Below are 288,358 nucleotides of genomic sequence, written 5' to 3' on the forward strand. Positions count from 1 at the left end.
GGTGTTTGTATTAGTCTGTTCTCACATTGCTATAAACACCTGAGACTGGATCATTTATAAAGAAAATAAGAGGTTTGGTTTGTTTGTTTGGTTTTTTTTTTTTTTTTTTTTGAGATGGAGTCTTGCTCTGTCACCCAGGCTGGAATGATATGGTATGATCTCAGCTCACTGCAACCTCCGCCTCCCAGGTTCAAGTGATTCTCCTGCCACAGCCTCCTAAGTAGCTGGGATTACAGGCACACACCAACACGCTCATCTAATTTTTTTGTATTTTTAGTAGAGATAGAGTTTCACCATGTTGGACAGGCTGGTCTCAAACTCCTGACCTCGTCATCTGCCCACCTTGGCCTCTCAAAGTGCTGGGATTACAGGTTTGCACCACAGCACCTCGCCTAAGAAAGTAAGTTTCATTGGCTCACAGGTCTTCAGGCTGTGCAGGAGGCAAGATACTGGCATTTGCTCAGCTCTGGGAGGCCTCAGGAAACTTTCAATCATGGCAGAAGGCAAAGAGGGAGCAAGGTGTCTCGTACGATGGAGGCAGAAGCAAGAGAAAGAGGAGGTAGGTGTTACACACTTTTAAACAACAAGATTTTGCAAGAACTCACTTTCAAGAGAACATAACACAAGAAGATGGTGTTAAACTATTCATAAAGGATCAACCTTGATCATCCAATCACCTCCCACCAGGCCCCACCTCCAACACTGAGGATTACAAATGAACATGAGATTTGGGCAGGGACACACATCCAAACCATGTCAATACTCTTGTCCTTTAGACTAGGCTAGCGGACTGTGGACTAACTCACGTGGAGATTTAGGTATCAATGTTCTCCCCTCCATACTTTCTCCAAGTCTGCAGTCTTTCCCCTTGTCCATCTTGACCGCTCTCTTTCTCTAAGCACAGCAAGCTCTCCTGGCTTCACATCCTTCCTCATCTAGTCTAGGCCATATGGAACTTTGTTTTGACCATTATTTTGCCAATATATTTTATTCCATTGTCTCTCTTTAAGACACTCATCCTCCAGTTTCCAACCTGGATTAGCCAAATGTTTGCCTCCAGCCTATAGAGGGCTGCTGGAGAAAAATGACTGAATTTTCTTTAGTATATAGGAAGAAGCCACTACTGATTATGGTGTCAAATCTCAACAGGTGCTTACCACTACTTAACAACATGATACTGCATAGACCTAAGCTTATTTCTCACTCCCACATCACTGTCTCCAATACCCTCACTCATACTTTTGCCAGATTTCTTGGATGCCTGTTTCACAAAGAAGATGCAGATTATCAAGTGTTAAGTATATTTTTCTTATTTAAAATCATCTGTATCTGAATGTATCTTTGAAGACCTAATATCTACAATGTGCTTTCTAGGTGTCAGATACCTTGCTAAATAATCGTAGTAGCTAAAATTTATTGAGTTGATTATGACTAGTTATCACAGCACCTGGAGTCTACTAAGTACTCACTAAATGTTGAGTATCTAATGATGGGCCCAAATACAGATGTTTGTAGATATGGCATGAGATAGTACAAAGATCAGTACAACTTCAGAGCCCATACTTCACTTCTACTTCCTTCCTTAAATCCTTTTGTATAAACATTTTCATCTATAATCCTTACAACATCAACAACCCTGGGAACTAGGCATTATTATTGTTATGTTGCTGCCTCATTTTATATAAATGTGTGTGCATATGTATACATATATATCTTATATCCAACATCAAGGCCATAGTTACACAGTTAATAACTTGGAGAGTTATAACTTAAAGATATTTTTGAATCTGATCCCGCATTTAAAACACCACACGGTATTAACCATTAGTGATTATACATAGCTTTAACTTACCACATCTCTGAGAATGAGGTTTTCTCTCTTCTTAAGGAAAACCAGTGAATCCATCTGAGGACCTCATTCTTTTCCAGCTCTTTCAGGAATCTATTCTATCTATTTCCTTCTCTTTCCCATATGTTCAACTTCTGAAATTTCGTTGGTGCTGTTGACTTATTTCCTGCAGATGCTCAAGTCTATCGAACTTCAATACATCTACCATTTGAAAGATCACACCAGATGTTAAAATGAAAGCGTAATACAGTAGCAAGAGGATAAAAAATATATGAAAGATAATTACTTCAGGAACTTCAACATCTGATTAATAGATATTCCATAAAAAGAGAATGAAGAAAATAAACCCAAGTATCAGAGAAAGTGTAGTAGAACATTTCCCATAGCTGAAGGTCTCAAGTATCTGTAAGGTATATTGCCGAGTTAAAATGAGGAAACTGAGGCCAGTGTGAGAAAATGAGAATCCAATTTATTCAGCTCCCAGGCAAGGTTCTGTGGTCCGGGAAGGGGCCAGAGAAGTCGCACTGGGCTTCTCAGGGTGTGGGGTTTTATAGGGAGTGGAGGTAATTGATTGGTCTTTAGGGAAACAAAGAGCAGACAGTTTCATTGGTGAGGAGGGTTGATTGATTATTAGGGAAACAAAGAGCAGACAGTTTCATTGGTGAGTTTCATTGGTGAGGGGGTTTGGTTGATTACTAGGGAAACAAAGAGCAGAGAGTTTCATTGGTGAGGGGAAGTCAAGGTGCTGATGGGGCGAGCTGCCATTGGTTGCCAGGCGGGACTACTGGTGGGCTGACCGGCTGGGGAGGTCAATGTTAAGCTGCCATTGGACAAATCTTTGGTGGGCTTTTCAAATTTTGAAGGGGTCGAGTGAGGAATGCAGAAGTGGGTGTGTGGAACCTGCATAGAGAGACCAGATAAGAGTGGGTGTGGGGAGCCAGCATAGAGAGGCTGGCATGGGGAGAGATAAGTGTGTCAGCATGGAGAGGCCAGCACGGGGAGAGATAAGTGTGTCCATTTAACTCCCAGTGAGGCAGCCAGCCTTACAGTATCCAAGTTGGAATGTCCAATAAGTGGCAGTGCAATAAGGTGAACAAGAGAACTATAGCACATCATTGTGAAATTTAATAATTCCAGTAATAGTAAGAAACCTTTGATACTTTCAGAAAGAAACAAGGAACACATTGCATAGAACAGTATACAAATCAGAATGACATTGAGCTAGGACAATGAAACAAAACCTTTCAAATTCTGAAAGAAAATTATCTCCCATGTAGAATTCCATATCCAGGCAACCTACCATCAAATGTGAAGATAGAATATTAAATTTTCACAACTATAATATCTCAAAATGTTTACTCTCTCAGGAATCCTTTCCCAAGAAACTACTGAAGCGTATACTCCTCAGAATCAGGGAGCAAAGCAAGAAAGAGAAAACGCAGGACCTGGGGCAGGGACACTCAGCAGAAAAGAAAGCCTTCTCATTTCTCTTTTCTATCCTTTCTCCCACTGCTTTAATTCAACTCTTTATTATTTTTCTTTTGAATTATTGAACTAACATTCTTACCAGTATCCCTTCTTCTAGTCTTATGTCATCTCACACATTGACACCAAAGTTACCTCGATATATGCAAATCTGATTATTTCCATGAATACAATTCCTTAATGCTAATGTTTCAGTTGTCTATTTCCACAGCAATTTCAAACTACCACATATTTGATTACAATTTTGCAACCTGGGCTGGGCTCAGTGAGGTGGTTCTTCTGTTGTTCTTGCCTGGGGTCACTCTTGTGGCTGCAGTCCTCTCACTGTTAAACTGGGCCTAGAAATCCAAAATGGCATTACTCATAGGTCTGAAATCCCTACTGAGATGGCTGAAAATGCTGGGGGCTGGGTATGCATGTCTCTCTGTTCATTTAACAGGTCCTCTTTACATGATGGATCAGGATTTTAAGAAAAAAGTGTTTCAGCAGGATAAGCCCCAAAGTACCTATCAAGCTTCTGTTTGCATCACATTTACCAATGTCCAATTAGTTAAAGCAAGTCACATGGCAACATCCAGAGTCACTGTGAGAGGAGATTACCCAAGGATATGTGCTAAGAACACTGTGGACCCCTTGGTGGTGACAGCAACACCAAGTTTCTGGAAGAATTGGCAAAACCCAAGCTATCTGAAATAACAACAAAAAATTGTGGTTGAATTTTAACTTGTAAATTATCTTAGAATTTGGTTTCCCTGAAATGAGTTATTTGCTTTGTGTTGCTTGTTACTTACTGTATTGATTATATTTGAGAAAATGAAGAATAATGTGAAAAGTTAAAATGTAGCTTATAACTTTGGCTCTGCTGAGCTGTTCTTGTAAAAACAGGAACTTAGTAATACTAAGAGACAAGCCACGTAGCCTGACTGCCAGAGAGAGATGACAGCAAGTAATAAGCTTCTCATTGCAGAGAGCCTATAAATGGACGTGTAATGGAGAGGCTTATTACCCAGATTCTTTTCCCAGGAAAGGCATATTGATTATGGCCCTGGAAAGGAAATGCAACCTTTATGGAGAGCCTATAAACAGACACATGAAGGGCATCTGTCGTGAGGAAAAGCCTCTGTGGTAGAGATAAGGATGTAAAAGTCTTTCTTCTCCCACTGCTCCTCCAGGCCTGCATGGAGGCCCCCCTCCTCTTGCAGTTTTGTGGTCAGGCTGGTTGTCCTGTGTCAGATCCTTTACCCCCTGCAGCTGTGAGTCCAAGGCATTTCTTGCTGATAATTATAAGTTTATGTTTGACCTCTATTCTTGCTAAGGTGTATGGTTTCTATGCTGACACATAGAAAGTTATCTTTACGTTGTTCTGCTTTTATAATACCATGTTGTGATTTTTGTGCATCAGTTTTGCAAATGTATTCATTTTTATGATCATCACTACAATGTTGTGTGGCCTCACTCCTCCTCTAATAAAAAACTGAGGTTTTTGGGGGAATTTTGGACATCCACAGAGCACCTTTATGTGGTGTCTCCCTGGGCCCAGCTTTGAAGAAAACTGTTTCTTTGTCCTTTTTTTCTTTTTCATTGACCACTTGGTCACTTTGAGAGCTCTTGAATCCATGTTAATATATTGGGAGCTGGTCTTCCAATAGATATGAATACTATGAGGTGTGGTTCACTGGAAGCTACCAACATAACAGTCTGCTGCAGATGCTCATCACTTACTAAACTTTTTTTTTTTTTTTTTTTTTTTTAAGAATCTTGCTCTGTTGCCCAGGCTGGAATGCAGTGGCACAATCTTGGCTCACTGCAACCTCCACCTCCTGGACTCGAGATTCTTGTGCCTCAGCCTCCTGAGCAGCTGGGATTACAGGCATGTCCCACCCTGCCTAGCTAATTTTTTGTATTTTTAGTAGAGACAGAGTTCCGCCATGTTGCCCAGGCTGGTCTCTAACTCCTGAGCTCATGTGATCTGCCTGCCTTGGCCTCCCAAAGTGTTAGGATTACAGGCATGAGCCAATGTGCCTGGCCCCATCGCTTAATGAAATACTATCTAAACTCACAAGCCTTTCAAGATTTACCCCTTACTTCTCCAACCGTACCTCTCCCCACGCTACCCTCTAACTTTACTCTCTATCCACTATAATAATAACTAACTCTTACATCTCAGTATGGGCAGGGCATTGTTCTAACCAGTCTTAATGACTACCACAGCAATTCCTCTTGCGGATGAGTAAACTGAAGCATAGTTATCAGACCCAATTGCAGTGAAGAGACTGAGGCACCAAGAGTTCAATGACTTACCCCAAGTCCCTCTGATAATAAATAGCAGAGGGGCTTCAGAATTGACAATCCTCAACACTATTTTATATGGTCTCTTGGAAACAATATTCAGTTCTGTGAACATCCTGGACTATCTCTGGCCTTCTTCTGAAATTCTCATTTTCTGCTCTTCTGGCAGGAAAATACCTTCCTTTCCTTCTTCAGTGTCAATGTGAGGTGAAGAAATTCTGGCTCCCGCCAGGTGGATCTAGGTGCTATCTAATCTATTTCCACTGCCCACTCACAGCCATTAAAGTAATTATCATCTCATATTGCTTCTATTTATTTTCATGATTGTCCCACTTAATGGGCATAAGAATGGAAGGGAGGAGCCTATTCGAAATGAAGATTCCTAGGTTAACCTGAAGGATCTGACACTTAGAGAATCAATGCCCTAGACCAGAATTGGCAAACTTTTCAGAGCCAAAGAGTAAATAATTTAGGCTCTGCGAGCTGTACGGTTTCTGTCACAACTACTCAACTTTGTCTTCATAGAAGAAATCAGTCATAACTAATACATAAATGAGCGAGCATGGCTGTGGTCCAAAGAAACTTCATGGATACTGAAATCTGAATTTTATATAATTTTCTTGTGTCATGAAATATTATTTTTCTTTCAATGTTTTTTCAAGCATTTAAGATTTTTAAAAAATTTATTCTTAGTTCATGGGCTATATAAATACAGGGAGTAGGATAAATGTGGGCCTGTGGGCTATAGTTTGCTGACCCATCCCCTAGACTATTAACCTATATTGTTATATTCTTAATATTTATTTGTTAAATAAGTGAATTAGTAAGTAAGTGAATCTAACAATAGACTGAATTTATTTATTTCACATAATGTAATATTTTTACCTAAAAAATGATGCCTTTACTTATTATTATTTTTAATTTGGTCAGGTTTTTAATCTCTGTAGGTCTGATTCTTCATTGGCAAAATAAAGTATAAGACAAGATCAGTGAGTAGCTTTCAAACTATGTTCCATTAACCCTAGGGGTCCTCACATAGAATCTGGTGTGAAGGATAAGGGAGAAGAGGAGGCAGAGTTGGTGGGTGCCAGGGACCCCTTATATCAGCCATATATAGCATCACTATTACCCCTTGCATATTTAGCTTCAAAAATATATATTTATTTGAAGGAAGAGGGTTTTTCAAATTATTTTATTTTGCTTTTTAAATTACTACTACCAGTATAATTAAAGTAATTAGATAAAAGAATATAAAAGGGGAATAAAAATCAGAAATGAGAGTCTAAGTCAGTGGTGCCCAATGTTTTGGCTTCCCTGAGCCACACTGGAAGAAGAAGAATAATCTTGGGCCATATATAAAATACACTAGCACTGACGATAGCTGATGAGAAAAAAAAATCCCAAAAATAGCTCACGATGTTTTAAGAGAGTTTATGGAACTTCGTACTGGGCTGCATTCAAAGTCATCCTGAGCCACACGTGGCCCAAAGGTCAAAAGTTAGACAAGGTTGGTCTAAGTTGTCATTTGCAGCAGATATGATTGTATATCTGGGAAACTCAGGAAAATGTGCTGAAAAACTATTACCAACAATAAGAAAAATCAGTGAAATGGTTAAAACCATTTTTCTACATTTGGAAACAACCAATTACAATAATAAAAAGTACAAACTCAGAGATAAACAATAAAAATGCATTATCCGTGTAAAGAATACTTTCAAATACAAATTAAGTCAAAGATTTAACATCTTAAAGGTACTCTTTTGTATTAAATTATCCATAAATATCAAAAGGGCTTTTTTTCACAGTAAACCAGTAGAGCCTAAATTTTACTGGAAGAATAAGCAAGCCAGAATAGCTAGAAAAACCCTAAAATATTTTAAATAAGTAACTCTTATAAATTAAATGGAAATAACAACCCTTATATTGTCTATGAAAATATATTACAAATCTATAAGTAATTAAAATGTTTGTTAATGATGCCTGAATAGACAGATCAATGAAACAGAATAAACAGTCCAGAAATAGACTGAAATATATGTGAGAATTTAGAATATGAAAAAGACAACATTTTAATTCAGGGTAGAAAAGATAGATTATTTAATAAATAATGATGGTACAAGTTGGTTAACCATCCAGCAGAAACTAAAATTGTATCTGTTTCTCATTTTTTATAAGAAAATAAATTTCAGACAAATAAAAGAACTAAACCAAAAAAAGAAAACTATGAATGTGCTAGAAGAAAATGTGAGAGAATGCTTTTATAATAGTGGAGTAGGCAAGAACTTTCTAATCAAGAAACAAAAGAATAAAACAAAACAAAACAAAACCTAGGAAAGATCAAGCATATTTAAATCATACAAATTATAATAAACATATTGAAACATACAAATTATACATTTCAGCATGAAAAAATACTATAAATTAAAATTTAAGGGGCTTGTTTTTATTTTACAGAATAGAATTTTTAAAAATAAAAATATAGTTCAAGGGACAAACCAGGGGAAAATACTTGCAGCACATGTGACAAAAGAGGACATCATTTTTTTAATATATAGAGACATCAAATCAATGAGAAAAATTTACATTCCAATAAAAAAATGATTAAATAACATGAACAGAGTTCATAGAACAAAAAATATAAATGGCTTTTAAAACAAATGAGATGATAATTACATGTAAGGTGACATAAAGATAGCATCTTTCATCTACCAGAGAAATAAAAAATAAAATATTTATAGCACACCCTAAGTCTACAATGTTAAAAAAATAGGTATTTATCACACCTTTTTGGAAGAAGTGTAATGTGGAACAAACACTTTGGAGGCTATGTGATAATAGCTATCAAAATTTAGACACAGAAATCCCTGCTAGGAATATATATATATATATATTCTACAGATTTGCTTATACATGTGAACAAACTTAGAATTATAGCCATGATAGCATATTTATAAGACCAAAAAAACAGTTATATGCCATTAATAGAACTTTAATTATAGTATATCACTATAATGAGAAACCCTGCAGCCATTTAAAAATAATAAATCTATATTAACAGTTATGGAGTAATATACTAACTATATTCCATGCAAGAAAAAAGCAAGAAACAGTGAAGTATAATTTGTAGGCCTCTAGTTATTTAAAAAAAAAAATGGGGCTGTGTGTATATGCATGTATATATACAGTACAGGCTGAGCATTCCTTAGCTAAAATGCTGGGGACCACAGTGTTTGAATTTTGTGTTTTTTCAAATTTTAACATATTTGCATATACATAATGAGATATTTGGGGGAAGAGACCTAAGTCTAAATATAAAATTCATTTGTTTCATATAAACCTTATGCACATAGCCTGAAGGTAATTTTATGCAATATTTTTAATAATTTTGTGCATGAAACAAAGTTTGTGTATATTGAATCATCAGAAAGCAAAGGTGTCACATGTAGAATTTTCCACCTGTGGTGTTATGTTGGTGCTCAAGTTTTGGAGCATTTCAGATTTTGGACTTTTAGATTAGGGTCGCTCAATCTGTACTTGTATAATTATATAGACTATCTCTTGAAGGCTACACAGAAAACTGACACTTAATAGTTGTTTAGAAGGAGCTGGGCTCAGAACAGTGACCTGTCCTCATTATCTTTTTCTTTCTTTCTTTTTTTTTTGGAGACAGTCTCGCTGTCACCCAGGCTGGAGTGCAGTGGCGTGATCTCGGCTCACTGCAACCTCCGCCCCTCCAGGTTCAAATGATTCTTCTGCCTCAGCCTCACGAGTAGCTGGAATTACAGGCACACGCCACCACACCCAGCTAATTTTTATATTTCTAGTAGAGATGGGGTTTCACCATGTTGGCCAGGCTGGTCTCGAACTCCTGGCCTCAGGTGATCTGCCTGCTTCGGCCTCCCAAAGTGCTGGGATTACAGGTGTGAGCCACCTCACTTGGCTTATTATTATTATTATTATTTTGAGACAAAGTTTTGCTCTTGTTGCCCAGGCTAGAGTGCAGTGGTATGATCTTGCCTCACTGCAACCTCCACCTCCTGAGTTCAAGTGATTCTCCTGCCTCAGCCTCCTGAGTAGCTGGCACTATAGGCTCCCACCACCACATTGGCTAACTTTTGTATTTTTAGTAGAGATGGGATTTCACCATGTTGGCCAGACTGGTCTCAAACTCCTGACCTCAGGTGATCCGCCTGCCTCAGCCTCCGTAAGTTCTGGGATTATAGGCATAAGTCACCACACCTGGCCCTGTCCTCTATTATCTAATCACAAGTTATTTCTTAGCAATGGAACCCCAGATGCGAGCTAACCCCATGACCACCTGGAATAAACAGTCCATTTCCCAACTTTCTTGGCAGTGAAGTGTGGCTGAGTTCCAGCTGATGATATGTCCTTAAAAGGGAAGTTGTGCTCTTTTCTCCTCATTCCACCTGCTGGCCAGATTGTAGACCTGATTCCTGGAACTCAAGCAGTCTATTTGGAGCATGAGAGAAAAACTGAATTTTGACAACGGCAAAGAACAGGATAGAAAGAATTAAAGACTTCCTAACAATGGTGGGTGGTCTCATCATGCCAGCCTTGGACTACTGGCCACTGGGGTTTGTTTTTGTGGGAGAGAAATAAATCTCTATGTTTAAATCATTAGTATGGGGGGGTTCATGTCATTCATAGCCAAAGCCAACCTAACCTAAACTGATTTAAGATGGGAGCTAGATGGCTTTGTTTGGGGATTCAGGTTAGACTCTTATTACTGAGTGTATTATATAGTTTAGAAACACAGCTGAGTATGGACGGTACTAAGAGTCTCTGTATAAAGAACTCTGTTTTCTTTTTTCTTGAGTTTCTCTTATCTTGCAAGGATTGTTGAGACATCTTCATCCTTGGAGATTATCAAAGTTTCAGGATATTTTATTCATTCAAAAAACCTAAAAGCTCACATGGTAGACCAGATGATTTCTTACTGAACATTCTAGCTGAGAATCTAGGAAAACAAGGGGTAGGTGTGTGTGTGTTGGGCAAACAAAGGAGAGGAGGAGAGGAGAATATTCAACTTAGCACACCTCAATCTCTGTTGGATTCTTGCTAATTACAGATATTCTGTGGCTGAGGTTTTTTTTATATCATCATAAATTAAGTTGTTTGTTGCTGGATCAGTTCTTAGCTGGAGTAATTCCAATGCCTTGCTAGGAGAAACAGCTATTCTATTTAATTTAGGATGTGTTGGCACGACTGCCAAACATCAACAAGAACCTGGAAACGTTCTCAAACAGAAGGCATGATACACAGCTCCCACGTCAATAATCTCTTGACTTTCCACTTTGAGTTGTGGATATTGTTTAAAGAGAGTCAAAGGAAAGAAAGCAAATTTGGAAACCCTGACCAGGACGGTGGGGAATAGGATCCCTCCCACTTTCCCAGTAGTTCAGAATAAGTTCTTTCTATATTTCCATTACGTGCTACTAGTCTCCAATCATAGGTAGGCGAGCATTAGAATCAACCTGAGAGACTTTTTTTCTTTCTTTGATACAAGGTCTCACTCTGTTGCGCAGACTGGAGTGAAGTGGTGCGAGCACAGCTCACTGCAGCCTTGACCTTCTAGGCTCAGTCAATCCTCCTGCCTCAATTGATCCTCCCACCTTAGCATCCTGAGTAACTGGGACTACAGACATTTGCCACCACACTTAGCTAAGTTTTGTTTTTATTATAGAGATGGGTGTCTCACTATCTTGCCCAGGCTGGCCTTTAACTCCTGGGCTCAAGCAATCCTTTTGCCTTGTCCTCCTAAAGTGCTAGGATTACAGGCATCAGCCATTGTGCCTGTCAGGGGCTTTGATTTAATATAGATTCTCAGACTCCATATCCTCAAATTTCTTATTCAGTAGATCTGTTAAGCCTACACCTTTATGTTTTTAGAAAGTGGTTCTGATGATTCTGATGGCTAAACCCTGGTTCTTCATTTTGGAAGACCTAGCATAGATCAATTCAATATTTTAAAATGTCCTTTATGTGCTAGATACGTTGTTAGGCATGAGGAGGTATGCGATTTGCTCTCTTTGTTATAGAACATTATACTCTAGATATCATGAATATTGCCTTTTCCACAAACTCATGAAAATTGGGCTCACGTCGCTTTCCTATTTCGTTTCTTTGTTTTTCAGTAATCACTCTACTGGTGTCAGTTCAGTATTCCTCTTGGGTCCTTCCTCTACCTGTGTAGTAGTAATACTTCTCTAGAGAGACAGAACCAACAGAATGCATACATAGATACATGGATAGATGAGAGGATATTTATTAGGGGACTTGGCACACATGATTATGGAGGCTGAGAAGTCCCATGGCAGGCCTGACAAGTGGGAGAAGCTGGCATGCTGGCAGTGTGGCTCAGTTCAAGTACAGAGGCCTGAGAACCCACAGGGGCACTGTTGTAAGTTCTGGAGTGCAAAGGCCTGAGAGCCTGATGTCCAAGGGCAGAGGAAGACTGTACTCCAGCTCCTGGAGCAGAGCAACCAATTCAACTTTCCTGTTTTTCTTCTCTCACACCCCCAGCCTGTTACATGATGCTCATCCACTGACGGTGGATCTTCCCCACTCAGTCCACTCAGACTCACACACGGATCTCCTATAGAAACACTCGCACAGACACACCCAAAACAATGCTTTATCAATTTTCTAGGTATTCCTTAATCCAGCCAAGTTGATGCCCAAAATGAATCATCACAACTTGTATTGTCTAAGAAGACTTGCTCAAACTAAAGAAAGGTGGCATAATGCAAACAATAAATTTAAAAGGAGGAATTTCTTATCAATTCAATAGTGTCATGGTTTCTTGCTGTTACGTGGGATTGTTGTAGTATATCAGTCCTATAAAGTTCAAGAGAGAACACTTGTCCCCTACAGCTGGGTTGGGTAAAGCTGTTACAGATGCCGCCTCCTGAAGTCTAAAGTTACAGCTCATTTTATTCCACATCAGAGGCATTCCAGGGAGGAACTTCAAGCAGTCCACCTGGGGCAGCCAGTAAGGGGGTATAGCCTGTGAATAAACCAAAACAAAAATACAAGTGATTAGAAAATAGACTGCCTTATATTATCACTACGAGATGGTGACTCTAAATAATGTCAGTGATAAAATACTCCTCCCTAAAAAGTCTTTTGTTGGTTTAAGGGCTAATAAATTTCTGTTTTTGTAAGCCATCCAATTTATAGTAGTTATAGCAGACCTAGGAAATTAATACAAATGCTAAATGAGAATTTTCAAAGCGAGCCATAAATACTATATACTAAATAAATGGTAAGAACACTAGCATGTTACAGCAACTTAGAGGAAGTCTAATCTTCTTCCAGAGGCCATATATACAAATTCAATTCGAAACCAAAGACTATGGTATCAGCTCTATTAGACTATCAAAGAAATCTAGTAAATGATATCCCTTCATGCCACATCTTCCATAGAGACTATCTTTGGAACCACATTTGCTTGAAGGGCAAATCAATCTGATAAATCAGCCTCAAGATGATATCGATGATTTTTCAGCCTGTCCCTCTAAAAAAAACCTGGTATCATCTGATGTACATTTTAAAAGTAAAAATTAACAACCCCAAAGGCATGATCCTTGAAAGAAAGAATTGATAAACTAGGCTTTACTAAAATTAAAATTTCTGCCCTGCAAAAGACACAGTCAAGAGAATGAAGACAAGCCACAGATCTGCGGGGAGCAGAATTGTAAAAGATATGTCTGATAAAGTACTGCTATCCAAAATATACAAATAACTCTTAAAATTCAACAATAAGAAAACAATCCAATTAAAAAGTAGACCAAAGACTTTAATAGCCCCTCATCAAAAAGACATATGCAGATGGCAAATAAGCATATGAAGAGATGCTACATCTCATATGTCATCAGGAAAATGCAAATTAAAAGAACAATGAGTTACCACTACACACATATTAGAATGGCCTAAATCCAGAACACTAATACCACCAAATGCTGAGGAGAATGTGGAGCAACAGGAACTCTCATTCATCATTCATTGCTAGTTAGAATGCAAAATGGTATGGCTACTTTGGAAGACATTTGGTGGTTTATTACAAACCAAATGTACTCTTAGCATATAATCCAGTGATCATACTCTTTGATATTTGCTAAAGGAGTTGAAAACTTATGTCTGCACAAAAACCTGTACACAATGTTAAAGCCGCTTTATTCATAATTGCCAAAACTTGGAAGCAATCAAGATGTCCTTCAGTAGGTGAACAGATGATAAATAACTGTAGTACATCTAAGCAATGGAATATCATTCAGTGCTAAAAAAGAAATGAGATATCAAGCCATAAAAAGACATAGAGGAACCTTAAATGCATGTTACTAAGCTAATCTGAAAACACTGGGTGATTTCAACTATATAATATTCTTCAAAAGGAAAAACTCTGGAGACAATAAAAATATCAGTGGTTGCCAGGTATTAAAGGGAGTGTGGTTGAAAAGGTAGAACACGAAAAATATTTAGGGCAGTGAAACTATTCTGTATGATACTATAATGGAGGATACATGTCATTATACATTCGTGCAACCCCAACAGACAACACCAAGCATGAACCCTAATGTAAACTATGGATTTTGGGTGATTATGATGTGGCAATGTAGGTTCATCAATTGTAACAAATGTACCACTTTGGTAGGAGAAGTTGATAATGGGGGAGACTATTCGTGTGTGAGGGCAGGAAGTATCTGAAACACCTTCCTCTCAATTTTGCCATGAACCTAAAACCTCTTTTAAAAAATTAAGTCTTTAAAATAAATAAATACCACTATCTCTATATACTGTTACCACATGAACACCAGGATATATTGTTGTATCAGTTATCTATCACTGTATAACAAATTACTCCAAAACATAATTGCTTAAAACGATAATTTATTAGTTCTCACGATTGTGTAAGACAGAGATTTGGGCAGGGGTTAGCTCGGAAGTTTTCTCCATGTGGGTCTTTGACTCAATTGTATCCATCTGGAGCTGGGTTGGGCTCAAAGGTCCAAATAAATATATATTGATGGATCAGGCATGGTGGCTCATGCCTGTAATCCTAGCACTTTGGGAAGGTGAAGCAGGAGGATTGCTTGAGACTAGGAGTTTGAGACCAGCCTGGGCAACATAGCAAGACCCTGTCTCTACAATAAAATAAAAATAAATTAACCAGGCAAGTGGTAATAGTGACTGTAGTCCCAGCTACTCTTAGGTCTGAGGCAGGAGGATTCTAGAGCCCAGGAGGTAGAGGCTGTAGCAAACTGTGATCATGTCACTGAACCCTAGCCTGGACGACAGAACAAGACCCTGTCTCAAAAAAAGATAGACGAGAGAGATCCAAGATGGCTGATGATTAGCAGCTCGGGCACGTACCTCCTAGTGAAAGCGCAAAGAACGAGAGGACGCCACACTTTCAGACGAATATTTGTTGCTCACGGACCAGGAGATTCCCAGTGGAGGAGCCCCACGGGTCGCCAGGGCGACTCTTGTGGCCGGCGTGGTGGTTTTGCTGGTGCCTTAGCACGCCAGTTCTTGGTGCAGAGTCCGGAGATTCCCGGGCAGAAAAGCACCATCAATCTTAACACCACTGTTTTGGCCGGCTCAGTGGATTGCTCAGATCTCGGCGCAGGGAATCAACAAGTTGGACGTCAGAGACCCAGTTAGAAAGCCGGTAATTATAAAGACGACAGACGGACAAATATATAATGAAGGGAAGAAACCAGCGTAAAAAGGTAGAGAATACTCAAAATCAGAATGCCTCTCCCTCTACAGGGGATTGCAATTCCTCATCAGTAACGGAACAAGGCTTAATAGATTACACGTGTGTTCCAATAACAGAAGCAGGTTTCAAAACGTGGGTGATAAGAAACTTCTGTGAATTAAAAGAACTTGTTCTAACCCAATGCAAAGAAACTAAGAACCTTGAAAAAAGGTTTGACGAACTGTTAACGAGAATGGACAATTTAGAGAAGAATATAAGTGAATTGATGGAGCTGAAAAACACAACACGAGAACTTCGCAAAGCATGCACAAGTTTAAACAGTCGAATTGATCAAGCAGAAGGAAGGATATCAGAAGTCGAGGACCAGCTCAGTGAAATGAAACGAGAAAACAAGAATGCAGAAAAAAGGATGAAAAGGAATGAGCAAAGTCTCCAGGAAATATGGGACTATGTGAAAAGACCTAATTTACGTTTGATAGGTGTACCTGAATGTGATGAAGAGAATGAATCCAAGTTGGAAAATACTCTTCAGGATATCATTCAGGAAAATTTTCCCAACCTGGCAAGGCAGGGTAATATTCAACTCCAGGTAATACAGAGAACACCACAAAGATATTCTTCAAGAAGACCAACCCCAAGGCACATAATTGCCAGATTTATTAGGGTTGAAATGAAGGAGAAAATACTAAGGGCAGCCAGAGAGAAAGGTCAGGTTACCCATAAAGGGAAACCTATCAGACTTACAGCAGATCTCTCAGCAGAAACCCTACAAGCCAGAAAAGAGTGGGGACCAATATTTAACATCCTTAAAGAAAAGAACTTTCAACCCAGAATTTCCTATCCAGCCAAACTAAGCTTTATAATCGAAGGAAAAATTAAATCTTTTGCGAACAAACAAGTACTTAGAGAGTTCACCACCACCAGGCCTGCTTTACAAGAGCTTCTGAAAGAAGCACTATACATATAAAGGAACAACCAATATCAGCCTTTCCAAAAATATATCAAAAAGCAAAGAACTTTAACACAATAAAAAATTTACATCAACTAATGGGCAAAACAGCCAGCTAGCATCAAACGCCGGTATTAAACCTATATATATTTTAATTGGATAAAAAGCCAAAACCCATCGGTATGCTGCATCCGGGCCCATCTTACATGCAACAATACACAAAGACTCAGAGAGAAGGAGGAAGATTTACCAATCAAACAGAGAGTAAAAATAAACAAATAAACAAAAAGCAGGAGATGCAATTCTCGCCTCTGATAAAGTAGACTTTAAAGCAACAAAGATCAAAAGAGGCGAGGAATGACATTACATAATGGCAAAAGGATCAATGCAACAAGAAGAGCTAACGATTCTATAGATCAACGAGATAGAAAATTAACAAGGATATTCAGAACTTGAACTCAGACCTGGAACAAGTAAACTTAATAAACATTTATAGAACTCTCCACTTCAAATACACAAAACATACATTACCACCTCACACCTATTCCAAAGGTGACTATATAATTGGAAGTAAATCACTCCTCAGTAATCGCATAGCATTTCATAGGTTTAAATTAAATATTGGTTGGCTGTTTGTTTGTTATCTTCTTCCCTTATTCCTTCCTGACTACATCATTAAGTATAATTACCAGTATAAAAGAGCTTTTCAATACCCATTACTAAATTGCATTCTAGCCTGGGCAAGAAAGCAATACTCCCATTCTCTCTCCCTCTTTCTTTTCCTTCTCCCTCCTCCCCATTCTCTCTCTCTCTTTCTCTTCCTTTTTCCTCTTTCCTATTCTCTCTCAAAAAAAAAAAAAAAAAAAATCTTAACCAGCTCCTCTGAACAGCCCTTGTCCTCAAAAAAAAAAAAAAAAAAAAGTTGCAATACATATGTACTGTGCTTTATAATCATAATGTGCAATTAAAAATGTGTAATTTTCAAAAAAAAAAAGATAGATAGATAGATAGATATTTTATCATCATAAATAAATATTGATATATTAAAAAGTAGTTATATATTTATATGTATTTTATATTGCTAATATCTTAAAGACAATTAAAAGATAAACAGTTATTTAAATGTTTACTTATAGGAGGGACAGAACACAGTAGAGAAGCAGAAATAGAATAAGGCTTCTCTAAATACACCTTGTTTTGTAGACTTAGCTTTAGAAATATCTAAATATTTTACATAAAAATAAAAAGGAGATTAAATAATAAAAGCAATCTCTGAATTTGAAAGTAATAGGAAACCAGTGGACCTGCCTATATATCTAGTTGGTGGACTAGTCAGAGAAAGAGAGAAATTATAACAAAGAACTTTAAAACACGATAACTATATATCTTTGGGATATATACATTAGAGATATTTCCTAAAGACAAAAAGAGGCACGAAAATTTTTTTTTCAACCATTTCAACTAAATCATGCTGGTGGCAGTAGTGTTCATATTGTTTTCTGAGATGGCTGTGTACATTTTGTGGGAAAAACCAAAATCATCTGATTAGGCTGATCTCATAGAGAACTGAGGTTTTGTTTTTTATTTTCTTTTTTTTTTGTCATTGCTAGGAAATACAGATGTATAATTGATGAAGTCCAGTAAAAGCTAAGTCATATCTTGAAACTGGAAGTATAATTATACATTAATGATGTGTTTTATTTTAATAACAACATAGAACAAACATATTCCCTAAATCTAACCACTGAAAAGGCAAAGAACCAATGACCAATCCAGTAGGAATGAGCACCCCAGTGCCCAGATTATGATCTTAAATGTTATTTCTCTATTAAAGCAACCAAGGTGCTTTTAAAAAAAGGATTAATTCTGGACCTAGGGCAAGGAATGGAAAAACGATATGCTGGAACACTTGTAATTCAAAAAAATCAAGGACGCTATTGAAGACCATTGGGGTGGTGTCAAAAGTACTCAATAGACAACCTATAAGCTCTGCTGGGTTCAAAGAGAAAATTTGAGCATCAAAAAGCGTAATAACCTTAATGGATTGAAGTGCTTTGAATATATTTAAAACCATGAATTTATAACTGTACTAAAACTAAACTAATTGGTCACCTTTGAAAGATCTCAGGGAAACATCTCATTATTTTGAAATATGATAAAGAATTGAACCTTTTCTGCCTTTTCTTTTACAGTCTACATTGCAGAATTGCCAAATAATTTATGAGGGGAAGTTTTTTTGTATAAAAGTATTCTGATAAGCAAATAAAAAGGAATTATAAAATTAGAGTATTACTATTTTTGTTTGGTTTGTTTGTTTGAGTTAGAGCCTCACGCTGTCACCCAGGCTGGAATGCAGTGGCACCATCATGGCTCACTGAAGCCTCGACCTCCCGGGCTCAGGTGATCCTCCTGTCTCAGCCTCCCAGGTAGCTGGGACTACAGGTGTGCACCATCACAACTAATTGTTTTGCATTTTTTGTAGACACAGGGTTTCACCATATTGCCCAGGCTGGCCTTGAACTCCTGGGCTCAGGCAATCCACCCGCTTCTGCCTCCCAAAATGCTGGGATTATAGGTGTGAGCCATCACACCCACTCGAGTATTTTGTAACCTCCAATGATGTCACAAAAAAAGAGACACCGAGACAGTATTTTCATGATGGAAAAACCACCTATGAAGTAGCGTTGAAAAAAAATCTGACTTGAAGCAGATCAAACCTCTAAATCTAGCTGCCAATATAGAAAATACGGCAAATAAAGGAATATACTCAGCTATGCCACTGGGGATGCAATCAGCAAAATCCAGAATATGGGAAAGTATAAAATAAGCAACAAAAAAAAATCAAGAAGAGATGGAGTAGGATATTACAGATCAAAAGAGATCGCACATGCTTATCAACCAATGGCAAACTATGGACCTTATTTAAATTATAATTCCAAAAACATCTGTAAAAATTGCTTAAATAGAGCAATCAGTTCAACATGAATATTTATGTGACAGTACTCATGATTTATTGTAGATCTGTCTACATGTGGTAACAATGGTATTGTGGATATGTTTAACAAACAGAGTCCTTATTTCCTACAGATATATATTGAAATATTCACAGAGGAAATGACATGATACTCAAGATGGGGGAGTTGAGAGTGTGTAGATACAAAGAGCTTGATAATGTATTAATGATTTTTGAAGCTGAGTAATGAATATATTAGTTTCATTACACTATTTTCTCTACTTTTTTACATGTTTGTAATTTCCTAAAATAAAACTTTAAAAATACCAGTATTTATTAAGGAGCTAGATAAAACACAATTGGTAGAATCACCGAATTCTATAAGCTTCTCTTTGCACAGTAATCTTTTCCCTAAATTGTTACCTGTTGGGTGAGGAGGTCTTACGCATCTTTGGTATACTTTAGTCTTAGGACAGTGACTGGCATATAGTAGTCACTCAGTGTTTATTAAGTGACAACCACTTTTTGTTTCTTTGATATGAGATCATCTCACTCTGTCACCCATGCTGGAGTGCAGTGGCACCATCATAGCTCACTGCAGCCTCCTGACTCAAGCCATCCTCCCACCTCAGTCTCCCAAGTAACTGGGACTACAGGCGCATGCACGCTACCGCACCGGGCTGGTTTTTTTTTTTTTTTTTGTAGAAATGGGGTTTTACCATGTTACCCAAGCTGGTCTTGAACTCCTAGACTCAAAGATCTGCCTGCCTTGGCCTTCCAAAGTGCTAGGATTACAGGTGTGAGCCATGGCACCCAGGTGATAACCACTTTTAACATTAGTATCAAACACTATTACTGTGATCAAATTTATTCAGTCACCTATGAAACTATAAGGCTTCTGATTTTGTTCATAGATGCTGGCAATACAATGGTCCCTGACAGTTTTCATCTGTAAGACTTTGTACTCCACATTCAGAGTCATGCCGTGTAGGTATTTCTGCACTAAATCCTTCTTGCAGTGCTGTATCAAACCTCAGTCAGGAACAGGCTTTTCTGATCAAGTGCCCTTTCTCCCATGTGCTTCACAGAAATAACGGAAATCTTGGCATACTTTCTCTTCTTGCTGCAGTTCAAAGACTTTGGCCAAATGCTAAGCTTCTGAAATTTTTGCTCCTAATTTACTGAATTTTAGCACTAGGTGGTTAGTGGGAGGTAAGAGGAAATCCAGCCAGAACCCAAAAAAGAAATTATCTGAGAAATAAAACCTAAATATAAAATGATAGGCTATTTATGTGTTTGTATAATTTTAAAAGAAAACTTTGATATAACTTTTACAACCTAGGAATGTTTGTCAAAATTTCTTAGTCTAGTTTGATGGGCATGTGCAATGAGATGTTGACCATATAAACTTAGAAGAAGAAACCTACACATAGGAGGGATTATGTGAATTTCCTTCCACCTGAAGGTAAATCTTATTACTGTGAGATGGTTTACAGTGAGAGAACAGAGGTTTCATAAAGGTTTCCACCTGTGTTCCTGAAGGTCCCTGACAAATGGCACTGCACGATGGAAAAAGCAGCAGAACATGAGTGAATATTTAAGTGATCTGGTGACTTCTAGATACCAAAAATATTGGAAAGCCACACATTATGAAAAATATCTTGGCTTTCTCTTTCCAAGATACTCTTGGCCACTAAATTGATGTTCTTGTAGGAGACATCTGCTTGTAGGTGATGAGAAATGGAATAAGAACATAGCATAGATCTTCTGCCCCCGATTCCCTACTCTGCCAGCCATTCCTAGTACATGTGGGTGTTAATTTGGTAGCTGTCCCAGATTTCATAAAAGCAGAGATGGCTTTCAGTTAAAAATGGCAACTTGAAGATGCATTTAACTGCCTTTCATTCCATCTAAGTTTTCCATTGAAATAATCTGCAGATGTCATAAATAGGGAACACCTTATAGCAATGCTGATCATTAAGAATTGAAGAAAGTTTTACTAAAGACCATACAGCTAAAACCATGAAGAAAGGCCTATCACCCCAGGTTTCTATGTAGTCTGGAAATTTAATGAGAAGAGACTTCATCAAAATCTGTAACCTTCAGTGCAGTAGTAACAGCTGGAGGTAATGATAGGTTATTGGTAGCCTTGTAAAGGGTACATATGAATCAGTCCCTCTGGGGAGTGCATTACATGCCAGAGCCATAAGAAGTGGGATCTTGTGGTTTTTCCATGCTGGGAACAAGCAAAGGAGCTGCCACAGCTCTCTCCCAAAGAAGTCAGTTCTACCAGAAAAAGAATGAAGTTTTTTCCCCAGCTGACATCAAGCTGCCATCATGAACTTTGAAAAGAAACTCTTTGGTCAAAGGGACAGACTCTGTTATCTTTCGTCTACTCTTAGGCTGCTGGATTTCTGAACCAAATAATGAAAACTACAAAAGTTGAAATATTTCCTCCTCCTCCTTATCTTGGGTGGTCTGAAACTTCAAACTCACACAATTTCTAAAAGAGTTTAAACCAATACTCGCCAAACTCTAACCTCAATCTTTAATTCAGTATACAACTGAAAATAAGAAAGGTAGTGCAAGTCAAAAAAGATGTCAATCTGAGTGACTGTTTGCATAATGGCATAAAATATTCCTTTACAAAATTTTGGAAACTTTCTGATTAGTTGAATAGGATTTTGCATGTTGGACACCAGAGTAAGTAGTCATTAAAAAGAAGGAAATCTAAGATGAAAAAACACTGAGGAAATAGAAAATTTGATTGTCAAGTTTCAAGCAAATCAACGAATTAGAACCTAAGCTCCAAGAAATCCTCTCAGAATTTAGGGGAAGAAAACAAAGAAACTAAAAGGACAAAGGAAAAGAGCTGTGAAGAATAAATCCAGGAGATCCAATATGAGTATGATAGAACTGTCAGAGTCAGTTTAAAAGAAATAAATATATAATATTGATATATTGGAGAACCTGAAAATATTCAATAAATTAACTTAAATGCTAGATTGTAAAAGGACCAATCATACAAACTACCAGAAAGCCTAAACAAGAAAATATTTCTGAAAAGCAAAATGTGTAAAATTATCAACCTATGACCATAGATTTGACAGATTTATAATTTATTTTAAAATCTTTTACATGCACCTGGTTATATATTAAAATTCTTAAAGGAAAATATAAATCATAAATATAAATATAAAATTAATAAATATAAAATTTTTAAATGTACCTCAAAAGTTGGGAAAGCTCAAGTATTTAATTTTGACAAAAGAAAGTTGAAAACATAAAGCAACTCGCATAAAGCCATACCTTTTATAAGAAGTGGAGTATGAATTTGAAATTTTACAGCATCTAAAAAAATATGGAAAGCTGTCCAATTTATTTTTAAAATTTCCATAATGCTGATAGCAAACCTGACCAAAATAGCTAATACACACGCACACACACATACACACATGCACATGCACACACATACACCCCATGTGGACTAATTTTACTTTATATAGATGGAAATGGCAAAAATAAAACACCAGAAAATCAGATGCATACTGTAATAAAATGATACTACCCTATGACAATATTTATTTCAGTAATGCAAGGTTCATTCAATCTTAGAAAACCTACAACATTGTATCAATATATCAAAAGAAAAGTGAAATGCATTATAATTTCTAGAGGTCTGATATATCTATAAAAGGCCTTTTATAAAAATCAACATCATTTTCTGATGAAATCTCTAAACTAAGACTAAGACATTTTCTTAATACTATAAAGACATTTTTTCTTTCTTTTGTTTTCAAAAAAGCTGTCAGGTGCTCGCTTCGGCAGCACATATACTAAAATTGGAACGATACAGAGAAGATTAGCATGGCCCCTGGGCAAGGATGACACGCAAATTCGTGAATCGTTCCACATTTTTAAAATTTTTGCAGCCTACCCATCTGACAAAGGGCTGATATCCAGAATTTACAACGAACTAAAACAGATTTACAAGAAAGAAACAAACAAGCCCATTCAAAAATGGGTGAAGGATATGAACAGATACTTTACAAAAGAAGACATACATGAGGCCAACAAGCATATGAAAAAATGCTCATCATCACTGGTCATTAGAGAAATGCAAATCAAAACCACATTGAGATACCATCTCACACCAGTTAGAATGGCGATCATTAAAAAATCTGGAGACAACAGATGCTGGAGAGGATGTGGTTTGCACTGTTGGTGGGAGTGTAAATTAGTTCAACCATTGTGGAAGACAGTGTGGTGATTCCTCAAGGATCTAGAAATAGAAATTCCATTTGACCTAGCAATCCCACTACTGGGTATATATCCAAAGGATTATAAATCATTTTACTATAAGGACACATGCACACGAATGTTCATTGCAGCACAGTTTACAATTAGCAAAGACCTGGAACCAACCCAAATGCCCATCGATGATAGACTGGACAGGAAAAATGTGGCACATATACACCATGGAATATTATGCAGCCATCAAAAACGATGAGTTCGCATCCTTTGTAGGGACATAGATGAACCTGGAAACCATCATTCTCAGCAAACTGACACAAGAACACAAAATCAAACATCGCATGTTCTCACTCATAGACGAGTATTGAACAATGAGAACACATGGACACAGGGAGGGGAGCACTACACACTGGGGTCTGTTGTGGGGGGAGTGGGGGGGACAGCGGGGGCTGGGGAGTTGGGGAGAGAGAGCATGGGGAGAAATGCCACAATGCCACATATAGATGAAGGGGAGGAAGGCAGCAAATCACACTGCCACGTATGCACCTATGCAACAATCTTGCATGTTTTTCACATGTACCCCAAAACCTAAAATGCAATTAAAAAAAAAAAATTCAACAGTGAAGGAAAAAAAAAAGCTGTCAGGACCATAGTTAAGTGAAACCTAGGTATATTCCAGTGAAGTATGAAATATTGAATATTCATCTCAATATTCTTACTAAAGCAATAAGACACAAAAAGGAATGAGTACAAAAGGAACTACATTCCCAGCACTTTGGGAGGCCGAGGCGGGTGGATCACGAGGTCAAGAGATCGAGACCATCCTGGTCAACATGGTGAAACCCCGTCTCTACTAATACAAAAAATTAGCTGGGCACGGTGGCGCGTGCCTGTAATCCCAGCTACTCAGGAGGCTGAGGCAGGAGAATTGCCTGAACCCAGGAGGCGGAGGTTGCGGTGAGCCGAGATCGCGCCATTGCACTCCAGCCTGGGTAACAAGAGCGAAACTCCGTCTCAAAAAAAAAAAAAAAAAAAAAAAAAAAGGAACTACATTGATGTAACCATTAAATTGACACATTTTAATTCTACCCTCTTCCACCACAAATCATGTTTCTTTATAGCCTCTTACCTTTGAGAGACTTATCAATTCAGGGCAAAAACTAATATGCTTTGCTAAATTATTGTGGTTGCCATTTGATATGTCAAGAATTAATTTCTTGGCTGGGTGTGGCGGCTCATAACTGTAATCCCAGCACTTTGGGAGGCCAAGGTGGGTGGATCACAAGGTCAGAAGATCGAGACCATCCTGGCCAACATGGTGAAGCCCTGTCTCTACTAAACACAAAAAATGAGCTGCACATGGTGGCCTGTGCCTATAGTGCCTGTAGTCCCAGCTACTGGGGAGGCTGAGGCTGGGGAATCGCTTGAACCCAGGAAGCAGAGGTTGCAGTGAGCCGAGATCGCACCACTGCACTCCAGTCTGGCAACAGAGTGAGACTCCATCTCAAAAAATGTACTGCTGCTGTAAATAGCTAGACAATTCCCTGTTAAATGTACCCCTTTTCAGTCACCTAGCCTCTGCCTTCAGAAATCTCACCTAATAATAGCCTAGCTGTAAGAAGAAAACACATTGTGCATTCATGCATATGAAACACAAATTACAATGTAAAATTATGAAAAGCTATATTTTTGAGCAATCAACGGATTCAGTTTTGTTTTCAGCATTTTGAGTCGTCAACATGGCATGCTGAGTTCATTCGAGCAATTGCTCTGCCTTGACTTGTCTACTTTACTGTTATATTCCTTTTGTGTTTCAACCCTTGGATCAAGTACAGTCTATGGTTAGACATTTTCCTTGTGATCAATTCTTTTTTAAAATTTCATTTCAATCGTTTTTGGGGAACAGGTGGTTTTTGGTTATGTGGATAAGTTCTTCAGTGGTGATTTCTGAGATTTTGATGCACCCATCACCTGAGCAGGGTACACTGTACCCAATGTGTAGTCTCTTATCCTTCACCTCCCTCTCACCCTTCCCTTTCTCCCTGAGTCCCCAAAATCTAGTATATAATTCTTTTTTTATTATACTTTAAATTCTGGGATATATGTGCATAACATGCAAGTTTGTTACATGTGCCATGGTGATTTGCTGCACCCATCAGCCCATCATCTACATTAGGTATTTCTCCTAATCCTATTCTTCCCTTTGATACCCACCCCCAAACAGGCCCTGGTGTGTGATATTCCCCTCCCTGTGCTCATATGTTTTCATTGTTCAACTCCAACTTATGAGTGAGAACATGCAGTGTTTGGTCTTCTTTCCTGTGTCAGTTTGCTGAGAATGATGGTTTCCAGCTTTCTCCATGTCCCTGCAAAAGACATGAACTCATTCTTTTTTATGGCTGCATAGTATTCCATGGTGTATATGTGCCACGTTTTCTTTATCCAGTCTATCACTGATGGGAATTTGGGTTGGTTCCAAGTCTTTGCTATTGTGAATAGTGCTGCAATAAACATATGTGTCATGTGTCTTTATAGTAGAATGATTTATAATCCTTTGGGCATATACCCAGTGATGGGATTGCTGAGTCAAATGTTATTTCTGGTTCTAGATCCTTGAGGAGTCACCACACTGTCTTCTTCAATATTTGAATTAATTTACACTCCCACCAACAGTGTAAAAGCGTTCCTATTTCTCCACATCCTCTCCAGCATCTGTTGTTTCCTGACTTTTTAATGACTGCCATTCTAACTGGTGTGAGATGATATCTCATTGTGGTTTTGATTTGCATTTCTCTAATGACCAGTGATTATGAGCTTTTTTTCATATGTTTGTTGGCCACATAAATGTCTTCTTTTGAGAAGTGTCTGTTTATATCCTTTGCCCAGTTTTTGATGGGGTTGTTTTTTTCTTGTAAATTTGTTTAAGTTTCTTGTAGATTCTGGATATCAGCCCTTTGTCAGATGGATAGATTGAAAAATTTTTCTCCCATTCTGTAGGTTGTCTCTTTACTCTGATCGTAGTTTCTTTTGCTGTGCAGAAGAAGCTCTTTAGTTTAATTACATCCAATTTATCAATTTTGGCTTTTGTTGCCAATGCTTTTGGTGTTTTAGTCATGAAACCTTTGCCCATGCTATGTCCTCAATGGTACTGCCTAGGTTTTCTTCTAGAGTTGTTATGGTTTTAGGTCTTATGTTTAAGTCTTTAATCCATCTTGAGTTAATTTTTGTATAAGGTGTAAGAAAGGGGTCCAGTTTCAGTTTTTTGCATATGGCTAGCCAGTTTTCCCAACACCATTTATTAAATAGGGAATCCTTTCCCCATCGCTTCTTTTTGTCTGGTTTGTCAAAGGTCAGATGGTTGTAGATGTGTGGTGTTACTTCTGAGGTCTTTGTTCTGTTCCATTGGTCTATATATCTGTTTTGGTACCAGTACCATGCTGTTTTGGTTACTGTAGCCTTGTAGCATAGTTTGAAGTCAGGTAGTGTGATGCCTCCATCTCTGTTCTTTTTGCTTAGGATTGTCTTGGCTAGGTAGGCTCTTTTTTGGTTCCATATGAAATTTAAAGTAGTTTTTTTTCTAATTCTGTGAAGAAAGTCAATGGTAGTTTGATGGGAATAGCATTGAATGTATAAATTACTTTGGGTGGTATGACCATCTTCACAGTATTGATTCTTCCTATCCATGAGCATGAAATGTACCTTAGCAGAGCTCAAGCACTGTGCTGCGAGATCCACTGCTCTCTTCAGAAACAACAGGCAGGAAAGTTTAAGTCTGCTGAAGCTACACTCACAGCCACCCCTTCCCCCGGATGCTCTGTCCCAGGAAGATGGGAGTGTTCTCTATAAACCCCTGACTGGAGTTGCTGCCCTGTTTCAGAGATGTCCTGCCTGGAGAGAAGGAATCTAGAGAAGCAGTCTAACTACCGTGGCTTTGCCATGCTGCAATGGGTTCTGCACCCAGTTTGAACCTCCTGGCAGCTGTTTACACTGTGAGGGGAAAACTGCCTACTCAAGCCTCAGTAATAGTGGATGTCCCCCCAACACCAAGCTCAAGCATCCCAGGTCTACTTCAGACTGCTGTGCTAGCAGCAAGAATTTCAAGCCAGTGGATCTTAGCTTGTTGGGCTCCATGTGGATGGGATCCGCTGAACAAGACCGCTCAGCTCCCTGGCTTCAGCTTCTTTTCCAGGGGAGTGAACGATTCTGTCTCACTGGGGTTCCAGGCACCACTGGTGTATGGGAAAGAACTCCTTCAGCTAGCTCAGTGTCTGCCCAAACAGCCGCCCAGTCTGATGCTTAAAACCCAGGGCCCTGGTAGTGTAGGCACCGGAGAGAATCTCTTGGTCTGCGGGTTGTGAAGGTCATGGAAAAAGCATAGTATCTGAGCCAGATAGCACTATCCCTTGTGGCACAGTCCCTCACAACTTCCCTTGGCTAGGGGAGGGAGTTCCTTGAGCCCTTGCACTTCCCAGGTGAGGCGATGCCCCCATGGGCTTCTGCTTGCCTCCCATGGGCTGCACCCACTGTCAAACCAGTCCCAGTGAGACGAACTGGGTATCTCAGTTGGAAATGCAGAAATCACCTGCCTTCTGCATTGGTCTCCCTGAGAGCAAACTGGAGCTGTTCCCATTCAGCCATCTTGCTAGCCCCACTCTTATTATATAATTTTTATGCCCTTCCTCCTCATAGCTTAGTTCTCACTTATAGTGAGAACATATGATATTTGGTTATCCATTCCTGAGCTGACTTCACTTAGAATAATGGCCTCCAGTTCCATCCAAGTTACTGCAAAGGCCATTATTTTGTTCCACTTTATGGCTGAGTAGTATTCTATGGTGTATATATACTACATTTCCTTTATCCACTTGCTGGTTGATGAACATTTAGGTTCGTTCCATATTTTTGCAATTGTGAATCATGCAGCTTTAAACATGCATGTGCATGTGTCTTTTTCATATAATTTATTTTCCTTTGGGTAGATACCCAGTGGTGGGATGGCTGGATCAAATGGTACTTCTACTTTCAGTTCTTTAAGCAATCTCCACACTTGTTTTCCATAGTGGTTGTATGAGTTTACATTCCACCAGCAGTGTAAAAGTGTCCCTTTTCACTGCATCCATACCAACATTTATTATTTTTTGATGTTTAAATTATGGCCATTCTTGCAGGAGTAAGTTGGTATCTCAACATGGTTTTAATTTACATTTCCCTGATAATTAGGGATGCTGAGGAATTTTTTCATATGTTTGTTGGCTGTTTGTATATCTTCTGAGATATTGTCTATTCATGTCCTTTGCCCATCTTTTCATAGAATTGCTTTTTCTTTGCTAATTTGTTTCAGTTTCTTATAGATTCTGGATATTAGTTCTTTGTCAGATGCATAGTTTGCAAGGGTTTTCTCCTACTCTGTGAGTTGTCTGTTTACTCTGCTGATTATTATCATCATTATTACTAGTATTTTGCTGTGCAGAGGCTTTTTCATTTAATTGGGCCCCATCTATTTATATTTGTTTTTGTTGCACTTGCTTTTAGGTTCTTGGTCATGAATTCTTTGCCTAAGCCAATGTCTACGAGAGTTTTTCCAATGTTATCTTCTAGAATTGTCATGGTTTCAGGTCTTAGATTTAAGTCTTTGATCATTTTAAGTTGATTTTTGTATAACGTGAGAGATGAGGGTCTAGTTTCTTTCTTCTACATGTGGCTTGCCAATTATCCCAGAACCATTTATTGAATAGGGTGTCCCTTTCCTCATTTTTTGTTTTTGTGTGTTTTGTTGAAGATCAGTTGGCTGTAAGTATCTGACTTTATTTCTGGGTTCTCTTTTCTGTCCCAGTGGTCTACCTGCCCATTTGTATACCAGTACCATGCTGTTTTGGTAACTATAGCCTTGTAGTATAGTTTGGAAGTTGGGTAATGTGCTGCCTCCAGGTTTATTCTTTTTGCTTAGTGTTGCTTTGGCTATGTGAGCACTTTTTTTGGTTCCATATAAATTTTAGGATTTTTTTCTAGTTCTGTGAAGAATGATAATCGTACTTTGACAGGAATTGCACTGAATCTCTAGATTTCTTTTGGCAGTATTATCATTTTACAATATTGATTCTACCCATATATAAGCATGGGGTGTGTTTCCACTTACATGTGTCATCTATGATTCCTTTCAGCAGTGTTTTGTAGTTTTCCTTGTAGAGATCTTTCATCTCCTTGGTTAGGCTTATTCCTATTTTATTTTATTTTATTTTTTTGCAGCTGTTGTAAAGGGGATTGAGATCTCAATTTGATTCTCAGCTTGGTCGTTGTTGGTATATAGCAGTGCTACTAATTTGTGTACATTAATTTTGTATAGTGAAATTTAATTCTATAATCTATCAGATCCAGGAGCTTTTTGGATGAGTCTTTAGGGTTTTCTAGGTAGCCTCATGGTCAATTCTTTATTTTTCTGTCACTATTGGCCTCAGAATAATGTACGCAAAAAAGTTTTAAAGCATGTTTTGTATGTGAGAAAGGGCCACATCAGAAGTGAAGGGAACAGATCCTACAAAGATCTCAGATGACTGAAGACAATAGGGCAAGTCCCCTGGAAAGAACATGTGGTTAAGTCTGAGCTGGTTAGAGCAGAAATGGTCAAGAATATGAACCTAAATTTGGAACTAAAAAGAATGAAAGGCAAGTAGGTTCTATTTTTGTAATACATCTGGATTGGTGTTTGGATATTATGTGAAGCAGGGATGCAATTTCAGTTTTTTCAGTGTAGATACCCTGTTGCTGCAAGAGCATTTACTAGAACGTCATTCTTTTTTTTTTTTTTGAAACGGAGTTTCGCTCTTGCTACCCAGGCTGGAGTGCAATGGCGCGATCTCGGCTCACTGCAACCTCCGCCTCCTGGGTTCAGGCAATTCTCCTGCCTCAGCCTCCTGAGTAGCTGGGATTATAGGCACGCACCACCATGCCCAGCTAATTTTTTGTATTTTTAGTAGAGACGGGGTTTCACCATGTTGACCAGGATGGTCTCGATCTCTTGACCTCGTGATCCATCCGCCTCGGCCTCTCAAAGTGCTGGGATTACAGGCATGAGCCACCGCGCCCGGCCTTAGAACGTCATTCTTTCACCACTGATTCACAATGCCACATCTTTCATATGTCACATTTCAATAGATGTGTTTGGTTATCTTTGTGCCACTGACATATGATCTTATTTGGTATAGTTTTCAAATAATCTTGGTATCCAGTTGGTCATACCTCCTTATTCAGTTCTTTTTAAGAAGTACCTTGAAATGTGGTATATATACACCATGGAATACTATGCAGCCATAAAAAGACTGAGATCATGTCCTTTGCAGGATCATGTAGGAAGCTCCATTATCCTTAGCAAACTAGTGCAGGAAGAGAAAACCAAATACCACATGTCCTCATTTACAAGTGGGAGCTAAACAATAAGAACACATGAACACATAGAGGGGAACAACAGACCCAGAACTTCTCTGGGTCCCATCAGAAGGTAGAGGGTGGGAGGAGGGAGAGGACCAGGAAAAATAACTAATGAATGTTAGGCTTAATACATGAGTGATGAAATAATCTGTATAACACACCTCCATAACACAAGTCCACCTATATAACAAACCTGCACATGTGCTCCCGAACGTAAAATTTAAAATTTAAATAAATAAAATAACAAAAAGTATCTTGACTGTTTTTTTCAGGATCAAATTATCAGATTTCATTGAAAAACTTTTGGGGGGGCTATAACTCATATACATTGAATCAATTTGTCAAGATAAGTTTGGCAAAAATTGACATATTTATAATATTTGTCTTCATAGCTATGAACATGATACATTCCTCCATTTACTAGGTTCTTTACTGTGGGTAGAGAATTGAATGGTGGCCCCAAAAGGATATGTCCATGTTCTTACCCCTAGAACATGTGAATATAACCTTACTTGGAAGAGGGTCTTTGAAGGTGTCATTATTGATCTCAAGATGATATAATTCTGGATTATTCAGGTAGCCTTAGTCTAATACAAGGGTCAGAAGGGGAGGAAACACACACACAAAGAAGAAGTCCAGGTGAAGATGCAGACAGAGTTTGGAATTATACAACCACAAGGAAAGGAACACTTGAACCCACCAGAAGCTGGCTGAGACAAGGAAGATTCCTCCTTTAGAGCTCGCGGAGGGAGCATGGCCCGCCAACACCTTGATTTTGGACTTCTGGCCTCCAGAACTGTAAGAGAATAAATTTCTGTTGTTTTAAGCCACCAAGTTTGTGATAATCTGTTATGGCAGACCAAGGAAACATACATGTTCAATAAGATTTTGTGATGTCTTCATAATGATCTTGTATATCTTTTGTTGTATCTATTTCCAAATTCCTTACTTTTTATTGCTATTATAACATCTTTTAAGATTTATGCTTGTTAGTGGTTTATTGATGATATTAGGGAAAGCAATTAGTTTTGGGACACTGATCTTGCATCCAGCAACTGCTAAAATCTTTTTCAATAAATATGTGTCAATCTTGTATCAAAATCTTGCAGACGCACAAGAAAAAGTAATCCTTGTAGGTCAATTTAAATATTTATTCCTGGTAAGGACATTTCCTAGAAAAACAAAATGGATAATTGTTGTCAGACTAGATGCAGAAAGAAAGAACAGTCTCATTCAAGCTCTCTAGATCCTCAACTGGCTGTCAGCTAACAGTCAACTGTGTGGGTCACAAGTTACCCAAAACAAGTTTCTTTCTGTATTTTTTCTCTGAATTCCTAATTTTTATTTTTTTATTCTATGACCAACTCACTTATAATCATACTTTCTTTTTTTTAACATTCCCATGGACACCAGGGACAGAATAAGTTTTTATTCCATCAAAATTCATTACAAACTGACATAAGGATTTATCAGAAATGCTAATTTTTTTGCAGAGGAAAGATGTGAATTATAGACTGTAAAACAACTATGTCCCAGACCAGCTTTTCTTTTATATTGGGATCCTCACTTCACCATATAGATCTTCCAACAGCTACATTTGCTCATCTCCAATTCATCTTCCAAGCTATAGCTCTATTTTTGTTTAATTTTTAATTCTTGTGGGTACATAATCAGTGTATATATTTATGAGGTACATGAGATATTCTGATACAGGCTTGCAATGTGTAATAATCACATCGGGATAAATGACCTATCCATCACCTGAAGCATTTATCCTTTGCCTTACAAACAACCCAATTGCATTCTTTTAGTTATTTTTAAATATACATTCAAATTTTTATGGACTATAGTCACTGTATTGTACTATCAAATACTAGATCTTATTCATTCCGCACCCCCTACCCCAGTATCCCTATTTTTAAAGCACTAGTCTCCATCTAATCCTGTTACTCCTAAGGCTACCAAAAACACATTGCTCTTAGAAATATGCCAAAATCCTTAAGTGCCCATTATCCGCTGTGGGCTTGGTCCCTCTGCTTCAGTCTCATTCCTCATCACTCTCACCCGTGTGCTCTGGGCTACAGTCATAACGACTTTCTCTGTTTCTGAGAGCCAAAAATGTCTTTTTTGCTTTAAGGCTTCTATAAGCTATTTCCTGTGCCTGAAACTCTCTTTATCCTACTTCTTTAACGCTTCATCATCCTTCACAACTCAGCATTTTTTTTTTTTTTTGAGACAGAGTCTCACTTCGTTGCCCACACTGGAGTGCAGTGGCACGATCTCGGCTCACTGCAACCTCTGTCTCCCGGGTTCAAGCGATTCTCCTGCTTCAGCCTCCAGAGTACTTGGGGTTACAGGCATGTGCCACCATGTTCAGCTAATTATTGTATTTTTAGTAGAGACAGGCTTTTGCCATGTTGGCCAGGCTGGTCTTGAACTCCTGACCTCAGGTGATCCACCCACGTTGGCCTCCCAAAGTCCTGGGATTATAGACATGAGTCACCGTACCTGGACCACAGTGCAGCTTTAAGCTACCTCCTCAGACTCTGTCCTAATCCCCCAAAATAGATTAGAAACCCTCCACTGTTCCTTTTAATTCCTAGTATCTCTCCCTACCAGCACTCATGGAATTTTTCCCTATTACTTTTTGGATTTTTATTTTTAAATTTATATTCATTAAACTTTTTGTTGTACAGTTCTATGAGAATTGACAAATGCATAGTCTTGTAACCGCTACCACAAACAAGATACAGAACAATTTGGTCACCCCCAAAAACTACCTCATGCTGTCTTTTCATAGTGAATCCTTCCTCTCACCCTTAACCCCTGGCAACCACTCTCCAGGAAAAAGTTTTGCCTTTTCAAAAGCGCCCTGTAAATGGTATCCAAGAATAGGTAGCCTTTTTGGTATGGCTTCTGTCATTCAGTATAATGAAATTGAGGTCCCTTTATGTTGTCTGTGCATCAATAGTTCATTATTTTTCACTGTTGAGTAGTATTCTATTGTATGGACAAAGCACGGTTTGTTTATCCATTGATCAACTGAAGGACATCCAGGCTATTTCTAGTGGGAGGCAATTATGAATAAAGTTGCTATAAACATTCGTATACGGGTTTTTGAGTGAATGTACGTTTTCATTTCATTTAGATACATAGGCGTGAGATTCCTAAGTTATGTGGTAAGTATATGTCTATCTTTACCGGGAATCGCCGAGATTATATTCCAAAGACGCTGTGCCATGTTGTATTCTCACTAGCAATAAATGAGAGTTCCACGTGCTTTGCATCTTCACCATTACTTGGTATTGTCAGGCTTCTTTTCACATTTTTAAGCCGTTCAATATAGGTGTATATTGGTATCTAACTATAATTTCAATTTGCATTTTGCTAATGATTAATGATATTGAGCATCTTTTTACATGCTTATCTGATATCCATATATCTTCTTTGGGGAAATGTCTGTCTAGATGCTTTGCTTATTTTTCTTTAATGGAGCTGTTTGTTTTCATATTGAGTTTTGAGGAATTTTTTTATTTCCTGATTACAAGTCCTTAATCAGACACATGATTTACAAATTTTTTTTTCTAGTCTACGGCTTGTCCTTTCATTCTCATCTTTTGGAGAACAAATACTTTTAGTTTTGATGAAGTTCAATTTATTAATTTCTTTTACTTTTATGAATCATGCTTTGGTGTCTAACAACTCTGCTTAATGCATAATCACAAAAATTCTCCTATAAGCTCATGCCTATAATCCCAGAACTTTGAGAGGCTGAGGCAGGAGGATCACTTGAGTCCAAGGGTTTGAGACCAGCCTGGGAAACACATGAGACCTTGTCTCTACAAAAATAATTAAAAATTAGCTGGGCACGATGGTATGTACCTGTGGTCCCAGCTACTTGGGAGGCTGAGGTGGGAGGACCGCTTGAGCCAGGAGATCAAGGCTTCAGTGAGTTGTGACTGCACCATTGCACCAGCCTGGGTGACAGAGCAAGACTCTGTCTCAAAAAAAAAAAAAAAAATTAAATTATGCTATGTTTTATTCTGAAAAATTTATAGTTCTGTGTCTTATATTTAACTCTATGATGCATTTTTAACTAATTTTTGTATAAAGTGTAAGGTATGAGTTGAGGTGTATTTTTTAGGGAAAGGGCACGAACAGGCGACTGTTTCAGCATTATTTGCTGAAAACGCTGTCTCTTCTTGACTTTTGCCAAAAATCTGTCACCCACATGAAATAGATATGAAAGCTGATTTGCTTTCAATATGATCAGAGAAACTCCTTTACATTATTTCTATTCTTTAAAACCTTTAAGATTTGTTATATGAATCAATATATGGTCTTAGTGAATATTCCATGAACATTTAAAAGAATTCCAAGTCTGCTCTATCCTTGCCAATTTTCTGCCTACTAGTTATTACTAAGAGGCTGTATCTCTTGGTGTTGTTCATGTAGTTGCTGTAGGGGTTACAATATACATACCTTTCACAGTCTACTTAGAGCTAATATTTTGCCACCTCAAATAAGATATAGAGGCCTTTCAACCACAATGGCCCATTTTCTCACCCTTCTTTATGTTATAGTTGTTGTTTGTACTACATTGAATACGTCACGAGGCAAAGTTACAATTTTTGCTTTGAACTATCACATGTATTTTAAAGAAGTTAAGAGAAAGGTAGTCTATTTTGTTTACAAAATATTGCCATTTTTGTTGTTGTTCTTAAAATTCCCAGGTTCTCCCAGGTGTCACTTCCCTGCTGTTTGAAGAACTTAGAACTAGAGCATGTCTTTTAGACTTTAAATTTAGGGTAGGTCTGATGGTGACAAACATTAGCTTTCCTTCACCTGAGGATCCCATTACGCTGCCTGCATTTATAAAGAATATTTTCCTTTGCTGGATGTAGAATTCGGGGCTGGCCATTTTTTTCTCTGTGTCCTTTAATTATTGCTTCACTGTCTTCTTACCTTTCATGGTTTTCTGGTAAGAAACCAATGGTCATTTGAATTGTCGTTTTGAGGGTTTTTTCTTTATATGCTTTTTCTTAATTGTAATAAGAGTGTGTTGATTATTACTATTTCTAAGAACCAAATTTTGCCTTGTTGATCTATTCATTTTTTTCTCCTTTCTTACACATTTTATACTGACTAGATATTTTTTCTCATTCCACGTTTTCCCTTGATCATTTAGAAGATAAACACCTTATTTCTAACAACATTGTGAATAATGAGGACATTTGGTTGTTTTTTTTCCCCAGATCTACAATTGACTCATTGTGTCATATTCAGGACATCTTACAATCTCTTGAAGCCTGAATTCCTCAAATGGGAATAAAAACAGTTTCTATCCCTAATATCAGAAGGCTTTATAAAGGTAATTATGCAGTCAAACATGCTTTGTAAAGTGTAAAGTGAGAGACAATTGCATGCTATCATCATCCTGATGATGACTATAGTTATTAGTGGGACACTATTTGGACCAGGACTTGTTTTTAAGGCTATTAAGAAGCATTAAAGGAGGCTGAGTGCAGTGGCTCACGCCTGTAATCCCAGCACTTTGGGAGGCCAAGGTGGGCAGATCACTTGCGGTCACGAGTTTGAGAGCAGCTTGGCCAACATGGTGAAACCCTGTCTCTACTAAATATACAAAAATTAGTCGGGCATGGTGGTGTACTCCTGAAATCCCAGCTACTGCAGAGGCTGAGGCATGAGAACTGCTTGAACCTAGGAGGCAGAGATTGCAGTGGGCTCAGGTTGCATTTGCATCACTGCACTCCAGCCTGGGCCACAGAGCAAGACCCATCTCAAAAAATATATATATATAATTTACCTGTCCATGAAACATTTTTTATTCAAAACATCTTGAAGGATTAGGAATGAGAAATGATAAAGTGGGGACTTCTATGTAAGTAAGCTAGACAAATTAAAGTCATTCATAAAACAGGGTAGGTTTTTACAGTAAAACTGGAAAAAAAATTTGCCAGGTCTAGATGCAAGCCAGTTGCTGGCAATGTTTTCCAGCTTCAAAGCAATATAATTCATTATTAATCATCAACAGAGACTAGGATGACAATGACTCCACAGGTAAGTCACTCCTCCTGCAATAAATATTACAGTGCTTTTTTTTTTTTTTTTTTTTTTTTTTGAGACGGAGTCTCTCTCTGTCACCAGGCTGGAGTGCAGTGGCACAATCTCAGCTCACTGCAACCTCTGACTCCCTGGTTCAAGCGATTCTCCTGTCTCAGCCTCCCAAGTAGCTGGAATTACAGGCATGTGCCACCATGCTCAGCTAATTTTTGTATTTGTAATAGAGACAGGGTTTCACCATGTTGGCCAGTATAGTCTCGATCTCCTGACCTCATGATCCACCTGCCTTGGCCTCTCAAAGTATTGGGATTACAGACGTGAACCACCGCGCCCGGCCGCTACTGTGCTTTTGAACTCTGCTTTTACCCTCCGCAGCATAAAATTAAAATTATATTCTTCATGTTTTTTATCATCACAGTATCTACCAGAATACAGGGGCAAGCATCCAAAATGTGACTCACTGGTGTTGTTCTGCAACGTGTGCATCTGTGTGTCCACTGCGACAGGCATCAGTACGTGTATCTGCAAATACACTCTGACTTGTGAATGAGAAATTATGGTTTGTAGACTAAAAATGGCATTTCTTGCTACGAAGGAGTTCTTACCTATACCGTGATTTTAGAGTATCTCCTTCTGCTCACTAAAAACTGGTGGAATAAGGCCAGGTGTGGTGGCTTATGCCTGTAATCCCCCAGTACTTTGGGAGGTTGAGGTGGGCGGATCATGAGGTCAAGAGTTCAAGACCAGACTGGCCAACATGGTGAAACCCCATCTCTACTAAAAAATACAAAAATTAGCTGGGCATGGTGGCTCGTGCCTGTAATCCCAGCTACTTGGGAGGCTGAGGTGGGAGAATTGCTTGAACTGGGACCAGGGAAGCAGAGGTTGCAGTGAGCCGAGATCACAGCACTGCACTCTAGAGCGAGACTCCATCTCAAAACAAAACAAAAACAAAAAACAAAAAACTGGTGGAATAAAACAGAAAGAGCTGCCTTGTTTATGAGTTAATAGAAACACATAATACTATAATCCCATAATCCAGAACCTTCATTATAGAGATGAGCACGCTGAAGCCCAAGATGATGGAGTTAAGATCACCAGGGGTCTTTGTGGGAAGGCAGACAACTGTGTCTTGATTTGCCTGGAGACTCTCCTAAGTTGCCCCAGCCTGTCCAACTTTAAATTTGACTCTGAACTCCTCGCTAGCTTGGATTCTAGGATTTCACTGGGACGTTTACATCTTAGACACCAGCTAATTCTTTCTCCCTACTGCCAAAAGAGAAGTATCTTAAGAGGCAGCAAAACAATTCAGCAATCTTTAGAAAACACTGAAGCCTGCTCATCCCTTTGGGTCTTAAACACAACTTGGAACCACAGCCCGCACCAGCCCAAAGGCAGTCCATCCAACCTCACATTCATCCTTGTCACCCAGTGTCACTTATCCTCACAGATTCTTATCTCCAAACTATCCTGGAATTCCTTCCCCTTATCTTCTTTCCATCAAACATATCCCATTCATTTGGAAAACATTTATCAAGCCCCTATCCTGTGTCAGGTACCCTGTTGGAAGCTGGAGATACCAAGATAGCTTCTCTTCACTCAGAGAACTAACGGTCTGGTGAGAGAGAATATAAAGAGATCACTGTTTTAAAGGGTGTTAAGTGGAGCGCTAGAGGTAGAGAAGATTAAGAGTAAGCTCTTCCCTCAAACACAGACCAGTAGAGTTAAGATGTTCAATACTGAGCCCTTAGCATTCCTCTCACCTGTTTCCTCTCTGTCACCCCTTCATGCAACACCTACCTAACTTTTTCCCTGCATCCTTTTGCATCTTTGCAAACCTAACATTCATTTCTCTAGCAGAATGATTTTCTTGCAGTGGCTCATGCCTGTAATCCCAGCACTTTAGGAGGCCAAAGTGTGTGGCCCACCTGAGGTCAGAAGTTTGAGATCAGCCTGGTGAAACCCCATCTCTAGTAAAAATACAAAATTAGCCAGGCATGGTGTCACACGCCTGTAATCCCAGCTACTTGGGAGGCTGAGGCTGGAGAATCACTTGAACCGGGAAGACAGAGGTTGCAGTGAGCTGAGATCAAAGCACTGCACTCCAGCCTGGGCAACAAGAGTGAAAGTATGTCAAAAAAGAAAGGAAGGAAGGGAAGGGGAGGGAAGGGAGGGATGGAGGGAAGGAAGGAAGAAAGAAAAGAAGGGGGGAGGGAGGGAGCAAAGGAGGGAGGGAGGGAGGGAGGAAGGAAGGAAGGAAGGAAGGAAGGAAGGAAGGAAGGAATCAGCCTGCCTGGAACATAGCAGACACAGAATAAATATTTGTTGAATAAATAATGTCACCCCTGTGCTTAACACCATTCAGTAACTCATACAGAGGTGCTTGCAATATTTTCCCACTGATTTATCACTAATGAGGAGGGAAATGACAACAAATGTATCGCTGCAGGTATTATTCTGTAAAATGTCCAAATCTAAGCTGTGCCACTCAATAACACTTTATATTTGCAAAAACACAAGTGCCCACCATCCAGATCAAATATAAGACATTTTCATCAGCCTAGAAAGCTTTCTCATGTCCCTTCTCATGTCAGTCCTTCTGCTCAGAGATAACCACTACTCCATCTTTAATCACTACATGAGTGTCACCTATTCTTGAACTTCATACCTTCAGTGGAATCATACAGTAAATACTGCAGGTGACTTGAGTATTACTATTTTGTATCCAGGTACCTTTACTAGAGCATCTCAGATGAAAAATGCCCACCCAAAACTCCAAGATACCAGTGGCCACTTTCAGGGCCCCATATTCCATATTGATTTCTTTGTTTTTACCAAAACCTATTTCCTACATGTATCAGTTAGGAGGTGTCAGAAAAACAGTTTTCACTAAAGGAAGGGAGAAACAGATAATGAATATCACAAAAAAAGATCCTCATCTTAATACCTAAGAGTTCATATTTGTATGAATGTTATGTTTGTTGATCGACTAATGAGATAATGTCACCTTCATTCAAGAAAATAAATTTTTAATAGTGGCACATTAGAGCCAAAGAAAACCTTGTAATGAAGACATTTAAACAGGAGGAAAATCTCAAGAAGGAATGGAAGCAAAAGTAGCATTAACTGAGGGCTTATGATGGTCTGGTCATGAATTTGAAGATCAATATGTGTCAAAAGGTTTTTATATAAGCCTTTTGATACACATTGGAAAATACTTTTCTAGAAAGCGTTTATGTTTTTGTTCTGGTAATTTTGTTTCTATAATCTTACCCTAAAGAAAAGTTTAAATACAAATAAGATTATAATGAAAGATCCCCACATGTGAGGGGATTATTAAATAAATTATAGTAAGTCTGCATGGTTGACTATTACAAGAGCTTTAAAAATATATTCTTAAGAAATATTTAATGACAAAATAAATACTCAAAATATGAAGTTAAGTTTTAAAAAGAACAGGCTACAAAGCTATAGCTATGGGGTGATATAAATTATGTATGCATGTAGGTACATATGCATATTTGAGTATAAGTACTAACATATGCATTAATGCACACACATGGGCCAGGCACCGTGGCTCATGCCTGTAATTCCAGCACTTTGGGAGGCCAAGGCAGGTGGATCATGAGGTCAGGAGTTTGAGACCAGCCTGGCCAATATGGTGAAACCCCATCTCTACTAAAAATACAAAAATTAGCCAGGTATGGTGGATGCGCCTGTAGTCCCAGCTACTCAGGAGGCTGAGGCAGGAGAATCGCTTGAACCTGAGAGGTGGAGGTTGCAGTGAGCCGAGATCGTGCCACTGCACTCCAGCCTGGGTGACAGAACAAGACTGTCTCAAAAAAAAAAAAAAAAAAAAACACATACACACTCATTTACATTTCCCCCACCCTTCACCCTTTTACAACAATAATACATCTATTTCTTCATCTCTGCAACTTGTTAGGCAAAAGATAATGTTAATTTAGACTGTTAGCTATTAATAAACATTATTTTGCAAACCTTTGATTCAATGTTAATGAGGATATGAGGGGGAAGTATTCATACTCTGCTGGTGGATGGAAAAATTTCTATAGCTACTTTCAGCGGCAATTTGATAGTCCTTGAGACAAGCAATACCACTTTTTGGAATATCTGTCTTAGAGAAACAGTTTGCATATGTGCCCAAGTCCATATACATACATTGCAACATTGTTTGTCATTAAAAAAAAAAAAAGTGTATGTGCTCATCAACCAGAGAATGACTAACTACAATATATCCGTACCAGAAAATATTATATAGCAATGAAAAATAGTGAAAGTTTGAAAGACTGACATAGAAAATTTTAAATATATTTTTGAATGAAATACAAGGTGGAAAATAATATGTAGAGTATGATATTTTTGCAAAAGTAAAAGAGAAAGTATTATTATACATACTCCCATGTATAGGATGAAAATGCACAGAAGAAAAAGGTGCCCTTGAATAAACTATAGGATATGATTTAAAAAAAAAAAAAGATACCCAACACACTGGTAATGTGGTTACATTTGGAGGAGACATTGGGTTTGATGGGAACATGGTCAAAGGGGATTTTAACATTCTTAATATTTTCATTTTTTCCAAAATAATTTATTAACTTGAAACTGTATATTAATTTGAAAACAAACTTTTTAGAAAATTCAAATTGCTCTCTGAATGCACTAAGTTCTGCTTTAAAGACTACATGGTATTTTTTTTTTAATCGACACCAAGTACTTTATTTAATAAATAGATAGTATGCCCACAAGGTTACTTCTGAATTACCTAATCTTAGCATAGTGAACATAGAAATCTTTAGCCAAATTTACAGTTAGTTTACCTACTGACCAACTTAGCTTTATTATATTAATTTCATGAATAAGGAAATTAAGTTCCAAACAAAGCAGAGTGTTCAAGTGAAAAAAAAATCCCATTTACTCAGTCAATTTTTACTGTTTAAACCGTTTGGAATCTAGTGGATCAGAGTGTTGGTTTCAGTTGTAACAGACTTCATCGCATCAGAAGTTGTACTTGTTTTCATCCTTTCAAGGAAGCTCAGACCCAGGAAAATTTCCATAGTACCTTATTGAACAAGATAAGTAGGTCATGAATAACTGAAATAATATACTTTACCCAATCTTACAATTTCTTCCCTTCATTTTAATAGGTATTAACTAATGTTGACTATCCCATAATGCTTTTCCTCATAAATATGATCTTTTGCAGTGAAAGTATTATTAATAATTCATAAAGAAGTGTGAATGAATATGTGTATGCTCCTTTTGGCCAATAGTTAAAAGGATTTCTAACAGAATATTATTCTAGAAACATCATCTATTTCACTTCATATATTTTTGTACGAAACCATTATATTTCTGAGAAAAAGTGAAGAGAGGTGACATTTAGTAATAAGATAACTTAAAATGTTCTGGAACTAGAAGTTTTATGGTAATTTTTTTTTTAACAGTCTTGCTCTGTCCCACAAGCTGGAGTGCAGTGGCCTGATCTCAGCTCACTACAACCTTTGTCTCCTGGGTTCAAGTGATTCTCATGCCTCAGCCTCCCAAGTAGCTGGGATTACAGGTGTCCACCACCACACCCAGCTAATTTTTGTGTTTTTAGCAGAGACGGTGTTTCACCATGTTGGGCAGGCTGGTCTTGAACTCCTGACTTCAGGCGATCTGTCCGTCTTGGCCTCCCAAAGTGCTAAGATTACAGGCGTGAGCCACTGCACCCAGCCAGATAGTGATTTTTTTTATAAAGACAGGTACCTTATTTTTCCTCCTTCATAAAATAAACTTACTTATATTGTCTTAATGAAATTAATAAAACTTAATCAGTCCTTTCCCTTTTTAAAATAACTAATAAATGTGTAACTTTGTCACTTCCCCAGGAAAGGTTTAACAGTGGCACGTGTCTTTCCTTCCATTTCCTTTTTGGCTTGGAAATCCGAATGAGGAGGATTGTCTTTGCTGGTGGTGTTATCTTATCCTGCCTCTTAGGTGGTAAGTCGTTAGGACAGCATAAGTTAAAAGGATAGAAAATTATTTAAAAATTGTAGAATTACCATATGACTAAGTGGAGAGTGGCCTTAAATAAGAGAATCTGAAAAGTACTGCTGTAGAAGCCACCTTCTCTTGCTCTTCCCGCTAAATGTACTCTTGGTAACCATCTTCTGACTCTAACAGACTCTGCCTGCTAACCTCTGGGTTCAGTCTCTGGGTGCTTATAACACGGCCTGAGTAAGCACTCAATTAACAGTAAGAGCCCACATTTATTGAGCACTTATATATTCAGGTTCTGTTCTAAACATTTCATTAGTATTATTAATAATTCATTTAATTCTCACGATCTTTAAGTTAGGTGCTTTTATTTCTCATTGTATAGATGAGGAAATTGAGCAGAGAGGTGGTGAACCACGTATTGCTAATATTATCACTAAGCTAGAACTAACCAAACTAGTTTGGAAGCCCTTATAAGCATGGCAAAGTAAGTGAATTAAGTATAACAAAAGCAGCATAGATTGGGGCCTGCTAGCACTTTCCCTTTTATAAGAGCGCTTTTCCACCAATTCTCACATTCCTCCATTTATAGAGGAACCACATAAGGAGATAACATGGAGTTTTCAAATTCCTTTTAGAGAATTCTTAAGGACTCTCAAACTAGGCAGATGTTCATAATGGTAGCATCTCTAAACAGATATGTGCAAGCACCATCATGGGAATTCCCTCTCACTGAAATGGTGAGATGTTAATGAACAGATGCTCTACGCTGTGCCCAGAAGTTAACAGAGCAGTCTCTTAGAGTGAGAGGGTGGCAGAGGAAGGAGGAAGAGAGGGTGGCTTCTACACCAGTACTTTACAAATTTAACGTACATATGAGTCACCTGGGGATCTTGTTAAAATGAGTCTGATGCAGTAGGTCTGAGGTGAGGCCTGAGATTCTGAATTTCCAACAAGCTTTCAAGTCATGCTGGTGCTGTTGTCTGGAGACCACACTTCAGTAGGAAGAATCTACAAGTCATCCCAGAAATTAATACAATTCTAACATGACTTATGATGGTTCAACTTATAATTTTTTGACTTTATGATGGTGCAAAAGTGACATGCATTCAATACAAATCATACTTTGAGTGCCCATACAACCATTCTATTTCTCACTTTCGGCATAGTATTCAATAAATTACATGAGATATTCAACACTTCATTATAAAATAGGCTTTGTATTCAGTGATTTTGCCCAAGTGTGGACTAATGTAAGGGGCATGTTTAAGGTGGGCTGTGACATTTGGCAGGTTAGGTGTATTAAATGCATTTTCCACTTAAGATATTTTCAGGTACATTTGGATGTAACCCCATCATCAGGGGAAAAGCACATGTATTGAGACTCGGAGACTTGGTATCAAATACTGGAGTCACCAACTCATATGCATAAAGTTTCTGGCCACGTAATATAAATGAGGGAAGCCAGCCAGCTACATAAAAGGCAAGGCTCTTCTAAAGGAGGACAGCTGGTATGAGCTGCAGATGTTGGCTGCCACAGAGAAAGCAGAGCCCAAGACTGCCAAATCTCCTGATTCTTCCAGAGAAGCCGGAAACTCAGATTTGTAGGAGAACTCTCCCAGTTTTTAAATGCTGACAACTAACACAATTTTTGAAAATTCTATGCAAGTTAAACACACCAGAGCTGGACCACAAGACCACTAGTCTATGGCCTCTGCTTCTCACACCACCCTCATTACTAAATACAGTGCACAATGGAGTTCTGATTACCCCTTGTAGAGAGGGCAGCAAGAAATTCAAATTGTACAGCTTAGGTCTCTGCTGGATTTGAAGTCTTCATATTGTTCTCCTGTAAAGAATGTGCAAGGAAGCATATGAGTAAATGAAAAATCACAAGAAAACATTTTCAGTATCTTGTGTGTGATGAGAAAATAATTCAGGAGTTGCATTAATTTTGCTGGACACAAGAAAGACGTGTGGGCAAAAGAAGAAAATTCAACATAAAGAGAAATTTTGTTGTTGATATTTACCTGGTTCTGAGGACTACCCATGAAGTAAAGGGTGGTTATTTTAAAAAATCACCATCGTCCTGATTTATAATATATGCTTAAATATATATATATATGAATTATAGGCTGGGTGCAGTGGCTCATGCCTGTAATCCCAGCGCTTTGGTAGGGCCGAGGGGGGTGGATCACCTGAGGTCAGTAGTTGTTTTTTTTTTTTTTTTTTTTTGAGACAGAGTCTCACTCTGTCACCAGGTGCCAGTCTGGAGTGCAGTGGCGCGACCTCGGCTCACTGCAACCTCCGCCTCCCAGGTTCAAGCAATTCTCCTGCCTCAGCCTCCCGAGTAGCTGGGACTACAGGCACATGCCACCATGCCCAGTTAATTTTTTTGTATTTTTAGTAGAGACAGGGTTTCACCATGTTGGCCAGGATGTTCTAGATCTCTTGATCTCGTGATCTGCCCACAGGGACTACAGGCATGCGCCACCATGCCCGGCTAATATTTGTATTTTTAGTAGAGATGGGGTTTCATCTTATTGGCCAGACTGGTCTCGAACTCCTGACCTTGTGATCTGCCTGCCTCGGCCTCCCAAAGTGCTGGGATTACAGGCATGAACCACAGCACCCAGGCTGAGTTCTTTTCTTTTCTTTCTTTTTTTTTTTTGAGACAGAGTCTCTCTCTGTCACCCAGGCTGGAGTGCAGTGGTGCAATCTTGGCTCACTGCAACCTCCACCTCCCAGGTTCAAGTGATTCTCCTGCCTCGGCCTCCTGAGTAGCTGGACTACAGGCACATGCCACCATGCCTGGCTAATTTTTGTATTTTCAGTAGAGATGAGGTTTCACCGTGTTAGCCAGGATGGTCTCAATCTTCTGACCTTATGATCTGCCCGCCTCAGCTTCCCAAAGTGCTGGGATTACAGGTGTGAGCCACTGCGCCCGGCCGAGTTATTTCTACATAAACAAAATGAATAGCATTTTTGAGCCACTGAATTTGAGTATGGAAGATAACCAAGATGTAAACATTAATCGAGCAATAAATATTCATGACTATATAGTCAAGACAGTGGAGCTGAAATTCAATTTTCTGGTAAAATAATTTTGGTGTGATTTAATTAAGCACCGAGGAACTGAATGAATTTTAACCAACTGAGTTTTTTAGACCACCTGGGCTCCATTCCTGTCTGATTACCACAGTTCAAGGGGCTTCCAATTCATAAATGGAGCATATACTTTGAAATTTCCCTCATTAAATTCTCAAAATAAAAAACAATTTTAGCTGGGCGCAGTGGCTCATACCTGTAATCCCAGCACTTTGGGAGGCTGAGGCAGGCAGATCATCTGAGTCAGGAGTTTGAGACCAGCCTGGCCAATATGGTGAAACCTCATCTCTACTAAAAATTTAAAAATTAGCCAAGCATGGTGGCAGGTGCCTGTAATCCCAGCTACTCAAGAAGTTGAGGCAGGAGAACTGCTTGAACCTGGGAGCCGGAGGTTGCAGTGAGCTGAGATTGCGCCATTGCACTCCAGCCTGAGTAACAAGAGTGAAACTCCATCTCAAAAAAAAAATGTATTTATGCAGGGTTTTAGGATTAATTTTTAAAATATTGCTTACTCGCTGGGTGCAATGGCCCACACTTTTAGTTCCAGCACTTTGGGAGGCCGAGGCAGGGAGTCCAGCCTGGGCAACATGGAGAAACCCGTCTCCACTAAACATACAAAAAGTTGGACATGGTGGGTGTGTGCCTGTAGTCCCAGTACTTGGGAGGCTGAAGTGGGAGGATCACTCACTTGAGCCTGGGCGGCGGAGGCTGCAGGGAGCTGACATTGTGCCATGCACTCCAGCCTGGGTAACAGGAGTGAGACCCTCTCTCAAAAAAAAAAATTTATATATATATATATATATATATATATACATACATAAAATATATATTTATGTCTCAAAAAATAGTGAATCTTGACTTTAATATATATATAAAATGTATATAAATATATATTAAAAACATCTTTTTAATATATATTTTTATACATAAAGTCAAAAATCACTATTTTTTGATCTCTCTTCCTTTTCTTCTCTCTCATGTCTAAGACTTTCTCCTTATTTTTCTACCCCTGTATTTGGAGATGTTGGAGGTATGATTTGCAGAGCATGCAATCTCTCAATCCCCTTTCATGGATGTATTTTAGACTTGGGAACCTGCAGGACAAAGCCTGGTCAGTACTGTATAAAAGAGGTCCACATTAAAGGTAAGTTTCGACACTATAAAACTTTTCATTAAAATAAGCACAGAGAAAATGCTTATCACGACAAACTTTCATATGCCAGATGCTACGCCGAGGGCTTTACCAGGGCTACATTATACCAACAAAACAATGAAAAGAGCTGGATGGATCCTGTCACTACCCCCATTTTACAGATGAGAAATCTGAGACACAAAAGGATTAACTAATTTGCACAGTTACACAGGTAATGAGTCTTACAGACAAGATTCAAATGCGAGTACTCTGACTCCAGAGCACACGTTCCTAACGAACCTATATACTGTCTCATTCACATCCCTCACGTCCTCACAAGGAAGTAATACACAATTGGCAGAGCCCTTCTAAACTTGGGCCGCGTGCACCAGCTGCATGCCCATGAAGCTGGCATTCTCTAAAACATAAAATCCAAATAATGAAACATCAGAAGAAAATACTGGGAAGCATATTTTAAGTTTGAAAGAAAAGAGGTTAGCTGGGCGTGGTAGCACACCCCTGGAGTAGTCCCAGCTACCGGGAGGCTAGGTGGGAGGATCACCTGAGCCCAGGAGGCGGAGGTTGCGGTGAGCCGAGATCGCGCCATTGCACTCCAGCCTGGGTAACTAGAGCGAAACTCCGTCTCCAAAAAAAAAAAAACAAAGAAATAAAGAAAGAGAGGAGGCCTCTTTAACATCCAAAATGCTTGACCTTAGGAGTTCAAGACCAACCTGGGCAACATGGTGAAACCCTGTCTCTACAAAAAAAAAAAAAAAAAAAAAAATTAGTTGGGCGTGGTGGCTCACACCTGTAGTCCCAGCTACTCAGCATAGAGGCTGAGGCAGAGAACTTGCCTGAACCCAGGAGGCAGACGTTGCAGTGAGCCCAGATTGAACCACTGCATTACAGCCTGGGCAACACAGTAAGACATCGTCTCAAAAAAATAAAAAAATAAAAATCTCAAACCCAAAAGTTGTAAAGGAAATAATAAATACATTTGCATATATCAATAGTTTAACATTTATAAAATGTGTGATAACTCCAAAATGTAAAAGATAAGGGATTAACTGGGTGAAAATATCTGAAACATAGATAACAGGGAAAAAATATTAATACCTATCCAGAGTAAAGAACTTCAAAAATAATTTTTAAAAGACCAACAATCAAGGGGAAATACATTATTAAAGGAAGTATGAAGGCAATTCCCAGAAGAAGAAATATAAATAACCTAAAAATGTAAAAGCCTGCTCGACCTTGTTAGTAAAAATCAAGGAAATGCAAATTACGGAAACAATATGATATTTTTAACCCATCAGCTTGGTAAAAAATATAAAAGTTTTATTATATCAAGAGTTAGTGACAGTATGGGGAAATGGGAACACTCACACATTTTCAGTGACAGCTTAGACTGGTTCGGCATCTTTTTAGACAATTTGTGAATTTCCATTAAAATTTTAAATAAACAGCCTTCTACAAAGCAATTCTATTTCTTGGCATCTACTGTGGAAAAATATTTACATTTAACACATGTATCAAGGTTATCATTGCAGCATTAGGTTTAATAGTAAAGTAATAGAAATGACCCAAATGTTCATCTATAAGGAACTATTCATTAAACTGTGTTATATTCAGCCATGGAGTGCTATGCAACACTCAGAACGAACTAGATCCCTTTGTTAACATGGAGGAATCTCTAAAACATCGCCGAGTGGGAAAAAATTCAGTTGCCAACAAGTATGTTCAGTATACCACCAATGAAGAAAAATCCACAAAACAAACTTCTAAATTTTTCTGTGGAACTGGAAGGGAAGAATAAAAATTAGAGGAGATCAGAGTTAGTTTGGAGAGAGGATGAGAATCGTGGGGTCCCATCACAAGGTGTTTTGGTATTAAGAGGGTTACCTGAGTTCTGCTCAATCTTTCTAGTTTAGGTTCCCTCTCCAAGGTCAGCTCTCCCCTTTGCTAGTCACAGCCCCTTCTCTATGGAAGGGGAAAGATATGCAGACCCCTGGGGCCATGAGATGTTGGCTCTTCACTTCCTGAACGTGGACAGAGAGTCATCTAGTCAGACGAACATCAGAATTAGTATGATGATGTATAAGAAAGAGCCTGGAAGCTTATTCAACAAAATATTAACAATAGTTCTTGATGGGTCGAAGGCCTGGAATGACTATGACGTTGTTGGAAGAGCAGTTTCCTAATTCGGGAATTTTGCCATTTACACTGATGCAAAACAAACAACTGAACCTCACGCTTTTGATAGTTTTTTCAATAGGGTTTCTTGTTTCTCAACTTTTGCGCTATTGACGTTTTGGGCAGGTGAATTCTTAATGGAGGGCAGTCTTTTGTATTGCAGGATGTACAGCAGCATCGTTGCTTCTATCTACTAGATTCCAAGAGCACCTCCAACCCCACCCTGCCGCCCCAACCAGTTCTGACAACAAAAATGTCCCTGGGTATTACCTGTTGTTCTGGGAAAGGGAAAGCAAAATCATCCCCAGTTGAGAAACCACTGTTTTGTCCAAGTTTGCAATCATCACATTTTGCTGCCTTTGAGGAATTGCTCCTTTTGCCCCCTACCTACAACTGAAGCTGGGTGGTAGAATTATAGGATGTCACTGTCACTTATTTTGTACTCTTGTGCATTTTTTGTATTTCCTACAGTGAACATGCATTATTACTTCTTTAATTGGGGAAGAAATTAAGTGAGGCCATGCATATGCCTCCATTTCTGAGAGGCACTTAACACATCTAAAGGATCCTTTGGTACATTCAGCCCTTTGAATAACTCACAACCTGGATGAAACTGGGGGATGATTATCAGGAAGCTTCAAAACAGCTAACACTTTAGAAATTCTACATAGTCAATGGTAATTGCAAGGTTTTTATAATCTGAGTTTGAAAGCTTTTTTTTTTTTTTTACAATATCAAAGCTTGTGTATGCAATGTACCCAACTACAATAGTGTAAGTGGGAGTTCTTAAAGGAAAAATAATGAAATGAACCATTCTTAATGGTGGAAACTCTAGATTCATATCTTCATAAAACTAAAGCTTTGCATAGTATTCTTTTTAACCTATTAGTTATCTGCAGCATCTGAGGCCACATAGATTATTCCTCCCAAGAAACTTCCCCACCTCTTTTCTTTCTGTCAGGTGGCATTGAATGGTATTCAATTAAAGGCTGCACAAAGAACATATCAGAGTGCTTCAAGAGAATTAGGTCTCCATATGAAATTCAAGCTACTCACTGCTGCCATCGTCCTATGTGCAATTTGTGAGTCAGTGGCTCATATCTAAAATGTTTGGGAGATCAATCAGTCTGAAAGGCTGATCTGGCTATCACAGAATGATGGCTATTGTCAGTTACCCCACTTCAGAAACCTCAGACCTTTGTAGATGGAAGGAGCTCTGGTCTGAAATAGACTTTGGTTTTCAAGGTTCTGGGTATCTCCCCTACCACCTCCAACTCATCTCAGAAATATCCCTTTCAACACCATTTCTCTCCTCTCCTCCTTCTGCTTAATTTACCTTCCTACCACAGGTGATTTCAAGGCTACAAAGAACTGAAAATGTTAGTGATTCTCCAAGTCAAACTATGCACGTCACTTCTAACTATTTTTATTTCCCTAAATATTTCCATACTCCAAAATATGGTTACAAATGTATCATAAGATGGCAAGTGACCTGAGAATAATCATTTGGTTTCCAGAGCAAATCACCTTGCTCCTTGGGGGCGATTTATGGTATAGGAGAAACTGACTTAACAAATACCATAGGAAAAAAAAATAAGCTGTGAGTCAGCAAACCAGGCCTGCGGGAAAACTACGAACCCAAACAACAAAGGGCTGAGGCAGGTGGTAGGACTGGCACTATTTCTTCCATCTGCCTGAGAGTTTATCCAAATTTTGAATTTTCTATACCTTAACCATGCCTAAATGCTTTGGCTTGTTCAATTTTGGCAGATAAAGCAGTTCAAGGTAAGCAGAGGAGTAAGTTCCCAACCACAGGGAGTTTAGAAGCAGTAGGGACATACTTTGAACTACATTTCACATTTTGCAGTGCATCGCATCTTCTATTACTTGCTTTCAATGCCCTACTTTGGCAGCATGAAGAGCACTGCATTTTAAAATTTAACTTAAAACTGCCTTTCTCTGTATTTTCAGAAGTTTGAAAATTTAAAGGATAAATAATAAATATCAATAAAATCTTGTTTGTCTTTTTTTTCAGGACTTAGGACCACACACAGTGAGCCCTCAACAAATGTTTCTCTATAAACTTTGAAAAAAACAAGCATTGTTTTTAAAGGCCAAGAAAGCTAGATTTTTTTCCCTTCAGACCTGTTACAACTATATTCCTTAGACTATATCTCTGAAACTAAGAAAAAAAGCCTCCATCTTGAGACTGAAATCCAGTTCCCCTTATTCTGTTATAGGTTACCTTCCATCAGTAAATTTCATGAAAATTTAACTTTTCTTTCTCTTGGGTGTTTTATTTTATCTTATTTAATTTTTTGAGGTAGGGTCTTGCTGTGTCACCCAAGCTGAAGTATAGAGGTGCGATCACAGCTCACTGCAGGCTCAAGCGATCCTCCCACCTCAGCCTCCCGAGTAGCTGGGACTACAGGTGGGCACAACCATGCCCCTGATAATTTTTGTATTTTTTTTGTAGAGACAGGGTTTTGTCATGTTGCTTAGGCTGGTCTTAAACTCCTGGGCTCAAGCAATCCACTCACCTCAGCCTCCCAAAGTGCTGGGGTTACAGGCATGAGCTACTGTGCTGGGCTTTAGTTTTTTTTTAATGTTACCTTATTTACCCAATATCATGGTGGTGGGGAATGACAAATCACATACTCCATAACTAACTCCAGAGTGCCTCCCAAGCCTAATTCACAATCTGGGTGATGTAATAATTCGAGAACTAAGGAGCAGGTGCTAATTTTTTGGGTCACTAAGTATTATAGCTGTTGACCTCGGCAAGTCCCGTCAGCCTCTCTGCACCTCATTCTTGGATCACACCATCTCTTACATTTCCTCAAATTCTAACATTTTATGACTCAACATCAACTAAGACCTTTAGTTTTCTGAGATTAGAAACAAGACTTGGTGCTGAGCACAGCCCATGAACAGGCCCTGATTAAATGACCATTGTGCACCTGTTACCAAAACATCAGGGCTTTGGTCCAGGTCCTGCTGCTTGCCGCACAGAAAGCCAATCACCAAGACCAGTGTTTTCAAGAAAGAAGGCTTTAACAGGGTGCTGCAGCTGAGGCGATGGAGCTCAGTCTCAAACCCATCTCCCTGACCCACTGAAATGAGGAGTTTACATAGCAGAGAAGAAAAGTAAAAATGCGTGAAAAAACAGGCACTAGGGAGGGATGTAGGCAGTCATGCTGAATGAGGGGTCTGGCATCTCATCCTCAGGACCCTGGTGATCTATTGAGTTTCAGTTCTCTGATACCCTTTTTCAGAGGCCTGAAGGTCCTTTCCTGAGGAAGGAACTCAGATAAAACAAAGATGTTTCAAACTTTAAGACCAGAAGGGTCAATTTCTGTGTTTATCAAAAAGAACAGTCCATGGGACTATTGGGTCAGTTTCACATCCGGCTCTGTATAATTTATGAAAACCAGAGGAGAAATGCCAGCTATCAAAGCAGTGATTATCACAGAAGCAGTTTACCTGCATGCCAGTCTGACCCAGCAGTCACCATGGAAACAAAAATAATCTTGACCACTTTGGTGTGGTAGACTGAATGATGGTTCCCCAAAGATGTCCACATTCTAATCCTTGGAGCCTGACACACACACAAAAAAGTTTGTGCTTAATGTACTTAAATTAAGGATTTGAGATTAGGTAATTATCCTGGATTATTTGGGTGGGCCCAGCAGAATCACAAGGATGGAGGAGAGCCCAAGAAAGAGTAGATGAGTTTATGGAGGCAGGGGCCACAGATTTGAAGGTGCTATGCTGCTGACACCGAAGAGGGAGGACGGGGTCATAGGCGAGGACTTTGAGCGGCCTCTACAAGCTGGAAAAGGCAAGGAAGCAGAGTCTCTAGAGAGTTTCCAGTGGGAATGCAGCCCTGCTGACACATTTCAGACTTCTGACCTCCAGGACTGTAATATAATAAATTTGCTTTCTTTAGAAGTGGTAATTTGTTACATGGGCCAAGGGAAATGGCTTGGTCATGCAGTGGGTGGTGTGGCATCTCCCCCTCCCTCAAGGTTAACACCAAGGCAATATTAGGATTTCTGTGGGATATAATCTCAAGAGAGGCACCTTGGTGTCATGTGGTCTGCCTTTCATTCTCACAACCTCTCAGTCACAATTTCCCTTGAAACACACAGATGGCCTACAGACACGCGATCACATCTTTTCAGCTGACACCTCCCACTCAAGCCCCTATCCATTCAAGATTTCTTTAGCTAACAAGTTTATTTTTGTCAAGTCCTTCACACCCAAAGACAACCTGATATCAGATTAGCCTGAATGTAATCTATTTATAAGACATCAGCCTGAAGGGCCCGTGGATTCAGAAACCTCCCTTGATCCTCTGAATACTAGGTTGGCTTCCTTATTGAGTACATTTTTCCTGCAACTAAAATAGAAAAGTCAGTGGTTAATGCCTCCTAATTCATTTAAATGTCTCTGCAGTCAATATATGAGGGGCATCTGGAGGATGTGGCAGGGAAGAGACTGAAATGATTCTATTAGCAAAGGAGAGACGTAACATTTGCCTGTGAGCACTCAGTTATGTCTTCTGAAGTTCCAAGAAGCATATTTTTTATAACTGAAATAGCCATTACTGGCTATCCCACTGTACTGATGATGAATCTGAAGCTTCCATAACTGACAGGTGGCCAAGGGGAACTTGCAGTGATCCTCACTCCTCCACAAATGCCAGCCCATGAGAGAACCACATGGGGGCCAAGAAGCTGAGTGTCTGGGATGCTGCTACTCTGACTCCTCCGTGTATGCTTCCAGCCTCTGAAAAATGAGACATAGGGGTTTTTAAAGGAATCACAGGAGACGGGGCACGGTGGCTCACGTGGGGTGAGCCTTGGGAGGCTGAGGCAGGTGGATCACCTGAGGTCAGGAGTTCGAGACCAGCCTGACCAACATGGACAAAGCCTGTCTCTACTAAAAATACAAAAATTAGCGGGGCATGGTGGCTCATACCTGTGATCCCAGCTACTCGGGAGGCTGAGGCAGGAAAATCGCTTGAATCCAGGAGGTGGAGGTTGCAGTGCGCCGAGATCACCCCACTGCACTCCAGCCTGAGCAACAAGAGCAAAATTCAGTCTCAAAAATAAAAAATTTAAAAAAATAAAAATAAAGGAAGCACACGAGCTAAGAAACAGAAGAAAGTAATGTTAGCAGCAGAACGTATCCGAGTCACATGGCACCAAAGTATGTTACTGTTGGCAAATCTGTACGGGTCTGTAGCAACCTCAGTTCTTGCCTCCTCAGAAGAAAGAATTTGACTGAGGGTCATAAGGCAGAAGGAGAGACCAAGGCAAGTTTTAGAGCAGGAGTGAAAGCTTATTGAAAAGTTTAAGGGCAGGCTGGGTCCTGTGGCTCATGCCTGTAATCCCAGCACTCTGAGAGGCAGAGGTGGGCAGATCACTTGAGGCCAGGGGTTCAAGACCAGCCTGACCAAGATGGCAAAACTGTCTCTATTAAAAATAAAAAAATTACCTGAGGGGCAGTGGTGCACACCTGTAGTCCCAGCTACTTGGGAGGCTGAGGCATGAGAATTGCTTGATCCTGGGAGGCGAAGGTTGCAATGAGCCCAGGTCACACCACTGCACTCTATCCTGGGCAACAGAGTGAGACTTTGTCTCAAAAAAAAAATAGAAAAAGTTTTAGGGTAGTAATGAAAAGAAGTAAAGTACAGTTGGAAGAGGGCCAAGCAGGCAATTTGAGAGATTAAATGCAGGGTTTGGCCTTTTACTTAGGGCTTCATATGTTGGCATACTTCCGGGGTCTTGCATTACTTCTCCCCTTTCTCTGCCCTTGGGTTGAGCTGTCTGCATGCGCATGGTCAGTGGCCTGCTAGCACTTAGGAGGGGCCACATGCACAGGACTGGAGTTTGCGCATGCTCACTTGAGGCCTTCGTCCCTTACCAAATGCTCCTAGAGGAAGATCCTATACTGGTTAAACTTCACCATTTTGCCTCTTAGTGCACATGCTCAACCCGACTCACCCAGCTCCTGAGATCTTATCAGGAAGCTAATTATCAGTTTCAGGTTTTATATACCCGCACCAGGAAGTCATGTGTAGGCTAGAAGATAGACCTGCTTTTTGTCTTTGTCCTGCTAATTGGACAGTTAGGATTTGAGGTTCAGCCAAAGGAGGATACAGCATGACTTACAGATGCTGATCTGCATGGGTCAATGAAAGTGCAAGATAATATGTGTCCATCAACAGGCACAGCCACCTTCAGTGCCTCTACTTCTGGGATTTGCAGCCCCATGGAGCAGCCACTGGCAGAAAGAGAGAGGGAATGACTTTAAACATGTGCCACTTTGACAATTTTCAGGTTTTTCTTTCTATTGGAAGAATACATTCCCTGGTGCCAGCTGTAACCAATTAGTATTTTAGAGACACAGTTAACAACTACCTGATCATCACCTGATGATCACCTGACATTCCTCGTAGGAGGTTGAGGGGGGGAGTCCCTCTCCTGCCCTGCTCATTTCTGCCTGACTACCTACTATAATAATAGGATGGTTGATTATTGACCACAGAGCTTCACAAGCAACTCTGTGTCTCAGTGAGGACTTTGGACAGAAAAAAATATTCAGTTAGATAATGATGGCAAAAGTCTGAAGAGCTGAAGATTGCAAGCTAATTAGGGAGCTATCTTCTAGTTCTTGATTTTCTGTGGTGAAGGACTTCATATGCTAGTATCTTTAGGGCTAAAACTACTGGCTGATGTATGATGTTGGTAACATAGAAAAACATCCCCATCTCTGAGGAGTTGTGGGGCCATCCCAGTACCGACTGTTTAAAGTCATTCCCTCTCTCTCTGCCAGTGGCTGCTCCATGGGGCTACAAATCCCAGAAGTGGAGGCACTGGAGGTGGCTCTGCCTGCTACGGACACATATTATCTTGCACATTTCACTGACCCATGCAGATCAGCACCTGTAAGTCATGCTGTATCCTCCTTTGGCTGAACCTCAAATCCTAATTCTCTAGTTAGCAGGACAAAGACAAAAAGGCAGGTCTGTCTTCTATCCTACACATAACTTTCTGGTGTCAGTATATTTTCCACCTTCTTTTCCCCCCACACACTGAGTAAAGTTAATAGATCTGCCACCAGAAAGTATTGTGTACAATGGAGCGTCCAGGCCGAGCTGTAACTAGCAATTTTGGTGCCAAGGCAAGCATAAAACATGCCATCAAGTCGACTTTGTGATTCATGTCTCAGCTGGCATATGGGTGCTACTGATAATCCTTTCCATCTGGTGGCTTCCTTTTTAACTAGTTATTCTCACTTACCAGCTGTTAAATTTAGTGATACTACATGCTTGTGCTATTGAATTAGTTGCACGATCATTTTAAAAACTGGCATACTGTAAATTACAGAGCCCCGGGGCAAAAACACCATGGCCAGCCCTAGTTACAGCTCTGATTATGGAGAGAGAAGAGAGAGAAATAGGCAATGATGGACCATGGCACGTGTAAAACTAGGTAACAAACCTGCGTGCTCTGCAGATGTGCCCCAGAACTTAAAGTATAAAAAAAAATTTGAAGCACATGGGAGTCATTCAATGATTCAAATATTCAATGAATATTTACTGAGCACTTTTCATATGTCAGTTACTATGGAGGTGAGGATGATACAATAGAGAATAGCGTAGATGTTCATGAAGTAAGCTTCTGGTGTGGGGAACACCACCACAAAAGGTGGCATTTTGTAATATGGTAAAATAAATCTGTGCCAAGAATAAATACGGGGAGCCCCTGGAGCTCAAAAAAGAAGCACTGGCCAGGCGCAGTGGCTCATGCCTGTAATCCCAGCACTTTGGGAGACCGAGGCAGGTGGATTGCTTGAGGTCAGGAGTTCAGGAGTTCGAGACCAGCCTGACCAAATGGTAAAACCCTGTCTCTACTAAAAATACAAAAATTAGCCTGGCGTGGTGACGGGCATCTGTAATCCCAGCTATTCATGAAGTTCAGGCAGGAGAATCCCTTGAACCTGGAGGCAGAGGTTGCAGTGAGCTGAGCTTGCGCCACTGCACTCCAGCTTGGGTGACAGAGCAAAACTCCGTTTCAAAAAAAAAAAAAAGAAAAAAAAAGAGAGGCACCTACCCCCATGTTGGTCATAAAAGACTCTCAAAGGAGGTATCCAAGCCAATATCTGAAAGAAGTTAACCAAAAGAGTTGGGAGGTTGGAGGGAGGTTTCCTGATGTGTCAACTTGACCAGGCCACCATATCCAGCTATCTGGTCACACATTATTCTAGATGTCTCTGTGAAGGTATTTTTTAGATGAGATTAACATTAAATGAGTAGACTTTGAGTAAAGCCAATTACCCAGCATAAGGTGGGAGATCTCATTCAATCAGTTGAAAGCCTTAAGAGAAAAATGACTGACCTCCTCTGAGGAAGAAGGAATTCTGGCAGCTGACTGCCTTCAAACTCAAACTGCAATGCTCCTCTGAGTCTCCAACCTGCTTGCCTACCCTGCAGACTTTGGACTTCCCAGTCTCCACAATCACCTGAGCCAAGTCCTTAGAATAAATCTCTCTCCTTCTCTCTATATATGCACAGACATCTATTAGTCCCATCGTTCTGGAGAACCCTGACTAATACAGCTTTCAAATAGAGAGGTCCACGTATGCCAGGGCCTTTGAGGAACAAGAGAATCGTGGCATGTCTGGTGTCCAGATGGAGAGACCAAGAAAGACCATGCTGAACTGAAAAAGAAAATTCATAATCCCTGAGCAAGCTGAGTTTCTGTTGCTTGAGACAGAAGGTCCAATCAAACTAAGACTCCATGAAAGGTCTGAAAAGGGCAGCAGACAAACAGCTCTGTGTTTTCAAAGGATCACATGGGCTTCAGCTTGGACAACAATTGGAACTAGAGGCAAAGAGAGCATTTAGACTTTTGGAGCAAGCCAGGCGAGAAATAATGGCCTGTGCGAGAACAGTGGCAGTGAGCATCGGAGAGGAGGAAATACTGCTTGCACTTCGTATGTACAGGAACCCTGCTAGGTACCAGGGAGACAGCAGTGTACATGTCCTTGCTCTCAGAGATCAGTAGAAGAATGAGACAAGAAACTATAAATCACCTAATTACAGAAAGTAATTTTTTTTTTTGAGATGGAGTCTTGCTCTGTCACCCAGGCTGGAGTGCAGTGGCGCAATCTTGGCTTACTGCAACCTCTGCCTCCCAGGTTCAAGTGATTCTCCTGCCTCAGCCTCCAGAGTAGCTAGGACTACAGGCGTGCGTTAACACGCCTGGCTAATTTTTGTATTTTTAGTAGAGACGGGGTTTCACCATGTTGGCCAGAATGGTCTCAATCTCTTGACCTCGTCATCCGCCCACCTCAGCCTCCCAAAGTGCTGGGATTGCAGGCGTGAGCAATGGCACCCCGCCAGAAAGCAAATGTTATGGAAATAAAATTAAGTGGTTAAGGTATGGGTGGGTGTCTGAGACAGGTGGGCAGAGCAAGGCGTCTCTGAATAGAAACCTGAAAGGGGTGGGAGGGTCAGTCAAGCACCACATGTAAGGCGAGCACAACAGGCAGCAGGGACCTCAGTGTTCTATTTGGATGTACTGAGTGTGCAACACTGATTAGACACCCATATGAAGATGGCTAACCTGTGATAGCGTATGCAGGTTTGAAGCCCAGGGGAGAAATCTGGCTGGAAAGAGAGACATTTGAGATCCATCCGCAAATCTATGCTTTAAAATGCCTGTAAACTGAATGATACAACCTAAGGAATGACTGTAGAAGGAAAGAGGGATTAGGACTGAGCCGTGGGACCCTGAGAAACTAAGGGGTAGAATAGAAAAGGACTGTTCTGGCCTTTGCACTGGGGAGGTCCACTAAGAACAGGCTGGAGACGTTGAAAGAGCCTTCCCACAGAATCTGCAGCAGCAGCTGAAGTGCTTGGTAAGAAAAGGTGCTTGGAAGTGAGGCCAAGGATCAAAGTCCAGTTGGCTGGATTTTAGCCCCCATGGAACTGACACTAGGCATTTAGGCATATGGGTTTCAAGCTCAACAGGGAAATCCTGGCTTGAGACAGATTCAGGCACTTGGCATATAGGTGCAAAAAATGAGGTTAGTAAGAAGAATGAGAAAAGAGAAGAGATCACAGCCGAACTTTAGAAGGACATATATTTAAGGGAGTGGGTAGAAAATGAGAAGGAAATCTGTGAAGGATCAATTCCAGATGCTTGCAAAAAAAAAAAAACAGGGAACATATTTTGAGGTACAGCAAACGCAAAGATGCTATGTCTCATCCCTGAGGCTACACTATATAAGGTCTGTGTCATGAGAACAGAGGCTTTGCAGAAAAAAAAAAAAAAAAAGACCAAGGCTAGGAGTTTAATTTCACGATTTATTAACTGTGTGACCCTGAACAAATTACCCAACTTTTTAAATTTTCATTTTCTTACTTGTCAAATGGGGTCAATAGCATCTACTTCACTGAGCCTTGAGGAGTATCCAGTGCGATGACTGTTAATCACCTCATCCTCTTCTTTCTCTCAGCCTTAATGTTCTAATCAAGCAAACAGGACAGGATACGAGAAGCAGCAATACTGAAAGTGGGTATCTCCATAGGAGGTGAGGCTCTCGTAGTGAGAAGAGGCTATACTGGGTCGGTGGAACCAGTGTGACCCTTCAGGAGGGGTGGGGCTCAGATCTGTGTTGCACGAACATTCAGAGCCATTAGACCAGCCAGTGCAGCTTGAGAAAATGTAAGTTCTCAACACCACCCCCATGTAGTCATGAGGCTGGGCAGGGGGCCAGGTGATTCTGCTTCAAGTCATTCTCAGACTGCACGTGGAAGAGATGCTAATGTAGATACATGGGGGGAAGAAAGAGTGCAGCATGTTCTTGTGGTGAGATGCAGGAATACACAGGAATGTATGATCTAAGTAGAAGGCTCATGTGAAATATCACAGGATGTAAATGAGAACAATGAGGCCCAATTAAAAAAAACTCTGGAATTGTGAGTAAGAATGAGAAAGCAGTGAGTGGACATGGGGCTTTGGTTTTAAAGATCTCCATTTCATTTCATGAGTAGGAAGGGTCACAGAAGCAGAAAAAGCCATGGAGAAAGAGAAGCAGACAGATGTACAGGAAGGAGAATGAAGGAGAATGGAAGGGAGAAGAGGAACACTTAGGAAAATGCCTTGCCACCAAAAAGCCATGTGACTTTGGGCAAGAACTAAATGTCACTCCCTCCCCTCTGTCATCTGCAAAAGACAGGCTTGGTTAATATTCCCTGAGATCCTTGCAAGCACCTGCTTCCCATGGTTCTCAGCGGTCGGAGTTGGGGAAGTAGGAGAAATTATTCATGAACTTGGATGGGGTAAAAAAATACTATTCCTTTATTTTCACTCATCTCTAAATGAAATTTAGCTTTTCCTTCAATAATGAATAAAAGCAGCAAGATATTAAAATATTAGAAGTACCTGTGACTTTGTTACCAAAAAAACAGCAAAAGTTTGTTTTATCACAGTTGTTCAGATACCTCCAAATATCATCTATGCTCACCAACACATGAAAGGTACACTATTTATTACAGGAAACACTTTATCTGATTTAATACATTATTTTAAAAGCACATGGGCTGGGTGCGGTGGCTCACGCCTGTAATCCCAGCACTTCGGGAGGCCAAGGCGGGCAGATCACGAGGTCTGGAGTTCAAGACCAGCCTGGCCAACATGGTGAAACCCTATCTCTACTAAAAATACAAAAGTTAGCCGGGTGTGGTGGTATGCACCTGTAGTCCCAGCTACTCAGGAGGCCGAGGCAGAAGAATTGCTTGAACCCAGGAGGCAGAGGTTGCAGTGACCTGAGATTGGGCCACTGCACTCCAGCCTGGGCAACAGAGTGAGACTCTGTCTCAAAAAAAAAAGAAAAGAAAAGAAGAAAAGAAGCCATGTATTATATCTTTCAAAAATATTTTTATATTTCTTTGTAATCCGATACACACTATTTTATGTATAGGATTATTATAGTGGGAGCCTTCAGAATGAAGATTCAAAAATACAGGGGACATTGTCCATTTTATTGCTTAGGTCCAATAAAGTATGGACTGTGTAGAGGTATGATTGGATAATATTGGAATGATCTAATGCTAATGGACTGAGTAAGGCCTGTCTAGATTCTTCTTGGCTTCTCTGTGCAGTATTCTTTCCTTCTGGATGTGGGGAGGATCGTCTCTGAAATGGGGGTCGATCTGATAACCAAAAGTCAAACAAGATAAGCCAAATAACTTCCTTACGGCCAGTTTTTATGCAGAAAGGCAGAGGGGGGAATTGGAGTCATATTTTTAGGTTTTATGAGTAGCTTTAGGGAATAGGAGTTCTGGTTTCACATAACACAGGGGTCCCAGCCCCAGGGCTGCTGACCGGTGCTGGTCCGTGGCCTGTTAGGAACTGGGCTGCACAGCAGGAGGTGAGTGTGGGTGAGCTCGGCCTCCTGTCAGATCAGCAGTGGCATTAGATTCTCACAGGTATTGTGAACTGCACGTGTGAGGCATCTAGGCTGTAGAACCTACATAATGGCTGGTGGTCTGAGATGGAACAGCTTCATCCTGAAACCATCCACTCCTCACTCGGTGGGAAAACTGTCTTCCACGAAACTGGTCCCGGTCCCTGGTGCCACAAAGGTTAGGGACCGCTGCTGTAACCCATGTTGGCGAAGAGGGAGAATGTCACTGAGAGATAGGAGGGCAGGAGAGGGTCAGATAAAAACTTCTGCTTCTGAGGTCTCCATTTTGGGGAGCCCTAACACATGTGATCCTTCCACACGGTTTCTAACATGGCAGCTTCCAGGTAGCCCAGCTCCTCACATGGTAGCTCGGGGTTTTAAAGTGAGGGTCCTGAGAGAGAGAAAGCCATGCCGAAACTGCGACATCTTGATGACTGAGTCTTGAAAACCATATATGTCACTTCTGCTGTACTCTGTTATTTGAGGCAGTCAGGACATCCTGCCCAGGTTCATGGGGAGAGTACCTAGAGTCCACCTCTTGTCAGGGAAGGACTAAGCTTCCTGGAAAATGTAGGACCCAAAATGTGTTTAGGGCCATTTCTGTAAAATACAGTCCACTACAGGGTCATCTATGGGTCAGATGGTCCGAGGCATAGCCAAGATTAACTCCCTTCTGTACGCTCAGCCGACCCTGAATTTCAATCACAGCTAATCCTCGCCTTCAAATGCCAATCACCTGTTCTTACCCTGCCTGCAGAGCGCATCCAGCCTGTTCCCCAGCTTATATATGTTGTGTTTTGATCTGGAGCCTTTGAAACTTTGTTGCAATGATCCAATCTCCAGCTCACACTCTCTCTATTTTTCCCTCTGGTAGAACCCAATTAAGCCTGTTTGAATCTCACCAGCGCATCCTATATTCTAGCTGTCTGAATTATATCTACCTGAACAACTGGCTCTCCCTGCAGAGAACGCGGCTAACCTTTGGATCTCCGGCCTGAGGCCTCCCCTATAGCCCGGTCTTCAGCACATCCTTTGCCTTCTCGCGGCGATCCCCTGAGTGCCTCTGCCATCTGGTGGCCAATAGTGGTAATTGCACTCTAGAGTCCAACCTGATAGTTGCCCTGGCTGTTTTCCTGGACCTATCAAGCCAAGATGTTCTACTTACTGTTTCTTTAAGTCCTGCAATCCGTGAGCTTTGGGAGTCTGAGGCGGGAGGGTCGCTTGAGCCCAGGAATTCGAGACCAGCCTGGGCAACATAGCGAGATTCCATCTCCACCAAAAAAAAAAAAAAATTAGCTGGGCATGGTGGTGAGCGGCCTGTAGTCCTAGCCAATCAATAACAGGGTCTGTGAAGGAGGTTTGCAGTCTGACCGAGGGGGACAAAGTGTAAAATTTAGGATAAAAAATACGGAGTGAAGATGAGGGAAGATGATTCTTGAGGCCTAGTAAATTCACCTGACCCAGAAGGTTACATAGCTCTTAAGTTCAAGAAACAAGTGGGAATTGCGTTTGCACTGTTGAAGACAGAAATTCTATCCTAGCCACCCGGCTGACTAGCTTGGCAAGTTGCCTAACTTCTCTGATCAACATTGTTGTGACTGTAATATTTACTCATGTAGTTGTTCTGAAAATTAAATAAAATGCCAGACGCATTGGCTCATGCCTGTAATCCCAGCACTTTGGGAGACCAAAGTGGGAGGCTCACTTGAGGTCAGGAGTTGGAGACCAGCCTGGCCAACATGGTGAAACCCCATGTCCACTAAAAATAAAAATAAAAAGTAGTCAGGTGTGGTGATATATGCTTGTAATCCCGGCTACTTGGGAAGCTGAGGTGGGAGGATTGCTTGAACCCAGGAGGCAGAGGTTGCAGTGAGCTGAGATTGCGCCATTGTACTTCAGACTGAGCAACAGAGTGAGACTCCATCTCAAACAAACAAACAAACAAACTACCTTCTGGAAAACACCTACCCCAGGAACTCGTTTCTCATGAGGGCTTGCTCTCTGGTTCACAGATGTTGGCCTCTTACCGTGTCCTCACATGACAGAAAGGGCTAGCTAGTTGTCTAGGATCTCTTTTATGAAGGCATGAATCCCCTCCATGACCTAATCACTTCCTAAAGACCCCACCTTTTGTACCGTGACCTTGGAGGTTAGGTTTTAACATGTGAATTTTGAGGAGACACAAACATTTAGACTATAGCAATCCACATGTCTCCAATCTTCTAACATTGCTAGTTTCACACCCCTGGTCAACAAAACACACCATCCGCTCCTAGCCAGAAGTCTATGCATGTCTGTATCTCTGGCCACTTCTTCTATACAGTGAACAACCAAGTGTACCAGTTGCAGGTCTGTCCACTGACAGGATTTCCCCCACACTCTGTCCTTAAGGTCAATGTCGAATGAGACTATAACGTGGCAACTGTCCATTTTCTTCTTCCCTTCATGTACCAAGCCACACCATCTATGAACCAGATGCAAGATCGCTGAGATCTTGGATCACCACTGGATCATCCAGAAGCTGTTTGAGGCCATGTGTGTGAACTGAAGAAGAAGAATTAGTGCCACAAAAGTGATGTGCCCTCTGGACCTGCTTGGGCCTGATCCTTATGAACCATTTTTCATCATACAACAAATTACAAAAGTCCCTTATGCATCAGTGGTTACAACGATGCCCTATCCATGGTGAGCATCTCCATTCTCATCATCACTTGGCGTCCTACAGTCAGATACTCAGTCTCTACAATGGCGCGATAGCCCTCATCAAGCTTCTTTTCCTATAGTGCGTGGTTCTCTGCTTCAGCAGGCATGATTGTATCCAGAAAGACTGTGAGATACGGTTCTGTGCCTCTCCTACTGGAGCTTGTCAGAGACTGGGCAGCATCCTTTCCACCTTGGGTACCTCTAGCACCACTGGACCTGCTGGGTCATTTAGCACTAGACTCAGGGCAGACTGCAGCACAACTCTAGCCTGTTATAAAGTCCTTTCTTGCACTGGTCTCCACTCAAAAGTTGGCTGCATCCGAAATCCAAAGATGCTTAACAATCACTATTCCTTTTTGTGATGGAGGGGACACGATGCTATGATTTTTTTCTCTCCTTAAAGGGGATGTCCAGCATATCTCTAACAATTGGACCCCTACGAACTTCACCAAGATGTCAGCCCCCTGGATCTTTTTCGTTTTATCTTGGACCCCATATATCTAACTAGAGCATCCATAGTCTTTGCTACTTTCTGTTCCCCAGATCCAATTAACAGAGTATCAATGAGGTAACAGACCATCATGATATGCTGCAAAATGTCAAGATGATCAAGGATCATGGAGACTATTTTATTTCAGAAATCAGGGTGTTTAATACAACCTTGACACAATTCAGCAAAGGTTCATTACTATACTTCCCACAATAATGTGAACTCTTTTGATCAATTTTACTGACAGAATGTGAGGGAAAAGTGTTCTTCAGACCAATAACCAAGTATCAAGTGCCAGACCTGTAACAGTAAAGATACAGAGCAGCAGCTATAATTGGGGCCATTTGTGTAAATCTATTGTCGTCCACCTTTACTGCTATAGCCCATCTGGTTTTTACAGGGGTCATGCAAGTGAACAGGGATATGATGATCCTCTTTTAAACTTTGCAGCTGAAATCCTGTATCCAATAGCCCTGGACAGGGCTCATATAGAAACTTCCCCAGCATGTAGTTCTATTGGGGGGAGAATCAGGGGACCATGTATTGTATATACTTGCTGGAGAGCTGTAGAATCCTCCCTCCAAAGACCCATGCTGGCTTCTAAGTGGACTCTGGGTCTGAGAATTACTTAAATATGAAAACGGGGATAGAGAGGATTTATAGTGGTAACTAACATCAGTCCTTCTCTCATCACTTCTTTTTTTTTGTGACTGTAACTCAAGCATCACCCTAGGTGGCTGCCCATCTGCCTCGCCTCTAAGAACATGCTCAGGCCGGGCGCGGTGGCTCAAGCCTGTAATCCCAGCACTTTGGGAGGCCGAGGCGGGTGGATCACGAGGTCAAGAGATCGAGACCATCCTGGTCAACATGGTGAAACCCCGTCTCTACTAATACAAAAAATTAGCTGGGCACGGTGGCGCGTGCCTGTAATCCCAGCTACTCAGGAGGCTGAGGCAGGAGAATTGCCTGAACCCAGGAGGCGGAGGTTGCGGTGAGCCGAGATCGCGCCATTGCACTCCAGCCTGGGTATCAAGAGCGAAACTCCGCCTCAAAAAAAAAAAAAAAAGAACATGCTCTATGAAGCATCATTACTCTCTTGAAGGTCAAGGTGATCTATTTGACATTCCACTCTTTCTGTTAATTATGATAATTACGTCTCCATCCACCTGATGCTTAAGCGCTGCCGCTGGTCTCTGTCATTCTGAAGTCTTACTGTTCCCATTGACATCAGAGAGATCAGTTTTCCGATACCACCTAAGATTATCAGCCCCAACCTACAGACGGCAGACACCCCTGAGCTTTCAATGATTCTGGTGCCCCTCACTAGCACATTTTTGATCTCTTTGATAAAAAGAGTACCTCTGGACCCTCCTGGAAAACCCAGTCGGTAATAAATAGTCTTATGCAATAAATCCGTTCTATCTCACCCTCTTCTCTGAGCCGACTACCCTCCTCCTCTGTACATCTCCACCTCCTTTGCTGAAAGGTCATCATCGTGTTCCAGCTTCAAGGAGCCATCCCAGCAGCACATTGGACCAGCTTCATGTTTCCTTGCTAGAACATTTAATCCTGAATCAGGAAAGAGCATTCTGGTGTTATTTCACTCTCCCCTAATCAGCCTTATATTTTGCTCTTCCACCCTCCCCAAGCCAGTACTCTCAAAACCATTCCTGCACATGCTCCCCTGGTTCCAGACAGTACATATTCTGCATGCCAAATTCTGCAGTTATTTTGGTGAATACCTATTTCTACTGTAGCAGATATTAAACCTTCCTTTTTATGTTATGCTGAGACCTGACCCTAGTTATTGGTCTGGAAGGAATGAGCAGGAGGGTGGGCATGGGAGTGTCAGATCTCAAGAACGACCATCATCTTTCATTTTGTTTATTTATTTATTTTGAGACAAGGTCTCACTCTGTTGCCCAGACTGGAGCACAGAGGCGCCATCATGGCCCACTGCAGCCTCAACTTCCTGGCAAGTGATCCTCCCACCTCAGCTCCCCAAGTAGCTGGTACTAGAACCACGCACCACCATGGCCAGCCAATTTTTCTTTCTTTCTTTTTTTTTTAAAGTATAGATGAGGACTTGCTATGGTACCCAGGCTGGTCTCAAACTTCTGAGCTCAAGCAATCCTCCTGTCTCAGCCTCCCAAAGTGCTGCAATTACAAGCCTGAGCCCCAACACCGGCCTTTAACCATCACCTTTTGACAGCCACTTCAGATGAGGTCTTTCTTGGTCTTCAGGCAAAAGGAGGCTATTCTCCTTTAGTAAGAACTGTTGGTTCTGCCAGCCAAGAGGGGTCAAAGGAATAAGCAAGGAGTTCAAGTTTCTCAGACACATTCATGCGGGTTTTTTAAACTGGCACCCTAACACAGAAGACAAGTGGAAGCTACACATTGACCTGTTCTTGCAGCCCTGCCACCTTATTATTAATTCCTAGGCCTCATCTTTAGCCCAGGCTGTCCTACAGCTGCAAGAGACAAGTTTCTCTTTATATGCTTCCAGGGAAGCTGTCTGGCTTTTATAGATTCCCTTAAGTTAACAGTTGGCTGACCTGTCTGGGCGTGGTGACGCACGCCTGTAATCCCAGCACTTTGGGAGGCTGGGGGGATCACTCGAGGTCAGGAGTTGGAAACCAGCCTGGCCAACATGGTGAAACCCCGTCTCTACTAAAAATACAAAAATTAGTCAGGCATGGTGGCTCGTGCCTGTACTCCCAGCTACTCGAGAAGTTGAGGCAGGAGAATCGCTTGAACCTGGGAGGTGGAGGTTGCAGCAAGCTGAGGTCGCGCCACCGCACTCCAGCCTGGGCTACAGAGCAAGGGCCCATCTCGAAAAAAAAAAAAGAAAAAAAAAGAATGTGTTAGGCCAGGCACGGTGACTCACTCAGGCCTATAATCCCAACACCTTGGGAGGCCGAGACAGACAGATTACTTGAGGTCAAGAGTTTGAGACTAGCCTGACCAATATGGTGAAACCCCCTCTCTACTAAAAATACAAAAATTAGCTGGGCTTGGTGGTGCACATCTGTAATCCCAGCTACTGGGGAGGCTGAGGCACAAGAATTACTTGAACCTGAAAGGCAGAAGTTTCAGTAAGCTGAGATTACACCACTGCATTCCAGCCTGGGTGACAGAGGGAGACTCTGTCTCCAGAAAAAAAGAGTGCATCAGCAAGATCGCTCCTACTTCCTAACTTGATTCCTCTGGCACCTCCTAAAAAGGATACAAAATGCCTCTTAGAATTGTCCATCTAGGGGATGGGCAGCCGGGGCATTGGGTTGAGGACTGTCCCTAAGGGCCATTAACTCCCCTCACTTGCAGGCTACACTTGGCAGAGTCATCTTTCAATATTAATTAATAATCTACAGAAATAGCAAAAACTCAGGAGGCTTCAGCCCCTTGGACACAAGTCCTTTCTTTAACCCAAAAGACCTACATAACCATATGCTTATAAATAATATTCATGAAGGCTTTAAGTTCGGCTATCTAAGATTTACTCATGGCCACATGACCTGTCGACTGCATGGATTCAATAAAATGGACCTTCTTAAAGTTTCTTTTCAGTTCTTTTCATAAGACTGAAAAGCCCCAGAAGAACAGGCAGTAGAAACTTTTAAGTGAATGATTCACAAGAATAGATAACAATTTAACTAAGATTTCAATAGATCTTTTATACTTTAACCTTTTTGTCTAAAATGTCAATTATCTATCTTGGCACTGAACTTGAGATTTCAGAATGCTGTTTCTATATGAATTTCATGATCGTTAAATGTTACAGTAAAAAGCCAACATGAGCATGCAGTAGTCACTATAAACACTCCCTTCAACACACAATTACAACTAATAATATATTTGGAAGGATTTGACTATTAGAAAACAATCATAAGGCCCAGGCGTAGTGGCTCACACCTATAATCCCAGAACTTTGGGAGGCAGAGGTAAGTGGATCAGTTGAGGTCAGGTGTTTGAGACCAGCCTGGCCAACATCGTGAAACCCAATCTCTCCTAAAAATACAAAAATTGACCGGGCTTGGTGGTGAGTGCCTGTAATCCCAGCTATTCCGGAGGCTGAGGCAGGGAGGCAGAGGGGGCAGTGAACCAAAATCACACCACTGCCCTCCAGCCTGGGCGACAAGAGCAAGATTTTGTCAGAAAAAAAAGGAAAAAGGAAAGGAAAACAATCACGTAAGAACTATTTAAACTAATAAGAAATATGATAGTAGTCAAAGAAGAAAGAGATGAAGCATTTGTATACAGACATGATCATGAAATTCTCTTGGTCAGAAACCACAGTCACAATATGCCTGCCTTGAGATAGTTATGAAAGGCAAGAAGTGTTAAATAGGTCTAATCATTGGGAAAATATGAAAAACGCAAGACTAGCTGGCTAACAGGTTTGACACGATGGGTGCAGGAACGGGTTCCCCTGAGGTAAATTCATAGCCCTTCCCAGTTCTCCAGTGGTTGCCACTAGACCCGTCTCCTCCTTGTGGAGAAAACTGCAGCTTTAGGCTTTTGAAACCACAACTTTGGCCATGACCCTCTGGAAGGATTCTGCCCCTTTAATGCTATAACTCTCCTCTTGGCAAAACTCCAGAGCTGCTTTTTTTTAAGTCCAAGCCTTTTAGTGGATTAATAACAAGAACACCTAAGATGCTGTTGACCTCAGGTTTGGGCATTTCACTTCAGGTTGGTAAAGGCCTACTATTTTGTCCAGTGTAAGAGACAGTATCTTTCTGAAGGTCCTAAGAGGTGGCAGAATATAAAGCAAAGAGCATGAATTGGCTGTTTGGCACATCTAGATTGGGTTCCCAGCTTACTGAACAGCCTTAGGGAAATTATTTGTACTCTGTGGAGAGTATAAATTCTATTAGCTACCATACGAGTAGGCTAATGATGGGCACATTTTAGGGCTGGGTCATAAATAATTTGTATAGCCCTCCTGTACGTGATCCTCTCAGTAAATAGCAACATATTATGTGGTTGAAAGTGTGTGGTCTAGAGTTCCTGTAAATTCTTTGGCAAATTATTAACCTCTCTAAGCCTCAGTTTCCTTATCTGTAAAGCTGGAATAATGACAATACCTTCCAGCTGTAAGTACATTGACCTCTTTCTATTCATCAGACACACCAAGGTTATTTCTATCTCAAGAACTTTGTTCTTTCCTCTGCCTGTAATGCACTCTTAAAGACGGTTTTGTTTGGCCGGACACGGTGGCTCACGCCAGTAATCCCAGCACTTTGGGAGGCCAAGGTGGGCAGATCACGAGGTCAGGAGATCAAGACCATCCTGACCAACATGGTAAAACTCCATCTCTACTAAAAACACAAAAGTTAGCTAGGCATGGTGGTGCACGCCCGCAGTCCCAGCTACTTGGGAGGCTGAGGCAGGAGAATCACTTAAACCTGGCAGGCAGAGGTTGCAGTGAGCCCAGATCCTGCCACTGGACTCCAGCCTGGTGACAGAGTGAGATTCCGTCTCAAAAAATAAGTCAAAAGATAAAGATGGTTTTGTTTGTTTACTGGTTTGGTTGGTTAGTTGATCGGTTGGTTGGTTTGTAAAACATTTAGAACAATTCCTGGCACACAGCAAGCTCTCCATGAGCTTGAGCTATTGCAATAGTGGCTAGATAACAGTCACTATTATCCCTTAGCCCCCAAAGCAAGCTGAATTCCTGCTGCATATACAGATCCACTAAGAAATCTATTTCTCTAGGACACACCCACATGCACACTCCAACTCTATCATGCACTTAGATTACACTGGTGGGAGTGTCTTTCAGCATGTTAATACATTATAATTAGTGTATAATGAGCAGTGAGGATGACCAGAAGTCACTTTCGTTGCCATCTTGGTTTTGATGGGTTTTGACCAGCTTCTTTACTGTACCCTGTTTTATCAGCAGGGTTTTTGTGACCTGTACCTTGTGACACCAGTCCTGCTGACTTACTACCATTCTGGACTAAGAATGTTTGACCTCCTGGGAATTCAGCCCAGTCAGTCTCAGCCTTATTTTACCCAGCCCCTATTCAAGATGGAGTCTCTCTGGTTTGAACAAAAGCAGGTGAATGGCTGGGTATGGAAAAGTTCTCTCTGGAAGAGAAGAGCTGTGAACCCCAAAACAAGGAAGAGAGCTTCTCATAACACCCATAAAGAGACAGCAATTACTGGAGAGAGATACCAGACCCAGGGGAGACCACGTGGAAGACATCAAGTATGGAATCATAGAAGGAACAAAAAGGTATTGCAAATTGGATTTGAAATTGTTAACAGCAACCTACCAGGAGGATCAGCTATGGGAAGGGTCTTCCCTCTACCCGCTGCAGGAAAGGGTTTGTTTGACTGCTTTTTATCATTTGACTTTTAATCAGCTTTATTATTGTTGTTAAATTTTCTACAGACAACTTCTACTGCCTCTGTGTAGGGTTCGCCCCTTTCCCTTTCCCCATTTTCTTAGACCACCCAATTGGAAACAAAATATTCCCTGGCATGTTTTTATCAACAGATTCACTTTCACCTGGACCTCACTCCTGATTCTTAGTATGTCCATAAAGCCCCTGGGTATTGGATCCTGCTACTGTAAGCAGTGCCATTAGTGAGACTGTGGCTTGGTTCTTACAAAACTATTCTGAAAAGGCAACTATATAGGGAGATGTCTGGTATGCAGAACCCTTTGAGAAGCAAGTCCTTCCTAGACTATGTTACTCATTTTATTGACTTTTTGGGGAATGGTGTTGATGATGGTATTTAATGATGATGGTTGCTTTCCCCCCCCAAAGTCATCTACAAACTTGATTCATTTTCAGATACTGCAAATAGTGGCACAGATGAAAGGGGAAAGAGACTCTGCTTTCCACTCAATCCTATTTCCTAGTTACCGTAATTGACTCACCTGTTTTGGGCCACTCACACCTGTGTTTGGTTCCTTCTTTTATGGAACCTGTGTCCAGAAAGCACAGCTTGATCCAGGGTAAATTCCACTCAGTGGTTTCTGCTTATTGGCTCCTCTCTTGGTCTTTTTAGTTTAGGGACCTTTGCACTTCCTTCCTTTCACCTGGGACAGGCTCTTCCCAAATCTTTATATGACTGCTCCTCCACATCACCCAGGGCTTGGATCAAATGTTATCTTCTAAACAGATTTTCTCACTGGAAAGTAAATTCCCTGAGAGCAGGGACCTTGCTTATTCATCTGCTAAATCATCCTGTTCCTAGAACAATGCCTGACCACGCCTGTAATCCCAACACTTTGGGAGGCCAAGGTGGGCAGATCACGAGGTCAAGAGATTGAGACCATCCTGGCCAACATGGTGAAATCCTGTCCCTACTAAAAATACAAAAATTAGCTGGATGTGGTGGTGCATGCCTGCAGTCCCAGGAGTACAGGAGGCTGAGACAGGAGGATCCCGTGAACCTGGGAGGCGGAGGGTGCAGTGAGCTGAGATCGCACCACTGTACTCCAGTCTGGCACACAGTAAGACTCTGTCTCAAAAAAAAAAAAAAAATGCCCGACCCATAGCAGGTGCTCAATAAATATTAATTTATTCATTGACTGGCATATGAGTTCAGGTTTCTTGTCTGTTTAGATTTGCAATTCTGTCTTGTCAAGATCTCTAACATCTATATACTTTATCAACAATCTATTTAGTTTCAAGAGCATTGACTTTGGCGTCTACCAGATCTACTTTTTTTTTTTTTTTTGAGACCAAGTCTTGCTCTGTCACCAGGCTGGAGTGCAGTGGTACAATCTTGGCTCACTGCAACCTCCACCTCCTGGGTTCAAGAGATTTTCCTGCCTCAGCCTCCTGGGTAGCTAGGACTATAGGCGTGTGCCTGCCACCACGCCCAGCTAATTTTTGTAGTTTTAGTAAAGACGGGTTTTCACCATGTTGGCCAGGCTGGTCTCGATCTCTTGACCTCGTGATCCACCTGCCTTGGCCTCCCAAAGTGCTGAGATTACAAGCATGCACCACCACACCCGGCCCAGACGTACACTTTAATATTGGCTTTAGCTGGTTATGGTGGCATGACTATAGTCCCAGCTATTTGGGAGGCTGAGGAGGAAGGATTACTTGATCCTAAGAGTTCAAGACCAGTCTAGGCACCATAGTGAAAACTAGTCTTTGACATTTTTATCTATATAATCTTGGGCAAATTATTTAACCCCTCTCTGGCTCCATTTCCTCATTCTAAATTTTTATAAATAACAATACCTTCTCCATAAACTGATTTAAGAATTAAATAAAATGCAACATATAAAAAGCTTAGCGCGAGGTTTGGCATAAGATCTCAACCAATACAACTGATTGATATTATAGATTAATGTCATTGTTATTATTTGTGCCACTTTTTATCACGTGTGCACTTTGCCCTAGGAACAGTGTGACCTAATGAACTTGCCAGTTGATGACTCTGCTCAATCAAGTGCACGCTCTGTACAGTTCACTCCCACGTGTTTATTAAGCAGCCACTATAAGTGAATCTTAAAAAATGGGTGGGATTTTGAGAGGATAGAGATGGACATGTAATGGCATCTCACATTGGAAGGAACTGCACGAAGGAAGACAGAGTTAGAAAGTTCCAAGAACAGCAAATAGTTCAGCATAGATAGACCACAAGTAATGTTCACCCACTTACTCATTTTTAAAACATTTTCCAACCAGCTATGATTAACAGGCACTGTGCTAAATGCTGGGAAAAGCAGGAATGGAATGTGGTCCCTGCCCTTAAGGAGCTTGGTTTAGAGAAGAGACATAGTTGTGAATAGACACACTGTGTGAGCTGCCGCTGTTGCATGAGCTACATGAACACAAAAGCAAGCAAGAAGTATTTTTCCATGTAGGGAGGAAGAAAGAGAGAGCTGAGACTGAGGACTGGACCCATTGCAGAGGCCTTAAAGACTAGGCTGAGGGCAGGTCATAGTAGCTCACGCCTGTAATCCTAGCACTTTGGGAGGCTGAGGTGGGTGGATCATGAGGTCAAGAGATCGAGACCATCCTGGCCAACATGGTGAAACCCCATCTCTACTAAAAATACAAAACTTAGTTGGGTGTGGTAGCATGCAACTGTAATACTAGCTACTGGGGAGGTTGATACAGGAGAATTGCTTGAACCTGGGAGGTGGAGGTTGCAGTGAGCCAAGATTGCACCACTGCAGTCCAGCCTGGCAATGGAGCGACACGCTCTTAAAAAAAAAAAAAAAAAGACTAGGCTGAGATGACTGTTTAATGAAGTACCAGTAAAAAAAAAATTGAATAGGGGAATGATATGAACACCCGAGCTGGAAAAAGTAAATAGAACACTAAATATTTAGAACACACCCATATTCATCCGTGCTGAGAGCCTGTACTATTATTAAAAAAAAAACAGCGGTATCCTTTAATTCAATCAAGTCAGGATCTCCAAAGCTGACCACAGCATTAGTCTCTTTGTATGAGAAGGGACAGCTGGACTTGGAAACCTGGACTCTTGCTCCTTTCTCTGGATGCAGCTGCTTTTTTTCCCATGGCTGCTGTGACCATGTGGCCTCCAGAGGGCGCTGTCCCCTGCAGCTCTTCAGATCAGCCTGTGGTTAACTCTGAGCAGCATCCAACCCCCCTGGATGACTTTCATCATTGGGTCCCACACCCAGAGTTCCTGATCAGTAGATGTGGGTGACACATACTAACCTGCATTACTCCTGAGTCCCCAGGGAGATGCTGTTGCTGCTCCTGGCCCTGAGACCACATTGTAAGAACCTCGCTCCCAAGGATCTAAGGCCCTTCTTTACATCTTCAGAAACAGGGTCAGAACTTTGAAAGGAAATCTTACCAAAAATAATGAGGATATATATATATGACAAATATTATGAGGATATATATATATATTTTTTTTAGGAGAAATATATATCTCCTAAAAATAATGAGATATATATATATATATATATATATATATATATATATATATATCTCCTAAAAATAAGGAGGATATATATATAAAACAAAATATTAAAAATTGAAAAAAAAAAAACACTACAGAGCCAGACCCAATCATATAACATGGCTTATTTTTGTGCCTCTGAGCTCTGAGAGTCACCAGAGCTCTGTTTTTCTGATTGAGAGCTGGCCTGTCTTTCCCAGCTCCCTGCTTCAAGGCAATGAATATCCCTCATGAACAGCGTAAGATGTTTTATCCACTGGCCTTCACAGGAACAAAGCCAGTGAGAGGGTTACACCGAACACAACACAAGAACTGTGTAATCTGAATGAGGAACATACGTATAAAATGGCAGAAAGCTTTTATTTCCTTAACAATTGATGTCATTTGGATATTGGCTCCAACCTAATCCCACCTTGAAATGTAATCTCCAGTGTTAGAGGTGGGAGTTGGTGGGAGGTGATTGGATCATGAGGGTGGGTTTCTCAGGAAATGTTTAGCACCACCCTCTTGGTGCCGTTCTCATGATAGTGATTTCTTGCAAGATCTGGCTCTTTAAAAGTGAGGTGCCTTTCTCTGTGTCTCTTGCTTCTGTTTTCGCCATGCGATATGCCTCCTCCCACTTTGCCTTCCGCCATGATTGGAAGCTTCTAGAGGCCTCCCCAGAAGCAGATGCCACTATGTTTCCTGTACAGCCTACAGACCGTGAGTCAATTATATCTCTTTTCTTATAAATTACCCAGTTTCTTTTTTCTTTTTGTTTTTCTTTGAGATGGAGTCTCGCTCTGTCGCCCAGGCTGGAATGCAGGGGTGCAATCTCGGCTCAATGCAACCTCCACCTCCGAGTTCAAGCGATTCTTCTGCCTCAGCCTCCGGAGCAGCTGGTACTATAGGCGCCCGCTGCCGTGTCCCCCTAATTTTTGTATTTATAATAGAGATGGGGTTTTACCATGTTGAACAGAATGGTCTTGATCTTGACCTCGTGATCTGCTCACCTCAGCCTCCCAGAGTGCTGGGATTACATGCATGAGCCAACGCGCCCGGCTTATTCTTTCTTATTTCTGTACTGTGTCTTCCTTGGATCATTATCTTGACAAAGATCATAAACTATAGCTTAGAAACCTGTGCTTAATTGTTAGTTTCATGTTTATTTCAATGCCAGGACTTGTGAAGACCACAGGTTGTTTATGAAACAAAAATAGGCATAAAACTTCTTCCTTAAAGCTATATAATTACCAGTTACTCTTTGACACTATCTATGATCCTCTTATGTTTCCCTTCTTATTTTATTTATTTTTTGTTGTTGTCTTCCCTGCACATTTACAGGACCAACAAAGCTCCCTCATATTTCCAAAGGCCCAGGGATCCTCAAAACATAGACTAAAGCATGGGTAGGAAGAAATGGGGAGATGACAGTAGTGTCTAGATGCCCATAGAAGTTTCTCTGTGAACCTCAGTTTGGAGTCCAAATAGAGCACAACAGGATAGCAGATGGAATGGATGGAGGAGTAACAACGGGGAATCAGATCAAGCCCCACCGGGCTAGCCCTGGTTCACCACTGCTTTTCCCTCCCCTGCTGATATGGTTTGGGTTACGTCCCCACCCAAATCTCACATCCAGTCAATCCCCAGTGTTGGAGGTAAGGCCTGGTGGGAGGTGACTGAATGGTGCTGTTCTCATGATAGTGAGTGAGTTATCGTGATATCCGGTTGTTTAAATCTGTGTGGCACCTCCCCTCCCCTCTCTCTTCCTCCTGCTCTGGCCATGTGAAGATGTGTCTGCTTCCCCTTCACCTTCTGCTGTGATTGTAAGTTTCCTGAGGCCTCTCCAGCTATGCTTTCTGCACATTCTGTGGAACCATGAGTCAATTAAACCTAATCTCTTTATAAATTATCCAGCTTCAGGTATTTCTGTATAGCAGTGTCAGAACAGACTAATACACCTGCCCTGTCATGTCTCAGGCAGAAGCCTTGCACTAGTTCTTAAGAGGGGGTGCCAGAAAGAAATAGGAGTCAGAGCAGGCCTGAGAGAGAGAATGAGTGTTCTAGAAAGTGTAAGAACAAGCAAATGTATGAGAATGAGATGAAGACAGTGTGAGAGAAAGACAAGAAAAAAGACAAAGAGAGACAAAGACAGAGGCTCTTCCAGAAAGATGAATCACTCTTTCACTCTTTTATCCAAGCTACACACACACACACACACACACACACACACACACACACACACCCCTCACAAGGTCCTCAACCTGGAAGTCCAAGCCTCGCCAGGCTGACTCACCATGCAAACCCTAAATAAACTGCTTGACCTAGTTCTGAAGAGGATTACTTGAGCCTCAATCACTCATGGATTATTCCTTTATATATGCCGTGTCCACCCGTCTTATCCACCCCAGGTGACTAATCAACTAAATTTCTCTTTCATGACATCAGATTTGTGACATGAACTTCACGCAGCCAGGTTTGTGTTTAAAAGACCATTCAGAGGCTGAGTCTAATTGAATGTGGCCTTGGGATTCTCATCTGGGAATAAAATCATTGAAAATATTTCCTTGTTCCTGGACCGGGTAAGAGAAACAAAAACAAAGAAATTAGAAAAATATTAAAATTTAGTAGCTGTTTGCAAATGCTTAGCAAAAGCTAATCTTCTCTAAAAGAAATAATACCATGAGGAACAAGTGTCTTGCTTGGCAGATATGGAATTAGAGGAATTTAAGAACTTTCAAACTGATGGTTATGGGTGAAGAAAAACATTTTTAAAAAATTTCTTTAAAGGCCAGACATAGTGGTTTGCACTTGTAATCCCAGCACTTTGGGAGGCCAAAGCAGGCGGACCACTGGAGGTCAGGAGTTTGAGACCAGCCTGGCCAACATGGTGAAACCCATCTCTACTAAAAACACAAAAATTAGCCAGGTATGGTGGCAGGCACCTGTAATCTCAGCTACTCAGGAGGTTAAGGCAGAAGAATCGCTTAAACCCAGGAGGCGGAGGTTGTGGTGAGCCACGATTGTGTCACTGTACTCCAGCCTAGGTGACAGAGAGAAAAAATAAAAATAAATTAAAAAGTAAAAATTAAAAAAAATTTTTTTTGAGACGGAGTTTCGCTCTTGTTGCCCAAGCTGGAGTGCAATGGCGTGATCTCGGCTCACTGCAACCTCCGCTTCCTGGGTTCAAGCAATTCTCCTGCCTCAGCCTTCCTAGTAGTTGGGATTACAGCACTCGCCACCACTCCCAGCACTTTGGGAGGCCAAGGCAAGTAGATCGTAAGGTCAGGAGATCAAGACCACTCTGGCCAACATGGTGAAACCTCATCTCTACTAGAATACAAAAAACTAACTGGGTGTTGTGGTGCACGCCTGTAGTCCCAGCTACTCAGGAGACTGAGGCAGGGGAACTGCTTGAACCTCGGAGGCGGAGGTTGCGGTGAGCTGAGATCATGCCACTGGACAACAGAGCAAGACTCCGTCTCAAAAAAAAAAAAAAAAAGTATAACAGATAGACCTGCAGAAGAGATTAGAAAATCCATAGATAGATCTAAATACATGCAAATTTTTACAGCAGCAAGTGATGCATCTCAAATCTGGGAGGGGGTAATGATTATTCAGCAAATAGTGTTAGAATAACTAGTTAATGTCTGGAAAAAAATTAAGTTGGAACCATATCTTACATCTTGCTCCAAGAAAATATCAAGTGGATCAAAGATTTAAATGTAAAATATGAAGGCATACAAGTTCTAAAAAGAAAATCTATAGAAATTCAGAAATTCTTTTATAATGTTAAAATGGTGAAGACTTTACTAGTTATGTTTGACAGTCATTAAAAAATGGCTAATTGCTGAAATAAACAAGAAAAGAAATAACAAAACCCCAAAAATGATGAATTGCTAAACTCCAATACATAAATACAAACAAACAAAAGCTTCCTCATGAGGTGGAGAGAGAGACATTGTAAGCCATGTCAAAAAAAGTAAGTGACCCTCTTGGCAACTAACATCACAAAAGAACAGTTTATTTCCCTAATATTTAAAGAACTCCCAGAAATTGTGAATGGAAAAAGTCAAACTTTGTGAAATATTCGAGGAGATTTATTCTGAGCCAAACATGGGTGATCAAGGGCCCGTGACTCAGCCCTTGGGAGATCCTGAGTGCACGTGACTCAGGTGGTTGGTGTACAGCATTTTTAGGGAGACGTGAGACACCAATCAATACATGGAAGATGTACATTAGTTCAGCCTGAAAAGGCAGGACAACCAGAAGCAGGGGCTTCCAAGTAGTAGGTACAAAGATTTTCTGATAAGCAATTGTTTTAAAGGGTTTCTTTTTAATAGAAAGGAGTGTTTAGGTTATGATAAGGGGTTGTGAGGACCAGGGTTTTATCATGCAAATGAAGCATCCAGGTAGCAGGCTTTACAGAGAATAGATCTCTTTCTTTTTCTTTTTTTGTGAGACAGGGTCTTTCTCTGTTGCCCAGCCTGGAGTGTAGTGGTGTTGTCATGGCTCACTGCAGTCTTAACTCCCCAGGCTCAAGCAATCCTCTCACCCCAGCCTCCCAAGTAGCTTGGCTAACAGGCAAGTGATACCATGCCTGACTAATTTTTGCATTTTTTGTAGAGCCAGGGCCTCATCATGTTGACCAGGCTGATCCGGAACTCCCGAGCAATCTGCCTGCCTCTGCCTCTCAAAGTGTTGGGATTACAGGTGTGAGCCACTGCACCCAGCCTTATAAATATTTCTTATCAGACTTAAAGAGTTTTTCTATCAGTAATTCCTAAAGGAATTATATCTAAAAGGGTCTAATGAGGCTTGTCTGGCTCTCCCTTCTTATCATGGCCTGAACTAGTTTTTTGGGTTAACTTTGGACTGCTCTTGGCTGAGAGAAGGGGTCCATTCAGATGACTGGTGGGCGTTAAAATTTTATTGTTTGTTTACAAAATCAAAAAGAGAAATACCAACAAACCTGTAGAAAAATGGTTATCTTCAAATATGAAGATACTCTTCACAGAAAAGGAAGTACAAATAACTGCAAATTTATGAAGAGTTGCTTAACCTTACTCATGATAACATAACTGTAATTAAAACTATCCTAAGATATTATTTTCCTTTGTATTCTATTGGCAAAAATGCAAAACAGTAGTAATAAATTCTGCTGACAAAGCTAAGAGAAGACAGGCACTTTTCACACATTGCTGGTAGGAGTTTAAATATATACAACCCTCTGGAGGGCCACTTGTCCCTATCAAAATTATGAATGCAAATGCCTTTAACTCAGCAATTCCATTTCTGATCATTTATTGTGCATCCACAAGTGTATACTTTTAAAATGACAGGAGTATACAAGACTATTCATTGTATTAATATGACAGCAAAAGATTGGACCCAAACATCCATAATAGACGAGGGTCTTGTTTTGTTTCCCAGGCTGGAGTGCAGTGGCATAATCATGGCTTGCTGCAGCCTTGACCTCCTGGGCTCAATTGATCCTCCCGCCTCAGCCTCCTGAGTAGCTGAGACTACAGGCATGCACCACCATGTCCAGCTAATTTTTGTGTGTGTTTGCATAGATGGGGTTTTGCCACGTTGCCCAGGCTCATCTCAAACTCCTGGGCTCAAGGGATCCACTCACCTTGGCCTCCCAAAGTGCTGGGATTACAGGTGTCTGCCACCATGTCTGGCCAAATTGGAAATTATTCTTGAAGCAATTTGAAAATGTCTCTGAGATACAGTGAGTGGGATAAAAAAGCACGTTTCAGGAAAGCATGTGAAATATCATACTTAGCGTACATCAGAAGGAGAGGAATAAGAATCTACGTAAGCCAATTTTTAAAAAGTTTTAGAAGGATATTGTGCTGGATACTTTCAATGTTTTTTCCTTTAGCTCAAATCTCCAACTTTCCATTTCCCTCTTCCCCAGCGGGCTGAGTGCTATGCTTCAGGGATGCCCTCTCAGCTGGTGCTGGATTGAGCAGATGGGAGGTAAAGTAGGAGGCAGAGCATGGGAAAGTGTGATCAGTGGTATTCATCTTCCAGGTTTTCCCTTACTAGGTCAGCTGCAGGTTGGCAGTGGCTGTTTTTGTTTTGTTTTGTTTGAGACAGAGTCTCACTCTGTTGCCCATGCTGGAGTACAGTGGTACGATCTCAGCTCACTTCAACCTCCACCTCCCGGGTTCAAGAGATTCTCCAGTCTCAGTCTCCTGAGTACCTGTGACTACCGGCATGCACCACCATGCCTGGCTAATTTTTGTATTTTTAGTAGAGACAGAGTTTCACCATATTGGCCAGGCTGGTCTCAAACTCCTGATCTCAGGTGATCTGCCCTCCTGGGGCTCCCAAAGTGCACGGATTACAGGTGTGAGCCACTGCCTGCAGTAGCTGTTTCTTTACTTACAGCCACAGCTACTGCTGACCTTGGGATCTGCCCACTTGGGCCTCCCAAAGTGCTGGGATTACAGGCGTGAGCCACCGCGCCTGGCGAGTCCGAGTTCTTAATGGTCTGTTTTATTGGATGGACATGTTTTCTACTGAGTAAGACTGCTAGGTAAGTGAGAACTAAAGAGATGCCCTGTGAATCCTCTGCATTCCAGCTGTAGTTCTCTTTTCCCTTATTGTGAAGTAACAACCTAATTTCTTCTGATATCAGGATCAGTCATCCTGGCCAGTAGGATAGCTCTCTTCTCTGTCTGTTTGCTCAGAGGCATGAGAAGCCTAAAGTGGTCAAGGTTACCAAGTAATTGGAATCATCACTGTATTTCCTGGTGGAGGAATTTTTCCTACAGGTCCTAGACATTCAAATCCTTTGAACTCAGGATAGTGGGGAAAGGAAGCAAAATCTTAAAAGGGCTGTTAGGTACAGCTGTAAGAGTGTACTCTCACATGCATTCATCTCTTGTTTCCTATGTGTTCTGGCTCTGGGGAAGAGGGCCTCTTATGTTCACTGATGATTTAAAGCATATACTGCAACTGGTAAGACAGCAACCCAAAGTTACAAAGTGGGTTCCATTGATTGAATCTACAGTAATCTAGACATTCTACCCTTTATCAAGCCAGGTTATTTTAGGTAATGGGGCACATGTTAGATCAATGAATTCCATGGTTCAGTGGATATTCCATGCATGGTGGGTAGTCTGGGTCATACAAACATAGGCAGACCATGATAAGGCATTCAGGCTCTACCAGGGTGCAGGAGCAAGCCAGAACCACCTTCCAACAGTAATAGTCACCAGCAGGTCATGAGTTTCCTACTGAGGATTGCCAGAGGCTCCATAAGACACCTCTGTTGGTCAAAAATATTTTGAGTATCATTGGGTCTGTGGGGTAAGAAGGCTCAAGTGGCAGGACAGCAGGCACCACAGCCTGGAGCTGCCTCAGAACCCTTTTGTGCTCTGCATCCCGCTCCAAACTGTCAGCTTCACCGTTTCCTAGGCGACGCGTTCAAGCAGTATGCACACATGTGGCTTGTTGCCTCCGAAATCTAAAGGGGCCCCACAAATGCTAGGCCTCTTTGTGGTGATCAATGCAAAGCAGGGCAAGTTACTTCTCACTTTTAGAAAGTGAGATACCAACCCCAGGCTATTGCGCCCCTCAAAACTTGACACACGCAGCAGGCCCCTGAACATTCATAGACTCTTATCTCTTCATATCCTCTGGCATGAATGTGACTTACTAAGACATCTAGGGTACTTGCTACTTTCTGTTCCCCAGTTCCAGTTAGCATTATGTCATCATTGTAAAGGATGACAGCGACACAGTGTAGAATATCAAGTTGATTAAAGGCCCTTTGGACTGTTTTATAACAGATGCCAGGAGAGTTCATGTGACCTGGAGCCAACTAAGTAAAGGTATAATGTTGCCCTGTCTTGAAAATGTGAACTTCTGGCCGGGCGCGGTGGCTCAAGCCTGTAATCCTAGCACTTTGGGAGGCCGAGGCGGGTGGATCACGAGGTCAAGAGATCGAGACCATCCTGGTCAACATGGTGAAACCCCGTCTCTACTAAAAATACAAAAAATTAGCTGGGCATGGTGGCGCGTGCCTGTAATCCCAGCTACTTAGGAGGCTGAGGCAGGAGAATTGCCTGAATCCGGGAGGCGGAGGTTGCGGTGAGCCGAGATCGCACCATTGCACTCCAGCCTGGGTAACGAGCGAAACTCCGTCTCAAAAAAAAAAAAAAAAAAAAAAAAGAAAATGTGAACTTCTTCTTTTATTATGAGAATAGAGGAGAAAGGAAGGTGCCAGGTCAATGACTGTAAATGGGCACTAGGGCCTTATTGATTTGTTCCAGTGAAGATAGCACATCCAGATCACCATTATGTTTGGCATCACCATCTGTTTAAGTTTGCAGAGATACACAATCATTCTCCATAACCTGTCTGACACTTACACTGGCCAAACAGGTAAGCTGAATGAGGATGTGATAAGAATCAAAGCACTGCATCTTTTAAGTGTTGGATGGTGGCATGAACCTCTGCAATTTCCCTAAGGATGGGGAATTGCTTTTGGCTTCTATGGTGAAGGAGGGTAGTGGTGCGGTTCCAGGGTCTTGACTTGGCCCTTTGTACCATAGTAACTCTCACTCCGTAAATCAGGTAACAAATATGGGCATCTGCCTGTTACTAAGTATGTCTAGCCCCACTATATATTTTAAGGCTGGGAAATAACCACAATGTGGATCCAAGGTCGTACTGGATCAACTGTAAGATGAACCTGGGCCCAGACCCCACCAGTTATTTGAATGGTGGACCCCAATGACATTTTTCAGGTCTCCGCAGATAAATGTCAGTTCAGAGTAGGTATCTAGTAACTCCTGAGAGGGTGTGTTATTTCTCTTTGCTGTGTGTATAGTTTCTTAAGTAAATGGCGATAGGTTCTTCCAGGGAAGAGGAGATGGATCATTCATGAAAAACAACTGTGCCTCTACTATAGCATCTGTCCACAAAGGATCCACCCTTTCCCTCTGTTGAGGGGCTTTGGCTTAGAACTGGGAGCTAAGAGGCCAGGATTTCCCATTATGCAGATTTGAGGTTTTCCCAGTATAGCCCCAATTTTTTCATGTGTGTATATCAAGAAGAACTTCAGTAGAGACCATACATTTCAAGAGATCCTATGATCATTTAGTTATTGTCACAGATGCCTATGGGCCAAAAATCTCTAATTGCCTCTGTCTCTGTGGCTTATTGTAGCCGGTGTACTCAACTGTCTTTGACAAGTAAACGCTGACATTTTGCCTCAAGCCTCTGGAACCCCATATTCTCATGAGATCAGAAAAACCAGTCCTTTGCAATCACTCCCCAAGGTCATCTCTGGCCTCTCAAGGGGAGTCATCACCTTTTCAAGCAGGTTGGTATCTTCCCACTAATGCATTGCCTGCTGCTTTGGTGACAAGTAGATGAGAAGGTGGCTGAGTAGTTTGTAATAGAGAAGCACTGCTCTTTGGTATGCCGGGGAAGTTCCAGCATTTTGACCTGATTAACTATAGGCCATAAGCACGTCATGAAACCGACTCAAACAACAGTGTGCATCAGAATCCCCTGGAGAGCTTGTGAAAACACAGATTCCTGCGCCCTACCCCATGAGTCTCTGATTCGGGAGGTCTTGGGTGGAGTCTGGGAATTTGCATTTCTGAGTTCCCAAATGATGCCAACACTGTTGTTTGGGAACACAGTTTGAAAGCCACTGTTCGATATTTCAACCTCATTATATCAGAGGCCTAGAGAAGTTTTTCTCAATCTTTAACACGCACACAAGTCACCCGGGAGGCTTGCAAAATACAGAGTTTTGCTTCAGTAGGTCTGGGGTGGATTCTGAGATTCTAGGATTCCATTCAGCTCCCAGGTGATGCCACTGCCGCTGATCCACAGACCACACTGAGTATCAAGGCTCGAGGCCATGAGTTCAGGCTCAATTAGCCAAGCTAGCAGACCATTAATGTCACTCCTGAGTGGACCATGCAATACATTAAATGCCAACCCATCTCTGTGAGTGTGGCTCAGTAAAGCCATATATTTTTTCTCCTTGATCTACATCCTGAGGATCTACTACCCTATAAGGACTCCCCAGGCTCCTGATGATACAGTTAGGTACAATCCTAATCTAAACTTCTTTTTGTGTACAGGGTATCACTACTCACTTCAGGACTTGTAATTCCTTTCAGTAAAGGCCTAGTAGTAATGAGGGGCATGTGTTGGGTGGAGGGAGGTCCTGAGGGGCACTGGCCTTGCTTCTGTGACAATTGTCGCAGGTGCAGGTATGGAAAAAATTTTATGCAAGTAAGAACTGCTTCTCTCAAATAGTGGCGGCAGAGCTCCCTCCCTAGCAGGGAAGTCCAAGGGAGTCTGGAGTTTCAAAATTCTGTTTTACCCACATTGATCCAACCTCTCTCTTAAGCCCCACTCCTCTACCACCGCCCTCCCCTTGGCAGAAGCAGCCGAGTGAAACTGGTGTGCAACCTAATTAAATGTTGTTATAATGCTCAGCATTAGGAACTGGACATGGCTCGTAGTGTCATCTGCTCTGTGAGTACAGGAGATAATTCATCCTTCAAAAGCTGCCAGCCAGGCCTTCTCACTATCCACTTAACAATCTCAACTGCAAATGCACAGTTTCATTTTTCCTTTATTCTTCATATACTTTCTAGCACTGTCAAAAGAAGCCAGGTGGTTCCATGGTCTATATAATCATTGCTAATCACCATAATGCCAGAGCCACAGTACTTGATCTCCCAGTGCCTTGCCCTCTTCCTGCTTTTCATCTCATGCCCACACAGTGATAATCTGAATAACCATGATGCTGCCCTATGGCCGGGTTACCTGTGTCACACTTACCACTAGCAAATAAGTAAATGGGCTATCCAAACCCACATTCCCAATCTGAGTGTCTTTCTCCTGGGGCCACCTGTAGTAGCAATTTCTATATCAGTCAAGATCCTAGAAAGAAATAGATGAACATACTCCAATTGGATAGTTAATAAAGGCACTATTTACAAGGATGTGAATAGGGCATAAGGAATTCACTAAGCATGGCACAGTACCCTGGGGCTAGTAACAGCATGGCACCATAACCACTCAGCATTAATGCTGAAATAAGATCATAAGAACAGATGCTTTGTGGCAATGATACCAAATTATAAACAGGACTGAGGCTATGCCAAGCAAGAGTTAATTCATAACATTCCTACACTTAAAGGATAAACTGTGCTCTAACTGCCATAAGGATTTTCTTTTTCTCTAGCAGCTAAACAAACGCTGGTCTTGAGATAAGCAATGGTAAAAAAGTTGCAGCTCATGCAAACACTGACTAACTGAACCCCTGTTGTACCAGCTATAACTATAGCCTTGATTGGACAAGAAACTGGTTTCAATAACTTTCCCCTGATAAGACCACCGATTACAGACTGGTTCTGGCCGATATACAGAGGTTGTGCATTTGTGTACATTCATGTCCTGAAAAGACCGTCTGATGTACAGGACCTAAGTTTTAAATGTTATGTATAGGCCTAACATTTAAATGTAAGTCTGCACCCCAAAGTGAACATGGGTTGTACATAACATGCATGTTTGTTCAATATGCATGCGTCAGGACCACCTTTATGAATATTTATAATCCTCCTGTAACCTGTTGAATCTGTATGTTTAGCCAACCCATTCATCATAAAGCTCTTACCCCAACCCCTCCTCCTTCAAAGTGCCTGTCTCTGGTCTTGGCTGGAAGGTGTGCTTCCTAGCCTGCAGGATGCCACCTTGCAAGCTATAACCCCTTATAAGAAATAAAGTCTCCTCACCTTTCCAAACTTGCAGATTTGTGATTTTTTTTTTTAAGTTAATAAGTGGCATGTGCCTGTAGTCTCAGGTACTCATGGAGGCTGAGGTGGGAGGATCCCTTGAGCCCACAAATTAGAAGTTCATGTCCGGCCTGGACAACATAGCAAAACCCCATGTCTTAAAAGACTTTTTTATTTTAGATGGAGTTTCACTTTTATTGCCCAGGCAGGAATGCAATGGTGTGATCTTGGCTCACTGCAGCCTCTGCCTCCCGAGTTCAAGCAATTCTTAAGCCTCAGCCTCCCGAGTAGCTGGGATTACAGGCATGTGCCACCATGCCTGGCTAATTTTGTATTTTTAGTAGAGATCGGGTTTCACCATGTTGGCCAGGCTGGTCTGGAACTGTTGACCTCAGGTGATCCACCCGCCCACCTCCCAAAGTGTTGGGATTACAGGCATTAGCCACCATGCCCGGCCTAAAAAATTTTTTTTAATCTGAAAACAAAACAAAACAAAACTGTCTTATGTATTCTACCCAACTCCAACAGAATGACATCAAAGTAAATGGAACACAATGGCACAGAACGCAGCATTTCAAAAGACAGTATCAGGTAACACTGACAGCATTTAATACAGTCACAGTTGAACAAAGATTTTGGCTTCTTCGAATGATTTCATAGGTAGACATCAACCAGTCCAGCCCGTGCTTTTGATGAACAGTGCTTAAGATGTGTTCCCTGAAGTGAAATCACCCAGCCTGTGGCCTTAAAGTGATAGCTGAGTGATGGATGGTAACTTCCCATCTATTATGATAAGACTCACTTTTCAAAGGATTTTTCTACATTCTGCTAAGTGACTCTGGTTTTCATTTCCCTAACACATTTGTCTTCTCTGAATGCCTTTCTAATATGCCTTGTTTAAATAATCAGTGGCTTATTGCAATTTGCAGGGACTTGTTTCTGTCTGCTAGAGTAATTTTTTTTTTATCTCACCTTGATTTGTTAGGATGCATTTGACCTCCTGTCACTGACAGGAGAAAGGGTGAGGTCTTTTTCTGCAGATAGTGAAGAGCAGGCAGTTTTACTTCTTAGATCCTATTACAAGATTTGAGGAGTAAGGAAGAGATAGCAGATGGTTTTGATAAGAGATACAATCACCCATGGGTATTGCTGCAGAATGTGGTCCTACAGGCATGCAAATATTCAAAACAAACTAAACCTTTAAATAAATAGAGTCCATGCTATTCCCTTCTCAATTTGGTATGACAGACATTGATATATACATTGTAACTTAATGTCAACATGAAATCAAAGTGCTATGTTCATCTTTTAGTGACCACAGATGGCACAAATATCAAGGTAGTTGGCATATCTACCAAGCGATAGTGGGATACTCCACTTGAGGATTACATTTTATTTTTTGTGAATCTTTATTACTGATGAGTAACATATATACAGTAAGGTGTGCAAATTTAAGAGTACAGCTCAGTGCATATATATGTGTAGTGTGTGTATATGTACATAACTATCACCAGGTCAAGCAGTAGAACATTTCTAGCACTTTGGAAGGTTCCCTCGTTCTCGATTCTAATTATTACCACCCCACCTCCAAGGGTAACCATGATCCTGACCTCAATCACCATGGATTAGTTTTACCTGTGTTTGATTTTCACTTAAAAGAACAATATGATACTACTTCTTCAGTGTGCATCACTAGTTTATTTATTATTATTGCTAAAGAGTATTTTATTGTAAACATATATCACAATTTCTTCATTTCTTCTGTCATTTATGGGCATTTAATTTCTTTGAATAAATTTAAAGTTGCAAATGAATATTTAGCAAATTGCACTCAGATAAAAATTACAGAATAATCTCTTATTAGAAGTTAAGAAATACATTTCCTCCTCCTTGTCCACATCCAAAGACAGTTTTGAAAATGCCTTTTCTTCTCTATTATAGCAACACCTAGTAGCTTGAGAAGGCCAGGTCTAGAGGTCTGGGAAACACTGATAGTTTTGAAGACCTCAGACAGCACCTAGACATTCACTATAACCACATAACCATGGACCCCACGTGAAACCATTTAAGTCAGAATCTTTGGAGGAAGAGGACAGGATTGGTGGGTTATAAAAGCTGCCCAGATGATTTTAATGAGCAGCCAAGGCTAAGAACTACTTACCTAGACCAGTGATTTGCAAACTTTTGTCAAATAATCAGAATCGCATTTCAAACACAGATTGCTGTGCTGGGCCCCACCCACAGAGTATGTTTCAGTAAGTCTAGGGCAGAGTCCAAGAATTTGCACTTCTAACAAGTTTCCCAGGTCATACTGATGCTGCTAGTCCAGAAACCACATAATAAGAACAACTAATCTAGACCAAGTCTGTCATTTCATACAAGGAAGAACTGTAGGCCAGACAGTTGAAGCAATTTGCTGGAGTCATGGAGTCAGGTAGTGACAAAGTTGTAATTAGAACAAAGGCCTCACAATTACTTTCCTCTCATCAGATATATCCAGACTTGGATACTGCTGAATGTTATGCCATTTGAAGCTACGTAAAGAGATCACTCCCCTGCAACAAAAATGTAAAACCAATAGATGTTTGGAGAAGTGGGCAAGGTAACTCTTTTCCATAAATGTATTTGCGAAAATATCAGCATCCTGAGAAAGTGGAAGCAGAGCAGATACGTGAGGACCAATACTTGATGAGGACAAGAGGATGGGAAATAGGCTGTGTGGTTCCTTTCGGCAGCCTGAACACTAACGCCGGCTCAGAAAAGGGTGCATCTGTCTTCAACATGCCTCTCTCCCCTCCTCGTCTCCAGCCACCGCCCAAAGGCGGAGCTGCTGCAACCTGACTGGCCCATATGGTGGCAAGTCACCCAATCAGAAGACACCTTGGCCAGTAGTTTATCACTTTCTTCCACATCCCTCCCGTAACACAAGATTTACTGTGTTGCTGTATTTCCCCGTGGCTCCTAAATCTTACTCACACTTGCCCCTTACAATAAGATTTTCCCAAATATGGCTGGCTTGTACCCAACAGTTGTGGACCATATCTGCCATTTAGACAGCCCTGTGCCCGAGTCTGTAGATAACAGCTGTGGGGCTGGGTGTCAGCCCATCCTCCTAGCTATGTTAAGCATGCTGTAATGACACAATACACTGGCAGCTTGGACCTTTGCCTGCTGAGCCATTTTGGCCCGCCTTAGTGGCTCCCTGAACTGTATCAGGGTGTCACATCACAGGGGTTCTTTGCCCGTGGAGCTAGGGAATCTGTATTTTAAATACATGTTACAGGTGATTCTAAGGTACATTCATTTCTGGGGACCACTGCCCAGTATCACATTGGGCATTTATTTAATGAGGAACCATTAATCCCACTAGTTGTGTTTGTGGGTAGTGTTTAATGGCATGTGATTTTTTTTTTTTTTTTGAGACGGAGTTTCGCTCTTGTTACCCAGGCTGGAGTGCAATGGCGCGATCTTGGCTCACCGCAACCTCTGCCTCCTGGGTTCAAGCAATTCTCCTGCCTCAGCCTCCTGAGTAGCTGGGATTACAGGCACGCGCCACCATGCCCAGCTAATTTTTTGTATTTTTAGTAGAGACAGGGTTTCACCATGTTGACCAGGATGGTCTCAAGCTCTTGACCTCGTGATCCACCCACCTCGGCCTCCCAAAGTGCTGGGATTACAGGCATGAGCCACTGCGCCCAGTGGCATGTAATTTTCATAGTGTCCACACTTTTGGGAAATGGAGAGAACATCATCAGCTCAGGATTCAAGCAGGAACTGATTTATTCTACCAAATGAGAACAGAGAAGAGAGAAAGGAAACTGCATCAACCAGAGCTTGCAGGTGAAGAGCATTCTCATATAAGATATTAAAAAAATGTTTTCTGCAGAACAAAACTGATGACAGTTAATTTTTGAATAAGGACATATGCAAAGACTTAAGGACTGTCTGCTATGGAACAAAAGGCAGCCAGTCTAGTGGTGGATAAGAGCAACCTGAGTGGGGGGAAAACCCCCAACTAGACCAAAATAAAAAAAAAGAGGATCTAGAATGCACCAAAACAATCTCTGCCACTACAATGGTAACATCAACATTTTCTTAGGAAGAATCAGGCTACTACCAGAATTCACATTTTGGCGTTGATGGTTTGTTTGTAAACAGTTTTATTCATTAAAGGAAGGTCCAGTTATTCTTTTGTTTCCTTACCAAGTCCCTGATTGAAGCACCTCCTCCTCCCAGCATGTTTACTTACATGCACACAGAGACACATGTACATATATACATACATCCTATTGCTGGCATCTCACTTTGATTTAAAGATGATGAAAGCCATTTCATCACAATCTCAGGTATGCCATTTCCCTTCTTTCCCCTGTCATGTTGAACATACCCACAATAGACCCACTACAGAAGAAAACAAAAATTCTTAAAAGTTCATACTGACTTCCCTACTAAGGCAATGTGCCAGACTACGTGTTCTCTACATGCCTTCCAACTCTAACAACCCATAAGCAATTACAACTGCACCTCACAACGGGCGCTCTACAGTTTTTGTAAATGATGCAGCACGCGCCCAGGCAGGACAGCAGTCAGTCTTTCAGGCTTCAGGAATCCAAACCTCTATCACTACCAGGATTATTATCCACACTGTTAGTTTCTTAATGTTAAGGATATCTTAAAAGTGATGTATAACATACTACAGACTGCGAGAAAATATTTCCAAATCGTATCTGATAAAGGATTTGTATCTAGAATATATATAAAACATTCATAACTCAATGGAAAGAAAACAACCCAATTTTTAAAATGGACAACACATCTGAATAGATCTTTCACCAAATAAAGATATAAGATTGGCTGATAAACACATGAAAAATGCTCAGTCAACATCATGAATCATTAGAAATATACAAATTAAAACCACAATGAGAGGTCACACACACTAGAATGAGAGTAATCAAAATGCACTGACGATTACAAGTGTTGGTGAGGATCTGGAGCCTCCTCAGTTTGGAGCCCTCACAAAGCTCTAGGATTGTAAAAGGGTGCAGACATACTACAAGTTCAGTAGTTCCTTAAAAACTAAATATGAATTTACCAAACAATTCAGCAATCTAATCTCCCTCTTAGGTATATATACCCCCAAAAATGAAAACATATGTCCACACAAAGACTTTGCATGCAAATGTTCACAACAGTATCATTCATAATAGCCCAAAGTGGAAACAGTCCAGGCCGGGCGCGGTGGCTCAAGCCTGTAATCCCAGCACTTTGGGAGGCTGAGGCAGGTGGATCACAAGGTCAAGAGATCGAGACCATCCTGGTCAACATGGTGAAACCCCGTCTCTACTAATACAAAAAATTAGCTGGGCATGGTGGCGCGTGCCTGTAATCCCAGCTACTCAGGAGGCTGAGGCAGGAGAATTGCCTGAACCCAGGAGGCGGAGGTTGCGGTGAGCCGAGATCGCGCCATTGCACTCCAGCCTGGGTAACGAGCGGCGAAACTCCGTCTCAAAAAAAAAAAAAAAAAAAAAGTGGAAACAGTCCAAATTTGAAGGGGTAAACAAAATCAGTATGTCCATACAATGAAATACTATTTAGAAAAAAAAAGAATGATGAACTATTGGTACATGTTTTAACATGGCTTTACCTCAAAAATGTCATGTAAGGTGAAAGGAACTAGATTCAAGGACTACATATTTTATGATGTTATTTACATGAAAGGTTCATAAAAGGTAATTTTATAGACACACAGATTAAGTTGCTTGGGGCTGGGGAGTATGGGAATGGGAGTGGCTACAAATGGGCATGAGAGATCCTTTGGGATGATAGAAATGCTCTAACTGGATTGTGATGAAAAATGCACAATGCTTGTACATTTACCAAATCATTAAATTATGCACTTAAAATTGGTGAGTCTTATGCGTGTATATTATGCATAAAAATAAAGCGTTTTAAAAATATAGAGACAATTATCACTATGAAAAAAACTTTCATACAATTTAACTGAATTTACAGCGCAATGAAGGCTGGTATTTTTAACGGTAGTTCCCAACCATTTCCAGGCCAAGAATCCCTTTTGACAGCAAAAAAGTCACAGCCCCACAATAGTTAAATTGAACCTTAGCGTAAATTGAGGAAATACATTAATTTCAGGAATACTGTAATAATTTTAATTCAATTTGGACTTAACTAATCACATCTAAAAATGTAAATCACGTATAAAAACAGTCTAACAATATTAAGTGCAGATGTACATTTGCCAGCTCCTCCATACAGGTGGGTCTCTATCAAGGGACAGTGACCCCTGAGTTGAAACTCCTTCTAAAGCTTCCATCTCCTTAATGCAGCAATGATGAACCAAGAAATGCAAAACTGCTGCTTTAAGTTCAATTTCATGATGTTTTTAGTCATTCTGCAGTCAGTTTACAGCTGGGAAGAACATGATTTATTTTCCAGACTAGAGGTACATCCCATGTGTGGGCAAAATTTACTAGACAAGTGGATCATAGAAAAAGAGGATATTACATGACCGGAAAAATATACAAAGGTTGACTGGTTAGATGCTTGTCCAAACATACTATGGAGCTGTTTTGTGGATTCCTGTTTTGTTTCTAATCTATCCCTTAGGGCCCATTTCAGTTGTACTTGCTTGTGTCACCACACAGCCACAATGCAAACTTTGTATCAAATGTTCACGACCCTGCAGAGACAGCCTGCCCCTCACGGTGGCTTGCTTCCTCTGGCATTTTTAATTTCTGTAGGATATCCTCTCACATTTTCGGACAGTATTATAGCATCATCAAGCTGGAAATGCATTACCAGTTGAGGATTTCCCACGCATAAATCACTTAATAGGATCTGAAATGTACTGTTTTCATGGCCAAGAAAGGGATTCCAAAATTGTTTCCAAATTATTTATGAAACACTTGTTTGTTTCAGTAAGTTTTGTTTTTGTCACTGTCCACTGGCAGCCACTCACACTGCACCTGCCCTGTGTCAGCTGGCGGCCACAAGTGTTGCAGAGGCGAGAAACATAGGAGAAACTTATTTTTAAACAGTGTGTAACTGTTCACTTACACTTCTAAATAGTAAGCTCAGAATGTTTTTGGGTGAAGTATATACTATCCTCCCTGTGTTTCTAGATCATTCAGCATATGTTTTTCCAGAGTCACAACTGAACCTATTGCTTTAAGAGTACTTCACCAGAATGCCGGGCGGGGTGGCTCACGCCTGTAATCCTAGCATTTTGGGAGGCTGAGACGGGAGGATCACCTGAGGTCAGGAGTTCGAGACCTGACCAATATAGTGAAACCCCATCTTTAAAAAAAAAAAAAAAGTACTTCACCACAAAACATATTAAGTACAGTATACTGCTTGGAAGTGTAAATAACATACTTTTAAAAATAATTTTATCTGTTTCCTGACTTTGCGGACGTGTATCCTCTGCTAAGGGATGTCAGTTTTGTCTTGCTGTAGACCATCTTTTCTTACTTCAGCTGGTCATGGCAATTTCCCCAGGGCCAATTCATTTCCTGTTTCAGTTATTTAGGTCATTGTTCCCATGTTATGATTTTTCTTCATAATGGCAAAAGAAATAAATAACTCTTAATAGATTAAGGAAAAAATATAGGCCGGGTGCGCTGGCTCACACCTGTAATCCCAGTACTTTGGGAGGATCACTTGCAGTCAAAAGTTCAACACCAGCCTTGGCCAACATGGTGAAATCCCATCTCTACTGAAAATACAAAAATTAGCTGGGCATGGTGGTAGGCACCTGTGATCCCAGCTACTCTGAAGGCTGAGGCAGGAGAATCGCTTGAACCCAGGAGGCAGAGGTTGCAGTGAGCCGAGACTGCACCGCTGTATTCCAGTCTGGGAATAGAGTGAGACTCCAACTCAAAACAAAAGAAAAAAAGAGAAAATATGTTTCACAGATAAATTTGTAACTATATTAAACAAGTAAAAATAAAAAGTGGAATACATAAGGTCCTACTGAATTATGCTAAAAATTTATTTGCAATTTAAAATGCAAATTTAGAATTCGAATAAAAGTTCAGTGTAATAGAATACACTTTTCTAATTCATTTTCTAATTTCAGTTCAATTTTGTAATTTTAAAATACAATCTTTTTTCTCACTTGATTTACTCAAATTCCTTGTTGGTGTATGTGTGATATCAATTACAGTTAGCAATAGTTGTAGTTCTGACAAAGAAATAATGGACAGTTTGTTAAGTTGTTTCTGTCAATATTTTTTCTAAAGCTTGCTACTGCACTCACACATTTCTGGGTGGTGTTATTTAAGGGTCTATAACTCAACAAGCATTAAAAACTGTGAATCGCAAGCCTGACTTTCCTGTATAAATATTTTCATTGAAGGGATTTGCTTCTGTTCTTTCAGTGTAATAGGAATTCTGTCTCAAGGTTTCTTTCCTTTACCTCTGTCCAAGAGTTTCCAGTTTACTTGCATCCTACACCCACAAAACCCCCTGGGATCATTTGAAAGAAATGCCTCAACCAAAAAGTATAAAGTAATACCTATAAACATCATAAAGAGAGTACTTACTACGACAGGTTTTTTTCTACATATTTAATACTCACAACAACTTTACACTGTAGGAATTACAGCCCTCGGGGCCGGGCGCGGTGGCTCAAGCCTGTAATCCCAGCACTTTGGGAGGCGGTAGATCACGAGGTCAAGAGGTCGAGACCATCCTGGTCAACATGGTGAAACCCCGTCTCTAATAAAAATACAAAAAGTTAGCTGGGCATGGTGGGGCGGGCCTGTAATCCCAGCTACTCAGGAGGCTGAGGCTGGAGAATTGCCTGAACCCAGGAGGCGGAGGTTGCGGTGAGCCGAGATCGCGCCATTGCACTCCAGCCTGGGTAACAAGAGCGAAACTCTGTCTCAAAAAAAAAAAAAAAGAAAGAAAGAAATTATAGCCCTCGGCACATACAACGTAACTTCACAAAGGTAAAGAAATGGGCTGAGGGTCACAGCGGTAAGATTCAGATGATTCTGCCTCAGAGTAGTTTTATCTATTACTCTTGTTTAAGTCAAGATTTATGTTGTTTCACTTTAAGACATGGATTTCACAATACACTACTAATTTATTTATTTATTATTATTATTTTTTGAGATGGAGTTTCGCTCTTGTTGCCCGGACTGCAGTGCAATGGCGGGATCTCGGCTCCCTGCAACCTCCGCCCCCTGGGTTCAAGTGATTATCCTGCCTCAGCCTCCTGAGTAGCTGGGATTACAGGCACGCGCCACCATGCCCGGTTATATTAATTTATTTTTAAAAGTATTATTACTTTTTAACTGTGATAAAATTGACATACAACTAAATAAATTGTTAAGTGCTTAATTTTATATTTCTGTACCTGTGTAGCCATCACCTGGATCAAGATACAAATGAATCCAGCATTCCAAAAGTTCCCCACTTACACATATTCCCAGCCAATACCACCTCCCCAAAGATAACCACTATTCTGATGTCTATCACCAAAATTACTTAAAACTATTTCTGAACTTTGCATAAAGGGACCCATAAAGTATATAATCTCTTGGGTCTGGATTCTTTTGCTCAAGATATCTGTGAACAAACTATAAAATGTTAGTTACAACTTACGCTGAATTCAAAGACATTTTATTTACTTTAAAAGTAAAAAATATGCTGACTTGATCATGAAAAAAGAAAAATAAATAAAATTTTAAAAAGTGGGCCAGGTGTAGTGGCTCACACCTGTAATCCCATCACTTTGGGAGGCTGAGGCAGGTGGATCACGAGGTCAGGAGTTCAAGACCAGCCTGGCCAACATGGTGAAACCCTATCTCTACTAAACATACAAAAAAATTAGCTGGGCATGGTGGTAAGTGCCTGTAATTCCAGCTAATTGGAAGACTGAGGCAGGAGAACTGCTTGAACCGGGACCCGGGAGGTGGAGGTTGCAGTGAGCTGAGATCGTGCCACTGCACTCCAGCCTGGCTACAGAGTGAGAGTCGATTTCAAAATAATAATAATAATAAAAATAAAAATGAAAAAAAGTGGCTGAGCGTGGTGGTGGCTCACACCTGAAATCTCAGCACTTTGGGAGCCCAAAGCGGGAGGATCACCTGAGATCAGGAGTTTGAGACCAGCCTAGCCAACACGGTGAAACTCTGTCTCTACTGAAAAATACAAAAATTAGCCGGGCATGGTGGCAGGCGCCTGTAATCCCAGCTACTAGGGAGAGACAGGAGAATCGCTTGAACTTGGGAGGCAGAGGTTGCAGTGCGCCAAAGTCCTGCACTCCACCCTGGGCAAAAGAATGAGACACTGTCTAAACAACAACAACAACAACAATGAAAGAAAAAAAGTTCATTTAAAATATTTAAATAATTTACATGTAAATGTTTAATATTAAAATTTAATTCATATACTTCAAATTAACATTGCTAGAGGTTATAGAAACGTCTAAACCAAGTTTTAATGAAATACTGTACCACTTAGTCAACCTCTGAGCATTTAGGTACTATTTGTGTTTTTACAACCAATATAGTTTTAAACCCTTATTAGTACCAATTAACTACCAACTATAAACAATCTATGGTAATGCAGAGAATGCATTTCCTTTGTAAGAAACCTATTTTTAGATTATAAACTTTTCTTAATTTGTAAGATTACGTAGAAATAAAAGATGCAACCGCATATGTAATTGCGGTTTAATTCTTTAAAAAGACTTTACTTCCTTAAAAAGTCCTATGTATGAGATTTGGGAAGGTATATTTTTTCAGTAGGTATAATGTTTGACAAAGTTGTGGGGTTCAGTAGCATATTGCTGACTAAGCAATCCCAACATACTCCCTAGATTCCATAAGTGTGGCCAGTAAAAATTGTGGAAAATAGTCCTGTAACTTTCAGTATTGCTGACAAATCTGAACAATATGAAAGAGAAAAATTCTATGCCATAATTAGAGGGCAATCATTTAATACAGGACTAATGTTACAAGAAAAGAAAAAGACCTAGAAAGAGGGGGAAAGGAAGGGGCAGACATGTGTTAATTAAAAGTTAATACTGTTATAAATTTCACTTAAGAAAAAAGTTTAGGATCATGGAATATTTATGTCTGCATAAATGTGACAGGTAAGTATAGTATGTATAAGATCTATCTTAGATTTAGATTTTACATATATAATCTTGTATACATGGTATATCAATTCTTCTTTGGAGAATGTAATCAAACAACCAAATCCATAAGCCTTCATTACTAGTGAATCATTTTTTGATATACCGACGTTCTCTTTTTGTCATAGCACATGAGTGCTATAAAATTGGGTTACAAAACTTGCTGAGGTATCAGCTGGGAATGCATTTGGTTGAAAGTAACAGAATTAGCAGCAACTTATGCATTAAATGTCCAATTAGACATGTAATTACCTTCTTTTTTTGAGACAGAGCCTCGCTTTGTTGCCCAGGCTGGAATGCAGTAGTGTGACTTTGGTTCACCAAAACATCTGCCTTCTGGGTTCAAGGGATTCTCCTGCCTCAGCCTCCTGAGTGGCTGGGACTATAGGCATGCACCACAATGCCCGGCTAATTTTTGTATTTTTAGTAGAGACCGTTTTTTTTTGTATTTTTAGTAGAGACTAGATGTTGGCCAGACTGGTCTTGAACTCCTGACTTCGTGATCCACCCACCTCGGCCTCCCAAAGTGCTGGGATTACAGGCGTGAGCTATTGTGCACGGTCTATCTTTTCTTTTTTACAATAAAAGAAACTTTATTTAAAAACTTTTTTTTTTTTTTTTTTACAGACATAGGTGCTTGAAAAAGCTCTAGACATATAATTACCTTACGAGAATTCTAGAGATGGTTGAGAGCCCAGGGCTCATTACTTCAGCAGCTTCACAATGTCAGGGCTCTGGATCACTGTCTCTGCAGCTCATTTGTTGTCCCTATCATGGCTGCAAGCTCTAAACATCATGTTTCCTCACAACCATATTCAGGAAGAAACAGCCTGGTAGAAAAGTGCTTTCTTTTTGTAAGTGAGGTAAGTCTTTCCCAGATTGTCTCAGCAGATTCCCCTTATATGGCTGGCTACTCCTAGTTCCAAGAGGGGCTGTGAAAGATAAAACATGACAATGGGGGTACTATATTCTAGTAGCTACAGAGAAGCAAATAGGCCTGGGAATGGCTTTCTGCCATATGCAACTAATCGTATTTGTTACAACTTATGATCAGAATCACCTGAGGAATTAGAAAAAAAAAATCCTAGGTTATATTCCAGACCAAATGAATCGTGATATCCCAGGAATAAGAATTTTCTTAAAAGATCCTTATATAAATTTTACCATCCGAGTTATGAAACTTCTATAATAAGGCACTGTCATATTTCAGAATATGTGAATGCAGTCTTGATATCCTCCTGCCAGTTATCAAGGTGCAACAAATCAATGCACTACATTAAACCAATTCATTGCATTAAAACAAAACAAAGCCTTCATCTAATTTCTATATGCTGAGTTATGATACAAATAGCTATTGGACTAGAAGGGTTAATTCCTAAAACATATATAAAGGAACTAAATATAAAAAATATAAAAGTCTGCTTAAAAAACAAAACAATCTTTCTTAGCACTAAGGAATGAAATGCAGCTATTAACATATGTCACTAGGTGATGCTCTTTGTTAAATTTTTTCCTGGTAAAGTCATCTAAGTAATTAGTACTCATTCACATGGGAAATAATTTATGCTAGGTCCAGTAAGACTTTAGTTGTCTCCTTAGATCACAAAAGTAGTCCAGAAAATAAGTTTATATGTAAAAAAGGAATGCCACACAAATTTGTGGGACAGAAAATTTGTCAGGTTATATGTTTAGAATATTGTGACTTTCACATTGTGAAGATAGTATTTCTATCCATTTTTGTCTCCATTTTTTGTTTTTTTTTTGAGAGGGAGTCTTACTCTTGTCACCCAGGCTGGAGTACAGCTCACTGCAACCCCTACCTCCCAGATTCAAGCAATTCTCCTGCCTCAGCCTCCCGAATAGCTGGGATTACAAACACCTGCTACTATACCTTGCTAATTTTTGTATTTTTAATAGAGATGGGTTTCACCATGTTGGCCAAGCTGGTCTTGAACTCCTGATGTTAGGTGATCTGCCTGTCTTGGCCTCCCATAGTGCTGGGATTACAGGAGTGAGCCAATACATCCAACCTCCACTTTCTTTAATGTCTTAAAATTTTATACTCTTGTTGACAGAGTTCTTGAATACTTTGATGTATTTCCAGGTAATATTTTCTGACATCACTGAAACGTTATCTGTGTCTTTACTTTGTTATGCTGAAATATCTTAAAGTAAATTGGTATTACATCCTTAAGAATTTCAGTATGCATTTCTAAAAAAACATTTCACTTATATTATTCCCTATTATATATTATCAAAAGTGAAAAAGCCAATAAACACAAAGGGGCTCAAAAAAAGGGGCTCAAGCTTATTTGTAATTAGAAATACAAATTATTAAGACAAAGAGATACTATGGCACACATATCCAACTGGGAGAAATTGAAAAGTCTGATACCAAGTGTTAGAAAGGATGCAGAGCGCTGAAATTCTAATCCATTGCTATGAAAAAGGGGATGAAATCTCTCTGGAAAAGTTTTGTCTTACATAGTAAAAGTGAAGTTGCACAGCCCTGATTCCCTCTACGACTGCTAGATACATACCTAACAGAAATGCACAGGTCTACCAAGAGACACATGTAACATTGGTCACACTATGTTTCCTGTTACAATGTTTATAACGGGAAAAATTTGAGATAACTCAAATGTCTCTCAACATTAGAAAAAACAAATTAAGGGCCAGGTGCACAGGCTTATGCCTATAATCCCAGCACTATGGGAGGCGGAGGTGGGCATATCACCTGGGGTCAGGTGAAACCTCATCTCTACTAAAAATACAAAAATTAGCCAGGCGTGGTGGTGCAGGCCTGTAGTCCCTGTTACTCAGGAGGGTGAGGCAAGATAATCGCTAATCACTTGAACCCAGGAGGCAGGGGTTGCAGTGAAGCAGTTCATGCCACCGCACTCCAGCCTGGGCAACACAGTGAGACTCTATCTCAAAAAAATAAAATAAAATGAAGTAAAATAAAAAATATGGCCAGGAGCAGTGGCTCATGCCTGTAATCCCAGCACTGGGAGGCTGAGGCAGGTGCATCACCTGAGGTCAGGAGTTCAAGACCAGCCTGGCCAACATGCTGAAAGCCTGTCTCTACTAAAACTACAAAAATCAGCTGGGCGTGGTGGCAGGAAGCTGTAATCCCAGCTACTTGGAAGGCTGAGGCAGGAGAATCACTTGAACCCAGGAGGTGGAGGTTGCAGTGAGCTGAGATCGCACCATTACACTCCAGCCTGGCGACAAGAGTGAAACTCTGTCTCAAAAAAAATTTAAATAAATAATTAGAGTGAAAAAAAATTAAAAATATAAAAAAAAGAGTTAACAACAACAACAGACCGAGCTAATTTATATTGTTTAGGAGTACAAACATGGGTAGTAGAAAAATTAAGAAAATAATTATCAAAATTCAGAATAGTGCCAATTCTGGGAAGAAAGATGAACTTTTGCTGAGGGAGAGCCTTGCTGGGGTCTTCTGATGCTGGCAGTTTCCTCACCTAGGTGTATAAATGCATGAACTTTCCTTTATAATTATTTATTGAACTATATAAATTATATGCACTTTTTCTATATGTACATTGTGTAAGAGATTAAAAGGTAAAAATGTGATATATAAAAAAATATAAAACTGTGATGATATATAAAATTTTTTAAAAGCTTCATATACTATTTATTTATTAAGTTATTAATATGAACAGTTATGCCTTACAGGTGCTTTTCGAAGCCTATAATAAGATATAGCCCACTATCCAGCCCAGGAGAAAGATAACAAACATTACCATTCTTATAGTAAGTGTAGCATTAAGTACTCACAATAGTCCCTTATTTGGCCATCAAAGGCAACAGTCAGTCAAGATTCTTTAGCTCCATTAGGATTTTAACTTTCTTAAATTATAGCTGTTTTAGAGTCAAAAGTCCAACTTAAATTACCCACAGAGATGTGTAGCATCTCCTGTTAAAGAGAAAGCAGTCGTTCTGTATCAAAGCCCATCTTGCCTTTTAGGGTAGCAGTGGTCAAATTCCGGTATGGGTAGAAGGCAGGTAGGTCATAGGGAAGTTTTGATTAATTTACAAAGATTGTGTTTCAAAGCTCTAAAAACCCATTTGATGGTGGCAGTGGCAGTGAGGAGTCACTATATTTCACCAACGGGGTCTTCCCTCTCTCTTTTTTTAAAAACGATTATGTAGCTAGATAAGAAGATCTTCCCAGTGTCGCAAGTTCAGCAACTGGATATGGATTCCTTGCAGTTTGTGCCGGAGGTGCGGGTGCTGACGGCACTGGGGCAAGTTCCCCTATAGTAGGTCCAGCGTGGGTAAATTTAACTTTCCGATCAACTTCATCTATTGCATGAAGCAGCGTCTCTTGATTCGTCATTACTACGTGTTTGAGTTCCTCCAACCGGTCTAATCGGCAGTTGATTGCTTTTTGACCCTCCTATATGGTCCCAACAGATACAGTCAATGCATTGATTGCAGTTTTGAGTTTCATTGACTCCTCAGCTGGGTCGGGTACTGTAATCGCGTTAATCAGCTGACAGTGTGTCTTTCCCAGTTGGTTCTTGTGACTTGATTCCGAGCATTAATTCCACCAGCCTCTCCACACCTCCCGGGGTCCCCACCCAGAAAGGGCTGTGACCCAGAGTCTCTTTCCATTGGTGTCATTCTTCTACCTTCCGGCTTTTCGTAGTGGGTACCAAAAAAATACAAAGAATTGCTATACAATTGTTAAACATTATTATTTGAAAAAACTTCTTTTGCTTTGTAACAAACATAAGTGACAGGGCCTTAGTTTTGAGTCATTTACTTAAGATCATTTATCAAAAGGGATATACTGAGGACCAATTTTTGAGCCTAGCAATATAACAATGTCATCTTATTTTACATGAGCTAGTTCTTATACTATCATCAATTCTGAATCTTGTTTAGTTTGGTATTAGGTAATACAGTATACACAATTTATATTGTTCATGTACAAAATTTGTCAATTTTTCTATAGCTTTTTCTGATTTCCTCACTAGGATTTCACAGTATCTTTTGGAAAATAGTCAGAAGTTGGTTAGAATTTCACATTCTTAAGTTGACTTTATTTCTTTATTTTCTTTTTGCGACAGAGTCTCACTCTGTCACCCAGGCTGGAGTGCATGGTGCCATCTTGGCTCACTGCAACCTCCGCTTCCCAGGTTCAAGCAATTCTCCTGCCTCGCCTCCCGAGTCGCCGGGATTACAGGCATGAGCCACCATGCCCAGCTAATTTTTTGTATTTTTAGTAGAGGCCGGGTTTCACCATGTTGGCCAGGCTGGTCTCAAACTCCTGACCTCACGTGATCCACCCACCTAGTAATCCCACCTAGTGCTGGGATTACAGGCGTGAGCCACCACGCCCGGCCGACTTTTAATACAGTGATATTAATTCATTTGATGGTCTCCTTCTGTGTCTTCTAAATCAATATCAAAATCTAAATCATCATCACTTTCTTCATTTCTTCTGCAGCTTCTATGGTTGGAACTTGGATTATTTTCAGTATGTTCTGTTTTTTCTGATTTATTATTGAACCTAAAGATGAAATAGAAAATTTCTCTTTATTTCCCAGCTTTCATTATTTAACCACGTAGATTGAAAAGACTTTTACCATTACATTTCTTGATTACAGGAACCTAATGAAGTAAGTATAAAGAGAAAGATCCAGCTGGGCATGGTGGGTCACTCCTGCAATCCCAGCACTTTGGGAGACCAAGGCAGGTGGATCACCTCAGGTCAGGGATTCAAAACCAGCCTGGCCAATGTGGCAAATCTTCGCCGCTACTAAAAATACAAAATTAGCCAGGCATAGTGGTGCACACTTGTAATCCCAGCTACGTGAGAGGCTGAGACAGGAGAACCGCTTAAAGTTGGGAGGCAGAGGTTGCGTGTGCTGAGATTGTGCCATTGCAATCTAGCCTGGGCAACAAGAGCAAAACTCCATCTCACAAAAAAAAAAAAAAAAAAAGAGATCCTTGAATACTAACTTGAAATCCAACCAATTATAATACTACTGTCACTACAGTAGGGTCAAAGAAATTAATACATGATGTCTATTTTTTTTTGGAGATGGAGTTTCACTCTTGTTACCCAGGCTGGAGTGCAATGGCGCGATCTCGGGTCACGGCAACCTCCGCCTCCTGGGTTCAGGCAATTCTCCTGCCTCAGCCTCCTGAGTAGCTGGGATTACAGGCACGCGCCACCGTGCCCAGCTAATTTTTTGTATTTTTAGTAGAGATGGGGTTTCACCATGTTGACCAGGATGGTCTCGATCTCTTGACCTCATGATCCACCCGCCTCGGCCTCCCAAAGTGCTGGGATTACAGGCGTGAGCCACTGCGCCCGGCCCCCATGATGTCTATTAAAAGAAAAGTTGGGCTGGGCGTGGTGGCTCACACCTGTAATCCCAGCACTTTGGGAGGCTGAAGCAGGTGGATCACCTAAGGTCAGGAGTTTGAGGCCAGCCTGGCTAACATGGTGAAACCCCATTTCTACTAAAAATACATCTCAGCTACTTGGGAGGCTGAGGCAGGAGAATCCCTTGAACCCAGGAGGTGAAGGTTGCAGTGAACTGAGATTGCACCATTGCATTCCAGATTGGGGAACAAAAGTGAAACTCCATCTGGGGGAAAAGAAAAGAAAAGTTGGCCAGTGGTGGCTCATGCCTGTAATCCTAGCACTTTGGGAGGCTGAGGTGGGTGGATCACGAGGTCAGCAGTTTGAGACCAGTCTAGCCAACACAGTGAAACTCGTCTCTACTAAAAATACAAAAAATTAGCCGGGTATGGTGGTGTGTGCCTGTAATCCCAGCTACTCAGGAGACTGAGGAAGGAGAATCCCATAAACTTGGAAGGCGGAAGTTGCAGTGAGCCAAGATCACATCATTGCACTCCACCCAGGCAACAGAGTGAGACTCTGTCTCAAAAAAATAAATAAATAGAATAAAAAAAATAAATAAAATAAAGGTTGTTAAATAACGTGTAATTCTTTGGAATGAATGTGAATCTCACAAATATTTTATTTTCTTAAAAAATATAAAGTTTCACTTTAATTGTCATGATAGAAAAATAATTTCAAAAGTCTATATTAAGCTGGGCGTAGTGGCTCACCCCTGTAATCCCAGCACTTTAGGAGGCTGAGGCGGGCAGATCACCTGAGGTCAGGAGTTCAAGACCAGCCTGACTAACATGGAGACACCCCATCTGTACTGAAAATACAAAATTAGCTGGGCATGGTGGTGCGCCTGTAATCCCAGCTATTTGGGAGGCTGAGGCAGAAGAATTGCTTGAACCTGTGAGGAGGAGGCTGCGGTGAGCCGAGATTGCGCCACCACACTTCAGCCTGGGCAAAAAGCAAAACTCCATCTCAAAAAGAAAAAAAAGTCTATATTAGTTTGACATACAACTTAAGTCTAAGAGTTATGGATCATCTCTTAAAAGAAATTTATGTATCAATCACTAAGTAAAATTGAAACATAAAAGGAAACACTCACGGAATAACAATGTCTTCCTTCTTTCCACATTTTGCACAAACTTCAAGTTCATAGGCACATGGTCTACATATTATGTGATAAGAATCCTTCACCGTCTTTTGTAAACATTTAACACTAAAAAATAAGATGGTAATTTATTTATATTTATTTCAGACTTATTTGATAAAATAAGAGGATGTCTCTAAATGTATAGTTAAAAAGCCTAAAAATAAAAACTCCTAAATTTCAACTTCAGGCATTTATCTTATATCACTCTAAATTAATTATATTGCATTTCTAGATAACAGTTTACAGCTGCAGAATAAAACTGCTGGATATTTATCTACTCTTAAAATTTTTTTAAAGTGTCATTAAAAACGCATTAAAACAAGATCAATATACAAAACTCAACTGTATTTCTACATACTATCAATAAACAATCTAAAAATGAATAAAGGAATAAATTCAATAAAAGAAGTGCAAGACCAATACACTGAAAATTACAAAACATCACTGAAACAAGCTAAAGACCTAACTATATGGAAAGGTATCCCATATTTTATATGAAAATACTCAATATTGAAGGCCAGGCGCAGTGGCTCATGCCTGTTGAAGCAGGAGCAGCTGCGAGAAACAGACCTCTTGGACACCGAACTAGGAAGGAAGAGGTTATTTATTTATTTTGGCCGGGAGCAAGGCAACATGTTTCTCTAACAGCCAAGCTCCTCTAACAAAGAGAAGCTCTGCCTTCATATAGGCTTACAACTCTAGGTATTACACGTGAAAGGGTCTTGGGTTTACAGTTTTAGAAATTACATGTGAAAGGGTCTTGGTGGATGGAGGAGGAGTGGAGTGGGGTTTGATCTTGTTTAAGTAAAAACAATGCCTTCCGGAGAAATTCCCCCATTTAATGCCTGCCATCTATAGGAAGGCGATTTATGAGGCGCCAGTCGGGCCAGCCTTTTCTTCTATTGAAATGCAGTGTGGAAGTCAAGGGGGAGGTGATCTTAGATGCTTGGGTCTCCTTCCTCACTGTAATTCCAGCAGTTTGGGAGGTCAAGGCAGGTGGATCACCTGAGGTCAGGAATTTGAGACCAGCTTGGCCAACACATGGTGAAACCCCATCTCTACTAAAAATACAAAAATTAGCTGGATGTGGTGGCATGTCTGGGAGATGTGCCACTGTATTCCAGCCTGGATGACAGAGTGATACTCCGTCTCAAAAAAAAAAAAAATATTGAGAAGAGAGCAATACTCCCCAAACTGATCTACAGATTCAAAGAACTCTCTATTAAAATTCCAACTGGCCATTTTTGCAGAAATTGGCAAGCTAATTCTAAAGTTTATACAGTAGTTCTACTGACCCAGTATAACCAAAATGATCTTAAAAAGAAACAATAAAATGGGAAGATTCACATACATTGACTTCAAAACACACTACAAACCTACAGTAACCCAGACTGTGTGCTACTGACATAAGAATAAACAAGTATAGATCATCAGAATAGAATTGGGAGTGTAAAGGCAAAATAGTGGAAATATACTATGGATTTATAGAATATGTAAAAGTAAAATTTATAACAACAATAATACAAAATTGGCAGGGAGGAATTGAAAGTATATTATTATAAAGATTATGAGGTACTTATTCTGTATGAACATTATCAAAAAAATGACCATTTTAGAACAATCTGTACCACAAGAGCAATACATTCTCTTCAAGTATATTATTGAACATTATCTAAGACCATATTCTGGGCCATAAAGCCAACTTCAACCTCTTTGAAAAAGAAAAAACCCTGAAATTTATATAAAGTATATATATATCATCCTGCCACAGTGAAATTAACAAAACATCAGTAACAGAAAATATCTGGAAAATGCTCAAATATTTAGAAACTAAATAACTTATTTAGAAACTTCTAAATAACCCACAGATCAAAGAGGAATTCACAGAAAAAAGAGAATATTTTGACTGAATGACCATGAAAACACAACATCAAAATTTACAAAAGGGAGCTAAAGAAGTCCTTGGGAAATTTATCTTAATACATGATAATAAATTATATTAAAAAAAAGTTATCTAAACTACCTTTAGAAAATAGAACAGTAAATTAACATTTACTTGTTAAGCTATATTGGTATGTTTGTTTTAGCATTCCAGAAAGATTTACTTGATTATTATGCAATAAAAAATTTTAAATTTTGATTCCATTAGAATACACGTGTCAAAGGTGTGTGAACCAGAACAACTCCATCTTGAATAGGGGCTGGGTAAAATGAGGCTGAGACCCACTGGGTTGCATTCCCAGATGATTAAGGCATTCTAAGTCGCAGGATGAGATAGGAGGTTGGCACAAGATACAGGTCAAAAAGGCCTTGTTGATAAAACGGGTTGAAGCGAGGAAGCCGGCCAGAACCCACTGAAAGCAAGATGGCAACAAGAGTGACCGCTGGTTGCCCTCATGGCTATACTCCCACCAGCACTGTGACAGTTTAGAAATGCCATGGCAATGTCAGGAAGTTACCCTGTAAGGTTTAAAAGGGGAGGAATGAATAATTCACCTCTTGTTTAGCATAAAATCAAGAAATAACCATAATAATGGGCGACCAGCAACTCTTGGGGATGCTTTCCCTATGGAGTAGCCTTTCTTTATTCCTTTACTTACTTTTTGTTTTTTTTATGAGATGGAGGCTACCTCTGTCACCCAGGCTGGAGGGAAGTGGTGCGATCTTGGCTCACTGTAACCTCCACTTCCCAGATGCAAGTCCTTCTCCTGCCTCAGCCTCCCAAGTAGCTGGGATTACAGGCGCCTGCCACGATACCTGCCTAATTTTTTTTTTATTTTTAGTAGAGATGAGGTTGCAACATATTGGCCACATGGTCTCCAACTCCTGACCCTAGGTGATCCACCCGCCTCAGCCTCCCGAAGTACTGGGATTACAGGTATGAGCCACCACGCCCAGCTGCTTTACTTTCTTAATAAACCTGCTTAGACTTTAAGGACTCACCCTGAATTCTTTCTTACATGAAATCCAAGAACCCTCTCTGCAGGTGTGGATCAGGACCGCTCTCCAGTAACACATGGATAAAGTTAAATAACTCAAATGGATTAGGAGTATTTCCACAATACTTTCTGACTTCTATTTTTTAAAGTTTTAAAACAATGTTTAAAAAAGTCTCTCTTGATTATGATCATCTGAGACATCAATGAAATGATGTTTTCATTTCTTTGAATATTTCATATTAGAAACCCCTGGGGTAAACAAACCCCCATATTCAAACTGCTAATGCACGGATAAAATAGTATTCACAGAACTTAGTGTTAAAATTTACATGTAAAATAAGCTTAAAATGGGATGCCTTGTTTTTAAATCTGCAGTCAAAAGATACTGATTTGACATTCTCCAGCCCAACTAGAGACCCAAGAACAGATTCCTTAAGAGTCAAACACCCGTATAGCTTATTAAAATGCAAACTCCCTGGCTCATGTATTATTTACATAATCAATATCTCAGGGATGGGTCCCAAGAATCTAACATTTTTAGAAATTCTTATGCTACAACCATTTGAGAACTTCTGACCTACATCCAAGTAACACTGCCTTGGTATTCAAGTGGTGGTTTTTCAGTGTTCTTAATTGCTGGTACACATTATAATGGACAATTCGGAGAACAGAATGCATTCTACTGCTGAAAACAATTATGCTCTTTTCAAATTTAAATCCCTTCCAAAAATGAGTTCAGTTTCATTTAAGATAGTGACTGTTAGTATAAATACACCTATCTTATAGCAAGGCAAGTATACACATACATACTTAAAAGTGACATTTTCCTCTTTGTAAATGTTTGTGATTGTTTCTAGGAATTGTGTGTATTCCACACAGAAATGAAAAGAAGGCAAAACTATCATTTTTAACATCTCTGAGGTAAAATTTGTAAAAGTGTTTGTGAAAATGTAAAGTATAAAAATTTTATTTCTGTACAACCGGAACTTTACAACTTTCTAGTTTCTCTGTCATAAGAATGGGATCTCAGCGTGCCTTCTCTTTCAAAACTCTTATCCAGGCTTCTTACCCTCAGGTGAGTAGACTGAGAGGAGACCTCCAAAAGTTTAAGCTTTTTCTTTTTCTCCCACTTAAAAACTACATTTTTTTCTATCCAAAGAATCTTGATCTTATGTATGATAAATTTTATGTTATTTTAGTGATAAGAGATATGCACTCCAAGTTGTCACAAAACTTATACAGTATTTTGAAACATCTTAAAAAACATTTATAAATTCTCCAATCACTCCTGAGTATTTTCTCTACTTAGGTTCACGGTGTAGAAAACCAAAATATTTCACCCCAAAATATGCTTCTTTGGCACATTTTGAGATGGCTGTTTAGAGGGCCTGCAAACACAAACACCTAGGAAAGCTGTTTTTTGTGAGGGTGATTTGCACCTGCAGAGGAAATAAAGTGAAGTAAACAACAGATATAAACAGGCTTTCTCTGAAGCCTGCCCTTGTCCGGATCTAGGAAAGATTAACTCAGCTCTAAAACTTTAAAGCCCTGACAAAAACATTTGCCAGAGGCCCTGCAGGGCTACTACCTGTGAGGTTTCATCTGCATAACAAGACTGCCTTTGCTAGCCAGGTTCCTCCTCTTCTCCCCCACTCATAACTGCTTTGCCACAATCTGAGCCCCACCTTCCATTCTTTCTGTAACATCAAGATGACACAAAAATGTTAACCATCTTGGCCTTTGCATTTCTTTTTATACTCGTATGACTCCTATGTACACGTGTGCACATAATAAAATTTGTATGCCCTTTTCCCTTGTTAATCTAGGTATTATGTTTGTTTTATAGATCCAAAACATCAAACCTTAGGGGGAAAAAAAAAATCAAACCTCCCTACAATGGTAAGGAAAAATTTTAAATTCAACTAAATATGAATTTTTCCAAATTTCCCTCAAAAATGGCTATATTGTATTTCATGAGTTCATTGATAAGAAAACTTTAGAAATGTCAAAATAATGATAGTTTTGCCTTCTTTTCATTTCTCTATGGAATACACATGTTAAAAGAAAAACTTTAGCCTAACTACATTTAAAGGAGTTTAATTGGGCAATGAATGATTCACAAATCAGACAGCCCCTAGAATCACAGCAGATTCAGAGACACTCCAGGTCTCCCGGCCAACACAACGTTTTATATTGTATGATTAAACATCAGTATCTGGAAAGTATGTTTGAAGGAAGTAAAATTTCTCCTCTACCTTCTTACGGTTTCAGTTTGGGACTGACATAAAATAGATAATTACTCGCTAGAAATAAAAGACTTTACTTCGTTACAAGTCTCTGACACTGCCTTCATTTCCTGGTTATTACACTTTGACCTTTAACATAATTCAGCTCCTGCTGTAGTACTCTCACGTATGTGATGACGAGGTACTTTCCTAAACAATGAGCCACAGTACTCCACCCTTAGTGTACAAAACAGAAACACAACATTGCTGAAGTTTCATAAAGTCCTGTTTTCCTGCAATGGCTCTAAGTAATCTGTACTCAACATAGCAAGATCATAAAACTTTACTATGAGATTACATGATATGCCACTTAGAGAATGCTTTTAAGAAAACAATATCCCCAAATTCTAAGTACCTTAAGTATAAGAAGTTATTACACAATTCGCTTCCTTGTATCCTAGATTACGTGTTTGAAAGCAAATGAAGAGGTTATACTACACTGTCTTATTGCAGTAGTCAAGTAGATTACAATAATTCTTAATTTTATTTTTTGAGACAGGGTCTCACTTTATTGCCCAGGCTGGAGTACAGCAGTGAGTGCAGCCTCAACTTCCCAGGCTTAAGCAATCCTCCCACCTAGGCCCCCAGAGTAGCTGGAGCTGCAGGAGCATCTCGCTAGCCCAGCTAATTTTTTCTGTTTTTTTGTAGTGACAGGGTCTCACTATGTTGCCCAAGTTGGTCTAGCACTTTTGGACTCAAGGGATCATACAGCCTCGGCCTCCCAAAGTACTGGGATTACAGCCAATAATTCATAAAGGGTACAAAATATTTACCTCTGACCAAGTGTAGTTAAGGAAAAATAAAAAATAGTATTCAATATTTTAGAGCTGGAAACTTTAAATTAAAGCATGAACTGGAGTGTTCATGAACTGGAGAGCCATTGATAGAAGTAATAAAAGCTCTCTACTACTTTCACCTTTAAAGGCAGTAAGACCATAGTTGTGGGCAAGAATAAAGCCACAGTTCATAGTTATCACTTACTACAATGTAATACAATAAGCTATCAATGACTAAAACTCCACTCTAGGACATTTTAATACTCCTGGAATGTGATGACAAAATTTTCAAATCACTAATTAACCTTCAGAGCCTCAGCCTATTATAAGGAAGGCTGGAGGCCAGGCACAGTGGCTTACACCTTTAAATCCCAGCACTTTGGGAGGCTGAGGTGGGCAGATCACCTGAGGTCTGGAGTTCGAGACCAGCCTGACCAACATGGAGAAACCCTGTCGCTACATAAAACACAACATTAGCTGGGAGTGGTGACACATTCCTGTAATCTTAGTTACTCAGGAGGCTGAGGCAGGAGAATTGCTTGAACCCAGGAGGCGGAGGTTGTGGTGAGCTGAGATCATGCCATTGCACTCCAGCCTGGGCAACAAGAGCAAAACTCCATCTCAAAAAAAAAAAAAAGCTGGAACTGAAAAGTATGACAAAAATGGCCAATGTGTATTGCCACACACTGGTACACATGAAGGGACAGATAGATAAGCAGAATATGGCCAGGCGGGGTGGCTTGTGCCTGCAATCCCAGCACTTTGTGGCAGATCACTTAAGATTAGGAGTTTGGGACTAGCCTGGCCAACATGATGAAACTTCATCTCTACTAAAAAGACAAAAATTAGCCAGGCATGGTGGTGGGCACCTGTATTCCCAGTTCCTCGAGAGGCTGAGGCAGAGGTTGCAGTGAGCCAAGGTCGCGCCACTATACTCCAGCCTGGGTGACACAGAGAGATTCTGTCTCAAAAAACAAAAACAAACAAAAAAGATCTGTAGAATATAACTGCTTGCTTTTGTTTGATAAAAGAACAACAACAATAATAATAACCCAGTTTTTTAAACCTAGAAATCCAAACTCTAAGCCAACTTTCCAAGTTTTATTTTCTCTTCATTTAGTGTATATTCAAAATAGACCAAAACCTCCTTTTGATAGGCAACTTTGATTACTGTTCTTGGATCACCAAAAGTTATGCAATGAGAAGAAAAAAAAAGTAATGAGCAAATGAATGAAGAAATGTTAATTCATGTGGAACCAAGAAACAGGACATATAAAGACAGCCCGGGATTATCTGCATTGTTTATGAAAGGCAACAGGGGATTCTTGTTCATTTTCTCTCCATTCCCTGGAGCCCTTCTCACAAGGTTTCCTATAAACATTATTTATACCACTCTTCTACCTTTAAGTCTTTTCTAGACCTTTCTCTCTTGGTTTCATTTTATTCTTCTGCAGCCTTACCTTGCATCCTCTGCATCTGTTTCTCCTTTTACTCACATCTAGCACTTTCTGCAACCTGCCTAAGAGTTATCTGTGGAGTCTCTCTCTCCTAAGAGATGGTAAATTCCTGGGTAACACAGATTAATTCAGTATCTTCTTTAACATACAACACAGTGTCTTGTACATTAAGGATGCTATTTAAAATAACTGCAAATTGAATCGAGCTTTCTTTCTGTTGTCCTTAACAATCTTGTTTTTGCTCAGAACTTAAGAACTCTGTTTGGAGTAATATTCCCCAATATAACTTCAACTGACTCTTCCTAGAGACAATTTTGTTCTTAATATAACAAGTGAATTATAGTAAATTATCTTTCACATCCAGTCCAGCTTCTTGGAGGTTACAGAAGACACAAGAAAAGGTTTCCTAACAGGTGTTATTTTCATTCTAAAAAGGAAAACTCCACTTAGTTAGGGACCTGACATTAAAATAAAAGCAGTAAGATTATGAAATTTAAAAAATCTGGATGCTAGTTTTGAATATACTGTTCACTAGCTGTGTACAGGTTAAGTCACCTAATTTTTCACCTCCTTATCTGTTCTTGCTTCTTCTACAGGGTTGTTATTAGAATCCAACATATGTGACAGAGGTTTGAAAATGTTAAATTTAATACAAATATCTTAATTGTCCACTTTGATCTCAGAATTCTGGGGTTAAAATATGTAATATATATGACGTGGCAGCCACTTGCTCTTGGCCTCTTCAAGTTTTGTTAAAAATGATTGACAAGAGGTGGATTGACCAATAGGAGTAAGGCTACAAATTTACTTAATGTGCATACACAGGAGCCATCAGAATGAAGACCCAACTTCTAACTTATATATCATCTTGAGGTTACAGAAAGAATGGGGGCTTAGATTCTGATAAAACAGAGATGGAAAGAGGCTTGGCCAGCAAAGGTGGCCTTGTTATGTAGAGGAGCCTCCCTCAGAGAGACTTTTAAAGGTTTCCTGCTCTCAGCCTCTCCTGGATCTGGGGAAATAAAGAGACAGGGGAGGGGGCATGACTGCATTAATGGAGATTCTATACGGATACAAATTTTCCCCACTTAAGACAGCTTTGCAAGGCCATTTCTGTCAAGATGGTGAAGTGGCAGCCATTTCAAAATATGTCAAAGAAATACATTTTGGGGGTAAAATATTTTAATTACCTTCAATGACGTCCTTAGCCAGGCCAGCTTGAAGTATTTGGGATCTTTTCCTTTCCTTTTACCCTATTTCCCCAAACCACACCGGCTTCCTAAAAATTCTCTAAAGAATTTCAGTAATAATTCTCAAAATTCCCACTAACAGAATATGATTTCTACTTTTAAGGGACTTCTTAAGTGTTCTGGTTTCAACCTTTTACACTTAAAATTCCACTAGAAAGGATACATCATTCAGACCTTAAATAGTACAATGACTGTACTTCCAAAATACCAGTAAAGGTTCTATAATACCAAAAGCTACTTCTACATCCCAGAGGACAGTTCTTACTGAAAGTATTTTATCGATCTAAGACACATTCTCTGCAATGCCATTCCTAATCCTTATTCATGGAAGTGATGCTGTATCATGGCTCATGGTAGGAAAAAATAAACAACTATAGGGGTTTTCTCAGCTATTTATAGTGGATCTTTACCGTGTTTATGGGGAATGGGGCAGGAAGGAGAAAGAAAAGACCTGGACTACAGTTGAAGTATTTACTACCTTTTAATTGTGCTTAGATTCTGGAACATAGCATTTATTTTTCGACTATCTTCATCTTAAAAACCTCTACCATCACAAACTTAACCTGATTTTTTCAAATAAACTACACATAGGTACACACACATTTAGAGACAGGAACAGGTTAACAATGAAGGTTTAATCATTTAATATACCTTTCTCCTGTTGTATTTTAGAACAATTTTTTTCTTTCCTAATTTATTACATTCTTTGCAGCAGTAAGTAATCAGTTTTTCACTGAGTAAAATGATATTTAATAATTACTTATTTCAATGAAATTGATTGAGATATCACCCGGAGTTTGGTGCAAAATGTAACTTAATGCTTAAATATGTCAATTTTCTCTTAGCCAATAAACCTTTAAAATGTAATGAATACAACTGCTATGAACTTCATCTTCTATTTCCACTTAGTCTGATACCCTAAATTAATAACAAAAATAATGGATGAAATTTGGGGCAGGATGGGAAGGGGTTTGGGAAGGGCCTTGATAATCTATCAACTGGATAAATAATCACATTGCTATGTTAGTTTAAGTGGTAAATATAAAACAATAGAAAGTCATTCTTGGCTGGTGCTGTGGCTCATGACTCTAATCCCAGTACTTTGGGAGGCTGAGGTGGGCAGAGGTCAGGAGTTGAAGAACAGCCTGGCAAACATGGTGAAACCCTGTCTCTAGTTTAAAAAAAGTCAGTCTTTAGGCAATAAACACATAAATTAAACACTCAATTTTTACCAATACCTTTTACATTCTATACCGTTTCTTCCTGTCATATATTCTATTGTGAAGGCATTGAACTTTGTTCACTTCTCTTTGGCTATTTCTCGATAGATAATATCACCTAGTCAAAGACTCTCCTCTATACCCTCCTATAGACTAAGAATCCCTTATCTGAAATGAGAATCCCTTATCTGAAATGTTTGGGACCAAGAGGGTTTCAGATTTTTTTTTTTTCCTTCAGGTTTTGGAATATTTGCTAATACTATACTTAGAGTTGAGCATCCCAAATCCAAAAATCTGAAATCTGAAATGTTCCTATGAGCATAAATCCTTTGAGCATTATGTTGGCACTCAAAAAATTTCAGATTTTAGGGCATTTTGTATTTGGAATTTGGGACGCTCAAACTGTATTATGAAATATAAAGCTTTTGCAGGCTGGGCGGGGTGGCTCAAGCCTATAATCCCAGCACTTTGGGAGGGCAAGGCAGGTGGATCACCTGAGGTCGGGAGTTCAAGACCAGCCTGACCAACATGGAGAAACCTGATCTCTACTAAAAATACAAAATTAGCCAGGTGTGGTGGTGCATCCCTGTAACCCCTGCTACTTGGGAGCCTGAGGCAGGGAAATCGCTTGAACCCAGGAGGCAGTGATTGTGGTGAGCTGAGATCATGCCATTGCACTCCAGCCTAGGTAACAAGAGCGAAACTCTGTCTCCAAAAAAAAAAAAAAAAAACTTTTGCATTCCCCTTCCTATTACCAATTGTGATAAACACCAAAGCTTATTAGCATGTAAACAGTTGTGTCATTAAAAGATTCTACAATAATGCATATAATGTTCAGATATCCTGAAATAAGTATATTCTTTAAAGAAGAAAAAACATGCAAAAATTATTCACATAGTAATACTTTAAAAAAAATCCATTTATTTTCCCTTTTCATTGACTACAAACATATCAAAATGGAGGCAAGTCAAAGTGTTTAAAACATATAGACCATAAAATTAGTCATTTAAATCATGGATCTCCACTCAGATACTACAAATTCAGATTACCTGGAGATTAAGGACTGAAGTGGTACTGATCACTGCATATAGCATACATTATTCCTCAGGTACCTCCTAGTGAGAGGTATGCTCAGTTTTTAAGCACTGAGAACAAGTACAGCTTGCATGGTTACAGATGGAATCTAATGATAAATTAAATTTGGCCTAATGTGCCTGGGTACATATTTTAAGTTTAGCCTAAAGGTTTCTCTATAATATACTGAACTGTAACCTAACTTGATATGTAAACTGACTGTAACCTACTATTGTAAGAGTAACCAAGTCTTGGCCAACCGCAGTCTGCCAAGTGTTCAAAGTAGGTTCAAATAAGGCAAATGCCAAGCTGTAACCAATCCAAATGTTTATGTACTTCAGTTTTCTGTAAGGTCACTTGCCTTTTTCTGTCCAAAAATATTACTGAACCACGTGGTGGCCCTGAGAGTTGCTCTGAAACTATTCCGGTTCTGGGGGCTGCCTGATTCTTGAATCATTCTTTGCTTAATTAAACTCTGTTAAATTTAATTTGTCTAAAGTTTTCTTTTAACATAACCTATCTAAATTGTGATTACAATTAGTTTAAGGAGACTCTTGTTCCCTTGAGTGCTTGCTCAATGAACAAATGTAAGTAATGAATGCTAACTGATAGACACATACAATAATCCAGTGCCAAGGATTGAGTCAAGAAACTATCATGAATTCAACCATAAACTGGGCAATACATCTCTCTGTCCACTAATTTGTTTTCATTGAAAAGTGAGGACAGTGATACTCTATTAAGCAACATTTTAGGGGTATAGAAATTCTTTCTTGCCGGGCGCGGTGGCTCAAGCCTGTAATCCCAGCACTTTGGGAGGCCGAGGCGGGTGGATCACGAGGTCAAGAGATCGAGACCATCCTGGTCAACATGGTGAAACCCCGTCTCTACTAATACAAAAAATTAGCTGGGCACGGTGGCGCGTGCCTGTAATCCCAGCTACTCAGGAGGCTGAGACAGGAGAATTGCCTGAACCCAGGAGGCGGAGATTGCGGTGAGCCGAGATCGCGCCATTGCGCTCCAGCCTGGGTATCAAGAGCGAAACTCTGTCTCAAAAAAAAAAAAAAAAAAAAAAAAAAAAAAAAAAAAAAAAAAGAAATTCTTTCTTTTAAAAATAGAGATAAAAAAAGGAAAGGGGCTGGTTTATAAAAGATTATCTTTACGGTCTTGGTTTGGCTAATTTAGTTAGAAGAAAGCTTTGTAGCAAAGAGGGGGCAAGCACATGGCTAGGAAGGCAGCACTATGGTGGCATAATCATCAGAGGTGTGTAAACCAGAGCAACTCCATCTTGAATAGGAGCTGGGTAAAATAAGGCTGAGACTTACTGGGCTGCATTCCCCGATGGTTATATTAAGGAACTCTAAGTCACAGAACAAGATAGGACATCAGCACAAAACACGAGTCATAAAAACCTTGCTGATAAAACAGGTTGAGTAAAGAAGCCAGTTAAAACCCACCAAAACCAAGATGGGCACTAGAATGTTCTCTGGTCGTCCTCACTGCTACACTCCCACCAGCACCATGACAGTTTGCAAATGTCATGGCAACACCAGGAAGTTACCCTACATGGTCTAAAAAGGTGATATATGAATAATCCATCCCTTGTTTAACATATCATCAAGAAATAACCATAAAAATGAGCAACCAGCAGCCCTCGGGGCTACTCTGTTTATGGAGTAGCCATTCTTTTATTCGTCTCCTTTTTTAATAAACTTGCTTTCACGAGATCCAAGAACCCTCTCTTGGGGTCTGGATTGGGACCCTTGTCCTGTAACGGAATCTATTTGGCAACATCTCAGGCCCCTATCTCATTTTCTCCCAAACAGCATCACCTTTTCCCCTACAGTCCAGAGGATCACCCCCCCCCCACCACCACCCAATCCCTCCAGCCAACTCTCACATTATATTAGACCTATAAAAGCAGAACTTCTCTGGTGACAAAGCTCTCTTAGCCTCCAGTTGCTGGAGTCCCACCCAACACCACTGGAGCCCTTGAGTCTCAATTTATATAAAATATGTTTTTTTTTTTTTTTTGCTCTGCCACCCAGGCCAGAGTACAGTGGTGTGGTCACAGCTCACTGCAGCCTTGACTGCCCAGGTTCAAGTGATCCTCCAGCCTCAGCCTCCCCAGCAGCTAGGATAAGGGTGTGCGTCAGCATGCCTGGCTAATTTTTGAAATTATCTGTAGAGACAAAGTATTGTTATGTTGCCCAGGCTAGTCTCAAACTCCTAGAATCAAGTGATCCTCCTGCCTTAGCTTCTCAAAGTGCTGGGATTATAGGCATGAGCCACTGTGCCTGCCTCCCTCTCCAACTTTTTAAAAAATCACTGGTTTAGTCAACTCTGAACTCACAGAGGTACTTGAGTAGAGGTGATATGAGATGCAATGATAAATTTAAAAGAGAGAGAAGAATTTATTATTCAACACAACAAAGTATGAATAGATAAGGTGTAGCAATCAGTGGGAATAAAAGCTGAGAGGCAATAAATCAGGAGGGTTAAATACCTGGATGTGAGGGCCAGGGAAATAACTCTGTTCAATTAAAATATTTAACGAAAAGGAACAGTTTCTTAAGGAATAAAGCACCCTCATGACATGAAACTCTCAGGCCTGACATCTCTAGAGTAACGCTGGTTCCAAGGAAGGTTATATTAGCTCTTTCCTCCTTCACTGGAAATATTTTTATGATGAAATCTACTTTCACATTTATCACATAGCATTTAAGGTCTGGGCTCCCTTCTCCCCACTTAGGGCAGTTCTGTTTTAGCCTGTTATATTCACTGGACTCCTGGATTAGTTTTTGTTGTATTAAAGAATTTGACGGCTGAAAAGTTTGATAAGATACAAAGATATACTCAACTAATATACAGAATGTTTCAGTGCCTTGGCTTTGTGAGTATCTATCTATTTGGTACAGCGCAAGGCTTCTGAACCAAGACACTCTTGATATGCTGAGCTGGACATTTCTTTATTGTGGCAGGAGGCTGTCCTGTGAACTGTGAGACGTTTAGCAGCACGCCTGGTCTCTTTACACTATGTGTCAGTAGCACTCTTCCTGGGGGACAAACTCTACCCCCAACCTACCTCTTTATTTGAAAACCACTGATGTGAAGAATTCACAGGTCCAATTCCAAGCTCAGACCCCAATCTGTTTGAGGACCGTTGCTGTTTTATACCAGCTTCTCTTTTCTTTTCTACTACTAAACATAAGCTAACCTTATAATGCTGGTGACTTTTTTTTAATACGTGGAAAGAGAAAAGCAGCAGGCTCAAGATTCTCATATAAATGGGAGTATTTGCCTACCACATTTCTAAATTAATAGGAGAAAAGGTTGCTTGGTTACCTGAAATAAAAGTCAAAAAAGGTTTCTAGGTTCCAGCATAGGCATTTCAGGGCCTGAAGGCAAAATCTATTTGTCGTTCCACAGGTATATGTATTAAAAAAGAAAAGCAGGCTGGCACTCAGTAGTGTATGTGTTACTCAACAGTAGATAATGTCCATAAACAAGATAGGTGACCTTTGTAAAAATTAATGAAGCATTAGGTCCAGGTGAAGAGAAGAAAAGGACTTTTTGAATTGAATAATACAATGCTGAGAACTCACTGAGAGAAAAGGAAAACAAGGCTTTGGAATCTAATCAATTTGCATTTAAATCTGAACTCCCTCTGCTTTACTTTTGTTTTTGGGTAAGAAGTATAATCCTTCTGAGCCCAGAATAAAGAAAAGAACTAATTTTATCTGGCCTTGCAGTGTTTGAGGAAGGGGACAAAATCTTTTAAACATTTATATTTCTAGTACCTGGAAAACACATAAATGTCTATAATGACTTAAGTATAAAAATATCAAGATTCCTTCCTTAAGATTTATATAAATTATTTAATATATTTTTACATTACTTTTTTCATAGGCATTACTAACCAGTGTTGTTTTATAGTTATAAGATCTCTGATTTCTCCAATAATTCAGCTCCATATTGAGATTATTTACAGTGTTCATGAATAACCTGGGATTGACCAGGAATGGTAATGAATGGTTTTCATTTTGGGGTTCTTTTTTGAAAGTAAAAACCTAGGCACTTGAAAAATAAAATTTTATACAAAAAGATTTAGACTTTTCCTGAACCCTAATTCTTACATATGTGAATAATCTTAAAGTCTGAACCTTCTTATTCAGGTCTAACAATGTTTGTGCCACTCCGTGTCAAGGAAGGTGTTGACACCACCGTTGCAGCCCTCCATCACGGAGTAGCAGGTACTGGCCTTAAGAAATGGGTGGGGTGATCCTAGTACATACTGTGCTGACTTCTGATTAAAGGGCGGTGTGTAAAACAAGAGTGGCAGCTGGTCTTGATGCTTTTTTTTTTTTAATCTTTATGAGCTTATCATTTTATTTGTATAAAGACCTAAAGCTTTGAGTAGTCAGAGATATTTATCTCATTATGCCAAAGGACAGTACCAGTGTCACACTGTTTATACATCACTGATAAGTGAGATGCTTTTTATCCCCTCCTCTTTCATAGCCATCATCCTATCCTCCTCCAGCAAATACATAATTTTCAATTCATCTCTCTCCCAGGAGGTGGAGATTTCAGTGAGCTGAGACTGCGCTATTGCACTCCAGCCTGGGTGACAGAGCAAGACTCTCTCAAAAAAACTAAAACAAAGACAAAAGATATGTTCAGTAAACTTCATATACAAACCCTAAGAAATGACAAATTCAATTTACAGGTAATTAGCTTGAACAAAGCATTAAAAATTTTAAAGCAAGTTATGCTATCATCAGCATTGGCAATGGATTCAAATTCTTTACAATGTTGGTCAAGTCTTAATACACAAAGAAAGCAATGTGAACAATTGTGAGTTTTACTTTCTCTAATACTCTCAATCCTGGATTGGAGTTTGAAAGCTAGGCTTTCCAATATATCTAATGTGCCATGTGTTCAGGACCATCTGAAATACATGATGTTCTAGGCCAGGCAAGTAACCTCCTAAGTAATATGTTTAGACTGACGGGATTCAGAACATGCTACTGCAGAATGTGGTCCCTTGGCATACTGAATATTTTGAGCTGAAGAAATGTGGCAAACAGATGCAGGAAGGACTCTCTAATTCACCCCTGAAGTAGGCCATAAGACCTTACTACAAGAGGTGCCCTCTCTATACCTAGAGGAAAGGACCATGATTATCTCTAAAAACAGAGAAACAGTAAGAGGCATCTGAATGAACAGGCCTTGCTGTTTAGTTTACTACGCTTAGCTCATGCCCCTTTGTTTTTGTCCCCATCACATTATCCCATGACTTTCCACTCTTCATCAAACCTAGCATAAAAACACATAGGTTTACCCATTTCTTTGGGTCTTTGTTTCCTTATGAAGGTTTCTGTGTCACATAAAGCTTACATTAAATAAATCTGTATATTTTTCTCTTGCTAATCTGGTTTTTGTTACAGAGCCAGGGGTGAGAACTTAGAAGGATAGAAGGAAAGGATTTTTTTCCTCCTCTACAAGATCTTGTTTTAACTAGCAGTTTCCTTTTTTGTTTGTTTTTTGTTTTTTTTTGGAGACAGTCTCGCTCTGTCTTGAGAAAAAAAATACATGAGTTCAGAAGTTCTACAGCAAAATAGAGCATTTGGAAAATTTACAATAACTGATGTGACCTTTTACATACTGACACATTCAAAATGAAGATAAACATATAGGATTTAGCAAATATTAAAGACAAGAGATTTAAATACTGATGATGGATAAGGCAGGAATGTTTTTAAATTATTTCCTTTGTTACACAGCACTAATCTATTAAAATGCTATGACATAAATGTTGTTTATTGCCTATGCTTCAAATTCTTTTAGGAAACAAGGAGAAAATGGAGATGGATGATGAAATCTTAAAATACCTTTATAGGAATAAAAACTTGTTGAAAATATTCAGAAAGCTACAAATCTTGTACAAGGCCTATTAACTAAAACTACATGATTTACTTTGCAATCAACATCTAATTTTTCTATTAGAGAACACAATTAATTCATTCACGGAAATCTCATCAGACTTGTTTAAAAGTGTTTTCTTACGGGAGGAAATGCTAGAGAACAGGAAGAAAAGACTAAAAGGAGCAAGAAGCTGGTAAAACTATTTAAAAGGGGGGTGAATCACGTTTATAATCCCAGCACTTTGGGAGGCTGAGGCTGGTGGATCATTTGAGGTCAGGAGTTCGAGACCAGCCTGGCCAGCATGGTGAAATCTTCTCTCTACCAAAAAAATACAAAAATTAGCTGGGCATGGTGGCATGTCCCAGCTACTCAGGAGGCTGAGGTGGTAAAATTGCTTGAACCTGGGAGGCGGAGGTTGCAGTGAGCTGAGATTGTGCCACTGCATTCCAGCCTGGGTGACGGAGTGAGATCCTGTCTTAAAAATAAATAAATAAATAAATAAAAAGGAGGTTCAACTATACCTATAATAAATACTAAACAGTCTGCTCTAAATGAGGGTACGAAAAAAATCTAAAAAGCTTAAGTTAGTTTATCCTTCTTTGACGCTTTTACCTTTCAGTGTTTTAATATTTTGAAGTAAACAAATTATTTTATATCTTGAGTTTTAGATTTGCAAAAGGCTAACGTAATTTTTTAGTAGAAATAAGCAAAAGTCATATTCTATCTATTATTTAGACTAAATTTCTAAACTTTAAGCAAAATTTTCTCCCATAAAGGAGGAAGGAATGCATTCAAAGATGAAACTATGGAACAGTCAGAAAAATAAGGCAACAGTGAGCAAATATAGTCTAAATAGCTACTATGCAGATTACCAAATTAAATCTTATCATGTGAAAGGAATAATCCTAACTTTTATTTAAGATAATAATCACTTTTCTCTTTCATTCAGCAATTACCCTCCAATACTGTCCTTACACAGCTGAGCTGAAGGATGTCAGGGAGCTATAGAGGATGCACAGAGGCTGATGTAAGAAAACCCCAGAATTACACAAGAGTTAAGGCCGGGTGGGGTAGCTCAAGGCTGCAATCCCAATTACAGGCTCATGACTATAATCTGGGAGGCCTAGGCGGGCGGATCACCTGAAGTCAGGAGTTTGAGACCAGCCTAGCCAACATGGCGAAACCCAGTCTCTACTAAAAATACAAAAAAATTAGCCAGGCGTGGTGACAGGTGCCTGTAATGCCAGCTACTTCGGAGGTTGAGGCTGGAGAATCACTTGAACCTGGGCGGCGGAGGGTGCAGTGAGCCAAAATTGCACCAGTGCACTCCAGCCTGGGTCGCGAGAGCGAAACTCCATCTCAGAAAAAAAAAAAAAAAGGAGTTAGGGATGGAAGGATCAGAAACAAAATCTAAAAATAAATAATATTATAAGTTATAATCTAGTGATTCATTTATAATGTTTAACCTAAGCCATTCAGTAATCTTCACGAGTTGAATTAAAAGGTCTGATCCCTTTTAAGAATTGGTAAAGATAATCTATGGTGCATAGTATTACCTTATTGGTAGGAGATAGAATTGTGGAAAACAGTCTCTTCTCAGCCCTAACCCACCTTTCATGAATAAAGTTCTATAAAAATGATGCCTATTTATGAAAGAATGGGGCAGAAAATGAATTTACTTTTTAAATCTGTCTGCCTTCACAAACCAAGATTTAGCAGGCAAGATGAAATTCTACAGGGTAGAATGGAATTTTTTCCATATTTACTTTAACATTTATTTGGACACAATGTTGAAAATCAGGAAATGAAATAATAAATTATGATACACATAGCACTAGTAAGGCAATGAAGAATCTTAACTCACCATTTTTTAGGTTTTGATAATGGTTTGTACTTGCTGTATTTTACACGCCACTCAAGAACTTCTTTACAGTGCTGACATACTCCATCATGAAGTTTTGCATTAACTTTCTTAAAAACAAACAGAAAGACAAATTGAGAATTTCATGTGACCCAGCATTGTAAATCCCATAAGAGTGTATGAGTTGTAAGTTTTAAAATATAACTGAACCTTAATCTGCATAACAATTTATGATATATTATGTATTTTTATGTACATTACTCAATTTGTTTTTTGTTTTTTTACAAAGGCAATGGTTCTTCCCCCTCACTCTGCCCTCATACAGAGTTTCACTCTGTTGCCCAGGCTGGAATGCAGTGGCACAATCTTGGCTCACTGCAACCTCCACCTCCCAGGCTCAAACGATTCTCCTGCCTCAGCCTCCCAAGTAGTTGGGACTACAGGCGCACGCCACCACGCCCGGCTAATTTTTTGTATTTTAGTAGAGACAGGGTTTCACCATGTTGCCCAGGGTGGTTTTGAACTTCTGAGCTCAAATGACCTACCCACTTCAGCCTCCCAAAGTGCTGGGATTACAGGCATGAGCTACAGTGCCTGGCCAGCAACGGTTGTTAACTAGGTGTAGCTCAGAATCATTAGAATTTTTTTTTTGAGACAGGGTCTCACTCTGTCACCCAGATTGGAGTTCAGTGGCACAATCTTGGCTTACCACAGCCTCTGCCTCCCAGACTCAAGAGATTCTCTTGACTCAGCCTCCCGAGTAGCTGGCATTACAGGCGTGTGCCACTACCACCCGGCTAAGTTTTTGTATTTTTTAGTAGAGACAGGGTTTCACCATGTTGGCCAGGCTGGCCTTGAACTCCTGACCTCAAATGATCCACCTGCCTTGACCTCCCAAAGTGCTAGGATTACAAGTGTGAGCCATTGCGCCCAGCCCCCATCTAGAAAATTTTTAACCTCCCAATTGATTCTGATGTATACATGTGTCAAAACTCAAACTGCACAGTTAAGATATGTGTATTTCATGGTATTTAAGTTATATCTCAATAAAAACATAATAATAAAAAAGAAAACCTAGCTCATATTTGAAGACTATCATTTCTACAATTCAAATCCTCCCCATGAGTTGGAATTAAATGGAGAAGTTGGGCTGTCCTGAATTGTCAGTTTGTAGGGGAGAACAGACTGAAATTTGAGGAAGGGGTGCCAGACAGAAGCAGCTGGAAGCAAAAAGGCATTTCAATATTCAATTTTATCCTTTTGAATTCTCATGTTAAAAAAGTTTTAGAAAAGTTTCCTCTACTAACCTGGTTTCTTCAAAATTAAAAAATATATATTCACATGTGACTATCTGTGGTGGAGAAAGGGCTTTATAAGGAAAAGATCTTCTTATTACAATTTTCTTTTTAAAATGTGTTGGGAAAGAAGGCAGGAAAAATTTACATGTGTCATGTATTTTCTCTGATAGTTTGATATTTCTGTAACATACTCATTTGTTTCAGGACATAGACTATATATTTTTACCGAGTACTCTGAGAATTCTCTAGTTTGCTTTGGCTGTGGAAGCTTGGTCTTTGCCTATTGTTGGAATAATGAGCAAAAGACATTTAAAATTTTCTTTGCTTCTTTTGTTTACTTTTAAAATTTCTCAAGGAGAGAAAGAAACTCATCACAAGTATGCAGATTCTTTGGGAAGCTATTAGATATTAAGTTAAAAGCACAATGTTTGGATCAGATCATCTGAAACAAACAGCTCTTGATATTCTCCAAGTTCTAAAGAAGAAGACAAAATATTTGATAAAACCTTTATTCAATGAGAAAATATTTCAGGAATATTACAAAACACCATAAATTAAACTATGAAATATATTCCACTTTATTTAATTTTTCTGTTTCTTCAAGGAAACTTTACCATCAGGATGTGTGAATACATTATGTTTGTGTTTAACTTTGGGATGAGAAATATATTCTGTTACTTATGAATTGCATATGGGTGTATTCCTTCCTTCTGGACATAGATGGAGAGTCCCAGTTCTGCATGCTACTATAATCCCTCTTTACTCTGGGCCCCTAACTGCTTCCAGAAAGAAGGGAATCTGTACCTACACACCAAACTTCTCTTCCTCTAAACCTTGGTACTTATTAATAGTTATCATGGATACAGCTAGCTAAGAAATGCAGAATCAAAGTTCACATTCATCATTTGTCTTCTCTGTTGTCTAGAACATCTTACTAAGCATCACTTATATTTCCTTAACTGAATGACTTTGAACTATGACTACAATATGAATGTGATATTAACTTCCTAATTAGAATATTCTTGGAACACAGAACATTTCATTTTCTGCAATTTTATTACATATAACACATCCTGCTTAAGTAGGAAGCATTCTTTGGTTTCTTGTTTGTTTCTGTATCCAATTTTTGACAAGTTCATCTTGATTTACAAAGCTGTGCATAGTTTGGAAACTGGTTTCTTTAGGGTGGATCAACAGTAGAACAAAACAGGTCTTTGTGGGAACTTGCCCTGTGAGTGATGTATGAAGCAGTATAAATAGATATGTTGTACAGAGTTCACATGACTAACAGGCACTACTATCAAATTAAACTTGATTTTTATGTGTTAACAAATTAATGAGAGTAAGAATGAAAAAGAATAGCACTTTTCACTTAAAAATAGATGCAGAGAAAAAGAGAAGTATATACCTGTTTTACCGTATTTTGGCATAATAGAAGTGAATTCCAGAGATGTGAGCAAAGAAAGTTAATCCTAGTTTTAGGAATCCTTCTGCCTGGGGCAAAGGAAATTACAATCTTACCTTATTCACATTTATATTTACAACTTACCCTATTGTGGCAATTAATTTTAGTATATCCCTCATGGTAGAAGATCATAGATAATTAAGGTTAAGATTTAAGAATGCCCAAATACAAAATCAAAAGTTTTATAAATACAAAAGCCTATAAAGGTCATTTAGTTCAACAAGCTACTTTCCAGATTTTTGAAGAGAAAAAAAAATCTTCAGTGGAAGAGTCCCCTGAACTTAGGAATCAGTGAAAGAAACCCTTATTTATCAAATGAATACTTTTCAAAGTTAGAATAAACTTAAGGAACATCAAAAGACATGCCTACTTAATATATACATAATGTCTTAGCCACCAGTCATACAACTTTTTTTTTTCTTTTTTTTTGAGACAGAGTCTTCGTTCTGTCGCCCAGGATGGAGTGTAGTGGTGCGATCTCAAGCTCACTGCAACCTCTGCCTACTGGGTTCAAGCAATCCGCCTGTCTCAGCCTCCTAAGTAGCTGGGATTACAGGCATGCACCAACATGATGGCTAATTTTTATATTTTTAGTAGAGATGGGGCTTTGCCATTTCGCCAGACTGGTCTCAAACTCCTGGCCTCAAGTCATCTGCCTGCCTCAGCCTCCCAAAATGCTGGAATTACAGGCATGAGCCACCACACCCAGCCCATACAACAATATATTTTAAAGTAAGTGTTGTTACTGCTGCTTTAAGCATTCTATTTGTTGTCAAACAATACATCTTTAACACAGTGATGCCATACAGAAGTTGGGTGAGAAAGGACTTCAAATCCCAAGAAGGTAGCAGGAGCAAATTGTAAATATTATATCTGCATCAATATGTTGATGCTGAAAAACATTTTATAAAATATAAAGTATCATTTAACAGAAAGAAGATACTATGGTAGGTGAAAAAAAATTTGAATACCATTCAAAAGCAACTAAAATAATTTTTCCTTAGGATTTTTTTTTGTATATAATAATTATTTCAGAATTTCCAAAGGTAAAATAAAGGCCTAGTTACTCCTCTTAATTGAAAACAAACAAACAAAAAAACAGAATCAAAAAATGAAATTCTCAAAGAAAAATGCCAGTGCCAATTCCAATGTGAAAAATCTATTTCCATAAACTGACTTTGTTCTTTTCCCTGTATTTCATCCCCTAAAATAAGGTATTTTATGATACTACTGCTACAACGTTACTCCAGAAATAGAAACTTTTATATCTTATTTAATCATATTTTTAAAAGTACATCCTTTCAAATTTGCTAGAAACAGTCCCTTATTCTAAATTTGGCCTGGATTTGGGAGCAAGAATTCATGTAACTAATAACAATAACATGAAAATCTGACTTTTAGGCTGTGAGTTTCAAATCATAAACTACATTATTTAATAGCCACTGTTGGACATAAAGTATCTTACAAAACACAACCAGAAAATAGAAGAGGGAATCAGAATGAGAGAAAAGTAAGGGCAGGAGGGAAATTGCAAAGCAGTCAGGAATGCAGCTGGAAAGTACACTTGCTAGAGATGGGCCACAAATGAGATCTGAGCTTTCTAGCACCCAGTAAAACATAACTCAATGTCTGTAATGTGCCAAAAATCCAGTTTCTCAGAAGCAGCACAGCTATTCTTGTTACTGAAATGTAAAGTTTCATCTTTCCTACACCATGTGATACAGTAGGCAATGTTCTCAAAAACGTCCTTACAACACAAAGCATTTCACAGAACTGTTTTCTACCCTGGTTCTCAATGTAGGCCAGTGTTAGAATGCCTAAACAGAGTGCAACAAAGTTATTCTTAGGCTTACAATGTAGGTACAAATCCCTGATAGTCATGGAACTGTAGTAATGCACTGCATATCATAAAGCCATCTTCAATAAACACTATTTCTCTCAATTGAGCTCTAAAAGCATTCCCTTCTATTATGAGAAATGTCAAACTTGCAGAAAACGGTGAAAACAATACTACTAATACATATCATATACACACTCTCAGAGATAACTATTAACATCTTACCTTTTAGCTTTTTTTGTGTATGGGTACAGGTAAAATAACTTATGAACATCAAGACAATTCACCTCTTAATACTCATAATATCCTAGCAATAAAGACTTTATTGTACTTAACCACAATACTGTTACCACACCTAAGAAAAATGAAAAATAACTCCTTAATATCACTGCATGTAGTCAGTCTATGTTGAAATTTCAACTGTTCTAAAACAGCTTTCAGAGCTGTTTTTTCCTCCCCAAATCAGGGTAAGTCAGTATTCAAGTACTGTTTAGCTGTTATCTCTCTTTTCAGCTATTTATGATTTATCCCCTATCATGGATATTTTTCAAAGTAACAGGCAAGTCATTTTAGAGAATATCCTACATTCTAGATTTTTCCATTTTCTCATACTATAATTTAACTCATTGATTTATTTCCTGTAAAGTGGAAGTTAGGCTTACAGGATTAATTATATTCAGTTTGAATATTTTTTGGATCAGAGTAATTCACTGCTGTGTAGCAGCAGCACGATCTTCATAGCACAATACTTCATATTACTCCAAGTCAGAAGGCACACACTGTCCAGTTCTCACCTTGTCAGCAATGCTGAATTTGACTGATAACTTGCTTAAGGTGGTGACCCACATCTCTTCAAATTATAAAGATTTTAAAGATTTTAAAATTATAAATTTAAAATTATAAATTTAAAGATTTTAAAATTATAAAGATTATAAAGATCTATGGAGGCCATGTTAATGTACCATACCATAGTAATACTTTCTTTCATGGTTTTAGCACCACTCATGATCTTTGCTTGAATCATTCATTTTACTAACTGATGAAGAATGCTAACTCAAATTCTATTCTTTCTATATTAATTCTTTTTAAAAAAAGATTGTCAGCTTAAATCAGTTTGGAGGTACATACATACCACAAAATTCACCCATTTTAAGTATACAGTTCTAATGAATCTGACAACCAAACTTCCAACACTTCCATCACTCCAAAAAGTTCCCTAATTCCCCTTTGTTGTCAATCTTGTCTACTACCTCCCAGGTAATAATGATTTTGAATCTGCTCCTACAGGTTTGCCTTTTCCAGAATGTCATATAAATGAAATGGTTAAGTACACACCCATTTGAGGAGCTCATTCCTTTTTATTTGGTAAATAGTATTCCATTGTATAAATTATTGTAATGTTTATTCAATTCACCAATTAAAGGACAATGGAAGTTGTTTCTAGTTTGGGGTGCTAATAAATATCGGCATACAAGTTTTTTTGTGGATATATTATTTATCTTGGGTTAATTCCTAGGAATGACATTGTTGGGTTATATAATAGGATGCTTAATTTTATAAGAAACTATTAGTTTTTCAATGTTGCTGTACCATTTTGCATTCCTACAAGCCATATGTGAAGATTCAGTTTTTCTACATTATTTCCCAGACTTGAAATTTTATTTTAGTCATTCGAATAGGTATGTAGCGTTATCTTATTATTATTTCAATTTACATTTCTCTAATAACTAATAATGTTGAACATCTTTTGATGTGTTTACTTGCCATGGTGGGTTTTTTTTTTTTTTTTTTTTTGAGACGGAGTTTCACTTTTGTTGCCCAGGCTGGAGTGCAATGGCGTGATCTCCGCTCACCGCACCTCCGCCTCCCAGGTTCAAGCGATTGTCCTGCCTCAGCCACCTGAGTAGCTGGGAATACAGGCATGCGCCACCATGCCTGGCTAATTTTGTATTTTTAGTAGAGACGGGGTTTCTCCATGTTGGTCAGACTGGTCTCGAACTCCCAACCTCAGGTGATCCACCCACCTCAGCCTCCCGCAGTGCGGATTACAGGAGCCACCCCGCCCGGCTTTCTTGTTTGTTTTTTTTAAGAGACAAAGTCTCACTCTGTTGCCCAGGCTTGAGTGCAGTGGCATGATCATAGCTCACTGCAACCTCAAATTCCTGGGCTCAAATGATCCTCCCGCCTAAGCCCCCCATGTAGTCGGGATTACAGGCGTAAACCACTGTGCCCAGCCCCACCCTCTATTTTCTTCGCTCAAGTGTCTATTCAAATTTTTTGCCTCTTTTTTTTTTAATTGTTCATTTTCTTATGGAGATGTGAGAGTTCTATATATTAATATATTCTGGATAACAGCCCCTTATCAGATACATACTTTGCAAAACAGTCTCCCAATCCATGCTTTCATTTCCATTATCTTAACGGTTTTCCTAAGAGCACATCTTTTTAATTTCAAAGAACACTTTATCATTTTTTTTTCTTTCATGAACCATACTTTTTGACTCTTGAATCAAAAAGATCTTAATCTTTTTGGTTTTATATTTTAGGTTTTATATTTAGTCTACAATCTATTCTGAGTTACTTTTTGTTTGTACGTGGGGTTCTTTTAAAATTATATATAGATGTACAATTCTTCCAGCACCACTGAAATGCCTTTGCACCTTTCTCAAAAATTAAGTATATGTAGGTCTATTTCTGGATTCAGATCCTGCCATACTAATCTATGTGTCTAGTCTTTCACCAATACCACCCTGTCTTGATTCCTGCAGGTTTATGGTAAGTCTTGAAATCAGTACTTCAATTCATCCAACTTTTTTTGTTTCCAAAATTGTTTGGCTATTCTAATTCCTCTGCTTTTCTATATAAATTTTAGAATCTGTTTGTTGATTTCAACAACAACAAAAAACCCTGCTATGATTTTGATTAGGATTACGTTGAAACTGTAAATCAATTTTGTGGAGAACTGACATCTTAACAGCATTCAGTCTTTCAGTCCATGAATATTCCATTCTTTATTAGGTAAAACCCAGTCATTTGTAATATATTGTCCTTTTTGTTTATTGATGAGTTTCATATGCTAGTAATTGGTTAATGATTTTTGAGTGTATATTCTTGAGGAATCATGCTCCATAGTAATTTGGAGGTTTTTTTCCCAATAATGTCTTTGGTTTTGGTTTTGTCGGTTTTGGCTGAGGCAGGTACTGGATAATTTATATATCTTAGAAGAACACAAGAGAAGAAAGTCATATAATAATAAGAAAATCATACAATAATATAGCATTGTATATATACTATTTTTTCCTAGACTTTATTTTATAGATGAAAAATACTTCTACAGATCAATTTTATAGATTTAAAACAATGAGTACTTACATATAAATATTCAAAATGTAGAAATATTATAAAAATACAGATAAAGAAAAAAGTCCTCTCACTCAGAGATTCTATACTTTGCAGCACTTCAAGTATATATATTTACAAAAGTTCACATTTTTTTCCACATATGTTGTTTTATAACTTACTCATTTTTCCATATTAACATATATACTTTTAAAGCATGTCTTTATTGGCTGTATTATAGTCTCTCAGAGTAATATTATTTACTTAACCTATTACCTATTATTTGACAGTTTAAATGTTGCTAATTTCTGAATATATATATTTTAAATATATTAGGCTATAAATATCAGAAAACTTCTAATAAACATGTAAATTCTCATCCCATTATATTTATACATAACAAGTTCTGGTCCCATTTCAACAACGTTGTAAGAAAATTAAAGGAATTTTATTAGATCCAAAATCTCATAGCAAAGAATAAATATCACTTTCTTTAGTCAAGTGCATACTACTCTCCTTTATGAAGCTTCTCTAAAAAGAGTTTACATGTATGGACAAGAATAAGAGAAAAAAACAGTTTATGTTCTTGTTTTAACTGCCAATTTACCAATACAGAAATAATTATAAAATCATTTTATTTTGTAAACATTGTTGCTATAATTAAGTATACAAGAAGTCTCAAATTTGTGCATATTACTCAACTCAACTGACTTGTATTTTTAAAAAATGATCAAATTTAGAATGAGTACACATAATTATTTGGATAGTGAAGCAAATGTGTCCCACTACTGTCCATGAAAACTTGCTTAGCTTTTTTGTCTTGGCAGTTAATATTTTTAAAAGAATAGAAGACACTGACATTTTCCTTTTTAAGAAAGGAATTAAAATTCTTGCTATAATCAACTTATTACATTTACTATAGACAGAAAACTGCTACTATATAAAAACTTTCAAACCTATAAGCCCTTTTAAAATGTGATATGAAGTAATAATTTGAATGTGTACTATCCTCAAAAATACCTTATTTGGACAAGTTACTTAGCCTTACTATTTTTATGTATTTTATTATTTCACAAAATGAGCTAGTCATACAAATAGCCCAGAAATACTTTTGAAATGAGTTCTGGTAGTAAAATTGGTTTTATTGTCATTTAAGGAAAATATAAAATCAAAGTTATTACCAGCTTACTTCTTTTTAGGAAACTACATTTGTTCCACTTAGCTAATTACAGAGTAATTAACATTTATACAAATTCCTCACAAAAACTTTAGTCCAAGTTGAGCAAAGTTATTACCCTAAAAAACTGATATGTACACATATATCAAATAAATATTTCAGTAACTAATATTTGATTTTAATCCATAAAAATATAATTAAAAGATATCTAAAGTATAGGTCATATAGATCTGCACAGATCTGCACTGTGAGCTAAAATAATATTCTCTGAAGTCTAGTCCATCCTGCTCCCATTCACTCTAAATTTATCACAAGTTTTTAAAACACCAATAACAAACTGAGAAGTGAAAATATATACTAGAAATACTCAAAATGATCCTTTTGTTCAATATATTCACAATATAATCTTTTTCTAGTCAAGAAATAATATTTAATTCCCTCTCCCATTCTCCTTGTTACAGCTAGAATCTTTAACAAATGACATCTACAAAATGAACAATCACATTTTTATCCAAAGACTGAATATAAAATGAGTTCTGATCATCCCAAACAGAGAACTATTCTTTCAATAAGTGGGTAAAGCTATTGTCATTCGCAATTATGCAGACAGGGTCTGTGTACAAACTAACCACTGATTTATTTCAGCAACTAAGCAAACTACCTAGATTTTCACTGGCAAACCTAATGCATACACTAAGTGGAGCCACACCTACCTACAGGCAGAAACACGCTGTGGCAGTTACCTTTTCCTGGCAGCAGACAAAACCTATTTAAGCAACTTTATTTTCCCAATAATATTTTTCTCACTTACTTTTAAGAAAATTAAAATAGGTTGGCATTGTAATTTAACAAATAATATTTGTGAAGCATTCTAACAAACATTGCACGGATAACTCTATCAGAACTTTGAAAGTTTCAACAGGTCGGGTACAGTAGCTCAGGGCTATAATCCCAACACTTTGGGAAGCCAAAACGGGAGGATCACTTGATCCCAGGAGTTTGAGACCACCCTGGGCAACATAGGGAGATCCTGTTTCTATAAAATAATAAAAATTAGCGGGGCAAGGTGGTGCACACCTGTTGTCCCAGCTACTCCGGAAGCTGAAGCGGGAGGTCAAGGCTGCAGTGAACTGTGATCATGCCACTGGTGACAGAGTGAGACCCTGTTCCCACCCCCGCCCCCCCAAAAAAGTTTAAACAAAGAACTCTAGTATGAAGATTTTTAATTTTCTTCATTCCATTCCAATTCAGGAAGGTGTTATGAAAGTCAGAAAATATTTTTAAGAAAGGACTTACAATGCAATGTTTTCAAATTATCTTTGAACTATCTTCATTATTAACTATGAGATACTTGCAGTAAATAATAACCCAAGAAAAACTCATGTAAATGGAAACAAATAGCTTTATTGTTGCAGCAGTAATATGGGAAGCACACCTTTCCTTCCTCCAAATTTTGAATGTCAATGGTTTTATCTAGAAATAATGTCTTTCCTGAAAAAAAGTCTCTCTTTACACGAGGGGTCGTACTTTCAATCCCATTTGCTTCTTCTCAAGATCCTTTGCTAATACATCTTCTTTTAGTCATCAACTCTCTCTCTCAACCCTGTTCAGTCCCTTCTTTTGACATTATTTTCTCCAGGTCAACTGAATGCGTAACTACAGCCTCAGCAATGAGCTCAATGAAGATTACATCCAAAACTATGTCCCCAGGGCTAAGTAATGTCTTTCTGGAAGCTCTGATGTCTCAGACTGCATGTAAGATACCCATTTTCCTCCTCATAGAAATCCTTGAGACACCTAAAATTCACAGACTAAACAGCACTCAATTAGCAATACAATCTGTTCTTCCGGTGTCCTAAACTTCATCTATAAAAATCTTTAGATAAAAAAACTTTGGTCTTTTTTTTTTTTTTTAACTTTTTCCTCTCCTTTCACCTTTATATCTCTTTACTTCCTTATATCAGGTCCTCATTCCTAATCTGTATTACTGAAGTGGCCTCTCAAACAGAAGATGGGTTACAGAGTATAGATGGAGGGAGTGAGACCAAACAGCCAACAGTTTGTTTTTTTCCCTGGTAGAATACACATAGCATAAAATTTACCATCTTAACAATTTTTAAGTGTATAGTTCAGTGGTATTAAATACATTCGCATTGTACAACCATCACCACCATCCATGTCCAGAACTCTTAGCATCTTGCAAATCTGAAATGCATAACTCTTATTTTCCCTTCCTCCTAGCCCCTGGCAACTATCATTACACTTTCTGTCTCTATAATTTTACCACTTTAAGTATCTTATGTAAGTGGAATTACAGAGTATTTGTCTTTTTTTTTTTTGGAGCAGGGTCTTGCTGTGTTGCCCTAGCTGATCTCAAACTGCTGGCCTCAAGTGATCCTCTTGCCTCCGTATCCCGAAGTATGGAATTATAGGTGTGAGCCACTGTGCCTGGCTAACACTTGCCTTTTTGTGACTGGCTTATGTCACTTAGCATAATGTCCTTAAAGTTCACTGATGCTGTAGAATATGCCAGAATTTCCTTCCTTTTTAAGGCTAATATTAAATTGTATATATATAACATATTTTGCTTATCTACTCTTCCCTAGATGGATACTTCAGTTGCTTCTAGTTTTCGCTATTGTAAATAATGCTGCTATGAACATGGATGTACAAATATCTCTAAAACCCTACTTTCAGTTCTTTTAGGCATATGCCCAGAAGTGGAACTGTAGGATTATATAATTTTGTTTTTAATTTTTTGAGGTGCCACCATGCTGTTATCCAGAGCAGCTGTACCATTTTATATTCCCTAACTTGGAGTTCTTTGAGCTTCTTGGATGTTTACATTCATGTTTTTCATTAAGTTTGGGAAGTTTTCAGTCATTATTTCTTTAAATATTCTGCCACTTTCTCTCTTCTCCTTTTGGAATCCCACAATATGTAAATTGGTCCACTTGAGGGCATCCCGTAGATTCTTTAGACTCTGTTCACTTTTTCTCAATCTTTTATGTTCCTCACACTTGACAATTTCCATTGTCCTATCTTCAAGTATACTAATCCTTTCTCCTGCCTGCTCAAGTATGCCTTTGAATCCTAATACTTTCTTCTGACTGCTCAAGTATGCCTTTGAATCCCTCTAGTAAATTTTTCACTTTAGTCACTCACTTTTAGCTCTAGAATTTTTTTTGTTTCTTTTTAGGATATTTCTTTATTGATATTTACATTTTATTCATGTATCATTTTCTTGGCTCTCTCCACATATTTCTTAAAGTATCTTTCAGAGAGCTGTTTCAAAGTCTTTAATAGATCCACCATCAGTTCTTTTTCAGGGGCAGTTTGTTTACTTTTTTTTTCCTTTTAATGAGCTATATTTTCTTTTTCTTTTATGCCTTATGATTTTTTCTTGAAAACTGAACATTTGCTTCAAATAACATAGTAACTCTAGAAGTCAGATTCTCTTCTTTCCCCAGGGTTTGCTTCTTTCTGTTATTATCATAGATTGTCTCACAAAAATGAAATAATCTAGATTGAGTAAATGGTTACAGAGAAAATAACTAGTACAGAGCTGGGACAAAGCCATGACTCTGTAGAAGGCCAAGTTTGAAGCCAGTTCTCAATCTCTAGTGTCTATAAGACCCTACTGAAGAGTATATTAAAAATCAGGTTTCTGGGCCCTACCTTCTGAGATTGTGGTTTTATAACTCAGGTGTTTCTGTTGTAATACTTTGACAACCTATAGTTAAGGGATGAGGAGTGCACTAGAGTAAGTAAGGTATGATTAATGCCAAGAAATAGTTCCGACAGAATGAGCTTCTATGAAAACAATCCCTTTCTCACCTGACCACTTCCCAAGGTAAGGTAGACCTACTTGCACAAACTGAGTGTGTGTGCTCCTTGGAAAGCTACTCATGTAGACTAGACTATCAGATCCGAGCATCAAATACAGGAGAAGGTAATTACTAGAATAGTTTCATGTATGATTTGAGGACCACATACATCAGAATCACAGATGAGGCTTGTTAAGAATGATGATTCCTGGACTCAACCTCAAGATACAATGATTAAGAATGTCTGGCACCTGGGATTCTGCATTTTAAACAAGCTTTCCAGATGATCCTTAAGCACACCAAAGTCTAAGAACTACTGCCCTAGGCAGTAAAAGCAAACCGACATTTCTAGAGGAATGTGTTCCCTACCTCACCTCTGCTACTGGGAATACTATTAAGGAGGTGATACACTTTTCCTTAGAAAGAGACTTACGATTCTTATAGTTTAAACAACGCTGGTAGTGTAGGTGAGAAATAATAAATTGCTGACAAGTGTATAGTACCTTCTGCTTAAAAATCTATTTTTACAATTAATTATATCATTTCTTTACAACTATGTTGAGTGATGAATAGTACTATTCTTACCTTATATAGGAAGAAACAAACCCAGACAGGTTTAATAATCTGTCCAAGATTGCACAACTACCAAATGTTACAACCAGGCTTCAAGACCATGGCTCTGACTGTAAATTTTATCATTTGCCCCACTATTCCATACTGCCTCCCTTTTGGAAACCAAATCTTAGACTGATTTTTAATTTCACCATTGAGAACATTGATTCTTTGGGATGATGAATTTTTAGCTCCAAACAAATGACTTAAAGCTTTGAAATATACAGTGTTTACCAAGTACACACTGTTTAGTTACAGACTAAACATTCTGGAGGCTGTTTCAGATATCTATACATTAGTCTAGCATATGCAGAAACTCCAGAATAATCTCTGAACTGACAGGAAAAGATATGGTAGAGGCATATGGTCAGGAATCCAGAAGAGCTATTATTTAAGAAGCTTTTCCAAAATCGTGTTATCAAAAGGCATCACCCCCAGATACCATTTTTCCCAAATTCTCATTCTGTATGACTAAAGTCCTCTAATTCAGACATGGTTTGACATCAGTACTACACTGTATAGAAATCATCTGTTTTCTGGACTGACTTCCTGCATGGTCAGAAAAAATAAAGTTTATGTCAGTAGTTTCTGGCTTTATTCCTATTCCTGAAATTTAAGCCAAATCTAAACACCTTAAAGACTGGGAAACTATTCCTTCTTCCTCACTCTTCCCTTGGTCTTACCTCCGCCTCAGTAATAAGTTCAAAGGTCAGACCAAATTTGTTACTGAATCTAAAATTAGAAACACGCTAAGAAATGTAGGTATTTTCTAGATCAGTGAATCTCAATCTTTGTGTCTTTTTTTTTTGAGACGGTCTTGCTCTGTCACCTAGATAGAGTACAGTGGTAGGATGATGGCTCACTGTAGCCTTGACCTCCCAGGCTCAAGCAATCCTCTCACCTCAGCCTCCCAAGTAGCTGGGACCACAGGCATGTACCACCATGTCTGGCTATTTTTTTCTTTTTGGTAGAGACAAAGTCTCACTATGTCACTATGTTGCCCAGGCTGGTCTCCAAACCCTAGGCTCAAGCAGTCTTCCCACCCTGGCCTCCCAAAGTGTTGGGATTGCAGGTGTGAGCCACCATGCCTGGCTTGTTTCTGTCTTTATTGTCCACATGGCCATACCTTCATCATCATATACAGAAAGTGGTATATCATAATTAATAGGGAGAGTAGTAAGTATTTTGGGAAAAAACAGGGAAGAGAGAACCTGAAATATTATCTTCCAACAGAGAATATTCACATGAAAATTAAAGGAAATACAGCTATATGCATGAGTTTCTATCTTCTAGATCTTCTATCATCCTTATCATTTAGCTCCCTGCTTGGTTGTTTATGTTTCTGGTCAACGTTCTTTTGCTTACTCAAGTCTGAGTGATTTCATGTGCATGGAAGATGGCTGTACTTCGGTCAGGTATCTAGACAAAATTCTTAGGGAAGAATTATTTATCTACAAGTTTATTACAAAATAGGTCTTTTGGTTTTTATTATAAAAACAATAACAAGTTAAATAATTTTTATTCAAAAGACTGGTACCATAAATCTATAAACCACATGTCTAATTCATTTTAAAAATTCTCCCTGCTATTTTTACAACATTCCTGTGGCTAGGAGTAGGTATAATTATCCTAGTTTTGCAGATGAGAAACTCAAGGTTCAAAGAATTAAGAGATTTGCTTGAGGTCACAAAATTAATCAGAAGCAGCAGAAGCAGAATCCATAAAAAGATATCTTTAGGTTTAGGGTATGCTATTAAGTTACAAGTGGAACATGTGTTCCTATAGCTTTTCAGATCTTCTAAATATTAAAATAAAATATATATATTACTTGGCAAAGCATACATTTTGATTGGTACAGTGTTTTATTCTAACACTGGTATGTTAACTGCTTTATAAATAGGGCCAAATATGCTGGCTTGTTCCTAGAGTAATGTTACAGTATTATACATTATTTAAAAGTCACAAAATTTCAAAGTTGGAAAAGTTCATTTAGAGAACAAAACATCATTTTTGCTAAGCAATATTCCAAGAGAGGAGGATATAGTTTTCTATGATGTTGTTCCCAGATTTTCAATACACTGAGATCTAAACAATGAAGATCTAACTAAATGGTGAGCAATATGGGACAACCTACTATGTACAATTCAACTGGAATGCAAAAAGCAGCACTAAAGCAGCGATTGTGTAGTGTCATGAGGCAACACACATTTTTATAAGCACTTATTAAAAGTTAGTCACCATTTGAGATCTTGTCTAACTGGTATGGTATGCCCCAAGTTAGTGATCTTAGAAGACACAAACCACTGATGGACTATTGTTTAACACGTATTAAACAAAAAAGAAGAACAATATTTATTTCCTAATAGGGATGTATGGAGTTAAGTCTTTCAAACATAATAATTGGTAATGTCCACAAACCAAAAGATTTATCTTTTAAAAAAAATCTACTTTGTAAGTCATTTACTTGGGTCAGGTCTAAGAGGACAATTACCATCTTAAAACTAGTTAACTTCCTTAAAGATAGTTGCCTTGCTCTGGTCATATTAATATGTCACAAGAATAAACTATTTATGATAATAATGAATTAAGGAGTCAACTCATATCAGGAAGAAATTAGATTGTACCATGATTCATTTAGTTTAAAGCTCAGTATTCACATATGACTTACCTAATTTCAGTTGAGAGCATTTTCTCACTCTTAAAAGAAATAGCACAAAGAGGATTTTGATGACAAGGATATAAAAAACTAAGGGATAAAATTGATATATATTTTCAATGAAGAAAGCAAATTACCTGTAACAAAATATATTTTATTTCTATAGTTTTGCTGTATCTGAATTTATCCTGTAATTCTTTCATTTTATTCTCAAATCATCCTTGTGTGAAAGAAAATAAGTGGTATTGTTATATATTGATATTTTAACTTATAGATTGGTATAACACACCCAAGGTTATATAAAGAGTGACTCAGTTGCCACATGTAGAGTCTACTCCTGGTGTTGTCCTGACTCCAAGTTTAGGACTCCTTCCAACATATTAAGCTGGAAAATGTGTCACAGGTTAGAATTAAGCACAGTATGTATCATGACCACTCTTTGTTGTCTACAGGAACAATCCCAAAAAGTATGAGCTAGTATGTACTTCACACTATGCTAAGCATCTCAAAGATTCAAAAGATTTATGATACGCAGTCCTTTCCTCACAGTGCACACTATAAATCTGAGCAGCAAGCAATATATTCTTAGAGTTAAAATGGTGTTTAAAATAAGAAATTAACTGATTTCTTCGAAGTGGGCTTTTAGAAAAATTTGCATTGAGAGGCAGGCATATAGATCCAGGGCCAATTGACAGCTGGTGTAGATATTCACATAAGCCATTGCATTTTGTTTGTTTGTTTGTTCAGAGAGCATCTCACTCTGTTGCCCAGGCACAACCTCGATTCACTGCAACCTCTACCTCCTGGATTCAAGCGAGTGTCCCGCCTCAGCCTCCCAAGTAGCTGAGATCATGGGAATGTGCCACCAAGCTCTACTAATTTTTGTATTTTTAGTTAGAGTCGGAGTTTCATCATGTTGGCCAGGCTGGTCTCAAACTCCTAGCCTCAAGTGATCCGCCCCCTTGGCCTCCCAAAGTGCTGGGATTACAGGAATAAGCCACTGTGCCTGGCCATGAAATGCATGTAACTTGATAAAGAATAGAGAATAAAGTAATTCAGATAACTGATTTTTACAGAAAGGAGAAATCCCAAGTTTTTCATGCTATATTATAAATAATACTAGAGTTCAAATATCACTTTACTAGCCGAACTAAAAATCTGCTTCAAGGGCTTAATTCAGCTATTTTTAATTTTAAGCTTTTTATTATAAGAAGGTCTTAGTACTACTACTAAATTGCTCACTATTGCTTCCTGTACACTGGTCTTATCTCCCAGCTAGATCATTAACACAACGAAGGCCAGAATGATAGGCAGTTAGACTTTAAAATTTTGATGGCAATACTGATTTTTCTTGTTTATGGCTTCTCCACCACCCAAACAAGACAAGATTATTAGCTTGCATTTATTTTTAATCTCTCGCTTTGGTTGAAACCTGGAACTATGGGTTTACATTTTTTTTCTTCTAAAAAATTTACCTCTTCTATTTTATAACTCTATATAACAACAGCATTTAATTTCATCACTATATTGGCAGTCATTTTTAAAGTTAACTCAGTTTTACTAAGTTCTTGGTTCATCAGTTTCTTCTCTCACATCCTTTTCAATTCTGGAGTACATCCCTAAATGTATACTTATTTTTTTTTGACAAACTTTCAGCCTGGATGATTTTTTGCCCTGACATATAAGCGAACCATAGCTTAGCTCTATAAAGAATTCTAAATTCAAAATATTTCTGTATAGTATTTTGGAGACCTTGCCCTACTTTCTATAATAGATGAGAAGTCTGATGCCTACTTACAATTGCTTTATAGTTAACCTCTTTTGTCCCTCTGAAAGCTGGTAGCAATTTCTCTGTATCTCTGGAGTTTACCAACCTCATCATGCTATGTCTAGGTAATGTCTTTTCCCCACAATATTCCTAGAAAGCACTTGATAGAACACTTCTACTCGAAGGCCTAAGATTTTAACTTTGAAATTTTTTCTCTTTTTATCATTTCTTTCTTACCTTCCTTGTTTTCTGTATTTCCTTTAGACAGAGTCACTTTCTTAGCCTGAGCTTCCACATATCAAATTTTATTTCATAATTTTTATCACTTTCACCTTTTTGACTAGATTTTAGACAAATCCATTGGCTTGATCCCCCAAATCACTAATTGAGTCTTTGACCTTGTCGTATTCAGCCATCCTATTAAGATGGTCACATTTCTGCAACCACAGTGGTAGTTTTTAAGCAATGTTACAGGATTCTTTTTTGTGTGTGTGTGTGTACAGCAGTGTTTGCTGGGTTTTGGACTTTGAAAGCTTTCTGAATCATTAAGGATACAATTTAGGATACTTCAGGTTTCAATTGGAGTTTTTAAAAGTTGTCTTCTGTGAGTTATACTACCTCTCTTCTGGGAGTGGGAGGGTTTTAGTCATGCATTTCTGGTTTTGATTTTCCTAAAAAGTTTGGTCTGTTTAGCTCATATTTATAAATGAGAGCCTAAATCTACGTTATCCATATGGTAACCAGTATTCACATTTGATTATTTAAACTGAACTAAAATTAAATAAAATTAAAATTCTCCAGTTGTGTTGGTCATATTTCAAGTGCTCACTAGGGACATGTGGTTACTGGCTACCAAAATGGATAGCAATTATCTGGCATTATTTTCATCACAGAAAGGTCTATTGAACAGTAGTGCTAGTGATTAAAGAGCTTTAGCCATAGAATGGATTACTAAAGCAGAATTGGGAATTACTATTGCTTTGGAAGTGAATTCAGATATTAATTATACAACCCCTGGCTCTGTTGATAGTTTTACTGAAATAATCTTTACTTCCACCCATATTATATTGCAAATTCAAACACTGTTTAGTTATATGTCAAATCCTCTCTACTTCATATCTTAAGTTTCCTTAATGTTTTAAATAAAGGTAGAACTTATTTTACTTTTGTTTTTGTTTAACTGCTCAATGTATATGTTACAAGGGTCACTACATTGAGATATATATAGAAACAACTTTTTCATCTCTTGTAGATAGTCTGGCCTTTCTCGGAAGCCACTGATTGATTAAAACAGTTCCTTTCAGGTGTATGTCCCTTTTTTTCGAATTTTACCTCCTCATATTTTTTTCCAACAGAGTCTGAGTGGACAAGGAAGAAGGGACAACCTCAGAGAAGGGACCTGTCTTTGTACTGCTCTTCTTAATGCTCTTTTCTGCTGACAGAACCTTTCTCAGGTTTTTGGTATCATAGTTTTTTTTTTCTTTCTTTCTTTTATCTTTTTACTGAGATTTGGGGAAAAAGAAAACTCTTGCCTCAGCCTCCCAAGTAGCTAGGATTATAGGAGTGCCCCACCATGCCCAGATAATTTTGTATTTTTAGTAGAGATGGGGTTTCACCATGTTGATCAGGCTGGTCTCGAACTCCTGACCTTAAGTAATCCATCTGCCTTGGCCTCCTAGAGTGCTGAGATTACAGGCCTGAGCCATCGCGCCTAGCCAGGAAAAATAAAATTTTAAGTATATGTTCAGTCAGCCATTTGAGTTAGAAAAATACCTTAGTTAAATTTGACTGACTTTTCTTACTGGTCAGTGAAGAAAAATACCTTAGTAGATGTGTCCCTAGAGACACAATAAAATTAGAATTAACTACTACAGAAGCCAGGATCTTTTTTTTTTTTAAATATACTAAGGACTAACTGACATTGAATCATCATATAAGGGTCAAAGAACTGCTCAATGTTCTGTATTGGTCAGTTTAAATTCAAGCAACAGTGTTACATATGTAAACGTAACCGCAATATTATTTTACATCAATAATGGATGACAACTTACCCCACATGACTATTCTAGTTCTACTGAAAATGAGATTTAGCATTATTATGTCACTCAAGTTTACGGGAAACATGATGTCCTATTACTATAGTGTCTTGTGATAAAGTCTAATGATGGTATACTAAACATTCACATGTATAAGTATATGCCATGAGGTCAAATATATTACTCAAATTGATGACTTCAGTGGCATGAGTCATTTAAAAATAAACAAGTCAGACACCCGGTGTAAGCTACCTATATAAATATTCTCAGAACAACAAAGCATTTAAAATAATCCCTAGTTTAGCTTGGCATTTCATATCCATGATGCTGGGAATGGTCTACAATATCAAAGGACCTCCGAAACTGGGTCTGATTAATGTAAAGTTATAATTGAATTCTACTGCTCAAGGACCATCATTTGAAAATTATTATATACATAACTCCATCAACTACAAGAAGAAGTACTTCTTTAAGACATATGACTGCAAAAACAAAAGCAAAATAGAAAATGTGTCATATAAGTTAGTTACAAAAGGACAATTTGAGTTATTAACTTTAGAACGTAATTTCAACTCTTCCAATTAAAAATACATCTGAGAAAATACCAAAGCAAATGTCTGCCATAAAGTTCTAAAAATGTCATTCCACCTATGAATAAGCAGATAAATTAAAAAAGAATTAGGACTAAGGTTGAGAAAATCAACTCCAAAGCTATGGGAAAGTCCAACTTCACTTGATATTTTTAGAAGCCAAAAAATCCTACAGGGACCAAATTAATCACTGTTAGAAAATCAAATCACACTGATTTCTTTCAGCTCAAAGAAGGATTATCTGAAGTTGCTTTGTATATTTAAACAGTTAAGAGGATCTTTTAGAATGCTTTTTCATGTCCACCAATACTTTTTCTGAAAAGAGAGCCTGGTCATCTGGGTACCTGTATCTGTCCCCAAAAGCCACGACTTTTTTGGGGACAGGTTATTTTAAAATACTTCATATTCCTCAGGATAATGGTAACATTTGAGAAGGAAATATGCTATTGACTAGGTTGGTGACATTTCTCTTGATCTGAGTGATAGTTATATGACTATGTTCATTATGTGAAAATTCATTGAGCTATATAATCTATATTGAATTTTCTCTGTTTTGGGTTTTTGAGACAGAGTCTCACTTTGTCACCCAGGCTGGACTGCAGTGGCTTGATCTTGGGTCACGGCAACCTCTGCTGCCCTGGTTCAAGTGATTCTCCTGCCTCAGTCTCCCAAGTAGCTGGGATTACAGGCTCCTGTCACCATGCCCAGATATTGTTTTCTATTTTTAGTAGAGACAGGGTTTCACCATCTTGTCTAGGCTGATCTTGAACTCCTGACCTCGTGATCAACCTGCCTCAGCCTCCCAAAGTGCTGGGATTACAGGAGTGAGTCACTGTGCCTGGCTAGATTTTTCTGTTTATCTATTATACTTCAATAAGTTTCTGAAATGAAAATGCTCCCTATTTACTTGTCTTCACTTTCAAAATCAGTGACTAGACGGAGATTCCTGAAGAATTCATATTTTTCTTGTCAGTGCTTGATATATAATGGAGCAAGGGGCTCAATAAAGACAGGTGAATTAATAGACACCAGAAATCAAATGTACAATGGCAGTAAGAACTACTCAGTTTCCATTTTTTTTCATGCCACCTCATAGAATTGCTGCTACAAGATACATATTACATAATATGAGTAGTTAAAAAATGCTCAAGTCCCTGACTTTGGGAAATGGATAGTATTTGTATATGTGTGTGAGAAAGAGAAAGAAGCCAAGGCATGTACACGAACAATGTTACATGTAACATGTCTGGTGAGGGAAATAAATGCCACAGGGAAGGAGAAAGACATTTCAGCCACGATTAACCAGGAATGGCATAACTGGGGGAGTAGCATGTAAGCATAATGAGCATCTCTGTAAGATGAAGGAATGGACTAACATTTACAAAATGCTTATTAACACTATATGTTGGGTACCATGTAACCATTTTCATAAAACATACTTAACCCTAACAATAGAGCTAAATCCATCAGGCCCTGAGAGATTAAGTAATTTGGCCAAGATCACACAGCCAATAAACAGCAGAGTCAAGGATCATTCTTATTTTTTTGGCTTAAGGAACTGGTGGGACCATTTATGGAATTAGAGAACTTTACAGGAGGAAAGGTTTGAGAGAAAAAACTAAGAGTTCTTTCTTTGCCATGCTATGCTTATGAGATGTCTTTTAGGAATCCAAGAGCAGAGGTAAAGCAGGTAATTAAATATACAACTCTGCACCTCAGGAGAGTTAGACCGGGGGTCTGAGATCTGAGAGTCATAATCACAGAGATAATATTTAAAGCCATGGTGGGCTCAGCTGATTGAAGAAATTATTTCAAGACAATGTTGGAGAGGCCAATGCTGCTGAGTGATTAAGATGAGAACTGAGCATTATTTTTTTTTAATATGCTTTATTTTTCAGAGCAGTTTTAGGTTCACATCAAAACTGAGAAGGTACAGATATTTCTCACTAAGCTCCAGCTCCCATACATACATAGCCTCTCCTATGATCAACATCCCACACCAGAGTGGCACATTTGTTACCACTGGTGAGCCTACACCGATACATTATCATTCCCAAAAGACTGACCATTATTAACCAAGGATTTCACAATAGAAATCAATGACCTTGACACGAGTGGTTTTAGCAGAATGATAGGTACAAAAATTATGTGGATATGGGACAGAAGCAATAAGAGGTAAGGAAGTGGAGAACCAGAAGCTTCTCTACAAAGAGAAAGAAACAGGGTGATAGCTAGAGAAGAACATTTGTTCTATCTAAGGAGTGTTTTAATAGAAATTGTTAATAACTCATTAGAGATGGAAAGATTGAGGATGCAAGAAGCCATGAACAACTAAGGAAACTTACACCTTAAGTCCTTAGGTAGACAAGAGAAGATAGGCTCCAGGGTGCTGTGGAGGGGCTAACTGCAGGGACAGACAGGCATTTCATCTACTATAATAGTAAAATAGAATATATGGGTACAGATATGAGTAGTTTGATAGATGTGGTGGTGGTTTAGTAAAAAGCTCAATCTAAGCAGGGTTAGAATTCTGTCAGGTGAGTACATACCACAGAGGAAAAGAAGGACAAGGGAGCTGGGGTACATGCAAAAGAATAGTTATACTGACTAAACATAGGCTCCAAACTAGAAAAGCAGGGAAATCAAAACATGAATAAGGTACAGTGAAAAGTAGAAAGGTTAATGGACAGGACTACCCAATGGGGATAAGAAGAAATATTATCTCAGGGATAAGGAAACCAGATGGATGGTGGTCAGTCTTTTAAAAACTTTGTGAGTATTGCAGTTACCAGTGAGGAGCAAGTTTATGGTTTGACCATGACAGTAGACTTCTGAGGTGGGGAGCGTAAAAGCTGAGATGTTAGATGTTGGACAGATTATCCATGTGTGTGCAGCAATTACTAAGTATGATGCTAGGAACTGTGGAAAGGTAGTGAGCCCAGGTACTAAAGAGAAGGTGTCACCAGGAGGTTAGTATAGATCTGGAGAGTGTAATAGTCTGACAGCATGTATTTCAGAGGAGCTAGAGTTTTTGAGTAAGAAGAAACAAACACAGCAAATGGGAGAAAGGGTTCTACATGGGAGAGGGGTGGTATAGATGTGTGTGAAACTACATCATCACAGGGAAACTGTGTTTCCAGGAATAGTCAGGTAGGGCAAGAAAGTAAAAGACATTTTACATTCAACACTATGTCTCTATTTCATGACAACAGACTATAAATTGTAGAAGGCAAAGTGGAAGCATCAGGGGAGGGGTGACTGAAAGGTTGGAAGAACGCATCAGCTTAGAATATGTACAAAGCCAAATAGGGAAAAGTAATAATGGCTGAACTGGGAATCTAGGCCATTTAAAAAACAACCAAAACAAATAAGTGCCTTTTGTAAGTTAAGTTTCATGAAAGTAGCTCAGTATCTTTCCAGTAAAATTCCCTTTTGCTTAAGTTAGCAACTAAAGAATCCTGATGCTAATTACCTTCATGGACAGTGCCTCGCACACATCAGACAAGTCAGAAAAAGAATGTTTATTTACTTCATTGTAAACCAAAAAGAATGAGACAGGTCTCAATCAATTTAGAGGTATATTTTGCCAAGATTAAAAACTACAGCCAACGACACAGTCTCAGGAGGTCCTGGGAACATGTACCCAAGATGGTTGGATGATTACAGTTTGGTTTTATACATTTTAGGGAGACAAAAGTTACAGGCTAAGAAATAAATCACTGTATGTAAGGTACACATTGGTTTAGCCTGGAAAGGCAGGACATTTTAGAGGGAAGGGAGGTGGGGGAAGCTTCCAGATCATAGGTGGACTCAAAGATTTCCTGACTGGCAATTGGTTGAAAGAGTTAAGCTCTGCCAGAACAGGTGAATTCAGCATAAAGAAATGCTTGCATTTAGATAAAGGAGTTGTGGAAGTCAAGGTTCCTGTCATGTAGATGAAGACTCCAAATAGCTGGCATCAGTGAGAACAGCCGGTCAATGTCCATTAACAGACCTTACAAGGTATCAGATTCTCCTAAGGGAGGAGATGCTCTACAGAATGCAAATTTCTCCCACAAAACACAGCTTTGCAGGGCTATTTCAAAAATGTCAAAAGAAATATATTTTAGGGAAAAATACTTTAATTTCCTTCAGGGCTTGCTATCTGTCATGTGATACTATACTGGGGTCAGGTTGGAAATTGGTATCTTATAGTACAAGGAGTCTGTTTTGTTATTCTTAAGAGCTCCATTTTAATGTCTCTGCTGGACAGTTGCATCTAGACTCCAAAAGAAGGGTATAATGAGGCATGTCTGACCTCTTCCCCTCTTCCCATCATGGCCTGAACTAATTTTCCAAGTTTCTTTGAGGTCCCCTTGGTCGAAAGCGGGGGTCCATTAAGTTGGCTGACGGGCTTAGGATTTTATTTTTGTTTTACACATTCAATATATTTAAGTGCTCTTTGGTCTGGAGTGATAAGAAAAATCTAACACAGGAATCTTAGGCATGTCAGCTATTCCTTTAACCTCTCCTTATTTCATTTCTTCCTTTCACAAAAGTCCAGGTATGAAAAATAGCACTAGCCATTGAGGCTGAAGTGAGCTGGCAGCAGGGGTGTTCTAAGGACAAACAGGATTCACTGTATACCTGCCTGTGACCTCAGAGTAACGCTTTTACAGGTGTGGCGAGTCCTGAGGCTTAAAATAACAAATGCCACAGCCTGTAATTCTCAACCCCAAGGTTTTGTGTCTAACTATGCCTCTCCCTACTATAGTGTTTCTCTAAAAGGAAAATGGCCCATTTGGGGGCGAATTCATGTTAATTACAACTTTCTTTTAGATGAATGAATTTACTTGAATGAAGAATTCTGAGAATACTCTGCTTCTAACCATGAATTTATGTAGAAACAAGTATTGGCAATACAATTATAAAATTTCATAATTAATCCAACAGTAAGTATAGTACCATTCCTTAAAAACACTAAGTATAGTTACTATTCTCTATAGTAGAGCAAATCAACACAAATTAATTTCAGCTGTCATGTATTATACATAAACTGAAGTACCTAAAATATATGATTAATGCACACACAAAAAAATCACATTGTATCAGGCCTCAACATTAAGAAACATGTTTTAGGACAGGCACCATGGCTCACACCTGTAATCCCAGCACTTTGGGAGGCCGAGGTGGGCAGACCACGAGGTCAGATGAAGACCATCCTGGCCAACATGGTGAAACCCTGTCTCTACTACAAATACAAAAATTAGCTGGGTGTAGTGGCATGTGCCTGTAGTCCCAGCTACTTGGGATGCTGAGGCAGGAGAATTGCTTGAACCTGGGAGGCAGAAATTGCAGTGAGCTGAGATTGCGCCACTGCACTCCAGCTTGGTGACAGTGAGACTCTGTCTCAAAAAGAAAGAAAGAAAGAAAGAAACATGCTTTATTGGCTCCAAGTGGAAGCAACTTGGGAATCTAAGTGTATGGAATATCCCCAAGCATAGATGAATTGACGCTGTGTGAAAGAGAGAAAATAAAAGTTAAACAACAGTATAGATTACAATTCTTCAAAGCATTGAAAAAGGCACAAAGGAAAAGTAAAAAGCTTCACTAGCACTATTAGGTATAATATTATGTATATCATAATGCCCTGCACATCATAAATTATCTTGTCACTTGAAAAAATATGTTAAATTTAAAACAAATCAACGGAGGAGGGAATACATTTAACATAAACTCATTTAATAGCACTGGGAAATATACCAAAGAATATTTTCCAACTTGGAGAAAGATCAAAAGGGGTGACCTCTATAACACCAGACTGATCCGTAGAGTGTCAGAGAGGCTCAAATCAATCTACAGTAGATTCTATGTCTGGCCAACTGTTTTGCTCAGTGACTACCCACTTCATGGCTACCCTTAATTGCTGATACCCATTGGCCGAGAAATAACATTTATTCCCATGACTGGCACTTGACCACTCACACTAAAATTATTCACATCAAGGATTACAGGAACCAATCTGGACTATTCTCTAAAGCTCAACATCTCTGGGCAGGGGGAGATAGGACAAATACCCTAACAGCTGATTCCAAGCTACCTGGACCAATAGCACAGTGAAGTTTTTTTCCCATAGCAAAGTTTATTCATTCATTTTACATTGTCAGGCATCACGACCCACTAAATTACGGTTACAACTTTATCTTAAACTAGAAAAAAATAACTATGCAGGCTCAGTACCTTATATACAAAATCTATTTTATAATAATCATCTTTACTCAAGCAGCAGCTCCCAACCTTTTTGGCACCAGGAACGGGTTTTGTGGAAGACAATTTTTCCATGGACCAGGATGGGGGTGGGGGATCAGGGTGGCTTTGGGATGATTCAAGTGCATGATATTTATTGTGTACTTTATTTCTATTACTATTATTACATTGTAATATACAATGAAATAATTATACAACTCACTATAATGTATAATCAATGGGAGCCCTAAGCTTGTTTTCCTGCAATCAGATGGTCCCATCTGGGGGTGATGGGAAACCGTGACAGATCATCAGGCTTTAGATTCTCATAAGGAGCACACAACCTAGATCCCTCGCAAGTGCAGTTCACAATAGGGTTCCCACTCCTATGAGAATCTAATGCCAGAGCTGATCTGACAGGAGGTAAAACCCAGGTGGTAATGTGAGTGATGGGGAGTGGCTGTAAATACAGATAAAGCTTCGCTTACTCATGTACAGTTCAACTCCTGCTATGCCGCCCAGTTCCTAACAGGCCATGGACCATGCGGGAGCGGGAGGTTGGGGACACCTGCTCCACAGAGAGACAAACTCAAATGTCATGACTAGAATTTGCAGATCAAGACTGACAAAAAGGGAAAGATGAAAAGACAATTAGAATTATTGTAACTTGTGGTTAACTAAGATATTCATTATCTGTTAGACTGCTAACTTGTTTTTGTTTTATTTCTGGAGAATAAAATAGTTGGCTTTTAAAAAGGGACTAATATAGTTAGTGTTCCTGCAACTTTCCCAAAACAAAAAGCAAGCAAGCAAAACAACTTTATAACATCGAAGTGGTTGTCCTTTGGCTGTAATACCTATTTTTTTTTTCCTGTGGCCCACACTGGAGTGCAGTGGCACAATCTCAGCTCACTTTGTCTCCTGGGTTCAAGCGATTCTCCTGTCTCAGCCTCCTGAGTAGCTGGGATTACAGGTGCCTACCACCACGCCTGGCTAATTTTTGTATTTTTAGTCGAGACAAGGTTTTATCATGTTGGCCAGGCTCGTCACAAACTTCTGACCTCAAGTGATCTGCCTGCCTTGGCCTCCCAAAGTGCTGGGATTACAGGCATGAGCCACGCGCCTGGCCTTGTTATTTTTTTTTTATTTTATTTTTTTGCCTATTTTTGAACTGAGGTAAAATTTACATCAACGTCATGCACAGGCCTTAAACGTACAATTCAATGAGTTTTAATAAATATATTTGCTCTGTAATCTTCAATGCTCCCATCACTCCAGAAAGTTTTCTTGTGACTTTCTAGATGGAATCAAATAGAATGGTCTTTTGTATCTGGTTTCTTTCCCTACACATTAATGTTTCCAAGATTCATCTGCTTTGCTTGTATCAGTGTTTTTTTTTTTTTTTTTTAAATAGCGGAGTAGTATTCCATTGTATGCATCTGCCACAATCTGTTTATATATATTCTCCTTTTGATAGATATTTGGCGGTTTTCCACATTTTTGACAACTGAGAATAAAGGTGTGTGTAAACACGGAATCCTGTTCTGCTGTATAAATGCAATCATAACTAATCCTAAACTTAATGGCTTTCTGCCTAAATCGGGAGCCAAGGAAACAGACTGAATTACTATCTACTTTCACAGTAAGTCAGCAAAAGGAGCCTCTGCTACAGAGCCAGGCTGATGAGATGAGATCCACCCCAACCAGTCCACATCTATGGCATGTGACACTCCAGAGGCCATACCACATCAGGAGAGACTCTCTCTAGAACATTTCAAACAGGCAATATTTAGGATCAGTGGCAATAAACCTCACTCATTTCTGTTCTGACCCTAATCTAGTGTCACATTGCTTCTATTACACCCCAAAATACAGTATATATATTTTAAAATCACACATACACATGGAGGGCTTTTGATTTACTTGCCCTTTGAATTGTCCTCCCACAGACTTCACCCAACCAAGAGGCATGTGCTAATTATGTAACTCTGGACACCTCATTCACCTCTAAGCCCTCATTTCCCTATATGTAAAATGGGATCATTTTGCATCTATCTTAGTGTTATTTTGAAGATGAAGTTATTAATAGATAATATATATCAAGTATACATAGTATCTAATACACTTAAGTACACAAATATTAGCTATAACAAGCTGAGTATCCCTAATCCAAAACGTCTGAAATCTGAAACTTTTTCAGCACCTATATATCATGTTCAAAGGAAATATTTGTTGGAACATTTTGGATTAGAGATGCTAAACTGATATAATGCAACTATTCCATAATCTGAAAAAATCTGAAATCCAAAACACTCTGGCCCTAAGCATTCCAGATAATACTCAACTTGTATTAATAAAACTATATTTCCAAAATTAGAGTATACCCATAGACTTCTATTTTCCATCTCCATATCAAGATGAAGACTATAGTTTTCTAAAATTAGTGAGTTCCACAATAAATTAGTTCAATAGGTATTATGTAAATCAAAGAGTTCCACAGCCAAGCGAATTTTGGTTAAATAATTTTTTTAACTGCGAAACATCACTCTATGCCAATATATACCATGACCCACCTCTAAGAGTGAGATCTAGTATACAGTATTTTCAAAGTGATTTCATCATGAAATTTCCTCCTGCCCTGTGAAGAAGATACATGACCTTAGGGCTCTAAGAAATACACTTTGGAAATGCTATTAAAAACAATACTGACTATATATATATATATATATATATATATGTATTTATATAAAACAAGTATTAATAGCATCCTCAAAAGGATAGACACGTGCTCTTCCATTTAGTTTAATGTTACCCATCCTTCTGATTTCAGGGGAGCCTTCCTTAACCCTCCAAATGTAATCAAGACTTCCTGCTACTGGCCAGGCACAGTGACTCACACCTGTAATCACAGCACTTTGGGAGGCCAAGGTGGGCAGATCACCTGAGGTCAGGAGTTTGAGACCAGCCTGACCAACATGGTGAAACCCTGTCTCTACTAAAAATATAAAAATTAGCCGGAGGTGGTGGCATGCTCCTGTAATCCCAGCTATTCAAGAGGCTGAGGCAGGAGAATCACTTGAACCCAGGAGATGGAGGTTGCAGTGAGCCGAGATCGCGCCACTCCACTCCAGCCTGAATGACAGAGTGAGATTCCATCTTAAAAAAAAAAAAGACTTCTTGCAATTATAGATATTCTCAGGGCTCCGTAGACTGTTCTTTCATAGCTGTTACTGCTGTTAGTACATACCTGCAAGATTCCTTGATTAATGCCCGTCACTTCTCTCACCAAATCACAAGCTTCAATTAAGACTGTGACTGTAGGCCCGCGCAGTGGCTCACGCCTGTAATACCAGTGCTTTGGGAGGCTGATGCGGGCAGATCATGAGGTCAGGAGTTCAAAACTAGCCTGGCCAACATGGTGAAACCCCGTCTCTACTAAAAATACAAGAAATTAGCTGGGTGTAGCAACAGGCACCTGTAACCCTAGCTACTTGGGAGGCTGAGGCAGGAGAACTGCTTGAACTCGGGAAGCAGGGATTGCAGTGAGTTGAGATCACACCACTGCACTCTAGCCTGGGTGACAGAGCAAAACTCCATCCTGTGACTGTGTATTTTGCTCGACCCTATACTTCCAATGTCTAGCACAATGTTTGATGTAAAATAACACATGTAGCATAAAGACATGAATACCAGAATTTCACTGCAGGCGTTTTGGCATAGTTCAAAATGGAAAACTCAAATGTTTATTAATAGGAAAGTAGTTAAATAAGCTAATCCACATTTGTGCTGCATAATATTACACAGTCATTTAAAAAATGAGCTTAATCTTTATGTTCTGACACATCTACTTTACTGAATGAGAAGGGAAAAAATGCATTTTATTACATAAAAAGGTATTTTATTACATATATACAGATGTCCAGAAAGGTACACATCAAAGTGTTAACAGTTACTACATCCAATTAGGACTAAAACTGGGAACAGAGACTTTTACTTTTATATACTATCTTATATGCCTCTCTATTGTTTCAGTATTCTTCAACAAGTATGCATTTCTTTTCTAATTAATTTTCTTAGGCTATGATCAACTGCAGGTCCACATAAATTATTACAGGCTTTATTCTTCGTTCATATTTTTATTCTTATTTCTTAAAAATATTTTTGTAGGGGTTGGGCGCAGTGGCTCACGCCTGTAATCCAAGCACTTTGGAGGCCAAGGCGAGTGGATCACCTGAGGTTGGGAGTTCAAGATCAGCTTGACCAACATGGTGAAACCCCGTCTTTAAAAAAAAAAAATTAAAAAAAAAATATTTCTGTAGCCGGGCATGGTGGCTCATGCCTGTAATCCCAGCAATTTGGGAGGCCGAGGCAGGTGGATCACTTGAGGTCAGGAGTTGGAGACCAGTCTGGCCAACATGGTGAAACCCCATCTCTACTAAAAATACAAAAATTAGCCGTGCATGGTGGTGTGCTCCTGTAGTCCCAGGTACTTGGGAGGCTGTGATAGGAGAATCTCTTGAACCCGGGAGGCAGAGGTTGCAGTAAGCCAAGATCGCGCCACTGCACTTCCAGCCTTGGCAATAGAGCGAAGACTCTGTCTCAAAAACAAACAAAAATTTTGTAATGATCCCTGTAGCAATACTGAGAGGAAAGTAAGACAAGAGATAGTACTAATGCAGTTATCATAGATTAAAGCTATAGGCAAACTGCCTGACATTACCAAGCAAAACAAACGACAGAACTGGGGCTAAGGAATGGCTTTTTTCTCTTAGTCCAATGCTCTTTTCATTGCACATCACTGCCTCTCCAGTAAGGGAAAGAAGGCTGCCCTGATCCGCTCAACATGTTAGTACTAGAAGACTAGAAAAGACTTAAACCTATTCCCACTGCCGACCCTCTCAACCCCCTTAAGTCATTTGAGGGTACTGCTGACCAATGGCCATAGGGACCTCTTTTAAATAACCCCAGTGAAGAGAAGGTTATCCTGGCACAAGCGCCTTTGCTGTTAGACAATTCCCTCATATTAAGCTGAAACCTATTTTTGTTACCTTAACTACCTGGTCCAAGTTTGGCCATTTGGAATGTATATTCCAAATGTAGTATATTATTAAATATACTCTCCTTTTCTAGAATATATTCAAGTATATGAAGAAAGCTATCATCTGTGCCCTTTGGAGAATGAGTGCTTTACCTATATAAACTTCCAATAAAACAACTGTAATTATCCAGCTCCTACCTGAGGTGAAGCCCTAACAAATGCTTGGCAGAGGAGGAAAAGGAAAACTATCATGTAGGACCCCTACTGAATCATAAAGCATTTAATACAAGTAGTCAATTGTTACTACAGTCCTTTAAGGCAGAGGTGTCCAATCTTTTGGCTTCCCTGGGCCACACTGGAAGAAAAATTGTCTTGGACCACACATAAAATACACTAACACTAATGACAACTGATAAACCAGAGTCAACTCTTTTGAACAGAGTATACCTACGAACACACATGGAAGGTGCTTGTTAAATATTTATAGAATAAGCAAAGACAGAAATTGGAAAGGAAAAGAAAGGAGACCACAGGTTACCAAAAACAGATTACTTTGCTTTCTTAATCAATGTTGGGAAATTAATCACTTATTGAACACTTATTATGACCCAGGCCTTTTATGCATCTCATATAGTTTAGCCTCACAACAATCCTGACAACTTTGTCATTTGAGATCAAAGTAAGGCTCAGAAAAATTAAATATTACATAACTCTCTTAAGCCACACACTTATTAAATTTGAGCTCCATAACTTATGTGAATATTAGGTTTATCTGAGTGATGCTGGCCCCTAATACGCCCTTGTTGTCAATGATTTCCTCTCCATACAGCTATGGGAACAGGGAAAGAGATTCACAACAAACAGCAAATTCGTAGTTTTTTTTTTTTGAGACGGAGTCTCGTTCTGTTGCCCAGTAGTGCAATGAAGCGATCTCGGCTCACTGCAACCTCTGCCTCCCGGGTTCAAGCGATTCTCCTGCCTCAGCCTCCTGAGTAGCTGGGATTACAGGCGCCAGCCACCATGCCCAGCTAATTTTTCTATTTTTAATAGGTTCGGGGTTTCGCCAGGTTGTTCTCGAACTTCTGACCTCGGGTGATCTGCCCACCTCGGCCTCCTAAAGTGCTGGGATTTCAGGTGCCCGCCACCACACCCGGCTAATTTTCGTATTTTTAGTAGAGACAAAGAGTTTCGCCATGTTGGCCAGGTTGGTCTTGAACTCAGGTGATCCAACCGCCTCAGAGTCCCAAAGTGCTGAGATTACAGCACTTTGAGCCACAGCGCCCGGCCTGCCAATTAGTAGTTATTTATACACAACCCAAGTTCTCTGGCTATCTAGACAGTCTGAATTTTTTCCAGTTTACATAAGTCCTGCTAAACAGCAAAACAAGTATTTTTTACATTAACCAAATATTTTTATCTTCAAAACAATTGTTACAAAACAGAAATTTCCCACTATACTGGTGAGTACAGCCTAAGACCGCTTAATCATTCACATTTCCCCTACAAACCTGTGGGCTTGGGGTTTTCGCAAAAAATAAAAAATAAAGTAAAGTGGCTTCATAAACTTGTAAAATTTGAAAGAGACATTCATGGCACAATCCTCCTTTCCCTCTGCTAATGTGATCCAGATGGGAACGATGAACGACATAACTGTCCCATTTACACCTCAGGTTTGATTTGGGTCCTGTTCACTCTGTACAATTAGTTAAGTGTGCTGACCATCAAATATTTACCAGGAGACAACATGTCCAGGTCAAAGTAAAGGCATGAGAATAACATTTTAGAAAGAGTTGCACCGCAGCCAAGACTAACTCTAGGTTGCGGTCCACACTCGCCCTAGCCGACTCCTCTCATAGCCTCTCTCCCCTCTCCAGTGAACCATTCCTTCCCGGAGTCAGAGACGGTGCAACAGGGAGGTTCCTACCTTGGTCTGCACACTCTTATCGAACTTGTCATTTTTGAAGCTAAACGTATTCTGGTGCTTTTGGGGCCTGGAACGAACCACGTTGCCCTTCTGTGAGCTCATCGCCGAAACCAAAACCACTCCTCGCCGGGAGCGAGAAAAAGGATGAAGGGAAAAGCCAACGAATTACTTCCAGGAATGGACGCTTCTGTCAATGACCCGGAAGAAACTTATGCTGCCTTTACGCCCCTGCTCGCAGTCAGCCCACGTGACTCTTCTGGGAGGTCAAAGAGCATCGCGAGGCCCTCCCGGCTGTTAGGCCAGGCCACTCCACAAGGCGCAGCCTTGACCCCTCCCGCTCTGCGCGGCCTGTTTCTCAAACCCGGGGAACAAGTCCCGCTTTCTTCGAAATGAGAATTCCCCCATTGGCCCGAATGTGGTAGTCCATCAAGGCAAAGGGGCGGGGAATATTTGCTCTTATTGGCTCTTCTTTTCCGCAATCCCCGCCTCCTGCCGAGTGAGCTCAGCCTCTCCTGGAGCCCAGAGCGCCTCCGACTGTGCTGGGCGGCCTGTGATTGGTGGAAGTGGGGCGAGGCTAGGCTCCGCCCCTTCCCCCGCCCGCTCGCTGGCTGGAGCCGGGGTCAGCTTTAGCACCTTCTTCCAGTCAGTGGCCAACTCCTGGCTCAGCGAGGATTCTGCTAGTGCCCTCGGTTCCCCTCTACGCTCCCTCACGCTACCGGAACGAGCCCCGCGCCTGGCAGGCTGAAGAGGAGCAAAGAAAGCAGGTTTAAAGAGAAAAAAGACCTGGCCGGGTCTGGGTGGTGTCTGCGGTGCCAGAAAGGGAGGCGGCGGCGGCGGCTGCGACCACGGCGGCGCGGGACGTGAGGCCCGAGAGCAGCCGACGGCAGCCGCGGCAGCTCCAGCGCCCCGCACCGTGGCTGTTAGTCAGCAGAACGCGAGCTCGTGTGGAGGAGCAGGGCCGGCGGGAGGCGAGACACGGGAGCGCGAGCCGGTCCCCTCGGGCGCCACCGTCTTTCTTCGTCCCGGCGCCGGGGGCTGCAGCCTTGGTCCCCGCTCCTCTACCGGGCCCGTCTGCAGGCGGCGAGAGTCCGACAACGTCCGGAGCGCGGGTCTCGCCTTGTGGACAGCGCGTCGACTGCGGTTCTCTCCCAACTTCTGCCCGGCGCCTCGGCCCGGGCCGCTCAGGTGCAGGTGCGTGCAGCCTCGGGGCTTGGGGACGCCGCAGCGGGGCTCGGGAAAGGGGCGCTAGGCCGGGAGCCGCAGCGCGGGAGGGACTAGCCCAGGCCGGCGGGGGGAGGGGAGCGGGAAGCGTCTTTGTTGTTGGCGACCGGGATCCCTCTCGGCGCGGGGGAAAGGCGGGGAAGCCACTCCAGATCAGGTCTGTGTTTTTGAGAGGATTCTCTGGTGGTTCCGTGAAGGGGAGCGGTACGGACAGTCCCTGCGGTCCGTGGAGCGGCCGGAGTCGGGGGGCAGGGCAGGGAGGACCGAGCGACGCTCTAAGAAGATCTTTGGTCCTCGCAGAGGAGAAGGGTTCCATTTCATTTCTTTTGGGTCAGGTTCCCATTCCCCTCCCTGACGCACTGAGAGATTCGCGGGTGCCTAAAAGCTTTTCTCCCGAATGTCCTTATCTCTGTCAGGCGCGATTTTAGATTGAATCCGCAGCGGGCTTGGTGATTTGTGTATTCCGGTGGGGCTGTCGTAGGGTTTTTTTTCTTTAGATGGTTGGACCTTAATGTTACCTGTTTTCGAACTCTAAGTTAAGCTCGTCAGGAATCGTTTTTTAGTGGAAAATTTAAAGGTTTGGGATTTTTTTTTTAACTCCCGAAACAAAGTTATGCCAAATTAGATTGCACTGTGTTGGGGAGCTTTGGTAAAGGAAAGAACGTGCTTAACCTGGGCTTTTTGTTTAAAAAAAAAGTTCAGATCTTTGATTCTTGCTGAGATTTCTGCCAATGCCAGAAGAGATTTTTTTGTAAATGGTGCTTTAGTGTGAGGTAGATTTGGTAAGCAAAAGGATAAGTAACGGAATACAGAGGGTGACCTTTAAATTTCGCTGTTTATGAAAGGTGTTCCTGTTTAATGCTTTTTGTGATATGTGATGCTTGATCCATAGATGATTCATCGGAATTTTTTTATGCCTCCAATAAATCTTTGGAGTTCTTGTGCCAACATATGAGACTGTATTGCCTAATGAGTCGGAGCAGAAAATCAGATGCATATAATAACGTTAATCTGTTTAGATTGACAGGGAAATTTACATTTAAATGAACATTTTTCCATAAGGAGCTTCTCTACGTATGTTTATAGCATGAATTTCAGTTAGGTGACATCTAATGATAGCCAGTATTTTGAAAATTATCATGATTGCTAGTATTTTAATTTGAAACTGCCCAACTTGTTGGTAAGTTTTTATTTGGAGACTAGGGGTCGAGTCATTACTTAAGGAACACAGAGGTAAAAATCTCTGTTGTGCAGTAATTGTCATATCATTTGAAATCCAGGAGGAAATGAATGGCACCTTCACCTATATTTTGACCTCTCTTTTCTCCTACTCTAGTATTAATAAGGTTAATTGGCAAGGACAGGATTAGATTTTTAGCAGGCTAGGCAGTTTTAATTTTGTCTCTTGGTGTGCAGTACTCTAGTTGATGAGTAGCTTGTTTCCTTGAGTATCTTTGCCCATTTTGAAATGTTTATGAAATGACTGCTGACAAAGAAATTTGTTTCCTGGGACAAACAAAATCACCATAAAACATCATGGCAAAATAAAGTTTTTTAGTAGATTGATGAACACAGAAGAATTAAGCAATTAGTGGCTGTTCCAAGTTTGACCCTGAATTAGTCTACAACTTTACACACGCTAGCTATCCACGTGCTGTGTCAGTTTCTCCATCTGTAATATATAGGGCTAATAAAATGTGCCACCTGCTCACTTTATAAAAAGAGCAGTGAGAACCATATAAGCAACAGTTAATCTGTTTATGTGACATTGATTTCTTTAAGTTAAATGAAAATACTTTATAATGCAGTGCTCTTATTTTGTTTTGATACTATGAATTTCAATCCTTTGATGAATAGTTAGCATAAAGAAACAGTTTTAATAGGGAGAATGACTGTCCCTACACCATCATTTAAGGCTCACTCCTGTATCCCAACTTTGGGAGGCCGAGATGGGCGGATCACCTGAGGTCAGGAGTTTGATACCAGCCTGGCCAACATGGAGAAACCCTGTCTCTACTAAAAATACAAAATTAACCGGGCGTGGTGACGGATTCCTGTAATTCCAGCTACTCGGGAGGCTGAGGCAGGAGAAACACTTGAACTCGGGAGGCAGAGTTTGAAGTGAACCAAGATTACGCCGTTGCATTCCAGCCTGGGTAACAGGAGTGAAACTCGGTCTCAAAAAAAATAAAAAAAAGAAAAAGAAAAAATTAAAATTTCTTCCATATTAAAATTGGAGTTAAGATATTTAGATAAAGTGATTACAAGAAAATAGAGTATATTTTATTGGTTGGTTTACTTACTGGTAGATTTTACTGCTAATTTATCCAAAGTTTTGCTCTTAATTGTGAAAATTACTCCTACCCTTCCTACCCTGTTTAAAATTTCTCACATATATTGCCCCATTTGCCTGTCGAATCCAGCCTGTGAGTTGGAGAGAGAAAGTGAGTTTGTGGCTTTGTGTTTTTGAGATGAAGTTTTTGCTCTAATTTTTGCATTTTTAGTAGAGATGGGGTTTCACCACGTTGGCCAGGCTGGTCTCGAACTCTTGACCTCCGATGATTCGCCTACCTCAGACTCCTGAAGTGCTCAGATTACAGGCAGGAGTCACTGCACGCAGCGTTTGTGGCATTTTTACAGATGAAATAAATAAAAGCCAGATAAGTTAATTATTTGAATTGCCTAAAGCTAAGCAATTAGTAACAAGTAGAATTGAGGCTTGAACCTGGGTTTTCTGAAGTCTAGTCTTGTATCCTTTGCTTTGGAGCAGTGTTTTCCAAGCACCTGTCCATGCCTAAGAGTTTTGTCCAAGTCAAATGAGAACTAATGTAGCAATATAAATGTTGCTGCCATACAATGTAATGAATATCTCTGTGTAAGGCTGGTTGCGTCCGGAGACCTCGGACACACCCCCTCTCCCTCGCAGGGAGCTCGGACACACCTCCTTCCCTTGCCGGGAGCTCGCACCCCGCCCCGCCCCCTGGGAGCCTGATACCATTTTGTCCTATCCAGGCCCCACTCCGTGCCTGCCATTTTGTCTTCCTGCTTACCATTTTGTCCTATCTGGGCCCCACTCCTTGCCTGCCATTTTGTTCCATCCGGGCCCCACTCCCCGCCATTTTGCCTCACTCACCTTGGGCACAACCAGTCAAACGCCTCCACTCCCTATAAAACCCCACGGTCTGAGCGGAGTCCGTGCGACTTCTCCGGCCCTTCCTGTTGGACCGCGGAACCTCACCCAGGAGCCTGAATAAAACCCTTCACATCAGATCTTCTTGTGCTGGCCTCAGTTTCTTCTCTTTAAACTCGTTGAGAACAGACCTTACACTATGTACCCATCACCCAGTTGAACAAATAAAACTACCAATTAGAATGAAGTGTTCTTGGTATCTTGTACCTCTCTTAAATCCTATTCCCTTTTCCCCCCACGTCTAACCAGTGACCCAGAGTTGACATGCATCCGTTCTATATCCATGTGTTTGTACTTAACTACATACCTTTATCTCATGAACATTATATATATATAGCTTTGTTTTTTTGTGTTTTTTTTTTTTTTTTTTTTTGTCTTAAGACTATTTAAATACAAATATCTTTCTTTAGCTTGCTTTCTTCACACAAGTTGGCCAAGATTTATCTATGTTTATTTAGGTTGCTCTAGTTTATTTACTTTTACTGTTAGGTGGTATGTGCTCTGTTATGTAACTATGTCAGGTTTCAGTTGATGGTCATTTCGGTTGTTTCCACTTGTTTGCTATTAAACAGTGCTATAAGGAGTATTTTTGTATATGTTAGGTACCTGTTGTGTAGACCTTCTAGGGCAGTGGTTCTTGACCTACCTACATCCCGTGTTCATAGAAAATATTTTACAGTTCCTTCAATACTATCCTGAAATGAACTTCATAATAATAAATCCATATTCATATTTTAAAGAAAGCAATGCCCTTAATAAAATATAAAACTAATTTGTAATAAAGTGATATGTTTCACGTTGTAAATGTTTGAGCTCAAGAGTGTGTTCAGGGTTAGCTACCAAGTGTAATGGTGGACCAGCAACATTAGAATCACTTGGGAGCTTGTTGGAAATGTAGAGCCTCAGGCTTTATCCTACTGATGCAGATGCAGGGTTTTTTGTTTTTGTTTTTGTTTGTTTTGTTTTGTTTTGTTTACAATGTAAGAGGTAGGATCTCTGGAGCCATACAGCACTGTAACCTGAAACTCCTGGGTTCAAGAGATCCTCCCACCTTAGCCTCCTGAGTATCTGGGACTACAGGTATGCACTATCATGCCTGGCTAATTTTTAGTTTTTTTTTTTATGGAGACAGGATCTTGCTATATTGCCCAGGCTGATCTTGAACTCCTGGCCGCAAGTGATCCTCCCTCTTCAGTATCCCAAATCACTAGGACATTGGGATTACAGACATGAGCCATTGTACACAACCAGATGCTGTATTTTATCAAAATTCCAACTGATGTATGTAGGCATTAAAATATAAGAAGCGCTGCTAAAAGAAGTAGTGGTAATTAGACACTTTGTACCAATGGGTGGTGACTCTGTCAAAGAACAGCTACAGATTAAAACAGGTATATTGAGTTAGCTATTCAAGTACCAATGCTGAGACTGTTTGTGGGAAATGATTTTCTGAAGTAAAAAACTATTCTCCGTAAAGTTGAAACAAATAAAAGTTGCAATCTTACCTGTTTACACAATGGTTGCATTCATAGCAAGTCTTCATCTGTGTTAAAACTATACAAATAAACTTGGTATTAAATCCTGTTTAGAAGTATCTGACATTAGTGGTTTTTTTTCCCTCTTTCTGTTCCCCTCTATGAATGTCTAGCAGAATATTCAAGTCATAGGGCACGAAGCATCATTATTTATTTATTTAGACCTATTCTCACTCTGTTGCCCAGGCTGTATAGTATTGTGGCATGATCCTGCTCACTGAGGCCTCCACATCCTGCTAATTTTTGTATTTTTTTTTTGTAGACGGGATTTCACCATGTTGGCCAGGCTGGTCTTGAACTCCTGAGCTCAAGTGATCTGCCCACCTTGTCCCCCTCAAAGTGCTGGGATTACAGGTGTGAGCCACTGTGCCCCATCTGAGCAGCACTTTATGCAAGAAGAGTGGAACATTTTCAACTTTATTAGAAAACTATCAGTTTTCTCTACAAAGTCCATAATGTATGAGAGAAGGTCTGTTTGTCTGCATTCCAGATATTTTAGAAGGTAGATAATAGTAATATTTTATTATTTTTTTGCCATTAGGAGGAGTATGAAGTGGTACCTCATTGTAGTTTTTATTTGCATATTTTTAAAATGTATTCTTTATAATAATATTTGGTAGGCATTAAAAATATCTTCTTCCAGTCTTTAGCATGCATTTTCACTTTAAATTTTATCTTTTAATGACTAGAAGTTTTTAAATTTTAATATCAAATGTATCATTCTTTTTAAAGAAAGTCTTCTCTATACTGGGGTTATAAAAAGTCTTTCAGAGCATCTTTTAAGAGTTTTACTTTTCACATTTAGTTCTTAAATTCATGTGGAACTGTTTTTATATAATGAGGTGCTCATGGATCTAAATTTATTTAATAAAAATAACTACCCTTTATTATGAAATTGGATAATTTTTATATTAAGATGTTCTGATGAAATTACAGTGATAGTAATTGTTTTTAGTTCTTAATATCCCTTTGTGTCAAAATTAAAATTTGACAACTTTTTCATTCCTAGTTTTCTCTTTTTTTCTTTACCTGTTTTTTGAAATCCCTAAGGTTTAGGAATTACTACTTTAGCATTCTTGATTCTTATGTTTCATCTGTGTCTCACATTTAGCTACTACAGCATCATCAAATGTGAGTAGGCGCTCTTAAATACTGATCATTGATCATCACCTGCATCTTCCACATTTCGTAGTTTGCTTGACATGTCTTTTCACCACTTTTTATTATGGCTAGCATTTTTTAAATGATACTGATGACCCTAATATTTTTTTTGACAGAATAGAATTTCAGGCTAAATTTAAATGTTACTTGAATATAAATTTGTCTCAGATACAGGGTCAAACTTCTTTGTTTTTCCAGTAATTAAAAGTGAGAATGATTAAACAAGTTCTTACATATGGCTAAAGATGAAAAATGGGAAAGAAAAATTGGGCCAGTGTCCACTGAGTACCAGTCACTATTCTGGGGATGGGAGGGTGAGGATGACATCTGTGAGCAAAACAAGCAAAGATTTCTAACTTCCTGGAGCTTACCACCTACCAGAGGCCCATTGATAATATGCACAACAAATAAAATAATATGTTAGAAAGTGATAAAACTGCTTTGGAATAAAAAAGAACCATAGGGGTAAGGTGGACCAAAGACATTAATTGAACCTATCAAATAGGGTGTTCAGGGTAGGCTTCATTGAGAAAAGGAGAATGAGCAGAGATGTGCAATCAGTGAGAGTATTAGCAATGCAGAATATAGCAAAATACCTTAAGAATGGACAGAATATGGTCTCCAAGTTAAACCTGTGTTCCTGGCCCTCCCACCTTTAAGTTGTGTGAATTTGACAAGCTAATTAACTTAACCTGAATTCTTGATTTCCTCATGATAACCTGAGAAAAGTATTATTAAGATGAAAAGATATAACAAGTAAAAGTTCCTGCTTCCCACCCCCACCTTGTTCTCATAGCACTCTGTACTTTATTTTCATAGTATTTATTACAGTTTATAATTATCTGTGTCATTATTTGATAAATATTTATCTCATTCTAAAACATTGATGGAAAGAACCAGTCGGTACAGTAGATCTATTTTAACATACAGTCATTCGTAGACAAACTCTAAACCTTTTTTCCTGTGAAAATCATCTCCTGCAGTTTTATTGAGAAAGTGTTTTGTACTTTTGTCTTTATGCTAGAGCTTCAGATTGTATTATAGGTATTGGCCCATTAATCACCACGTGTCATCTTTGTGATGAAGGCAATGGATATTCATCTTGCAGTTGAAGGAATTGATGTTGCTAAATTGCATAGAGACATAGAAAATCAGAGAGAATTTGGATCAAATCTGATTATATTTGGTTTTATTTTCCCTGTGCTTCCTTTTTTCTTTCTTCAGTAGTACTAAAATGGACTCTTTAAAGTATAAAAGCAAAAATAATGTAGATTATTGGAAAATCGCTAGCAAACAAGCAGTTAATATTTTAGTTATGACTTTATTTTCAGTTTTTCCCCATGAGAAACTTCTTAGTGTCTGAGGTATTAGATTTCTATGCATGTAGCAAACACATGTACCCCATAAATAGGTAAAATATTACATATCAGTGAAAAAAATGGCAATTGTTAGAGGCCTTTACACTTAAAAAATACTATAATACAGGTAAAGACATTAAAATTATGGCTTATCAGAGTATTTATGTTGAGGATGTAGTCACATTAAAAGAGTAGGACTGAGAAAATGCATAGCGTATGCCTAATGTAGGTCAGAGTGAAGAAAGGGGGTTGAAATAACTTCATTTACTTGGTGCAGCCAAGTCTCCATTCCAATCCCAACAAACTTGAAGTAAAGCAAGTGCCTTCAGGAACAAAAATAAAAGTCATTATCAATCATGTCAAACTTGTTTGGCTTCTGAATTTAAATTTTATTTTTTAATTTGTTTTGAAAATTAAAATCAATGAAAATAATTAATATGTAATCAACTTTTCCTAAAAATGTGACCTAGATACTTTTTTTCTGATTACTATCCTGCTTAGTGTGCTGATAATTTTTCACTCTCTAGCTCTGTGGACCCAACTCCTAAAAGTAATGATTATTCTCTGCACATCAGTTATTAGCAAAGCAAATGTCATTTAGTAACTTGTGTTGGCAAACCTACATCTGAAACACTACAAGTTACATTTTGTTCAGAGCTTCTTAACAGACCTCATTGTCACTTTTATTAATCAAATAAAGAGTTAGGAGCTGGTCACAGTGCATTTACAACTAATTGATAACAACCTGCTACAAACTTCTTTGTGCCTTCTTCAGTTCCACTGCTTCATTTGACTAGCCTGAAAAAAATAAATAAAAAAACTAAAAGAGTGTGGGTGGGGTAGAAGGTGGGATAATGAAATAATAGCCAGAAGCAAGACTTTGCATACATAAAGGGCATTTGAAACAAGCCCCTATGGTAATGGCTTTCCATTTTTTGTTAGATTCTATAAGAAATACATTTAGCTTCATAACCTAATTCATACATATGCACCCCAAAACCAGAACAAGTCTCACTAAAGAGATTATCTAAATTAATCAGCCTGGGAACAGTTCAGGGAGACTTTTTAAAAACTAGTAAAATTTATTTCATTTGTTTGAAGGGGGAGTGATGAGTTGGGGAAATTTTATCAACAAAGAAGGAACAATATGTGTTAAGGGGCAAAAGCAAAAAAAAAAAAAAAACACCTCTCAGTGAGGAACAGCATATTAAATAGAATAAATGAATAGGAAAGTGCTCAGAAATAAGGCTAGAGATCAGGGAGGGTGAGGGCAATCAGGTATAGCATGCCAGGGAATTTAGACTTACTTCAGAGGGCTTGAAAGGCCCATTGGAAGATTTTAAAAAGTGACATCACCTGGCAGCAGTGTAGAGCATGGATTAGAGAGGTATGAAATAGATTTTAGTGAGTGATTTTATTCATTGAAAAGTGGTTGAACTAAAAATGTGGCTAAGAGGTTTGGAGAGAGATGCATAGAAAGTAGACTTTGAAGGCCGGGCGCGGTGGCTCACGCCTGTAATCCCAGCACTTTGGGAGGCCGAGGCGGGTGGATCACGAAGTCAAGAGATCAAGACCATCCTGGTCAACACGGTGAAACCCCATCTCTACTAAAAATACAAAAAATTAGCTGGGCATGGTGGCGCGTACCTGTAATCCCAGTTACTCAGGAGGCTGAGGCAGGAGAATTGCCTGAACCCAGGAGGCGGAGGTTGCCATGACCCGAGATCGCGCCATTGCACTCCAGCCTGGGTAACAAGAGCGAAACTCTGTCTCAAAAAAAAAAAAAGAAAGTAGACGACTTGATTGAATGAGAGGAATGAAGAGGGGCATGGGGAACGAGTGAAAGGCAGATGCAGATATTTCAGAGTCTAGTATTTAAGGAGAGAGACCTGAAATCTTAGAGATTTAGATTTTTAGATCTAGGTAACATTAGTCATATAAAGCGTAGTTAAAGCACTAAGTTTGGGTGAGATAAAAGAGAAAGACAAAAGACCAATCTATAAAAATAAATAGGTTAAAAAAATGTTTGAAGAAACCATCAGAGAAACTAAGATTAAAGGTTAATTTCAAGAAGGAAGGAAAGGACAACAATGTTAAATGCTGTAAAGTGATCCTGTATAAGTTGAAGATTGAAAAATACCTGTTATACTTCGAAATTGTTAAGAGGTTGTCAGTGATCCTACAAGTTGATGATAGATGTTATATCACAATTCATTTGGGACTGACAGGGAATACTGGTAAATGAGAAGTAAAGAGGTTTGATTCTGAAAAAACTGTCAGGTATGGTAGGTAGAAGAATCTAGATGTAGATACATACAAATTTTTTTAAGCATGTATGGGAACTCTGATGTGGAAACAGCTTCATGCTTTCAAGATACTGAAAGATGGTGAGTGAGAGGCTGCAACCATAGTGATGAAAGAGGAATAGTATCAAGATATGGTTGGAGAGGTATACAAAAGCCACTTGATACAAGGCCTTTAAGAACCTATTGAAGAAGTTTGATTTTTTGTTTGTTTGTTTGTTTGTTTGATTTTTTTTGAAACGGAGTCTCGTTCTGTCGCCCAGGCTGGAGTATAGTGGCACGATCATGGCTCACTGCACTCTCTGACTCCTGGGTTCAAGCGATTCTTCCACCTCAGCCTCTCAAGTAATCCTGGGATTTACAGGTCTGCACCGTCACACCTGGCTAATTTTTGTATTTTTAGTAGAGACAGGGTTTCACCCTGTTGACCAGACTGGTCTCGAACTCCTGCCCACCTCAGCCTCCCAAAGTGCTGGGATTACAAACATGAGCCATTGCGCCTGACCTTGATTTTTTTTACAAGTAGAGAGAGAAGCCATCAAGGAGTTTTTAAGCAGGAAATTACCTTATTGGCCATCTATAAAAGACACTGTAGATTAGGAGAACGTATGAATGGAAGAAATTCACATTTGCTCAAGTATTTTTGTGTTTACTTGCACATTTTGAGTTGTTGTTTCTGTTGTCTTATTCTATATAACCCTGGGTAGTCATTTCATTTCCTCGTAGTGAGAAACTAGTACAAAAGGATAGAAAAGGCAATCTTAATAAATTCAGAGAATTGCATTTGTCCTTATTTACAATTAAAGATGATATAAGTTGACTTTTCAGTTGAAGTGTCTTTTTTGGGTTTAGAATTTTAAGATATTAAAGTCAATGAAAATTTCCTGCCTATCTGATACTGTTTTGGCTTGCTTTTAGTAAGGCTCCTAAAGAATTTACTTTTCTTTTAGAAATGTCATTTAGAGGCTTTTAAAATATTCTTAGCATTTTTAATGGAATGTAGAAGTAAAGGTTTGTTTTTTGTTTTTCTTGTAAGGGCAAGGCAGGAAGAGAGCCATATTTAGTTGCATAAAGATAATGTTAACATAGGATATTATGTCCCCAAAATAGGCAGTTTACAGAGAAGAGGGAGGATTTATTATAATTTTGCTGGAGAAGCTCTACATCTCATGGTTCATTCTTTCCACATTAAAATTGAGGCAGTAGGGAGCATAGAGCTCATTTAAATAGACAGACCCTTCATTTTCTAATTCTTGAGCTAGTGCTCTTTCCACAATTCCTATATTTTGTAAATATGAAATATATATATAATGTGAAACAAGACTTCTTCAAAAGGTAAAAGTTGTGCTCAACACACAAAATTATTAGATGAGTTAAATATATCTTTGATAATATTACATGGGATTATGAGATTATGTAATATTATCAAAGATATATTTAACTCATCTAATTACATGGTCCATGAGATCCCTGCCTAAAATGGTGTGCAAGACCATATAGTAACCTAATATATGACATTTGTAAGGATGAATTAACTACCCATCTTAAATGGCTGCTTTTTTTCCTTATCCCAAAGAAGTATTTATACCAGAAATACCCTAGACATAAAGACTACCAAGTAAAAACTACAGGCTCGGCCTATCAGATTCATCTCACATAAAGGATTTGCCTCAATGTTTTTACAAACCTCTTCTCCTTTCCTCCATCCTACTTTTCCCGAGTTGCATTACTTGGCATACAACTTTGGAAACGTTCTCTATCAGCTTTGGCTAAAATACTTTTCAGCCCTACCCTAGGACATTTCTTTAAAAGAAAAAAAAAAACCTGTTTGCTTGTATTCTTGTTACGCAGCTCTTTCTCTCATTTTTTTTTTTTTTTTTTTCAAGAGAGAGAGTCTTGCTCTGTTGCCCAGGCTTGAGTGAAGTGGCAAGATCTTGGCTTACTGCAACCTCTGCCCCCTGGGTTAAAGCGATTCTTCTGCCTAGCTGGGATTACAGGTGCCTGCCACCATGCCTGGCTACTCATTGTATTTTTAGTAGAGACCGGGTTTCACTGTGTTGCCAGGCTGGTCTCGAACTCCTGACCTCAGGTGATTTGCCCGCCTTGTCCTCTCAAAGTGCTAGGATTATAGGCATGAGCCACTTCACCCGGCCAGTTTTCTATTTTAATAGTAGTGTGTGTTTGACATATTACTATGGAACACAAAATGTGTGACTCTGAGGTTTCTTTCTCAGAATTTTACATTTGAAATCTTAAATACATAAAATTCTTCAACAGTACATGAGTTACCAAGTTACTGTGCTTCTATCTACTTAATTCATCAGTACTATCAGTTCTAATGTAAGTCTAAGTCAGCATAGGCTGATATGCAGTAGCCTAAAGGACTGCATCATTCTGTCTGTCCCATGGCTAAAGAACTACAGTGGCTTTCTATATATAATTGAACACAGATCTATATGTCTTGAACCTCCTGGGTTCAAGTGATTCTCCCACCTCAGCCTCCTGAGTAGCTGGGACTACAGGCGGGCTCCACCACGCCTCACTATTTTTTTCTTTCTTTTTTTTTTTTTTTTTAATTTTTGGTAGAGACAGAGTTTTGCCATGTTGCCCAGGCTAGTCTCAAACACCTGAGCTCAAGTGATCCACCTGCCTCGGCCTCCGAAAGTGCTGGGATTACAGGTGGGAGCCACCATGCCCAGCTGGAGATTTGATTTTAAATTTCTCACATGTCTAATCCTGCCCTTTCCCACGTTTTTGCTTCCTAAAACCCTATGCTTTTGTTCTTTCTCACTTTAAATGTTATTCTCCTTGCCTGAGGGTTTTCCCTCTGTTTTGGGAAGTCATATCTAACTCTAAAGTTCTAATTCTCTCAGGAAGACTTTCCTAATTCTGGATCTCTACTGTCTTCTGATTTGTAAAAGCTTAAAATCTACTCCACATTAAATAGCTCTTTTTTGGTGGGCGGTGGGGGGGTGATGAAAAGACCCTACAGAACTAATTCCCAATCTGTTAAATATATTGTTCTTATTTTCTTATATTAAGCATCTAGACTGTTCTTTGGAATCTTTATTCCATTTCTTATGTACTACTGAAGAAAATGTATGAAATGCCAATTTTCATATTTGAAGAAAGTGGTGAAATGTAGACTTGTTGAGGCTGGAAAAGTTATTAAGCATAAGTAACAAATGTTTGTTACACATCTAAGAGTAGTGCTGTTTCTTCAGACCTTTACTTACAGATGCATATGATTAAGGGAAAACAGCTGCAGCCAGAGGAAAAGGAAGTGGTAGAGATGACAAGTTTATGCAGCTAGCCAAACTGGGTAGACAAACTGAAGGCCACATTAGTAAGGATTGACTGACATGTTACAACAGCTATGTAGAGAGTTAGAGTATTATACTGAGACTGTGTAAATGTTATAATCCTTCCCATATCTCTACTAAAAAGGTATTATATGCACTATATGGAAAAGGGATCGATAGTTAAATGAGGAATCTAAATTCCTTTGGGAAATAAATTCTTTGCAGGATGGCTTCATTTTATTTTCATTTTTTATATTTTTTTGAGACAAGGTCTTACTCTTTTGCCCAGGCTGGAGTACAATGGCCCAATCATGGCTCACTGTAGCCTTGACTCCTGGGCTTAGGCAGTCCTCCCACCTCAGGTTGCTGAGTAGCCGGGACCACAGGCGTGTGGCACCACACCCAGCTAATTTTTATTTTTTGTAGAGATGGTCTCACTGTATTGCCCAGCTGGTCTTGAACTCCTGGGCTCAAGTGATCCTCCCACCTTGGCCTCCCAAAGTGCTGGGATGAGCCACGGAGCATGGCCTACAGAATGACTTTATATCTCATGTAGAGCAAGGTTACAAGAAGTTTAATGATATGGAGTGGTTAAAACCCTGTAAGCCAACTGTTATTAGTTTTATGGGTTATTCTTGGAGCTGCCACTTATATAACTTTTCTTGGGTTAATCTTTAGGTTAAAAAGGAACAGATCAATTTATTAGCCATTAGTTGGCACCTAAAATTCTTTCTAGTTGTAAATTCATGTGTCTCCCATGAGAGACCTAAACATTTTCTTATTGTTCCCTACTTCCTCTTGGGCACCCACCACTGAACATCTTAACTTTTATTCTAAGAGGTTTTGCATTATAATCAGCCCCAGGGCTGCTAGAAGAGAGGGATAACTTTTCATAACCAAATTCAGCTTCTTCAGCTTAGAAAAAAGGATATTTTTTGCAACAACATGAAAACCTGTACATGAATTTGATCAATTTTCTCTATGTTCGTTTATCCCATTTTCCCTTTTAATTCTGTCATTTGCCTTTGAAAGGTGAGGAGAGGGATGGTCCTGTGTCTTGAAGAAGGTTTGTATATATGTGTTTTGGGAGAAGAGAGAATGTGTGTGTGTGTTTGTGTGTGTGTGTGTGTGTGTGTGTGTGTGTGTGTATCTCCTGTTTATTTGGTTGATTTTGTAATAACCATAAGAGGACTTTTTAAACAGCGCTTCCACTAGGAAAAAGCTGGAAGCCTTATGCTACAAATTTGGCATCTTCTTTATTCACAGGCTGAAATTCTAACCCCCCTCCTTCACCAGTATCTTAAGTTACCTCCAGTAAGAAGATATTTTTTAGAAGTTTGATATCTTGACCAAGTTCTCTTGAACTCCCACTGGATAGGTAACAGAGCTAGGGATATTCCTTAATGCCCATATGTAGGCATATTTTCAGGGCAGGCATAAGAGGTCTGCTACTACATTTGTGTATGGGTTTTATGTAATTCTAAATGGTAAAAAAAAAAATTGAAGTCAGGAGTACAATGTAGAAATTCCTGTCTACAGCTGAGAATGTTATAATCATAATAGACATGAAGTTGGGGACAGAATGGGCATTCACAGAGTCAAGATATGAGTAGATTAAGATTCACCTTGATTTATTTTATAACAGAAATGTCTTACTACAGCACTGGAAATATCCACCTTAACCACAGTAGATAGGTACAAAAAGGAAGGGTCTTTTAGCTTTCTAAATACTATATAGAAATTAAGATACAACAGCTGTTCTAGATTGAGTGAGTGGTAAAGGTTGAGAAGCTTAAAATGAAAATTAATATAGCTTAAGAACCTCCAGAGTTTTGAGAAAGTAGTTTTCAAATCAGTCTGTTATTAAATATTTTGGACCTTTTGTCCAAAAATTTTGCATGTAGTTTCAGGAGATTTCCATGAACCACGGATACTGTTAATAGTCCTGTTGCTTTCTAAGGTAATTTTTAGGTTTGACCCCAAGGTATTGGCACATTAACTGATTTTTCATGGAATTGATTAAATAGCTCCAAACCATCCAAATAAGGGTTTGTCCAAAGTCAGGTCTGAGAGTAATATACGGTATAATGTTATCCTGAGACATTGGTATTTTCAGTAGAAGATACTAATAAGAAAGTTTGGGGTCTGGGCCTGGTGGCTCCCACCTATAATTCTAGCACTTTGGGAGGCTGAGGTGGGTGGATCATGAGGTCAGGAGTTCAAGACCAGCCTGACCAACATGGTGAAACCCCATTTCTACTAAAAATACAAAAATTAGCCGGACCTGGTGTCAACGTGCCTATAATCCCACCTACTAAGGAGGCTGAGGCAGGAGAATTGCTTGAACCTGGAAGGAGGATGTTGCAGCGAGCAGAGAGCGCCATCTAGCCTGGGTGACAAAGCCAGACTGTCTCAAAAAAAAAAAAGAAGAAGAAAAGAAAGTTTATTAAGTGTTAGAACGTTGACAGATTGGTCAAATTGCAGACTTTACAAAGTAAGGTAATGTACTTCTCACCTTTAAAAATCTATACTGGGTAATAGCCTCCTTTTTCCATTCTGGTATTCTACAGAAGGCAGAAGAATCTTGAGGGTAAGTTGCAAAGACAGATAAATTCAGCCTGAAACTCAATTTATATCCTATTTGGCCAGAACATAGGCTTTAGGCAAGTAAGTACTGATCTAGTCAAATTCCTTAAGAAATTATAACTTTTTGGCTTCCAGGTCTAAGAACACTTCCTGATGACAAGCTCTGAAATCCATAAATACATTGGTGACGTTATAGGGAGATAGAGAATAGAACTTCCCAGTAATAGTCATGGGATTGATGATTTCTGACCAGACATCCCTAGCAGTCACTAAAAAATAAATATATGCTGCTTCTCAAGATTTCTCTCAGACCTCTAGGGCAGATTTCCTGTGTAACGTATTTATGTACTTGTCCACTCACTACCCACTCATTAATGATGAGTTTTAGTCTCACTGTAAATGTGCCCATCAAATGAACACAATGTCTATAAAACTTCCCAGTGTTCAGGAGTCTACCGTGTCAATGGCTCCTCGTCATTCCAAGAGAAGCTATTCTCAGGAAAAGTCTTAAATGAAATATTAAAAAGGGATGGACTTAGCCCAGCCATCCTGGGTAATTTTCTAGTTAGAATGGAGGCATTTTAGGTTGCCCATCCTTGTTTATGGTCTGTTACCCTGAAGTACAAGCACAGTTATAATTATGCTTCCTGTCAGTAAGTTTCTCCCCCAACCTTACCCAAGTAGAAACCTGGATTTAATGTAAGGGTGAGGTCTGTGATTTATGTGCTTCAGAGAATGGAGCTGGGGGTGATTTGAAAGTCAAGTGAACCTCAAAATTGAAGAGAAAATCTAGTCAGAAAGCAACAGGACAGAGATGACTCAAGATTTCAGTTGTTCCAAATTAGTTTCTAGATGCACTGCCATCAGCATCCCAACACAATCTCACTTATATTAATTAAGATAGCAAAGTTAATCCAAATGATAAATCCCCATGGTATGGTTGTGTAGGCGTTATGCAAACTGATGCCGTTTTTGAGAACAATTTGGTGGTCACTTCGGGTACTTTTTTTAATAGAATGCTTCAGTATTAGCATATGTCTAAAGACTTTCTAGAATCTTTACAAATTTTGTAACTACTGTAATATATCAGTTTTTCCCTTCAAAATCACATCTCGGAAACTTCAGAAGAAAACAAAGCTGTGAATTTATCATGTTAATCTAGGTTTTGCTTCTTTTTATCATCTGATAGCCAAGGTCACTTCCTTCCTCTTTTCCCAAATACATCTCACATATTCTGAGCAACTGTCCCACCTTCATTTTTTAAACTAATATTGGGAATTTTTTTGCATATGAAATGGGAAGACCATTTATTCTTCTTTTTCATTTTCTACTGGACTCATTGTACCCTGTTTCCATGTTCATATTGTAGCAAAACATTTCATTTCTGCATATTAATCTAACTCAGTAATTAAAAATATGGAAGCCAGGCACAGCAGCTCTTGCCTGTAACCCCAGCACTTTGAGAAGCTGAGGTGTAAGGCTTGCTTGAGGCCGGGAGTTCAAATCCAGCCAGGTCAACAGAGCTGAGATCCCATTTCTATTTATTAAAAAAAAAATGAAGCATAGACTCTGCACTTATGAATCCTGGCTTTACCATTTACTGACATGTGGTCTTGCATAAGTTAAACTTATCTATGTTTCTGTTTCCTCATCTGTAAACTGTGTGGGAGGAGGGAGGAAAAAAATAGTATCTATCTCATAGGATTGTTAAAGTACTTGGAACAAGACCTAGTAAGTGCTTCCTAAGCGTGTTTTGGTAAATTAACACTAGCCTGATTTTTCTGACCTAGCAAAATTTTAAACATGAAGGTTTAGATTTGCCAGTCAATAATAATACTGTTTGATTTGTTTTGACAAAATTCAGCTCAGCCAGCAGTGACTTTGGAGTGATTTTTGTGTGGCAGCCATTGCTAGGTGTACTTGAATTTAAGTATGTGTAATGGGGAGGGGTGTGTTACATGGTTCAAAAGTAATAGGGACAAACATGACCTTAGAGTTAGTAAATGATTTATGAAGTGGTTCTTTTGATTAATTGTACAATCCAAAAGAAACTTTTTTAAAGAGACAGTGGTCTTACTTTGTCACCTCGACTGGTGGTGCCATGGTGTGATCATAGCTTATTGCAGCCTCAAATTCCTGGGTTCAAGTACCTTCCTTCCTCAGCCACCCAAGTAGCTGGGATTATAGGTATGACCCATGACACCTGGCTAAGATGAACATTTTTAAGCCCAAGAAGTCTAGTTCCTTTTGAAATAGGACTTTTTGGGACCTTTATATACATTTCCATGCTTTTAGAAGGTAACTTTTAATAATATGTACAGACTGCAATTTAATTTTTTTGTAGTAATGCCTGAGTACTAAAGATAAAACTTCTAAAAATTTTGATAGCCAGATGTGGTGACAGGCATCTGGGAAGGCTGAGAGGCAGGAGAATCGCTTGAACATGGGAGGCAAGAGGTTGCAATGAGCCCAAATGGTGCCACTGACTCCAGCCTGGGCAAAAGACTGAGACACTCTCTTAAAAAAGAAAAATAAAAACTAAAAAACTTCAAATTTCATGTATTCATTAATTAATCCAGTTTTATGTGTGTATTCAAATTGGTTAGATGTAGTATCTGTGTTTTTAGTAATTTATAAATAAATTAGTCAAACATCAGTATATGAAAGCACAAGCAAAATGCATTATATTGTGAAATATATATTTGATCTTCATTCCTATTTCCTGTCATACAACTCCTACAATCCTTAGAATCTCCAAAGTGAAGTATATTTGTATGCTAATAAGTTGACTGAAAGCCATGCACCTCTAGGTAGCTATTGGATGGGTCTTGGTTACATAGAAACACCCAGGCAGGATTAGAGGGTTGGGACTTTAAGTCCTGCCTGCTAATCTCTTGGGAGGAGAGAGGGCCTGAATGTTAAGTTGATACCAGTGGCCAGAGATTTAATCAGTGTTGCCTACTTAACAAAGCTTCCATAAAAATTCAAAAGGATTGGGTTCAGAGAGCTTCCAGATAGCTGAGCACCTGGAGATTACTGGAGGGTAGCATCCCCTTTCTGCATGCCTTCCCCTGTGCATCTCTTCAACTGAATCCTTCGTAATATCCTTTATAATAAACTGGTAAATGCGTCTCCCTGACTTGAGTCGCTGTAACACATTAATCGAACTGGAATAAGAGGTCGTGGGAATCCCAATTTATAGCTAGTTAGTTAGAAGCATAGGTAAAACAACCTGGGGCTTTCGGTTGGCATTGGAAGTAGGGAGCCCTCAACCTGTGGGATGTGACACTGTCTCCAGATAGATGTCAGAAGTGAACTGGGTGGACATCACTCAGCTACTGTCTGCTGCAGAAGTAATTGCTTTGGGGGAAATCTCTCATACATCTGGTCACAGAATTAATCTGTGTTGATTGTTTTGGTGTGAGTGTAAAGTACAAAACAGTTTGTTTTACATACAGTGTAATATTATTCAGTCTTGAAAAGGAAGGAAAATTCTAAAACATGCTACAGTGAAATAAGCCTGTCATAAAAGGACAAATATTGTGCAATTCCACTGGTAATAAGAATAGTCAAATTCATAGAGACAAATGGTGGTTGCCAAAGGCTGGCAGGAGGGGAAAATGATATTATTGTTTAGTGGGTATAGAGTTACAGTTGGGAAAGATGAAAAGTGAAATCTGGTGATAATTGCACAATAATGTGAATGTATTTAATGTCATGGAACTGTACACTTAAAATGGTAACTTTTATGTCTATTTTACCATCATTTAAAAAACAAAACATTATTTCCCTACAGTGACCAAGATACGGAAACTGCTCATTTTGGAAAACAGCTGTAGGAAATGACAACCTCCCTTACGCTCACCTCTGCACTTCCGCCACCTTATCACCTGCCTTCCCCCTCCAAATTAACTTGTAAATTTATGTTTATAAATTTTATATTAACTATGATAAATATACTTGTTTAAGAGCTTTGTTTTTAGTGGCAGGGACAACTTTGAAAACTTGCAGTTTTTCAAATTATAAATTTCTTCATACTATGGAAGATTGTATCTGAAGCTTATGAGAAACTCTTAGTCACACAGTTTTAGAACTAGAATAAACCTTATCAGTTTATACTTTTAAGCTTATAGAAAAGGAAAATAAGGTATTAAGAGATTGACTTCCCTAAAGTCACCAGCTTTTTAATAGTAAAGCCATGGCTCTTTTGATTCTTAGTGTTCTTTGGACTACACTGTGCTATTGTGCTGTCCAAAGGCGTCATTGCCATCTCACTAGAAGAATTTACTGGGTTGAATTTTTAATTGCATTATTGGAGCAAGTAGTTAAAGCTGTACTATGTTCTTGAATATTTGTAATTATCTTCTGGTCCCATTGAAGAGCTAAAACAGAACATACTTGTTTGCGCTATAGACAGGACATGGGTGTGTGGGTGTATGTGTGTGTGAGAGAGAGAGAGAGAAAGAAACAGACTGACACTGACTACTCTATCCCCAAAATCCTCTTTATTCTAGTACTTCAGTTCCAAGTTTCAATTCTGCAATCAGTCCTATTCAGACTATAGGCCTTCTGGGTCAATTGACTTACGCAAATATAAAGGAAACTCAATTTAGTTCTTTGCTTAGAACTATGAACAGTCAAGAAAGAAGCAGTCCAACAGCATGAAACCCAAGATGAACAAACATTACCTGAAAGACACAAATGAAGAGAACAAAACAAAAAGCTTTATAAGTATAGTGGATAGTCCCAGGATTCCTAAATAGGAATTCCAGGTGGAACAGAGAAGATGGAGAGGAAATAAATAGAAGAAAAATTCTCTGAGCTAAAGAAAGTCTCAGGGCTTTAGATCAAATGAACCCATTAAGTATAAAACAAAGTGAACAAACAATAACACACATTTAGATAATAGTCTCATGAAATTTCAGAGCTAAGGATATAGGGAAATCTCATAAATATTTTTGCAGGGAGAGATGAGAATCACTTTTTAAAAATCATATTGGTAAGACCCTTTTATTAATATTGGGCACTAGAAAATGTGGACCAATGATTTAAATTTTGAGGAGAATTTTAAGAAACAACCTAAATTCTAAAGCAGAGCTGATTTGCTATAAGTATGAAAGGATACATAAAAGTGTAGTTTACTTCACCAGACCTTTGGGTGTTGGGGCTTGGGAGTTATATTACAGCAAAATCAAACAAAAAAGAAATCTTACAAAACGTGAACTTGAGATTAATAATCAACAGAAGTATGTGATGAAAAGAAGTACTAGGTAGACAGACAACTGGGCTCTGAACTAACCCATAACGTAATTATTTCAAATTAAAACAGAATTCACTGGGTCTAAACATGCCTTTACCAACAACGTGGATTCTGTTGAACAAATTCTAATAAGTTGGAATATGTTAAATGTAATAAAAAGGCAAAAAATTCAGAAAATTAAAAGGCCTCTGGAAAGTCCAAATGTTGAAGGAAATGAAAATGTGCCTTGTTTTTGAATAGTGAGGTGTAATTGAGTGTCAAGAACATAAACACCTTGACACTTGGAATTTAGTGACATAAAATTATTATTCTCTGGGTTTTACCATGCCGCTTGGATGGGCAATGAATAACACTGTAAATAATTTTTATTACCCAATTTTTAAAAATCAACCAATAGATAAAAAACTTAACTGCAAATGATATAAAATTTAATGTGAAGGTAATTGTATAGTCAGCAATAATGATATGTAATTATATGAGGGAGCCAGTAGAAACTTCCTAAAGTTGATAGAATGAGAAATAGAGGTTCAGCTATAATATGTAAAGTTATAATAATACAAACTAAAATTAGAATGAGCAGAGAACATAGGAATTAGGGTAAATCTTCTCAGTCTTTCTCTGTGTGTGTGTGTTTGTGAGATAGAGTCTAGCTCTATCACCCAGACTGGAGTGCTATGGCACAATCTTGGCTCACTGCATCCTCTCTGCCTCCCAGGCTAAAGCTATTCTCCTGTCTCAGCCTCTCAAGTAGCTGGGATTAGAGGCATGCACCCTCACTCCCAGCTAATTTTTTTTCTTCTATGTTTAGTAGAGACAAGGTGTCACCATGTTGGCCAGGCTGGTCTTGAACTCCTGACCTCAAATGATCCACCCGCCTCAGCCTCCCAAAGTGCTAGGATTACAGGTGTGAGCTACCACACCTGGCTGCTCAATCTTTTATAGTGAGGATACACTATGATAAGAAATAATTGATTTTTAAAAATGAGCATGGTAGTAAACACTAGAAGAATTAAAAACAAATGACACACAAAGCCATAATTTCTGAGAATGAGGCTGAGGTTTGGGTTGGGATTAGGGAAGAGACTAAAGAAGTTTTAAGTGTTTTTTTTTGTTGTTGTGGTTTTTTTTTTTTGTTTCTTTGTTTTTTTATCAGTTGTGTGTGTGTGTTTGTGTATATATGCATACATGGTCAGGAAGCCAAATCATTCTACAAATTACCAGGGGCATTTTGCTTATTTTTGGATGATTCTTTCGGTGTTTAGCTCCATATCTCTAGATAGCAGTAATAAATTACGTAACTTTTTCCATGTTGACATCCCACTTACAGAAGAGAGCATAGCTGTCCCCTACCGTCACACAAATGCGCTTCCAGATTCCCCAACTTCCCTGTGTAACTTGCCATATCAGTATTTTTTAAGATAGCTCTTTTTTTTTAAATTTTGAAATGGAGTCTCCCACTATTGCCTGGGCTAGAGTGCAATGGCATGATCTCGGCTCACTACAACCTCCACCCCCTGGGTTCAAGCAATTCTCCTACCTCAGCTTCCCAAGTAGCTGGGATTACAGGTGCCCACCATCATGTCCAGCTAATTATTTGTATTTTTAGTAGACACAGAGTTTCACTATGTTGGTCAGGCTGGTCTGGAACTCCTGACCTCGTGATCCACCCATCTCAGCCTCCCAAACTGCTGGGATTACAGGTGTGAGCCATTGTGCCCTGCTGTTTGATTTTTTTTTTTAAACCATGCCTTGTAATACTTTCATAATAGCAATATTATTTCTTAAAATATCGAATGCCTATTGTGGAACTTGATTAATATTTATTTGAATACAGTAGTAATATCAGCATTTACATTTTTGTCTTTTGTAGCTCTAATATGTTTTATAGCAGTTTCAATTGCCTAAAAAAAGCTTTGTTGTTGTTTGGTAAAGTTTTTTTTAACTTTATTGAAACACCTTATTTTATTTACTACTTGTCAAATAAGGGTTGATTGGGTACTTGTTCATATGCTATGTTGACCTGTAAATGGTTTTATAATCTTTTTTCATAAACTCTTAGAAATAATCTTTTTTGTAGCTCTTAGAAATTCAGACTGGGGTACCCATAATATGAACCTGTTTTTCAAAAAAGATTGTATTCATTATTTATAATCAACAATTCTTAAATTTTGTGAGATTTATGACTACATTGACTAGATAATATTGTGGTATATATGAGTGTTCTATGGTATGAAAAATATTTAGTAGATATTCATGTGAAAAGTTTCTCAGGGACGTATTCTACTTCTTATAAACAACGGAATAATGTGCATTTGTGGAATGATTCTGGAACAATGTAATATAACAGCTTTTCTGTGAACTTTGGGGATAAGCATGATTTGGATTCTTAGAATAGAAATGCCAAAAGCTGATGATTATGGAGAGAAAACGTGTCTGTTCATGTCTAGCTTAGGCTCAGCAATAGGTAGAGGAGGTGTGACTTTTAAAAACCCTGAGCTAATTGTACTTTCCAGTCACCGAAAGTTTTATGGGAATGTGATAGTAGTATATGCAAAAATCAACAACCTGTTTTACTGCTCCATCAGGAAGACTTGGTTCACTTGTTAGGGCATTGCTCTCATGGATCATCAGAATTGTGTTTAGAACACTGTTTTGGACTCTGTTCAGAAATTCATTGGCTAATAATCACAGGTGTTTTGTACACTTTCTCATGGTTTACTTGCAACTTCAGCTTACAAGGAACCTTTCAAGAACATGAATCCTTTTGATACATCAAACCATGGATTAAAATATATAGATAGCCTAATTGATTTGCATTGCTCATTTTTAATAAAATGGCTTTTTTGTTAGAATTGGGTTAGAAATAAGTCTGTGTTGTAAAGATAAAATTTTCCATGACAGTATTGTGGAGATAATCTCATTTAGTTCTATGTGTTTTATCAATGTTCACCAGAAAGATCTATCAAAATTACCTGTATGTACTTTGATGGAAAAGCCAAGAAGGAAAGTGCTCTTTTAGCATTTGAAGCTAGTATGAATATAAAGCATGTAGCCATTGGTTCTGGATTGCCTGGGTTTCGAAGCCTCTATCTAGTTCAGCAATGCCCAATAGGGCTTTCTATAGCAAAAGAAATATTCGTACTATGCTGTGCAACTTGTAGCCACAGTGGCTAGTGGGACTGAAGAAGTGAATATTTAATTTTAGTTAATTTAAATTTAAATAATTATATGTGGGTAGTGAGTGGTTAGATAGTGCAGTGTCTAGTAGTATTAAGAAACTGAAGGCAAACAAAGGTAATAAAAAGTACTACATTGAACTAAATAGTACTTCTGACCCTAATTTGCTTGGTACAGCTTTATAGGCTCTTTACTCTTAATTTTCCTCTTCTACTATAATGTCATCATAGATCTAATGCCTTCTCTGAGCTTTACTGCCTAACTTTTTTTTTTTTTTTTAACTAGAACTTACACTAGGACTGATACTATTTTGATGTCTCTGATTGATGCCTCCTATCTTCACCTCAACTTTCTTTTTTCGTTTAACTCCAATACTTTCCGCCAGCGAGAAAGCACTCTTATTTGCACATTGCCCAGTACATTTTTTTCATTTGACAGACTCACAATTATTAAGGCATTTGTTCAGTTTACCCCAACAAAACCCACACTTCTAAGGGTGTTTTCATGTGACTCATTGGCATTGTTACACTGTAAGTATGTCTAGAATCTTAATAGTATTTAAAAATTGCAACTTTACCTTAAAAGTACCAGGCATGATTCTTTTTCTAAGAAGAAGTTTTGCAAAAATTTATTCTTTTAATTCAAAATATTTAAACAGTAATATTTAAAGATTTTTTTCTCCAAGTTTATAAACTTCTATTCTCATGTAGCACAGTTCATCCAGTTTGTGTCTTCAAGCAGAGTTGACTTTTTCCAGCAAAGTCACCTGAATTTTGAGCCCTTTGATCTCACAAATAAAACCCTTGTTTTATCTGTGAAACCATGTGTCTACAAAAAATACAAATAGTTAGCTCGGCATGGTGGCACATGCCTGTGGTCCCAGCTGCTCTGGACGCTGAGGTAGGAGAATCGCTTGAGCCTGGGAGGCAGAGGGTGCAGTGAGCCAAGATCAAGTCACTGAACTCCAGCTTGGGCAACAGAGTGTGTCAAGCTATCATCCTGTATAAGGCATCCCCAGATAAGATTAGTGGTTTTTTTGTTTTATTTTGTTTGTTTGTTTTGTTTATTTATTTATTTTTTTCAGACAGGGTCTCCCTAATGTTGCCCAGGCTGGTCTGAACTCCTGGCCTCCAGAGATCCTCCTGCCTCAGCCTCCCAAAGTGCTCGGATTACAGGTGTGAGCCACTGTGCCTGGCCCAGGAAACTTTGATACTATAAGTGTTTTGGATGCCTCATCTTCTTTCAAGGTGAATATTCAGCTTCTCTGTATGTACTAAACTCTGTAATGTATATGGCTTTCTAAAAACCATAACAGTCAGGGTTTCACATGTAGCTGTACTTTGAATAACTACTGCAGATTACGTACAATGATATTGTACCCCCAGATTTATCCCTAAATGGAGTAATTCATGTTGAATTTTAGACTATAGTTCTTAATATGAAATCTAGTATATCAAAATTCAAATGGTTTGTCATATATAGTGTACTGAGCATAGTTGTCAACATATCACACAAAATGAAGAAAGACGCATTCTTTTAAATGTTTTCTCTAAATCTGCTTTTAAAGACTTTTAGTACTAGCTCAGTACAACAAAAATCTTAAACTTTGTAATAATTAGTTCTTTGTAGATAGCAATAATATGACCAAGAAACTATTACAAGGAGATCAAAGGGAGATCCCCGTGCCCCGCCCCCCCCCCCCCATAAATTGTTATATCAGAAATTCACAGGAGTCATGTCAGTAATTTCTTGTTAGAAGAGAGGAAGGAGATACAGTAGATCATTGTATTTATGGACTTTTTTTTAACATTAGTCTTCCTGTTTTGCTGAGCAAGAATCAGTTGTTCATCTTTTTTCTTTGTCATTGAAGAGGAAAAAGTTACCAGGAGAAGCAGATTCTTAAATTATTAGTTCATACAATTTTAGGAAATTCCTTTTGCCATAAGTTGAATCCCCTGCCAAAAGGAAACCCTTAATTTTCACAATGGGCCATCTGTTTAACATTGAGGTCATCCTTTTTTTTTTTTTTTTTTTTTTTTTTTTGGGGACAAACCCTCATTCTGTCATCCAAATTGGAGTGCAGTGGTGTGATCTCTGCTCACTGCAACCTCTGCCTCCCAGGTTCAAGCCATTCTCCTGCCTCAGCTTCCCAAGTAGTTTGGGATTACAGGCACATGCCAACACACCCAACTAATTTTTGTATTATTATTTTTATTTTTAGTAAAGATGGGGTTTCGCCATGTTGGCCAGGCTGGTCTCAAACTCCTGACCTCAAGTAGTCCACCCGACTTGGCTTCCCAAAGTACTGGAATTACAGGCGTGAGCCACTGTTCCCAGCCTGACTTTTCATTTTGTGTATTAATTTCAAGAGGAGCAAGATTTCCTTCTCCCTGGAATAGGGTCCTATTCTGTGCTTCATAACACACTGAATGATTTGAGTAACTTGGAAGGCTTTTTTACCTGCCCCCACTTAGGTTCACAGATTTTTATTTGACTGCTTCTGTTTCGACCTCCATATGAAAAACCTAAGTAATAGTAACAAAACATTTTTGCCTTCTTTCTTGACATGTAAATCTAGTGAATTTCTTTCTTTTGTAGGAGTTTCTTGGGTGCAAGAGAGTTGAGTTACCCATCTGGATAATTCATGAAATTAGGTCAGGCTCTTTAGAACTGCCTTTAAGGTTCCTTTTTATTCATTTGAGAAAGATAAGGCTAAATTAAAAGAATGGGCTGTTTGAAGCAAATAAATTAGAATGTTTTCTTCTGGTCACAACCTTGAAAATAGGTTTTGATACTCTGTGTCATTAAGAGACAACCAGTGTTTGGGTATGAAATGCCTCTGTCTTATTCTCAAAGCTCAATCAAGACACCCAGTAAGCCACATAATATATTAAAATGGTAAGTTTTCTTGTCAGGTCTGTTTTGGTTTAAGAAACATGTAATAACAACAATGAATAATATACAGTACACACACACACACACACACACACACACACACACCCAAAACTCCACACTTTTTGGTGTTGCTGACAATGATGACTAGAAAATAGATAGTGGCCTTTCTTTCTTTTGTCAGTGGCAATTTAATAGTTACTCATGTTTGAATTCCCAGAGAAAAGTGATTTTCATATGTAACTCATTCATTTAAAAAGTATTAGAAAACCTACTATATGTCAAGTATTCTGCTTGATGTCCAGTTGTAAGCAAGCAGATGTGATTGTTGCCCTTTGGAATTTCTAATCTGTTCATGGCCCATTATCACCATCAATCTATGAGCATAGGTCCTGCTCTAGTTTTACTTAATTTCTATTTTTTTTCTTTTTAACTTCCATCCCCATTACCCTTCCACCAGCATATACTCTGACATACATACCCTTAGAAATGTATTTGTCCTCAAAGATAATGTAATGTTTATGTCTGTTCTGCATGTATGTTAATGATATTATAGGTATCAGTTTGTGCCTTTTTTCACCCAATACCATTATATTTAAGCCCTAGTCATCAGTCATTGCTTCTGACTGTGTTATTTTTCCATTATCTGCATCCAACACATGCTTACTCAGTTCCCCATGTGTGGAACCTGTATTGCATCTCAGGCCCTGACACAATGCTTCAGATACACCTTAAGCACCTGTGCAAGTATTTCTTTGTAGTACTTACCGAAGAGTGAGATTCTGGGTCATTGGTAAGCATAGTGGCTTTCCAAGCAGTTTACAGAGATTCCCATTCCCCCCTCCATTCTCACCAGCACTTGATAATACTCAGCTTTCTCATTTTTTTCTTTTAGTTTTGCTGTATTATTTCTTGATTCCTCTGATAGTTGGTGAGGTTGAGCCTTTTTTCATATACTTGTTAGCCATGTGAATTGCCTATTCCTATCTTTTGTTGATTGTTCTTAAGTTACCCAGTTTTTTCTTGTTTTTGCTAAAGTTCCTTACGGACAGTTTGGGAGGATGAAATCATCCAAACAGGACATTTTTCATTTAAGAGAAATCTTTTATTTGAATGAAGCTAAATCTATGAATGTTTGTCTTTTGTAGATGCTTTAAAAATTAGTTTTGCTCTTTAGGTCTGTAGTCTGCCTGGAATTTGCTTTCTGTATTCCAAGACATAGGGATTCAGCCACTTTACCCCATGTGGTAAGTTTTCTCAGCACAATCTTCTAAAGAATCCATCCTTTCCTACTGCTTTGAGAAACCAGCTTTGTCAATCCCTAGTCCCAATCATATAGGGGTTCATTTATAAGCTCTGTTACTAGGTCTATTTGTTTCTCTGCCAGCACCACTCTGTCTTTATTACTTTGACTTTGTGCAATGTGTCTTAATATCTGGGAGGAAAAATTCCCACCTACCCCATATATAGATACCAGTTTGTGCCTTACTTTTATATACCCAAAGAGGGGTGTGTGTGTGTGTGTGTGTGTGTGTGTGTGTGTGTGTATACACACATATATACCTTTGCTCTTTATAGACATTTTTTGGTAACTTCTTTATTAATAAATAATTGCCATACTGTAAGACTGAAATATCTAAGATAAAACTCAATGTTTTTAATATGTGTATTCACAAAGTTGTGCAACAATCACCCAAATCAGTTTTAGAACATTTTCATTACCCCAGAAAGAAACCCCCTACCCTTTAGCTATTATTACTCTCCATCCCTCCTGTTCTCCTCATTCCCAAAGAACCACTAATCTACTCTCTATCTCCATAGATTTGCCTATTTGAGATATTTTGTATAAATGGAACCATACAATAAATGGTCTTCTGTGGGCCTGGCATGGTGGCTCCTTGTAATCCCAGCATGTTGGGAGGCTGAGAAGGAGGATGCTGAAGGCCAGAATTTAGCAATCAGCCTGGAAAACCTACAGAGACACCATCTCTACAAAAATTTTTAAAATTAGCTGGGTATGGTGATACATGCCTGTAATCCTAGCTACTTGGGAGGCTAAGGTGGGAAGGTTACTTAAGTGCAGGAGTTTTGGAGATTATAGTGAGCTATGGTCACACTAGTGCACTCCAGCCTGGGCAACAAAAGGAGAGCCTGTGTCTTAGAAAAAAAAAAGAAAATAAATAAAAGAGGTCTTTTATGGCTGGCCCCTTTAACATAGCATAATGTTTTGAAAGTTCATCCATATTGTAGCATGCATCATTTTATGGGTATATATACTATATTTTGTTCATTCATTAGTTGGTGAACATTCAGATTGCTTAACATTTTTCAGCTATTGTGAATAATGCTGCACATGTATGTACAAGTTTTTGTGTGGACATGGGTTTTCCTTTCTCTTGAGAGTAGAATTGCTTTGTCAAATGGCAACTCTGTTTAAGTTTTTGAGAAATTACCAGACTGTTTTCTAATGTGACTGTATGATTTTTCTTCCCATCAGCAGTTTATGAGGGTTCCAATTTCTCCACCTGCTAGATAACCTTTATTATGTCTTTTTGATTATAGCTGTCTTAATGGAGGTGAAGCTGTATCTCATTGTGATTTTGATTTTCATTTCCTTAATGACTGATGATGTTAGGCATCTTTTCACATGCCCATTAGTCATTTGTATATCTTTTTTGGAGAAATGCCTATAAATCCTTTGGCCTATTTATTAATTGGGTTGTCTTTTTATTGTTGAATTGTAAAGCTTCTTCATATTTTCTCACATTCAATAGGTTGTCTTTTCACTATCCTTGTGTCTTTGGAAACAGAAGTTTTTAATTTTGAAGTCTGATTTATCTTTTTTTTTCTTTGTTGCTTATGCTTTCAGTATCTTCTCTAAGGAAACATTTGATAACCCAAGGTGGCAGAAATTTATGCCTATTATTTTCTTCTGAGGCTTCATAGTTTAGATCTTACATTTAGTCTTTGACCCATTTTGAGTTGATTTTTTTTTGCATGATGTAAAGTAGGTGTAGAATTTCATTCTTTTGCATGTGGATATCAAGTTGCCCCAGTACCATTTGTTGAAAACACTTCTTTCACCTTTGAATTGTTTTGGCACCCTTATCAAAAATCAACTGACCATAAATGTCAGGTTTATTTCTGGATTCTCAGTTCTTATTCCTTAGATATATTTGTCTGTCCTTAAGCCAGTACCATACTGTCTTGGTAACTGTTGCTTTATTGTTAAGTTTTGAAGTTGGGAGATGTGAATCCTCCAACTTAGTTTTTCTTTTCAGTGTTGATTTGGCTATTCCAGGTTCCTTGAGCTTCTGTATGAATTCTCTGCATTTTGTTTTTCTTGATTATAAGTGGAGGAGTTTTTTTTTTTTCTTTTCCTTAGTTTTATTATTTTGTTTTCTATAGACCTTTATACTTTTATATAAATTTTATAATCACTTTTGAGTTCCTCAAATTTCTGCTGGAATTTTCATGGGAATTACCTCGAGATTTTCGTTTTAGGAGAGTTAACATTCTCAATGCTATTAAGTCATTCTTTCCTTTTTTTTTTTTTTTTGAGACAGAGTTTCCAGAGTTTCGCTTTTGTTACCCAGGCTGGAGTGCAATGGCACGATCTCGGGTCACGGCAACCTCCGCCTCCTGGGTTCAGGCAATTCTCCTGCCTCAGCCTCCTGAGTAGCTGGGATTACAGGCATGCGCCACCATGCCCAGCTAATTTTTTGTATTTTTAGTAGAGACGGGGTTTCACCATGTTGACCAGGATGGTCTCGATCTCTTGACCTCGTGATCCACCCGCCTCAGCCTCCCAAAGTGCTGGGATTACAGGCGTGAGCCACCGCACCCGGCTCCTTCCATTTTTTAATGTTCTTATTTAAAATGTTTTTGCTGGCCGGGCGCGGTGGCTCAAGCCTGTAATCCCAGCACTTTGGGAGGCCGAGGCGGGTGGATCACGAGGTCAAGAGATCGAGACCATCCTGGTCAACATGGTGAAACCCCGTCTCTACTAATACAAAAAATTAGCTGGGCACGGTGGCGCGTGCCTGTAATCCCAGCTACTCAGGAGGCTGAGGCAGGAGAATTGCCTAAACCCAGGAGGCGGAGGTTGCGGTGAGCCGAGATCGCGCCATTGCACTCCAGCCTGGGTAACGAGCGAAACTCCGTCTCAAAAAAAAAAAAAAAAAAAAAAAAAAAAAAAAAAAATAAAATGTTTTTGCATAAACGTTTTCTGCATTCTATTTTATATTAATTCCTAGATAGCTATTTTGGTTGTCGGTGCTATCTTACTATTTTATTTTTTTACTATATTTTTAGTTGTTTAATTCTAGCTAACATGGAAATGTATCAGTTTCCCTAAGTTCATGCATTTGCCAAAATTGCTGAGAAGTCTCATTTGTTTTAATGCTTTCTAGATTCTTTTGTTTTTCTATCAAGGTGATTATATCGTCCACCAACCATATTGTTTTGTCCCTGTATATCTATTAAGAAAACCATGTGATTTTTTTTTTCCTTTAGTTCATTAATATGAATTACTTTGGTTTAACGTTGGAAGATTTATCATTCTTGTCTTCCAACTGAATTTTGTATTTGTGTTTATATACGCTTAACATGTTGTTTCTTTTTTTTATTTTAAGGTTTTTAAGGTTTTTTCCATGCATGTTCAAAGTGAAATAGACTTACAGTTCTAAATTTGGGGATAAAGGTTATAATAGCCTCAGAAAGCAATTGCTGAGCAGCATTCATTTTCTAGAATAACTTAACTGTTCTTCGAAAGTATTTTACATGAAGGTGGTCTTTGATGTTCATTTGAAGTTCTAATGGTTATTTGCATATTCTAGCCTTTGTGCCAACTTTGTCCTTTTATATTACTCAAAAAAATGTGAATTTTGTTTAGGTTATTTATTGACACATGATATTCTTTTGTTTCTAGAAACTATGTCTGTAGCTCAAAGTCCTTTTTCCTCTAGTACATTATTTTGTTTATTTTGCTTATCTCTTTTTTGTGATTAGTCTTATTTGAGTACAAAACAGTGGTTATGCGTTTAGGTTACAGAATCTGTCATGTACATATCAGTTCCATTTATCAGATGTGTGACATTAGGCAACTTAGATAACTATTTATGCCTCTGTTTCTTCGATTGCAAAATGGCTATAATAATAGTCCCTATAGCAGAGCATTGTTGAAAAGATTAATGTGTGAAAAGTGTTTAGAACAGTGCCTGACACTTTATAGGGGTTCAGTTAATGCTATTTGCTATTAGTAGTAGTGGAAGCCTTTTCTTAAAATCAACTGTTGGTTCTCCATTTCTTTTTGTTCTTTGTTTTGTTGATATCTGCCCTTAATTTTCTTTTTCTTGTTTCTTTGTGCTTATTCTCTCCTTAAGTTGCACGATAATTAATATTTAAAGCTAGACGTTTGCAATGGATAATTATAACGCCTTTAGATATGCCCTACACTATCATTTTTCTGATGATTATATCAGACGTTAAGAGTCACGCTTATATTCATGCTTTCTTCTATGTCTTAAGCTTATCAGTATCAGTTAGCATCCTCAACAAGTCAGATACCCCAGCACATTTTTACCTCTTAAATAGTTCCTAACTCTTTTATCAATCCTCTTCGTATTCATATTCACCAAAGTTTTGTTCCTGGATTTTTAGGGATATACTTTGTCTTCACCTTCCTTGCTCCCATTGCTCACTTGTACAAAAAACTTTATATTAACGATTCTCCTTTATTTCTCATATCTCAGATATCTCACAGAATTCCCTTGGGGTTTTGGAGGTTTTTGTTTGTTTGTTGTTGTCTTTGAGACAGACTCTCACTCTGTATCCCAGGCTGGAGTGTAGTGACTCAATAACAGCTCACTGCAACCTTGACCTCCCAGGCTGAAGCAGTCCTCCCACCCCAGCCACCCTGGTAGCTGAGATTACAGGCACACACTACCATGCCTGGCTAATTTTTGTATTTTTTATAGAGATGGAGTTTTGCCATGTTGCTCAGGCTGGTTTTGAACTCCTGGGCTCAAGCAATCCTCCCAGCTCAACCTCCCAAAGTGTTGGGATTACAAGTGTGAGCCACTGTGCCTGGCCTTCCCTTGGATTTATCTCCTTCCTTCCTTGCTGGAGTTTTTCAAAGACAGACTTGATTTGGTTAAGTCTTAGAGTTTTTGTGTGCCTGCAGATATCTCTTTCTCTCTCTCTTTCTCTCTCTCTCTCTCTCTCTCTCTCTCTCTCTCTGTGTTTTGTGATAGAGACAATGTCTTCCTATGTTGCTCAAGTGGTCCTCCCACCTTGGCCTCCCAAAGTGCTGGAATTACGGGCTTGAGCCACCACACCCAGCCCAGATAGCTTTATCCTCATATTAAAACCATATTTTTGCTCTATGTACAATTCTAGATTAAAAGTTTCATTTCTTCTTTAGCTTAAAATTCTCTCTCCATTGTCTTTTGGCTTCTAGTGTTGATATTGGAAAGTCATATGTTCATCTGATCTTGTTCATTTGTAAGTAGTTTGTTTTTTGGTACTCTTTGAGCTGTTTCAATCTGACCTTTTTTCCCCTTTAATTCTGAGAAATTATTGGATAGTCTTGTCTTTATTTTCTCCTTGGGACTTCTATAGTATGGATATTGATATTTCTACTTATTGTTATCTATTAATTTTTTTTATTTTTTATCTCTTAATTCCCACAAAAAAATTCATATTTGTAAATTACTCACTCTGATCTTTTAGCTTGCTGATGTGCTTTTTAATTGTTACTGCTCAAGCAATTCACTGTGCCCAGCCCTACATGAGTTTTAGAAGAACAAGTTGGACTTGAAAATTTAACAAGCTATTTCAGTGATTTTTTTTTTTTTTAAGAATGAAATGTTTTTTTCTGCAATAACCTGCTCACATCATACTAAAACTTAGATTTGTTTTGTTTATACTTTTTGTGAAATTTTTTAAACTTACAGAAAAAGTATTCGATTAACTTTTGAAAGTAGGTCTGAGTTGCTGCCCTATACCAGGCCTCTGATTAGGAAAGTGATCATTTGCAAGTTGTTGTCATTAAATAAGGCCCAATTATCTGGCTTTTGGGCATTGGATGTGGGAATCGTTCTGTCAACATTAAGAAAGTGAGGCTGGACGTTGTGGCTCATGCCTGTAATCCCAGCACTTTGGGAGGCTGAGGTGGGCGAATCACAAGGTCAGGAGTTCGAGACCAGCCTGATGTTACAACATGGTGAAACCCCATCTCTACTAAAAATAGAAAAATTAGCCGGGTGTGGTGGCGGGCACCTATAATCCCAGCTACTCAGGAAGCTGAGGCAGGAGAATCACTTGAACCCAGGAGGCAGAGGTTGCAGTGAACCCAGGTTACATCATTGCACTCCATCATGGGGGACGGAGCGAGAATCCATCTCAAAAAAAAAAATGAAGTTATCTTTTCATTAAACTAGACTCTGGCACTTCAGTCTTTCTCCTTTCTGCTTCTTTCCTTTGGTGTTCATCCCCAGAAACTTCCTCAAAGCATTATATGTGTTCAACCAGCCAGGTTTATTTCAAAACTAATTTATTATAGTGTGTAAAAGTTTTTCTGTGAGGCGCAGTGACTCACACCTGTAATCCCAACATTTTGGGAAGCCAAGGCAGGCAGGCAGGTCACTTAAGGTCAGGAGTTCGAGACCAGCTTGGCCAGCATCATGAAACACCATCTGTACTAAAAATACAAAAATTACTTGGGTGTGGTGGTGCATGCCTGTAATCCCAGCTACTCGGGAGGTTGAGGCAGGAGAATTGCTTCAACCCAGGAGGCGGAGGTTGCGGTGAGCCAAGATCATGCCACTGCACTCCAGCCTGGGCAGAGGAGCAAGACTCCATCTCAAAAAAAAAAGCACAAAAAAAATTTTTCTGGCTAAGAGGTAAATTACAGGCCCATAGTTTAGATATTTACCATTTACTTATAAATCAGGCTTTTTAAAAGGCTGTTGTGGCTCAGCAATAAATGATATATCGGGTCATTGGGGTTGAGAAATAACCATAGGCAGATATTACACAGATAACATTGATATTATACCTTGTACCTAATCTTTCTGCAGGTCATTTCCTCCTCTGGAACAGACCCTTTGAGTCTTTACCCTTCCATCTTCTTCAACAGGCACTTTATCCTCCTGACCAGGATAGTAAATTTGTAGCCAGAGCCTGTAGTAAACATCACTAATTTATCACATATCTTTTGCCGGCTAAGCCTGGTGCATGCCTTCATTCTCACCACAACACTTCAGGAAGCCATCAATTAAACTTAGCAGATGACACCTAGTTGTCATTTCTGTCCTAATTTTTGTTCCAACCAGAGTAAGCCATTAACTTATTCAGGCTATATTTTGAAGGCTAAAAAGGAATAAAAGTGTAGAAAGCAATTAAAGCATTTCCTAATATCCAAGATGTTTTTCTGCCCTTCCCTCACCTTTTGAAGCCTTTTATATTATGCTTACCCTTGTTTTTCTCTTCCTGTGCTTTTTCTGCTGTTTCATATAAACACATTTATATTGAGCATTATAGGTTATATTTGATTCTGTAATGAGTGAAAAGGGCATCCCCCCCCCCCCCAGATATTCTCAACCATTTGGTCACTCTCTTGAGTTTTCTTCCCATTTTTGGTATAATAATGTACTTTTTTTTTTTTCCTGTTCTTACATTTATATATTTTTTTTTTTTGGAGAAAATTGGATGCCACCAAACCTCTAAGGTGTTAGTTTTGAATACCTTTTCTCTGGAACTAAGCAATGGTCTAATTCTGCTAAAAAGAGACAGGAGTTTGAAAAAGGATAAGATAGAAGGAAATACTGATAGAGCAAACAAGTATTACTTTATTTTTGTCCCTAAGTTAAAGTGTGCCAATTATATGGCCATCACTCACTGTATGATGGGCCTTCACTGCACCATCATTTGATCTTCACAACCACTTCCTTCAGTGTAGGTATTGGCCTTGTATACTTCTGAAGAAAATGAGAGTCAAAGAGATAAAATAGCCCAAGGACATACAGCTGGTAAACGGTAAGTGGTAGAGTTAGGATTTTACCCCAGCTTCCTAACTTTAAACCTTGTACTCTGTCTCTTCGAAACATTTAGAAAAGTTTTCCTTTAGTAGATTTTACCTTTTTTCTGTAATAAACTTTACAGTATAGCCTTTTTAGTTTGGGCAGTAATTACATATATACATACATACATACACTTTAGTGTTCAATAGGTTATTTGGGCCACTGGTACTATGACCAAAGTGATAGTCTTCTCAATGTGTTCTGAATCTGTGAGGCTCTGTAGCCCAGTTACATAGTGTAGTGACAGCCTGGAGTCAAATGCTGGCTCCACTAGTGCCTCATCTTGTGCAAGTTTCCTTTCTCACACCAACTTACACAGTTTTTTTAAGAATTAACGTAATATACATAGAGCATTTGGCACAATACCTGACAAATAGTTTCATAAATGTTGTTGTTACGTATTTGCTTTATGCTACATCCCTAGCTTCTCCATGAGGTTCTAAGAAGTTTCGCTGAGTTACATAGAAATTACAGACTACACTAAAGATATTGCATACCTTCAGTGTTGTTATTTGTAAAGAAATGGCAAATATTACTTTATCATTTTTGACATTTTTGTTAAATGAAATAATCACTGCTATTTGAAAACTGTCATATAGTATTTGAGTCTGTCTGCTGGGGATATTTATTTGCCTCACTCCAGGAATTAAAGTTCTAGAAAGAGACCAAAGGCCAGGCGTGGTGGCTCATGCCTGTAATCTCAGCAGTTTGGGAGGCTGAGGTGGGTGAATCACCTGAGATCGGGAGTTAGAGACCAGCCTGACCAACTTGGAGAAACCCTGTCTCTACTAAAAATGCAAAATTAGCCAGGTGTAGTGGCGCATGCTTGATGCTCGTAATCCCAGATACTGGGGAAGCTGAGGCAGGAGAATCGCTTGAACCCTGGAGGCAGAGATTTTGGTGAGCCAAGTTCATGCCATTGCACTCGAGCCTGGGCAACAAGAGTGAAACTGCATTTCAAAAAAAATGAAAGAAGCCAAAAATCTGTTTGGAATCCTACTTAAAATAATAGTAGTAGTCATTAACCACCAATAAAATTTACCCGTGTCTTTGTTTTAACTGTCTATTGTATGAGAATGTAGAATCTGCATTCAATTATTAAAATATTTGCTATCTCCTTTTCTTTTTCAGAGCATGAATAATCTTTCATTTAGTGAGTTATGTTGCCTCTTCTGCTGTCCTCCTTGTCCAGGGAAAATTGCTTCAAAATTAGCATTTTTGCCACCTGATCCAACTTATACGCTGATGTGTGATGAAAGTGGAAGCCGTTGGACTTTACATCTATCTGAACGAGCAGACTGGCAGTATTCTTCTAGAGAAAAAGATGCTATTGAGTGTTTCATGACTAGAACCAGTAAAGGCAACAGAATTGCCTGTATGTTTGTACGTTGCTCACCCAATGCGAAATATACTTTACTCTTCTCACATGGAAATGCTGTTGATCTTGGTCAAATGAGCAGCTTTTACATAGGTCTAGGATCACGGATTAATTGTAATATATTCTCATATGATTATTCTGGATATGGTGCAAGTTCTGGGAAACCCACAGAGAAGAACCTCTATGCAGACATTGAAGCTGCTTGGCTTGCTCTTAGGACAAGGTAAATTGTGGTTGGACGTTATTTTTCATACTCACGGTTGTTAGCTAAAAATATCTTGTGTAAGAATAGAATAAAAGTTGTTTTATTATGCATAACTGCTATATAGAGGTTATACTTAACTATTATATACCTGTGACTAATTAAACTTTTAGACGACAGTTTTAAATTTCACATTATAGCAAAATAATGTTTTTAAAGATGGTTTCAGGTTTGTTTGTCTACATTAATTTATGTATATATGTATGATTTTTTTTTAAATTTAAATCCTTAGCTGGATGTCGGTGGTGCATGCCTATATAGTCCTAGCTACTTAGGAGGCTAAGGCAGGGGAATCTCTTGAGGCCAGGAATTTGAGGCTGCAGTGCGCTCTGATTGTGGCACTGCACTCCAGCCTAAGTGACAGAGCAAGACTTCGTCTCTTAAAAAGTTAAAAAAAGAAATTAAATCCAGTGACAAATGTTTGGTTTTGTAAGCTTTCTTATTGGAGTGTGATATAAAAAAATGTTTATTCAAAGCTGCAAACTTTCAAGGAAGTGAGAGAAAATACTGACTTAGCTAATTATTCACTTGATCCATCATTAACAGTATGAGAGGTTGGATTGGATTGCTTTCTATTAAAATCCTAAGCCAAGAGTTTACATTATTTTCTGTGATTATTCTTGGGAAGCACAACTTAAAAGATGCGTTACTAGAACTTTTTCAAATATTCATTCTGTAAAAATGAGATTTTACTTTATATTCTGGATTCCTAAAATTGGGAGAGATGATATCAAGTAAAAAGAATTTTTTAACTTGGACACAGTGGTTCGCACCTGTAGTCCCAGGACTTTGGGAGGCAGAGATGGGTGAATCATGAGGTCAGGAGTTCGAGACCAGCTTGGTCAATATGGTGAAACCCTGACTCTACTAAAAATACAAAATATTAGCTGGGCATGGTGGCGGGTTCCTGTAATGCCCGCTGCTTAGGAGGCTGAGGCAGGAGAATCGCTTGAACCCAGGAGGCAGTGTTTGCAGTGAGCCGAGATCACACCACTGTACAGCCCAGGCAACAGAGTGAGATTCCAGCTCAAAAAAGAAAATAATGTTATGATAAATTGTTTGATAAAATTTTCTTATTGTGTTAGTTATTCTTTGATTATAGCAGAATACATTTTGGGGAACCTAGTGCATTAATCTTTTCTAGTCACCTGGATACCTAAACATTTTTCTTGAAAAAAATCACAATTTGGTAGACTTCAGTGTATTATTAGGTTAGTGTACAGTAAACAGATACCTTATTATAAGCTATTCTTTATATTATATACAAATAAAATACCTGATTTGCAGGATGTTTTAGACTGAAGCTGTAGAATATAAAGAAAACTTACTGTTTCTAATTTAATGTTTATATATATATTAAAGATTTCATTTAGGAAGACTTTCCTCAATTTAAATAATATTAAAATAGTTAATATTATTAAAGATTAATACTATTAAAGACATTAAAAATATCTTTAAAACTATTTTTCCTTCCAAAGAAATCTAATAAAATTATGCTCATAACAACGTTCTACATAAAAGGGATTCTTAAATCAATTGAAATTATATAAAAACATAAATATGAGGATTAAGGAAAAAAATTGGCAAGTAGTAGGTAAAGAGTTGATGGGAATGGTAAAATTATTGTTTAATTGATAAATTTAGAAACTACTTTAAATAAAAATTATTTTTTAGGTTTATTGGTATCAGTTCCATCAGGCCTTAAAACAAAAAAACTGACTGCCAATTTTTTACAGTCAGCCAGTTAAGTAAGGTATAATAACTCTAAGAAAGTATTGTAATTTAAAAAAAAATAGCTCTATTGAGCCATAAGGTTCACACTTTTAAAGTTTAACTTTAGGGGAATACTGAAGTTTTAAAGGGTGCTAAGTTAAAACTCACCTTCATTAGTAGTGCTTCCCAGTAACACAAAAAGGTCACTTTACTCAAACAAAACATATTAGTGTTCAGTGGAGTGTTCTGTGTGTATGTGGAAAAAAAAATCCCATTTTTCAGTGGTCAACTTTACTGTTTTTTTTTTTTTTTTTGAATCTTGGCATTTATCAATTTGAAGAAAGCTTTCAAAAATGATTTTCAGTATTGATTAATATTTTTAATATGTGTGATAGCCAGGATTAATGAGGAATGGGCAGATTTTATCAGTAATACCACATACTATTTTAGTACTTATATTTTAGAATTTTAGACTTCTGTTTTCTTTTTTCTTCTTCTTTTTTTATTAAGCTACCAAGTGCTATAGACTTCTGTTATCTTTCATGCTGAACCCAAAATATAGTTGGAGGAGTTTCGTAAGTGTAGGTACTTTAGGAAATATAACTTCTCTGAGCCCATGTTTCCTTATCTGTTTAATGAAGAGATTGAGAAAAGATAATTTAACAGTTCTAGAATTCAGTCATCTAATGAAATGTGTCTAATTAGAATACATGCCTTTTATTTTTCTTTGCCTGATTAAAAGTTAAGATGGAAGTAACCAGAAGAGATAAATAATGAACTTAAATAATTGTTATTTGGATGATGTCCTTTTTGGGAAAATTGGATATCCCTAATAACTCCAATTTCTGACCTTCTGTTGGACTGAAAGAAACTAAGGGCATGGCATTCACTATGCACCTTTCCCACAGCATCCTTGAGCTCCTCATCTGTGTGCTTCAGAGAAAAAAACCACTAAACTGGGAGTCGGTATATCTAGGTTCTAATTATAGAGCTGTCACCTACTGTGACTTTGAAGATCTGCTCATTAGGCAGCTGGACTCTAGATTAAATGGTCTCTAAACTCCTTTCTAGCTCATACTGTTAGGCAATTGTTACTCTTGTGAGTCCTCTAATGCTTAATTGTCAGCTACCTCTGTGACTTCATCCTGGAGCATTGTCATTGCTAGCTTTAAGCCCAAATTTCATGATTGCCACCAACAACGCTGATATTCAGCTGACAGCAACAATGCAGCCTCGAGAATTGTGGTTATGCTGCAAATGTTCATTCTCCTAATTTCTTGATTGGTATAAAATATATACAGCTAGGTCTGTTGTAAAGAAAAAAGGTTTTCTGAGTTTGCTAACATTTAGAGTCAATTTGGAGTAGACAGAGCCCCACTTTCTGTGTCCTATCCAAATGCTTGTGTAGTACTGATTTGAAGAAACTATGTGGGGAGAGCTATGTTACTACCTGTATAGTTGAAATAGTATTATGCCCCTGGAAGAGAACACATGGACAATTTGCCTCACTGTTTCCTGGTGAATATTCAGATTCTCAGAAAGATCTTTTACCTTTGCAAAAGATTTCCAAAAGAAGCTGTTGTGCTTTTAGCTGCCAGAGTGACTGCTGTCTGCCTTCTAAGTGGAAAGATGTATTTAATGTCACATAACCTTTAACCCCATATTCATTAGCTCAGGTGGCACTGCACTGGCACTTGCAGTAGTTTACATTTGGGATAATTATACTTTAGACAAGTAGCATGCAGTTCCTTGAACATACTAGGTACCTAATAAATACTTATTGAATCAGTGAGTTTTCACCTATTTAAACCTACAGCCATTTGAAAGGGATTACATAGTGCCTTGAGATTTTAGCATGAAGTCTATTCATAAATAACTGGACCACATGATGTTTGGAATTCTTTTTTATGTTTTCAGTCATTAGTCTATTTCTACAACTAGGCAAAGACAAATTTTAAGAAAAATTGTAAAATCATAATTTGCTCTTGACTAAAACCATACATATATTTTATTCATTTCATATCATAACTATATGTAGCAGTTCATCAATATGACCAATTTTGGAAATTAAAATGAGCCACTCTTGATATATGGAGAAATAAATAACTTTTGTTACATTGAATAGAAAATAAATATGACCTATTCATTCAACATCTATTCATTAAAATATTAGTGATGTGCTCCAAACTTAGTCAACAGTATGCTAGGATGAAATACTATAGTGTAATAAATTATTTAATAAATTTAGTTCTTAAGATTGAAATCTTAAAATACTTCACGGCTATTACTCTTCTAAAAGATGAAGTAGAAACGCATGAAATAAGCTGATGTTACAGACTTTATTGTAACATTAAAAATAACAGTAATAGGTTTAAAACATGGATTAGTTGACATCTTATTCTAAGATCAAATTCTTCAGAATGATGGAACATTTCACACCATTCCAACTTTTTTTTTTAATGCCTGAACTTTGTAGATATGGCATTCGCCCTGAAAATGTGATTATATATGGCCAAAGTATAGGGACAGTACCATCTGTGGATCTTGCTGCTCGATATGAGAGTGCTGCTGTTATTCTTCATTCTCCTCTGACCTCGGGAATGCGAGTTGCCTTTCCTGATACCAAGAAGACCTACTGTTTTGATGCATTCCCAAAGTAAGTAGCAATATTCAAAGTAGTTCAATTCCAAGAAACTTGGGGATTTTTCATCATTTAAAGTATTCATGATACAGTTCACTCAGCCATAAACTTCTATTTTATATATATTAGCACACAGAAATTAAGAAAAATTAATTTGTAGAGAGGGTATTAGCAGGTGACCAGTCAGAAGGCTGAAATGCTTGAGCAATAGTAATCCAGGTGAAAATTGCCAAGGGCCTTACACCTTAGGTGGTGATACTAGTATTGGAGACACAGGAATACATTTGAAAGATAAATTTGACAGAACTAAGTATCAGACTGGATGTAGGATGCTAAAGAGAAGAACTTGAACACAACTACTTTGTTTCTGCCCTGAGGTGCTAATGGATGATGTTGTCATCCAGTGAGACACTTGATGTTGGAGAAGAACAGGTAGAGGTCAAAATGAGTAAATATCTCTAATTAATGATACCTAATTTACAAAAGATGTGAATTGCAAAAAAAAAAGTTGAATCTTAACTAGAGTTAAATATTGCTGCCACAAAACCTGCAAACGTACTTAGATGTATTTGAAAGTAAAGCAGCTACTTTTCCTTCATGCTTCTCAAGACAGTAGTTCCCCCACCTACTCTTCACAGTTGGGAAAAATTAATGGCCTATTTTTTCTTAAAGAAGGAGAAGACAAGAAATAAGCTGGCAAATTTCAATTTTCTTTACTTTCTCCAATTGGCAGTAATGCAAAAGATTTTTTGTGAATGACAGATGGGCCAAAGGCAAAGTCATCACATAGTTCTTTATAAAGAAGAGCAAGGATTGTTTCAAAAACACATTATTTTCATCATTAGCCAATAATGGATCCCTTTAGTAGGGAAAGTATGTGAGCATATGATCTTATCACTAGGGCAAGCTATGGGCATATTTGGGTTTGTTTTTGTTTCAGGTAATGGAGGTATAGGCATTATACTGCTTCTTTCTAGCTGAATGGTAAAAATGATAGGGATGTATCTGAGTATCCCTATGTCAGTGTTATTGCCAACTTACATCTCTGTCAAGTTATCTCTTTCATTTCTGGTACACCAACAGAGAGCAACACTAAAAATAAACTGTTTGGCCAGGCGCAGTGGCCCACGCCTATAATCCAAGCCCTTTTGGAGGCTGTGGTGGGCGGATCACTTGAGGCCAGGAGTTTGAGACCAGCCTGATGAAGATGGTGAAATCCCATCTCCATGAGAATTACAAAAATAGCCAGACATGGTGGTACACGCCTGTAATCCCAGCTACTTGGGAGGCTAAGGCATGAGAATCCCTTGAACCTGGGAGACACAGATGATGTCACCACTGTACTCTAGCCTGGGTGATAGAATGAGACCCTGTCTGCCCCTCCAAAAAAAAAAACTTTGAAAAATATATTTCTATTTTTTTATTCAAGTTTTAATTCCTCTACTGTTGACCATCTTTGTGACAGCAGGTAGTAAACCCAAGTATTTATTCTTACCAAATGCAGCCTTAGATTATTTCATTGATGATTTTTTTTTCCTTTTCAAAATTCCATTTTCATTCTATGTTCATTATAGTATCTTTTTCTAAGGATTCTTAAAAAGAGTTGTTTGTCCATGTAGTTTCTGTCTCAAGTGTTTTTTTTTTGATCCCTATGTTATTTGAAGTGTTATCCTCTCATGTCTGATAATTCTTGGTTGTCTGCTTATATGTAAGTAAAGGAGCCGACCAACTCTTTACTCTTACCTGTAAGCAGACAATTTTTTAAAAATTTTTTTATTGCATTTTAGGTTTCGGGGTACATGTGAAGAACATGCAAGATTGTTGCATAGGTGCATACGTGATAAGCAGACAATTAAGATTTAGCAGATCAACTAAAGGGCTGATCTGGTATAATCTCCAAAGAAAGCTCTTTCTGAAACTTCCTCCTGGAGGACAGTGCCCTGACTACCAGCATTCTGGGAGACTCATAGGGAAAATGGGTTCATAGTAGCCAATCAGTAAATATGTATGTTTCCTTGGTCTTTATGATACCTCTGTTCTAAACTCTGGTAGTCCTCTAGTCCACAGATATTCCAGTCTTGGGGGAAGGCAGTTTCTGGGTATATGAACAGGCAAAAAGACCTGGGAAGAGGAGGCTAACTTTCTTCCACAGACTGAACAAATCCTATATATTTCAATCACCCCCTTCATCACCATGGTAATTCCTTAGCTTTCTAGGGTATTCTGTGGTATAAATTGGTTTCATTTATCGCTTTACATTTTCTCTGCCTAAAATTGTGTTTTCTTCTATCCTTTTAATAAATTATTTCATGCATTAATCTTCTTTCCAGCTCCAACATTTTATTATATTTTAGTACATTCTCCTTGGTTTTGTATCTTTATCCTTGAACAAGAACAAAAAACATAAAACATTTTGCTATCATTTTACTAGGAGACTAGGAATAAGAATATAATGAGTGCAGAAAGTGAAGTTAGCGCATACTTGAAATAGTTCTTAAGTTTTTTCCTCTTCTGGACACCTAAGTTTCTCTGTGCCAAAAGTCAACATTGTAGAAAGGTAAAATAGAGTGACGAGCATGAGTGACTCCACCAAAACCATCAAAACCAGTGCATGAAAATAACTTCCTCAGATAATCTTAAGGTAGGGAGTATGTAAAAGGAAATTTTTGAATATTACTGGAAATTCAAAAGACATTCATACCTTCTGAACTGATTCAAACAATTCTCATGTTTGAATTGTGTGTCTGATATAGCACAAGAGTATATGTTTTATGTTCCTTTACATAGCTAATTTATTGCATTTTCCCCCTTCCTTTTTCCCTGCAGCATTGACAAAATCTCTAAGATAACCTCTCCAGTATTAATAATTCATGGGACTGAAGATGAAGTCATTGACTTTTCACATGGCCTGGCATTGTTTGAACGTTGCCAAAGACCTGTGGAGCCTCTCTGGGTTGAAGGAGCAGGTCACAATGATGTGGAACTTTATGGACAGTATCTTGAAAGGTTGAAACAGTTTGTGTCACAGGAACTGGTAAATTTGTAAAATATTCTGTAAATTTGCTACTGGGCTTTCCTTTCTTGCTGAACTGCACTCTTTGGTAAATAACATAAAACCTGAAAGTTTTGTTTGCAAATCATGTCAGTTGCCTTCATAAATGTACAGGTAATGATTTGTTAACAGACTTAATGAAGGTTTTAATTACCAGAACTAAAAACTGGAAATAACAGTATCATGCAGTCAGGCTGTGTAATTTATATTTTTTCTGTGAATTTTTTTTTTAACATCAAGATGAGTACTGTATGAGATTTTAATTCTATAAGATCAAATGCTGTAAAAGTATTGCCAAATGCTTTTGCATACTAGAAACAAATTTATAAATATTTTTAAAATATCTCGATGTACTAAATCTTATCCTGGTATACAACTGTAATATTCTTTTGAAAAAAGCTGTGTATCTAAAGCAATGTAAGTACTCATAATAGAATGAACTGTAAAAGAGGTTTTAAAACATGCAAGTTCAGTAGAATTAACCTAAACCCTGTTGTACAGGGATAGTGGTTTAAAGTTATTTTATTGTACAATACATTGAATTTTCTGTATACTCTGATTACATACATTTATCCTTTAAAAATGATGTAAATCTTAATTTTTATGCCATCTGTTAATTTACCAATGAGTTACCTTGTAAATGAGAAGTCATGATAGCACTGAATTTTAACTAGTTTTGACTTCTAAGTTTGGTACTGTGAGGCAACTAATTAAAATTTTCATGCTGGCTATTTAAAAGGCATTTAGAGATTTCAAGAATGATTTTGTATGCAATGTTTTAAATTTTGACTGATCTCATAGAATTGCAGTAGTCTTCATTGTATGAAATCCTGAAAGTCCATTAGTTGTTCTTAAAGACCACAAACAGACTGGCTATCTGATCCCTTTTCAGTAGCTATTTTATTTTTTTTTAGGCGGAGTCTTGCTCTGTCACCCAGGTTGGAGTGCAGGGGCCTGACCTCAGCTCACTGCAGGCTCCATCTCCTGGGTTCAAGCAATTCTCCTACTTCAGCCTCCTGAGTAGCTGAGGTTACAAATGCCCGCCACCACGGCTGGACAATTTTTGTATTTTTAGTAGGGATGGGGCTTCAACATGTTGTTCAGGCTGGTCTCAAACTCCTGACCTCATGATCTGCCCACCTTGACCTCCCAAAGTGCTGGAATTACAAGCGTGAGCCACCGTGCTTGGCCCACTTTGGCTATTTTTAAAAATAGGACCTATTGTTTTGGATTACTATCTGAGAATTTCTTGGATTCACTCCTGTCTATAGGAGATAAGAATACATTTAATTCAAAACTTTTATATTAACCAATATAGTAAAAAAATAAAGCTCACACACACAAAAACTAAGTTGCCTTTCCTTGAATGAAGGCTGTCTGAATAAAACAATGAAAGAAAAATACAAATAAAATTAATGGTATGTAGTCTAATTTGTAAATGAATGAATAGGGAAGTAATACACACTGTGGATATATTTTAAGGCCTTATGTAGTTTTAATTGTTCTGCTTGTTCTGTGGTTATGTCTAAGACTATAGTATATGATTCTCTTCAGAGTATATCAAATATTGTGAATGCTTTGGTTCAGATGTGTCAAATTAACAGTAAAACAACAAATATACCACTGACCTGTGCTTATTTGCCTTCTTCCATGCTCCCCACCCCCACAGTAGAAAGAGTGAAAAAAAATTACCCTTCGTTTTTATATGACATAGTTTGAAAATTTTTTAAATTATATCATTACTTCTTTTGGAGAGGTCTTTCTCAAGATTGTCTTGTAACCTATACAGTTTCTTCTTTGTATAGCATGCAACCCAGGGTTTGGCTAAATGTTTTCTTTGATTACCTGGGGAAATCTAAATATTGATCCTATTTATTCAGCATTCATTCATTCAGCAGATAGTTATTGAATGTATAAATCATGCAGATCTGTGCTAGGTAAATTCAGACTACGTCCTCATAGATTTTTATGGTATAGCTAAGGAGATGGGCACCTCATTGCACAAACAGTACTATTTTGATAAGGGCTGAAGGAGATTTATAGGATATTGTAACAGGTAAAAGGTATTTGTGGGAGGAAAACATGGGGAGCAGGGCAAGGAAGAGTCCCCCAGAGAAGTGGTATTTCAGCTAAGTTTTGAAGGATAACTAAGAATTGGGTAGACCTGGATGACCCATGGGAAGCATTCCTGGCTGAAGGGAATGAATAACATATGGAAGCCTAGAGGAAGGAAGGTATAGTTAAATATGAAGACTGGGCCTGGTGCAGTGGCTCACGCATGTAATCCTAGCTCTTTGGGAGGCTGAGGTGGGTGGATCATGAGGTCAGGAGATCGAGACCATCCTGGCTAACACGGTGAAACCCCATTTCTACTAAAAATACAAAACCTTACCTGGGCGTGGTGGCATGCGTCTGTAGTCCCAACTACTTGGGAGGCCGAGGCAGGAGAATCACGTGAATGTAGGAAGTAGAGGTTGCGGTGAGCAGAGGTCGCACCACTGCACTCCAGCCCAGAGCGAGACTCTGTCTCAAAAAAACAAAAACAATGAAGACTGGTCAGAGTTCAAGGGGAAAGTTTGACCTAGGAATGAGGCTGCTAATTAGGAACACAATTACTGGCTGGGCACGGTGGCTCGTGCCTGTAATCCCAGTACTTTGGGAGGCCGAGGTGTGCGGATCACGAGGTCAGGAGTTCAAGACCAGCCTGACCAACATGGTGAAACCCCGTCTCTACTACAAATACAAAAATTAGCTGGGTGTGGTGGTGCGTGCCTGTAATCACAATTACTCAGGAGGCTGAGGCAGGAGAATCACTTGAACCTGGGAGGCGGAGGTGGCAGTGAGCCAAGATTGTGCCACTACACTCCAGCCTGGGCGACAGGGCAAGACTCCATCTCAAAAAAAAAAAAAAATTACAGATGGCATCATGAATCCTAATCTTTACCCTAGAAACAACAGAAAGCCATTGATAGGAAAAGAAACAGCACCCGTCAAGAGTATAGATTTAAAAAAATCTGGAGATGTTAGCTTACTGGAAATATAAGTCAATTGTGTAGAAACATCTAATTTTAGAGTGCTAAAAAATACATCATGGGAAAATGATACAGAAAACTGCTGTTCAAACCACACTTGCATTACTAATGTTATTCCAGGATGCAGTGAAAGGATATTTACAAATTAGAGCAAATCCTGAGGTATTTGCCAAGTTGGAAAAGGTACCATAAACTGAAACCCGAAAACCAGCTGAAAGATGTCACTGAGGAGTAATAGCTGCCTTCAAATATTTGAGAGATTAGAGCTCAGTATGAGAAATAACTTTATGGCTATTTGTCCTTAAAGGAAAGGTATTGCCTCCTAAGCATTAATGAGTAGAGACAGAGCCGAAGCTGAATGATATCTGTCATAGGTTTCACAGAAGAAATTCCAAATTTAAATGAAAAGTTGAACTAGGTGTACTGTGTGTAAGGTTGTTTTGACACTTTGCATTCCATTTAGATTTTTCCTACTTACTCCTCAGAGCTTTTTAGAAGACAGTATGATGTAGAAGAATTAAATTGATAGTCAGATCTGGGCTCTTGTCAGCTAGCAGTGACTGGATCTGTAACACTGGGCAAATTATTTCTGGACCTCAGTTTTCTCACTAGAAATAAAGAGATGGAACTAATTGAATAATACCCCTTACATTTCTAATGTAATGTGAAAATTTCAGCCCTACTCACATATAATGCCTCATACCAATATTTAGCCTTAACTAGAGTGGTCCCAGTTAGCTTGTTTTGATATTTGGCTTTTGTGCATACTAACGGTGCAATTTGGATAGTAACACGTATCCTTGGGAAACGGTTAGCAGTGCATACATACCTCCTGCCATATCCTCCAAGTACAAAAAGAATGGCAGATAAGAACTTTCATGGACTACTTTATCATCTTCACACTTCTCCAGGTTTCTCATACAAATTTACCAGTTCTATATCTTACATGAATATATATCATAGATTTTTTTTTGGTGATTTCTATAAATATATAGGTAGCATTCACTTTAAGAGAGCTCGATAAGTGAAAATGAATTTTAAGCAGGGCAAAGTGGCTCAAGCCTGTAATCCCACCTACTTAAGAGGCTGAGGTGGAAGGATCACGTGAGTCCAAGACTAGAAGGCTGCAGTGAACTGACTGTGCCACTGCAGTCCAGTCTGGCCAATAGAACAAAGACCCTGTCTGCAAAAGTAATTATAAAATGAATTTTAGAAATTGTAGACTGACAGCAATTGTCATGTAAATAGTGGTATTCTTATATTAGACATATAACAAAACCTTAAGAGCTATTTTTCATAAACAGTTATGGAAAGCCACATAAACTCAAATTGTAAAATCTTCAGAGATGTTATAGCCTAATCCCTTTATTTTACAGGTGCAGAAACAAGAAAGGAAGTGATTTTCTCAAGGTCTGCAATTGTCGACAACGGTACTATTTATTCCATTATCTTCTCTTTACCAAAACTTTCCTGTATTAATACACCAATGATCCTTTCAAATTGTATGGCATAAACTTATTTGCTCTCCAATGTTAGTCACAATTCTAATTTTGTAATGGGTAATTCCTCTTTGTTAGCTAGTTACTCATTGAGGAGTAAATTGGTAGATTGTACCAATTAATTCTCAAGTTAATGATTAATTTAAGAATTTAATACTAATTCATTTTACCAGGCACAGTTACAGTTAGTTATGTTGAAACCTAGTGAGGATGATAGCCACAGACACATGAATAAACAATCAAGTGTTTATTTCAGGAGCTGATTTACTACAAATTTTATCATACAGAATAAGCAATTATATTGAAAAAAGTACGAACATAGTTATTACTAATTGGCATTTAGCTTGTTGCTTTGTTTTAAAACAGGCAATTTATTCAAATATGATAGATAACATATTGCATTCTGATAAAGTGCACCCCAAATGTCCAGGAACCAAAAAAGTAACAATTTATGCTTATGATACTTGTAATTAGGCTTTGAGTTTTAACTTGAAGGATGGAAAAGATATTTGTCTATTATATCTCTAAATGGGTTATGCCTCTGACTGAATAGTTGAATGAGTAATGCTGAGGAAGGAAACTTAACACCTCTATCCTGGAAATGACCCACTTGACATTAGAGGTGTGTACTTCTTTCTTTCTTTTTTTTTTTTAGGGAAAGTACAAAAGTCTTTACAAATGTCAGTGAGCTGAAAGCTGTTAAACTGGCTTTTTCATATGAAGTCAGATGGACTTGAAATTACTTTACTCCCTCTATTTCCTCTTGTAGGCCATGTACTAAATTTGCATCATGTAATTATGACACTTTAAAAAAAAAGTTTTAATAGTGTGCTTTAAAAAATGACAGTGTAATATTAGAAAAATGGGGGAAAGGCTGTTGTTAGTTTTTGTTTATCTCCTAGTAAAATACAAGTTTCAGCCACTATATTACTTGAATAATTCAGAATTTGAATTCCTTTTTTCTCTAAAACAACTACTTAAGGCAGTATATTGAATCGAATTAGATTCGGCCTTCTGGTTTTTGAAGAAAAAAAGTAGTAGAGAGGGTAGCAGGTAGGTTTACGGATATAGGGGCATTATGTATGGTGAATTCATAGACTATAAATCAAAACTTATAATTAGCATTCTATGTTATGATCTTAGATGAAACTTGTGTTTCTATTTAAACCCCTAATAACTTTGGTAAAGTCAGAGGCCATCTATATTACTTCACCAAAGTGAGAATTTGCTGCCACTTGAGCTCTTTTAAGTCTGGAAGTCTGGGATGCAAGCCTTCAAGGACCATCCCTGGAAAATAGAATTGGCAGAAGGGAGGGAGACAAAATAGTTTATATATCCCTAAATATATCTGGTGCTGTCAAAATGATAATAAAACTTGCTAAAGTATTCAGTGTAATCCTAAATAAAAAAGAATATAAATGATTACACCTCTATAAAATAAAATGTTGAATGTCTGTGGAATAAAAGCAGAAGGAAAGAAATAAAATGAAACAAATGATTGTGTTGAGGCAGTAGGATTATGGGTGAGTTTTTCTCCTTGACCTACTTAAAAAGGTATCTTTTTTGCTGGTATGTTATTTTTTATGATAAAAAAAGAAGGGGGGAAATACCTGGTTCTTCACTGTCTCCTGGTTTTTACTGTCAGAAACTGGCTTCTGGACTTCCAAAGTCGTAAGACCAAATAGATAAAGGGGAAGTAATTCTCAAATGTGTTTTTAGCCTGGCTGTCACAGCAGTAAATAAAAGTAGCTGGAGGAGGGGAGGATTCCTTGTATTTGGGTGAGCGATACTGAATTTTGTGTTTTGTTTTGGCAGGGAGTGTAATGATTAGGATAATAATATCTGAAACTTACCCTCACTGAGTACCAAGTCTAACTAAAGTATTTTTTAGGCAATGCCTACATAATACATCTATTAATGTTAACAATGCAGTGCTATAGTTACTACTTTACCAGCTGTAGTCATTTCCTTAGCCCATTACAGCTTTGTTTTTCCTCACTTTTTATGTACTATTGGCAAATATACTACATATCCATTAATTTCTATGTGTTATAGGCCCAATTATGCATTATATACATATTATTTGAAATTGCTTTTTAAATCAGTTAAGAAAGGAGGAAAAATATGCATTTATCATTACGTAATCATCAATGTTGTTTGTTCCTGTAGATAACGTATTACTGTAGGGTCACTTGATTTCAGCCTGAAGAACTTAATTTAATATTGTAAAATGAGTCTGCTAACAAATTCTCTCAGTTTTGTTTATCTGGGAAAGTATTTATTTCACCTTTGTTTTTGAAATCTTTACTCTATATAAGATTCTTGGTTGCCTACTTTTTTCTTTGAGCATTTGGAGTATGTTTTCCCATTGCCTTCTGGCTTCCATAGTTTCAATGAGAAGTAAGGTGTTAATCTTAGTTCTTATTGAAGCGCCCTTGTAGGTGATGCATTGTTTTTCTTTTGCTGATTTTAAAACTTCTCCTTGTCTTTGACTTTCAGCGTTTATACTATAAAGTATGTGTTTTTGGGTGTCTGCATTTTTTCCTTGACATTCATTAAGCTTCTTGGATGGATAATTTATTCCTTTCTAACAAAACTGATAAGTTTTCTGCCATTATTTCTCCAAATATTTTCTCTCCTAGTACCCAGCACAAGGGCTACCAGATTAAAACTGCTCTTAAGTTAATTGACCTCAGGCTGCTTTGCTTTTTTGGATTCTTGAATTTGTTTTCTGCTTTCCTCTGTTGTCCTTTCATACTGTCAGCTGTTGCTACTTACTACTGTGAGTGTGTTTCTTTTGCTGGAACTTGCTTTTTGTGTATTTCTACTCAGATGATCTAGGAAACCAGATAATTAAACTCATTATATTATGTCTAAATTAAGAGCAAAATAGCTCTGCCTAAAGCTCTGAAAGGCTATGCTGTGAGCAATAGCCAGATAGCCAAGACTAAAGTTGCCCTACCCTGAAGTAAGAAGTAGTTACATTAGGCACGGTGGCCCATGCCTGTAATTCCAGCAGTTTGGGAGCCTGAGGCAGATGTATTACCTGAGGTCAGAAATTCGAGACCAGACTGTCCAACATGGTGAAACCCCGTCTCTAATAAAAATACAAAAATTAACCAGATATGGTGGTGTGCATCTGTAATCCCAGCTGCTTGGGAGGCTGACACACAAGAATCACTTGAACCCAGGAGGCGGTGGTTGCAGTGAGGCAAGATTGTGCCACCTCATTCCAGCCTGGGTGACAAAGCGAGACTCTGTCTCAATCAATCAATCAATAAAGTAGTAGTTACTAGCTGCCCAATTGATTTGGTTCTGTCCAACGGGTAAGGATTACAATGGCTGGCTGCTAGTAGTATGCTTTTCTTGTGAATGTTACTGCTGTTATCTTTTAAACTTCTATTTTGAGAAGTCATGAATTTTCAAGAACCCGAGCAATATATCATCACCAAGTTTTGCCAGTGTTGAATCAGTGGTTTCTAAATGACTCATTACCAATGTGAGAAATTGAGGAGGAATATGTAAAGTGGTAGTATGCATCAATCAGCCTTGAGCTTAATGTAGTTTGATAACCATCATTGACTGAGATGATGAATATGAAAGTGTTCCCTTTGGAAACAAAGACAAAAAGTTGAGCAGTTGCAAACATTGGGGAAATACAGAATAGAATTTATAGTGACTTTGAAAAATAAGGAATGGGTTAATCAACACCAGAAACAGAATAGGGGGAAACATGCAATAGTTTAGGTTAATAAATTCTTCCAAACAAATATATAATTAGAAGAAAGGCAGTGTAGACATAAATGTAGCCCAAACATCCAGTTAAGGAACATTTCAAATCATGAAATACTCTGAGCATAATATTAAAAAAATAAAAGATTCTGGGTTAACAGTTAATTTGATTATGAATAGTGTGGAACTGTGTTTTGAAATGCTGGAAACTGGCTGTATTGGTGGGAGTATGACTAGGATGTCATTAGCACAATTTAAACCCTTATTTTGGTCACATTTGGACTTGGCATTCTTGTGCTTCAGAGAAGCCAGGGTCTGGAAAAAAGGCAAATAATAATAATGATTAAAAGAATATAAAAGAATGTAAGGAAAGTCTAACAATAGGTGTTTGCACCAGGCTTTTGGATCTTTCCCAGTGTTTACCCTCAAAGCCTCACTCCAGCACTTGGAGTGAGATATGAGAGATATTACTGTGTACTACCCCTTTTAATCCTACAAGTTCTAGGTAGTTCTCTCTACAAAGAGTGCCATGCAGTGTTGTAAAGAAAGAAGGCCCTCTGCATTACAGATCTGCCTCCAAGGAGTTATCTGCTATCTTATCTGTTAGACTGGACATCTCTGAAGGGCAGAGAATATGTCTTTCCTTTTTATCTGTGCACCCTTCCCTTCCTTGGTAACTGAAAGCTTCCTGACAATTGAATTAATATACAGGAAGAACATGTTCCCAAAAAATAAGACTTTCCTTTTCATTGCCTTATTTGAAAGCTTTAAGTCAATATGATAGACTCATAATTCAAAGCTGTGACTTTGTTTTCCTCATATATCTTTAAATTATTATATTAGAGAAGAAACTAGCAAAATTAACAGTACAATGTGGGTATGAATTATAGCTTCTGAAATGGTAGACATTAATCCCTGAGCCACAGTTTCATCACCAGTTAAAGGTAGATAATTATCCTTTCTGTTGAGCTTAGAGGTTTACTATGAAGATTAAATAATAATCCTAAGCGGGAATACTTAGTGCCCTAAAGAAATGTTTAAAAATAATGAGGAATTGTTTATTTTCTATAGGTGGATCTACACCTAGCAATGAAGTGTTGTTATGCCATGAATTACTTTTTTTTATTTCCTGTTTTTTAGAGAAGGGTCTTGCTATGTTCCCCAGCCTGGACTTGAACTCAAGTGATCCTCCTGCTGCCTTAGCCTCCCAAGTAGCTGGGACTTGCAGATAATTTTTGAGGAGTTTTTATTTTCGATAATGTACCAATTTACAGGTGAATTAGTAGTGAACACTTGAGTCTGTGGAACTCTGATTAAAGTTGGCCCATTTCTTTCTTTGGCCTGTAGTACCTGGAAATGATGGTTCTCCAGGAAGCTGGCACAACTGGTGAACCACAGCAAATGAGAGCAAGTTCACCTTTTGTCCTGTCCAATCCGGCCTCATTCTTATAACACTTTGGGTCCAAATGTATTCTGTTGTCCCCAAACATGCTGCCTTTGTGTTTTCATTTTGATGTTTAAACTAGAAAGGATGAAGGCAAGACAAACAACAATGAAACAGCTGCAAGGAAAGTCCCATGGTTTCAGAAAAGATTTAATCTGTAGTAACAAGTCCTTGGTGCTCAGTTTTCCTTAAAAAGAAAGAAAAACAAAACCTGATTCAATTTTTTAATCACAATACTTCTCTACTTAAGTAAGAATTACTTATTTAAATTTAGTTTGTTAGCTGCTTGCTTTTTAGATGAAACCCTGTCTCTATTAAAAATATAAAAAAAATAGTCAGATATGGTAGCACGCACCTGTAGTTCCAGCTGTTCAGGAGGCTGAGGCAGAAGAATTGCTTGAACCCAGGAGGCAGAGGTTGCAGTGAGCCGAGATCGCACCACTGCACTCCAGCCTGGGTGACAGAGCAAGACTCTGTCTCAAAACAAACAAACAAACAAAAAACCACTTAATAAATTACGAGCACAGTAATAAGATTTAATATCTTTTAAGAAAGATTTTTAAATGTAAAACTTTTAGTTTCTTATTATTTTCTTTATCTTTATGGTAACACAAAAATATGACATACAGGAAACTCTGTACCTTGACTAAATTCTTATAATCTGTGTCATGAGTTTTCTTATTCAAATGTAGTGGCAGTGGAGTCACTCCTTTGCATTAACCAGGAATCAATGGATTTAGATAGGAGGGTTTTTTAAAACAATCCAATCTATTAGGGATAATCCCTTTAAAACGGTTGTCCAGAGTAGCCATTCATTTAGCTGTCCTGAAAAACAATCTAATAAACAGAAAATCTCCTACTTATGACTTTCCTGGAGCTTTTCCATTACTTTTCAGTGGTGACTGCATTGAAGTAAGTTCATCTCACTAGACTTTGGAGAAGGGGAGGGAAAAGCACTTTGATTTAAACTATTTTATGGAGACAATATTCCTTCTACTATAAAATGTGATATAAAATGTACATAACTGAACAAATGTTATTGTTTGACTTAATCCATACATTGTTTACATTTTGTGGTTCCAGCAGCTAGTCTTTAAAAACAATGAGGTTATAAAATGCTATACCAGCTTGTATAGTTCTGAAAAAGAGGTTTTAGATTGGGGTTTTAAAATGCTCTTCATCGGGCTGGGCATGGTGGCTCACACCTGTAATCCCCGAACTTGGAGAGACTTAGGCGGGCAGATGATAAGGTCAAGAGTTTGAGACCAGCCTGGCCAACATGGTGAAACCCCATATCTACTAAAAATACAAAAATTAGCCAAGTATGGTGGTGCATGCCTGTAGTCCCAGCTCTTGGGAGGCTGAGGCATGAGAATCACTTGAACCCAGGAGGCAGATGTTGCAGTGAGCCGAGATCATGCCACTGCACTTCAGCCTGGGCCACAGAATGAGACTCTATATCAGGAAAAAAAAATGCTGTTCATCACCCACAGCTCCTGTTTCCCTACTCCCTTGCCTGCCCCAGCAAAAAAAGATCTGAGAAGTCTCAAAATAAAGAAGACTATAATTTAGAATAATTAACTTGGTATAAGAAAACAAGAACTGTATCCCTGCAGTTTTTCCCATAAACAACCCATAAATTCATTCCTCTGTAAATTACAAGCCTACAACTTTTCTCCCAGATTTCAGAAATATTTTCATTCTCTAAAACAGGATTACAAAATGAGACCCCTTGGCCAGGCATGGTGGCTCATGCCTGTAATCCCAGCACTTTGGGAGACTGAGGCGGGCAGATGACTTGAGGCCAGGAGTGTAAGACCAGTCTGGCCAACGTGGTGAAACACTGTCTCTACTAAAAATACAAAAATTAGCTAGGTGTGCTATTGCACACCTGAAATCCCAGCTACTTGGGAGGCTGAGGCATGAGAATAACTTGAACCAGGTAGGCAGAGATTGCAGTGAGCCAAGATCGCACCACTGCACTCCAGCCTGGGCAATAGGGAGACTCTTCTCAAAAACAAAACAAACAACCTCAAACAACAACGATAACAAAAAACTCAAAGTAAGACCCACTCATCTCTACAAAAAAAATATGTAAACAATTAGCTAGGCATGGAGGTATACACCTGTAGTCCCAGCTACAGGAGGCTGAACGGGGAGGATCACTTGAGCTTGGGAGGTCAAAGCTGCAGTGAGCCATTATTGCACCACTGCACTCCAGCCCTGGCAACAGAGTGAGATCCTGTTTCTAAATAAATCTTAAAAAGGTGGGGGGGATATTTCCCTCTTCTACCTTTGAAGTAGTCCTTCACTATTTCCACTTTTAGTCTCGATAATGAATCATTTGAAAACAAAGGTCTACGTAGTCCTCAGGGATAAAGCCATCAATGACACAAAGACTTGGTTATCCTTCTGGGACAAGAGTAGTGGTAACTCTCAAGTCTAAAGCTGAGAAAAACAGGTAATTTTATGGTAAGTTACTGTTCTCTGTCAAAAAATCAATAAGTCAATTTGCCGCTACTCACATTCTCTTTATTGTATGTCCTTGATGGTGGAGATTTGAACAAAGCAAATCTGGTGGTATCATAGTTTTAAGTACCAGGTAGTGGACAGCAGAGACTTATATCCAAAAGAACCTTGGGATTAAGTAATTAATGTTTCCAGCCTGACAGCTGAAAGGACAATCCAGGGTGGGAGTGGCCAGGTTTTGGTCCAAGACTATACAATATTAAAGCAATAACTTAGCTTAGGTCAAAGGTACAGGAATGAAAGTAGAAAAGACAAGGGGAATACATAGAATTAGTTTCATTACTTGTTCTCTGGGTAACTGTGCTTATTTATGTAATCTGATTTTTTTTCTATCTTTAGACTTTGCATTCTAATATGCACCTTGTAAACTTGTTTGGAAGATATAATGAAAAAGGTTACAGTGGTGTGCTGGTATGGTTTTTGTTGTTGTTGTTTTTTGTTTGTTTTACTTTTTTTGAGACAGAGTCTCGCTCTGTCATCCAGGCTGGAATGCAGTGGTGTGATCTCGGGTCACTGCAGCCTCTGCCTCCCAAGTTCAAGTGATTTTCCAGCCTCAACCTCCCAAGTAGCTGGGATTACAGGTGCATGCCACCATGCCCTGCTAATTTTTGTATTTTTGTAGAAATGAAGTTTTGCTATGTTGACCAGGCTGGTCTCAAACTCCTGACCTCAGGTGATCCACCTACTTTGGCCTCCCAAAGTGCTGGGATTACAGGTGTGAGCCACTGCGCCTGGCCGGTAAATATTTAATAATAGGCTCTTGGGGTTGAGGGAGAAGCCCTAATTTGTAGTATCTGGTTATGTCCATGGTGTAACTATTCATCCAGTGGCCAATTCTAACCTACCAGTGGTTTAGCAACCAGCTGGTGAGGTTCCTGGCAGTTGCCTCTCATTATCCTGTATGAGCCAGCACAGGCCAGCTTCAACACACCACTGAATGTGTAACACTTGACATATAGCAGATAATAAATAATGGTTGCCTTCTCAGACTCATTAGGCATGAGTTCTTTCTGCCATGCTATGTAACTATTGTTTGATGAATAATTTGAATTTCTCACAATATGAGAGCCATCATTGTACTTCTGTAAATAAAGTGAACTCTCTCTCCCATATGAAGATGCCTACATTTCAAGGTATATTTGGAATGCCCTTTTTTTAAATTTATTTTTTCTGAGAGAGAGTCTTGCTCTGTCACCCAGGCTGGAGTGCAGTGGTGCAATCTCAGCTCACTGCAACCTCCACCTCTCAAGTTCAAGCAATTCTCCTGCCTCAGCCTTCCAGGTAGCTGGGATTATAGGTGCAGACCACTGTGCCTGGCTAATTTAATTTTTATATTTTTCAGTAGAGACAGGGTTTCATCATGTTTGCCAGCCTGGTCTCAAACTCCTGACCTCAGGTGATCCACCTGCCTTGGCCCCCCAAAGTGCTGGGATCACAGGCATGAGCCACCACACCTGGCCAAGGATGCACTTTCTAACAATGTTGGATTCGTGACCTACACAGAATTCACTAGGGATAAACTGTGGCTTCTCAGGGAGGTTGACATTCTTCAGAGCAGCTGAAAGTAAGCTACATTTAAAGCCTGATGAGACCATAAAGCAGAAGAGAAATGCTGATTTCAAATAAGACATTGAATTAAAGGCAGATGCTCTGAATTATAATTTAGCTCTTTCTCAGTCAGGCAGTTCTATGTAGCATACCCCAGGATAAGTAAAGTGTGACACATTAATTTATAATTTTTTTTCATGATTCCTTGAACAATTCCAGCTATCCTATTTGTTTGCTTGCTTTCTTTAAATTTAAAGATGTATTATGGACTTCCATTTCTAGGCAAGAAGGAATGACTGGTACAGAATTACCCTCCCACTATAAACAACTAGAAAACTGTAAAACATACATGAAACAACTGTTTTCAGACATGGAATCACAATATGTTCAAGATTTTGATTCCTGAGAGAAGCGATATGATTTGAATGAGCCCTACAATTGTCCTGGATTTCTGCCTTGAGGTGGGGCTGTGAGAAATAATACAGGAGCATCTAATTAAATTTCACGTTTACAACATATTTCAGATTGTAATGAGTAATTTTTAATATAAGTATGTATAAAATACAATGTTGTATTTTTATTTGTTGAATCTGGTAACTCTACCTGGAGGCAATTTTTAGACACAGGGAGAGAAAACTCAAATGAACTATAATTTCATGATGATGAGGAGATAGAAATTCTAGTTTGGTGAGGCTGAGGCAAGTAAAATTTCCAGGGCAGAAAACAGTAGGGGAGCAAACTACACAGGGAAGGAACTCAGAAAATTTCACAAGGGCCTCCTTGATTTCTTGGCTGCATACTGCCACTCTATATGCGTAGGGTGAAATTCTACAAGGCCAGCATGTAAAGAAAGAGTTCACACAGGGCTTGGGGACATTTGAATTCTGTCCATCCAGGTCAGAAAGACTTTTCTGAATATTTGTGGCCATCAGAGGGGATCTGAGATGGTTTACACCTTAGTAGTACAGCTGTATTGGTCCTAGGATAAAGGCAACACTAAACATAATGAAAGTTTAAATGAGGCTTCAAAAGAAGCAAGGTGATCTGAAAGTAGCAACTGCCTGCCAAAATTAATTTCAAGATTTTTAATAGAGGACAACAAAATCTCGACACTGAATAATGCCACATGCATAATGTCCAGCACCCAATCAAAAATTAGTGGACATACAAAAAAGCAAGTTGCAACCCATATCCAAAAGAAAAATCATGGAAACAGAACTAAAAATGACAGAAATGATGGAATTAGCTAGGAAAGGATAGAAAACAGTTATAAACATGTTCAAGAATTTAAAGGAAAACAACATGAGAAGACACTAAACTATAAAGACATAAAATGGGCAAGCAATTTACCTTCCACTTCAATATACCTTATCACTTCATTTAAGTATGATATTGTATACCATGAGCACATATAATCTAATAGCACATGAAGGCAGAAAAAAAAGGTCTGATTCATCATTTGCCATGGGACATCTATAGAAAATGACATAACCCAGAAAATACTGAATTTCTCCAAAAGAGTTCATTCTAAGCATTCTCAAGAAAACAGTCAACTCTCTAGTATAAATCATTAAAAAAATATGCATATCTGAAAAAAAAAAAGTTTTGCCCTAAGCCACTCCATTTTAGATATGGAGACAGGTCATTGTAGAACCTAGCTGACATTGCAGTATCACAGGATGTGGGGAGGAATGGGACTTATACAAAAATGTTGCAGATAAACCTTTTTTTTCCTTTTTTTTGAGAGACGGTCTTGTTATGTTGCTCAGGCTGGTCTTGAACCCCTGAGCTCAAGTGATCCTCCCACCTCAGCCTCCTAAAGTGCTGGGATTACAGATGTGAGCCACTGCATCCAGCCTTTGCAGGTAGGCTCTTCAGTATTTTCACCTTGATGTTATGGGCAACCATAATGATCTATTTTGTATTTTGATTAGTCAGCTATTTTACTTGCTTATTGACAAAGGATTGGTGCTTTTAAAATTATTACTTTTTTTTTTTTAGAGACAGGTTCTTGCTATGCTGTCCAGGTTGGTCTTGAACTCCTGGCTTCACGTGATCCTCCCACCTCAGCCTCCCAAGTAGTTGGGATTACAGGTGTGAGCCACAATGTCTGGCTGATGCTTTTTGATCAGAATAAAAAAGGAAACACTTTTGCTGCTGAAGGAACTTAATTTGTGCTAGGAAGTTTTTGCTTATGTTCTATACTAGTCTCTGCCGCTGTTTTCTCTTCTTTCTACATATGAAAAACCATGTGTTTCATCATTAGCCTCTCACTTTTAACCCTCATCTCTCTGATGCATCCTCTTCTTCCCTCTCCTTGTGAATCTCATTCAAACTTTTCCCCAGTAAGTCAACAATAGATAGTTTTACCAAGCTGTTGTATCATTCTAACTTGGAAAATAAGAATAAGTAGCAACAACTAAATAATTCATGCTTATTATCGCACATTGAAAAGTGAAATCTATCAAGAAATAACTGACTGGGATTCATCAAGAAGTTAAAGAGTGTCCAACTTGCTCAAAAACAGCTGTGTTGGATAGGGTGGGGCTAGTCAGATTTAAATTTTTAAGTTAACTGACTGAATTTTGAATACCCCCAAAAGCATATTCTAAGAAGCATGTGTTAGGCACATTGCCAAGAGAATACTTTTTTTTTTTTTTTTTTTTTTTTTTTGCCAGACTTCAACTTGGTGGTTGATGAATAAAGTAAGAGAGCATACAAGGACATTCTCTTTTCACAATGATGTCAATGTGATATTGAATTACATCATATTTTTAATTCAAACACAACTGGCCATGCGTAAGCCTTATCATTGTTAAACACAACTTCAGAGAACAAAGAGATTCTGAACAAGATGCCAAAAAGTAAAATCAAACTGTTTGCCACAGCCTTATCAGATTCAAGTCACACTGTCTTGGAAGAGTCTAAAGGCTTTCCCAAGATTTTCTCTTGTGGACAAGATAAAAAACTAACTGAACCCATGCTGAAAGTGTTTTGCACGTACCTTGAGGATTAGACTATTCTCAAATTCTTGCAAACAAATGGGATGTGGGAGTGGAGCAGGGAGGGAAACACCAGGAAAATACAAAATGGCAAAACTTATTTGGATAAGGGAAGAGTGGAGAGAAAAGGAAAATAAGAAAAGAAAGGATGATGTTCTGATTTTTATTATTATTATTATTATTCTTGGAGGAAGAGAAGTTAATGGATTGATATATTCTTGCTCAGACAATTTCTAGATGAGCCTTTTTGACTGGCTAGTGAAAGAAGGGCAAGGAAAATATGTACCTTCCCAGAAGTTCTTACACACTGTATACAAAGACTTACTTGGAATAACTGTTCACCAGATTCCTAATTGAAAGTGTATTCGAGTATTCTGGATATAAACGGAGGATCACATAGTTAGTAGTTGGATTTCTGTGACTTGGGCGGGAAAAAAAAACATTATTTAAAGACTCAGAAACACCTCATCAATTTTCTCATTACTGAGAAGATTAGAGTAAAACTAGTAACAGACTCAATGTGCCCAGTAATACAACAAATGGCATATCCATATTCCCACCAAATTTTCAGTCGTCTTAAGAGCAGGGACCATTCTTGTGCCTCGTGCATATGTTAAAATGAGGGAAAATATTCGGAGGTGGAGGCAGGCGGATCACAAGGCCAAGAGATCGAGACCATCTTGGCCAACATGGTGAAACCCCGTCTCTACTAAGAATACAAAAATTAGCTGGGCATGGTGTCACGTTCTTGTAGTTCCAGCTACTCGGGAGGCTGAGGCAGGAGAATCACTTGAACCCAGGAGGTAGAGGTTGCAGTGAGCTGAGATCGCGCCACTGCACTCTTGCCTGGCGACAGAGCAAGACTCCGTCTCAAAAAAAAAATGAGGGAAAATAATCAAGAAGAGCAATCATGGAAGCCATTAGATATTGAATAAGACATAACTTTGGGATAAAAAATACTAATTCTGGAAGAGTATATATTCTAATTTATAGTCTATGTCACTTAAAAGATTTTAGTTTGATTGACATAAAGTCAGGTGATATTTTCCCCCACACTTTGGTAGCTAAGACCTCAAAATGAGATGAAGTTTCTATGCTTTATGAGATACCAAAGTGGAAAGAATATCAGATTTTTGTGTCAGTTGTGTGACTGCTTCAGCTGGGAAGGACTCAGCACAAACCTCCATTTTTCTGAATCTCTTTGTTCTTCTCTATAAAGAGGTTAATGTCTTCTTGTTGGGTTCCTATAAGAACTAGAGGAGGTAATGTTTGAATAAACAGTCTTATAAACTAATAATCATTTTTCCTCTTCTTTTTGTTTGTTTTTTTTTTTAACAACCACTTTTCACATGTCATTTTTATAAGAAAATTAGTGACATTCTTTGCTATACACATTGGCAAATATTGAAGTTTGTCAGTGGGTCATCTGTTTAGGTCATTTGATTGTAGAAGCTGGCAAAAAAAGCTGGTTGCATTTCCAGATAAAATTAATGGTTTATGTGGTTACTGTATTTACTTGAAACTAATAATTCTGAATTTTGTTTTCACTAGGATGTTAAATATAAACCATTTTAAATGCTAAATACATCAAATAACAATGAATTCATTCTTAAATACCTGCATTCTAATTTTGCTCCCAAACTGATTAGAGGATAGAAAATAAATAAATTTGAAAACTGAAGAGTCATACTGGTAGGTTATGAAAATCAAAGTATCTCCTTAAAAATCACCTCCTAAATCACTTCAGTGATTCACTAATTCAATCTATTATCAGCTATTTGCTTAACAGATATAAATTTCTCTGAAATTAAGCTATTAATCCTCAAATCATGGGGGTATTTTTTGGTTTTGTTTTATGGTTTTTGGTTTTTGGGACAGTTTTGCTCTTGTTGCCCAGGCTGGAGTGCAGTAGAGCGACCCCAGCTTATTGCAGCCTCCGCCTCCTGTATTGAAGCAATTCTCTTGCCTCAGTCTCCCTAGTTGCTGGGATTACAGGCAGATCCCACAATGCCCAGCTAATTTTTGTATTTTTAGTAGAGATGGGGTTTCACCATGTTGGTCAGCGTGGTTTCGAACTCCTGACCTCAGGTGATCTGCCTGCCTTGGCCTCCCAAAGTGCTGGAATTACAGGCGTGAGCCACCGTGCCCAATCAGTTCATGGGTTTTGAAAAAATGTGCTATGGTTAACACTATGACGGTGATGCTATAAAGCAATGTTATCACCTTTAAAAAAAATATGTTTGGCTAGGTGTGGTGGCTCATACCTGTAATCCCAGCACTTTGGGAGTCCAAGGTGGATCAATCACTTGAGGTCAGGAATTTGAGGCAAGCCTGGCCAACATGGAGAAACCCTGTTTCTACTAAAAATACAAAAATCAGCTGGGTGTGGTAGCCTGTAATCCCAGCTACTCGGGAGGCTAAGGCAGAAGAATTGCTTGAACCCAGGGGGTAGAGGTTGCAGTGAGCTAAGATTGTGCCACTGCACTCCAGCCTGGACAACAGAGCGAGATTTGGTCTAAAAAAAAAATTATTTTTTAATGTGTTTTACCTGACTGTGCAGTTGACATCTGTTTTACAGCTCCTTCCAAAGAGAAGGCTCAGTGCTAGATTCTCCTGTTTTGAGTTGGCTCAGTTTTATAAATTTATGTTTACATCTGCTGCCAAATGCAGGAAACTTTTAGCAATTATTTCTTTTGTTTTTCTTTCCTTTTCTTTTTTTGAGATAGGGTCTCGCTTTATTACCCAGGCGATGCAATCTTGGCTCATTGTAACCTCCACCTTCTGGGCTCAAGCAATCTTCCTGCCTCAGCCTCCCAAGTAGCTGAGATTACAGGTGTGTACCACCATGCCTGGCTAATTTTTGTATTTCTTGTTGAGATGGGGTTTCGCCATGTTGCCCAGGCTGTTGTCAAACTCCTGGGCTCGAGTGATCCACCTGCCTCAGCCTCCCAACGTACTGGGATTACAGACTTGAACCACTGCTCCCAGCTCATTATTTCTTTGAATACTTTTTGAGCCCCATCTTCTTTTTCTTCTTTTTTGGGGACTCTGATGGCATAAATGTTGTATCTTTTATTTAGTCCCACAGGTCTCTGAGGTCCTGTTTATTTTCTTCCAGTCTGTTGTCTTTCTGTTTGTTCAAATTGGGTAATTTCTCTTGTTCTGTCTTTAAGGTCCTTGATTCTTTCCTTTGGTCTTTACCTTCTGCTATTGCTCTTGTAATTGCCCTTGCCTGCTGCAAAGTTAGAGCCAATTCGCTGAGACAGTAGTATTGCAGTAGTAAAGAAAGAGGTAGCCAGACATGGTGGCTCACAACTATAATCCTACCACTTTAGGAGGCTGAGGTGGGCAGATTGCTTGAGCCCAGAAGTTCTAAACCAGCCTGGGCAACGTGATGAAACCCCATCTCTACAAAAAATACAAAGACTAGCTGAGTGTTGTGCCACACACCTGTAGTCCCAGCTACTCAGAAGGCTGAGGTGGGAGGATCACCTAAGCCTGGGGAGGTCAAGGCTTCAGTGAGCCATGATCATGTCACTGCACTCCAGCCTGAGCATCAGAAACCTTATCAAGAAAGAAAAAGAAGGAAGGGAGGGAGGGAGGGAGAGAAGGAGAGAGGAAGGAAGGAAGGAAGGAAGGAAGAGAGGGAGGGAGGGAGGGAGGGAAGGAGCAAAGCAAGGTAGGCAGGAGGATACTTCTCAAATCAACCTCCTTGAGAACTCAAAGACTAGGGTTTTTATGGGTGATTTGGCAGACTGGGGGATAGGGAATGGATGTTGCTGATTGGTTGGGGGTGAAATCATAGAGGTATGGAAAATGGTCCTTGTGTGCTGAGTCCACCTTTGGGTGGGGGACACAGAATTGGTTGAGTCATGAGTGATGGATCTAGATGGATCTATTTTTAGTTTTTCGAGGAACCTCCAAACTATTTTCCATAGTGGTTGTACTAGTTGACATTCCCACCAACAGTGTATGAGGGTTCCCTTTTCTCTGCATCCTTGCCAGCATTTATTATTGTCTGTCTTTTGAATAAAAGATATTTTAACTGGGATGAGATGATATCTCCTTGTAGTTTTGATTTGCATTTCTCTGATCAATGATGTTGAGCACTTTTTTGTATGTCTTTTTGCCATTTGTACATCTTCATTTGAGAAATGTCTGTGCATATCCTTTGCCCTTTTTAAAATCAGATTATTAGATTTTTCTCTTACAGAGTAGTTTAAGCTCCTTCTATAGTCTGGTTATTAACTCTGTGTGAGTTTATAAGTATTTTCTCCCATTCTGTGAGTTGTTCCTTCACTTTGTTAATTGTTTCCTTTGATGTTAACAAACTTGTTAACTTGATGTGATACCATTTGTCCATTTCTGCTTTGGTTGTTTGTACCTATGGGGTATTACTCAAGAAATTTTGCCCAGACCAATGTCCTGGAGAGTTTCTCCAATGTTTTCTTGTAGTTCCATAGGTTGAGGTCTGAGATTTAAGTCCTTAATCCGTTTTGATTTGATTTCTGTATATGGTGAGAAATAGAGGTCAAGTTTCATTCTTCTGCATATGGATATCCAATTTTCCCAGCACCATTTTTTGAAAAACTGTCTTTTCTCCAATGTATGTTCTTGGCACTTTTGTTGAAAATGAGTTCACTGTATGTGTATGGATTTGTATCCGGGTTCTCTATTCTGTTCCATTGATCTATGTGTCAATTTTTTATGACAGTGCCATGCTGTTTGGATTACTATAGTTCTTTTTTTTTTTTTTTTGAGACGGAGTTTCACTCTTGTTACCCAGGCTGGAGTGCAATGGCACGATCTCGGCTTACCGTAACCTCCGCCTCCTGGGTTCAGGCAATTCTCCTGCCTCAGCCTCCTGAGTAGCTGGGACTACAGGCACACGCCACCATGCCCAGCTAATTTTTTGTATTTTTAGTAGAGATGGGGTTTCACCATGTTGACCAGGATGGTCTCGATCTCTTGACCTCATGATCCACCCGCCTCAGCCTCCCAAAGTGCTGGGATTACAGGCGTGAGCCACCACGCCTGGCCTTGGATTACTATAGTTCTATAGTAAATTTTGAAGTAAGGTAATGTAATTCCTCCAATTTATTGTTTTTACTAAGGATAGTGTTAGCTATTCTGAGTCTTTTGTGGTTCCATATAAATTTTAGAATTGTTTTTTTCTATTTCTGTGAAGAATGTCATTGACATTTTGATAAGGATTGCATTCAACCTATAGTTTCCTTAATATTGATTTTTCCAATCCATGAACATGCAGTATCTTTTCATTTGTGTGTGTGTTCCTTTCAATTTGTTCCATCAGTGTTTTATAGTTTTCATTGTAGAGATTTTTCACCTTTTTGGTTAATTCTGTGAAAGGAAAATCAGTATTGGGACCCCAAAATCACTAAGCCAAAGGGGAAAGTCAAGCTGGAAACTGTGCCAGGCAAACCTATCTCCTATTTTATTTCCCACAAGGAAATTCCTTGTGGGTCTCAAGATCTTCACCCTAAAACAGTTCTGTTGAATTTCACTCTGGTAATATAAATTGATAGCTTATCTTCACAGACGAGTGACAAAGGACAGAACTAAAAGTCATTCCTCTGCTCACCTGAGACAAATGCATTTCTGATTGCTTCCTCTGTCCTATCATTTATGTAAAATGTAGATTCACTGAGCCAGACTAAGGCACAATTGACTATTCCTCTACTCACCTCTCACATGTAACTTGTATGTTCAGTGAAATGCTGATCAAAAACTCAAAGCAATTATTTGTCTCTTACCTACCTATAACCTGAAGCCCCCACTTCCGGTTGTCTCAACTTTCTGGACTAAACCAATGTACATCTTGCACATATTAATTGATGTCTTATGTCTTCCTAAAATGTATAAAAGCAGGCTGTACCCTGACCACCTTAGGCACATGTCATCAGAACCTCCTGAGGTTGTGTCACAGGCATGTCCTTAACCTTGGCAAAATAAACTTTCTAAATTAATTGAGATCTGTCTCAGATAGTTTCAGTTCACAATTCTTAAGTATTTAATTTTGTTTGTAGCTATTGTAAATGGGATTACTTTTTAAATTTCTTTTTCAGATTGTTCATTGTTAGCATATAGAAATGCTGCTGATTTTTGTAGGCTGATCTTGTATCTTGTAACATTACTAAATTTGTTTATCAGTTCTAATAGTTTTTGGTGGAATCTTCAAGTTTTTTGAAATATAAAATCATGTCATCTTCCAAGAAGGATAATTTGATTTCTTCTTTTCCAGTTTGAATGCCTTTTATTTCTTTCTCTTGTCTGATTGCTCTAGCTAGGGCTTCCAGTACTATGTTGATTAACAGTGATGAAAATGGGCATACTTGGCCGGGCGCGGTGGCTCAAGCCTGTAATCCCAGCACTTTGGGAGGCCGAGGCGGGTGGATCACTAGGTCAAGAGATCGAGACCATCCTGGTCAACATGGTGAAACCCCGTCTCTACTAATACAAAAAATTAGCTGGGCATGGTGGCGCGTGCCTGTAATCCCAGCTACTCAGGAGGCTGAGGCAGGAGAATTGCCTGAACCCGGGAGGCGGAGGTTGCGGTGAGCCGAGATCGCGCCATTGCACTCCAGCCTGGGTAACGAGAGCGAAACTCCGTCTCAAAAAAAAAAAAAAAAAAAAAAAAAAAAAGAAAATGGGCATACTTGTCATGTTCCAGATCTTAGAGGAAAGGCTTTCAGGTTTTCCCTCATTCAATATAATATTAGCTGTGAGTTTGTCATCAGTTACATATAGCTTTTATTATGTTGAGATATTTTCCTTCTGTACCTAGTTTTATAGTGTTTTATCTTGAAGAGATGTTGAATTTAATCAAATGCTTTTTTAGCATCAATTGAAATGTCATACAGTTTTTGTCCTTCATTCTGTTGATGTGATATATCACATTCATTCATTTGCATACATTGAAACTTCCTTGCATCCCAGGGATAAATCCCATTTGGTCATGATGAATGATCTTTTTAATATGCTGTTGAATTTGGTTTGCTAGCATTTTGTTAAGGATTTCTGCATCAATATTCATCAGAGATATTGGCCTATAGTTTTCTTTTTTTGATGTGTCTTAGTCTGATTTTGGTATCAAGGTAACGCTGGCCTCGGGGAATGGGTTTGGAAGTATTCCCTCTTTCTCTGTTTTTCAGAATAGATTGGTAGTATTGGTAATAGTTATTTAAATGTTTGGTATAATTCAGCAGTGAAGCCATCGGGACCTGGATTTTTCTTTACTGGGAACTTTTATTATCCCACATGATCTTTACTGACACCTCCATCAGAAGTCGGGGAGTAAAACTCCCAACACCCCATTTAGTCTTCTCTAACACCACTAGCAGAGGGAGAAAAAGGGGGGTGCTTTGTTGCAACTTGGCAAGATCATAAGTCTAGGCTCCTCACTGGCTTTTGGTGCAGGTGTGAATGGGTCACATTTTTTTCTGTCGTATTTGGCTGGAGTAGTTGTTTAAAAAAAAACTTTTTAAATTCCATGTATGAGAGAGATCACATATGTGGAATTTAAAAAGTTGTTAAATCCTGAATTTAACAACTTTTTAAATTTACCGAATTAAATTTCTTTTTGAATTTACTGAATATGCAGTATTCGACTTACTGATTTTATTACCTTTGGGTATATACCCAGTAGTAAGATTGTTAATTATATGGTAATTCTATTTTTAATAGAATCTCCATATTGTTTTTCATAGGGGCTATACTCATTTTCATTTTTTTTTTTTTTTTTGGTCTGAGACCGAATCTCACTCTGCTGCCCAGATTGAAGCACAGTGGTGTGATCTTGGCTCACTGCAGCCTCTGCCTCCTGGGTTCAAGCAATCCTCCTGCCTCAGCCTCCCAAGTAGCTGGGACTACAGGCCTGTGCCACCATGCCCGGATAATTTTTGTATACTAATTTTCATTTCTACCAGCAATATGTAAGGGTTCCCTTTTTTTAACATCCTTGCCAACACTTGTTGTCTTTTGGATTTTTGATAGTAGCCATTCTACCTGGAGTAAAGTCACATCTCATTATAGTTTTTATTTGTATTTCCCTGGTGATTAGTGATGTGGAATATTTCATATATCAGTTGGCCATCTGCATGTTTTTTTAAAATAAATATCTATTCATGTCTTTTGCCCATTTTAAAATTTGTTGTTGTTGTTGTTGAGTTGTTTGAGTATCTTACATACTTTGGGTATTAACTCCTTCTCAGGTGTTTAGTTTGCAAATATATTCTTCCATTCTGTCGGTTGTCTCTTTGCTCTGTTTACTGCGTGTGCTGCCCCTTTCCTTGTCCTGTAATAAGAGAGAGCTGACTTTTATTAGGGCTGTTTTGTCTGCACCTGTTAGCATTTTCTAATTGCCCTTTCCTCTAGCACCCAGTCTGGGCTGTATGAAGCAAGAAGAAAATCCATAATCCCTAGCTGAGCCCATCATCTCTCTCCCTTTTAGAAACTTCTTATGGTTGTTTTATATACACTATCCAGGGCCTGTAGCTGTACTTAGCAGGAGGAATAAGAAGATGTGTGTCTACTCCATTCTGTCTTGAAACCAGAAACTCAGAATCAGATTCATTCCTGAGGTTCTGCTTTCACTGCTGTGGCATTATAGAGGTTCTAGGAGGGAAAATGGATGTTGAAACCTGTATACTTTTTATTGCTAACATTCACCACTCCTAAGTTCCAGTCCATCTAGGTGTGTGTAAAAAGTTTTAAAGCCACACCCAACACAACACAGCTTTTCTCTTCCTGTGTTATTGCAACAGGTGGCAAATCAGACGATTCTGGTGCCGAAAATCTAAGTTTCCCAGATGTTGAGTTGTTTGCCTCTGGCTAGGGAAGTGTACCCTCACCAGCTGTGCTTTTTTTGGGAAATATATCCACCAAGACAGATCTCAATTCTCTATATTGAAGGCACCACTTGCTTTCATGGCATTTTAGAACTGAATTGAAACTATCTTTTGCAAATAACATTCTGTGTTGTGGTAAGAGAAGGAACCACTTACTTTTACAAATTTCTTTGTTTGAGATGGTGTCTCGTTCTGTCACCCAGGCTGGAGTGCAGTGGCATGATCTCGGCTCACTGCAACCTCCGCTTCCCAGGTTCAAGGAATCCTCCCACCTCGGCCTCCCAAATAGCTGGGACTACACAGATGTGTGTCCCCGCACATGGCTGATTATTGTCTTTTTAGTAAGATGGGTTTTCATTATGTTGGCCAGGATGGGTCTTGAACTCCCGGCCTCAAATGATCCATCTGCCATGACCTCCCAAAGTGCTGGAATTACAGGCATGAGCCACCGTGCCTGACCTACATATTTCAAATGTACTTTCTAACAACCAATGCAAGCACTTCAAACCTTTACATCTTTTCTGCTGGCACAAATTTCCAGTAGGAACTGGAGCTGCCGTTGAGGAAAGCACAGTTTGTGCATTGCAGAAAGGCACCCAGCCAATGGAACAAAAGGGAGCAAAGCCCCAGTTCAAGCTCTACTAGCCAAACCATGTACCCACAGGGCTGCATCACCCAGAGGGGGTGCCTTTTTCAAATGTGCACAAAGGCTTTCTATAAGCAATCAGCTGGGCCCTGAATCTAACAATAGCAGTATTGCAACATCTCAAAAGAAACACTGTCTTGTATTCTGTAAACTCATTATACTTGAATATTCGATTGATACTCATGCAGAATTTATATCATCACTTCAAAATAATTTATTTTCAGATTTTCAGGCCTATTGAGATGAGCTGCAAATCATCTGAGGAAAAACACATTGTAAATTTTGACTAGGATCAAACTGGCTTTTTAAAAGGATTTTCCATTCTCTTCCTGGGAGGACACCATTCTATCAGTGAGTGTTAATTATCAAGTGTTAGGTGGATAAAATAGGTTTCTTGATATGCACAATTCCCTGCCCGGTAGCTGTGAACATGCCCCCCTTTTCACCCACTGATCTGTTACACATCAGTATTTCCTTCCAAGGCAGTTGAAAATTCTTGTTTGTATCTGTATCACTGAATAAATTTTGAAGCTTCAAATAGATAACTAAATAATTATGAGAAGAGGTCTCTTTCTTGTCTATTTAGCCAGCTAGCGGTCACTTAATGGGAATGTTTCTTCTCAGAATGACAGTGCTGTGTTCCTTGGATCAAAGTAACTTATAAAATATATCATTGGTCCTACTTTTACTATAAACCAAATGTTGACCTACGTGTGACAAAGACTCTCTCCTTTGGCCAAAACTTTACTCAGTCTCTTGTGAGTTCTCTGTTTGACTAGGCCTAGTCTTGGGCTTTCCTCTCTGTCCTTGTGGAATCCAGTTTGAACAAGAATTATGCTAAATCAGTTTATCAAAAATTTCCCACTCTTGGTGTGTTTTGACCACCCTTGATATTGCACCATTCTGGCCTGCCTTCTGCGATAATCCTGTCCAGTCAGTTTAGCCATGTACCCTTATGTTTGATGTTTTCTTAGTAATTTTCCATCTGCTGACTGCCACCCTACTCCTTGGTTGTAAATCTCCACTGGTCCTTGTTGGAGTCAAGTCTAATCTCTCTCCCCTGCTGCAAGGCCTCATGTCAGTGGTCCGTTTACCTATCGCCATGGCTCCCTCTTGAATTTAGTCTGCCTTCCCATCTTTAACAAGTACTTGGATAATTTTTTTTCTTTAACAGATGTCAAACAGTTGGCTCATTTCAAAATAATAAGAGAGCATCAAGGCATACCACAGTCTCTTAATATATGACAATGACCCTTTATTTCATGGCTTCTCCAAAATATTATACTCAAAAATGAAAATGCTGATGACAAGCTTGTCATAGTGCCAGAAACTCTAAACTACAGTTGAAAAGACCTGGGCTTCATTTCCCTCCCTGCCATTATCATTTGCTCAATTCAGCACATCTCTAAACATCTCTGCATCCCGGGGTTTATGTCTGCTAGATGAGGAGCTTTAACTGACTCTAAAACACTCCCATTTTATTTTATTTTTTTAGAGATGAGGTCTTGCTGTGTTGCCCAGGCTGGGTTCAAACTCCTGGGCTCAAGGGACCCTCCCATCTCAGTCTCCTGAGTAGCTGGAACTTAAAACACTCTGATTTTTATTTTTCCCAAACAAGTCCAAGTACAGCTTGAGCGAATCCTTTGAGTTGCATTTTTCCCTTTCACACGTTTACTTTCATTTGACCGACACATTTAAAAGTTTTTCCCCTTCATGTACAAATTGTTTTCCCAGCTACTAATCTCTTCTTTCTCAAATATAATCATTTGTAACGGTGTAGACAATAATTCTATAAATAGCCATACCCCTTTTGCAATATGTTATTATGCCAGGCCATTTTGAAAATCTACTATAAAGAAAAAAAATCAATTTTCAATTTACTTCCTATAAACTTTCTTTTAGTAGTTAGGGGTGAACAGAATACATGTTTTATTATCTTACTACTAATAATGTACAACAATGTATAAGGGATGGTATTATGAAAAGTAGATTAAATGACAAAATTTAGGAAATACAGCCCTCTAAATGCTTGTCATAAGCCTTTATTTCCACCTTGCCACATGAACGAACTTCCACTATCAAAATGTTTAGTTTCCAAGTGTCTAGTTTAGAAATATTCATCCAATGTGAGGGATTGGATGAACACAAAACAAATCCCATTAGAAGACCAGGTTCTTTATGCCATGAGATCCTGACTGAGACCTTTGTTTCCACATCTGAAAAATGAAGATTAGTAAATGCTCATTTAGATGCTCTATTAGTTAAATGTTTCCAATCTTATAACTCTATGTCAAATAGTTCTTAGACTATTCTTTAGAAATCTCAAATATTCAGAGATAATAACTCCTAATATACAGCTTAGGAAACTGGGACTCAAATAAACTAAGTAATTTGTTCAGAGTCACAAAGCTAATCTGTAGACTGCCTGATTTTTTATCCAGATCTGTCTGATTCCAAAGCTCATCTTTTTAGCTCTACCTTCAGTGAAATTCTCCCCTTTCAGGATGTCAAGAAGAGAAGAAACCCTTCTTAGTGTAAAGACACAAGTATGGCTTTTATAACCTTAGCATAAAACCTATACCCTAAAGAAGAGCCCACTTGTAAAAAGTACTGGACTGTCTGAAAGTTGCCTTCTATACCTTGACCTACAATGAACTAAGACAGTGGTTCTCTAAGTGTAGTTCCTGGACCAGAAGCATCAGTAATACCTTGTATTACTTGCTAGGAATGCATTCTCAGACTCTACCCATTGCATACTGGATCAGAAACCCTGGGGATAGGGCCCAGCAATCTGTGTTTTAACAAGTCCTCCAGGTGGTTCTGATGCATGATAACGGTTTGAGAAGCAGTGAGCTAAGTTATGTGGCCTTGAGCGATGTGTGCAACAACTCTCAGCTCCAGTTGCCAGCTCCAAAATCCTATGGTACTTCTGTGACCTAACATCTGAATTATTAATAGGAGAATAGCTGGGTGTGGTGGCTTGCACCTGTGATCCCAGCACTTTGGGAGGCTGAGGTGGGTGAGTCATGAAGTCAGGAGTTCGAGACCAGCCTGGCCAACATAATGAAACCCCATCTCTACTGAAAATAGAAAAGTTAGCCAGATGTGGTGGCACATGCCTGTAATCCCAGTGGCTGAGGCAAGAGAATCGCTTGAACTGGGGAGGCAAAGGTTGCACTGAGCAGAGATTGTGCACTGCACTCCAGCCTGGGTGACAGAGTTGAGACTCCCCGTCTGAAAAAAAAAATAGGAGACTAGATTGGATTCATATCCCTAATTTTGAAAACTGATACCCAAGAAGGTAAAGGAGGAGAAAGCAGATAAGGAGGACAAAGAGGACAACCTTTCACATAGCCCACAATTAGTCGAAGTGGCAATTTTGTTTGTGATAACGTGTGGCACTGATGCCGGTGACATCCCAAATTAGAACATCTTTTTTGGAGTCATCTGAATGCATCTCTTTGGGAATTTAAAAATTTATTAGGTAACTTGGAGCTCAGCTCAAAGAAAGAATCAATTTAAAATATGCTGTTTCCTTAGCACTGCCTTAAGTCATTCAGGAGACAGTTTCTGGGAATGAAGTCCAATAGATCTTTTTCGTAAACTGGAACAAAGTAATATCTCATTTTCCAGGAGTTAAAACCTTTCCCTCCTCATCCTGGACATGACATATATATTGGGATCTATTTCAACCAGAGATGACATAACCAGCCTTCCAGGTAGCTTTAGGAACTCATGTTTCCCCAGCTTAGCAATGACTCGGCAGACTGCAGGGAGTGTGAATGGCCTTGAGTGCCGTACTGGCGCCAAGAGTCATATTGTCATTATTTATTAAACGTTTGATTTGCCCAGAGCCTAAGTAGTTGTAACTCCATTCTTTCTCATGTAGTGCATGTCTTGAGTCATTCGGTTAGAAAAGATACCATTTTTCTTTTTTCCTTTTTTCTTTTTTTGACAGATAAACAGTTTTTTTATTCATCCTCCTCTTCCTCCTCCTCCTCCTCCTGCTCTTCCTCCGCATCATCTTCATCTTCCTCTTCCACATTTTTCCAGGCAACTTTAGCGGGACCCTTTGCACCATCAAACTTTCCTTTTGACTTATATTCAGCAACACCTTTCTCACACTTCTCCTTCAGCTTCGCCGCCTTAGTGATGGAAGGCTGCTTTTCGCTGGCATTTAGGTTACTCCACATCTCACCCAGCTTTTTTGCCACGTCTCCAATAGAGATGTCAGGGTTTGTGGATTTGATCTTGGGCGGAATTCTGAGCAGAACAGGAAGAAGCCAGATGGTGGCCTTTTGGGGGCATTAGGATCCTTCTTCTCGCCTCCTGTAGCTGGTCCATAATCCTTCATTTCCCGATCACAGCGCACTTTATCCGCCTTTGGCATTTCATCAAATTTAGATTTCTCTTTCCTGGACATTATCTTCCACTTCTCAGAGCATTTCTTGGAAAATTCTGCAAAATTGACAGGGACCTCTGGGTTTTTCTTCTTATGCTCTTCTCTGCACGTCTGCACAAAGAAGGCATAAGCAGACATCTTGCCCTTTGGTTTCTTGGGGTCACCTTTAGCCATCCTGACTGTATATTGTTTGCTAGTCTCGAAAAGATACCATTTTTCATCTGTGAGGTTGAAGCTACAGATCTAACATCAAAAATTTGGTACATAGTAAGTATTCAATAAATATCTGTCAAATAAAATAATGAGTTCACTAAAATAGTGCACAGGCTTAAATTTGGTTTGTAAGTAACTGTGACAGTTCTACAGCATTTTGAACACAAACTTACCTATATCTTTTTTTTTTTTTTTTTTTTTTGAGACAGAGTCTTGCTCTTGTCACCCAGGCTAGAGTGTAGGGGTGTGATCTCAGGTCAGTGCAACCTCCACCTCCCAGGTTCAAGTGATTCTCCTGCCTCAGCCTCCCGAGTAGCTGGGACTATAGGCACTTAATACCACACCTGGCTAATGTTTGTATTTTTAGTAGAGACAGGGTTTTACCAACATGGCCAGGCTGGTTTTGAACTCCTGACCTCAGGTGATCCACCCACCTCAGCCTCCCAAAGTGTTGGGATTACAGGCGTCAGCCACTGCACCTGGGCAAACTTACCTATTTCTTTCATGGTAGGAAGGAAATTAACATGTTCTGAATACTTACTATGTCCCAAGCACTGGTTACCTGTTTTTCTCATTTATTCTCACAACAACCCTGTAAAGTTGGAGTTGTTACTCTCACTTTGTAGGTAAGAAAACTGAGGCCAAGGTTCTTAAGATTGAACAGCTGGTAAATGTCATGGCAGAGTCAAAATTGGAACATAGTTCTTATCCTCCCGCTTTCCTCCACTGTCCAGTATGTGGGCAAAATAGCTCCTCTGAATTGGGGCTCAGATGGTTGATATTCAGCATTTGAATTCAAAGTTGTTTCTCTGTCAAACACTTCCATTCACTGAAATAAAACAGCTAAGGACAGGCTGGGCACGGTGACTCATGCCTGTAATCTCAGCACAGTGGGACGCCGAGGTGGGAGGATCCAGAGGTCAGGAGTTCGAGACCAGCCTGGCCAATATGATGAAACCCTGTCTCTACTAAAAATACAAAAATTAGCTGGGCATGCTGGCACATGCCTATAATTCCAGCTACTCAGGAGGCTGAGGCAGGAGAATTGCCTGAACCTGGGAGGTGAAGGTTGCAGTGAGCTGAGATCGAGCCACTGCACTCTAGCCTGACAACAGAGCAAGACTCCATCTCAAAAAAAATATATATATATATTAGCTGGGTATGGTGGCACATGCCCATAATTTCAGCTACTCAGGAGGCTGAGGCAGGAGAATTGCTTGAACCTGGGAGGTAGAGGTTGCAGTGAGCTGAGATCATGCCACTGCACTTCAGCCTGGAAGACAGAGCAAGACTCTGTCTTGGAAAAAAATAAAATAAAATATTAGACCGAAAATGTGCTTGCTATTTAACATGACTATAATATTTTCTATTTTCCCAAAAAGAACCAAATTGCTGACATTTTCATCCAAGTGTCAGATAATAATTCATCAGATAAGGGTTAAAGGAACAGTGGGAGATAGATTTAAATTGTGTAGAGGAGAAGGGAATTTTCTTCCTTTCCTTTACTCAAGGTTTGATCATTTGAGTCCATAAAGCAGACTGACAATAGACAGATTAACAAGAAAAAAGGTATACAAATGTATTAATGTGCACATGAACATGGGTGTCCTGCAAATATGAGACTCAAAGAAGAGTCAGATGACTGAAGCTTTTATACTGTACAGAAAAAAATAGTGTCTTGAATCTCAGTGGCAGGTTATGGGCAGGAGTGGGGAGGAAATACAGGGTGAGAAAAGACTGTCTTGTTATGCAGATGAAGTCCCTCATGTAGCAGAACTATGAGTAATTAGATGGGGCCAGGTGGTAACTCTTGCCTGTAATCCCAGCACTTTGGGAGGCTGAGGCAGGAGGATCACAGGAACCAAGAAGTTGGAGACCAGCCTGGGCAACATAGTGGGACTCTGTACAGAAAACAATTTAAAAATTAGCTGGGCATGGTGGTACATGCCTGTGGTCCTAGCTACTTGGGATGCTGAGGTGGGAAGATCACTTGAACTCAAAAGGTCAAGGCTGCAGTGCACCAGGATGGTACCACTGTACTCCAGGCTGGGCAACAGAGTGAGACCTTGTTGAAAGCAAGAAAGAGAGAGAGAGAGAGAAAGGAAGAAAGAAAAAAGAGGAGAGAGGGAAAGGGAGAGGGGGAGGAAAGGAAGGAAGGAAAGAAGGGAGGGAGGGAGGAAGGAAAGAAAGGAGGGAGGGAGGAAGGAAGGAAGGGAGGGAGAGAAAGAGAAAGAAAGAAAAAAGAGAGCCGGGCGCGGTGGCGCCTGTAATCCCAGCACTTTGGGAGGCCAAGGCGGGTGGATCACGAGGTCAAGAGATCGAGACCATCCTGGTCAACATGGTGAAACCCCGTCTCTACTAAAAATACAAAAAAATTAACTGGGCATGGTGGCGCGTGACTGTAATCCCAGCTACTCAGGAGGCTGAGGCAGGAGAATTGCCTGAACCCAGGAGGCGGAGGTTGCGGTGAGCCGAGATCGTGCCATTGCACTCCAGCCTGGGTAACAAGAGCGAAACTCCGTCTCAAAAAAAAGAAAGAAAAAAGAGAGAGAAAGAGAGAGAATAATTAGATGGGAGCCCCTGTGGTAAAAGTTTCTTTGTCAGATTTTTAAAACCGTCCGAGTTTTAGTCTGCTTCTCCCGTGAGTTAATCTTTCTTAGGTCCGGATAAGACAGATAAGGGAAGCCTCAGAGAAAGACTGTTTGCTTCTGCTGTTTACCTCACTAATGTAGATTTCCTCTACAGATGCAAATCTCCCCAACAAAAGGACAGCTTTTCAGAGCTATTCCTGTGGTCTGCAGCCCCTCTAAATAGCCATGGCAAAATATGACAAAGAAATATATTTTGGAGTGGCATATTTTGGTTTACTTCTGTTGATTCCTGATTATGGTCTATGAGTCTTGATTTTCAACATCGATATAACTAGAGGGTGGCAAGAGAAGATATTGTAGAGAAGGTGGCAAGGGCCAGATTTGAGTCATATGAGAGTCTGGGATATTTCCCTAAAGGTTCTTTTTGGCACTATGGCTCATGCCTGTAATCCCGGCACTTTGGGAGGCCGAGAAGGGTGGATCATGAGGTCAGGAGATCAAGACTATCTTGGCCAACATGGTGAAACCCCGTCTGTACTAAAAATACAAAAATTAGCCAGGCATGGTGATGGGTGCCTGTAATCCCAGCTATTTGGGAGGCTGAGGCAGGAGAATCGCTTGAACTCGGGAGGCAGAGGTTGCAGTGAACCGAGATCAAGATGCGTTTGCACTCCAGCCTGGGGAACAGAGAGAGACTCCATCTCCACCCCCCACCCCTGCCCGGCAAAAAAACAAAAACCCTTAATATGAGTCACTTGGAGATCTTGTTAAGTTGCCAAGTCTGCTTCAATAGGTCTGGGGTGGGGCCCCAAGTTTCTGCATTTTTAACAAGCTCCCAAGGGACACCCATCATGCTGACTGACTTTTAAGAAATCAGAGATTTCGATGTACTCACTACATCTCCAGTCGGGGATAAACAAAACTAGATCTTGCAAAATGATGAGGCAGACAAATGTTGTCAGGCCTATTTTTCTACTTTGCAAATTCCTTTCCTGGTTCAGCACCTTGCCCAGGCCTTAGCCCATCTTTCTGCAGCTGGTTAATCCTTGCCTACAGGTAGACGGAAAGGTGGTTTTTCCTGTTACAACTTCCCCATCCCTCCCTGGGAAGCTGCATTTTCAGGTGCACTTTCAAATTTCAAGACCCAAAGAAATAAATGTTTAATGTGGAATGACAGGTAATACTTCGATATTTGTGGGGAAGGGTCCCTGCTCAGCACTCCCCAGTATCAGTTCTGGACAGATCTTGGAGAAGAGAAGAAGCTCAACTTGTTCAATGGCTCATCCTATAGGAAATACTTCCTCCAGCTTATTTCTCTGTGCTTCCCTAAAATCAATCTACGATATGCCAAATATTAACAAGGGAAAAAGTATCTCCAAAGAAGACACTGGCAACTTTGCCTGTCCTCTCCTCAGTCAGAGGCAATGTGGGGTGTAGGGAGCCTTGTAGAACTCTCAGTGAGTTAAGGGATAAACATGTTGAGATAGATTGGATTAGACAGTGTTGTTCCAATTAATCATGCTGAATTTAGGGCCAGGAGATGTTAGATTCTGCTCTTGGCTTTGACATTTACATTCTCTGTGACCTTTAGCGGCCATTTCACGTGTTTGGTTGCAGTTTTTTCACATGTAAAGGGCAACACGGCTGGGTGTGGTGGCTCATGCCTGTAATCCCAACACTTTGGGAGGCCAATGAGGGCAGATCACCTGAAGTCAGGAGTTAGAGATCAGCCTGACCAACGTGGAGAAACCCATCTTTACTAAAAATACAAAGTTAGCCGGGCATGGTGGCACATGCCTGTAATCCCAGCTACTTGAGAGGCTGAGGCAGGAGAATCTCTTGAACCTGGGAGGCGGAGGTTGTGGTGAGCTGAGATTGCACCTGTGCACTCCATCCTGGGCAACAAGAGTGAACTTCATCTCAAAAAAAAAAAAAAAAAAGCAACGACAGGACAAAATAAGTTGTAGGTTTTCTCCTGATTCTACAATCTTTGTTTCCGAAAAAAAAAAAAAAAAAAAAAAGAATTTTTAAACTGCAGGTTTTCACAGTGGCTGGTCATCAAATTCTCTTTGGAGAACTTTCAAAAATATAGATCTCTTTCTACTCTGTTCTGATTATTTATGGATGCAGCCCTGGAAACTATTTTCATGAAGTTCTCCAGGTAAATTCTGTTCATTGGACAACTTTGGGAATCATTAATCCAAGCCACAAGGGGGCGCCCAGGAGATGCTGCTTTTTTCTCAGTTTTTAAAATCCTTTTGAAAAGTAAAATAGAAATAAAATTGATTTGCCATTTCCATATGTAATTTTATTTTATCTTATTTGAAAGAAATTTCTGATTGAAAGCATCTGTTTGGTATTTTAGGTATGATTATTTGCTGGGTGAGCTAAACTTATATTAATATAATGTGTACATATCTCCAGCATTATAGACATAGAATTACATATAAAATGAACGTAATCTTCAGTATCTAAGCTGAGATTGGAAGTTCGGAGCATGGCAAGCTATATCCTGATATGAATGAACCTTAAATGTTCCAAATTTTCCAAGACAATTCCTTGACCCATGGCCCCACTTTCTCTTGATCTTTTTGGAGAAGCTTCTAGAAGGAGTAGGTTATCCTTATCATCCCCCAAAATGGCTCTATCATTTTTCTCCTCAAAACATATTTATTTATTTAGGGAGACAGAGGCTGAGGTACAGTGGTGCAATCTTGGCTCACTGCAACCTTCACCTTCCGGGTTCAAGTGATTCTCCTGCCTCACTATCCTGAGTAGCTGGGATTAAAGGTACATGCCACCACGTCCAACTAACTTTTGCATTTTTAGTAGAGACGGGGTTTTGCCTTGTTGGCCAGGCTTGTCTCAAACTCCTGACTCAAGCTACCCACCCCCCTTGGCTTCTCAAAGTGTTATGATTACAGGTGTGAGCCACCTGCAAGGTCAAAACACGTTTTTTAATTTTTAAAAGTTTTTTTCTCTAGACATGTTTTTATAAATCATCTGTAAAATGAAGTTAATAAAAGAACAAACCTGTTAAGATTGTTTTGAGGATTAAATGGATTAATATACCTAAAGCATTTGGAACAGTGCCTAGAATATAATTCGCATTCAATAGAGATAATCTATTCACATTCTTCTTATGTTGTAATTATTATTCTCTGTCTAGATAGAGTCTCCACCACTCAGTTACCCAGTCCCAAAACTCAAGTTCCACTCTTTTCACCCCTGTCCCTCAGATACCACATACAACTGGCAAAACTTATTTCTCTCTCGAAGGTACTCTTTCTTGTCCATTCCCACAGACATACCCTTCATTTGATTTCTCATTTTAGTTCCAGGCCTCTCTGATATATATTCCTGAAGATCCCCCCACCCCCACAGAGTGACTGTTCTAAAACACAAATCTGATAACGTTCTCCCACTAATGAAATCACTTCAATGGCTGTATGCGATTTACTCTCAAAACATGCAAAAACTATATATGTAAATATAGTATATGGAAAGAAAGAGAGAGTAAATGAAAAACTGGGCAAGGCGGGCACAGTGGCTCACGCCTGTAATCCCAGCACTTTGGGAGGCCAAGGCGGGTGGATCACCAGGTCAAGAGATTGAGACCATCCTGGCCAACATGGTGAAACCCCGTCTCTACTAAAAATACAAAAATTAGCTGGGTGTCGTGGCACGCACCTGTAGTCCCAGCTACTCGGGAGGCTGAGGCAGGAGAATTGCTTGAACCTGGGAGGTGGAGGTTGCAGTGAGCTAAGATCATGCCATTGCACTCCAGCCTGGTGCCTGGTGACAGAGCAAGACTGTCTCAAAAAAAAAAAAAAAGAAAAATGGAGCAAAATGTAACAGTAGGTAAATGGTATGCAGGTATGTTGTATAATCTTTTTTATTGTGGTAAGTTTTCTGTAAGCTTATATTTATTTTCAAAACAAAGTTAAACAAACAAAGCAAAATGCTTCACTGGCTTTCCTCAGAATAATATCCAAAGCCCTTACCTACTTCTCCAGATTTATCTACTGTTTTTCCCCCTTGATGTTTAAGCTTCAGCCATAATACATGATTTTAGTTCATTGCCTGTCGACTTGCTGTTTTCCAAATTGGAATGCTATGGTCTTTCCAAGTTGTCTACCTGGAAAACTCCTATTTATACTTCAACACCCAGAGCATAATCCCTTCTCTATGATACCTGTGTTATTGGACTGAATTAATCATCTGCCTACCCTGGGTTCACTGTGTTCCTCATTTTGACTCTTATCCCCTTCTATCACATCGTGTAATTCATCTGTTTCCTCTTCTAATCTCAGAGTTCTCTAGAACAGAGGCCCCCATGTCTTATTCATTGTTGCATCCCCAAAGGCTGAAATCCTGATTTCTGTCTGCTCATGTTTGTAAGTTCATTTTTAGTTGTCAGCTGTGCTGGTTTCTCACCTTCTGCCATTTGAAGCGTCCACAATGGCACTCCGCTTGCGGCTGCTTCCTGTTGTTCCCAGCTGAGCCTTGGCTCCTAGCTACTCTCCCTATTTTTTTAATTTTTTTCCCCATATGAAGGAAGTGAGCCTGTATCAACGCAGCGGTGAAATCTAGTGGTCATCGTTGTTCGTTGTAAAGCTCACCCCTGCCCTTGCTGCTCCAGTGACCTCTTTTCCTTTACCCTAATTCTGTGTTTTAGAGTCGGTTGCTTTACCTCTAGGAAGTCTGTTTTCTCAAATAGAAGGAATATTTGAGTCCAACATTCCTTATAAGAGAGGATTTTTGTTTGTTTAGACCTCTTGTTCACTAGTTCATATAGTTCATTTGATCTAATCTTTTGTGCTAATTTGTCAAAGTTCATCAAACATTAATAGAAACTAATTAGTGATTTCCTTAGAGTTAGTAAGTCAAAGATCAGTGTGCTACACTCTTGGCGAATGTGTCTTTTTGGATTATGTTTTCATTCTCCAGTTATTTTAGGAAAAGGTAAGCTTAGCCCATTTCTAGCAATAAACGGCTCTTCTAAAAGTTCCAAGTTTTCATTGCTGTCTTACAACATTTGTTTTGTGACTAAGAAATAAAGGGAGCCTCTAGAGAAGAAAAATATCGATATTGGTAGTAAAACACATTCACTCTGAAATACCACTTCACTTGTGTGTGAACATAAGAAGTGTGACTCTGAAATGAATGCTTCATGACAGTAAGGATCCTGTGTTTTTCTTTCTCATTCAACACCTTATGTCCAGTGCCTTGAACAGTTCCTGACCCATGGTGAGAGTTCAATGAATATTTGGTGGGTGCATCAGTGAATGAAGTCAGCGAGCCTGTTTGGGAGGATGTCACATAGTCCAAGGAGCTTCAATATATTGAAGCAAGTGGAAAACAGGACCCTGAATGGCTTCTTTGGTCCTTGAAATTTGTCATAGGAATGCCACATGATGCTTCTGCTTTAGCTATGATGAAGATGTTCATCCAAGCGTGGTCAAGGCCATCTCGTGATGGATCATCTTGAAATGCTTCTGGAATGGAAGCTTGTAACAGCATTTTTTGGTCGTTTTGTGTTCCTGCTGTTGTATGTTGCACCATTTTGAGCCAGAGGTTTTCTGGACTAGTTTTACTGTAATAACGGGCTGTGTTACTGACAGCCATCAGCTTGCTCATCTGCTTTTTATCAACACAGTACAGTTTCCTGTACCGATCAGTGATGGGGAAATGAGACAGCTGACATTAGTACACATGAGTAACGCAAAGTTGTTTTGTGTTAATCTCCCAGATCATATGTTCTAACTTTACTCATATTTTAAATGATTTGAAGCTATTTTCTTAAAGACCCATTTTATTTTCTCTTTGAGTTCAAGTTCTTTCTTATGGCAGCCATGTCTAGATACTCTTTTTTGTTTCTTTTTTTTTAAGACAGGGTCTCACTCTGTCACCCAGGCTGGAATGCAGTGGTGCGATTTTGGCTCATTGCAACTTCCACCTCCCGAGTTCAAGTGATTCTCCTGCCTTAGTTTCCTGAGTAGCTGGGATTACAGGTGCCCGCCACCACGGCTGGCTAATTTTTGTATTTTTAGTAGAGTCAGGGTTTCACCATGTTGGACAGGCTAGTCTCAAACTCTTGGCTTCAAGTGATCCATGCACCTTGGCCACCCAAAGTGCTGGGATTACAGGTGTGAGCCACCATACCCAACTGTCTAGATATGCTCTCTTTTTTTGAGACAGAGTCCCGCCCTCTGGCCTCTCGCCCTCTCGCCCAGGCTGGGTGTAATGGCGTAATCTCGGCTTACTGCAACCTGTGCCTCCTGGGTTCAAGCGATTCTCCTGCCTCAGCCTCCCAAGTAGCTGGGATTACAGGCGAGCGCCACCATGCCCAGGTAATTTTTTGTATCTTTAGTAGAGATGGGATTTCACCACGTTGGCCAAGCTGGACTTGAACTCCTGACCTCATGATTTGCCCGCCTTGACCTCCCAAAGTGCTGGGATTGCAGGTGTGAGCCACTCCACCCAGCTGATATTCTTGATCTATTGTTTGCTTCAGATTTTCTGAAAACTTTGCTCCTTTGCTACTCTTCAAGTCTGCAAAATTGACAAATGACAATGTTGGGGCAGTGGGAGAGAAAGAGGCCTTTAGTTATACTCTATACATCATCAAAATATGGTGCACTATACCTTCTCTGCATAAACTGGAAATGATCCTGTGGGCTGAAATTGGATTGGCGGCAGCTCAGATTCTGCTGTGGATTGAAGTCATTTTCTACCTCGGCACTACTCAGTCCATGGGGAATGGTGAAGTCATGAATTAGCAGCAAGATTCTGGGAGCAGGCCAGCATCTACATCTGTTATAAACTGTAAGTGGACTGGAAAAATGCTTTGAAGAAAAAAAGCCAGGATAGGGAGGTGAAAGAGAACACAAAACCTTTACTCTCAAAAAAGCCATGGACAATGAATCGATCAATTACAAAGACATTAGATTTAGAGAAAAGTTCTTATAGAAACAACATGTCTATAATAATCCTGTCTTCATCTTCATCTGTTAAGTTCACTCTCATTTCTGACAATTCAAGAGTTATAATACATAATATAAGAAAACCGTTATTAGGAAGAACTGCAATGTGACTTACGATACTTGGGATGAGTCTTTAATGACTGAAATTCACTGCTTTGCTAACACTTAGTAGACATTCAACACATTTTAGTGAATTGCATAATGGATCTCTTTTCTCCAAATATGTGACTACACCATCTTATAGGAACCATTTGTTTTCATTTTTAAATTTTTTCCACCAAGCAGTTCTCTGTCAATTGAATGACATGAAGATAATGGGAGGAGTGTGGCCCACTTACTGGAAAGAGTTTGGAAACAGACTGGCCTGGGTTCAAATTCCCACTCTGTTTCCTGGCTGTGCTACGTCAGGCAAGTTGCTCTCTGACCCTCAGCTTTTTCACCTGAAGCGGGTAGAGTCGTGACTAATTCACTGGGTTGTTGTGAGGACCGAATGAATCCTTGGGAACACGGAAAGCACAGGATGAGTGTTAGCTCCCTTTCTCTCTAATCTCCGTGAGTTCCATTTTCTTCTATGTTCTTATTGTCCTCCAGACAGTGGTGTATATCCACAGTCTTGATTTCTGGAAAAGATAGCTTTGTCTGATTGGAGTCAGTGAAACAAACTTGGCTTGTACAAGCTTAATTTTTTTTTTTTTTCCAATAGCCAAAAGTGGCTAGAAAAAACAACACCGTGGTGGAAAAACAGATAAGTGGCATCTATGCACAAGGAGGGGAATTCTGAGCCCACTTGGATCTTCACAATGGATTTTGGGAAGCTGGGGCAAGGGTCAACTGGGCTATCTATCCAAAATGCCAGATTCTTGGAAAAACTTTGAAATAGCAGTGAAATCTCAGCAGCAGATAGAAAATTCAAAATAGTAGTAATGGTTGGAATAATTTCTATATGACTTGCAAATATATATATTTTTTAGTTTCTCAGAAAGGCCCGATGTATTTCCTAATTAGTTAACAGAAAAAGCTCAGAAGGGTCCCTGGGGCCTTATTCAGCCTCTAAGTCATGACTTCCTTATGTAAAATGGGAGGATTGAAAGATGGAAATGGAATTGATTATTTCTTTTGCTTTTTCTTTTTTTTTAAGAGACAGGGTTTCACTATGTTGGCCAGGCTGGTCTCGAACTCCTAACCTCATGATCCACCCGCCTCGGCCTCCCAGAGTGCTGGGATTACAGGCATGAGCCACTGCGCCTGGCCCAGAATTGATTACTTCTAAGGTCTGAGATTTTGTGCTTTTTAAAAACTGATATTAAAATTGTTTTTAAACTTTCTATGTTAACAACAGATAACAGTGGTTTACAGACACTTTACTTAAAGTAAATGACTCAGGTCATTTATTTCCTACAATAGTCCCAAGAAGTAGGTATGATTATTACTCCCGTCTTACAGATAAAGAAACTGAAGCTGAGAGAATTTAAGTAATTTTTTCAAGATCACTTGGTTAAGAAATGGCAGAGCTAAGATTTACCTGGGACTTTTTGAGTCTATGCTTGATGCTTTTAACACAAACCTATACTGTCTCCTAGTGTACAGTGCACACATTGTTCATTGAAAGTGGAATTGGCTTTATTGGTAACAGAAAAATTCAATCTCAAGGAAAACGTTATCTTAAATAAATGGTATAGTGGATAGTTATACATATTGAAACCAAGCAATTTCCAATGCTTTGGACAGTGATTCTTGTGGGTGGCCACAGGGTTTTATTTATCTGGTTCCTTCTTGCCAGATATAATAGGTATTGAGTGAATTTTTATTGACTGAAATGTATACTGCATGACTGCCTTATTAATCATTTTAAAGGTCTTGAAGGCTAGAAGCAACTTTTATAGCTCATTTCATCTGTTGACTCCCTAGCCCACCCCCAATATTTTTAGAAGAAGGAACTGAAAAGAGGGGAGACTATGAGATGTAACAAGCACCCAGGGCTCCTATTCACAGTCCAGGCCGCTTTCTACATTGCTGTCATATGGAAGTCTTTGCTTCCTGAAAGACTCTTACTTCCTGACAGTGTATTCATAGTGTTCAAAGCCCAGCTCTGCACTGGTTGAGATACTCAGACCTTCAGTTTAAGCCCTCTCAATTTCTGCCCATTATTCACCCTTGAAATGGGCTAGGGACATGGCAGGAAATGCCAGCTGGCATGACAGAGCACTCTCCTGAGAGAGGACTTATTTTGCCTGGCCTTGGAGAACTTGCTTGCCTTTTCTCAGCTGTGTCTGCACCAATATGTCTGGAGGTACAAGAGCCAAGGGGATGTTTCACCATCTGCCGGTTCAGTGGGGAACTGGCCTTTCTGCTATGCTCATAGGGTGTTGGAAGGTTTAGTGGCTCCGGAACAGCCTGCTGAGGCATTCTGTTTTAGATAGAATGTTACAGAAAGGAAACTGTGGTGAGCTCCAGAGCCAAGGGTGTGCTTGAGGCTTGACAAATGGTTTGCGTACAACTGCAACAGCAAGTGTGTTCTGAACACACTGCAGCACTGACGCATGCTTTCTCCTAAATATACACCCTTAGCACCTTTGGACAATCAACTGAGAAGAGTCTGTCCTAAAAAAAAAAAAGAAATAACCTTTTCTTAATTACAAAAATACTACACATTTATTGTAGACAATTTAGAAAGTATAGAAAAATACAGAGAAGGAAATAAATACTCTTCATCATATTACCATTCAGGGAGAATCATTGTGACATTTTTGTTATGTACTCTTTACAGTTTTAAAAATATTTGTGTCTGGGCACAGTGGCTAATGCCTGTAATTCCAGCATTTTGGGAGACCGAGGTGGGTGGATCACCTGAGGTCAAGAGTTCAAGACCAGCCTGGCCAACAGGATGAAGCCTCATCTCTACTAAAAATACAAAAAAATTGGCCAGGCATGGTGGCCAAGTGCCTCGGGAGGCTGAGGAAGGAGAATCACTTGCATCCAGGAGGCGGAGGTTGCAGTGAGCCCAGATCATGCCATTGCACTCCAGCCTAGGTGACAAGAATGAAACTCCATCTCAAAAAAAAAAAGTTATTTGTATGGATTCTGTATGTTTGTATATGTGTGTGTGTATATTCTTTTTTCTTAAAACACATAATAAACATATTCTTATACCATTAAATCTTATTTTACAAAATTTTCAGCAACCTATAGTATTCTATCCTATGCTTATACCATAATGCAGTTAACCAATTCCTTATTGTTGGGTACTTAAATGTTCTTCAGTTTTTTTTGTAATTATAAATAATGCGGTGAACAGAATCCTTTCCCCCTAACTCTGATTGTTTTCATAAGCAAATTCTTTTTCTTTTTTCCTTGCCATATTGCCCAGGCTGGAGTGCAGTGGCATAATCATAGCTCTCTGCATCCTCTACTTCTTGAGCTCAAGCAATTCTCTGTCAGCCTCTCAAGTAGAGGCTATAGTCACAACAGGCATGAGCCACTATGCCCAGATACTTTTTTAATTTTAATTTTTGTAGAGACAGGGTCTCACCATGTTGCTCAAGCTGGTCTCAAACTCCTGGCCCCAAGTAATCCTCCTACCTTAGCCTCCCAAAGTACTGGGATTATGGGAGTGAGCCACTGTGACCAGCTATAAGCAAATTCTTTCTTTCTTTTTTTTTTTTTTTTTTTGAGACAGAGTCTTGCTCTATCACCAGGCTGGAGTGCAGTGGTGCTATCTTGGCTCACTGCAACCTCCGCTTCCCGGGTTGAAGTGATTCTCCTGCCTCAGCCTCCTGAGTAGCTGGGACTATAGGCATGTGCCACCACGCCCAGCTAATTTTTTAATTTTTTAGTAGAGACAGGGTTTCATCATGTTGGCCAGGATGGTCTCAATCTCTTGACCTTGTTATCTGCCCACCTTGGCCTCCCAAAGTGCTGGAATTACAGGCATGAGCCACCGCTCTGGGCCAAGCAAATTCTTAAAAGCAAAATTGTTGAGTCAAAGGTGATGACTATTTTCTACTTGGTATCCACTGCCAAATTGCCTTCCAGCATTATGCCAATTTACATTACCACCAATAGCATATTAGAGGGCAAATTTCCTAGTGTCCTCACTAACATGGGGAGTTAGCTTTTAAAATCATTGCCAAGGTGGTAAGTGAAAAATGTTAGCACTCAACCTCTACACTTAAATGTAGGCAATTTCCCACAAATGTTCTTAATTTATTTTATTTTATCTTATTTATTTATTTATTTGAGATGGACTCTCGCTCTGTTGCCCAGGCTGGACTGCAGTGGCACGATCTCAGCTCACTGCAACCTCTGCCTCTTGGGTTCAAGCAATTCTGCATCAGCCCCTGCTAGTAGCTGGAATTACCCATGTGTGCCACCACATCTGGCTAATTTATGTATTTTTAGTAGAGAAGGGGTTTCACCATGTTGGCCAGGATGGTCTTGAACTCCTGACCTCAGGTGATCTACCAGTCTTGGCCTCCCAAAGTGTTGGGATTACAAGCATGAGCCACTGTAACTGGCCAAATATTCTTAATTTAAACCAAAGTAGGTTGCAAAGAATCACAGTCTCTTTCATTCCCAAATAAAGATAATCACACTTGAGCTAGTTTTGCACATTTGATTTTTTTTCCAGTTAATTATACCAAAACCCATGATACCATCCTGCACTCAGTTTGCAAATGAAAATATCCTACAGCAGATAACCATATATGTATGGGATTAGCTTTATTGGCAACAGATTCATATATAGTCCAGGACTCCCCACAGATAACAAAATTCAAGGATGCTCAAGTTCCTAATATAAAGTGGAGTAGTACTTTCATAGAACCTAGACGTATCTTGCCTTCTACCTTGTTTTTTCTCCTTCCTTCCTTCCTTCCCTCCCTCCCTCCCTCTCTCTCTCTCTCTCTCTCTCTCTCTTTCTTTCTTTCGTCTGGTCTCCCTGTGTTGTCCAGGCTGGCCTCGAATGATCCTCCCACTTTGGCCTCACAAACTGCTGGGATTATAGGCATGAGCCACTGCATTTGGCCCCTTATACTTTGAATCATCTCTAGATTATTTATAATACTACGTACAATGGAAATGATATGTAAATAGTTGTTAGACTGTATTTTGAATTTATATTTTATTTTTATTTTTTATTGATTTTTTTTCTGAATATTTTTGATCCATGGAACTCATAAATACAGAGGGCCAAATACACACACGTACACACACACACACATGCACGCACATAGTTACATATATATATATATTTTTTTCTTTTTTTGTGTGTGACTTAGTATCACTGTATGGCCCATGTTGGAGTGCAGTGGCATGATCAGGGCTTGCTGCAACCTCTGTTTCCCAGGTTCAAGCGATTCTCGTTCCTCAGCCACCTGAGTAGCTGGGATTACAGGCACACATCACCATGCCTGGCTAATTTTTGTATTTTTAGTGGAGATGGGGTTTCAACATGTTGGCCAGGCTAGTCTCGAACTCCTGACCTCAAGTGATCCACTGACTTCGGCTTCCCAAAGTGCTTGTATTACAAGTGTATGCCACCATGCCCGGCCTACATATATTTTGTTTGTTTGTTTTAGAAAGAACCAAAGTGGTTATTCTGCCTCTTGCAGTGATGATAAAGAATATTTCTGCCAGGCATGATGCATCACACCTGTAATCCTAGCACTTTGGAAAGTCAAGGTGAGCGAATCACTTCAGCCCAGAATTTAGGGACCAGCCTGGCCAATGTAGGGAGACCTCATCTCTATAAAAGATTTAAAAATTAGCCAGGTACTGTAGCAAGCATCTGTGGTCCCAGCTACTCAGGAGACTGAGCAGGGAGGATCGAGTGAGCCTTGGAGGGTGAGGCTGTAATGCTCTGTGATCATGCCACTGCACTCCAGCCTGGGCAACAGAGTGAGACTCTGTCTAAAAAAAAAAAGAAAAAAAAATTTTGTGCTTGATCTTAGCAGAAAACCAAAAGTGATAAAGAAGAAACAAGTTCGTTTTGTTTCTTATCAAATAAATAGAGTGGAGGATGAGATAAATCTCCAATTTTAAGAAAGATTTGTAATTGCATTTTATTTTAAGTAAACTAGTGTAATGTTACCAACATATGATTTTCTCAACATATTTGCAAAATCACCCTTTATAAAAATACATACAGTATATTTCTGAAGCATTTATAGTGTATCATTTAGATGAAATAGGCAAAGTTGTTCCAAAATAGCAATGGGAAAAGAAAACCCTATGAAGGAAGATTTTATTTCTATTTCAAGATTTTAGGATTTCTTACAGTAAGAAGCACCTCATTATAATGAAAATGTAGCTAAAAACTTAGCACAAGGCAGTGTGCTATAATGGACAAAGCAGGTCAGGGTCAATGAATCTGGATTCTGATCCCACCTTTGTTAATTAATCAGGGAAACTTGGACTATCCAATTAGCCTCTCTGGGTCTCAGCCTTCTAATCTGTAAAATAGGAGATTTGGACTTGATTCTTTCCAAGTCAAAGGGTTTCTGATTATTTTAAAAAATATATATGCATATATATATATATATATATATATATATATATTTTTTTTTTTACAGAGACGGGGTCTCACTTTGTTGTCCAGGAGGGAGTGCAGTGGTGTGATCATTGCTCACTGCAGCCTCTAACTGCTGGGATCAAGGATTCCTCCCGCTGGAGTAGCTGGGATTGCAGAGGGGAACTACTGCACCCAGCTAAAGAGTTTCTGATTTTATTTGTGATTTTAATAGTGCAGTTTAGCCAGATAATATCACATTCGGTTAGTAATTTGGCTGATGTCTTCTTATCTAACAAAAGAAAACATCATTTTGAAAAGTATCTCTTTATAGAAAGCTGAATTGTTATTCTATAGAAGCAAGGGACTACTCAAAGAAACAGAGTGAGGAGCGAGAGAGTTGAGAAGGAAGACTGAAACGGTGTTTTCAGGTGAATGAAGGAGTCAGTAGCTGACATGGAGAAAAGGAGAGGTAGGTGTTCTCTAAGGAGGATGTTTATGAAGATTTGCCCTGCATTGTGCAATGAAATGCCTTTCGTTGTTTTTTTTTTTTTTTTGAGACGGAGTTTCGCTCTTGTTACCCAGGCTGGAGTGCAATGGCGCGATCTCGGCTCACCGCAACCTCCGCCTCCTGGGTTCAGGCAATTCTCCTGCCTCAGCCTCCTGAGTAGCTGGGATTACAGGCACGCGCCACCATGCCCAGCTAATTTTTTGTATTTTTAGTAGAGACAGCGTTTCACCATGTTGACCAGGATGGTCTCGATCTCTTGACCTCGTGATCCACCCGCCTCGGCCTCCCAAAGTGCTGGGATTACAGGCGTGAACCACTGCGCCCGGCCCTCGTTGTTTTTTAATAGAGATGGGGTCTCACTGTATTGCCCATGCTGGTCTCAAACTCCTGGGCTCAAGCAATCCTCCTGCCTTGGCTTCTCAAAGTGGAAATTCCTTTTCTGATGCCTCATGAAAAGACCCAGAATTAAGACCTATATAATTTATATAACCTGGCCGGGCACAGTGGCTCAAGCCTATAATCCCAGCACTTTGGGAGGCCGAGGCGGGTGGATCACGAGGTCAAGAGGTCAAGACCATCCTGGTCAACAAGGTGAAACCCCGTCTCTACTAAAAATACAAAAAAAAATTAGCTGGGCGTGGTGGCGCGTGCCTGTAGTCCCAGCTGCTTGGGAGGCTGAGGCGGAAGAATTGCTTGAACCCAGGAGGCGGAGGCTGCAGTGAGCCGAGATCGCGTCATTGCACTCCAGCCTGGGTAACAAGAGCGAAACTCTGTCTCAAAAAAAAAACAAAAAAACAAAAAAATAATAATTTATATAACCTATATATATAATCTATATAACCCCCTCATTGTTCTTTGTGACAAGATTTGGTTCTTTATAGGTATGACAATGTGATAAACCTGAACATGTGATGTCCATGTTATTTTAAAGTTAGATTTATGAACTAGAGAGAGCTACTTTAATGCAGCCATTGCTCCTAAAATAATGTTATTAAAAAGCAGACAAGGAGATGATTTATTGAGTAAGCAATGGCCACTTCACATATATTGTCTCTTAAATTTTGAACAATTCTACTTTGTGTATCTTTTTTTTCCATATAAAATCTGCCTCTGGAAAGTTGGGCATTTCATTTGCTCTTAGGAGAGTCTCAAAGAAATATTTCATGAGATAAGCACAACTTTGCACATTTCTGCAATAATCTCAGCCATTGCTAGCTGTTCTTTGCTATATTAAAAATTAGATTACTCTAAATTATGTAAACATTATAGAGTTAAAATAAATACTGGTCAAAGTTGAATCTTTTATTTATTTATTTATTTATTTATTGAGACAGAGTCTTGCTGTCACCCAGGCTTGAGTGCAGTGGCGTGATCTTGGCTCACTGTAACCTCCGCCTCCCAGGTTCTAGTGATTCTCCTGGCTCAGCCTCCCAAGTAGTTGGAATTACAGGTGTGTGCTACCATGCCCGGCTAATTTTTGTATTTTTAGTAGAGATGGGATTTCACCATGATGGCCAGCCTGGTCTCAAACTCCCAACCTCAGGTGATCTGCCTGCCTCAGCCTCCCAAAGTCCTGGGATTACAGGTGTGAGTCACCGCGTCTGGCAGAATCTTTAAACATACTATGCATAAAAAGCGTCTGGCAGAATCTTTAAACATACTTTGCATAAAAACTATGGTCGTATTCTTCCAAACCAAATATTTTGTGAATATTTAAATGACTGGACATATAACTGCAAAGTAAAGAAAAAAAAAGAGTAATTCTCATGTTGAGCATGTGTAATAAATGCAAAAGCAAAGCTTTTAAATGTATTTGGAACTTGGTTCCTTCTCTTAGTTTGTACAGAGCGACCCCCAAATTGGTATAACCAGGGCTCCTGACCCCCCAGCTTGGTCTGATTTTTGCTACATGGACTGCCTCAAACACAAAAGACCCTCCTCAACCTCTGCTTCCTCCTCTTTGTCCATTTTGCCAGCAATAAACCTCTGCAAACAACCATTTGGTTATAATTACACCTTGTGTTCCCATTTGGGTCAAGGCTGAACTCAGGCTCTTCTGGATGGTAAACCATGAAGGACATCATAAGAAAGTTTGAAGTTCTGCAAAATTGCTGTAACATCCTGCCCTCCAGCTCTGATCTACAACCACACCCACGCTGGCTGGGCTATTCCTTTGAAGACAGAGAACTTAATAAGAAGCCTTTGGCCCTCTCTGCCCAGTATGCACATGGTGCCCTCTACTGGCAAAGCGGAGCCACATCCAGGAAGGGGACGGAGAATTGGATTACTAATGGCTTTGGATATTTGACTAAATTAGACCATAGTACATGCTAAGGCCTTTCTGATAGCTTTTTGTTTATTTGCTTATTATAAGCATTATTTGAGTTAAAAGTAGAAAACAGTATGCTTTTGTTTGCAATTTAATCATGCACATTGCTATGGCAATGTAAAATACTTTACAGTAATTTGCATGCACTTTTTCCTATTATTCTTTTGGATATTTTTTATATATAAACAATACTTTTAATTATTTATTAAGTTTAACAATAATTATGCCGGTAGCTCACTTCTGTAATCCTGGCACTTTGGGAGGCAGGAGGTCACTCCTATAATCCTAGCACTTTGGGAGGCTGAGGTGAGAGGATCGTTTGAGATCAGGAGTTTGAGACCAGCCTGAGCAACATAAGGAGAACCCCTTCTTCTCTACAAAAAAATAAAAGAAAATTAGTTGTGCATGGTGGTGCACAGCTGTAGTCCCAGCTACTCAGCAGGCTGAGGTGGGAAGATTGCTTCAGCCTGGGAGGTTGAGACTGCAATGAGCCATGAATGTGCCACTGCACTCCAGCCTAGGCAACAGAGCAAGAGACCTTGTCTCAAAAAAAAAAAAAGAAAAAGAAAAAACTCCAAAAAAACAATAATCAAAAAAATGTTCTTCAAAATAATTTCGTTAGTATGTTGTTGGTATAAAGCTCATAATTGCAAAGATCCTTCAATTAAGGAATGAACCCAAATTATTAAATAAAATAAAAACACATCTGAAAAAAAGGCTATAGAAGAAAGTGCACAAGAACAGGCGCTTATAAATACTTTTCAAAAGGACATAAACTGCACTTTTTGGGGCAGGGGTACAGAGTCTCACTCTGTTGCCCAGGCCAGGCTGGAGTACAGTGGCACCATGTCGGCTCACTGCAACCTCTGCTTTCTGGGTTCAAGGGATTCTCCTGGCTCAGCCTTCTGAGTAGCTGGATCACAGGCACACGCCACCATGCCCCACTAATTTTTGTATTTTTAGTAGAGACAGGGTTTCACCATGTTGGCCAGGCAGGTCTCAAGCACCCGATCTTAGGTGATCCACCCACCTCAGCCTCCCAGAGTGCTGAGATTACAGGTGTCAGCTGCTGCGCCCAGCCAAACTGCATTTTGAGGCACTGTTTCTCTTCAGATTTCCTTTGTCAACAATATATGGCAGGACTTTTGACACCCAGATGCTAACACAGAAAGATGATTAAGTCATCTTTAGGCAAAAAAGCTTGTGTCTAATGCACAGAAAATAAGTAAATAGCATGTGATAAATAAAGGTTTGCAAAGATAGTTGTTGGATATTAAAAAGGCTTGCTGTTTCCTCATGTAATTAAACAATAAAAATCTATGTATATTATACCATTGGAGTCAAACTCTTAAATGGTACTCGATGTGCAAAATCTTCACCTTTAAAATAATTTTTGACTTTTTTTTTTAAAGAGATGGAGTCTTGCTTTGTTGCCCAGGCTAGACTCAAACCCCTGGGTTCAAGGGAATCCTCTAACTTTAGTCTCCTGAGTAACTGGGACTGTAGGTGCATACCACTGCACCTTGCTAACGTACAATTTTTAAACAGGCAGATATTTCATTTCTGTTGTGAGAGCCAACTATGTCTCCTAAGCCCTTGTATTAAATAGACACACTCTAAATATAAAATGTTTTAGCTGGGTGTGGGCTCACACCGGTAATCTCAGCACTTTGGGAGGCCAAGGTGGGTGGATTACCTGAGGTCAGGAGTTCAAGACCAGCCTGACCAATATAGTGAAACCCCATCTCTACCAAAAATACAAAATTAGCCGAGCGTTGTGGCACATGCCTGTAATCCCAGCTACTTGGGAGGCTGAGGCAGGAGAATTGTTTGAACCCGGGAGGTGGAGGTTGCAGTGCCAAGATCACGCCATTGGATTCCAGCCTGGGCAACAAGAGGGAAACTCTGTCTCAAAAAAAAAAAAAAAAAAGAGTTTGGCGAATAGTCATTGGATTTTTAAAAACAATTACAACTGCCAGAATTCCCCCATTTTATCATATTGAGTAGTTTAAAAATTTATTTAAATATTTTTTTTCTTTCTTTTTCTTTCTTTCTTTCTTTTATACTGGGTCTTGCTATGTTGCCCAGGCTGGAGTGCAGTGGCTATTCACAGGCACGATCCCACTACTGATCAGCATGGGAGTTTTGACCTGCTCTGCTTCCGACCTGGGCCAGTTCACCCCTCCTTAGGCAACCTGGTGGTCCCCCACTCCCGGGAGGTCACCATATTGATGCCGAACTTAGTGCGGACAGCCGATTGGCATAACGCACTACAGCCCAAAACTCCTGGGCTCAAGTGATCCTCCCACCTCAGCCTCCCGAGTAGCTGGGACTACAGGCATGCACCACCACACTCAGTTAAATATTTTGTTCTTTCAAGGAGAATTTTACTCTAATCTCCTTCAATTTCTTTCTATCATACTCTGGAGTGGACACAGAAGTTTACTGTGCACGTTCATTAAACCGTAAAGTGTTTCACAATATTCACTGTTAGTTCTAAAGTAGCATCTTCAGCACATACAAAAATAGTTTGAGGATGCTGCTGGAAAGCTAAAATAGTCTACATGTAATTGGCTTTTTTCACTATTGCTTTGTTCAGGGAAAATGCCGTGTGTATGTCTCTTATGAGGATCATTCCTAGCAACAGAAAGATTTATTCCTCCACCTTTTAGAATTTTCTTTTCAAATCCATCACATTCTGCTTGTAAACTTGCAGCCCACTCATCAAGGTTATGAGCATGAATAGGATCTATAACAATACACTTTAAAAAGTTACAGATACATATACATCCAGGAATGGTAGCTTTCAGGATGATTTCTGGGCCGTACTACATGCTCACCCGTGTTAAATGTCTTCACATATTTATAAGAAAGGCTTCCATTCTTGCAGTAGCCTTTTAGCTTTTTTTTTGAGACGGGATCTTGCTCTGTAACCCAGGCTGGAGTGCAGTGGAACAATCCTGGCTCACTGCAACCTCCACCTCCCGGGTTCAAGCAATTCTCCTACCTCAGCCTCCTGAGTAGTCGGGACTACAGGCCTGCGCCACCATGCCCAGCTAATTTTTGTATTTTTAGTAGAGATGAGGTTTCATCTTGTTGGCCAGGCTGCTCTCGAACTCCTGGCCTCATGTGATCCTCCTGCTTCTGCCTCCCAAAGTGCTGGGCTTATAGACATGAGCCATCACGCCCGGCCATCTTTTAGTTTTTAGTAGCATCCTGAAGGCATTCTCCCAGTTGATTGGCCAACTCTTGTGATGCTAAGGCAGTGGGAGCCCTGTTAGCTTTTTCCGAGAGAAAAGTCACTGATTTACGCTGTGGTAATAAATACTCAACTTTCACATTTCCATTCTTTTCCCTTGAAAAGAGAGCTGTGACCACTTACACAACATTGGCTTCTGAACTTGCACTATTTACAGAGTAACTTGGGTGACACTACAACTTTAGATGCAATGACCTAAACTTCATTTTATATAAAGATACAGATGTCACTTTTTATTTTCAAAAGTTGAACTATTCTGTTCTTCGTGATCATTATGATTTCCTAGCTCTTTTGTGCTAGTGTAGACGTAGAGTAGTATAACAGCCAAAGTCGGTGAGCCATTTGACGATGAACCAGTTTTGTAGAGGCCATCTGAACTAAACTATCATAATAATAGAGAATGTCGCACAGCATCAATCTTCACTTTGTATTTTTCTTTTGTGGTATCATTGCCAATAAAGGCTTGAAATTATCCTGCAGCCAACTGCCAAGGACTACTGTGTTTGGGAAAATGAAGAATTTTGCAAAAGCAGTTCATGTCATGGTGTGGGATAAACTGCTTATTCTCTTTGGGACATCCATCTTATTTTTATTTCCAATACGTATTATGAAACATTTCTTAAAAAAAAAGTCTCTCTTTTCAAAAAGTTGTTTTAGGTTCAGTGGTACATGTGACGGTTGGTTACACAGATCTTTTTTTGTACATATTATCACCCACGTGTACCCCCACTGCCCAACAGTTATCTTTCCTGCTCCTCTCCTTCCTCCCACCCTTCTCCATCAAGTAGAACCCTGCCTCTGTTGTTTCCTTCTTTGTGTTCATAAGTTCTTATCATTTAACTCCTACTTGTAAGTGAGAACATGCAGTATTTGGTTTTCTGTTCCTGTGTTAGGTTGCTAAGGATGTTAACCTCCAGCTCCATCCATGTTCCTGCAAAAGCCATGATCTTGTTCTTTTTTATGGCTGCATAATATTCTATGGTGTATGTGTATCATGGACATATACTTTGGTACATATATGTGGTACACATACATGGTGTATGTATACCATGGACGTTTTCTTTATCCAGTCTATCATTGATGGGCTTTTAGGTTGATTCCATGTCTTTGCTATTGTGAATAGTGCTGCAGTGAACATTTGGGTGCTTGCGTCTTTATGGTACAATGATTTATATTCTATAGTAATAAATTTATATATCCAGTAATGGGATTGCTGGGTCAAAAGGTAGTTCTGCATTTAGCTCACTGAGGAATCACCGTACTGTTTTCCACAGTGGTTGAACTAATTGGCACTCCCACCAACAGTGTATAAGGATTCCCTTTTCTCCACAACCAGAACCTCACCAGCATCTGTTATTTTTTGCCTCTTTAATAATGGCCATTCTGACTGGTATGAGATGGTATCTCATTGTGGTTTTGATTTGCGTTTCTCTAATGATCAGTAATATTGAGGTTTTTTTGAATGAAAAAAGCCTCTCTTTATCTATGTAAAATATTCTATGCTAGGAGCCTAACCACGACACATAGTGGCTGACCTAGAATGCAAGTTCGGTTTAAAAGACTTGAAACTGGGGCGAAGGGCCCTCCTTTTCTGCCTGTCGGCACCTCTGCCAACCTTTCTAAAACACTATATTGAATTTCCTCAAAGCAAGGGAAGACAAAAGCCTTTTCTATTGCTCTGTAGTTTTAAACCAATGGCTTCTTTTGCATACTTTTATTTATTGCTTAATTAGGAGGAAAAAAAGATTATTCACATTGAGAGGAAAACTCTTTTTAAAATGTTGCAAACCTTGTAAAATACGGCACATTGTGAAAAAAAAATAGTTTTCTTTTTCATGAAGATGACAATTAAAAAATCATCGGGCTGGGCGCGGTGGCTCAAGCCTGTAATCCCAGCACTTTGGGAGGCCGAGGCGGGTGGATCACGAGGTCAAGAGATCGAGACCATCCTGGTCAACATGGTGAAACCCCGTCTCTACTAATACAAAAAATTAGCTGGGCATGGTGGCGCGTGCCTGTAATCCCAGCTACTCAGGAGGCTGAGGCAGGAGAATTGCCTGAACCCAGGAGGCGGAGGTTGCAGTGAGCCGAGATCGCGCCATTGCACTCCAGCCTGGGTAACAAGAGCGAAACTCCGTCTCAAAAAAAAAAAAAAAAAAAAAAAAAAAAATCAAAGCTTAATACAGATACTCTAATAATTTTAGAACTGATAGTTTATGTTGAATCTATGTATCAAGTTTCAATGAAGTGAAAAATATTCTGCAAAGATGGAAATATATCACATTTTATATTTTATTCATTTTCTTTGCAAAGGATATGACATCTTGGAAGACAGAACAGGTAGAAAATGGAAACATATGTTAAAAAATGATCTTATATAATTATAACTATCACATATGCTGAAATTTGGCTTGCTTTGCTATTGCTAAAGGGCTTAGGCAAATTATGTACCCGACACTTTAGAATAAATATTCAAAGATAAAAAATTAATAGAAATAAGAGGCTCTTTGGCTTTAATTTTCTTATTTTAAAAAACTTCATCAAAGCTAGAAGATGGGAACTAGTTCATTTGTGAAATTGACAATCACACTATAAGAGATACATATAAAGATAAAAAATTATAACCCTAAGTACAGAGATCTTGACCTTTAGCTAGAAATAACCCAGAATACTAACTGCAAGGAAGTGGAGGTATAGCCTGTCAAACCTTTTAACAGAGTGAAAAATCAGCTTCAAAAATATTTAGCAACCTTACCCATACTTGCTGATGATATCTTTTATAGAAGTAAGCCTCAGTATCTTATAGATCATGCCATTTTCCAATAGATCATATTTTCAAACTGTCATCAAATGTTACAGCTTGGTTCTTTCTGTTAAGGTAAGGTCTGAATGGACTTACACTAATTTCAACCTGTATTTTATTTTAAAAAAAAAAAAAAAAAAAAAAAAGATAAATGACCAGGCATGAGTTATTGTAAGCCGTTGGTAAACTTTTAATTTTACAGTTTTAATTCTGTTTTTTCTTTTTTTAGAGATGTGGTCTTGCCGCCAGGTGCAGTGGCATGTGCCTGTAGTTACAGCTACTCAGGAGGCTAAGGCAGGAGGATTGCTTGAGCCCAGGAGTTTGAGGCTGCAGTGAGCTGTGACTGTGTCACTGAACTCCAGCCTGGGTGACAGAGCGAGGCTTGTCTCCAAAATACAAAAAGATAGATGGTCTTTAATTTTGTTTTCTACTAAGAAATTTTTGGGAGAAACTAAAAAGGTTTAAAAGAGTTACGGGCCGGTGTGGTGGCTCATGCCTGTAATCCCAGCACTTTGGGAGGCCAAGGCGGGCGGATCACGAGGTCAGGAGTTCGAGACCAGCCTGAACAACATGGTGAAACTCCGTCTCTACTAAAAATACAAAAATTGGGCCGGGCACGGTGGCTCAAGCCTGTAATCCCAGCACTTTGGGAGGCCGAGGCGGGTGGATCACGAGGTCAAGAGATCGAGACCATCCTGGTCAACATGGTGAAACCCCGTCTCTACTAATACAAAAAATTAGCTGGGCACGGTGGCGCGTGCCTGTAATCCCAGCTACTCAGGAGGCTGAGGCAGGAGAATTGCCTGAACCCAGGAGGCGGAGGTTGCGGTGAGCCGAGATCGCGCCATTGCACTCCAGCCTGGGTATCAAGAGCGAAACTCCGTCTCAAAAAAAAAAAAAAAAAATACAAAAATTAGGCAGGCGTAGTGGCGTGTGCCTGTAATGCCACCTCCTCAGGAGGCTGAGGCAGGAGAATCACTTGAACCTAGGAGGTGGAGGTTTCAGTGAGCTGAGATTGCACAACTGCACTCCAGCCTGGGTGACAAAGAAAGACTCCAACTCAAACAAACAGACAAAATTAAATAAATACATAAAAGAAATGATGTTGAATGCAATACTTTCCCAAAGTTCTTATTTGAGGTTCTCATTGTGTTGGTGGATTGTTGGGAGACAGGAAGCAACTTCTCTGAAAAGGTTGCAGGGAGCCTCACTCTAGAGCAGTCATTTAGATGGTACCAAAATCCCTTTATGATGCGTGACAGTACAAAAACAGTTTCCAAGTTTGTTAATCCATCTGATTCTCATAACAACTGTTAAGTAGTGAGAACAGACACTATCGTCCTGTTTTATAAGGTTCTAAGAGTAAACAAACATCCAAGAGCACAGAGCTATTAAGTGGTGGAGGGAAGCTTTGAAATCTAAATTGTTGTGACTCCAAATCTCAAGTTCTTTTACAACTTTTTTTTTTTTTTTTTTTTTGAGACGGAGTTTCGCTCTTGTTACCCAGGCTGGAGTGCAATGGCGCGATCTCGGCTCACCGCAACCTCCGCCTCCTGGGTTCAGGCAATTCTCCTGCCTCAGCCTCCTGAGTAGCTGGGATTACAGGCATGCGCCACGGTGCCCAGCTAATTTTTTGTATTTTTAGTAGAGACAGGGTTTCACCATGTTGACCAGGATGGTCTCGATCTCTTGACCTCGTGATCCACCCGCCTCGGCCTCCCAAAGTGCTGGGATTACAGGCGTGAACCACTGCATCTGGCCTTTTACAACTTTATAGTAAAATGTTCTAGATTCTTGTGTGTGTTTGGGGGGGAGGCGGGGTTTAGAAGCAGTCTCAGTCTGCATCTCTGTATCCCAGGCTGGAGTGCAGTGGCATAGTTCACTATAGCATCAACCTCCTGGGCTCAAGTGATCCTCCCACCTCAACCTCCCAAGTACTGGCAGTACAGGTATGCATCACCACACGGCAAATTTTTTCTACTTTGTGTAAGATGGTGTCTCACTCTGTTTCCCAGACCAGTCCTGAATTCCTGGCCTCCAGTGATTCTCCTGCCTTGGCCTCCCAAAGTGCTGGAAGCACAGGTGTGAGTCACACTGCGCTCAGCCTTTAGATCCTTATATAAGTAAATGCTTAACTGCTACCAAATAGCAGTCTTTAACTCTCACCAAATCATATTACTTGGTACTACAAGTGGTGTCATCCCTAGATTACAAGGAAGTGTAGGTAAGACAGAGACCAGACTAAAGTCATGATGCTTATTGGTATCTTGGCAACTAGGTATGTGCTGTCACAGTTTTACCTCAAAGGAATAAACTTTAGTAAAGTTTAAATAGAGTAGGAACATCTGTTGCACAGTTTCTTCCCATTATCCCGTCACCATAGCAACCTACATACCAAATAAGCAAAGTTGATCGGGAAAGATTACAAGAAAGTGTCAGTAAAGGCGGCCTTCATTCCTAGTTCCAAAGTTATCTCAGGGTCTCAGCTGGTGCTCAGTCTTCCTGTTGCCTGGCACCCTGTGACGTTCAGCTCATATTTAGTTTCAGCCGGACCCCTATACTCAACATTTGGCACCAAAGGGCTCTCCTGGATTTTTTGCGTGACTTTCCCAATACCCAGTCTTCATAGACAAGAGCAATACCGACATTACATAAATGCTACAGGTCAAAAAAGAGGAAAATAAAAAATTTCTTTTTCGTTGTTGTGGAGATGGGGTATCGTTATGTTGCCCAGGTTGGCCTCAAACTCCCAGGCTCAAGCAGTACACCCACCTTGGCCTTCCAAAGTGTTGGGATTACAGTTGTAAGACACCATGCCTGGCCTAAATAATTTCTGTTCTAACAGATTGTACAGACTTTTCAAAATGGATTGTCAATTATCAATGAGTGATTTTTATGATTAAAAAAAGTTAAAATTTTTAAGCATTTATTAGTGCTAGGTAGTATGCTAAGGGCTTTGCATGCTTATATCATTAATTATTTCAGTTACTCCAAGAGATAAGTATTATCATCTCTCTCATTTTACAGATGAGGAAGCTGAAACCACAAAGTAGCTGGTCCAAGCTCAATTAACTTGTAAATTATGGAGCTGAAGTTTTCACCTAAGCTTAGAGAGGCATTTTGATCATAAAAGCACTGTTCGGGGGAGAAAAAGCGTAGGGCATATGGGCCAAGAGGTGGCTAAAATAATTACTGACTTATTTCCTTAAGGCTAAATCTGATTTTATTTATACAAAACTTCTAAGGTTTGAAAATTAACGAGAGAGACAGAAATAATAAGTGAGGTGATCAATATGTTAATCAGCTTGATTTAATCATTTCATTGTATACGTATGTCAAAATATCACATGTTGCACCCCGTAAATACATTTATTATTTGCCAATTAAAGCATTTAAAATGCTGGGCACGTGGCTTATGCCTTAATTCCAGCACTCTGGGAGGCTGAGGAAGGAAGATCGCTTGAGTTCAGGAGTTTGAGTTCAAGGACAGCTTGGGCAACATAGCGAGACCTCTTATCTACAAAAATAAAATAAAACTCTCTGGGCAAGGTGGCACATACTTGTACTCTCAGCTACTCAGGAGGCTGAGGTGGGAGGATCATTGGAGCCTGGGAGTTTGAGGCTGCAGTGAGCTATCAATTGTACCACTGCATTCCACCCTGGGTGACAAAGCAAGACCCTGTCTCAACAACAACAACAACAGCAGCAGCAACAATAACAACACAGTTTGAAAAGAAAACAAGTGAGACTAAGATGAACCATAAACAGGCGTTAATTTTATTAGTATTGGGTAGCTGACCAAAGTATTTGTGTGCTGATACATAAATAACGCCCTATGAGAGGATTCTTTTCTGCTGTGCAAATCAAATGCAAGAGACTTGCCAGAAGAAACAGCACAGTGTAGACCGTGTTACATGGTAGTTTCTTTGCAATGCTGAAGTGGGCAGGAGTAGACCAATTTATTATTTATCTTTAGACAACATGTTTATCTTTTTGTACTTGTGTTTTAATACAGTTAAGAAAGCCAATAAATAGTTGTCATGGGTAGTCTGGTTTATAGGTCTAAAAGGCTTACAAATACATGCATGTTATTTCTTGATTCATTTTGACCTGACAGCCATGTCAGGGATTTTTTCCCATGTGAAGGTACTGAAGTGGAAATAGCTCTATATCCTGTAGACCCTTGTAGGGCTATGATTCAGGGGAAGAATCTTCCCATTTTCTCCTGTGAAGAGATGGAAAGAGGAAGGGTTGCATCTCATACAGAAGCTTTGATGAATTACTCATCTACTGTTTCCCTCTGGGTGTCTATCCTTGGGACTTTTTTTCACATTAGGTCAAAGACAAAACCAACAATCACGCAAAGAAACTAAGACAATTACATAGCTGAATACCCTTACTTTTCCTTTATAAATCTTTTAGAAATGAAAAATACTGAGATTAAAACCACCAGCCCCAATAAAAATTCTCAGCACTGAGGCCCTAATGGGCTTCCCTTTGATACAGGGCAGGCAAGCCCCAAAGTTGGGGCTTAGCCAGGGAGGGTTCTTGCCTTTGCCCATGAAATAATTCAAGAGCAAGCTGGTGGTGTTAGACAGCATTTTTTTTTTTTAAAGATGTAGTCTCAAAGGCTTGAGTGCAGTGGCACAGTCATGGCTCACTACAGCCTCAACCTCCCAGGCTCAAGTGGTTCTTCCATCTCTTCCTCCCGAGTAGCTGGGACCACAGGTTCATGCCACCGTGGCTGGCTAGTTTTCGTATTTTTAGTTGGGACAATGTTTTGTCATGTTGCCCAGGCTGGTCTCAAACTCCTGGGCTCAAGTGATCCACCCACGTCAACCTCTCAAATTGCTGGGATTACAGGCATGAACCACTGTGCCTGGCCTAGACAGCAACTTCTATTGAAGCAGCAATGTACAGCAGCAGCAGAGGTACTGCTTCTTCCAGAGAAGGCCACCCCACAGGCAGTGTGCCCAGAGTGGCAGCTCAGAGGCAGTTCTGCAGTCATAGTTATACCCACTTTTAATTACATGCAAATCAAGGGGTGGATTATGCAGAGCTTTCTAGAAAGAGTGGTAACTTCTGAGTCATTGGGTCATTGCCATGGAACAGGGCAAAAACTTCTGGGTGTTGCCATGGCAATAGTAAACTGACATGGCACACTGGTGGGCATGTCTTACAAAAGGGTGTTTTTACCTCTTCCCTTTTTTAGCTAGTCCTCAATCTGGTCCAGTGTTTGAGTATCACCTCCAGAGTCCCGCCTCCTATCTTACCTTGTAGACAGCATTTCACCTGTGTTGTCACAACTCATTGTTGGAGGAATCAAGCATGTCCTTTGGGTCTCTACCGGGAGGGGACTGTACTGGGAGAGGGCTCTTGGAAGCTTGTGCCTGGTTACTTCTGGACCTCACTCATGTACCTTTTCCCTTTGCTAACTTTTCTTTGCATCTATTTACTGTAATAAATCTTAGCCATGACTGTCACTATATTTAGATTCCTAGCAAATCATTGAACCTGGGAGTGGTCCTGCAGATCCATGACACAGCCTCCTTTACTAGATTTTTCTAAGTAATAAGTGTGATTATATTGGCATTATATTATAAGTAATAATAAACACTAATAAATGAAAGATAACATTATTATCTTAATGATAACATGGAAAATTCGAGTCATGTGCCAAAAGACGTGAGATGGAAAAAAAGCATTAGCTAAGCCCGAACTTTTCTGCTCATTTTCCAAAGAGGATTTCCTTAAAATAACCACAAATTAGTGCAGAGCTTTTATGTACACTAGAACAATTAGGATGTCATATTATTGTCTGGACTCTTCTTCTTGCTTGAGTGAATGGAAACTTTATACATGTTGGCTAGGTGTATTCTGAGATATCTTCTGCTTGTAAGCAAAGGGGAGGAACATTGTGCCATTCTGAGCCTTTGAGAAAATTTGCCTTACCCACTTCCTGTGTTTAAAGAAAGGCAATGTATTAATACCTGGCAAGAGGCTGTTTGAGACAACAGGATGTACTTTCTTCTTCTCAAGATAGAACCTCATGCCTGGCTAATCAACTAGAAAGTTTGATTTTTTCATGCCTCAGGAAAAAGCGATCATAGGTGGTTTCAGGAGGAGTATCTCTAGTGTCTCTCTCCCCGGGCTGGGATCCTACATGTAAACTGATTTACTTCTTCCTGGGTTACCAGCTTTCAACCACCTTCACCATTATGTTTAGCAAAAATAGATGAAAATTTGAAAACACGTGCATATTTTGATTACTGCTCCAGCTCATATACTCGGTGACATGAAAGACTGCCAAGTTTACATAGGACCTAGCGTAAGCAAAGGCTCTGCAGCAGGTCCGGGCCCTGTCACTTGGGCCATATGATCCTGCAGATACACTTGCATTGGAGGTATCAGTTGTGAGAAAAGATGCTACGTGTTCAGTGTGCAGATAGGTAGATAAAAAAGAAAGAAAGATGCCATATGGATTTTGTGGCAAGTCCCAGTGGAGGAATCACAACTCAGGGCCTTGGGAATTGGGAGCAAAACTATGCCATCTCTCTCGGCCGGGCATGGTGGCTCACGCCTGTAATCCCAGCACTTTGGAAGGCTGGAGGATCACAAGATCAGGAGTTTGAGACTAGCCTGGCCAATAAATATGGTGAAACCATGTCTCTACTAAAAATGCAAAAGTCAGCCAGGCATGGTGGCACATGCCTGTAGTACCAGCTACTTGGGAGGCCAAGGCAGGAGAATCACTTGAACCCGGGAAGTGGAGGTTGCAGTGAGCCAAGATTGTGCCATTGCACTCCAGCCTGGGTGACAGGGTGAGACTCTGTCTCAAAAAAAAAAAAAAAAAAAAAAAAAATTCCATGTCCAGTGGAGAATCATGCCTTTGGAAAAACTACTCCTGCCATGCTGCAAGGCTCTGGTAGAGACAGAAAGCCTGTCGATGGTCACCAAGAGAGCAGGCAGTGAAATTTCTCATTGTGATCTGGGGCAAATCAACCAAGTTATAAGATAAGGGGACCCCAGCAGGCATTCATCCTAAAAGGAGGGTGCTGTGGGACTGAACATAAGCAGGACCAGAGGGCAGAAATAAGCTGCATGAGCAGCAGCCCAGACCCCCAGCGTACCTACCACTGTTTTCCCAGAGCCACTGTCTCATGGCTGAATGGGGGATTCTTCATGACAAGCCGAAGAAAGAAAAAAATGTCTGAGCTCGCTTTGCAAATCGGTCTGCCCTGTATGTGAGTGCAAGCTGGAAATGGATGGTAGCTTCTCTACAGTCTGCTCAAAGGTGGTCTTGAGAGAGAGAGTGGCAGAGGAAGATCCTCTCAATAGGCAGAGCTTTGAGAAGTGCACTTGGTTATCCACTTTGTGTGGGAAGAGAAGTAGCTTGAGGTTAGGATACATACAAACTCATGAGCAATGGCAAAAGGTCTGGTCAGTTGGTGTGGGACTTGGAGGGAAAAACATTGAAGCTGTTGGGAAGAGGAATGTGGATAGACATAGGAGAATGAGCATGAAGTGCATCACGTGTTAACATCCGCCAGAGAGCACCCTCAAAAGAGGCAGTAATGTAGCCAAATGCCCTGGCCAGTTGACCGATAGCCATTCCTGTCATTGGCCACCCCAGTGTTGGCATGATAGACACATGAATCAAGTGGCCATGGTAGCAGAGATTGAGGTCACTCATGGGACAAGCATTTACCAAGACTGCCACTACCAAACATACAGCTGCCAGCAACAGAGACTAGGGAGGCCGTTGGCTACATTGTGCCCCTTTCATTCTGGAAGGGCCAGCAGTTCATTCTCAGGAATAGAAACGTTTTCTGTGTCTGGATTTGCCTTGTTTTGAAGTCTGGGCCTCAGGCAGAACTACTGTGGTCTGTATCTCAGGATAGGGCTCCCAGGCCAATGCATTCTTCATTGTCAGACTCTGACATAGCTGATAGTTAAAGACTCTTTATTGGCTGCAGGCCTTAAAAGGGGACCTGGGCAGTTGTACCTCTGTCTACTATCCAGAATCAGCTTTCTTCTCGTATCTTCTCTCCCACTCCCCTTCAGTATTTAGGTTCTCACTCTCTTTCCCATTCCTTTTGCTCTATCCTGAAAAATCTTAGCCTGCCCTGCAGCTGACCACCTCCAGAGCTAAGTGCAAGAGAGTAATGGGAGAAATATATTTTTCCCCATCTTCTTTCCTTTAATGATTGCCAGGTCTGAGCTGTGTTAAGTTTCAACAGGAGCTGAGTCAGCCTTCAGTCATCATTCTTTCTATTCGCATAGCTCTTTGCAGTTCTCAAAGCTCTTTCAAATGCAGTTTTGAATTTTACTTCTCATAACTTCTCTGTGGAAAACCTAGCATTATTTTTCATCTTATGAAGAATCTGAGGTCCAGAGAGGTTAAACGACTTACCCAGTCTGTACAGGTTTTGTTGTGAGGTCAGGTCTTCTGAATCAAGGTCCAGGGCTTTGGTGGTTATATCTTAGCTACTGTCCCTACCTTGCACTGGCAAGAGTGAGGAAAAGACAAGAAATTATTTGCACAAAAAAGATCAGAGCTAGGCCGGGTGCGGTGGCTCATGCCTGTAATCCTAGCACTTTGGGAAGCCGATGTGGGTGGATCACCTGAAGTTAGGAGTTCGAGATCAGCCTGACCTACATGGTGAAACCTGGTCTCTTCTAAAAATACAAAAATTATCTGGGTGTGGTGGTGGGCACCTGTAATCCCAGCTACTTGGGAGGCTGAGGCAGGAGAATCACTTGAACCCAGGAGGCAGAGGTTGCAGTGAGCCGAGATGTGCCGTTGCACTCCATCCTGGGCGACAAAAGCAAAACTCTGTGACCAAAAAAAAAAAAAAAGAAAAGTTAAGAGCTAATGATGAGTGGGTGATTGCTGTCTGGTTTCCAGATCATACCAGCTGGCTGTTTGTAACATACTGAGTAGAAAGAACTGGACTAAAGAATGCAGTTTGATCCAAATAATCTTTGTATCTATGTTCTTTTCCTAGGGTCACCAAAAATCACTGGTGACTATTTGGAAATGAAAATAAGCATTCTTTCCTGTCCCTCAGCCTTACTGTCATCCTCTGATGGTCTTCTCTTCACATAGCAGCTGGAGTGACCCTTCATAAAACATAAGTCACATCAGAATATCCCTTGCTGAAAACATTTTCATGGCCCCCACAACTCCTAGAAGACAATTTTTTTTTTTGAGACAGAGTCTCACTCTGTCTACCAGGCTGGATGCAGCGTCACGATTTTGGCTCACTGCAGCCTCCACCTCCCAAGTTCAAGTGATTTTCCTGCCTCAACCTCCAGAGTAGCTGGGACTACAGGCGCCCACCACCACGCCTGGCTAATTTTTATACTTTTAGTGGAGAGGGGGTTTTGCCATGTTGGCCAGGCTGGTCTTGAACTCCTGACCTAAAGTGATCCACCCACCTCAGCTTTCCAAAGTGCTGGGATTACAGGCGTGAGCCATCGTGGTCGGCTGAAGACAATTTTAAGCCCTTCCTGTGGCCTTCAAAGCTTTACATGGTTTGACCCCAAGATACCTTCCAGCTATCTCCCTATTCTATTGCTCACCTACGTGCAACCATAGCAGACTCCTAGCTGTTTCTCAAACACTAGGATACGTTCCTTTTCCAGGGTATTTGCATTTCCCTTTTTTCTTTTTCCTGGAAAATGCTTTCCCCAGATGCTTGCACGGCTCATTCCTTCACTCCATTCTGGCGTCTGTTCAGATGTCTTTCTCGGCGAGGCCTTCCCTCACTGCTCCCTGTCGCGCAGCCTCCTGTCGCTCCCTTTCTGTTTATCCTGCTGTTGTTTTCTTTCTGGCATTTATTACAATGCGACATTATGTAACATAATTATTTGTTTATCGTCCGCCTCCCCCACCTCCACAGTAAAGTGAGCTCCACATGGCAGGCACTGTGTCTATTTTGCTCTTTGTTATGTCTTCAGCTCGCGAATGGAGCCTGGCATATAGTGAGATTTCAGTCTAGGTTTGTTGAATGAATGAATACATCCTCAGTTTTCCTTCTTTTGTTTCTTTGTAAGGGATCATGGACTCTTGTCCTTAATTCAACTCTTGGGACTGTGGTGAATTATTTATTCTAAAAGGTATTGTTGTAACTCAAAGTATTTACCAAAAAAAAATATTAACTTTTTTTTTTTGAGACGGAGTCTGGCTGTGTTGTCCAGGCCGGAGTGCAGTGGCGCAATCTCGACTCACTGCAACCTCCGCCTCCCAGGTTCAAGCGATTTTCCTGCCTCAGCCTCCTGAGTAGCTGAGATTACAGGCATGCGCCACCATGCCTGGCTAATTTTTTTGCATTATTAGTAGAGACAGGGTTTCACCGTGGTGGCCAGGCTACTCTCAAACTCCTGACCTGGTGATCCACCCGCCTCGGCCTCCCAAAGCGCTGGTATTACAAGCATGAGCCGCCGTGCCTGGCTGCCTCTTCCTTCTGATTGCAAGTGCTCACTTATTTCAGCTCCACTCAAGGTAGTCAGGATCCTCTGTGTCAAATAATAGAAATACATGGGCTTGACCTCCAAAGCGTCCATGGCCAATTCTGCCTGTCATTACCAGCTCCGGTCATCTCTTACTGCAACTTATCTTAGGAGTCCTTAACATAGAGTTCATGAACTTCAGTGAATTCAAAGGATGGGCTCTGGGAGCTCCTGAATCTTCTGAATTGTGTCAGAATATGGTGCTCATTTTTTCTAGAGGGATGGGCCCTAGTTTTCTTCAGATTTTAAAGAGGCCCGGCACTTTCTATAGAGGTTAAGAACAACTCCTCAAATAGTTGTAATTGTCACCATTTACCACACTTCCATCCACTCTTTGAAGCCACAAAGCTGGGTAAGAGCATTTTATGTATAAGAGTATTGACTGGCCAGGTGCAGTGGCTCACGTCTGTAATCCCAGCACTTTGGGAGGCTGAGGTGTGTGGATCACTGGATCACAGAAGTTTGAGACCAGCCTGGCCACCATGATGAAACCCTGTCTCTATTAAAAATACAAAAATTAGCTGGGTGTGGTGGCAGATGCCTGTAGTCCCAGCTACTTGGGAGGCTAAGGCAGGAGAATCCCTTCAACCAGGAAGGCAGAGGTTGCAGTGAGCAGAGACAGCGCCATGGCACTCCAGCCTGGGCAACAGAGCTAGTCCGTCTCAAAAAAAAAAAAAAAAAAAAAAGAGTATTGATTGGACAGAGGTTCAAAGAGTAGCAAAGCCTTAAAGTTCTCCTTTCTTTCCCTATGAGGGTGTTACAACATGAAGAAATATGGTTACTGTCAAAATTCGCTATGTATACTAAAGGATGAAAACCTAAGGTCATTCTAGCAATCCATCTCTCCTCCCAGACATCTCTAGTCATTTAGAGAATAATATGTGATATACATTCACGCATATTTAAGCGTATCTATCTATCCATTCATCCAGCCATCTGTCCATTCATCTCTACATCCATCCAGCCATTCCTACATTCCTACAGCCGTACAAAAAAACTCCCTATGGCAAATATTTCTCAAATGAAATATTTGTTAATGCAAAATGTGTTAAGACAAGTGAAATATTGTCTTAACACATTCTGCTTTCTTTTAAGATTTGAATCCCAGTGGTATAATTCCATTGTCAAGTCCACTGTTGTTCTCTTGTGTTATCTTTTTTTTTTTGAGGTAGTCTCACTCTGCCACCCAGGCTAGAGTGCAGTGGCGTGGTGTGATCTCACCTCATTACAACCTCTGCCTTTCAGGTTCAAGTGATCCTCCTGCCTTGGCCTCCCAAAGTGCTGGGATTACAGGTGTGAGCCACCTCATCTGGCCTTCCATGTTACCTTTAATGGAGTTCTGATCTTGGAAATTAAGAATAATGCCTCCACAGTTTGGGAGGCCAAGGTAGGTGGATCACTTGAGCCCAGGAGTTCGAGACCAGCCTAGGCAACATAGTGGGACCCGGTGTCTACAAATTATCATTTTTTAAAATTAGCTGGGCATGATGGCACCCCTGTAGTACCAGCTACCCTCCAAAGGATAAGGTGGGAGGAAAACTTGAGACTGAGAGGCTGTAGTCAGTCACAATCGCACCACTGCACTCTGGCCTGGGCAATGAAGTGAGAAACTTGTCTTAAAAAAAAAAAAAAAAAAAGAATAATGCCTCTAGTAACAATTTCAAAACACTGTCCAATGCCTTTTTTTTTTTTTTTTCCTTTTTTGAGACAGAGTCTCACTCTGTCATCCAGGCTGGACTGCAGTGGTGTGATCTTGGTTAACTGCAACCTCCTCCTTCTGGGCTCAAGCGATCTTCCCACCTCATCCTCCCAAGTTGCAGGGACTACAGGCATGTGCCACCATGTCTGGCTAATTTTTGTATTTATTGTACACACGGGTTTTTGCCATATTGCCTGGGGTGATCTCTAACTCTCGGACTGAAGCAATTTGCCCACCTCTGCCTCCCAAAGTGCAGGAATCACAGGTGTGAACCACCATAGCCACCCCAACACACTTTTGAGGGTGGTTAATATTTATCAGTGAGAGTCAAAATAAAAAGATTTTTGCTTCTTCTTGAAATGAAAATAACTTCATTTTTCCTGTTTAATTAAGAATTGATGTAAAAATTCACACTTTACTAAGATTTTTTAAAAACTCAGTTCACATAGCCATACACATTTACTTTTAGAAAGATGGGATCATATTACACATGATATTTAAAATTTGCTTTTCTATTTCATATGTGATGAATATCTTTCATTAAATATACATTTATATCTTTCCTTTTCTTTTTCTGAGACAGAATCTTGCTCTGTAGCCCAGGCTGGAGTACAGTGACATGATCTCAGCTCGCTGCAATCTCCACCTCCTGGGTCCCAGTTCAAGCAATTCTCCTGCCTCAGCCTCCTGAGTAGCTGGGATTACAGGCACAAGCCACCATGCCCAGCTAATTTTTGTATTTTTAGTAGAGACAGGGTTTCACCATGTTGGCCAGGCTGGGCTTGAACTCCTGACCTCATGATCCACCTGCCTCAGCCTCCCAAAGTGCTGGGATTATAGGCGTGAGCCACCGCACCTGGCCACATTTACATCATTATTTAATGGTTACATAGAATCTATTGTATTGACAACCACCTTCCATTGCGGTATGTTGAGATAATTCCCCTTCACCTATTATTATAAACAATGTTGGGAGAACATCCTAGTGCAAACATCCATGTGGACTTCTTTGAATATTTCTACTGGATGTAGTCTGGGTCTTGTTCTCATTTTCTGTAAAATAAGGAGTTGAACTGGATGATTTCTAAGGTTTCATTCTGGAAGCTATCTTAAGTTAAATTTGATTTTCTTGCTTTTGTGTATATATATATGTATATATACACATATATATACATATACATATATACACATATACATATATACATATACATATATACACATATACATATATACATATACATATATACATATACATATATACATATACATATATACACATATACATATATACACATATACATATATACATATACATATAAATATATACATATATATATATATATATATATATATATATACCTTCCACATCCTAGGTAAGAAAATGTTTATGTTATTCTAAAAATTAAATATAAATTAAACTGCTGGGTGCAGTGGCTCATGCCTGTAATCCCAGTATTTTGGGTGGCTGAGGCAGGCGGATCACTTGAGGTCCAGAATCCAAGACCAGCCTGGCCAACATGGTAAAACTTTGTCTGTACTTGTACTAAAAATACAAAAAAGTAGCCAGGCGTTATGGCACGTGCCTGTAATTCCAGTTACTTGGGAGGATAAGGCAGGAGAATCACTTGAACCCAGAAGGTGGATGTTGCAGTGAGTCAAGATCGTGCTACTGCACTCCAACCTGGGCAACAGAACCAGCTGCCATCTCAAAAAAAAAAAACAAAAGATAAAATAAATAGGCATGGTACTGTGGCTCACGACTGTAATCTCAGCACTTTGGGAGGCCGAGGCGCCTGGATCACCTGAGGTCAGGGATTCGAGACCCGCCTGGTCAACATGGTAAAACCCCATCTGTACTAAAAATACAAAAATTAGCTGGGTGTGGTGGCAGGCCTTTATAGTACCAGCTACTCAGGAGGCTGAGGCAGGAGAATCACTTGAACCCGGGAGGCAGAGGTTGCAGAGAGCCGAAATTAAAATTGCACTCCAGCTGGGTGACAAGAGTGAAACTCCATCTCAAAACAAACAAACCAACAAATTAATTAGTTAAACAAAAAGAAACCCAGACTTTTAGAGATCATTAGAGATTCTCTTGGTGATACAATTTGTTTTGTTTTGTTTTGTTTTTGAGACGGGGTCTTGCTCTGTCACCCCAGCTGCAGTGCGGTGGTGTGATCACAGCCCACTGCTGCCTTAATCGCCTTGACTCAAGCAATTCTCCCACCTCAGCCTCCAAAGTAACTGGGACCCCAGGCACACCGCCATGCCTGGCTGGTTTTTTTAAAATTATTATTTGTAGAGGTGAGGTCTATGTTGGCCACGCTGGCAATATGTTTTAATATCAAATTATAGCTGTTAGTTATCTTTTGCCAAGCTTAAACCTGATATTGTCATGCAAATTTATTTAACAAATTTTACTTATTACCAGAGCATGTCTGAAACTTCTCCTGGAGAATATACTTTATGTATACTTTCAAGGGTTAACAGTTCAATTTTTCTCTATTCCTATAAAAACCATTATAGTTATTCTTGGAAAAGAGAAAGGTTGAATTGACAAAACCTTGGAATTACAGAGAGAGTTATGAGTTTTTCTATCTAAATTAAAGGACATTGTACAAAATGACTGGCCTGTACTTTTCAACTTCATGTCACGAAAGACAGAAAGGCTGAGAAACTGTTCCAGATTAACAGGGACTAAAGAGACATTGCAACTAAATGCAATTCCTGAATTCTTCCTGGGTCTTGAATTCTGAATTTGGGGAAAATTCTATAAAGGCTATCATTGAGCCAATTGAGTTTGAAATATGGACTGTATGCTAAATTTTCTGAATTTGACGATTATGTTGTGGTTATGTTAAAAAAAGTCCTGTTTCCAGGAGTTACACGCTGAAGTACTTGAGTGTTAAAGGGAATGACGTCTGCCATTTATTTTCAAATAGTTCAGAAAATAAATGATGTAACTGTGAAGACCAGAGAGAAAGAGATCAATTTAGAAAAGTAAATGTAGGCTGGGCACCATGGCTCAAGCCTGTAATCCCAGCACTGTGAGAGGCCAAGGTGGGTGGACTGCTTGATTCCAGGAGTTTGAGACCCGCTTGGGCAACATGGCAAAACTCTGTGTCTACAAAACATACAAAAATTAGCTGGGCATTTTGGCACGTGCCTTTAGTCCCAGTAACTTGAGAGGCTGAGGTGGGAGGATGGCTTGAGCCCAGGAGGCAGAGGTTGAAGTGAGCTGTGATAGCGCCACTGCACTCCAGCCCGGGTGACAGAGTGAGATCCTGTTTCAAGAAAAAACAAACTACAAAAGTAAATGTGGCAAAGTGTTAACAACTGATGAATCTGAGTGAAGCATACACAGGGGTTTTCTAACTATTCTTGTAACTTTTGTAAGTTTGAAATAATTTCAAAATGAAAAGAAAAAAGTTTAAAGGCGCTTTTAGAGCACATTTAACTTCTTTCTCCAAGTGGTGTGAAGTGAGATATGATCAAAGACAATCACAGCTGTAAAATTTCAGTCAAATGTGAGATGAGACCCTTTCCACATCTTATGTCTCATACACCACATTATCTGTGCCATGAAAGGAAATGAATGAAGGAAAAGATAAAAATACAAAAATAAAATAGACAAATGCATTCAAGTGAAAAAGAATTAGTGACTGTCTTCTCACAGATTAACTTTGTATTATAAAAAAATTTAACTAAAAAAATAGGATAGTAGGCTGGGTGTGGTGTCTTACTCCTGTAATCCTAGCACTTTGGGAGGCTGAGATGGGTGGCTCACTTGAAGTCAGAAGTTCGAGACTAGCCTGGCCAACATGGCAGAACCCCGTCTTTACTAAAAATACAAAAATTAGCTGAGCGTAGTGGCTCCTGTCCGTAGTCTTAGCTACTCAGGAGGCTGAGGGACAAGAATCTCTTGAACCCAAGAGAGGGAGGTTGCAGTGAGCCGGGATCATGCCACTGCATTCCAGCCTGGTCACAGAGTGAGACTCTGTCTCAAACAAACAAACAAAAAAGAATAGTATAATGAACACCCACATATCCATAACCTAGAGTTAACAATTGCCAACATATTGCCATATTTATTTACTTATTTATTTATTATTCGTATATTATTTTTTGCCAATGTATTTTAAAGTAAAGATGGGCTGGCGCGGTGGCTCACACCTGTAATCCCAGCACTTTGGGAGGCTGCGGTGGGCAGCTCACCTGAGGTCAGGAGTTTGAGACCAACCTGACCAACATGGTGAAACCCCGTCTCTACTAAAAATAAAACAAAAATTAGCGGGGTGTGGTTGCATGCACCTGTTGTCCCAGCTACTCAGGAGGCAGGAGGCAGGAGAATTGCTTGAACCTGGGAGGTGGAGGTTGCAGTGAGCCTTGATTGCACCACTGCACTCCAGCCTGGGCAACAGAGCAAGACTCTGTCTCAAAAAAAAAAAAAAGTAAAGCTATTGCCAGGTACGGTGGCTCAGGCCTGTAATCTCAGCACTTTGGGAAGCCGAGGCAGGAGGATTGCTTGAGCCCAGGAGATTGAGACCGGCCTGGGCAACATAATGAGATCCCTGTCTCTACACAAATTACACATACACACACACACACACACAAAATTAGCTGGGCATGGTGGCGCACGCCTGTGGTCCCAGCTACTTGGGAGGCTGAGGTGGAAGAATCACTTGAGCTTGGGGGATTGAGGCTGCAATGAGCCGTGATTGCACCAATGCACTCCAGCCTGGGTGACAGAGAGATCTCATCTCAAAAATTAAAAAAATAAAGAAAATAAAGTACAGATGTCATGATCTTTTGCTCCTAATACTTCAGTGGGAACATTTAAAAACACACATTTTTTCTTCTTTTTTTTTAAATTTATTTTACTTTAAGTTCTGGGATACATGTGCAGAATGTGCACGTTCATTACATAGGTATACATGTGCCATGACGGTTTGCTGCACTCATCAACCCATCATCTAGGTTTTAAGCCCTGCATGCATTAAGTATGTGTCCTAATGGTCTTCCTCCCCTTGGCCCCCACCCTCCGACAGGCCCTGGTGTTCCCTTCCCTGTGTCCATGTGTTCTCATTGTTTTACTCCCACTTATGAGTGAGAACATGCGCTGTTTCATTTTCTGCTCCTGTGTTTGTTTGCTGAGAATGATGGTTTCCAGCTTCATCCATGTCCCTGCGAAAGACATGAACTCATTCTTTTTTATGGCTGCATGGTATTCCACAGTGTATGTGCCACATTTTCTTCATTCGGTCTATCATTGATGGGCATTTGGGTTGGTTCCAAGTCTTTGTTATCGTAAATAGTGCTGCAATAAACATACAAAAAAACATACATTTTTAAAAAAATCTTTTTTCTTTGTTTTTCCCCAAACAACTAAGTGGATTAAAATTTTTTTCTTTATATAACATCATTAACATTCCTAATATACTTTGAATATTTGTCCTCTCCAAATCTCGTGTTGAAATTTCATCCTCGATTTTGGATCATGGGGGCAGATCTCTCATGAAGGGCTTTGTGCCGCCCTCATAGTGCTAATGAGTGACTTTTCCCTCTATTAGTCCCTCTGAGATCTGATTTCTAAAATGACCCTGGCACCTTCCTTTGCTCTTTCTTGCTCCGTGTCACCTCCCACCATGAATGAAAACTGCTTGAGGTCCTCACCAGATGCAGATGCTCAATGCCACGCTCCTTGTGCAGCCTCCAGAACCATGAGCCAAATAAACCTCTTTTCTTTATAAATCACCCAGCTTTGGGTATTCTTTTATAGCCACCCCAAATGAACTAAGACAATAGCTAACAAGATTAACAATAATTCCTTAAAACACCTCATTCCTTGTCCATATTGAAATTTCCCCATTTAATCCCAAATGTGCCTTCCATTGATCCCCTCAAATAAAGATCCAGACAGACTATATATTGCCCTTGATTATTGTGTGTCTTAAGTCTCTCGTGTCTGAAACAGTCCCCTTCCTTTCTCTGGCCTTTAACTATTTTCCTCTTGTGACCAGCAAATAATCTGGGGTGGCAGGGTGGGAAGGGTGTCAACAGGAAGTTTGACTAAGGTTGAGTCTTTATGTATAACATGGGCTAATCATACAAAAATATTTTACTTATTTATTTGTTTATTTTTGAGACAGGGTCTTGCTCTGTCACCCAGGCTGGACTGCAGTGGTGAGATCTTGGCTCACTGTAACCTCTACCTGCCAGGTGCTAGCGATTCTTGTGCCTCAGCCTCCCGATTAGCTGGGATTACAGGCATGTGCCACCATGCCTGGCTAATTTTCTTTTTTGTATGTTTAGCAGAGATGGGGTTCTGCCATGTTGGCCATGGTGGTCTCGAACTCCTGCCTTCAAGTGATCTGCCCACCTTGGCCTCCCAAAGTGCTGGGATTACAGACATGAGCCACTGCACCCAGCCCAAAAATGTTATTTAAAAGCCACCGATGTTTGTCTTTCCTAGAAAAAAACTGAATATGAACAAGGCAGTCAGTATTATTTTTATTTTCTCCAGCAGAATGACTTTACCACTTTCAACTTGAGGTTAGCACGAGATACGACATCTAAGTACTGCCGAAGGCAGAGAGGAGCAAGGGAAGAAAAGTCCTGTTAGGACCTAAGAATCCTCTTGCTCCCCTCAAAATCCAAACCTCAAATCTAAATCAGTGATACTAACTTTTAAAAGCAAAGCAGTGAGTAAGTGATGTGAGTCCCCTCTCGCTCTCCCCGCTCCAAACAACTTGAGCCTTGACCCCAGACCTGCCCCGGAGGCAAGAAAGAGCCAGCAGCGGGTCAGGACGGTATGTGACATGCTGGCACAAACACCCATTGTCCCACCTCCGCCCTTTCCACCCTCCGTGCGTCAGCGCCCCTGCGGCACATGCCGTGAGCAACTGTGCTGCTGACTGTGTTATTTCCTGTCACGAAATGAAATGTGTAAATGAAAGTACAAAAGAATGGAGGGATGACTGGTGGCCCTGTCACACTGGTGACACCTAGGGCCTGGCTGTAGGAAGCATGTGTGGCTGGCTGCCCTGCCTCCTGACGCACATGCTTTCCCAGCCTGAGCAGCTCCATCTCTGAGTGATACGCTGTCTGGGCTTGGAAGATTCTGCTCCTTCGGCCACACCAGGTGTGGGCATCTCTTGCCTCCTGATTTACATTTGTTTTTCAGTCTGTCACAGTTGAATCCCTTTAGCTGTTCACATTGTACTGAGATTATAGGGCCATGGGTCTCTGTGCTGAAAGGGATGTCATTGGCACCAGCACCCACCCAATAATAGTGGAATGTCCTTTTCACTGTTGCTTATATGCAGTTGGTGAAGTGGTTAAGAGCTGAGACTCCCTTGGTTCAAATTCCTGGCACCTATTGGCTGTATAATCTTATACAAATTACTTAGTTGCTTTTAGTTTCCTCATCTGTAAAATGTGTGGATCAGCAGAATGAATATCTATCTGTAAGACACACACAGCAGTGTCTAGCTCATAGCAAGCATTCTGTGTGTCCCTATTGGCATGTAGCTGTCCGGCCTCTTCATAAACACATCCAGGGATGGAAAACTCCCTAGCTCATGAAGCAAGACATTTAATCTTTGGTCAATTCCAACAATCAGATGCAGCTCTTTATAGTATGCAGTTATTATAGGGAAAGAAGGAAATGTAGTGCTAAAAATATACTGGGTCCTGTGGTGGATTTTTGGATACCTTCCTGTAACCTTGTGGAATCATTTATCCCCATTTTATCGATTTTCTTGTGGCAAAACTGAAGCACAGAGGATTTGGGAAATTTGCCCAGAGACAAATAGTGAGTAGATGGTTGAGTCAGGATTAGAACTTGGGCTTCTTAGACTCCAGTGTCTTCAAATATTGGAAGATAGTAGTCATTTTCTAATTGACACTTTACTTTTTCACAGTGGTTGGCTCATAGTAAGCTCTCAAATGATAGGCATTGTGATCTATTTGTTTGTTTTGTTTTTTGAGACAGGGTCTTGCTCTGTCACCCAGGCTGGAGTGTGGGGCCACTACCATGGCTTACTGTAGCCTTGACTTCCCAGGTTCAAGGGATCCTGCCACTTCAGCCTCCTGAGTAACTGGGACCACAGGTGTGTGCCACCACCCTAGGCAAATTTTTATATTTTTTTGCTGGACGCAGTGGCTCATGCCTGTAATCCCAGCACTTTGGGAGGCCGAAGTGGGAGTTCAAGACCAGCCTGACCAACATGGAGAAACTCTGTCTCAACTGAAAATACAAAAAAAAAAAAAAAAAAAATTAGCCAGGCATGGCGGTGCATGCCTGTAATCCCAACTACTTGGGAGGCTGAGGCAGGAGAATTGCTTGAACACAGGAGGCGGAGGTTGTGGTGAGCTGCGATCGTACCATTCCACTCCAGCCTAGGCAACAAGAGTAAAAGTATGATAAAAAAAAAAAAATTTGTATTTTTGGTAGAGATGGGGGTTTCACCATGTTCCACAGACAGACTGGTCTTGAACTTCAGGCAACCTGCCTCGGTCTTCTAAAGTGTTCGGATTACAGGCATGAGTCACTGTGCCTGGCCGTGATCGTTAGTTTCTATAATACTTTATAAGTTGTCAAAGCCCTTTTGAACTATCCCTTCTTTTTTCTTCTTGCTAAGGCAGGCTGCTTATAACATTCTCTTTTACTTGATTTTACCTATATAAAATGTCGAGAGGAGAATTTTATCCCACAGAAACAATGACTCCCCAGGTAGCGAAGCATTTGACAAGGGTCCCTTATGAAGTTCCTTTCTTCTATGGTACAGGAAGTTTTGGAGTCAGTATTCAGTTTTTTTGTTTTTCTTTTTTTGAAATACACTAAATGGAAAAGGATTCAGTTTTTTACCGAATCTAAAAGGAATTTCTTTTTGTATTTTTTTCTTTCTTTTTAAATTTAGGGACAGAATCTCATTCTGTTTTGCTCAGGTTGGATGGAGTGCAGTGGCATGATCATAGCTCACTGTAACCTTGAACACTGGGCTCGAGAGTTTCTCCTTTCTCAACCCCTAAAGTAGCTAAGACTACAGGCATGCACCACCATGCCCAGCTTATTATTTTATTTATTTGTTTATTGAGAGAGAGTCTTGCTCTGTTGCCCAAGCTGGAGTGCAGTGGTATGATCTCAGCTCACTACAATCTCCCCCTCAGGTTCAAGCAGTTCTCCTGCCTCAGCCTCCTGAGTAGCTGGGATTATAGGTGCCCACCACCACGCCCAGCTAATTTTTGTATTTTTTAGTAGAGACGGGGTTTCACCATCTTGGCCAGACTGATCTCAAACTCCTGACCTTGTGATCCACCCGCCTCAGCCTCCCAAAGTGCTGGGATTACAGGTGTGAGCCACTGCGCCCGGCCAACTATTTATTTTTTTAAAAAGTTTTTTAGAGATGGGGATCTTGCTATGTTGCCCAGACTGGTTTCCAATTCCTGGGCTCAAGGAATCCTCCTGCCTTGGTCTCCCAAAGCACTGGGATTACAGGCATGAGCCATCACATCTGGCCTGCATTTTCACTAGGGTCACTTTTCTTCCTGAAGACTCAGAAAAAAACAATTAAATACAATATGCATTTATTCGAACCCTCCATCAGATGCTTGGCTTAGCCTCTTCTTGAACATGGCCAGGATGGAGTGCTCCTGAGGCAGCCTGTTTCATTTTGGATAGCTCTTATAATCGGCTTTTTTCATTTATGTATTCCATGAATATCTGTCTAATGAGAGCTGAGATGTGTCAAGCACTGAGCTATACAGGGGGGATACAATGGGAAATGAAAACAGCAAACTCTTCAAAAGACTGAACTGTATTCTGCATAGATTGATCTTCTGCCTACTGCTATCACTTATGCCCTCTGAAGCAACAAAGAGGTTAATTTCTGCTCCCCACAATAGCTCTTCATATATTTGAAGATGGTTTTCCAGTGTCCTGTGTGAATAAGATTTTTTTCTCCAGGCTTTTCTTGTAAAGGTAGTATTTTCTTTAATGCTGCAGATGATTAAAAGGTGATGAAAGAAAATAGGTCTTATCTACTTTCTCTGAGACTCTTGTTTTCTTATCTGTGAAATGAGGATAATTATACCCAACAGGTGTATAACTACCAGGCCTGGTAGTTACCTTTATATTACAAGGAGCTGAATGAGGGAGAAGAGTCAAGTTTTCAAAAGGTAGAAGGTAACTTAAAGCCTGAACTTGGCGTCTCATCTTTGACAAATGGCATGTATCAGCTACTATTTTAAATAATTACCTACAGTTGAAATTTAGTCTCTCAGATTCACAGTCTGCATATCTGGCCTCAAAGGGGGCTTCCTTGTTCCCTGTTTGCCGCACCCAGTCCATTTAGCCTCCTCCTCACATGTTCTGGCTCTCTTTATATCCTAGTGTATGGTTCTTGGCAGCAAATATCAGTGTATTTTTCTCGACACATCATTTGTTTGTTTCTTTCACTGGTTCAAGTTATAGCTTACAAACATATCTTTTCACTGAAGTGTGGTTTTCTAGGTATAGTTGGATTTTAGCTATTTACCGCTCTAATTTGTCTGCTAAACAGGGAAAGCATAGTTTCAACTCAAATAATAAACAAAGGGATTTCTTTTATTTTGAGACTGAGTCTTGCTCATCGCTCAGACTGGAGCGCAGTGGTGCGATCTTGGCTCACTGCAGACTCCACCTCCAGGGTTCAAGTGATTATCCTGCCACAGCCTCCCGAGTAGCTGGGATTATAGGAACGTACCACCACGCCCAGCTAATTTTTGTATGTTTAGTAGAGATAGAATTTCACCATATTGGCCAGGCTAGTCTCGAACTCCTGACCTCAAGTGATTTGCCCACATTGGCCTCCCAAAGTGCTGGGATTACAGGTGTGAGCCACCACAGCTGGCTGATAATTTTCTTAATACATACAGAGCTTTTACAAATCAATGAGAAAAAGAACAACAGCTATGTAGAAAAATGAGCAAAGATATGAATAGATAGGTCACAGATAAGGAACTACAAATGACTCTTATGAATGTAAAGAGACACCCTCAATTATTACTGGAGAAACACATGTTGAAGTTTTTTTTTTTTTTTTTTTTTTTGAGACGGAGTCTTGCTCTGTTTCCCAGGCTGGAGTGTAGTGCGCAATCTTGGCTCACTGCAACCTCCGCCTCCTGGGTTCAAGCGATTCTCCCGCCTCAGCCTCCCGAGTAGCTGGGACCACAGGCACGTGCCACCACACCCGGCTAATTTTTGTATTTTTTTTAGTAGAGATGGGGTTTCACCATGGCCAGGATGGTCTGGATCTCTTGACCTCGTGATCCGGCCGCCTCGGCCTCCCAAAGTGCTGGGATTACAGGAGTGAGCCACCGCGCCCGGCCCATGTTGAAGTTACTATATCACTTTTTCCTATGACAAAGATAGATGTTTATCTATATTTATGTCTAGAGATGCATATATCTGGTTATATTTACTGCACATGAGGCGATAGGAAAATAGATATTGTCATATATTGCTCTTGGGAAAACAGACAATCACCCATCAAAATCCTTTGTTTAGGTCAGAGTCTCTCGAACTTTGCTCTTGACATTTTGGGCCAGATAGTCCTTCATCCTGTGCATTGCAGGATGTTTAGCAGCATGCTTGGCCTCTACCCACTAGATGCCAGCATCCCTCCCCCAGAGTAATGAAATCAAAATTGACTCTAGAAATTGCTAAATATCCTCTGGAGGATAAAAATCACCTCCATTTAAGGAGTGATTGCGTCACCTCAAGTGACGCAAGTGGATCACTTGAGGTCAGGAGTGGCCAACATGGTGAAACCCTGTCTCCACTGAAAATACAAAAATTAGCCAGGCGTGATGGAATGTGCCTGTAATCTCAGCTACTCGAGAGGCTGAGACAGGAGAATTGCTTGAACCGAGAGGCAGAGGTTTCAGCGAGCCGAGATTGTGCCACTGCACTCCATCCAGCCTGAGTAACAGAGTGAGACTCCATCTCAAAAAAAAAAAGAAGGCAGAAGGCAGGATGAGGATGAGATTTTTTTTATTACTGCATACCAATCACCCTAACCTTAATGGTTTAAAACAATCACTCTTTTATTTGCTTAGGGGGCTCAGCTGAGCATATCCTCTGCTGTTCTTGCTAGTGGTCTGTCAAATGGCTGCATTTATTTGTGGGGCAGGTGGGGCTGAACTCAGCTGGGATATGGAGATGGTTGGCTCTTCTCTCTCTGGTGTCTCTGGTCCTTTCTTCCCACATAGGGCCTCTCAGTACAGTAAATATTGAAGGCACAGCACTGTCTCCATGTGGTCTCTTCAGCAGGTTAGCTGGCTTTAACATGACAACCCAGGGCTTCACACAACAATGGAAGCTGTCTGGCCTTCTTAAAATTGTTGCTGATTTTTAACTAAGTGATTTTTCTACATTTCTATATAAAGTGGAGAGTCTGTCCAGAAAATTATTCGATCTTTAGAACTTCTTTTGTTTTATTTTGGTATCTGGATAAGAGTAGATCAAGCAGAAATTATGTAAAAAGTTTGCCATTGACCTCTGCTGGGTCCACAATGTTTCAAGCCTTGATTCCCTGATCCTCAAGCCTTAACCTGCCCTGATTCTTCCTTCTCTTTTTTTCTTGAGACGGGGTCTTGCTCTGTCACCCAGGCTAGAGTGTGGTGGTATGATCATGGCTGCATTGGAGCCTCAACCTCCCTCCTTAACCTCCTGGGTAGCTGGGATTACAGGCATGTGACCCTACACCTGGCTAATTTTTTGCTCACCATGTTGCTCAGGCTGATTTCGAACACCTGGGCTCAAGCGATCTGCCTGCCTCTTCCTACCAGAGTGCTAGGATTACAGGCGTGAGCCACTGCACCTTGCCCAGTCTCTTTTTTCTCATCATCATAACTTATCTCACTTTTTAAATTCCTGACCTCAAGGCCAACATTCTTTAGATGTTAGCTTACCTATCACTTTCTTGGAGATGTCGTTCCTGACCACACCACCTTATATAAGCTTTTCACGATCCCCTTCCCAACTGCTGTGCAAGTGCTTTTGAAGCCTGTGCTTACATCATTCTTCTATTGTTATAGTGGCCAAAGCAAGTCACGTGGCCAAGTTCAGGGTAAAAGCAGGAGGGACCTTACTAGAATGTAAATATTGGGGAATGTGTGTATGAAAGGCCATCGACGTAACTTCTATCCCACTTATTACTCATAACTTTATTTCCCTTATTAGCATCTGTATAATCGTGCATTATTGGTTTGTCAGAGTCCTTTTATTAGTGGGACAAACCCCTACTAAAGTGTAGGGGTTTTGCTGTCTTATTCAGCTTTCAGAATCTATCAGTGTTTGTTACATAGGCCAACAATAAATATTTGTTGAATAAATAACTGAGCTCTGAGTTTTCTATGTTGTGTTTACCTCATCTACAAAAGACCCTGTGTTAAGACAATCATGGAAAGGGTTGAAATTCCTTCTCTTCTTTTTAAAGCACCATGTATATTTTCACAACAGTTTTCTGAAAACAATGCCTCAATTTAATCATGTAGAAAATTCTTATGTCCAAATGGACTATAAAATCAGATTTTTCTACTTTTGTCATGAATGGCATTTTTCCATTGTATTCTTAGAAACAAAAAGTAGTTGATGATTTTAGTTAGTCTGCTTACATCATTATTAAAAAAAGTAATTTTTTCCAGCTTTACTGAGGTATAATTGACAAAAATTGTATATTCAAGGATACAATGTGATAATTTGATATATGTATACATTTTGAAATGATTACCACAATCAAATTAATCAACATACCTATTATACATGTCATAATCCAGTAATCCTGATTATCTTTCAAAATTGTCTTGTGTTCCTCCCATACTTTTTAAAAATTTTAGAGCTGAGGTCTTGCTCTGTTGCCCAGGCTGGAGTGCCATGGTGCTGTCACAGCTCACTGCAACTTTGAACTCCTGGGCTCAGCCTCCCAAGTAGCTAGGACTACAGGTGTGCACCACATCTGGCTAATTTTTTATAGAGTCAGGGTCTTGCTTTGTTGCCCAGCCTGGTCTTAAACTCCTGGTCTCAAGTGATCTTTCTGTGTTGGCCTCCCAAAGTGCTAGTACTACAGGTGTGAGCCACTGTGCTCAGCTTATGTTCATTTCTTCAGAGAGAAGTGTAGAAATGTCCAAAAAAAGATTTGTGGAATTGAGCTGGACTGATGACAGCTTTTGACATGTTCTTAACTGTGTATTTTCAAATCCATAGTGAGCTGAAGTTTCCTAAAGAGCTCCTTTGTCATCCAGGCGGCCCAGAGGCTTCGAAGAGATTTATTTATTTTTTCTTGTACTTTAGTCAGTTTTGAATAATAACTATGGAAAATTTAGAGAGCTTCGATATAATATACTTTGGGGGAATTTTGACAGCTATGTATTTACGCAAGTAAGGTACTCCTAATCTTGTCTTTCCTTTCTAATTATGCTCCTTTGAAGATTACACAGGATTCTTAATCTTTCTAGGTAGAACAGGTTTATACTTCTTTGCTGGTTGCCTGGAAGGAACAGGAAGGAAGAGATAAAACCCCAGAGATAATCCATGATTTCAGGATGTTGGTATCATTTCAAATTAAAGTCTATATTCATAACAAGCTTTCTCAATTCTCATTCAAATTCAGTATATAAACTCTTCTGGTACATATCCATATGTGAATATAATGAAAATACACTACATTTCTTGTGTGTATTTCTTCAGTTTACACAGATCATGTAATCCTCATCCAGCAAATTTGTAAGGTACTAGTGGTAATACTGCATATATTGTAGACATGCTATAAGCAAATTTTTTTTTTTTAAGATAGTCTCGCTCTATCACCCAGGCTGGAGTGCAGTGGCACCATCACAGCTCACTGAAGCCTTGACCTCTGGGCTCAAGCACATCAGCCTTCTGAGTACCTGGGACTACAGGCACCACCACATTTGACCCAGAAAATCTTTTTGTGAGAGAGAATTTCACTCTTGTTGCTCAGGCTGGAGTGCAATGGCGCAATCTTGGCTCACTGCAACCTCCACCTCCCGGTTGAAGTAATTCTTCTGTCTCAGTCGCCCAAGTACCTGGGATTATAGGCGCATGCTACCACATGCAGGTAAGTTTTGTATTTTTAATAGAGATGGGGTTTCACCATGTTGGCCAGGCTGGTCTCAAACTCCTGACCTCAGGTGATCCACCTGCCTTGGCTTCCCAAAGTGCTGGGGTTATAGGCGTGAGCCACCATGCCTGGCCTCAACCCAGAAAATCTTAATCCACAATAAATTACAGAAGCAACTTTATTCTAGCTAAGTGACCTCAGGCAACTCGTTTCTCTTTTCAAGGACAGTGTACTCAACTGTCATATGAGAATTAGGGAAATGTTTTTGGATCTGGGTGCCAGCAGCAAAGCACAACCACTTACATAAAGACAGCTGCAAAGGACCCCTCCTCCTGCCAAAATAATACCAAGTGTATATAACTTACTGTGCAACAGTGAAATTCATGCCACTTTTGGAGGTGTTACATGGGAATAAGGATGGGATATCACTTTTTTCCAGTAAGAGAAAGTCATGTTTTTCAATGACAAAAAGTTTAATTTCCACTGATTTAATAGAATTTAAAGTAAAATAATTATATGTTTTTCCCTTCTCTGAAAAGACTGCATCAGAAGTTTGGCTATACTGGATCAGAATTGCTTACATCATAATGGAAAGAAAGAGTCCAGAGAGTTTGACAGGAAACATGCAGCCTTCATTACGAGCCTATGAAGTGTGAGAATGTGGTTGGTTGGATGCAAGGAAATGAAGAAAGCAAAGATGGTTTCATACACATGCAGCTGTACTGCAGCAAGGAAAGGTCACACTAACATTCTGTAATGTTATTGCACTGGGTCAAGGGGGGAAATTCTAAGACTTTTAACTAAGGTGTGGATGGCAAACAGTATATCAACATATCAACACCTTCCTAGTGAGGCATTAGTCACCTGGGGAATCATTTCTACACCC

At 39.4% G+C, this 288,358-nt stretch overlaps 2 protein-coding genes, 1 non-coding gene and 1 pseudogene across 9 annotated transcripts; 2 read left to right on the forward strand and 2 right to left on the reverse strand.

The window, feature by feature from the left end:
- Window positions 1-7,860: 7,860 nt before the first annotated feature.
- CUNH9orf85 (chromosome unknown C9orf85 homolog) lies at window positions 7,861-158,493 on the reverse strand. Of its 6 annotated transcripts, none has more exons than XM_012453944.2 (4): window positions 158,125-158,493; window positions 124,336-124,442; window positions 31,647-31,742; window positions 7,861-12,650 (listed from the first exon to the last, which is right to left on the reverse strand). In XM_012453944.2, exons 1-4 carry the CDS (start codon window positions 158,224-158,226, stop codon window positions 12,611-12,613), a joined length of 345 nt encoding a protein of 114 aa, XP_012309367.1. In that variant the 5' UTR covers window positions 158,227-158,493; the 3' UTR covers window positions 7,861-12,610. The 6 variants fall into 6 exon arrangements, 5 of the variants coding, with proteins under 5 accessions (XP_012309367.1, XP_064217720.1, XP_064217722.1 ...); XR_010337048.1 differs by lacking the exon at window positions 7,861-12,650 and adding an exon at window positions 66,573-66,714 and having other exon boundaries at window positions 31,663-31,742; XM_064361652.1 differs by lacking the exons at window positions 7,861-12,650; window positions 31,647-31,742 and adding exons at window positions 100,293-101,243; window positions 105,495-105,608.
- LOC135268758 (U6 spliceosomal RNA) lies at window positions 23,080-23,186 on the forward strand. Its single transcript, XR_010337112.1, has one exon. It is a non-coding gene; the product is annotated as a U6 spliceosomal RNA (small nuclear RNA).
- Window positions 158,494-158,760: 267 nt separating the features above from the next.
- Window positions 158,761-205,865, forward strand: ABHD17B (abhydrolase domain containing 17B, depalmitoylase). Of its 2 annotated transcripts, XM_012453936.2 has the most exons (5): window positions 159,217-159,315; window positions 184,302-184,464; window positions 196,324-196,793; window positions 201,022-201,201; window positions 204,013-205,865. In XM_012453936.2, the coding sequence occupies exons 3-5, from the start codon at window positions 196,327-196,329 to the stop codon at window positions 204,230-204,232; spliced, it is 867 nt and encodes a 288-aa protein (XP_012309359.1). In that variant the 5' UTR covers window positions 159,217-159,315; window positions 184,302-184,464; window positions 196,324-196,326; the 3' UTR covers window positions 204,233-205,865. The 2 variants fall into 2 exon arrangements, with proteins under 2 accessions (XP_012309352.1, XP_012309359.1); XM_012453929.2 differs by lacking the exon at window positions 184,302-184,464 and having other exon boundaries at window positions 158,761-159,315.
- Window positions 205,866-234,508: 28,643 nt separating this feature from the next.
- Window positions 234,509-235,113, reverse strand: LOC105718258 (high mobility group protein B3-like; annotated as a pseudogene).
- Between the last annotated feature and the right edge of the window lie 53,245 nt (window positions 235,114-288,358).

The sequence above is a fragment of the Aotus nancymaae genome, unplaced genomic scaffold (genome assembly GCF_030222135.1).
Source record: "Aotus nancymaae isolate 86718 unplaced genomic scaffold, 86718_ANA_hifiasm-v0.15.2.pri h1tg000041l, whole genome shotgun sequence".
Classification (NCBI taxonomy): domain Eukaryota; kingdom Metazoa; phylum Chordata; class Mammalia; order Primates; family Aotidae; genus Aotus; species Aotus nancymaae.

Bases quoted from the DNA above. Each gene is read 5' to 3' on its own strand.
- ABHD17B (XM_012453929.2), top strand. From the start codon at position 196,327: ATGAATAATCTTTCATTTAGTGAGTTATGTTGCCTCTTCTGCTGTCCT. The intron at 196,794-201,021 runs GTAAATTGTGGT...TGAACTTTGTAG, and splicing joins TGGCTTGCTCTTAGGACAAG to ATATGGCATTCGCCCTGAAA. The intron at 201,202-204,012 runs GTAAGTAGCAAT...TTTTCCCTGCAG, and splicing joins TGTTTTGATGCATTCCCAAA to CATTGACAAAATCTCTAAGA.
- CUNH9orf85 (XM_064361652.1), bottom strand. From the start codon at position 158,226: ATGAGCTCACAGAAGGGCAACGTGGTTCGTTCCAGGCCCCAAAAGCAC. The intron at 105,609-124,335 runs GTGAGTTAAGAT...CTTATTTTTTAG, and splicing joins TTATCAAAACCTAAAAAATG to TGTTAAATGTTTACAAAAGA. The intron at 101,244-105,494 runs GTGAGTGTTTCC...ATTTTTTTTGAG, and splicing joins AAGGAAGACATTGTTATTCC to ACAGAGTTTCACTCTTGTCG.